Here is a 288358-nt window from a genome sequence, read left to right as displayed (position 1 = left end):
AATCTCACGGCATGTGTCGAAGTGAGACACATATTCCTTCCAGTCTGAATTTCCGTCATATTTGTCGGGCATAATCTTCGGTCGATGGTTGATTTGTTCTTGCATTTTCTTCTGAGGGCTTTCTCGAGTGTTAGGTGTCTCAAGTTCTTTGATGCGTTGGTTATCTTCGTAGAATGATTCGTCTCTTCTTAGTTCATTGACAGTTCTCTCTTGACCTGTTTGGCGATTTGCTTCGTGTTCTTTACTTTGTTTTGTCGGACTTGCATTTTGCAAGTAAAGTGAGGTTATCTTGTTTCCTTTCTGGTTGAAAATGACCTCACTGTCAGTACTTGGCAACTGATCTGACATTTCTTCTGTAGTAGTTGAGGAGCCAGCACGTCTTCTTGTTCTTCTTTTGTCAGATTTTTCGGATGACTTGAGCATCATTTCTGCCATCAATTTGGTTAGCTGATCTAGTTGGAGCAAAATCTCTTGCTGAATATCTTTTTGTTTCTTCTTTGAACTTCGTCTTGAGGAACGTGAACCAGATGACTCTTCTGACGAGGATTCACGTTTATCTTCTCTCTTCTTCCCTTTTATCTTCATCCCACTCCTGACACCAAACGTGTGGCGGCCCCCCGCTTCTACTTCGTCGTCCACGCCGTTGTTCTCCTCGCTCATCATTATTGGGGGTTCGAGAGTGTAGCCTACACCATCTTTGGCCAGTGTTGTATCGTGTTCTGTCTTGTGTTGTCGTTTGTCAGGATTCATCGTGTAAGATTGTTAAGTCCCGAGCGGAAAGACTTTAACTAATCTTTGAAGCTAATTCTCGTAAGATAACAGGGGGCACTATCCACCAGATGAATAAGTTCGTTTCGATCAAAATATATGATCTTGAAGTAAAGGGAAATCTGAATGCGTAAAATGTTTCAGAGGTTGTATACCAGAATGTTTGTAACTTAATCACACTAATAAAAAGTCAGAAGAGATTTGTCTTTGAATTCAAAGTGAAATAACACTAAACATCAATTTATTAACTCATCTTTACAAACCAATTTATCGCCACTGTTACATCATATACAGAATCAAACTACCTCTATGGAATACTCATCATACTATGATCATGTCTTTCTATATCTTAAGTTATTATGGGGGCTAAACTATTCTTTGAACAATAATTATAAAAGACCGCTCTCAGCGGTTAACTTTGTTCCTTACATTGGACTATGTCAGTCGGCAGACCGCTTATTGGGTTGTTTACACCTTGACCGCTCACGGCGGTAACCCCATCCCCTTCTGATTTTCACACTAAAAATTTCCCTTTATATACGCTTATTGCGGACGTAGTAGGAAACACCCTACTACGCGGATCGCGATCCGCGTAGAATGCGTGCACCTACCCGAAAATGGCGATCCGTGCCAATTCCGTACTATTTTAATGACGTAATATTGCCTTTATCTTAAAATATAACTTTAGACCTGATGTATGATATACATCATTGGAAAGAAAATACAATTTTTATTAATATCATGTAGATTATCCTTTTTCTTATCGTCCGCGCAATCAATAATAAGCCGAAAAGGTGAAAATATCCGAGAAACACAACGTATTCCAATTCACCTCAGTGCACATTCTCCGCGGACACGAATCCCGGCACAACCAAACACTTATAACATTAAAATCTCATATTTCGAAGTTACTACACACTAACATACGAAAACATACATATATCTCCGTAGTCATAACAAAATGCCGTTGACTGATATCATTTGCCTCTCTTCAAATTCTACTATTTCATTATGATAACAATTTTAGACATTTAAGAGTAAGTTTGACGGATCCAAATGCAGCTCGTATGTAAATGAGTTTCATTCCGGAAACGATCATGAATGAACAATACGCGCTGCGCGTAGTGCTCAAGTACTGTACAGTATTCATTTGCCGTCTAACGCTTGTCATATCAACATGGGGCCGTCAATTCATCCTAAATCCAGCTATCTAACTAGAAGAATTTATATAGGGATGCTCCTCATTCGGTTAAATTACAGATATATAACAATTGATTTCTAAAGAATGGCCAGAAAGACTCGCTATATAGGTTTACATCACGTCGACTGCACCGACTGCACTAAGGGAATGCATATAGATGCGTCTACAGTCAACGGTAAGTGATCATGCATAGCTTACATCAGTATTCATCCTGTACAAATAACACTTGCTGCATTTAAAGGTAAGGAGTATCTGAATACTAGCAGGCCTGAAATCAGACGTGGGGCGCTACAATATATATATATATATATATGTGTGTGTGTGTGTGTGTGTGTACTGCAGAGAGCGTCAAAAAGATATCGAGTGAGTTCTGGGAGCTACAATACGTGGGAGATAAAAGAGAAGAAAGAGAAGAAACAGAGGACAACTTTACGGTATTAAACGTGAACCAGCATTTAGTAAATGTATATTTGCTGTCCTGAATAAATTTCGATGTATGCAAATGAGAACATGTCAATAGACCAATATTCGAAGATTTTTTTTCTGGGCATGAGCATTCAAAAGTCAATTGAGAAAAACAGCATAATGGGACATTCACATACCATGCAGTCATGGACAGCGCCTAAAATATTTCTCAATACTTTGCAATGAGAGAACATTGTAAACATTCGAGGGACATTGTCAACATAGAAGCAAGTTGTACACGCAAGTGGCGATACCTATAGCTTTATATGTTTTTGTTTGTTTCAGTGGTTTAAATTGGGAATTATCTGAACAATAAACTGCCATCTGCGAAGTGGCCTACATAGCACTCTTCCACAGTTTCTTATTCTGATGAATGAATCATTAGTTGTGCGTGTGATGATGATCTCAACACTGTCCTTATTTCAGTCAGAGTACACTACTGTATGTCATGTTTAATAATAGCACAGGCTGTTGTATGGAAGAGTTGAAATAGACTTGAAGCGCCTAAAGAGGTTTGTGTCCCTTAAATCTTTCACATAGCATAATGTGAGCATATCCTGAGCGATGTTGGTGCAATGCCGATACCCAGGGCCCTGCAATTTCGGAAGGCGGGTTCGGACAAAGGTTATTGAACGTGGCGTCTTAAGAGTTTCTAGATTCAGTCACAAAACAGAACAAAGGATTGTGTGCTTTTTTTTTATTAAACTTGATGGGATAAAATGATTTTCATATCTTGTGGGGACAACAGTCAGATAGTAGAGGTGTCTGGTTTCGCTTATCATGGGGTACGGTCGGTGTTGATGGCGTTCAGCGAGAGAGCGAAGCGTCCCCGGTGGATCAGCCAAGGTGGAGTTAAACGGGGGTAAATTCGAGACCAGTGGTGAATCCAGGGGGATAGGGGAAGCGCACCGGGCGCGCGCCCCTTTATTTTATTTACTTTAAAAAAAAATGGGGGAGGGGTACGTACGCCCCTTTAATGTTGTAAAGGCACCCCTTCTTTACGAAATTCCTGGATCCGCCCCTGAAGACTTTACTTGCGACGCGACGGAATGGTGGAAAACATGCTTGCTTCCGTTTCCTGTTGAAGGGGAAGTCATTATTGCTATGAAATATAAGAATGATATAAGTTTCATGCCGAATCAAGAATTATAGATGGAATTCCATGATGAAACAAAAGGTAAGGAAAAAAAGTGTGCCGTCGTCACCACAAGGAAGGTGTTTTTTTTTCCGTGCCAGACAAATCTCTTATCGAGAACTTCATTGGTAGTTCACCACATGCAGAACGGCTCCAGGTATTAATTGTTTTGTTAGTAGCTCACTGTAGTGTCGGAAATTTGATGGGGAAAACAGAAAAATGAATTGTTTGGTTTATTTTCAACGTACATAAATTGCAACGATCCTCCTGATCGAGTCATTTCGTGAAATATCACAGCTCCATAATCACCAAGCATCTCCTTACTATCGAGAAAGCTATCCTCAGAACAAAGGTACGTGCTTATGATGGGGACGGTTGATACCTAAAATTGATAAGTATTGTTGTAGCCTTCGCAACATTCGATAGCATACTTCTTGAGATTGACTATTCAGTAGTTTAGATATAAATTAATACATATTGCACAGATACTTCAGAAATGCATAAACCCATCATTCTGCGAAATGAAATGTAGACAGATTATGTGCAGAAACCTTTCCGGTAATATATATATATATAGTACTTGGTGAACTCGATTCCATTACCATAGTTATATTGAGACTGCTGTTACTGTGCCAAAGTCAGAAAATCATTCTATCTTAATTCAACATTATTTCTTTCGATTTTTGTTTGGTCGTAATGAACTGTTTTCATGAGCACGTTCTATCCTTAACATAACACGTTATCCGCTTTATCCATTTAGCCCTGTATTAAAAACAAGATGTTTCTTATTAGTAGATATTCACTCAAAGACTGGTTTCTTTTGCCTAAATTAGAATCGAACATGTGACTCTTGACTGCATGACGTACAGCTAGCGTCGCACAGATGCAAAGAGACGCCTGTGAACGTCGCTCAAATAAATTTGTTAAGAAGTAATGTAACAATTAAGGATTCAATCTCCGGCTGTCTTGTGTTTTCTAGTCAAACGATTCAAATGATACGGTGTTGCTAAACATATATGTTTTAACTACATTGATATGTGAGTTTAATGAGTAAGATACATAATATGTTCATATTCGTTCCTTCAGATGAAGCTGTACGCCATGTCATTTCCTGCCCTCCTGGGTCTTTGTGTCCTCCACGCCGTAACGCTGGTTGAGGGTAAGTCGCTGTCAACTTTATTTGCAAACTTTCATGATTTCACATTAGTCATATGTATTTTGTTCTAACCATCTGATAACATCCGTGAGATTTAGTCGTCATATATTTTTGAGCCCTTGCCTGTGGCTTTTGCATAGTATATACTTTCCCTTGTCTTGAGAGCACATTTAATATTTTCTCTTTGAAAATATGATCGAAGTAAAATAATTATAAAAAAACAACAACCATGACAACGATCGCCTAGGAATGGAAATTTAAGAATGATGACAGCAAGAGGGTAATTCGGAAAAATGTACCCTTGAAATATGGAATCTGCGCGTTATGGCTAAAAGTAAACACAAAAAACATAATCTACGGTATAATGCATTGCGATGAAAATGAATGTAATAATATTATTAGACTTTGATCTGTTTTATATCCCAGGAAGGAGCAGTAGACTCGCAGACCATTTCCGGCTCCTGATTGAGTGGCGAAGTAACTGGGATGGAAGTAGCTCGGATAGCATCTCGTCTGAGGAAACACGCCCTCTACCGCCCTGTCATGTGGTTACTACTGCATCAACTACAACAACACGTCAATCCACTGTCACCACCCCATCTACTATGGCTACCACCATGGAACCAACAAGAGATACCACCACGAATCCTACATCAGCTACGATCTACAACCCTACAACAGAGACCACCATTGAACCTACTACAGCTACCGTCAACAATCCTACCACGTATACCACCACCAATCCAACAACTACAACCACCATCAACCCTACAACAGATATCACCAACGAACCTGCTACAGCTACCATTACCAATCCTGCAACATATACCGCCTTCAGTCCTACAACAGATACCGTCATGGAAGCTACTCTAGCTACCACCATTTATCCAGCAATAGCAACAACACAGGAACCCAGGACAGAAGGCACCACTCAGCAAGCCACTATGACGGAGCCGACTACCCCGGCAGTCTAGCAGTGTAGAAGGGGCCCGAATGTAGTGTCGGTAAAAATAATAACATCGCCATGTGCATGATCTAGTGGTCGAATTTCCACACAGTACTAATTTGGGTCTTGAACTTGTCCCGTGTGTTTAATGCGCAGAGCATGGCCAGAATAGCACTAACACTAATCACTGAAATTTAACCTTATATAACAATGTGGTCACGAAATAGGTCTATGCTTCTTCCGTTAAGATGGAAATTTGAATTAACTAACGGTTTTTATAAAATAAACGTTTCTCCTTCAAGTGCTTGTTATTGTTTTCTTTTCTCGTTCTTTCACTTCTGACTGTCTCGTGAGCTGCGAGACGTGAGAGAGATGGCTATGGTTGTTTTTGGCAGTGAATTGATTTATTAATACACTGTAATACTTTTAAGTGTGCCGTTGACAATCCTTTTTCTCGTAACTGATACTACCTGACCTACGAAAAAGCATGGAGCTACTCTAACTCCACGAAATAAGCATGCAAAACACCTCCCCCGCTCCCCAACCCAAACACACACAAATCGACCTTTTATATACATTTGACAATCATCACCCGATCAGCAATGGCATAGAGCGCTGATTCATCACTTACTTTGTGACTATTTTGTCTGACAAGATTTCTGATTGGACGTCGCCATGTAGGAAGTGAGAAGAATGCCCAAGGCTATTGTCCACTATAGATCGCCTGTCCCATAAACTGGGGAACATGAATCCAAATTAATCGTGTTAGAAATAATATATCACATATGCACCCAATGGTACAAGGCAATGACTATATGGAAGAATAAAGTGATAATACCACAGGTGTGTGTGTGTGTGTGTGTGTGTGTGTGCCATTAATTCATGTACTTCAGGAAAATTCTAATAGTAGGCCTAGTGATGTCGCAACTGAATGCCATATTGCCCGCATCGACGTAAATAAGCATTGATTGATGAGTGTTTTATAGTTGAAGCATGTTAAAAAAGAAATCATGGGCATACATACACACAAAATAAAAAAGATTACCCTTGAGGAGACAACGTATTCAGGCATCGCAAAGCATGACCCTGCTCGAAATATATGACAAGTCCGCATCAAGATATTTATAGCATCTCCACACTCAAAGCTTCACAAACTTCAGTTAGGACAGGTCATCCCACGAGACCGACACCCACAAGTCATACGGTCAACGAGACCGACATCAATAATAGGTCCAAGACAGGGGCGGATCTAGCTTTTTATAAAGGGGGGGGGGGGGGGGGGTTGGGCCGGTATGCAAGGGAGCGTAGCGAGCGAGGGGGGGGGGGAGGATTTGGGAGGGGGGTGTCCCCCCTCCCACAGTAGGGAGAATTTTTGAAAATCTGTGTGTGAAAATGGCGTTTTCTTGCATCTAAAACACCACTATTAAAAAAAAGATAAGATTAAAAAAAATGGTCCCCGGATTTTTTTTTGTGGTGTGTGTGTGTGTGTGTGTGTGGGGGGGGGGGGGGGTTGCAACCCCCCACCCCCTCTCTAGATCCGCTTCTGCAAGAGTCATACAGCCCATGAGTTATACGGCTCACGAATCATACAATCCATGAGTTCGACAGTACGCACAAAAGGCCCACGAGACCAACACTAAGTAAAGAAAGCCCACGAGACCGACACTACGCAATAAAGGCTCACGAGACCGACAGTACGCGAAAGAGACTCACGAGACCGACACTAGGCAAAGAAGGCTCATGAGACCGACACTAGGCAAAGAAAGCCCACGAGACCGACACTACGCAAAGAAGGCTCACGAGACCGACACTAGGCAAAGAAAGCCCACGAGGCCGACACTAGGCAAAGAAGGCTCACGAGACCGACACTAGGCAATTAAAGAAAGCCCACGAGGCCGACACTAGCAAAGAAAGCCTACAAGACCGACACTAGGCAAAGAAAGCCTACGAGACCGACACTAGGCAAAGAAAGCTCGTCACAAGACCGACAGTACGCAAAAGAGGCTCACGAGACCGACACTAGGCAAAGAAAGCCTACGAGACCGACACTAGGCAAAGAAGGTTCACGAGACCGACACTAGGTATAATTTTCTTTCATATGTGTTTCATGTTCATTTGTTCTTTCAGCAAAACCATCCTCATATTAATGAGACAGATTAACCGATATTTACCACAAAAAAATTAAAGAATCACGTATTTTTATTCATGAATTACCAATCGATTACTATATTACTATATTACCTGCAGCATCTTCGAATTTTCTCACATGATAAGTTATCTTGACTCGTTTTACTTCACGGGTTACCATATTTCTACATGCTCATTTGGGCATTTTACTATGTATGAAAAATAGTGGTTTAGCATTAAATTGAGACCTTATATGAAACTATGTATCATAGCCTTCGCCACAAAGCGATGCCTGGATGGAAGCGGTTATGTTTTGGGGTTGTCTATCCGTCCATCTTTCCGTTCTTCCACCAGTCTGTCTGTTCGTCTGTCTGTTCATCTGTTCGTATCATACATATACATTACTAATTAAAGACTAGGTCCTATTATAACATTGATGTTGCTCACCTGCTATAACAAAATAAAGGGCAGTGAGTGGAGTGGTTACCAAATAATATCACGATAATATTTTGTGCAATCTCCCAACAAGATAACTAGACATTTAGGAGTAATTAGCAAATAGAAGAAAAAAAAAACAACAACCATAAAATCTAAAATGTTGATTGACCTTCTGATATAATGGTCAAATTGTAAGAAAATATAATATCCCAGACAAACAAAAAAAAAAGGGGGGGGATTTGGGGCACAACTTTTGAGTGTTGAGATTTTTGTGTACATTTAACACCTGGCTTGACTTAAGTACAATTTATTATTTCACGTCAGTACCTCAACAAAGGCGTGTAGACACACACACACACACACACACACGCGCGCGCCCGCGCGCATCATGAACACATGAAAAAAAAATCCATTTTAGTCCTCAACTCACACAGAGGTTCCCGCAGTCGTAAAGCGAGCGGTTTACAGCTTTTCATTGTTACATGACAGTTAAGATCATAGTGGGAACTTTCCATTACGCTTGTTGGTCATAATTTTGGTAACTCTCGGCAGCAGAACCAAACCTCCTTCGTTTGCTCCCTAGGTGTGATACTCGTTTCATGCACCTATTTTTTTTTCTTGTACAATTCTATCAGAGTGTGAGAAAACAACTTCACTTTGCGCCAGATACGTGGATTTCATCAGTAGCTATGACAGGAATTGTATACAAACTTACAGTGATGTTCATTTTTTGCGGTAAGTTTGCTATTCAAAGCAATTTTTTTTCTTCAATGTAATAATTCTGCTTCCATGGTACTCAGAAAATAATACCGACAACAGGGACGGATCCAGGAATTCCGGAAAGGGGGGAGGGGGGCTTTTCAAAATTTAAAGGGGGACGCACGCGCCCCCATTTTTGGTTTTGTTTTTATTTCTTTTGTTTTAATAAAAAATAAAGAGGGGGGGGGGACGCCCGATGCGCCCCCTCTGGATCCGCCACTGGACAGGGCCTCTTTGACTAAATACATTTTTGCTTGATACCCTAAACGTCACTTATGTGGCGAGAAGAATATCGTAGTATGTGCTATATATCATGTATATTGTATACTAATTTCCCGCTACATCTTTGGATTACTTGGAATGGATCACGAAAGAAGAGAAAAGAAAAGAAAATTCCAAAGGATTATTTTATCAATGACATAATGCAGGGTGTGACATCGAAGATAAAGTACAGTTTCTGTTGATAAGGGGCTTGGCTTTTCCAACGTTTTTTTTTGTGATTTTTTTTTTAGCAATGAGAAATCTCTTATGAAATTTGAAAATGCATATACAATTTTAAAAGGAATTCAAGGTTTATTTGATGTAAGCTGGTGTTGAAATGGCTGAGATGTGCAATATAAACCAATCCTAATAAACGGTGGCACCCACGTTTTATTAGGATTGTTTTGTTTGATTTCTTTTTAGTTTATTTATTTATTTATTAAAACATCTTTATTCAGGATTACATGATCAGCAAATGTACTGATTTTCATCAAGGTCCTGAGATACAAATGTTATATAAAATCATTTACGATATATACAGATACATATCAGTTGTTTCACACTTGTTTCACTGTTTCACTGTTCACTTTATGTATCAGTTGTTTCACTGAATCCGATTTTCATCAAATAAACTTTTACGTCCTCTTAGAATTGTATGCTTTTTCATATAAAGTGGAGTCTAAGTAAGTCTATGTAAAGCTGAATTCTCATGAAAGCCAATACTATACTGTTCCTTTAAAGGTGGTGCGATGTTCCGAGGCTGCTACAGATTGGTGTTGGGTAAAACCATGAATACTTCATGTTCAAAACTTCATCATTTGTAAGAAAAAAAAAATAGATTGGATTTCAGTTTAAGGTAGAGATATTAGAGGGCAATCTTTGGACTTCTCAAAAGGCCCAAGGATGCAAGAATACCGTCTTAACGGACATAGATGGAAATTCAGATTTTTGTAGCCATCTTCAATATGTCAGAATCATAAAGTATCATATTCAAGTATTACATCATCAAGATTCCGATTCAGCACCTTCGAAATGAGGCACGCCCGTAGTGGCCAAAAAGCGAGTAACACATACACACACACACACACACGCACGCAAATCTCTCGGCGGACGTTAAAGTAAGTACAAGCTCTAATAGGCGCAAGAGTTGGTCAGCTGGGGATGTGGGTAGATGCGGTTGTCCAGGGCGCGTTTTGTTGCTAGGATACCCTCATTGTGAGGGATGTTGGTGTACAAACTACATACGTCGGCTGACACTAGAATGCTACGTAGAAAATGGGGCATGCTTGGTGTTTATTTCCTGTATGTTCTTATGAAGTGTGTCGTGTCTTGACTGAAAGAGGGCAATTTTTGAACAAGCGGTCTTAGGTGTAAATCGACGAGTCTGAATATTTCTACATTTGGACATGCGCATCCGGATATAATCGGTCTCCCAGGGTTGTTCTCTTTGTGGATTTTGGGTAGGAAATAAATGTTAGGGCAGGTTGGGTGAGGTGGGGTCAATACCCTCTTGACCTCGGGATCAATATCTAGTGGTTCAATGGCTTCCTTTACTTGTTCTGGATAAGTTTGTGTGGGGTCTTTGTCTAGTAGTGTGTAAGTTTTGGAATCTAAAAGTTGTCGTTCGCCTTCAGCGATGTAGTCAGCGGTTGACATTATAACAGTTGATGAGCCTTTGTCCGCTGGTTTTATTACAATGTCCCTATTTTTGCATAAAAAAGCTTTGTAGTGCTTGTCTTTCTGGTTGGGAGAGATTGTCAGTGCGGTTATTGTATCTTTGCACCACATTGTCGATGTCACACTTGACGTTTTCCAAAAAGACCTGTAAATGTGCATTGTGAACAGGTGGGTTCCACTTGCTATTGGAGCGGAAGCGTCGTTGTGTCTCTAACACAATGGAATTGTCAGCATTTTCATTGGTGGCTGCTACTTAGGGCGTGGGGTCAAGAGCCGATTCATCTTGAGGTTGATCATTTTCACTGAAAAAATACTTTCAATTTCAAAGTTAAGAATATCTGTGTGTACTTGCAAATGATCAATATTGGGAGGGGTTGGGCGGAAGGTAAGACCTTTTGAAAGGATACTGACCTCTGCAGGGCTTAGTACATGATCAGAAAGATTGACAATTATTGGCACATTTCCCAATTCTTCTCCTTCTCTACTCGTTTCATTATTGTTGGAGTCAGTCGTGTTGCTTAGATTGCTGATTCTTCTTCTTTTCGTATATGCTCTCTTATTGTATCGCCTATTTCTCTGTTTGTTCCGGGGTTGTGTTGGCTTAGAGGAGCTGGCAGGTAGACTGTCCAGTGGACCACAGTTCTGGTCGTGTTTGATTGACGCCTTGATTTCCTCACATAATTTTTCATCACGTTTCAGTTTACGTTCTTTCTGTATCTTTTCTTCGTAGTTTTTGCTTTGCTAATTTAATTTCCCATTGATTGTGTTGAGTGTTTCATGGTAAACTCTCGGGGTTGTATTTTGAAAGAGTTCAGCTTCGGCCGTTTCTATGTTCGATTGAGTGCTTGTTATTTTCCGCGTGATTTCTGAGGAGACGATGTCTAGAAGTTGGCGGGATGCTAGCCAAAGTGTAGTCCGCCATTCGCTGGTTGTGTCATCATCGCAGTTGAGGGCTCACACGGGTAAATAAATCCCCATAGAGACGTGTGTTAAAATTCAAAATTCGTAAAATATAGCTGGGAGAAATGAGGTGTTTCATCTTCACTAACCTGGATAAGTGAGCTATACCCTGTCATCCATGAAATTTTCAAGGCAGGTTCTTCGGCTCAAACTCTGTCCAAGGGTCCGCAAAGCCAAACTACGAGTTCTTGTCACTCAAAAAAATCACATATTTTCCGTACACGTACCCAATGAAATATAGTCCCTCCAAATTCCATGAGAAAAGCTTTCATCTTCAAACCAAAATGCAGTTTGTAGAGGAATTCATATATACTCAATATCTGCAACTACTCAGTTTTATGCAAAACTGCATTAATGACTTTTAATGAATTTTTTTCTTCATTTATTTTGGTATCTTTGGTACGAATTTGTGAAGGGGTCTGGGACATTCCATTTTATTAACAGGTGTGAGCCCTTGAGCGCGCATGATTTCCTCAGGATAGGGATGATGTCTCTTTCTTTACATTCAAGTAGGTAATCTTGTTGTGCGCATAAATGGTTGAGAAATTTCTCCTTATTGTGTTGTAGTGAGCCATTGTCGTATCATTTTGTAGGGACCTAGATGTTCTGGTCCCGGAAGATGGCGTTGTCCTCCGTCCTCACTGAACTGGATCCACTGGAGTGGGACTCCCGGATACAGGCCGATGACCGTTTACATACATAATTGCTAAAGGATGATTAGCGAAGGCATAAAAGAACAGAGTATGATATTATTCAAGTTAATGTGGTTGGCCATGAAAATGTAATTTCCCCATCAATCGTGCTGATAATATATTTGTTTTCTTCGTTAGTTATTCTTTTTTCTAGTATTTGTGTCTCGTAAATTACAACGAGCTCTCGTTCTCACAAGGCAATATCAATTTGGTATATTGCTAGAATTGTTAACAGTCATAAAGGTAAGTGCCTTGATCACTTGCGCATCAGCGGGTAATTTCAATAAATGGTCTGGTCGATGTATGGCTGGCCGGGGGGGATGTTGATGTTGATGATGATGATGATGATGAAACAGCATTTATATAGCGCCATTTATCTGTAGAAACATTCAAAGGCGCCCAGCTCCCACAAAATGTCACACATCATTCACAAAGTTGCTGGAAAATATAAGTCTTCAGTTCAGACTTGAAGGCATTGAGGCTGTTGCAATTCTGAAGTTGGACTGGTAGAGAGTTCCACAGACGTGGTGCAACAGAAGAGAAGGCTCTACCCCCTTACATTTTTAGGCGGGTATTGTTGGTCGCCGCTGTCGTACACTGATAAGTGCAGACACGTAGCCGGGAGACAAGTTATGGAGAACCTTATAAGTAAGCAGTAAGATCTTATAATGCACTCTGCGTTGCACAGGCAGCCAATTAAAGGGAGGCAGTCCTGAGAATTTTCACTGTATGATGATTAAGAAGAGTAAAAGATATAACCTTTCACTAATTTATACACGCGGAAAGCAAACACTGTCTCTGTACGCAATTTAAAAAAAAAATAATTCCTGCAAGCGCTCGTGTAAGAGCCTGCACAAAGGTGCAACGTCATTGATACCCAACTCACTAAGTTGACAGCCGTGCCTCAGAAAACCAATTGAAGTGTTCAAAATGATCATATCTGATTTTGTCATAAAATGTGACAATATGTGGTTTTATTATTTCAAACAAGATATTTCAAGCTTATTTATATATGTAATTGATATAAAAATAAATAGTAAACATGTATCTATAAATAATTAGGGAGCGTACGCATGACGAGCAGAACACGGCTGAGAAGAGTTGTGCCTCGGTGACGTCTGACTCTCCGCCAAGACTTGCTCATTAGCATATTCACCATGCAGATTCACACTTTTTCAATCAAAATTTACGAGCTTATTTGATGATTTGAAAGTTTGTTTTTGGTGAAAGTAGTTCATTGGAGGTACCAACAACACATTTTTTTTTTTGAAATTCGTGAGGACTGCCTCACTTTAAGCTCACAAAATATTGGAGAGATATATGCTTTTATGATTATTATTCATAATGACAAAGAGAGGGAGAGAGAGAGAGAGAGAGAGATACAGACAGACAAACATACAGACGGGGGTGGGGTGGAAGCATAATGAGATGATAACCATTTCCGTTCCTCTCTGGTCTATTAACTTGGAGAGTTGAAATGAACGACATTATTGCCTCTCATTTAGCAATATCACCGTTAAAAATAATTTTACAGGCCCAATGGAGCCGGTAGAGTGCGGGAAGTACAGCTGTAGCAACCAAAATTATATGTGCACATGCAATATACTATAATTAGCTATCTATATAAATATGTGTAATAAAATGATTTGTGTAATATACTATATAGCTATTTATATTCCACATACTAAGAATCTTGCTATAGGATTGGTCAAGAGCTGATCACGTGATAAAGCGTAGTTTTGTCCATCACATCACCTGAGAAGAACTAGGTCACTTGATAGCACACAGTGCAACGCACTTTCCCTTCAGTGTCTTCAGTGTCGCGCGATGCGTGCAGCAAATTCATTGTTTTGTCATCTACAGACCGATTCGGGTTCGTTGAGGGCAGCCGACAATTTGTGGCAGAGCGGGTTGATAGATAGAGTTGCGACACTGGGGTACAAAGGTCACGAAAAATAGTTTCCCCTGGTAGTCGATGTCGACGAATTATTTCTACAGGGTTTTCACATAAGCGCGCAGTACCATACGGACCCAGCGGCAGTGTGAGATACCATTGTTGCTTGCGACGGGAGTGTGACTTGTCGAGAAAAATGTCCTGTTTTTACGGCAATCATGTAAACTTAATGAAGTAGAGAAAGGAGTACTTACTGTCGAAGTCAAGGAAACGGATGCAAACAACCGGAAAGGATGAAATATTTTCAGAGTTGTTTTAACGCTCCTGGATGATGTTAATGTGCGAACGTCAAAATGGAAGGACGAAATTATTATGTAGTCCCACTCCTTTACATTTGTTGTTGCAATTCAAAGTCCCAGGCTATCGGTCTTTATTGTTGTTATGACGACCAGGGGGAACTTTCGCGTAGAACCCATGCGCGGAGCGCGTAACTCTACTTTGCGCGATCCACGGAGCAAAATAACAATAAGTGCGTTGTTTGCGTCATAATGGGGGTATGCGGTTTTCCAAGGTCTTATCGACATCAACGATCGCGGGGAACTATTTTGAGGGATTGACCAATCAGCGCGAACTTCCGGTGTCGCAACTCTATCTATCAACCCGCTCTGATTTGTGGCACTGGGCGCAGCCATGAGCTCATTTTGAGGTGTCGTAGCCGACCCCCCTCCTCTCCCCCACCCCTGGGCAACATGTTTATCACGCACTTGTAACAAAGGTTCGCGCACTAAGCAAGCATTCGCGCACTCAGTACGAGACGCCTATTGGCTAAAACGATCATGCATCAGTTTTTCATTCCGCGCGCGGAAGGGGGGGGGGGGGTGGGTGCGAGAGAGAGAGAGAGGGGGGGGGGGGGTGGGTCGGCTAAGACACCGCGTCAATGGCGCTGCCCATGCCAAAAATACACATAGCGCGTCACAGAATCGGTCTATAAAGACAGCTGTTTGTTTTGCTGATCTCTGGCAGTCCATACAGTCTTAACGCGAGATGAGAGTACGCGCGAAATAAAAGTGCGTTGCACTGTGGACTATCATTTGACTAGGTCACTTGATAGGGTAAGCACTATTTGGGCACCCGTCCCGCTTCATCATGAATATTCATCATCTAAAGGTAGCCGTAATACCGTGGAAATACATATTTTTTTAGTTTCTCGGCAGCGTTTTTAAGTTTCTCGGCAAAACTGAACATTTTTCCATCTTCCGGCGAGACGTTTTTACATTCCTCGTTGATGCAATTTTCGAGAATTTTACATTTCCCGGCGATGCGTTTTTACATTCATATAGCACATATCCAGCGTTCTGCCATTTACTAGTACAGTATCTTACTGCCTGATGAATGTTCATGATGAAGCGGGACGGGTGCCCAAATAGTGCTTACCACTTGATAGTACACAGTGCAACGCACTTTCACTTCAATGCCGCGCGGTGCGCGCAGCAAATTCATTGTTTTGTCATCTATGCGCACACATAGCCTAAGCCCTAAGGATACCTAAACACAGCTAAAACGGTTTCAGATGTGGAATAAAATGGGAATTTCTAGGACCCTAGATGTGGAATATAAAGCAAATAATCAACTTTTAGTTTCAGGCAATGAGACAAACTATCACTTCCTCGGCGATCTGAATGTGTACGCTATCTTTCCTCAGCTGCGCTTCGGAAAGATAGCTACATCCAGATCGCCTCGGAAGTGATAGTTTGTCCCATCACCTTCACCAACGTTGATTATTTGCTTAGTATATAAAAACGTGTTGTAAAATCATTAGTATGTGTTTCCCTCTGGTGGCTGTTGTTTAATACACCCCTAAGATGTAAAAATTTTCAATTCAATTCAATTCAATTCAAAATGATTTTATTTCCAAAACAAAATAATACAAAGTAATATACATAACGCTTACATGAGTACATAATATTTAAAGGAACTTTGAATCACGTAAGTTTCAACAGAACATGAATACATTTATTATGATGATATTAGCTCTGGTTTGGATAAATAAAAGTATGTCATTTACGCTTATCAATTTATGGAAAAAATGCATTCTAGTGTCCTTCGTTAATAATATATGCCAGTATCATACCAGTAAAGGACATATGATGTCCTCGACAGAATCTTGGATTGGAGAAATATGTTTTTTTTTTCACATATGTGATACACCAGGATAATACAAGTCAACAGACGCCAAAACGAGTCATTTACATTTGCATTTACATTGCATTGCATAAGGCTTTTACCTTTTCGGTGGCGAGGAGTCAAATAATGTGCACAAATTTTACACACGTAACTTAGAACAGAGAATCAATTTGGCACGCAAAAGGTAGAAGTCGAAATGTCTTTACAATAGAGAGATATCCTAGCTGGTGACAGGGGGTATGCTCTCTTCCTAGGGCAAAATCTTTGGCGACACTTGCGTATCATGATCGAATTTTCGTGCACTAATTTTGTTTTTAAAATCGCAGTTAAATAAACAATCATTCTTACTTTTATCCTCCAGAACATTTCTATCAAAAACAGACAAATAATATAAAAGGCACGTGTTATTAGGTATATAGGATGAAGACGAAAATGGTCAAGGTGAAACTTAGACTCTGTGAAAATATTATAGCTGTAACAAAGTAGGACTAAGTACTAATTTCTCCACACAATCAAAAGCTGAAAATTCTATTCTATTCTGAAAGTTGAAAGTCTATCAGGTGAGTGTCAGACATATCGTGCGTGATCCTCATCAGACGATCTTGCCTCATTACTCGCACCCGCCCGACATGTCTGACACTGACCTGATTATATAGTTGACCAACACTAGTCGAATTCATTGCACTGCGATCCGATGTACTTCGTGGGTGGCCGGCTTTGCTTCCGATGAGTGACCGACGAGAGAATATCTCAGGAATGGGGGTACATGATTGTATTAGGTTATCATTTTGATATTATAATATTGCATACAATTATGACCAGTGTTCTATGTCCAATTTTGCGGCTTTCCCGTCGTAACCCCTCATGAGCCATTAGATGTTACTTGTCACCTTTTGTCTCCAACGCATCTTAATCATGATAATAACTTTCCATTAACTTTGGGGTATTGTTTTTTTCTCTCTTATGATAGACGTGGCCATGGCCCTCCTGCAGCAAGAAAATGAACAGGAAACCTGCCCACCTGCGTTTGGAATGATTTGCGGCACCCGGACAGTGACATTGGGCAACGGAGAAACGGTTGCCATGGTACCCAAACTAATGACGGAGGATGAAATAGCACGAGCGGGAAATCATCCGATGCTGCAAGGGAAGACAAGGTTTACCTGTAGGAATCCAGGTGTGTATACTGACAACTCAATTCCAATTAACGTAATGATCTTGCGTTTGTGATAATTCTTTATTTTTCGTTTTTTTTAAAGTATAATACCAGATGCATATCAGTACTGGGTTAAAAAAGAAATAGTGCTTTAAGGGGAAAATTCTATATTTTTTCTTTAGCGCTGTTTTGGGTTATGCTGATACAAAATATTGTTATATTGCAAGAAAACTTAGAAGAAAGGGAAAAATGAAATGGTATCTTATATATAAAGGAATGTTTCAGGGGGCACACTCGTCAAAAGAAGCGAAGCTATACCATCTATACGCTAGATTTACTTGTAAGTGTATAGTTGCACCGTTATGCAGTTATGGGCGAAAATTTCGCATTTGTCAGTCAAGTATGGGACGATGTATGAGTGAGTGTGTGTGTGTGTGTGTGTGTGCGCGCATGGGCGTGTGCGTGTGTGTATGTGTGCATGTGTGTGTGTGTGTGTGTGTGTATGTAAATGTGTGTGTATGTGTGTGTGTGTGTGTGTGTGTGTGTAACGGTATACATGTGTGCGTGCGTGCGTGCGTGCGTGCGCGGGAGTAATGGCAGGGCAAAGAGATTATAATCTCTTTGTGGCAGGGTTAGATTTTCGGGTTGGTGCATGCAACGTGTCTGCGCCAAGTGGCCTGCATTGTGTGTGCGTACGTAGGCGTGTGGGTTTGTAATTATTATTATTGTTTTTTTTTGGGGGGGGGGAGGGGGATGGGTTATTTCACTTCTATTCTATGTAAAGAAATATATCTATTGAGATGATTTTATTTCATTTTGATTGTCTGTATTATGATAAGTATTCATGTGTGTAGATTTTAATGTTTTACTGTTCAATAATGTATGAAGGTTAACTTTGTGTTACGATGAATGTTTATGTATTTTTATCATGGGCAGGGCTCTCTGGAAGAGCAGGACCTGCTGGTCTTGATGAGACTACCCTGTTGAAATAAAACTGAAATAAATAAATAAATAAAAATGAAATTGACGATTTTTAAACAAGAAAATGCCTTTATTGTTCAGTTAAATCATTGATTATTATTTGTCAAAGGGGGCACATAAGGGGAGGGGGAAAACCAATTTTGTCCCCCCCCCCCAAAAAAAAAAAAAGAAATGTAGGGGGGGGGGGGGTGGCAAGTGCCCCCTCTTCCCTCTGCCAGCACGATCTGTATACCGGTGTTACCATGGAAACATAACAGTATAGGATCCGGTTGTCCCGAAGCTGTATAATCACGATAATGCATGATTGCTGTTGCTTTTCGTCGGCACCGATCGTTTAATTTCTTCTTTCAGTAATGAGATGACATGGTGACAGGACAAAAATAGTATATAATATCCTTATCTTTTTTATAGCTGCCCTTTCACAGTTTTGAATTTTAATGTACAACGCTTTCATTGATGACCCTGAGACTTCAGAATGATCATTCAAGTCATTAATAATTCAATAAGACTGGAAAACGCTGTGTTTCACAGAGCCCATGTAATGTTTTATACACTCAGCAAAAAAAAAGAAAGAAAGAAAGTAAACACTTTTTCGAGGTCATATTTTTCACAGAAGATTTTTATGAAAATCAATGTATTACATACCATATTGAAGGGAATGTAATTGGCTATTACGCTAATATGTTAATCAATAAGAGAACTTCACGCATGAGTGAGCACATTCGTTTTTGTCTTCCAAGGCACAAAATTAAAAATTGCAAAAATTGACATGTTCTCCTTCATTTGCAAGTGCCCTTCACGATAACATTGACAACAAAAGACCAGTTCAACACAATGAGAGACATGAATGAAATAGGAAATATAAGTTTTGTTCTCTTTATCTCTTTATAACCTCTAAGAAAAACAAAGAGGGAAACTTAAGGGAAAAATAAGAATTTTCTGTCAAGTCAAAATTCAAATGACATAGGGAATGATAAGCAAAAAGATGATTAAATGAGCAAAATATCTTTATTCATTTCTTTTAATCTATTGATTTACGAATCCATGTGATAATTTCAAAAACCAAACATTATTTACAATTTCCTAATTTGAAAAAAAAACTTAAATTCGTGCCATTTTTGTTAGTTATTACTTCTCTTATTTCATTTGAATTTTGTTTTGATATAAGATGTTTTATTTTCCTCCATTATTTTTAGCCTTCATTGATCTTTTGGGTTTAAAAGATATCATAGAGATCAAAGTTTTAGTTTTTCAACTTTATTCATGTTTCTTTTTGTGTGAAATTTGTTGTTTGTTCTTATTGTTCATTGGAAGAGCACATACGCATGAATGACAACTTGTTCAGTTTTGCAATTATTACTTTTGTGTCCTGGAAAAGAAAAATAATGGTGTTTACTCATGCGTAAAGTTTCCCTTTATGGTGACCTACAAGGTTGATAGCCAATTAAATTACCTTCAATATAGTATATAATACATTAATTTTTAGCCAAATATTCTATGAAAAATCTAAACTTGAAAAAGCGTTTACTTTCTTTTTTGCTGAGTGGTAGAAACATTTGTTATTTTGTATAATGTATATATATATATATATATGTATATGTATATATATATATATATATATCATAAAACATATTTTTTGTTTGTGAATTGATGCCATGTAGCAAATTTACAAATAATCACGTACGATATGTATTTGTTTTTGCTCTTTAAGTCTCAGATAGGAGAAAAGTAATCGATCTCTATCTTATTCAGCGTAAATTGCAAATATGAATTGGATTTTTTCCAATATTTATTTTTCAATATGAGATTATGCATAGTAGTTGTCCATTTTGTCATGATGTATTCCTACGTTGGCATTGAGCAAATAATAATAATGATAATAACAATACAAGTACTAAGATGAAATAAGATAATAAAATACATATATGGACGTAACGATACGACCGTGTGTAATATTGCTGCACATTTATAATTCATAGCTAAAAAGGTATGATACGTCGGCAGCTACTGAATGAATGTTTACTGCGTAGAACAATTATCAAAAAAGAAAAATGCTATGAAACTAATGGACCATTAACACTCTCACTTGGAATTTTCGTAGGGGTTCAGATTCATAGTCGTAACCGAAGCGGAGTGTTATGCGTTCGCCTCGATATCTCACGTTTACCTAAAATAATAGACTGCCTGCCAGACCCCTGTCTGAATGGAGGGAGCTGCTTGGAAACTCTTGAAAACTATACCTGCAAGTGTCCGAGGTCATTTGGCGGAAAACGATGTGAAGTGGGTATGTGCCTGTCAAAATTTAGAAGTAAAAAAATAAGAATAATATTAATTACCTATAAATGAATGAATGTATGTAACGTGTATACATTGTAATGAAATCGTGAATAATGTGTTAAAGAAGAACGAAGAAGCATTTCTTTATTACGTAGTAATTAACAATGACAATGATACATCCGAAGACAAATGAATCGATTAATATCCATTATAATTGTGTGTGGTTGTTTAGATGTCTCTTCTTTATCAAGTACAACCTCCGCATGAGTGAATTGAATGAAACAAAATTAAGTTTTGTTTCATAGTCGCAAGTGACTAATTTGGAAGTTGTATAAATATTTCCTCCTGCCTGTCTCTTTATTTCTCTCTCTGCACTCCTTCTTTGCCGTTCTCCTTCTATATTGAGTGTGATTTCACTATTGCATTGCAAGATTCTTTTATTATAACTATCATGATTGCCGTTTTTAAATGATTCTTTACTTTTTACTATATTGACAATGTTGATTCATTAGTGTTGTAAAAAAGAAAAATAAAAAGAGGGAAAACAATTTTTGTTATGTGTCAGGGAGTGAAACATGAGGGCTCACATGCCTCCATGGCTTAGGGAGAGATTTTACTTTTGTGAGTCCTGACCTTTGAGTCACTCCCTTCTGTTATTCACAAATGTTCTTATATTGCAATTAGGGTACCTATGCTGAAATGAATAAATTCAAAACAGTAATAGTAGCAATTATAAGAATGATTATAGTCATGGCTATCATCGTAATTCGAAGATCAACGCAGTTTGGCCATTGTATAACTACATCATACTTAGTATGATATCACCTTCTTTCTGTAGTTCTTCCATAGTGCAGAAATCCCTTGAATATGTATTGTTTTTCATAAAAGGCATGATGACATCGGTCAGTGTTTATGAGTGTTTTCGGGCATACCTCTTTCTCTTCCCGCTGGTCGCCCAGGTCTTGTCTGCCCTGGCTCCCCGTCCTCCCGAGGCTCTTGCTATTTCTTCAGCAACCAAGACAGGCAGACCTGGGAGGGGGCGCGGGATAGATGCGACGAACTGGGAGGTTATCTGGTCGCCATAGAAACGCCAAGTGAGCTATCGAGCATCCGAGAAGACGTCCTCATTTCTCACTACGGAGTTACGACATTCAAAACTATGTGGACAGGTCTGAATGACAGATTGTCCGAAGGAGTCTACACGTGGGAGCGAGCCGGCGGCACCTTACCCGTATCGAGCAGCATGTGGCAGGGTGGACAGCCGTGGTCACCCCCGGGAAAAGAACAAGATTGCATTGCATTTACTGGATATGCAGTGCTAGATTTGAACTGCAGCAAGAATCAAACCTATCTCTGTGAATACAGCCCATGATGCCATAACATCGTAGTTTGGATGTTACGGAGATTCAATCTAGCCGTCCGTGGGCGGTGACCGCTTGCTTCTTTTTGCAATATTGTTTCATTAATTTTGCAATCTTTCCCATTTATATATGCACAGATCAAGTTTTCATTCTTTTTTTTTTCTATTCAATATAGCTACTGTATACCCCTCCCTGTTATGTAACATTGCGCTCTGCGCATGAACTGTATTCACATTTTTCTACTTGTTATATAACATGACGCGTGAACTGTTTTCACGTTTTTTCTATTCTTTTGTAAGACATTGCCTTGTAAAACTTGGCCGAGAATGTCGTTTGTCTGTTCTGGTTGTTCGCAAGTTCATTTTCCCTGTCTTTTAAGAGCTGAATTGTATGTGTCTTTAAACAGTCTCAGCGTTTCACATGTTGACTGAACAACTCATGCCTATGAAATAATTGTCTGTCCCACCTCCGCCCTCTTCACGCTCCTCATCAAACACTTTGGTTTTTGTTTGTTTGATTGTTTTTTGCTCTTGTTTTTTTGCTCTTTTTTCATAAGTGAGCGCCTAGTATTCGATTGTTTTTCCCCACTTTGTCAAATAATACAAGTTATATATGCAATCGGTACGTTTAACCCCAGGACGGTTGAATCGGGAGCGGAGGTGGGACATACAGTACATCTTTTTCCGAACAATAGACCGGTTTTTTTTTATTTATGCATCCAGTAATGTACGAATAACGCTTTTCCTGAGAGTATGGAATGATCTGTTGTTGTTGTTTCTTATCACCTTTTGTAAGTCTGGCATTCAGTTCGCATACAGCTGTTACCCCGTCTGCCCCTGCGAGGGTTATCATTATCATCATTATAGCACGTTCATGTTTACTCATTTCAGCAGTGTTGTCCGACATGCGTAATGTCAGCAAATTAACGTGAACCTGTTCCACTCACGTATTGGTATTCACATAATATAAGACACATTTAATGATATATAGGTACATGTGTATCCCAATTTGAATTCAACTTGTCGTTATACTCATAATGTTTTCAGTGGTATTCTTTTTCACAATGTCCAATGTCCAATCGAGGGCAGTCACCTCAGCTACTTACCAGTCCTTCAGATTAGCTACAATTTCAATCTACATTCTGATCCGACCAGTCCTGTATACCCCCGTGTATATCCCTGTGTATATTATACTCCTCCTTGTTTTGTAACAGTGCACGTGGACTGTTTTCACATTTTTTTTTCCCCTCATTTTTCTGCCTGTCATGTAACATGACGCATTTGTTTTCTCTCTTATTCTGTAAGTCAATGCCGGGTGTAACTTGACGGTCGTTAGCCTGCCTTGGTTGCACGAAAATTCAACCACCCAGTAAAAACTGAATTGTATATGTGCTTAAACAGCCTTAGCATTTTTCTTGCTGATTTTTTCAACACATGCCTATGAAATACTTGTCTGTCCCACCTTCGCCTTCTTCACCCTCCTCATCAAAACACTGTTTGTTTGATTATTTTTTGCTCCTTTTACACGCGAGTGCGTTTAATTCCACTATTTTTCCCATCTTGTCAATCATTACAAATTAAACTGTAGTTTTTGTACACATGCAATCAGTGCGTTGAACACCGGGAGGGGGTGGAATCGGGAGCGAGGGTGAGATAAATAGAATGAATTTACAGATGTTTTTTTTTTTTCTTCCTACAAATCAATAATTTTTTTAGACAATATTCATAACTATTTCCTACAAACAGCAAATCTGTTCAAATTCGGGAGCTATTTCTATGTCCGTTTACATGCTTTGTACTGGTCCAGTCAAAGTTCTCCTAAAGACTTTGACTGATTGTTTGTACGCTTTCTACCTATATTGTTTATGTAATTTATGTTCTTTTCCTATGCTGTTTATGTATTTTATGTTTTTGTTTATGTTGCCAGAAATCTATCTCCATGTGAATTTGCCTACTCGCTGTACTATCCGTGAACCCGGGGCTGTTAGTGCTTCCCTTGTGCCATTATATTTCATTCCTTTACAAACTCATCAGTTGACATGCCTTCATATACTTTATGACTCTCCTTATGGCTAATCGACTCAATGCAGCATTTGATTCCCTTGATGATGATGAACTCTTTGATTTGTTTAGACGCTTCCCTTCGGAATTAAGTCGTACTCAGTTACATTCGTCTGCTTTTTTTGATAATTTTATTGCCAACAATGTTAACGCATCTTCAAAAGATTTATATAATGCTTTTGATTTTGAACATGACTTAACTCCAACTCCTTCTAAGTATGTCACTGTTGATCAATTCAAAGATTTTACAAAGAGTTTTTCACAATGCACTTTTTCTATGTTACATCTGAATATAAGGAGTATTAATAAACATTTTGATGAATTACAAATATTATTAGATAACCAAAATAAACATCAAATTTCAGTGATAGGCTTATCTGAAACATGGTTATCATCTGATGATAATTTGCCGTATGCATTAAATGGTTATGATTTTATTGTTAATAACAGAGGGAACAGGACGGGTGGTGGAGTTGCGTTATATTTATTTCAAAAAATTGAATATGGTGTTTGTGATGAATTCAATATCATGAATGATATTTTAGAGTCCCTGTTTGTGGAAATAATCATTCCGCAAAGTAAAAATATTATGATTGGTATTGTTTATAGACCTCCAAGTTCAAGTCCTAAAGATTTTCTGGATTGTATATCAAACTTATTAAAAAAACCCCATTTTATTAATAAAAATATTTTCATAATGGGTGATTTTAACATTGATTTGGTTAAGAATGATGATAATACATCTTATAGAATTTCTTGAAATGTTTTTGTCAGCTTCTTTTTTGCCATTAATTTCGAAGCCAACTCGTGTTACAAATCATTCCGCCACCCTCCTTGATAATATTTTTACTAATTCCGTGCAGATTTTAAATTCTTCCATAATTTTATCTGATATTACTGATCATTTCCCCATTATAGCATGTTTTGACCTTAAACATTGTGTTGATAAGTTTCATTCTTTTTCATCCAGACGTAGAGCTACACCAGAAAATTTGGCTAGTCTTGGTGCTAACCTAGACAGGGCTGATTGGTCTAGTGTTTATGATAATGATGATATAAATGTATCGTTTGAGAATTTTTCAGGGATGATTAATAGATATTTAGATGAATATATTCCCAGATTAAAAGAAAAGTCAGTTAATTATAAAACGTCCCCCAAATTACCATGGATTACAAAATCTCTTCTTCGTTCAATAAATAGGAAAAATAGGTTATATTATAAATTCAAAATGAAAAGAACTGAGAAGTTAAAATATAAATACACTTCGTATAAAAATATTTTAACGAAGATTATACGGTTGGAAAAGAGAAAATATTATATGATTCAGTTAGAAAAATATAAACATGATATGAAAAATACATGGAAGGTGTTGAAGCAGGCTATGAATATATCAAAAAAGAAATCAGAAATTATAAAAATAAGACATGATAATAAAGTTTTTGAAGATCCTAATGATATAGTCAATATTTTTAACTCTTATTTTTCAATGATTGGAGAGAATTTGGCAGAAAAAATACCGCAGTCAAATATACATTTTTCTGAATTTTTAGGTCAATCCAATTCCAGTTCTATTTTTTTTTTTGTTCCAACAACAAAATATGAAATAATAGATATTGTTACCGCAATGAATAACAAGCGAAGTGCCGGTTATGACGACATCAGTAATTTTATTTTAGAGGGGATTATATCTTCAATTGCTGACCCACTTTCATATATTTTCAATAAATCCTTATCAAGTGGTGTTTTTCCTGATTTTATGAAAATAGCTAAGGTTTTCCCTTTATTTAAAAAAGGAGATGATTCTGATATATGTAATTATAGACCTATTTCTTTGCTTTCATCTTTATCTAAAATATTGGAAAAATTGATATTTACAAGAACAATTAATTTTTTGAATTTGCATAATGTTTTTACAAATTCTCAATTTGGGTTCCGTCAGAAACATAGCACCATTCATGCTCTTTTAAAGTTTATTGACCACGCTGCGCACACTATTGATAATCATTCTCATCTTATTGGTATCTTCCTGGACTTCTCCAAGGCCTTCGATACAATTAATCATGAAATATTACTTTATAAACTGTCTCATTATGGAATACGCGGGAAGGCCTTGGAGTGGTTCAGGAGTTACCTACAAAACCGAAAACAATATGTATCTCTGAACGAGTACAGCTCGAGTTTAGAATTCATTAAATGTGGCGTCCCACAGGGTAGTTTATTAGGACCTTTACTTTTTATCATTTATATTAATGACTTTTGTAGAACATCTGACATACTCTCATTTATACTTTTTGCTGACGATTCAAATATTTTCTTTTCTCACCAAAATCCAGAAACTCTTGTACGCATAGTTAATTCCGAATTGAAAAAAGTAACTCAGTGGATAAGAGCTAATAAATTATCTCTTAATCTTCAGAAAACTAAGTATATGTTTTTTAGTAATTCTTTAGAAGATTTAGACACAGGTATTGTTGTTGATAACACTTTGTTAGAACGAGTTCCTCATATAAAATTCCTTGGTATCACAGTGGATGATAAACTTTCGTGGAGGCCGCATATTACTAACATTAGTACAATAATTTCACGCAATATTGGTATTATTAATAGACTCAAGTTTCATATTCCATTGTCCTCTTTGTTGACGTTGTATTTTTCTCTAATTTTACCTTATCTTAATTACGGACTCCTAGCGTGGGGTAGTGCCCATCAAAACTTACTAGATAAATTACTTTTGTTACAAAAAAAGGTTATTCGTATTATTTGTGGCGTCCCGCCACGTTCCCATACTGAGCCATTATTTATTAAACATGAGATTTTGAAAATTAAAGATTTGTATTTTTTTTCAACTTGGTCAGTTTATGTTTAATTACAATGTAAATGCACTTCCCAGTATTTTTAATTCAATGTTCCCACGGAACCAGTCTTTTCATGATTATCCCACTAGACAATCTAATGAGTTTCATTTACCCCTCCTGAGAACTTTATTGGCTCAGAATACATTTATATACACTGGTCCTAGATTTTGGAACTTACTGAGCTGTGAAATAAAAAATTCCCCATCTTTGTATTCTTTTAAGCGCAAGTTGAAACTTTTTTAATTAAATCCTCCCTGACATGTTTTTTTTTTTTCATTAACAGCTATAGTTTTTGTTAACCTCAGAGTTCATCATCCACCCACCAATCATTCAAACACTGAATTTATTATTACGTAAAGAAGTAGCCATTACAATCCTTGCTCAGCTGCATGCAGCACCAACTCTATGAAGCACATTCTCTACCATCCTCTGTTCCATTTCCCTTTTTCAGCGTGTAGGTATTCTCTCATTCTCTCTTTTCTTCTTTCTTTCCTTCCATACTTTTCATCTATTCTGGCAAGTTGTGTCATGTTGTTGCGTTTCTTCTGTTTTGTCCCGTCGTGTCGTATATTATATTCGTCACAAGTGTTTGTAAATAAGTAATTTATAGGTTTTATGAGTGGTTCACAATCTACAAGCTTTGCTTTTTAGTGGACCTCTCTATTCTTTCTTCCTTTTTTTTTTCAACTGAAGCATGACTTTGTATTATTTTTTTTTTTGCCAGTATGCGCTCCTATGTTTATTGATACCATTTATTAATTAAGACAAATGTTCTTTGTTTATGATGTAAAACCTGATTTATCTTGTGTTATGTTTTTGTTGAAAAAGAAAAAAGAAGAAGAATGAAAATAAATGAATTGAATTGAATTGAATTGAAGAAACATTTCATACAAGTAAATGAAATAAATAGAATTGTCATAGAAACAAAACAACTGTATGGCTTTGATTAAGATGGGAAGAGACACACACACACACACACACACACACACACACCTATTATGTTTATAATATGTTATAAAAACGCTATTTCCGGCCATAAGGGGAAATGAGAGATAACTGATACTTAGGGAGAATTTTGATAAAAAAGCATGATGATATTAAGAAAAAGATGCAAATATCGCCTTTTCATTAAAAGAGACTGTGCAATACTGGTTGAGGTGAAGATTCAAGTTTATGACATTTCAGTGATATAATGGAAACCTCTAATGAAATATGACAGAGCATGTAATTTCAAGAAAGGATTCAACGTTTATTTGATGAAAATTGGCCTTGAAATGGCTGAGTTATAAAAAAAAATCCTAATGTATTGACAGGCCACGACTTCTATTAGGGTTTCTTTGTTTTCCATTGTTTTTAGATTACTCAGTCATTTAAAAACCAATTTTTATCAAATAAACTTTTGATCCAACTTAGAGATATAGTCTTTAACATTTCATAGAGTAATTTCTTAATATCTCTCAAAACGTTTAAAATACAAGCTGAATCCTCACGTCAACCAGTATCGTACAGGCCTTTTAATATGGGCTAAATGAAGCACTGATTGACAAGAGTACAGAATGCATGTTATAACACTAAGTTTGTATGTTAATGGGATGATACACCTTTTTCTTCGGGGGGGGGGGGGGGGGGGGGGGGGACCGCAGATATGTCTACATTCCGCTAATGACTAGTTTTTCTATGCACGGCCATTTTTTCCTTTGCATCGGTGCCAATCTCCCCTAAATTGGATTGATTGTACAGTTTAAAATCTACACGTTTTAGTGTACAAAATATCGAGAAGCATAGAAAAATAAAGAGTAAAGAGAGAGAAAGAGAGAGAGAGAGAGAGAAGAAAGGAATAGAAAGGGCGCCCTTCAAGTGTCGATTCTCTTTGATTTCGCTATGCAATATCATTCTTTAATCCCCCCCCCCCCTCTTTTTCACAGGCCGCACACACATACCAGTATATCACAACTGAATAGGTTTTTATGGTCATCACTTCATATATTACTGGTGCTGACATTTAAAGGTGATTGGTATCCCTATCTTAAGATATTATTACTCATTGTTTTTGTTTTTCTTAAGTCGTATTAATACTTGCACATATTTCAGAAATGAATGGGAATAATTATTTTAATGTTATGATAATCGTAGCTTTCTTATTCTTAGAAATAACACGACTGGTAATTTAAATAACGGTAAACTTTAATCACATAAACACACAGCAAAAAAGAAGAAGAAATGAAAATTGATACTTTTTCTAGTTCATAGTTTTTGATAAAAGATTGTGATGAAAATCAATGTATTATATACCATAATAGTTGATTGGCAATCAACCTAGTAGGTCAAAAGGGAAACTTTTTACTACATTCGTTTTTGTCCTTCAATTCACAAAAGTAGAAACTACAAAAATTGACATTCATATGCACATGCCCGTCAGAATAACAATGAGAAATAAAAGACCAGTTTAACTCAATGAAAGACATTATTGAAACAGCGACAAAAAGAAATGCATAGTAATAATAAGTTTCCGTTCACTCAAAAAATCAAAGTGATATTTTTATATCAACTCAATTTCACATGCTATAGGCAATAAGGGCAGAAATATGATCAAAGGAAAATAATATTTTCTAATTTGAGTTTAAAAGTGTCCATGGTAAATAATGCTTGATCTTTTAACAATATTCTGTGAGAAATAGAAACCTGATAAAGTGTTTACTTTTTTTTTAGCTGAGTGAACATGCTCTAAACAGGGCAATGAGTTTTAGTCGTTCTGAAATATCTTAAAAGAGTACTGTAAAATATGTTACATGTTGAACTAAGAATGTATAATTATGTGGATTTGCCGATGCTGTTCTTTATATTCCGGAGGTTTTGGTCATCCTATTAGATGAAATGAGGTTCGTTATTTCGAAGGTTCGTTATTTCGAAACACACGATTTTTCTATATATTCAGAAGTAGTAAACCCGAAAATTGATAAAAAGACTGTTAATGCGGACATTGTTTTATTAGTGTTATTTCGAATATTTTCTTAATTCGGAAATAGAATAGAGTTCTTGTCGAGGGCTCGCTTTAAATGCTCAAGTAAAATAAGTTTCATTAAAGAGAGAGGAAAAAAATGAAATGAGCTCTGTTCATCCGAATATGACATAGGGTTCGACGAGCCGAAAATATCTTCTGCGTCCCCATCCCCTTTAAAGGGGAAATCCACTCCAAATAAAAGTTAGTCTGATAATGAAGAGTAAATTAGAAGAGTTCAACGATATAAATTGACCGAAATCGGATGAAAAATGAGTAATGACATTTTGAAGTTTCACTATTTTTGGTGGAAACAGATTTTGAACAGTCAATAATTATGCAAATGGCAAAGTGAGCATGTCATTCTCTCACAACTTTACCGTAACCTATAGTTTGTACATGAAATATTGTGAAATTTCCAGTTCTTCATTCAAACGATAAATCCTCATATTGTATATCTAACTGACCACTACTCTGACGTATTTCAACGAGGAATAACGTCATGTTTCAGACTTCAATGTAACATTGAGTTTTCGTCATTTTTTTTTGTAAATGGAAAAATGTGGTTAACTCACTCATATGCATACTATTCATATCCACTGTACAAGAAATGTGTTGCAGAAATTTGCAAAACTTCAAAATGTCATATCTTCCTTATTTTTTATCCGATTTCAGTTAAATTTTTATCGTTGAACGTTGAAGATTTTACTCTGTTACTATCAGACTAACAGATATTTGCCTGGATTTTTCTTTCTACGTGGCCTGTTAAAATAACTGCTTGTACCTCAGGCATGGTTCATCATGTGGAAGACTGGAAGGATGTCATACGGAGAAAGAAGAGGAAAAGACTTGTTCTCGTCAATAACAATACATTATACAATAATAGTGCATCACCAGTTCGTTATTGAGTAGGCATACATTGCATGTATAATATATATACGTCGCTGAGTTGTATATTTTGGCTGTGTTTGTGCGTGCCTTCATCATAGCCTAGTGAAATCCTTCTTTTTCTAACAACAGCATCGCGTTTTTGTCATTTCGGGAGTACTATTTCATTTTTTGTATATAAATATAATTTTAATTCCTACCGAACCTTAAATAATCCGAAAAAAAAATATGCATCGGAGTATGCGCTTATGGGTATCGGTCGACTCAAGAAGAGAGTATGCAGCTGTGCGTAGGTCCTAGTACTGGTAATGAAATCAATGACAAAGCTGTACAGATTTGTCGTTCTTGGGATTCTCGCATGAATACAATACCCACTCCATGAATTCACAATATAATTTTGCAAGTTGTTACGGAATTACGTGAACAGTGGATTCAGTATCTATTTATTTATTTTTACAGACATTTTATTTTTCTCGTAATACTTTCAACTATCAAGACGCAGCTATCAGTAATTGCATATTGGATGATATAATAATGAAATAGCGTGGTATATGTGACCCTGCATCACAAAACCAACAAAATGTCGCCACACATGGATTTTTACTTTTTATAGGGCAGATTCTGAAAGAGCAGACCCTAAGCTTTAAAATGATGTACAACTGAAATGACTCCCGTAACCTACCTAAATACTGGAAAGAAAACACACTCTGGAAAAGCAAATTATTTAAGCTAATTCATACTGTTATTTTACCACGCTTTGATTATGGTGACGTTGTTTATAGCTCTGCTTGTAAAATGCATGTTGATAGATTACAGAAAATACAAAATAGGGCTGGCCGGTTAATACCCCAGATAAAACAGGAATCTCATGTTTCGAACCTGGAGAGTCACAATGCTCTGAAATGGGACACTTTGGTAGAAAGAAGAAACGAACACCTGATGACATGTATGTTTAGAACACTCCATGGTATGATCCCAGAATACTTGTCTAAATCTTTCGATTATCTCTCTCACCCTTATTCTTTCCGTTTTGAAAACAAACTTAGTTTCCCCAAACCCTATACTGAATTTCTCAAAAGATCATTTATACATCGAGTGGCATTTATGTATAATAGCCTACCGCCGGCTGCTCGATCAGCCTTTAATTTGAATGTTTTCCTATTCAAGGATATGTACAAATTTATGAATCCCAGTTGCAATGTATTGTTTGTTGTGACAGGACAGCCATGTTTATTTTGTTCTGTTCTGCTTTGTAATGTTTGCTTAAGCAATGTCATGGCTGTTTGTTGTAACCTTAATCTCTGTAGTTTGTTTGTTTGTTTTTATTCTATTTCCAACTTTATCTCTATGTATAATTCTCTTTCTTTGCATAATTATTGTAAATGCTCGTTTAAATATCATGTAACTGGACCCAATGGAAGTCTAAGGGCGGCTATGGCGGTACCGCTGAAAATGGGCATTGCAGCCGTTTTAAAATATAATTTTAATATGTTTTCAACGGAAATAAATACCTATATCTACCTGCGTACCTTATAGTCAGATACTCAATTGACTGTAAGCATCCTTTCCGACGGCGTGAATAGCGAGACTTGCTGGAGTCGCCTCCAAAATTCAAGAAATGACTGTGCCATGAGCCTTAAAGGCTGCAGAAAGCGAGAGATTCTTATATTCAGCGATGACAGAAGATGAAGAATAAGAATACGACTTGAATAGGCAATAGCTATAGATGTACGAGATAACATTTGAAAATCATCCTAACGATAGAGTACATTTTGATTTCGGACCATTGTAGCTGAAAGGCTGTAGCTGTAGCTGTAGCTAGGGGGGGGGGGGGGGGGGGGGCGTCATTCTACAGAATAAGTAAGGTACTTTCAACGGGTAGTATACAATGAGCCAGGTTTCTTGCTGCGTCAGAGCATAGATAATCTTTTTTTTTTTGTTAGCCATCCTTGTAGTTCTTAGTTGGATATTACATTAAAAGAATAACCCGACCAAATTGGTCTATTAGCATGCGAGTATTATGTGGCCGTGCATCACAAAACAAGCAAAAAGTCGTACCCCTTGATTTTATGTAAGGACTAAAACAAGGTGGAATTTGTCAACCAAGTCATATTTAGTTTTCCATATTTTCTAAATGAGCTATTTTCCTTTTATATTATTCTAAAGTTTGGGAGCATAACATTAATTTGAGAGCGCGTTTTCAGCAGTTTTTCTACAACCCATTTTTGTGGGAGCCTAGAATGATCAGTTATGTCTGAGAGGCCCCCTGTCATTTCTTGAAATCCTCTGCACACTCTTCACTTTCCAGTCTAATAACTTTTGGAAGGATGATGCTGCTGCTTTGAAAGTTAGCATTAATCATGGAAAGAATGTGTTAGTAGAACATGTTCAATTTCAGCTTAATCTTATAATCTCTTCATTGCTGTTGCTCCAATGGTTTACATCCTGTGTTATGTCCCTTCCATAGCACGGCTGGCACAGCTTGTATGAAATTAAGCGCTTGAATAGACTCTGTACTTCACAGCCTCTTTTCTAAGTCCTTACTTTTCCAGATTGTGTGCTTTCTCTCCAGTATTTAGATATGTTAGGGAAGTCCATTTAAATTGAGTTGTATATTATTTTAAAGCTTACAGTCTGCTCTTTCAGAATCTGTTCTTTTTGTTGGTTTTGTGATGTAGGGCACAGATTGGCATATTGTAAATGTTTTATGTTATATTTATTATTGTAAGGCATTGTCTGAACTATCTTTCTTTTTAGTACCGGAGATGTGTACGTCAACAGTCTTATTGTACCATTTCATTAAAAAATTAGTGCAGTTTTGAAGTCATTTCTGATTTCAGAAATGGTCGTCAACAATGAACAAATTAACGTTCAATGTGCATGCACTTCGCTTAATAGATTATGATAAAACAAGTCTCTGTGGTGTACGTAAAGATGACATTGTTTGCAACTTTCTCTTTTTTCTTTAAACAAGAGACATGAAATACTATTTAAATGTAACATTTATAAAATCTATTCACAAGGAATTCATATGTGAATTAAAACGAACAAAAAAAGTCGTTACTTTCAATCTATGTACGACTGAATTTGGATTAGTTATAGAAAATCACATAAAATTTCTTCATGAAATTAATCATGTACCCGCCATGTTGTCTTTGCAATGTGGAACAGTATGGTTGCCTTAATTTTTTTTTTGTCTTTGTTTCTTGTTGTTAAAAAAAAATCTAATATTATCTTGGTTTTAAACATTTTTTTTTGTGTGTATTTTTTTAGGCAAATGGTCTTCAGTAGGACTGTTACTTTACTCACGTATGTTGCTGAAGAGAAGTTGCGCCATCTACGGCGAGAAAGCCGAGATGAAATTAGGTTGATTAGAGGAACTATATAGTAAAAAAAGGAAAAAAAGAGTAATAATCATTATGATAATAACGCTCAAGGTGGATAAATTGTATGAACAACAACGGCATGCTCCCAAACGTAACGACAGGTAGTTTGCTTGCAGGATCTGAATTCACTTGGCAATGACGATACGAGCTGCTTTTGACGAACTAATTAACGTAGGATCTTTAATGATAGCTAAGATCAATCAATTTACGTAGGGCCTACGTCAGCATGTACACGACGTTGCAGACTTGTATGATCGATTCATATATATCACTTGAAAATTATATATGCATACAGTGTATAAGTTATTTTGATTATGGTTTACAATGGTTATATTATGTTCTGAAGTTTCTGATCATTTACCAATATTTTCAATTTGTGAATGTAAAGTGGGTCGTAATAAATTACATGATAAAATATGGTATTATAAAGAGTCAAAACGTAATGTGGAATTATTGAAACAGAATTTATTTTTAGAGGAATGGACAGATATTTATAGTATTAACAATGTTAATTTGGTATATAAATGTTTTAATGATAAATTGTTGTATTATTATGAAAATAATATTCCTTTATGCAGAATAAAAAGTAACCGAAATAAACCAAGAAATCCTTGGATTTTGAAATCCATAAACACTCGTAATTTTTTTTGTATAAGTTACATATTCGTAACCCAACTGAATTTAATTTGAATATGTATAAAGTTTATCGAAATAAATTGACGAAATTGATTCGTTTATCCCGCAGATTATATTTTTCTGATAGAATGAAAAAGGTTTCTTCGAATACTAATGCAACATGGACAATTATTAAAGAGGTCCTAGGTAAAAAGCCTGATTCTCCGCCAACGGATGATATCACATTAAACGGTATTAAAATAAATGATCCTAATATGTATGCTAATTTATTTAACTCATTTTTCGTTAATATCGGTCCGGAACTTGCTACTAAAATTAGCAATACTTCTGCTCATTTTACAGATTATCTTTTTGACCAAAATCAAGAGTCTATTCATTTTAACCCAACAAGTCCCAGTGAAATCATTAGTATCACTAAATCTTTAAATAGCTCTAAATCTTGTGGTTCTGATAAAATAAGTATGATGTTATTGAAAGAAATAGTTTATCCACTCGCAGAACCGTTAAGTTATATATTTAATCTTTCTTTATCACAAGGTATTTTCCCTGACCTGCTGAAAATAGCGAATGTTAATCCTGTACATAAAAAAGATGATCCTCATGAAATTAGCAATTATCGTCCTATTTCTTTATTGCCTAGTATATCCAAAATCTTAGAAAAAATTGTTTATAATAGACTTCTTAAATTTATTAATAAGTATGATTTACTTATTCCCAATCAATATGGTTTCAGAAAAAATTATTCAACTGATTTAGCACTAATACAAATTTATGACAAAATTACGAGTGCTTTTGCAAACAAAGAACATGTTGCAGGTATATTTTGCGATTTGAGTAAAGCATTCGATACTCTTGATCATTCTATTTTACTCACCAAACTTAGTCATTATGGTATTCGAGGACAAGCACTTTTATGGCTTAAAGATTATCTAACTAATAGAAGACAATATGTTATTTTTAATGGTTGTGAATCTGACCCCCTTTTAATTAAATGTGGTGTTCCTCAAGGCTCAATTCTAGGCCCATTATTATTCCTTCTTTATGTTAATGATATCATAAATACATCCTCTCTTCTCTCTTTTGTTCTATTTGCTGATGATACGAATATATTTTATTCTCATAAAGATCTGAAGATTTTAAATGACACTTTAAATATTGAAATTAGTAAAGTATCAAATTGGTTTAAGTCTAATAAACTTTCTTTGAATATAAAAAAGACTCATTTTATTCATTTCAAACTTCATTCTCATAATGAAGATACGTTGATACATATTAACATTGATGATATCCCATTAGAAAAGAAAATGAATTCAAAATTTCTAGGAGTATATATAGATGAAAGTTTGACTTGGAATGAGCATTTACATCATGTTACAACGTGTATTTCTAGAAATATAGGGATAATTTCCAAGCTGCAGTTCTTTCTTCCTCGTTCAACTTTATTTGTATTATATAATTCCTTAATTCTCCCATATATAAGTTATTGCAATGTTGTATGGGGTACTTGCGGCTCTACCAAAATAAATTCTATATTTAAATTACAAAAGAAAGTTATACGTATTTGTACAGGATCGCATTTTCTGGCTCATACTGATTCTTTATTTCATGAGCTTAAAACATTGAAGGTTTTTGATTTGAATATTATTCAAGTAGCAGTAATTATGTTCAAATATATACGTCATCAACTCCCATCATCTTTTGATAACATGTTTAGGTTTAATACTTCTGTCCATTCGTACCCTACTCGTATATGTAGAAATTTCCACCTTTTGAATCCCAAATTATTAGTGACACATAAATCTATAAGACATTCGGGTCAGGATATTTGGAATAATCTCCCGGATAATATAAAGTCTTGTTCAAGTATTTATTCTTTGAAAGCTTCACTTAAACGATATTTGATACAATTATATTCTCCAAACCAATTGAGCTAACAAATATTTATAGTATAGATTGTCATCTTATTGTCAATCTCAATTTTCTTCCTTCAACTGCATCTTGCACTCTCACCTGCAACTGCACTGCACTCACCTGATCACCTTCCTCCAAGAGAGTTATGTCGTTGGATAGTCATTTTATGAGGCCTCCACCCATTTCAAGCTTAATCGCTTATGATGGTGGTCTCCTGCATTCAATTATCTCTGTTGTTTACTGAAAAATACTGCATATTTTATTTTATGTTTCTGTGTATCTACATTGCTCAATGCAATCACCTATGTGAATCTATTTATGTACTGTTATCGATTTATTTCACTGCACTTGTTATTCTTTGTCTTTGTACTTTTTGAAGTTTGCATTCAAATTGCATCTGATTGAATGCAGAAATAAGAGCAAACAAACAAACAAAAAAACAATCTGGTAATCTAGGGCCACCTCTCATCATATTATGATGGTGACATCAGGTCCAAAAGACCAAATAGAAAAAGAAGAAGAAAAAAAAACACACGTTTTCCCATATGCTAAACAAGCAACGAATAAAGCTGTTGAGAGAACTTTATACTTTGTTGTGATGTAAATTCTACGGCCAAGCTACGATTATTAAATTTTCTTCTCGCTGCTTAATGGCCAGTAATGTTGCTATACGTTATTTTCAAGGTCTGGGAGGCATCTCTTTTGCAGACACAACCACGACAGAGAATTTGAATTTACTGGAAAAAAAAAAAACCTATACGGAAACCTACTATTCAATCATCACCCAACGCAAGTTATCTGTTTGAAAAAACGGAATTGCGAGTGAAGATCTCATTGTGCGGTGGCATTTTTTTTTTATTGCCGGGGGGGGGGGGGAGGGGGGGGGGGGTGCGCGCCTTTGAGCATTATATGCAAAACTTGGCAGGTAATAGATTATGGGGCACCAAGTTTCGCATGGTCTCTTTCGTTATAAAATCAGTTATTTCGTTGCGAAATGACTGTATTTCGCTACTGAATTAACATTTCGTCAACGGGGTGATTTCGTAACGAAAGGAACATTTCGTCGATGAAATGACTGATTTCGTAACGAAACGGACCATGCGACGCTTGGCTCCCCATAATAGTTTGGATGGGGCGAGCAAACACGGCACATAATGAGGTTATGACATTACCATCATGGATTATGCGAATATCAATGAATTAAGAAATATTTCTTCTGTGTCCATCGTTATTCCATTCAGATTCGTTGCTTTTGCAAACGCTGTTTCTTACTTATATATATATATTTTTTAATGCGAACTCTATTTCCACGATGATGATACAAAAGCAATAGTCACATTACAGCTACTCCCTTCCACGATAGTTATAATAGACGTTATAATGTTAGAAACTAGAAATGGATGGGGTGTGTTTCCCTTGAGGACCTTCTTCCCTGTTCGCTTTTGATAAGACATGAGCTCAAGTTATTCACTGCAACTGTTTTTTATAGACCAGTTCGTAATTCCACTTTGCGCATGAGCAGAAAAAGGTCACCTGTACTAACAGGCATCTTGGTTTATTAATTCACTGAGATAAGGGATTAAGCATGTACGATGTGATGATTATTCATGTGATCCTTATCTAATGGTGCTTGCCAGCACATCCACATGGCAGCAAGTCTGGTATTTGGTAATATCAATAAAAAAAGGGTTGTTATTGCATTCAATACAAAACAATGAAATGGACACCTGATACAATAGCTGTGTTCAGACGGAGGCAGTTTTGGTCGGAGTAACTTCGGAGGAAGGGTCGGAGGAAGCTTGGTCGGAGTAACGTCGGAGGATAGGTCGGAGTAGTGCCCGTCTGAACAAGGTCGTGGTAACTTCCTCCGATCGGAGGAACTTACCACGACCTCTTCCTCCGGACGAGATACTCTCTTTCTCAGGAGTATCTCGCTACCACGACTAGCCGGTCGGAGTAAATTGCCCGTGCGGACAAGCCCTCGGAGTATCTATGAACTTACATGCCTTACGACCTCGGTAAAACTTCCTGGGTCAAGTCGCAATGTTGACATTTTGCGACTACACGTGAGCAATAGAGCAGAGAGCAATTCTAACCTAGTCGATCGCGACGAAGAAGCTAGCGCTCATGCAGAAATTTCCATCAACAAGAATGGAGAAGACAAATGCCACTGGTAAAAAAAAAAAAAAAAAACAATCCCATGGTCGACGAGCGCGGCGCTACCACTTCCGGAAGTTACACCGACCCTCGCACATAAATTGGTCGGAGTTTCTGCCCACGACCATCGTGTGGACACAAGGGTCGTGGTAAGATATGCATTAATTTGAATTTTTATTGCCGTGCCATAAATTTTTACTCCGACTAGAAATACGTCTGAACATGGCTATGGTCAACTGATGGACTATTCTTGTCAACTTGTCTTAACGCTAGTTCATTCATAAGCTGCGTTCAGACGGAGGCAGTTTTGGTCGGAGTAACTTCGGAGGAAGGGTCGGAGGAAGCTTGGTCGGAGTAACTTCGGAGGATAGGTCGGAGTAGTGCCCGTCTGAACAAGGTCGTGGTAACTTCCTCCGATCGGAGGAACTTACCACGACCTCTTCCTCCGAACCAGATACTCCTGAGTTTTCTCAGGAGTATCTCGCTACCACGACTAGCCGGTCGGAGTATACATTGCCCGTGCGGACAAGCCCTCGGAGTATCTATGAACTTATACATAACTTACGACCTAGGTAAAACTTCCTGGGTCAAATCGCAATGTTGACATTTTGCGAGTACACGTGCGCGTGTAGTGCAGTTCTAACCTAATCGATCGCGACGAAGAAGCTGCCGCTCTTGCCAAAATTTCCATCAACAAGAATGGAGAAGACAAATGCCACTGGTAAAAAGCAATCGCATGATCGACGTGCGCGGCGCTACCACTTCCGGAAGTTACACCGACCCTCGCACATAAATTGGTCGGAGTTTCTTCCCACAACCGTCGTGTGGACACAAGGGTCGTGGTAAGATATGCATTAATTTGAATTTTAATTGCCGAGCCATAAATTCTTACTCCGACTAGAAATAAGTCTGAACATGGCTATAGTTTGAACGCGAATTCCACAAATTGCTACGTCGGGCAAGCTTATGCAATATGCAGCTTTGAAAACGAGTGAAAAAGAAGGTCATTCATAATAATGTGTACATGAGCTAATTACGAACTTGCGTCATTCATAATGTGTACATGAGCTAATTACGAACTTGCGTCATTATCCACCCAAACTCGGGTTTGGGTAGAACTAAAGTTGCACTACTTCATGTCATTTCAGCGGTAAAAACTCCAATAATGTAGCATAATATTCTACTTACAATTCGTATTCAATATATTTCATTTCATTTCATTTCATTTTATTGTTTCTGTATGGCACAATATAATCAACTCTGATCACTTTCAGAAATAAACATATGATTCATAATAATTCATGGCTGATTTTGCACATGACAGGTAATCAAATCTTAGTGACAAAGAACAAAGACATAATGATAATAAACAAAAAGTCATGGTACCATACAGGAGGATCCCCAGTAAGCCGAGCTTGATATTGGGGCCTCATACACAGATAAATGAATAAACAGTTTCAACCAACTGTCGGTTCACTTAACTACAACAAGACAAACTAGTTTTACACAACAAAAACAGTTACATAACAAAACATACACGGACATGTACGCAGGTGATGCTAAGAAAGAAAAAATAAAGAAGAAGGGGACAGCGATAAGGAAAGATGGTGAGAAAGAACAGGAGACAGAGAGAAATAGAAAGACTCCTCGTTCGCTGTACAATAACACACTGTGCAAATACAACACTATTACAGGTGCATACACTCTGTTGCCAGGTAACGGCTGGGTGTAACAACGTACGGACCAGTTACATCTGTATATAAAAATAGAGAAACATTCCATGGCATGCCTACAACAGAAGGCAGAGTACAACATAGAATGAAGATGCTTCAAGTAACAAAAGAAATTCATGTTCTGGATATGTTAATATCAGGGACGCCGATGCGGAAGTTGTTCCTCCTGGAGAAGCGTTCGGCCTTGTTTACCTCAACTGCATGGCGGCTTAGCTGATCCTTCATGGATGAAACTTTTTACACTTGTGTTTCTTAACCCCGGACTTTCTCTGACCCAGGACTATCGATAGTCCCGTACCAATTTTTTCAGCTTTTTACACTCGCCAATTAGTCCCGTACTATCTCTTGTCCGGGGCTAAGGAGAAAACTGACCTTTTTACACTCGTATTTCTTAGCCCCGGACTTTCCAAACCACATGAATATTCATAATTACGCTGTGTACTGTACACGTACACGCACGCACCGGCAGCACTTGATTGCCTCGTTTCTGATTGGTCAGTGAGGGTCGGACTTCGTCTCCGTCGCTTAGCCCAGGATTATTTTTTCGTTCTGTTTACACTCACTTGCTTGGCACCGCAATTGCGGTGCTAACCCCTGCTATTTTGCAGGGCCAGAAAGTACCGTACTATCGGTGGGGCTAGCCCACATTGGCAAAAACGAGTGTAAACAGAAAGTGGGCTAAGGGTAGTCCCGTACCAACGGTGGGGCTAAGGCCCCCCCTTAGCCCCACCGTTGGTCCGGGGCTAAGCAAAATTTTACAAGTGTAAAAAGCCCTATAGAGTCCTCTTTTCATTTCTTATAGCTCCTTTACATACTCTTTACTTTCAACTGTAATAACATTTGAAAAGATGATGCCATACTGGTTTGAAAGTTGGTATTAATCTTAACGGATAGAATGCGGTGATAGAACGTGATGAATTTCGCCGTAATCTGATAATCCCTTCATTCTTATCGCTATGGTGTTTACATCCTTGCTTTTATTTTTGTCCGTATCAATTGCACAGATAGCACAGCTGGTAAGAGAAAGGGCTTGAATAGAATTTTCCAGAGTATGCGTTTTCCTTTTAATGTCAAGATATTAAGTCCATTTGAATTGAGTTATTGCTCTTTCAGAACGTGTCCTTAACTAAATCCGACTTTTTGTTCGTTTTGTGGTACAAGGTTATATAGATATGCTATGACTACATGTGCACATGATATATCTACGTGCATATTCGTAATGAATATGAATACATGAAGAAATACACTATATATATATGTATATATATAAATATAAATGTATATATATGTATATATATATATATGAATAAATCTATATGAATTATCTGTCAATGCAACTGTCTGTTTTGGTCCATTATAGAGAATTCTAATCTTTTACTTGGTTTTGACCTAGACAGTCACAGTATGAAATTATGTCCTTTACCAGACGGATGTACGGTCTCGGAAGGAATTGTCTTAATGAAAAGGCCCGTTTGGGTGTTTGTTTGTTTGTTTGTTTTTAAATTTGGACTCTCCCCTCTCCCTGAAAAAAAAAAAGAGAGATAAAAACCAAAAAAGAAATGCAAAACGAAATAACATCCTTACTAGTACGTGACGAGCCTACCTCCCCAACACAGCACCCTTGCTCTTACGCATACAACAGACATTCAGGCCAAATTTACTCAAAAGCCAGTCAGTTTCCCAAATTATGTAGTTAATGCGCACTCTGATTTTATTCGAATCAGGTTTTGCCCTCGCATGAATCACAAATAATATCTAATGCACTCTTTCTCTGTAGCGGGAAACAATTTAACTGTCATGAAATGTACATTAACCTATACCGGGTGTCCCCAAAAAAGAGGAACGGTGGATTTTCAGTACCTTGCGTTCTAAAAGTGATATATTTTTTGACATCATTAGAAAGAGCATCTTCCGCAAAAGACAATGATACCAAAGTCATTAAATTTGGTTCAGTACTTTTTATTCTACGCCAATTTCTATAAATGCAGTCATTTTCAAATTTCGACGGATTTTTGCGACGTATGAGATAATAATTTGGGCGCGACACGCGTTCCATACGGTGAATATTGTGCAAGCTCGTTGATCCATGTCAACAAAAGATACAGCTTTCACATTGGGCGCGCACACGTGTTACACACACACACAAACACACTGTTTTTTTCCTGGCCCGCGCCCAGTGATGAAGGCCTGATGACAGGCCGAAAGCTCGACTGATTAAAAGGGAGACTCGAGATCGAGAGCAACGTCCGCTTTGAACAGTCTAATTTCTTTCAGTATGCTACCCACAATGAGGCACCGCGTACGTTTGGGAAGGGAACTATATATATATATATATATATTGTGACGAACTCGCCTTCTCGTCGTGAATTAAGAGAGTGTATTTGACTGTTTGTACAAATGCCTCCGCGAGCCGTGTCAGGATGGCCGAGTAGGCGGGGTTCGTTTTGTTGCAGTTTACAACGATCCCTTTAAATCATTAAAACTACTAGTCTGTACGTTACCATGTATTATGTTGTGTCAGAGGCAGCTCACCAACACAGGCGGCACACATACCAAGTTCAGCATCACTTAAAGTATGTCACTCCCAAGCGTCACTTGTAGAGGGTGTTAAATTGGTACACTTATTTTGTTACCAACTTTTACTACCAACTCTTGCTACCAAGTTCTGCTACCAAGTTTTGTTACCAACTCTGCTACCAACTCAGTCACGCTAACGTGGAACACCTTTCACAACCATATGGTGGCACAGGTGTCGTTGATGGCACGGGGTAAAGTGCTGGTATCGCACCGTTACCAACTTCCTCAGGCGACGACTGGAACTTGGATTGGGCACGGACTATGCGACAAGTCACATTACCATTATACCCGAAATCCAATGACGACGACTGGAACTTGGATTGGGCACGGACTATGCGACAAGTCACATTACCAATATACCCGAAATCCAATGACTTGCTAGTTGGTCTTCTCAGGAACATGTACCACTACTCTCCAAGCTGTTGTAGCGTGGTAGAACACTCAAGAAGACACAGTGAAGTCAGCATTACAAGAATACATGTACAGTTTATTACATAGAGAAGCAAACAATAACAACACATTGGAAATGTATCATACACGGGCTACTTGTTGCGGACTATGTCACACAACGGCCACTTTATATGCCTCTCCTCCTATCGCGGAGTAAGGAGGCAATCCCGCACGGCCGTGAGCAACGCGGAAAATACCCGCTGTAGTCGTTCAAATTATTTACAATGTTGGCGTGGTTACAAAATTCGTACAATGATTATACGTTTTAACAATATGTCTTGTACATGGTTGCTATATTTCGGCATGTATCATTGGTCTAAACCGGAGTTGGTATTAAAATAATCCAAACTTGCCCATGACAAACAAGTAACCATATATCTAATAATAAATGTTTAAACTCATAATGATGCACTACCACCTTGAAACGTTTGTCCAACGTTTCGATATTGTGCCCCTTTCTATGTTATAGACACTATCGATCATAAAAATACTGATCGAACAGTAAAATCGAATCGGTTCCACCGAATTTCGTTACATGGCTTCCCTCCCCATGCAGGCTTCGTCCCTGGAGCCGAAACACATAGAGAGCAAAAAATGACAACAAACATGTACTACAGTACTGCAAACATTTCTGTACGCTTGTTCTGTACAAAACTACGTACAGATTATAACAACGTTATTAGACAACTACAGTCTTTAGTTCAAAGCTGTCCAACTGTCACAGACTAATAATTGTTCGTCGCAAACTCATCTTTTAAGAGTTCAACAGTCTCTTCGTTTGATTTTCTGACTTGGCTGCTCCCTTGCAGCAGACAGGTCGACACGAGGAATGTCACATTTCACCCTGGCATGGTGTGCCAGAATGAAGCCGATGTATGACGAGAGGAACGGGCGTGCCTCAAAGGTGAGCGGCTCCTCGATCGGGGTAGATAATCAGGTGGCCTTCCCGGTGACCGAGAATAGCGTGCAGGTGAGGAAGAGTCGTCACACCGGCGATGTCCACTAGGTAGCTTTCCCGCAACCACTGGTGCTGTCGCGCTGACGCTGACACGTGTCCCTGCTCGGCCTGTAGAGAACACCTCTGAGTCGTCTCTCAGAAGCTGGTATGCCGATGAATTGCTTTCTGGGGGAGTTTCTGTCAAACTGCATTGACAGAAGTCAACCAGATGTGGCGGCACACAATTCTGAGTTATACCTTCGTCGAGAGGCGTGGTCTCTGTGTCGTCCTCAGCAAGGCTGGTAAGGTTGGCTAGCGCTGTCCCTTTTACCAACGTCGGTGCTGTCGTTGCTGCACATATCTGTTTCTCATTGTTTATACATGGGAGAGATACCCATGGAGTATGCAGCTGCATGTTCTCGAAATCTAGCGTGGTTTGCAGACCAATCAAGAGATCCAGACCAAGGATGCCCTCAGCTCTTATGTCAGCTACTACCAAGTCAACATGGCACAAGCAGGAGCCAAGCTGAAGTTCCATGGTAGCATGTCCCTTTGTTTTCAGCCGAGATCCATCTGCTTGACGAACGATGCTTGTCACTGGTTCAAGTGGTGGCTTTCGCTCGGGTCTCATTCGCAGGTACATTCCTTCTGAGACATATGACTGCGATGCACCACTGTCTACCAGAAACATCACCTCCTGCCCATTCACGTTCAACTTCACGTACAGTCCTTTCTGGAACGTGGATGACAGAAGTGAAGCTGCGGAACTAGGTAGTGGCGGTTGAGATGTCTCTGGATCAGATGCCTCTCTGGCTGGTGTGCACCCGTCGTCTGAAGGATTCGTACCCTCCTTGGATGTGTCCTCCTTGTTGTCAGAAGGCTGACCGTCCTCCTTCTGTTCGCTTGTAGGGAGTGTCTCAGTCTTTAATGCCAAGTCGTTTCTCGGCACTGGGGCTGGCTGCTCCTTCTCCCTCTTCTTTATAAGATCGCTGACTGCTTCGATCATGAGAGTGGTGTTATTTTCAGACACCCCCATAAATTTGTCAGCAGTGTCTTCATCCTTCACAGCCACGTCTTGTTCTTCCTCCTGTGACAACAAGACTCGGTTATACTGCCGACGGTCGCTCTCCATCCGCAGGAAGGCTTCTGTGTTGAGAGCAGCTTGGATTGCCTCATCGAGCGTACAAGGCTGAGCCCCGAAAAGGCCGATTCGGATATCCCGGTCAACTATTGCATCGAGAAAATGACCTCGAGCCAATTTATCTTGGCCCGCTTCCTCGAATTCAGGATATGCCATGGATGTAAGCTCGCGAATGCTCTGTCCTAGCTCCTGCAAACTTTCCTTCGGTCTGCGTCGCCTGGTACGCAGTTCTGCCAGGAATACTTCTGAATGCGAAGCAGGTCCAAAGCGGTGTTTCAGGCGGTTCACGAGTTCTTGGTACGTCAACTGACGTCCCGTCTGCTGTGCTAGTACTTTGACAGCAGCTCCTTTCAAGCTGGCAGCCAAATATTGAAGAGCTTCCACTTCCGTCCAGCGGTTAACTCCAGCGCAAGCTTCGAAATGGCAAAGATAGTCCAGCACAGGTCCTTTGCCATCATATCTATCTGGTATGACAGTCGGTTTGCTGGTTCCGTTGCCCTGAACATCATAATGACGTATCTGGTCCCAGAGCTCTGTTCGACGTCGCTGGTTCGGGGCAAAATGGTGTGGCATTACATCTGGTTGTCCTCCAAATGTAACAGGCTGGTCACTTGTACGAGATGAATGCGACTGCTGCATTGGAGCTTGATGCTGCTGAAGTAGTAGCTTTGCCGATGGCGGAGCTGACAACTCCACCTCTCCATTTGCATCTCCAAACAGCTGAGGTGACACCACTGGTGGGGGTGGCAGTGACGACTGGTTAGGGCCCCCTCCAAGTGTCATCGGTGAGCAGCGTAAGTTAGAAACCGAAGTTGGTGCTACTCCAGTTTGTTTGCGCACCGACTCTGACACCTGAGCAATCAAGTCGTCGATTTCGCTAATCTTGCTCTCCAGCAAAAGTGACAACTCCAACAATGGCGTTTCGCGTGCCATAGTGAAAACACAGTTAACTACATTTATTCATACAAAAGTTACAAATAGGGATCCCACTCCTGACACCATGTGTGACGATCTCGCCTTCTCGTCGTGAATTAAGAGAGTGTATTTGACTGTCTGTACAAATGTCTCCGCGAGCCGTGTCAGGATGGCCGAGTAGGCGGGGTTTGTTTTGTTGCAGTTTACAACGATCCCTTTAAATCATTAAAACTACTAGTCTGTACGTTACCATGTATTATGTTGTGTCAGAGGCAGCTCACCAACACAGGCGGCACACATACCAAGTTCAGCATCACTTAAAGTATGTCACTCCCAAGCGTCACTTGTAGAGGGTGTTAAATTGGTACACTTATTTTGTTACCAACTTTTACTACCAACTCTTGCTACCAAGTTCTGCTACCAAGTTTTGTTACCAACTCTGCTACCAACTCAGTCACGCTAACGTGGAACACCTTTCACAACCATATGGTGGCACAGGTGTCGTTGATGGCACGGGGTAAAGTGCTGGTATCGCACCGTTACCAACTTCCTCAGGCGACGACTGGAACTTGGATTGGGCACGGACTATGCGACAAGTCACATTACCATTATACCCGAAATCCAATGACGACGACTGGAACTTGGATTGGGCACGGACTATGCGACAAGTCACATTACCAATATACCCGAAATCCAATGACTTGCTAGTTGGTCTTCTCAGGAACATGTACCACTACTCTCCAAGCTGTTGTAGCGTGGTAGAACACTCAAGAAGACACAGTGAAGTCAGCATTACAAGAATACATGTACAGTTTATTACATAGAGAAGCAAACAATAACAACACATTGGAAATGTATCATACACGGGCTACTTGTTGCGGACTATGTCACACAACGGCCACTTTATATGCCTCTCCTCCTATCGCGGAGTAAGGAGGCAATCCCGCACGGCCGTGAGCAACGCGGAAAATACCCGCTGTAGTCGTTCAAATTATTTACAATGTTGGCGTGGTTACAAAATTCGTACAATGATTATACGTTTTAACAATATGTCTTGTACATGGTTGCTATATTTCGGCATGTATCATTGGTCTAAACCGGAGTTGGTATTAAAATAATCCAAACTTGCCCATGACAAACAAGTAACCATATATCTAATAATAAATGTTTAAACTCATAATGATGCACTACCACCTTGAAACGTTTGTCCAACGTTTCGATATTGTGCCCCTTTCTATGTTATAGACACTATCGATCATAAAAATACTGATCGAACAGTAAAATCGAATCGGTTCCACCGAATTTCGTTACAATATATATATATATACACGCAATACTACATAAGCAGTTAACATGCATTTTTTTCTTAAAGCATGCAACGTAATCCACACACCAGACAGCGGCGAGAATTTAGTCTTCAACTTTTATGGGCTGAACCTAACAACGGATATGACGTCACTGGATTTTGAAGTCAGTACTGACAAGGCCCCTCACATTGCCCTGACAATGAACCCTTCCCAGACGAATATCCACGAATATGTGATCGGTGAGTGTCCTTCCTGTCGAAAGAAATGTTCTTAACGTATGATTCTCAAGGATTTAAAATTGTACTTGCTATATTTCATTTTGTTTTATCTATATGTATATCCTATATTTGCTTGATTACACAAAAACTTGGATGTACAGGTATGTATTTATGATTACTGTTTAGAATATGTTCATATGTATATGTGTTTGTATATATGATATACGTGTATACATTATATATATATATATATATACATCATTTCATTTTCATTTCATTTCATTTATTTCCACTTTCATAATTGGTTTACAAACTTTGCATTAAAGACAAACAGACAGACAAACAAACAAACAAAAATACATGGTGTCAAATATGATAGTGGCGGAATCATGAGAAGCACAAAGTAGGCTTATTGAAAATGATCCCTTAAGAAATATTATGATGTAAATACATGTAATCATTTATAATCATTGGTTTGTAACTGAATTGAAACAAACATGAATACAAAATACGATAAGATTTACAACTTGAATCAATAAAAAACCGGATACGTTTAGATATGAAAGTAGAGAAGAAAAGAAGAAAACTCCATATTCAACTATTCGTCAACTTGTAACTTAATTGCATCAAAAAGATGTTGTTTATATAATCTTTTAAATTGTCTTACGGTCTTACTGATCCTGAAAACTATATTCAAATTATGCCACAAAATAGTACCTTTGTAAAATATTGATGACTGCGTACAAGATGTGCGATTTAATGGGGGATGAATACTCTGAGCATTTCTGGTATTATAATCATGAATTGAACTACTGAGGGTAAAATAATCAGAGAATACATCAGGGAGAAAACTATTATAAAGTTAAAACATGAATATTGCAGACTCTAATGAAATTAAAATAAGTAATATTTGAGTTTCTGAAAACAGAGGTAAACTGGGGGAAGCATATGTTGAATTGGTTATTAAAAGCACTCCCCGTTTTTGTAATTTATGTATTCGATCAATATTTTTATTAAAAGTGAATCCCCATACAATATTGCAGTAATTAATTTGTAGTGAAATCAAAGCATGGTATAACATTTTAAGGACATTCCTAAGAAGATACTGTAATTGACACAAAACCCCAATGTTTCTTTATATAATACTGGCTATGTAATCAATATGATAATTCCAAGATAATCTTTCATCTATAATTACTCCTAAGAATTTTGTGCTTACAACTCTATCTATTTTCATATTCTTACAATACAACTGCAAATTGTGGTCTGTTATGATTGGCATACCAAATAAAATATAATGATTTTTATCTATATTCAAAATCAACTTATTGGCTTCCATCCAATCACTAATATTGCGCAATTGTCTATTAACAATATCAAATAGTTTACATGGATCTGAGCCTTTACAAAATACACTGGTATCATCAGCAAATAAAACATAACTTAAATGTTGAGTTTATAATGGTAAATCATTTATATATATAAGAAAAAGAAGAGGGCCTAAAATCGATCCTTGTGGAACACCACAATTAATTGTTCTGATATCAGATTCAATTTCATTAACTACAGTTAACTCTTGACGATCTTTAAGATAACTACTTAAAAGTTTAAATGGGGGGCCACGTATACCATAATATAATTTTTGTAATAAAACAAAATTATCTATAACATAAAAAGCCTTAGTAAGGTCAATGAATATTGTTACAGCATATTCTTTATTATCAATAGCATCATTTGTTTTTTTTTTCACAAGATCTAGTATTGCTGTGGCTGTTGTATGACCCCTTCTAAATCCAAACTGACTTTTTATCAAAATACTTTGTTTATCTATAAACTCAATTAATCTATTGAATATACATTTCTCTAATATCTTTGAAAATATAGTTTTTTTTATAATTTTGTTTTTATTCAAAAAATCAATGAAAAATCACATTTACAAATGATTTTACAAGATTAGCATACAAATCACAAAAATAAAAGAAGAAATAATAACAATAATAATAATAATAAAGGGCAGAACAAAGATAAAATGCATGTATTATTCAAGAGCTGAGCTCCGAAACATAGGAAGAGAAGCTAAGGTATTCACATTATGTCTTATGTTTAACTTCCAGTTTGGTATTTTGGCCCTGCACTTCATTTGACCCCAATAAATTACAAAACATCCTTTGATGTGCGCAACCAGCTGGCATTCCTTTGATGTACTGAAGGCGATTGGAGTCTGAAGGTCGACTAGCGGAGCGATCTACATAATAGAGTTTACACCACCAGATCAACTTTTCTTAGCTAACGCAGCCACCTGAAACAAACTCTCTCCCCCTTCCCCTTCTCTCTCCCCTCCTCTCTCTCTCACCCCCATGCACATTTAACATACATGTATATTCAACCTCCATTGCATCCCGAAACAACACTCGAAATCACTGTTATAAAGGGAATCGCTCCGCCACCCGATCTCCCCCATCCAAATATCCCAAAATACGTATATGTACAATCGTATATAGATGTATTATTCCATTGGAAGGTTAAGAATTCAAAAGACATTTTAAAAGCAGATTGTTATTTGCTCGCAAAGGCCTTGTGAGTCAAGATGTCTTAATTAATCGGGGAGCTCGCCCTTGGAAGTATAAATGAATTAAAGATACTATAGTATGTGAATATGCAGTATAACACTGAGCATTGTACTTATACTTTATAATTATGGTATTACAGGTACATAGCATAAACATGATCTTAACAAGGAAAAGAATAAAGGAAGAGTGGCAGTGTGCACCACTTTTGTCGAGGGTTGCAGAAGTATATCAGCACAGGCAATAAATCATTTAGTACAAGTGTAGGGATGAATATAAATGAGCAAAAGGAGCAGGCATTGAACTACAATATAAAGTGTAATGCATACATGTACATCGCATCACTCAAAATAAACAACAAAGTAAAATATATCAAAACCCATCATCCAAAATAAATATGGCTCGCATATACAAATTTGATGAGATAGAAAGAAAGAAAAAGTGAGGGAAAATTATAAATCAAATCGCCATTTCTTAAAGTGCACGGGCAATTTGTTTCTTTTTTTAGCAGAAAAATATTCAACTTCTTTCTGTTTCCTAACAAAGCATTTAAATGCAGTAAAATTGGGGAGACTGTTATTAAACTTGCAAGTATAAATGTAGTATTTTACAAGCAAAAACAAATACGTAACAAATTTATCACTACAAATGCCAAATAATTTTTCAAAATTGGTTACATTGCAAACATTCTCACATTTCTGTGAGATTACATCCAAAACCCCTTGCCAGATAAAAATGACTTTATCACATTCACAAAATAAATGAATCATTGTTTCGTCCCCAGTATCACACAATGAACATTTTGGAGAATCTCTTCTATTAATTTTATAAAGAAATTGATTCAAAGCAATTGCCTTATGGAAGATTTTAAAATAAAATGATCTCAATTTTGTGTCAATAGTACAAAAATAATTAGAAATATGTATTTTCTCCCAGTCTAAGTTAACAGGCACGGGTATTTTATCACCCCAATACTGATATCTCTTATCTGGAACATGGGAGCCTATTAAAATATCATATGCATTCTTTGGAACTTTCTTTGTGCTTAAAAGCTTTTGAACTATAGTTTCATGAACTCCAAAAATATCTTTGTCAAAATTCCTAATCCATTTTTCAGGTATATTTTTTATCAAGAAATTAAATTTTCTTCTATCACTCAAAGGAATGCCAAAATCTAAAACTAATTCTTCGAATAATTTATGACCTGTTAAAGGAGGGTTGAATAAATCCGACATGGTAAGAATATTATTATCGAACCAGGATTCATAAAATAAACACGATTTAGATTTTGAACGAATAAGCCGGTTAAACCAAAGACACTGACATGCACTTAAATCTGAAAATTTATGGCCATAAAACTCTACAGTAGCTACTTCTCGATATATATACCATGCACGGAGAGATTCTGCAAGTTGTGTACTGCCAAGTGAATTAAGAATATTTTCTGGAGCAAAGGAATTCCACAAAAATGAAATTTCAGCATTAAATTTTTGCAAAAAGGATAATTCAATAGATTTCCAAGGGGCAACAAAATTTACATCAAGGAGGTGTTTTACCCAAACCAACTTTTGGGCATTGGCAAAAGATAAAGAATCGATCATTTTTAAACCACCTTCAGCATAATTATTACACACAATCTGTCTCTGGACTCTGTCCTTGCCTCCATTCCAGATGAATCTAAAAAAGATTGAATTTAACTTTTGGAAAAAGGAACGAGGGATTCTAATACAAAGCACAGAAAATAGAAATATCAATTGTGGTAATACCAAAGTTTTAACAACACACACTTTACCTATTAGAGAAAGATTCCTCATTCGCCAACAGTTTAATGTTTGCTCAATTCTGTTCAATTTACTATTAAAATTTAAATCAAACATACGGTGAACATTCAAAGAAAATCTAACACCCAAACAATTAAATTCTGACTTTTGCCAGGATACACCATGACTGGTGAATGGGAAATCCAAACATCCTTTTTTTTGCGCCAATCCATATAGCCTCCGTTTTACTAAAATTAAGTTTACATCCAGAGTACTGGCCAAAATTGGATAGAGTTTCAAATAACTGAGAAAAAGAAATATTAGACCCATCAATAAAACAGACAGAGTTATCTGCAAAAAGAGAAATTTTGGCTTCTTCATCTACAAATGAGATACCTCTTATTAGGTCATTTTGTCGTACGGACAGTGCCATAATCTCAATTACGAAAAGAAAGAGATAAGGTGAAATTGGGCACCCTTGAAAAATTCCTCTCTTCATAAAAATACGACTGGATAAAAACCCATTATTTATTACATAACTTTGACGAGCTGAATACAAGGTTTTAATAGAATCAATAAATTTATGACCAAAATTGAATTTTTCAAGGATTTTAAATAAGAAATCATGAGAAACACTATCAAATGCCTTCTCAATATCAAGCAAAATAATTGAACCAGGAATGTCATAAGCTTCAGCATATTCAATAATATCTAAAATAAAACGGATGTTGTGCCCAATATTTCTCCCTTGCAAGAAACCAGATTGGTCCACATGAATGAGATAATCCAGACAACGTTTCAATCGGTTGGCTATGCATTTGGCTAGAATTTTATAATCAGTGGTCAAAAGAGTAATAGGTCTGTAATTTTTTACTAACAGGGGGTCTTTATCTTTTTTGGGAAGAAGGGTTATTATACCATTCCTTTGGGAGGCTGACATTAAACCATTTTGCAGAGAGAAATTAAAGGAATTTACAAGCATATCACCAATATCACTCCAAAAAACAATGTAAAACTCAATAGGCAATCCATCTAACCCCGGGGTTTTATTCTTTTTCATGGACTTGACCACATTAAATATTTCATTTTTGGTAAGGGGAGCCTCCAATAACTGTTTGTCATCCTCATGTAAGAGAGGTATGGAAATATTATTCAAATATGTTTCACATGCTTCATTATCAAAATCAGTATTAGGAACTGAATATAACTTACTGTAAAATTCATAAATATTATTCAGAATATCTTTGGAATCTGTAATCACATTATTATCATTATCTTTCAATTTATTTATATTTTTCTTTTGCCAAGATCTATTTTCCAAATTACAAAAATATTTGTTACTTTTTTCACCTTCTTCTAACCATCTCACCCTTGATCTTATTATTAGTCCTTTTGTTTCAAAATCAAAAATTTTATCCAATTTATCTTCCAATTCTTCAAGTTGTGAGTACAAAGGGTCGTCAGGTAAAACAGAGTTGTTTGACAGTTTTGATTTAATCTTATCAATGCTTTCTAATAATTCATTTTTCTCTTTATTTCTATCCCTTTTTTTTCGTGCAGAATATTCAATAGCGACCCCAATGATGAAACATTTTAAAGAATCCCACAATATATTAGAATCACATTGGGAGTCTTTATGAATGATCTTAAAGTCCTTAATTTTTTCCTTTATTAAATTAATAAAATCTGTATCATGATATAAATAATACGTATTCAGTTTCCAATATCCTCTGCCTCTGGGAGGCTGATTATCATTGAAACAAACAGAAACAGTTGAATGATCAGAATTAATTCCAGGCAAAATTTTAGTTTCTTTACAGTTATTTACAAAGTTATCTGAGACTAAAATAAAATCCAACCTAGATAAGACTTGAGGTGTTTTTTGGTGTCTTGTATATTTTTTCAAATTAGGATTAAAAAGTCTCCAGATATCACACAAACCAAATTCGTCCATCAATGCAGAAAGCATTTCACTTGCTTTTATATTAGAATGTTTATTCCTAGAACCTTGGTAATCAAGAGGGCCAAGAACAGTATTAAAATCACCAGCTACTAACAGGGAAAAAACATCAAGTTTATTAATTTCAGCAAACAAATGAAGTAAAAACTCAGAATCGTCATTGTTAGGAGCATATACATTTACAAGAGTTAGGGGGAATTCATTGAGAGTGGAGTTCAAAATTAAAAATCTACCATTGGGATCTCTAAAAATGGATTTCACCTTAAGATTTATTGAATTCCTAATAAGGATTGCTACCCCACGGCTATTGGAGGTAAATGAAGCAAAAAAGGCATGTTCACCCCATTGAGAGTGCCACAATTTTTCATCCTCTCTACTGCAATGCGTTTCTTGAAGAAACAAAATATCACAATTAAGAGAGCGAAAGTAATGAAAAATCTTTCTCCTTTTCACATAATCCTGCAACCCTCGACAATTGAACGAATGTAGTTTTATATACATTAAAAAACATCTATTAATAATACCATTAAAACATATATGGCAAAACAAAAGGGCCGAGCCCATGAAGGAAAGAGTACAATACTCAAAGCCAAACAAAATATATATAATATATAATACATTCCTAGGTTGCCTTGAAAATAGATTATGCAATGTCTGCCAAACAAAAAGAAAAAATTAAGTAAAAAACAATAAAAGAAAAAAGAACTAAAACCGAGCATTGGTGTAATCATGAAAGAACAAACTGAGCAAAATGTGGTGCAAGATGAAAAATGCAGGCCTCAAATCAAACCACGGACCTGCACAATGCACACTTCTCTGGCTTGGTGTTTGTGGGCAACATCTTTTTCATGCCCTTTATCCAGTTACTATAGTCAGACATTAAAACAAGCATATTTAAAAACAAACATACTTATGAAAACAAACAAACTTAAAAGCAAACATGGAATAGTCATAACATTTTATGACACGATCCAAAATATTGTACAAAGCTGTGACAATATGATCCTCTTGTTTGATCCCGTTCATATTTGGATGACAGATTTCTTTACATTTATATCCAATGATCTGTTAAAAATCACTATCACGGACACAAAATAAAACCATGATGTACTCTTGATTCTTCACCGCTATTTGAAATCCAACGAGGATTCTTGTTGGTATCTTATTTTGATTGCTTCTGATCTGCAACAGCTGGTGGGTCTGATGGTGTTATGATCCGTCCACTAGAGTCCTTGGCTTTCAGTATAGCGGGAAAAATGAAAAAGGGTTTCAGACCCTTTTCCCTGAGCGCTTTGAAGGATGACATCTGAGCTTTTCTTCGCTCCAAAACACGCTTTGACAGATCATCACTGATGAAGATCTTCCTCTCCCTTTCTTCTTTGCTCGACACGAAGCGGATCAACTCCCTTTTCACTCTTTCTTTATCCCTGTAGTGGTTGAATCCAACATGCACTGGCCTGGGTCTCTGATGTGCATCATGCCTGTTGCTACGATAGGTGGGCGTTCGGTGTACTCTTGAAGTGCATCTATCAATGTCGACATCAACTTTGGCGATCTGAAGAAACTGCTTCACTACTTGCGTGGTGTTATTCTCCTCCTTATCCCCTTCGGGTAGGTTGTAAATCACAATGTTATTTCTCCTAGATCTATTTTCTAGATCGTCAATTCGGTCCTCAGCCTTGGCTAAAGCCACCGACAGACTATCAACTTTGGCACTTACTTCGTCTATGTTGTGTTGCAGCACGCCATGAGTATCCGCGCACTGAGCAGTAAGTTGCTCAAAACGGGCGATTTGCCTAGCCTCGTACGCCTTAAACCACCGGGGAGCGTCATTGTCGATTTCCGTACCTTCGGCCACGCCGACCATATTTCCACTGTCAGTTTTCAACTTTTTCTTCACTGGGCTGTTGGAGACTGAACCAGAGTCCATGTTTGAACCAAGAGGATCCTAAATGATAGTCTGACTATATGATTATATGTTAATTACTTGAAATGGCGTAAATCAGGGCATGATATGAAATTTCCTCAGAGCACTGTCACAGTACGTGTCGCTCTACCCGCCGCCATATTGCTCCTCTCTTTGAAAATATAGTTAACACCGATATTGGTCTGTAATTATTAATGTCATTACGGTTACCCTTTTTATGAATAGGTGTTACACGTGCAATTTTCATTTTTGATGGAAAAAACCAACAGACATACAGTCATTGAAAAAAAAAACTTAATGGTTCACATATAACAGAAATTACAAGCTTTATTACTTTTATATCTATACCATCTAAACCTGAACTTACATTACTTTTCATTTCCTCTACAATCGTTATTATTTCTTTTTTTGATATTGGCTTACAAAATATGCTATTTTTATTAGGAAATTTCAAATATTTATCATATGAATTTCCATTTCTCTTATCATTACAGATCTGCAGTTTCTCCCCAATACTAACAAAAAAATCATTAAAACAATCAGCCATATCTTTATTATTTGTTATTTTTTCATTCCCAATCTCAGCACTTTCTATTAAACTACTTTGGGTATTTCTTGTACCCTTTAAAAGATTATTGATGATTTTCCATGTTGATTTAATATCATTTTTCACTTGATAAAATTTTTCATTAAGATATTTCTTTTTTGCTTGCCTTAATCGAAGTGTAACAATATTTCGAAATTTATTATACACCTCTTTTCTATAAGGGGTTGGTTTCTTAACATATTTTTTATACATACTTGATTTTTTACGACAAAGCTTAATCAAATCCTTAGTCAACCATGGATTCTTATTCTTCTTCTTAAAATCATATGATTTATAAGGAAAACATTCTTCATAAATATCTTTTAAATACTTGCAAAAAACTATTATACTTGAAATCAACACTTCCTACATCAATGTAATTTTCCCATTCAACATTTTTCAATGTGTTAAAAAAAGCAATCATATTTGACTGAGTAATATTACGCTTTACATAAATGAGAGGTGATTTGTTTGTACAATGGGCAATGGATGAAGACATACAAAAAATTGGCAGGTGATCACTTACATCACTAATCAAAATTCCTGAGTGAGTACAAATATTAACGTTTGTAAATATATTGTCCAACAAAGTGGCAGAGGTTGCAGTTATCCGAATGGGACTGCTAATCAAAGGTTCCAAATAAAATCCATACAAAATATCCATAAATAAATCAATTTTGGAATTTAAACCTATTTTCACTAAATCTAAATTGAAGTCACCCATTATGAAACAATTATATACACGCGGATTTACCTTATGTAAAAAATTTACAAATTCATTCAAAAAATATAAATATTACAATTCGGGGGACGATCTACCACACCAACAATTGTTTTTTTTTTTTTACATTTGGTGTTGTTATTTGCTAACTCAACAAAAATACTTTCAAACGACTCAGATATAACTGTCAACTCTTGTCTAATAAATACATGTAAGGAATTATGAACATATACACCTGTTCCACCACCTCGTTTGTTAATTTTATTATTACAAAATAAATTATATTCATCGAAATTATAAGCTTCAACTGAAGAAGATTCATTTTACCAAGTTTCAGTAAGTCCTATTACCTTAAAATTATGATCAGTGCTGCTTATATACATATTCAAATTATCGAAATTTTTCGAAAAACTTATACGATTGAAATGAACTAACGAAAATGAATCAGAAAACTTGGCATCTTTATATTTTGAGTTAAAGGCGGGCACATCAAAATAAGATTCAGGTAAGTTTTGTTCGTCATGGATCGTATCATACATATACATATTTTTCATATAAGAATATACAACGGAAAGACAAAATATTCACATTATTGAACACAAGCAATTTGACATAGCTGTTGGAGTTTCGTGAAGCAGGAATAGAACAGAAGATATCGGAGACAAGGTAATGTATATATATATATGTATATATATACGCATAATGTTTTCCCGGTCAATTTCATACTTTTGTCATTCAAGTTCCTATTCCGAGCATTCGATTTCACGCATTCCACGCTCGCAGCACTAAATCAGTAATCAAATTCGAAATCCGGTCATTCGAATTCACTATCCGAGCATTCAAATTTACTGTCGGAGCATTCTAATTCACTATCGGAACATTCAAATTCACTATCGGAGCATTCAAATTTAAGAGAGGAGCACGCATTTCATCAATGAGCATTCAAATTCATGTCAAGCTGGCGACGGAATCTCGTCGGTCATTCAAATTCGTGAATAGGCAACCATGTTCCAAATAACTGCATTCAATTTAAAAGAAGTCCTGAATTTAGTTAGTTTGGGCCGTGTATGCATGTGTTTCTCATTTAGATTTGAATATATTGGGATTTATGATAATTATTTAATTTGCAGTAGAGGTCCACCTGTTCATTGACTATTTTGAACTCGCGCCAAGCAAAAAGGAATATACAGGCACATGTCCCTCAGATTGGACATGAAATGGAGGTCCCATGTGTGAGAGAGTCACAACTCATGTACGTAAACAATCCCACTTCATTTATTCATCGCAGAGAGCAGAACATCCAACTGGACCCCATATTTAAGACCAACTATTGCAGTTGAATATGATGATGATTATGATGATGATGATGATGAAGTCTTGTATAGCGCCGGTATCCGCCAAGTCAGGCGCTCATGGCGCTTGCTCCAAAATAAATACATAATTCAGCTTAAATTTCATGGGTGCACCGCTTGTGATATGACAGTTAAAACAAAAAGAAAGTTCCAGGAAGTCATTGTCTCCAAATGTGTAAACATACATTCTTACACATTGGCTAGTTTTTCAATTTGAAGAGATGGGTCTTGAGGGTTGTTTTAAAAGATTCTGTGGTAAGAGCTCTGCGGATTGACTGTGGAAGGCCATTCCATATCTTTGCAGCAGCCACGCGGAATGAACGAGCTCCCCAAGAGTTGTGTGCTCTGTGTTCCACCAGCAGGTACTTGTCTGCAGAACGTAGATTTTCTCTTGCTAGGACATATGGCTCTAGTAGATCACATATATAATGATGGAGAACTGCCATTCAGTGCCTTGTACACAACCAAACTAATCTTATACTCAATCCTCTGTTCAACACATAGCCAATGTAGCTTTTTCAGAAGAGAGTTGATGCTTGTACTCTTCCTGGACATGGTGACAACTCTAGCTGCGCTATTCTGCAGGCGCTGAAGTCTGTGTATTTGTGACTTATTCAGATAATACAATACTGAATTTCCCATGTCAAGCCTCGATGTGATGTATGCATGCACCAGAAGTTCTGCAACATGGTTATTGATGTACTTGCGGATCAAGCCAATGTTTCTGAGAGCTAAGAAAGCTGCTCTGGATACAGCCAAGATGTGGCTTTTCATGGAAAGATTAGAGTCAAAAATGATTCCAAGATTCCTGGCAGTATCTGAAGGAGGGATGTTATCTCCACCCACTCTGATCCCAGTGACGTTTACCTTTGGTCTTTGATGCTTAGACCCAATGATCATAAACTCCGTCTTCCCTTCATTAAGCTTCAGAAAGTTTGAAATCATCCACTTATGCAACTCATCAACACAAGTCTCAATACGCTGTATTGCTTGGATTACTTCAGAATGGACAGGATTCACTGATAAATATATCTGGATATCATCAGCGTAGCAATGATAACTAAGGCCATGACTCTTGATGATATCTCCAAGTGGCAAGCAGTACATGCAGAAGAGCACTGGGCCTCGGACAGATCCTTGAGGAAGTCCATATTGCAAAGGCAATCTGTCAGAGCTAGCACCATCCATGCTCACAAAGTGTTTTCTCTGAGTGAGATAAGAACGGAACCAGTGAAGCGCAATTTCAGTTACACCAAAGAGGCTTTCCAAGCGAGTAAGAAGAACTCCATGATCTACAGTATCAAAGGCTGCAGACATGTCCAAAAGGACCAGGAGAGATATTTTCCCAACATTCATAGCTTGAAGGAGATCATTCTGAATTCTAAGTACAGCAGTCTCCACACTGTGGTGAGCACGATAAGCCGACTGGAAATCATCATATAAGCTGTTTTCTTGTAAGAATGTTGTGAGCTGCTTGGATACTACTCTCTTATCCAGCCATTTTTTTTTTGATGGAAAATGAAACAAACAAACATTAGGCACTGTATAGACCTACAGACGAGCATAATACGGAGGGTTGGTTGACACTTTCGAAGGAAAAAAAAAACAATTTCGACTATATTGACATTGAAACATGAACATTTTATACGTCTTGTTTGTTATGTATTGCTCTCTTATTGATTTACTTTTGCGGGACTATGTGAGATCATTGTGTGTCAGTTTGTCTTTGATGAATTGTCATTATAGGGTGGGTGTTGGGGCGATGTCAGCATGCAGTATCATCAAGAAATATGATTATAATTGCCTTTGTGTTGTTTGGATGCACTGCTGATTGGACAATACAATTTGAAATTTATAGAGATGAAAAACAAAGAGTTCATGAAAAGAGAACAATGTAGAACCTGTAAACAATCATAATTACACTATATGCAAGCCTTCATTGGTTGTGTTGGCCCTTTTTCCTTTCTTAAAAGTCTACTCCATTTAACTCGTTAAATTGATTGCACGAAGTAGGAACTTGATCGCCTAAAAATGAATTTGAACGCTCCAAACAAGCTCATTGGGACTATCACGTGACTATCGCATGAATTTGAATGCCCGATAAGGAAAGTCGGTCTCGCATTTTGAAATTGAATGCCCAATCGTGAATTTGATTTCCACGAAAACGAAACAGAACGCCCATAAATGAAATTGATCGCTCGGATTCTGAATTTGAATGCCCGAATATTTTCGCGTGCGTGCGCTGCGTGAATTTGAATGCACATTAATGAATTTGAGTGACAAAGGTATGAAATTGACCGGGAAAACCTATATTATATGAATTAAAAAGAGGGAAAACAAGATTCAACCCCCAATCCTTCAAAAGTACAAAGATAAATGACACTGTCGTCAGGAAATGATAGAGTATCCATTTGTCTTTTTTTTTGTGGTACATTGATGTTTTAGGTTGACGATCAAGGATTTTAGTTTTTTTTTAAAGCATATCAAAAATGTCTCCTTGTTAGTCTTAAGTTTATGTAATTTGTTAGGTATATTGATATTTACCGACGTTTGACAACCCAAACAATATATTCGCGTGAAAAAAACGAAACAAAACAAAAAACGAGAAAGAGTTCTCACCATTTTTTTTCTTGAGTACACAGCCTTCAATTTTACATCTGAAATGTCGTTCCACACCCCTTCTCTCTTGCTACACACATAAATCTGCGAATGTCACGGAAAGCGCTTATGGCACCTCCACTATCTGTTCCTTCCAAGGCAAGCAGATAAGCCATATGTTCCGTGGCGAAGTAAATGTGCCTTTTTAACTTCCATAAAAGTGTTTTAAGAATACGATACATTCGTTATTATGCTCTGACACTTCATCAAAAGGACTATGAAATACTATATAGCTCAACTGTAAGACATTCCCTAACATAATCAACTCACCATATAGAAAAACCAACAGCAACTTAATGTTATCTAAATTTCACGGAAAAGCGCAGGTGTGAAACGTAGGCCTACGTTCCTAAAACAACGTTATCATATTCATTTGAAAAACTAACTCCTCGACAACATATTTCTCAGGATTCATCCATTCATTGGGACAATGCATTCATTTGAAGATTTTTTTTTTTTCACTCAATAGTTCTGAAGAAAAGTAGGTACATGAGATTTGTCACGTAAATCTTCAAACACGTTATTTCATCATCCTTTGGTTATTAAGATCTAAAGAAAATACCAGGTAAGATTTTTTTTCGGGTGCATGTAATGAGTTCCACAACCACGAATCATACAGCCCACTGTTCATACAGTCCATATGAGTCACTCAGTCCGCGAGTTGTACCGTATGTCCCCCTAAAATTATAAAAGGACCCTGACAAAATATAGTGAATCAATCCAAATACGTTTTCACGGTATGAAACTATAACTTATTATCCACATCTTACAGAAAACCCCATCCGATTTGCTTCAGTGGTCAAAGAGAAATGAAGAGTTTTGTAGAGCATGCTAGGAATCCCTTCCCTCGGAGTTCTGTCCATTGTCTTCACGCAAGATGCATTTCCAAGAGCATCCAAGTGCCTAACTTGGAAGAATCAGACCCATGACATGCATTACAAGGATCCACATTTAGTTTTCTGCATAATATAGCTAAGATGTTATATTTTAAGACCCTGAAGTACAGCATTTACGCGGTTAAATCATATTGGAAGTTATCAACTCGAAATCCGATTGTAAGCTTTTTTTGTTTTTTTGTTTTGTTTTGTTTTGTTTTTTTTGGGGGGGGGGCATACTGTACAGCCGACGAGTCATACAGCCCATGATTTCGATAGTAAGCAAATAAGGCCAATGAGACAGACACTAGGGAAACTGACACGTTAAGCCTCGTTATGAATTCTACGAGGGTTTTTTCCCCCGAAAAATCCATACGTTGCTTCACCCAGCCATTACCTGAATGGCAACAGGGTGAATACACCTTCAATTCATAGTGTTGTATTTGTACAGTGCATTAATATTGCGTACAGTGAACGAGGAGTCTTTCTATTTCTTTCTCTCATGTTCTTTCTCACCATCTCCCATTCTCGATATTCCTTATCATCACCTGTGTACATGACCATGTATGTTTTGATGTGTGAAATAGTTTGTTACTTGCCGTATCAGTAAGTCGGTATACTTACTGTGCATTTTATACAATGAGGCCACTATATAAAGCTCGGCTTACTGGGGATCCTACCATATGGCACTTCGATTTTTTCTTCCTTTTATTATGTCTCCGTTCTCTGTCACAATTATTTGCTTACCTTTCATGTGCAAAATCAGCCATGAATAAAGATGAACAATGTGTATATTTTTGAAAGTGATTTCGTTGATATCTTGTGCTATGCAGAAACAATCAATGAAATGAAAATTAAATCTGAATTGGATTAACTTGACTTAACTGCGTATGCATAATGAAATAAGCTGACCAAGTGCATATGGTGCTGGTAGTAAAAAGATAAATGTGGTTCAATTTTATGAAAAAATAGAGAAAATTCTCCATTACATGAAGAACTTCCTTGGTTACATGAAATGTCATGGTGTATGCACGATAGAGAATCATGTGTATAAGCATGAAAACATTGCTTGAAAAAAAAAAGATGTTGATCATTTCTATAGATTCATTATGCTCTCAAACAGGTCTTGGTAGAGAGGGTAACAAAAGGACAATAATTGACCGTCTCAATGTCCGGAAGATGGAGAAGCCCCTCTTCAGCGACAGCGTAGGTCGACTCTCTGGACCTCATGTCTACGATCGCTTCTGGCTGAACTTTGACTCGGGAAACTTTTCAGTAGGACGCTATGGCAACCCGGAGCCATTCTTTAATTGGTTGGATCCAAACCCCTTAGAGTTTAGGTCCATTGGGCTTATGACATGGTGGGGATCAACTGGTCGATGGAAGTTTCACTCGTTCTGTTAATGGAAGATACGTATACGATCGTTTTGGAGTCCGAAGGCCACTGACGCGACGCAAATTTAAAGAAACACGAGGTCAAAGGTCACGATACTCAATAGTTCTTTTTGTCTTGCTTTGTAAGAGCTGCTATTGACATTGCATGTATCAGTATGTGATGAGTCTATTTCAAAAACTGAGATGACTTGTGAACGTAATTCATCTTAATGCCGTTAAAACTGTCGACTCTCTGCATGTGGACAGTTTCAGAGGGGTGCTGTTCGTTATTCCGAAGGTTCGCTATTCCGAAGGTTCGTTATTCCGAAGGGTCGTTAATCCGAAACATGCAAATTCCCTATACCTAGAGGTTCGTTAATCCGAAAATGAAAAAGCGTTCGTTAATCCGAAAATTTGTGGAGTTATTCCGAAGGTTCATTATTCCGAAGATTGGTTAATCCGAAAATGAAATTCGGAACAATGAACCTTCGGAATAACGAACCTTATAACCGTTTCAGCATGCCCATATAATTATATCGTGACGTGTTTTATAAAATGAAGTGAATAGGGCAACGCATCTCAGACTCCTTGCAAAAGTTTTCTTGGTAGCACAATGAAATATTCGCCTTCCTTTCCATAAAGGACTTAACAACAACTTGCAACTTAAAAACATGCAGTTAGAGTAGGCAATGACTCATCAGATCGGAGTGTGGATGTAGTAGCTGCAATAATTTTGCTTACCACAATACCGATAATAGTATTACATGTTTAAATAAAAGGGGTCTTGTACCAGAAAGTACAAGTGTATTACCATTCACCATGCTGTGTGGAACGGGATTGGATTGTTTTTAATCCAAATATGCTGGAGAATGCTGTAAAGGATTCAATTAATGACAATGTCGATGTAGTTTAAACACGAATATTTTGGTGTTTTCCATCTCTTTGTAAACATCACCCTACACTCTTTGGTCGTATCTGTCTAGCATTGCATACTGCATGAGAATGAATGTTCGGTATTTTTTCCCCATTTTATTTCGTTTCATTTTATTTCTTCGTTTCTCTTTCACAAACACTGATTACTCGGGACTAACAGCCAAGCAACTTGCTTTCATGTAGGTCCCATCATACTTCTCTTTGTGCAACCCCATTTTGGTTTTGACCAGTTATCATTATATTTAATGTGTTATTATCATGTATGTATTTGTTTTTGCAATTGTTGACAAGGTAAATGAACTTGTGCTGTTGTATGCTTTATGTGATATTGATATACGAGAAGTATGAAATAGATTGAAAATTGAATTGAATTTAGTTTCCAACATAATATTACAGTATTTTGAATTTGTAGTACTTTGTAGTACCACAACAATGTAATAAAAAGCAAACTGTAAACTGTAATACAATTTGTTAGTTTCATGACAGATACTAAAAAAAAGCACAGCTTGTAGTTTCTAGAACCTCTCATTTAAAAGAAAAATGATATATATACATATATATTATTTTTCTTTTAAATACATATATATATACATATATATATATATATATATATATATATATATATATACATATATATATATATATATATATATATATATATATATATGTGATCCTGGGAGTAAGATCACAATGCCCCCCCCCCATTTTTTTGATTGATTTACTTTACTTGCTGTACACAATAAGAGGTTTCCTCAATGATGAAGCTACAGTACCTGCTTCATTACATAATACCCCCCCCCCCCTCTTTGGAGAATGGAGGAGTCCAAAGAGTTTTTGGGTGAGGGGAAACAGTGGCAGGAAGTCGTAGCAGCTTGTGTGTCATTCTATACATACACGCTGATACCACAACCATCAACCTGTTTCTTCTCATCCTTTTATCATCCTAGGTAAGTCTCTTCTCATCTTTGATTTTATATATATTTCTAATGGTGTGCAAAAAGGGAATGTAATCAGTTACCATTGATATGTGTGTTCTTGATAATACACTCACTCTCACAAGATATATACAAGATGTATTTTGAGAGAATATTTTGGTCATTAAGTATTATATAGCTGGATTACCATGCTAGTATGTGTTGAGTTTGAGAGTGTTGTTTGTTAACTTTAATTTATTATTGATAGATGAAAATGCACTGGTGTTGGTATATTGCACATGCTAAAGTATAGATGAATGTATGATTTGTAGATAACTTGTGTATGGGTTGTGTTGATGTCTAGTTTGTAGCATATATAGACCTTCAATAAGGTTTGGGATGTGAGTGTATCTTGCAGTGCAGGTACACACAATCTGTACATATGCATTCTACATGGTGTATACCATGGGGCACAGGTTTGCAAATTGGTCCTTTGTTTCATGCCTAGATGCAGCTTTTAGAGTACCAGCATGTTTGTCATTGTGCCTGTGGAAGAGGGCTAGGCTTTTGTTCTCTGAGAGAGACTGAATAGATGTTGGGACTGACTAGGCAGAGATTAAGCCAGTGTGTTGGAACCCCAATCTGCGAAGCTAGTCTGAATTAGTCAGACCCCTTACATGTACATAAATGTTTTATCAATGTATATGTTACTTGAATCTTGATCTATAGGTATCATTGAGAATATAAGATACTAGTATATCATTGATTGTAGAGTTGTGTAGGCTATTTCAAGAGATGCATTTACCACTGTATATAAAGAGAAGCTAGAGTATGTCAATAGTTATAGGGTCTGTGTTATAGACTATCAAGGGGACAGGAAGTGCTGTATGTTAGCACAATCTCTAGCAAGATGTTGTCCTCCCAGCTCACAGAGTGGAGTAAGTTTGTATGTAGGAGGATAAGGGAAGTTTGATGTCTACATGAAGGCAAGCGCCATGATTCTCTTTGTTAGGAAAAGAGTTTATAGACTTCCTCCCTCAGTTTATGCTTGCTGGCCCTGTACTAGTGAGTGAGTTGTTGTAGTAATTTATCTGAAGAAAGAGTATCAAGTTGAGAAGCTAGATATTTTAAATGTTTTCCTTATGGGGAAAACTGTAGATGAAATGGTTAGGAGAATAATTGGTTATTGGTTGTGGAATGAACATAATTGGTTGAGTTTCAGTTTTAGTTTTACATTTTAGTATGAAGACTCATACTAAAAGTTATAGTATATGATTGGAAATTATGATGTGAGAGAGTTGTTTAATCGGATAAATTATATGTTTAGAATTATTTCACTCATGAAAGGGAAAGGCCAACTGTGTTACAATACACTTCAATTAATAATAATTTATATGTTATTTTACCAGAAAGACTAAAACAGATATGGAATTAGTATGGGAACGGAATCTGGCATAAGACAGGAAGTTAATGAGTTTGTTAGAATAATACTTTAATGATAATCAGACAGTCTATTGATTATTGATTAGAAGTGTTGTCAAACTGATATATCAAATGTAAGTATTGATTAAGACAGAATTGAATAGTTATGTAGTTCAGTTTAGTTTATGCGTTAAACTGAGAACTGATGTGTGAATTAACGTTGTGTTAAGTTCAAGAGTCATTGTGCTTTTGTTATACATTATTACTCTAAAGTATTTGATGATGCTTGAGTTTTGTCTGTTGAGACTTAATGAGAGTAATAAATGTGTGTCATTCTATACATACACGCTGATACCACAACCATCAACCTGTTTATTCTCATCCTTTTATCATCCTAGCACCCCGTACCCCTACAGGGGTGTTACATATATATACATATACATATACATATATATCATACATATATCAAACTGATTAATCAAGGCGAAAATGTAAAGTAAGACAAAGACGAAGTAAACACATACACAAAAACAAACTCGAGGCATTATGCCGCGCTCCCTTGTAGGGAGCTTTAGATTTTAGACGCGCGGGCGTTCAAAGGGGGAAAAAAAGTCTGAGCGTGCGCAGAAGCGCACGTCAAGTTGACTTGCGCTTCTGCGCACGCTCAGACCATGTTTTTTTCGCTTTGAACGTCCGCGCGTCTAAAATCTAAAGCTCCCTATTGAAAAAAAAAGATGAAAGATAGGTAAGCGTGGAATGAGTGGAAGGAAGAGACTATCAACACAATGGACCAGGGAAAAGAGAGAAGGAAGAGGAGATTATGGGTGAATTCCAGGGCACGTCAGGCATGAGATACATAATAAAGATCGCCAAAATAGAAGGAATATAAGAGGATTTTTTTTTTTTAAAGGAAAAGATAAACGATTGTGGTAAAAATGAGACTTGAAGTCAAGGCTGGTAGAGGTATAACTGATTTTGAAATATAAATTTCTTTCATTTAAAAGTAAAAGTATTAAAACTTAAAGCTTCTTTCATATTACTATAGAGAGAATTCCAACATTTCCATGATTTCGGACAAGAAAAAAGGAATACGGATTCGGCAAAAATAGTCGTGCTTTAAGGCAAGTAAAATTCATTGGATTAACGGGTAGGATATGAATGGAGAGTTTCTTGTTTGATGAACATGGAATTGAATACAGGAGGGAGAGAATAAAAGTTTGTACACATAAATTTCGCTATTGCCCTATGAAGCTCCCACAGTGTTAAAGTTTAAAACAGCTCTCAAGACATTTCTGTTTAAAAAGTATTATGAATGAGTTTGGTACATACGTATACATTGTACACTACATCTCCGCTTTCTACTTTCATCCCTCTCCCTTAAAGCGCATAGAGACACTACGGTAGTGATATGCGCTATAAGCACTGTGATATACATGTGCAAACGATACAAATCATTAATCTTTAAGATGTTGTTTTCCTGAAAAAAAAATGGCATCTCCATTGATCATTACACATGATATAGACAACTTCTTTTCTGTGATAATATATTTTTTATATATTTCCTAATCATCAGAAGAATGAAGAGGATTCAATTCAAGATATGGCTGAAGAGGTGAAGAAAAAATATATAGGGATAGTTCACAAAAGTCATGTCACTGAAAATATAGCAGAGCTAAAATTGATTGATATGGTATATGAATACTTTTTTGAGTATGTTTTTTGTTGTTATGTTCGTAAGTCATTATGACCTCATAAGTTGTCTGCCCATATGTTTCTATACATTAGCGCGTCAATACCAGAAACCATATTAATTTCTGTGCTTTTTCGTTCTATGTGCTTCAAATCTTGGCTATTTAATGTCAGCTATACTTAATTCGCTTCAGGTATAATCTCACAATTTTGCAATTTTTTTTTTTTAATTGCAGGATTCAAAACTGATTATTCGACTATGGGAAATATCTCCTGCTGTAATGAATTCGTATTTCTCTTACAACATGCACAAGTTGATAATTTCTGGGTGTTATTTCTGTGTAAATATCTTTCCGTCTGGTGGAAATTTGATGAATCAAGCAGTTGTATTTACTTATTCACAAATATCAGATATGTAGTGGTATGCAGAGATGCCAATACCATTACAAGATGAAGCCAACAGCGAAATTCCGCCAAAATTCTATAAAGGAAACGTCAGGATGATTATGCAAAATAAAACCACATGTTTAATCGCCAATGTGATTGGTTAATTAGTCTTTCAATATTCTCAAAATCTGTAAATATTGTTTACTTTTTTATTTTAGATTTGATTTCATTTTAGTCATTTCTCCATTTCTCACAAAGTTTATACAACAAAACAATTTTCCACTACTATTCACATTATATCCAACATATACGTATATTGTCATTACATTATAATGTACAAATAGTGAAATATTGTATAGGTGAATTATAATCATACAAAAACAATTGAAAATCATTGATTATTCAATCTAATTAAAACATGCAAAATACAGGAGACCGTCATTTCAAGCTGAAGCTTGAGTTTGATGGCGGCCTCTTGAAAAGCATAATATGGCTTGAATTTCTTTAGAAATCATTTATGACATATTGTGTAACCGAATAGCGTAGCTTCAAAATGCATCAGTGCAAAGGTGAGTTAGAGTGCAAGTGCGTGATGCATGTGCAGTTTTGTTGTTGTATAATTGTTAATGCTATTAAAAAAAAGGTCTGTGTAGATTAATTTTCATATAGAAAAAGATATATATAATATCTATGTATGCATATTATGTATGGACACGAGTCATGTAATATAACATTGTGTTGGAAAGAGTAAAGTATATCTTGGCAACTATAACCGTGTTCGCACACTGTGTATTATTAGACATGGGACCTTTCAGAAGGTTGCGGATATCAGACCAGGACTAATTTATGAACGAATTTCAAATCAAAGTGATATAACGCATCAGAAAATAAAAACAGTCCAATAGAGAAAAGCAGGATACTGTCAAACTTGAATAACTGTCGTGGAATAACAAAACGAATCGGCAATCACCCTACATTATACAACGATAATGAATGTCGTTTCATATTTACCTTGACTGAGAATTGACTAGAAGATATTTCTATACAATTAGGAAGACTATTCCACAAATCAGGCCCATAATGTCGTATAGATTTATGTGCTATACTAACAATTTTGGATTTGTAAGATGAATATTTCTGGCATTACGAGTTGGATATGAATGAATACTGTTATCAAAAGCAAAAAAGAAATAGTAAAAGATGAAGGAAATTCTTTATTAATATATATTCAAACATAAAAAGTGCCACTTGAAGAACATTAATATCAGCCACTTTTAGTGATTTTAACTCATAAAACAAGTGATCTGTATTAGCAAAATAAGATGATCCTGTAAAATGCGGACTGCTCTTTTTTAATAATAAAATAGGATTATCTTTAGATTTACCACAATTAGCTCAAACAGTGTTGCAGTAAAATATATATGGTAATATACAGTATGTCCCAAAAAACAAAACAAAACGAGGCCCTCCGCAATGATATCTTTAAAAGTGGTGAATCAATCTAAATACAAATTCAGGGTATGAAACTATAACTCATTGCCCACATCTTACAGGAAACCCCATTCGATTTGCTTCAGTGGTCAAAGAGAAATGAGGAATTTTGTAGTTAAACGCATATTATTTGTAGTTAAACGCATATTTCTCTGATTTGGAAGACAAGAGTAACAGGAATATTGTGTCATAAAGTGTAAATGATAAATAGTATATTTTGTATTAGTATTTTTTTTGGGGGGGGGGGATTAAAACTGTTTTATTGAGAGTGAGACATGGAATGTGATAGTAATTTCGACTGCATATTATGTAACATTGAGAGAATGTTGATTCTTTTCTTCATCTGTGATCTTTAGTGTTTTATTTTATATTATGACGTATGTTTCATTACCCAGGTGAGCAAATGACATCCAGTAATGTATAGGTAATGAAAGATGATTTTTTTCTCAAAAGAATAATGATTATATGAAATGTATTATTCTGGTTAAATGAATTACGCATTTTATTTTCCTCTTAGATTCATGCATTTCTGTATACATCTTTATTTTCTCAAACAATGTTATGTTTTGGTGGATATTACGAATTCTATATCATCAGATATGACACTGATTAAGATTGAAACAGGTTTTTTTCTCTCTTATATGTTATATTATTTCAGCTGCTATGAATGAAAGAATGGTATTGTGAGCAAGTTATTTGTGTTTATTCAGCTTGCCTGCTTTAAAGGCCCTGCCATAGTATAATTGTGAAAAATGTGACAAATTTATGTTTATTGTTTTTTAGAAAGATAGATTTTATATCATTTTGACAAATGTATGATTAAATGTAATATGTGAAATGAAGAATTATGGATTAAGCAATATATACATGTGCTGTAACCTAGACACTTATGTTTGTTTTCAATCATTCTCAATCATATTTCAACATATCACTTCTCAGTGAATTTCGACGTAAAAGATTAAAACATTTATGTATTTTTCTACCTCCGCAATACTCAACTATCTGGCCATGTTGTAAGTGTATACGGTAATTGTATGTTATGTTTAGGCACTGACAGAGCTACCATACTGAAATAAGATAAATGAATAAATAAATGAATAAATAAATAAATAAATAAAATAGATCAATAGATAAACAAATAGATAGATAAATAAACAAATTTCAGCAGGTTTCGTTGGAGTTCAGAAAAAGACCCTTCTGGTGGTTTTAAGAGAAAATCTGAGAATTGCACATGGTCCGTGCTTGGGATTTTACTTGCTAATTTTGGACCAATAATACTGAAAAATGAGTTGAAGGAGGAAACATAATCAGCAACACAAGAAATTCCATTACCATACAAAATGATCCGGCCTCGTCCTTAGGCAGGAGATCTGCCAAGAATTTCCTAAATCAGACGCCAGGTGGCGCTAGAATTAGAGGATACTTTGGCTGACAGTTGAAAATGATAAAGTTTACTGGACTCACGAATTATACTCACCACTTGTGGATTTATTACAGTATTTTTTATAACTTTGATGCGATACAATCGTTGGATATTTCAAATAAGATTTATATAACTGATTCCTCGTCTTAACTGATTTCATAATTGCTTTCATTATCCATGGATTCTTGGGTTTTCTGGAATTAGTTTTTGATCTTTCTAATGGATAGTTACGTTCATAATAAATCTGAAGCTTATGATTAAAGGAGAGCAACTTTAATTCAATTCATTTATTTCCACATGATAAATAAAAAGGAAATAAACATTACAATAATATGTGCAAGTTACACCATCCAAGATACAGCACATGAACGTGGAGGAATCAACAATAGGTTTTAATGGCTGATCTCTGTTAAGGTACAAGTATTAACAAATATTACTACAGACAAAATACTACAGACATTACATTCAATATTCAATTCAATAGTTTATTCATTTCCATCATCACAAAGAAAAGAAAAGAAAAAGTTGACATAATCCAAAGTGATACATTTTTTTTTTCATTTCTCTTACACTCGTCCGATAAAGGATTTTTTCAATACAATATAAAGTATATTATACACGAATGATGTCGTAAAAAAAAACAATGCACTTTGTCATGGCAACAAAAATAGTAAATAATCACAATGATGGAAAACACTGTTCCACTAAAAAAGCCACGCTTGTAGAACGTGGAACACTGGAACAAAACAAAACAAAACAAAACAATTACATTACTTGACTGGCTATACCACAGTGAAACAATAATTTCACAAGGCAGTTGGTATTCCCTAAACTTAGTAATAACGTAAATGATAACATGAGGACAACTGTCAGTTCTTATAAAAAAAAAATGAATGCTTGAGATTTGGTCACAGAACTGACAAGGGATCGTTTTCGAAAATATTACATAATGAAGGTTGATGGAGCGAAATGATCTTCATTTCTTGTGAGAAAATAAATATACAGTAGAAGTGTCTCTTTAAAAAAGATTAGGGGCACGACTGAGGTTAGGAGATCTCTGAGGGAAAGTGAGGCTACTGAGCCGGGCTTTCTCTGGAGAGGGGTCCTCTCGGACTGTGCTTCCGATACGATGGAATCCTAGAAACCAGCTTGTTCGGTTTTCTGTAGAAGAGAGAGTCACACTGACATGGAAATTGATGAAATAACAATGACATTTGTGCGGAATCAAGAATTACATGAAATCCATTATTATAGGCTAACAAAAAAGTAAAGAAGAAAAACTCCCATCGTCACCACAAGGGAGCTTTTTTCTCTTTTTTTTGTCAATACCAGACAACAATACTGTATGATATGATATTGAGGTTTTCATTGGTTGCTCACCACATGCAACATAGATCCTGTATTAAGGGTTTCGTCTGTAACTTACCGCATTAACGAACATTCGATGAGAGAAAGGGAAAACTAAGCCGTGTTGTTTCATTTCCAACGTACATAAACAGCTATGGTTCACTTGGTCGAATCACTTTGTGAAATATCGCAGCTTAGAAACCCCCAATCCGTCCGCGCACTATCGAGGAAGCTATCTACTTAACAAAGGTACGTACATGTACTGATTTTATTTGAGGAAAGATTGATATTTAGATTTTTTTGTTGTTGTTTAACTGGAATCTGAAATAGCGATTGTTATACTCCTTATAAAGTTTGATAGCATGGAACCAATAAGGTGGCTTAATTACTACGCAATTGAGTGACTACTTGATATTGATTGCACAGATACTTCAGAAATACACACTTTCTATCCTGCTGAAGGAAATGTAGACAGATTAGGTGCTGAAGCTTTTTCCAGAAGATAAACATTTACATACTCGATGACATAACAAAAGTGTATTGATACTGCATCTTTTATTTAGCTCTCGTATACGTTTATACTTGCGTGTGTTTTCAGGAGCGGTGTGGGCGATGTGCTAATAAAATATTCACATCTCTTTCAAAATTTGTCGCTAGTAGATGATATCTCTGATCTTTCGACACGTTTCTGTCTGCAGAAATATCGTATTCATGTAGACTTGATTATGTAATTTATTCATCATAATATATTTCTAACTAGAATGACACATCACCCGGGGCAAGCGTTGCTAGGTATTTTAAACACTTCATTTTTTCCCCCGTCACTGCATGCTCCATGAATCCTCTATGAATAACGAATTGTCTTATTTAGATCATACATTGGTTTGTTTTACCGAAAGTAAGAGTGAACATGTGACTCTTGACGTACACTGAATTTAGAGACGTCGAAAAAGGCCAACTACACATCTATCAACATCATTCAAGAAAATTTGTGAAAAGCAGCGTATAACGACGACTCGAAGTCCAGTTGTATCGATTTCTGATCAAACAATTAAAATCAATGCAGCTAGCCAACTTTATATTTTACGTACATTAATATGTGATTTTTCAATGAGTGAGGGATCTGTGTTCATATTCGTTCCTTCAGATGAAGCTGCCCGCCTTGTCATTTCTTGTCCTCCTGGGTCTTTGTGTCCTCTATGACGTAACGCTGGTCGAGGGTAAGTCTCTTTCAACTTTGTTTGGAAACTTTTATAGTTTTACATCAATCATATTTAACTGTCCTAACCATCTGATATAATCAATGAGATCTAGTTGCCACACATTTCAATGTCCGTGCATTAAATGTATTTTGTGGTTTGCTTTCACTTAATCTGTTTGCAGACATAGATAATTTCTCTTTGTGGAAACATGATCGAAGCAAGCAGTCGATCGCCTGGAAATGTTAATTCAAGGCTTTCGGCAAGATGGCGAACGCGGAAGAATGTATACATGTGTTTGGAATAATTTTGTAATGTGCACGGTGATAGTATAAGATAAACATAAGATCTACGGTATTAGTTTTTCATTGCGACGAAAATGAATTTGATCATTTCCCTCTGATCTGTCTCATTCTGTGCAAATTTGAACGATTATAAACTTCAAATATGATATCATTATGCTCGTATGTTTATACTCGGGGCAGGAAGAGGAAGTAGATTCGCCGACCATTTCCGGCTCCTTAGAGAGAGGCGAAGTAACTCGGATGAGAGTAGGTCGAGTGGTAGGTCGAGTGGTAGGTCGAGTGGTAGGTCGAGTGGTAGCTCGAGTGGTAGCTCGAGTGGTAGCTCGAGTGGTAGCTCGTCCGAGGAAACACGGACTGTATCACCTCGTCCTGTGGTTACCTCTGCAACAACAACACGTCGTCAGACCACAGATACCACAGCCAGAATTACAACCATGGCCGCTACTACCATTGAACCAGCAACAGAGACCACCACCAATCCTACCACTTTGACCACTACCATGAAACCTACAACAAATACCACTACTAATCCTACAACAGCTACCACTGTGGAACCTACAACAGACACCACCACTAATCCTACAAGAGCTACCACCATGGGACCTACAACAGATATCACCACTAATCCTACGACAGCTACCACCACGGAACCTACAACGGCAACCACCACTAATCCTACAACAGCCACTACCATGGAACCTATAACGGCAACCACCACCAATCCTGCAACAGCTACCACCACGGAACCTTCAACTGCTACCACCATGGGACCTACAACAGCTACCACGCAAAAACCGATGACAGAGGGTACCACTGAACAGGCCACGACCACGGTGTCGATATCGACAACTCCTTGTTTAAATCCGGGTAACCGGGCAGATACGTGTGTCTAAATTCCAGCAGCGCTGTGTCTGTAATTGAACTCACCAGTACTGACTTTGGCCTTGGAATTTATCATTCAGTGTTTCTGGCGCGAATTACGGAATATGGCCAGAATACAACACCGAATATAATATTGACATCAGTGTTGAAGCTTATCCAAATGCTGGTCACGAAATAAACTTCTTCCCTTTTAAAAGATATTGAAAGGAGGATTAGATTACCTTGGCGGAAGTTGAATACGCCAGGACTCCTAGACTGTTTATATGAACCATGTAATAAATCAAACTTTTCTTATCTATACCTTTGTTTCTGTTTGTCTATTTTTGGCAGTTATGTCAGCTGGGAGACGGAAGCGAAATTGCTCCGTTTGTGTCAATCAACTGATCGACACTTTACTTTTAGCAGTGAATTGTTGCCATATGATAATACTATACAGTGTGCCGTTCACAGGTTATCACGTCATCTTTTCCTCTTTACTGATTTTTCTATTAAGAAACAAACAAGCATGGACAACTAATACCCAGACCAGCAGTGTTCTTTAACGCTGATTCATCATCTATTTTGTGTTGATTTGTTTCAAGATATTCATGATTTGATGACATCACGTAAGACGTAAGAGGAATGCCCGAGGCAATATCGTCCACCAACAATCTCCTATTTCATAATTTCGGTACATTAAGACCTACTTGAATCCAAAATCGTCTTGTTGATATGAAGAGTTTTATCGCAAAAAAGAGGTAACTCCATTCTTGTTAAGTTGAGATGTTTGTGATTAAAGCTGCTAAAAACAAAGAAATTAATAAGAAAATACAAGATATTTTTAATCATAACTTCCAGAATAATCCTTATTATATCACAAGTGAGGTATTACTGGAAAGTTTTAATTTTGCTCTATCTGATGATGGACTTACTTTGAAATGTTTAAAAATGGCGGCTAGCTCATTTGCAATAAAACTTTTCATATACGTCGCGTATTAACTAAGGAGATGATGGGTAGAGGGAAATAGATTGATATAATGATATGCGTGTGTGAGTGTGTGTGTGTGTGTGTGTGTGTGTGTGTGTGTGCGTGCCACAAATTCTTGTCGTATCGAGTACTTCAGGAAAAGTTTAAAAGCTATGATGTCCTTGTTGGCAGTTTGATGTGAAGATGTGTCATGGCAAAGCCGTCTTTGTTACTTAATCACCAGATCATAAATACCGATTATTATGAAACAAACGTATAATCTGGAAAAGTCGGCAAATTAAACGAATTCATGTAAACATCTTGGTATCATAATATTGAAATTCCCTTTTGCTCACATCAAAATGTACAAATGAAATTCACACAAAGCCTGCCCGATTCTCCTTTCTTCTGCATTTGTTAGAAGTTATTTTATTCATGTTTGTTATAAAGGAACATGAACCATCAGAAAGTTCAGTCGCCTTCATCAAGGCCCTAGACCAAGGAAATCCAAATCTAAATGTTTAGGTTTTCCTACGCGACGAAACGAGATAAAGTGGTAAGAATCATTGCCAATACATTGTATTGAGATTAGCTTAATACCCTCACATGACCTACTATTTTAGTGAAGAGCAAACATGGGCGGAAACCCTCCTTTAGTAATACATGTACTAGGCCTATATATGTAACGCAGCTCTCTAGTGGCTGTCTCACAAAACGCTCAACATTTTGAGTCTCTGCGGGAAAATCATTCTATCCTCTCATTTCATTCTAGAGAAAAAATGGGGAAAGAGAGAAATTGAAAGAGAGAGAGAGAGAAAGAGAGAGAGAAAGAGAGAGAAAGGGAGACCTTGCTTCCAAAAGGCGCTAAATCCATCATATTTCTATGGATTTAGCGCCTTGGTGCAGCAAGATCTTCAATAGTTCGCTCTTGGCTGTCTCATAATGCACATAAAATTTTACATCTCTACGGGAAATGTCTCATACAGTACATGTACTACATTATGAAACGTCTCATGTCGGATTCGTCAATTCAGTTGAATTCAATTCAAATTCATTTTCATTTTCCTACCAAAACATTTATTTAATTTTCTTTTGTAACAGAAACGAATGTAAACAAGACAACGTAAAATGGACATTCTACCCTGCATTGAAGAAAATAACTGTGTCCTTTTTCGTACGTGAGTTTAGGGTTGCAATGATTCCGTAAAGATGAGTCTCATTACTAAAGGGGGATTCACAGTTGCTAGGCTGTGGTCACCAAATTAATGATTTTAGAGTTTTATAGGTCAAGTATGAGAGTTATTTGGCATTTTAATCTGTCAACGAATAACAAAACATGACCCAGTGTAACCCTATCCAGTAATAATTTCCAAACAGTATATATAAGGCAATAACGGTTTAACATCACATAGAACTATCTATAAACCTGACCGCGAGTGACTATCGTCTTAATGGCAACCGACAGAATCCAAGGATCTGTCATTATGAGGCAGACATGCCAAGTGGCCTTGAATAGCGGCTTGACAAGAAAAAACAACAACAAAAGAAAATCATTAGACGACATGATGACTTTTCACAGCTGATTTAGAAAAATGAAGCAATCATATTTTTCAACAGATTCCATTGTTTTTGTTGTTGCTATGGGAACTAACGATCCTTGCCAAGCTATTGGCAAGGAAGGTAATCCTCTCTCTCCCTCCCAACACGAGAGAGGGGGAGGAAGGGGGGGGGGGGGGGGCAAACTCACCAAAGACGCGTATTCAGTGTACGACCACGACCATAAAACGGACATAGTCATGATTACTCCAGTGGCCTCCAGTGGATCTACTCAGTGCGTAGTGATTGGATCCAAATAAGGTCACCAATCGACTTAAATAATCACAGTAAAACCCCGTGATTTTCAGCATAAAGTGATACATGAATGTTCACTGTTGGTTGTTTGGAGTGAAATGTTTCTGAGAAAGGATAAATCCATTGAACTTCGTCTGAGTCTGCATAATTAAAGAGATTCCACCAGGATGGTGCACTGCGTATGACAGGATTATTGGAGAAACCTGAACGCCAAACCGTAAGTGTTTTACGAATTACGCAAACATTGTTTTCTATGTGATGGAATTTCATTCCGAAAGAAAAAAAGCCACGTACTCGAACCACTTCATCACATGGTCATTCCTAATCCGCGGCTACTTTTCTGGTTGAAATTTTGAGAAAATATCTTACATTCTACAACCTAAAACATAAAAGTGATATTATATGATTCGTGTGCACTATTCTGTAAGTACGTTTACGGTAATCGTTCATCACACACACACACACACAAAAGCCCTGATAATTCTTTAGCTTGCAATATGAGCTTTCACCCTGTATACTATTTACTATCTAATATCGCACTGTATTACAATTCGGAAATTTTATGGAATGCTGCCGAGTATTGTAATGAGAACTATATACAGAAGATACTGGGATATTTCAGACATTGATATTAACTTTGCTTCGTAATGTGATTAAGGGAAACGGTTAAGTGAAAGTATTTGAATAGTTACAGCAGAATGATTATTACACAGTATTGACACTGTATGATTTGAAAGCCTATCTCATTCAGTCGATTATTAATTTCTTGTCATTTTTTTATCATGAAATGACAAATTAAAGCACACATAAACACGACTTCAATTTGCTTCGATTCTAGCGCAATAACAAAGGAAAATGGAAAAAAAGAAATCGTGAATATAGCATTTTCAGAATGACGTCCCTGAGAGCCAACTTTCGTCAGAATAAAACAATCGATATCAGCAGAAAGCTGCGACTAGTGACATTTTGTATTGTGACGTGTGAAAAATGTCATTAAAGGCAGGTGCAGGTGAAACAAAAACCCAGCATTAATGCTTCTAAATTAATAGTTATGAAATTAAGTTAGGGATAGAAACAACCAATGTAAGAATTTGAACCAGTATAATCGATGTTTAGTATTGTTAAATATATAAAATGTGAACGATAGTTACAATAAAAATGTTTCCAGACTAAACCGTCTACAGAAATGGTTTATTGAGAAAACAAAGGTATCTCCTTATATTTTAGGCTTTATTGCAATTTTTCTTTCATGGTAGGATGTTTTGTGATAAAACTGAATTACACCGTTTTTGCATGAAAAATGATATCTTGAAAATTTTTTAAATCAAAAGGCCTTGCGAGTGAGTTCAAAGTGCCTTGCATATTAAGGCAGCAACCTCTGCTATAGCAAACTCGAAACAGGTCCTCACAATCTGAAATCACACTCGAACACAAATACATAGATTTGTTTGTGTGTTTGTTTTATTGATTTTTACTGATATTACATGTGAAGGGGTATTGTTCTGAATTCTATTTCTCTGGCACTACTCTCCCATAACTGACATTATTTTGCCTCTGATATGCTCTAAAGAGTTATTACTGTGGTTGCTATAGCAACAGTCTATTTAAAAGTTTCCATCTAACATGTCTGAGGGCATATATCAATGAAAGATATAGAGTTTTTGATCCACCTAGCGGAAAAGGCTGAGTGTGTTTGACAATATTTCCTGTAATATTCATCATCACCAGTGATCACACTGTTTTGAGCAATTGGTTAAATGATGTCGTGCGCACAGTTCAGACATAAGAATCTAATGACGTATTTCCATGTTTGGATCGCGCACTATTATTGGAATTAACGTGACACAGACCATTGTGAAATAGTGATTGATTAGTCACAAGTAGTACGCCAAATATCATAATTTATATTAACATTTTCTGTCACATTGTTTGTTTGAATTTCAGATGAAACTCTGCTGCCCGCTGCTCTTTCTCTGGATTCTATTACTTGGATTAACACAAGGTGAATTGTCTATCGTAAAAGAAACTGTCGATGATTCTACAGTTACTAGTACTTTGCTAGTTTAATTTTGGCCACGATATATTCGATTGTTCTGAAATATCAATATCATAGGTTTCCATCGATGTATGATGATTTAACTCTGAGGCAAGGGTCTTTCTTAAAATACTTTCAGTGTGACTCAGTTTCCAGTTTCCCAGCTTCAAGTTTGGCTTCAACAGTACAGTCTAGATTTTGATTAGTGTAAGTGTATTGTGAAAAGCTATATGGTTTTGCAGTGTCAAATTGCATATAGCAAGGAGTACTCAGTTACACTCCTCTTCCAAAGGAAATTTATCAGCTTCATAATTATCCTTGTTTATTTTTTTCCTGAAAAAATGTCAAAACCTGTCTGGATAATGTTCGTAGAATAGTAATGTACTCATGAAGTAAAAGAATAATAATACAAAAAAAAAAAAAGATCACGCGATCTATTTTGAGCTGATACACTCCATTAACACTCAATCCTGATTTTCTATACCATTAAAGGGAACTCAAACCCAAAGAGCAATGTGGATTGAGTAAAAGCATTAACATTAGTAGACCACATCGGTGAAAGTTTGAGGAAAATCGGACAATCGATGCAAAATTGATAATTTTTAAAATTTTGGTGTTGGAACCGGTGGATGAGGAGACTACTACAGGTTATGACGTATGAGTGGGTTTGCGTTCCTTTTAAGGGAATGTACTGTCTATTTCCATACTAGGCCATTATGAAAAGAACGTAATGAAAAGAGCAATACATGTATTCACTGAGCTTGATTATTCATATGTAAGGATGCATTAAAAAAACTTTGCTGAGGGAGGGAAGAGGTACATATATCATAATAAAAACTACCAGAAATCTGAATACTTTTATCAAATAATCCCATCAGCTTAGTTGTATAAAAATGACAATAAACATTGAAGAGTCTGTTAATTATAAATACAAGCATATAAGAGTTGTGTGTCATTTCATTATATAAGAACCCCTTGAAATAAAACAAAACAGTTTTTTTCAGGTTTGAGTTTCTTCAGTTTGTCTCCCTCTACAAATGAAAATTTGTTAAGATCGCAACTGCTGATCTGTAACAACAAACATGTCGGAAAAAGGGAGAGGGAGACAAACTGAAGAAACTCAAACCTGAGCCTGAATAATATCTTTCTTTCAAAACATTTTTTGTTTCCATAAGGTGTACCCACTGGACGTCATCAACGCCAGATCGAAGACAACTACGGAGATGACTACGGAGATGACGTAAAGAGTGTCAGCGAAAGTAGTTCCTCAGAAGAACATGAGCCAACATCGACATCAAGCTCGCCCACCATTTCGAACACCATCTCGACTACCATAGCAACCACTACTACCGTTACAACCACAGCAGCCACCACTGTTGCAACAACCAGGGATGAGACTACAGAGACCACGACCACCGCGATGACGGGCACGACGCCGACGCGGATGTCGACGATGTGTCGAGGAGACTGCATTCCGCCAAACTAAATTGTTCGAACTCTTATTATTTTAAAAGCAGCTGCTCTGTTTCATCAACCTCAGTTAATCCCCTAGCCCGCCCTCTTGAGTTCCATCCGTGATTTCACTGCAATGATTTGATTATTTTCCCGTCTTTTTAGAACGTCGTTCACCCAGCGATCATTTGCTTATAACACAGCATGTTAATATGACTTTTAATCACACGTTCTCATATCTATAAGTTATCTTCAAAGATGCCGTTATTTTGGCAGCATGCCAGTTTAGTTCTATTTCTGGATTGACTGGAAACTTAATAAATTGGATTTCACTGGTTTCTACAGACTTTATCAAAATAGCTCAGGGACATCGAGAGTGACTTGTATCTAAGAAAGGAAATTGTTCTCCATGCCTAAAGTATAACATGCTCAGCCCCCGCCCCATAACAATTTATGTGTACTTGCCACAGCATACAATAGAATGATCGAAGAAAGGGATACTCAACCGATCAACACTAGATCTAGAATACAAATCAGGGCCTAATATCAGTAGGGCCTAAACCTTGACATGACATCATAACATTTTGTCGGGCACGTAATATCTGATTATTGTCTGATCTCACTGTCTCAAATTGTGATAGTAAGTTTAAATTCACGACGATTCATTGACTCTAGCTTAACGTTGCTGCGCAACACAATATTGTGATTTCGTATTGGTTTGTTTGTTTGCTTGGTTGTTTTATTGAAATTAGCTGTTAAATCATTGAAGCATGTGTTACTTTTCCGCATGGAGATGGAATAATTTCACAAAGTTGTCAAAATCTAACAGTGGCTAAGTTTTACGTATAGCAATCAAATATTATTTCGAACACACTCCGACAGGTGTCCGAGTAAAAATGTCCAGCGCAATTCATTCAGTTTCATTGTTTTGTCAGTTACAGTATTGCTTTATGTATCTCAATGTAAATTAATGAAATCATTGTATCTTAGTGTACAAATGAAATCATTAGTTCTAATCAAAATAGTCATAAATCTGAGTACGTCAATGAAACAGATGAAATTGCTTTTATAAAAGAACATTTTTCAACAGTCAGCTTGATAAAGTCTAGTGGATGCGGAACGTGCAAAGTACAGTCGTCATTAATGTATAGGCCCTACCAGTGCCAAGTTCCTGTCAAGCTTTGGAAGGCCGTATTTTGAAAGGGAAGAGAGAAAAATCCTAGATTACTCTTTTTCTCTGGAAGCACACACGGATTACTCACTGCATGTGAACCATGACCTACAAACGTACAAACGCTTTATTTTCTTTCGTGAGAAGAGAAGTCAGTGAAATATGACATGAGTATCTTCCTCAGGAATTATGAATATATGCCCGTACATTGTTGACTTTTACAGAACATGATTTTGCATTAACATCAAATTCTGAAGTGTAGGAACTTTTTCAAAAGTTGAGTCAAATAAGCATGTATTGCTGCTTATTTCTGCTTTGAAGTTAAGGTGTAAATTCATCCTTTGTGAGGATACGTCGACACAATTTTGCGATGTTTATTAGTTTCTATTCTTCTTTACGTGAATCTTGTCTGTGATATGCAGCGTATCATTCTTAAACATTATTGATTCATACTAAGTGGATTAAAATTGTGAGCTTTACAGTAACTGCTGAGAAAAACTTTGCATGTTTAAAATTTGGGGTCGTTAAACCATATAAAACAAACAAGCCAATCACTGTGTACATGAGTAAATTGTTCAATCTTCAGCTTGCTAAACTTGATTGACTTCATCCACGTGTCTTTCAATTTGTATCTTATAACTTAATAAGAATAAGGAGCAAAGCAGAGAGGATTTCTAATCACACCACAGCTCCACACTTTCTTCAGCCTGAGACTTCCGATTCCAGGTCGGTCTCAGAGGGGGAGAGAAGGAGAGTGAGAGGGAGAGAGAAAGAGGAGGGGGCGGGGGTATTCCTCGTCAGATCTTGAATTCAGCACCATGTCAAACTTTCATGTGACAAACAGAGTAATGTCAGGTAACAGGACTGTACAAATTGTATCAAATGAGACATCAGATAACAAAGTTATTGAATAAATTAAATGATGTAGTTGCGAGTAATGTCACATGTTAAGGGATGTAATTACACATGAGTTTTATTTTCGGTTTCATAAACATACACACGAGCATACGTTATTCCGAAGGTTCGTTCATCCAAAAACGAAACAATTAATATTATATTTTCGAAGGTTTGTTAGTACGCACATTTCTTTTTTCTCTCTCTATTTTCATGCTGACGAACCTTATTTCATTTTCGGATTAATTAACCTTCGGAATAAACAACCTACTTCATTTTTAGACTAACGAACCTTGGGAATAACGAACCTTAATTCATTTTTGGACTAAAGAAACCATGGCATATCGAACCTACGGAATAATGCCTGAAATGTTCGAATAAACAAACCCTGCAATTTTTCGAATTGACAAACATCTATGTATATACATTGTACGGAATATGTGTGTTTCTGAATTACGACCTCGAAGATCAACGAACCTTATTTCGCTTTATGGAGTAATAACCTTTCAAATTAACGAACTTCAAATGAGCCTGAGAAAGGATGATGTGATGAGGGGTGAGGGTGGGAGTAGTTCTAAGAGTGGATAAATGTTGATGAGGAGTGTTTGGGAAAAGGTGAAATGAGACCGAGAGAGTGGATGTAGTCTGAAATTATGCATTGAATAGAAAGGACAGATCTAAACAGAGATTAGAGAAAAACGAAGAAGGGAACAAACTTCGCCATAGAGGATAGTGAAGCATATATGAATCGATGATAAATGACGATATTGGATCATAGAGAGTGGACAGACAGAAGAATAGATGATATCAGTAGACACTGGCAACGAGTGACAGTAGAATCCTAGTCTCATCAACCCAAGCCATTATCCTCCATCAACTAGGCCACCATAGAACACAGTTTACTCTTTCTTAATTCTCACAAATTCAAGTTCTGAGACAACCATTTCTTAATTTTCTCGGTTTGATTGGTTGTCGATCAAGACAATGCACTGCAAGCCATCACCTGAGGAATGCGGACCATAACCATCGTTTATAATAAATATCAGTTATGTTTTCTTCACCATAACCAGTGGCGATTATCAGTCCTGGAGTGACAAGATTATAAAAAAACTCTTCCCATAAGTACCTTGTCATAACTTTAGGCAGCCAGTATGCTCCACCTGCAAAGATCGAAATGCGAAGTGAATTGAGTGGTATCCATGGTACCATGGAGGCAAGAGGGAGCCCCATCGATCTGTCCTTTCTGGCTTTGAACGACAGCACGGGCAAAATGTCGCTAAAAGAGAAATAACACACTTTTTTTTTCCAATGTACTTCAATAACTGTTAAAATCATTCAAATAGATGAATAGAACTTCTATTCATATCAGACCAAAATAAGACAGATTAGGAATTTTAGACTGATATTGGTTATAATCACGTTTGAGTGTTAAATGACACATGCATGAAGTGAAGAAGTCGTTGCTTCACATCTGCCCCCGTCCCCGCTTTGACTCTTGCATAAAGGCTATATTAAATCATAAATTTGTTGAATGATTTTGTGCAGCTACAGCTACATCTCCCCTTATACTGTTTCTTCGCAATTATACAATCGTTTTATGATATTCATGGATGAAATTGTTACTTTTTTCTCTTCGTAGTAAGAAAGGAAACTCTTAAGATTTGTGTGCTTTCAGGCCAAAAGGAAGTCTGTGAAGCCATTGCATTATTAACTCATCGTGTCTACATGCATGCATTTGGTGAAAGCATTAGAAACTTTGAAATCTTATTTCCATCTTTATAGTCGGTTTAACTTCTACTGTTTTGTTTGGTATATATTACTCTCTACATTTTCTCACAATGAACTAAAATGGAGCGGCTGCACTGTGACTTCATGAAGCCATGCAAAAAGTTACCAAAATATGATTTGGAACCACGACTCGATTTTCTTCTTCCTCTTCTTCTTCTTCTTCTTCTTTTCTTAATTTTCCTCTCCCATTAACCCTCTTAGTAGAGTATACTTGTACTGCATATGTACTACATATGATGTCATGTATAGGCTTTGATATAGGGTTTCGTGGAATCGGTTTGAATGCTACTATTGTCGCCGGGCCCCAGGCCGTATCATAAACGGAGAAAGAAACGTAACGGGGATTTCCCCCTTCTTCATCAACGTTTTCGCGCGATCCCCACTAGAGGGCAGCATACAGTAAACACGTAAACACTTGTGCTCTCGCTCGCTGACTGGATTGTCCGCCACTTGCGGGGCACCATACGCACACACACGTATTACTACGTAGATATGCACAACAATACAATAGTGGACGTATGTTTTCTGTAGCTCGTGTTTTGTTTCATACAACATCGTTGCAAACTCCCCTTTCAAAACCGACTTTTAGTCAAAATGGGACCGGTTCAGCTTGTAGTGTGTATCGGGGTACTGCTGCAGTTCGGTGTTCAGTTTTCTTCAGCTATCAACGCAGATTTCAACGTGATCTATAACGGGACCGTTTCGTCTGCTGCGACCATGGAGTACACGTTTACACACAATGTCTCAAAGGTAGGACCTTGTCACATGACACGCCTGCCACTAGCTGCCTAGATGCCTTCATCAGCACGGCACGGAACAGCTGCTAAAGCCACTGCAACTACAGTACTCGGTTCTCTGGTTCTGTATTATAACTTCTCTGTTTATCAGTCTGTATCAAGCTGTCATGTCAGTCAGAGATGTCAGCTACTAAAGTTAAAGTGGCTTGTTGTAGTATGATATCTTCTGTCTGTAGCAGGCTAGTAACCGAAACAAAGTTCCTTGTCAATGCATTTTTTGTTTTTGTTTTTAAATTGTTGTTGTTGTTTGTGGTGATGGTGGTTTTTGTTCTGTTTTATCTAACTGGGTTTATTGTGTTGGAGGCAACTTAGGACAAGGTACCGTAGTTATCCATGGGTAAACTCGGCATAGCGGGTAAACTCAGCCCCCAGCACGCGCATTATAGATAGTTGTAACATGCGCGCTGGGGGCTGAGTTTACCAGCTTTTGCCAAGTTTACCCAAAACTAAGGTATTTTGCCTGGTTGGCGCCCCGATCTGATATTCTGAGTGGTGCTACGTAGATATCTAAGTCAAGAATTAAGAACCATTTTAAAGTGCTTCGTTGTTCAGAGTTTTCTTTTATGATACGAATCATGATAATGAGAACTCTTTCTTCATGATTAAGACAATGGAGGACTGGATCCCATCTTTAGACATCCCCATCACGTAGCATCCTCCGAAACAGTAGCAAGCCTCAAGCAAGGCCAGATACATGTAGACAGAAAAATCTGTCTGTCTGGAGGAGTTTTTTAAAAAAAATCCTTATTTGACTTTTACAACCCTTCATAATATTTGATAGCCCATTTTAATAGGAAGAGTTAAGTAAGACATACCTGGTACTATGAGTAGGCTCTGCGGAACATTATCCCTGAGACAAGATACAGACCAATCTTAAGACTAAGATTGGTCAAGCTTCAAGACAAACGTTATATGAAAATTAGAACCTACGCTAGTAATTTCAAATACAGGCAAACCAGTTTACAAGTCAAAGACAGACCAAAAAGGGAGAAAAGTGGTCATTTAATGATGAGTTTATAACCAAACACAGAATTTACAATGGTAGGCAGGTGTTCTCAATAGACAGGTTTATAAAATATTTACCATTGTGATCACTTTCATATGACTTTATGTCCTGTATGAATACAAAGCAACTCAATACCACATAGAAAGTAATCATTATAAAAGTACATGGATGGGAAATGTTAAAGATAATAAAAAGTTTTGGTACCTCAAAAGTGTCCTTGAATTTCCTTGTCTTAGTTTGTGTTTCAGGTTAAAGTACCTTTCATATAACTAACACTGTGAGACTTACTCGCCCCAAAGTGCTCTCATGTCTTAGTAATCATGCAATTAACTGCGACCAGCAGCCCCATACGCATAGCGACCAGCAGTCCCATACGCATAGCGTAATCGGGCTTCGCATTGTAGCATTCAGGATCATGACAGATTTAGTATCGCAGGGTAAATGTCAACTTAAAATCCCATAAATTCTTCAATTTGAAGACTGACCAATTAAGTTGAAGTATTGAAAACAGGCTTCGGGCAACGTTTGGTTCTGCCTATAGTCCCTTTCTGTTCGAATTGATGACTGAATGTGACTCGGTCGACAGGACCTTAGGAGAGCTACATACAGTACACTGAATACTACAGCCAGTGCCTGCGAACACATCACACAGCACAAATTTCAAATCCATGAACGGATAAGATGTTTGTGTGCGCATGCGCTGGCCATAGTATCCAGTGTATGTAGCTCTCCCAAGGTCCTCTCGACCGAGTCACATTCAGTCATCAATTCGAACAGAAAGGGACTATTGGCAGAACCATACGTTGTTCGAAGCCTGTTTTCAATACTTCACCTTAATTGGTAAGTCTTCAAATCGAAGACATTTTTGGATTTTAAGTTGACATTTACCCGCGATACTAATTCTGTCATGATCCTGAATGCTACAATGCGAAGCCCCATTACGCTCTGCGTATGGGGCTGCTGGTCGCAGTTAGCTATGCGTACAATGGGCTGCACGCTGCTGGTCGCAGTCAGTGGTTTCGTACAATATTTATCGACGCTGTACAGCGTCTGCTCTGGTACGAAACCATTATTGCATGATTACTAAGACATGAGAGCACTTTGGGGCGAGTAATTCTCACAGACAACGTACTTTAACCCGAAACACAAACCAAGACAAGGAAATTCAGGGAAGCTTTTGAGGTACCAAAACTTTTTATTATCTTTAACTGTCCAGTACAATTTAATAGTCTCTACGTATAGAAATTGTGTCTCGATCTTTTTTTTTTTCTGACCCAGACGGTCAATACACGCTGTCTGTCAGATTCTTATAAATAAGTAAAGTGTTTACAGAATCTAGGTGCCACAATGCAAAAAAGATTTATGGTTTGATTTTAGGTCAATAGCACAATCAGGGTATGCAATTGTGTAACAGGGCAAAAATGAAAAAACTTGGTGAAAATGCTTTTTTTGTTGTTTGTTGTAGCTGAGTGTTCAAATTTTCATTTCATGTAAAGAACGAGTCAAAATTTTGCATTAAACTGCGCATAAATTAGCATTTAAATTAGGGGTGTCGAATTACATTGAAATGACTAATATATTGGAAAAATTCATTTAAAAAAAGGAGAATGTTTTTTTCATCTGATCATGCTGTTAGATATTCCTGATAAATATCTCTTTCATTCACCACCAGCACATAGCCATGACATATCACAAAATATGAATGAATTTCATATTTTCACTTCTCGAAATGGATGATCAATTTTGTAGGCATTATTTTGAATTCAAATAAAACCACTTTTACATATTTTATCATATTTCACTTTTGCCAAAGAGTGAAGAGGCGAAACTTTCAGGAATAGGTAACAGACATATAGTGGCCATTATTACAAATTTTTATGAAATTAGGGCTGGTACTTTGGAAGATATTATATTTTTCATCGACCTTGAATGTGCGCACAGTGTTTAGATCAATTCTCATATTTGTAAACACAGATAGAAGAATGAATGTGAGATTTATGATGACTTGAGTTGATATCCAAGCTGTGACAGTCAAACAATGACATATTAAGCCAAAATGCTATGTTTTTGCTTATTGAATGATATCTTTAGAAATTGAACAAGCATTGAAATTGAACACTGAACACTTATCATATGACCTTCATGCAGTATAACATGGGCGTGTATCGCACTTATTTATGCTCAGCAATTTGTAAAAATATAAAAAAATAAGTTCCTATTGCTCAAATTTGCTAAGATTTTCACACAATAGATTTCTACATTATGTACAATTCATGGTTTAAAAAACAAGGATATTCAATAAGGGGAAAAGAGTCTTTAAAGTAGTCAAATTAGGATATACCTCACTGAAAATACTGAAAAACGGCTGCACTTATTTTACTCAGCATTTGAAAATGGCTCAAAACTCAAAACTGGCTGAACATTTATTGGCAAACAGCGCACCATATTGTAGTGTGTCTTCAGTACTTTCAGGAAAAGCAGAAAAATAAGCTGTTTCTCCATGTATAGCTGTACAGCATGGGTTAAAAGGTCACAATGTCACAAAAATAAGCTAGCATTACACTCCTACCAGGATGGGACTTCAGACCTTATAACTTTCTCCAGCTGAAAGAACCACTGTTTTTTATTGTATGCAAGCAATGCCAGGAAAAAATCCATTAATTTGATACCAAACACATAGGGGTAGACTTAAAATATGGACCTCAAATCTTGATTTTACGTAAGTTGTAAAACGCTTTTTTTGACGCATTACGTGGGTTTTGGGGGACTTTTTGGTAATTAACCTTCAATAATTAACAGTAAATGAGAAGAAATTAGCTATTGTCTTACCACATGTGATTAGGGCCTACTGATGTCTTAGCATGCTGCATGTGAATTTTTAAGTCAGTTGGTGCATTCTTTTAGAAGTTACAATTTTTTAAAGTGAGAAAGTCATGATTGCATACCGTGATTGTGCTTATCACCTTTACCACTAAAAAATTGATATCAAATGGGACATTGTTGCAAACATATTAAACTTTGGACAAACATGTTTACCTGATTGAGTCTGGACAAAATGAATTTTGCTCACATCTTGGTTGTGATTAAGTATTGCATTCAGAGACCAGGGTCCCAATTTTGGTGCATCATGGCATGAGCAGAAGATATTTTGTCAGCAATTAAATATTTCAGTGATGGGGGGCCTCTTCACAGATGTTTTCAAGGTGGATTATAGAATTGGCTTTTGTTATGATTGTTCTGCCTGCCAAACAATCACAATTCACTGTAGCCATGCATGGACAACCTACAAGTTTTAGTGGCATGTGTGGTGCAACTTGTAGGCTAAGGCTAGGGTCAAGCTTTGCTGTGGTGCACCGCTAGGTCACTGGCGGTCATACCACCAAATCTGTTGTTTCTGGCCACTGGTCACATTTCATATTGAAGTGGTCACGGTGTGCACAGGTTCTTGATTACGAGTATTCTTTGCCAGGGAATTCCAGGGACCGTGCAATGGTCACCACGAACATGTAATTACAGGCTTTACCCTATAGAGCTGCCTGCTTTGTACTTTGTGTTGTGCATAAAATAACAATTTTAATGTGATTTCTGTTAAGTTCATGTTAATATTGTTAAGGTATTAACCCGTTGAGAACGGTTTGATTTTGCTACAACACGCATTTCCCATAGACACCTTCCCGAGTGTACTCGGGACTCGTCCTCAATGTTCAGGTTAAGTGTATGTTTGACTCTAACCTTGTGTTCTAAAATGGCAGGAATTCATTATGGCACTGTTGCTTTCTTGCTCCCCAAAAGTTTGTTTGTTTGTGTTTGCTGCTGGGTTTGCCTCCTGAAGTCAACTAGAATTACTTCAGACCATGTGAACTAAACCGAAAGTTGGTTTCATCACATCAAACAAACTAGAACTGCTATGTGTGGGACTAATAGGGCAATCACACCATATACTTGGCACACTTTAAGGCACATACTCACTAGACCTCTATTGATTGGGATGATCACCACACACACTGAACGAATTCAGACATCCCATTTTTGAAAAAAAAACAAACTAAAAAAAACCCCAAACATTTAAAGGGTGATGTGATTCAAGGCAGTTGAATCGAACATTAGTCGGTATACGAGTTGGTATGTTTACTCCTGTTTTTATTATGATTTGAAAGTTAGCTCTATTTTCTTCTCACTGGAAAGTGAAAATACACCAATTTTACTTCTTCTTTAGTTTCTGTTTCAAATTGTTAGAGAGAACCAAATGAATGAAGTTTAGTGCATACTGGTACTTACTTTCATTTTTGAAAAGGAAATGGTTGAGATGGGAAACTACAGGAAGTGGTTTTAGCTACAATAGGCAGTGAACTTACTGAGTATACAGACAACTTCTTCCCTTTTTCTTACCTGGTCATCCACGTGGTATGTATGATAGTACCTTGTGCGTGGTGATCATGAGATAGTACTTGTACTTGTACCTTGTGGTGATCATATTTCATATAGAAACCAGTTGGAGTTAAAAATACAAACTTAGGAGGCTGGTGTATGGTATAGTATTACCAAGGAGAGTGTGTGTCACAACTCACTTGCATACCAACAAGGAATCTCGCAAGACTTAGATCAGTGACATATTTACAGATCTGATACCTCTAAAGGGCAGGTGAACAATGTGTTAACCCTTTCAATGCCAGGGACTTTGGACAGTGTATACCACACTAAGTATTGGGTTTTCTGTGTCAATGTAAATGCACTTAGAGTACATAAAGGATTAACAAGCCTCCAAACATACTGACATTAAATCTAGTGATAGTGAATGAAATGTTTTACACGGAATGCAATGCCACCTCTAGCACAGAAAATCTTTTTATACTAAAATCATTTCTGAAAAAAAAATGAGAAAACTTGGCGGACTGAAATGCAATTAAGATCAAAATGCTGCTTGCATCCCAAAATTAAACTTAAATTGCAGTGTTAGGAGACAGCTTATTTAATTAATGACCATCATTGAATTTAGTCTGAATTAATTGTTTTAGCATGAAGTATGATGGAAATTTGAGAACATTCATGGGAGGAATGCTACATTAATTGCATTCACCACAATAGTTAGATTAATTCCACTATAATAATGCAATCATTACTAATTAGAAATATGTTGTACATTTAGTGTTCAGGCGATTAAACAAACCACCTGTATGGTGTGTGGAATAATTTGAATAGAATCCTCATTCCCAGAGTTCAAGAGCAGCTGTCATACTACAACTGTATACTGCAGCTGTTAACTCAACAGCTCAATATCTATTCGACTGGCTGTGTGTACAGACCATGTGTACAGATCAAGAATCCATTTCTCACCACATTGCAGTATAAAAGAAACTGAGATATTTTACCAATCAAAGTTCAAAGGTCAGAGATGAAAAGAATCATGTGCTATGATTCATTTGTTGATTTTTACATTACAAGTGTGTACATATTTTGCTGAAGACCATGTTGCCAGAGTTTGTAAGGCCTATTCCAATAAAACTTGATTGAATTGAGGCAAACATATAGTGTAGGCATGACTAGAGGTGGGATTGAATGTGACAAGTTTGATTATAGCCTAACTCAGAGTAAGGGCGGAAGAGATGAAATGTGTGTTAAATCACAAACAGAATGATCTAGGTGTGTGATGGGTTTATCTATAGAATGGTCCCATCTTAGAAAACAATACAAAACGAAACAAACCAAAGCGACCAATGCTCATAGGAAGATAACTTTCTCTTGATTAACAGTGAATTTTCTGTGGTTTCCATGATTCATGTACTCCTCCAAACTGTGTGTGAATAATGAAAACAAAGACATGTCAGTGTTTTCTGTCTAACTTAATGAATACTAGCACTGAGCACTTGGCCTGCATACAAGTTTGGGTCTTTTACTCTTAGCACTTAGCAGTAGCTGGACATGATATGCAATTATAGGTTCTAGTGACTTGACACAACTTTGTATAGAAAATCTAGTAAATCAAAACATGATTTTTATCAAGGGAATAGTCAATAGGCGATCAGGGTCACTATATACTTCCAAGGAAATTCGGAAATTGCGAAAGTGAACTTGAGTTACTCAACAGTATGATTTATTGGAATGTATGAAACTATAGCTGTCTTAGCCTAGTATTCTAGTAACCATGTATTGCTACACATAGTGTATCCACTAATTGACTGATACTTATATCTAATGGATTATATGAAACCAATAAACCTAGAGATCTCTTGAGTGCAGACTGTAAACACATCTCTCAACATGCTCTAAACTTCAATGACATATTAAGCGAAAAAAAAAAGTGTCAGTTTCAAGCATTTATGAAATCAGGTGCATTGTTGGATGTGGGAATTCTTGTAATTAGATAACTGTAAACTTAAACTGTTTTCAATCCAGCTTTCACTTATTGTTTTTTGTTTCTCTCTACTTCCGAGGTACATTTATCATTTCCATTAGGCACTGTCCCTATTGATGTAGAAAGGAGAATGAGTATTGCTGTAAGGATGAGATTTAGGCTTGGCATCTTGACTAATCAGGGCTTGAAGTGAAAGGAGCTAAAGTCTTCCTCACAAGACTCTATGCAGCAGACAGACATATTCTCATCAAAGGCTAATTATGCTGAGAGTGACCATGTGTAGAGAGTGCAGCTAGTCAGGCGTTCACTGATCATCAACGAAGGACACTTTATGTAGAGACAGCAATGGCGGATCCAGAGAGGGACGCACGGGGCGCTCCCCCTCTTCATCTTTTGTGAAAACAAAAGAAATTAAAAGAAAAATGGAGGGGGGGGGGTTCTTGTGCCCCCCTTTAATTTTGTAAAGGCACCTAACTGGATCCACCCCTGAACAGGACTATACTGGGGGAGCTCTCCCTAATGACTCTAGCTAGGAGACCCAGTGCGGTCTTCCACTCAGCTGACAGGTTGATGAAAACAAGTGATCAGATTTGGTGTGACTTGTCTCATTTAAGCAGTCTGTATTCTCTATTAAAAGAATTGTATGTAGTTGGTTGAGACCTAACTTCACGTTTCTAACATTTTTGGTGAGATAATGAGAAACCTCTTATGAAATATGAAAGAGCATGTAATTCCATGAAGAATTCAATGTTTATTTGATCAATGAAAATTGGTTTTGAAATGGCTTAGATATCCAAAGCAGAGCGATTCTAATAAAAGGTGGAACCCGTCTTTCATTATGGTTGCTTTGTTTTACTTTGTTTTTGGATATTTCAGCCAATCCAAAAGTGATTTTACGCAAAAAAACTTTGAATTCCTCTTCGAATGGTATGCTATGTACTATTTCATAAGATTTTTTTTTTCATATCTCGCAAAAAGTTAAAAGCCCAAATCTCATTTCCACAGACACTGTAATGCTCTCTGTCATATCACACAAACAGCCTCCTAATGGCTTACAATGTCACGAGCTTGTTTGTCAGTATATGTGGTATATATTACAGTTTGCAGCAATGACAGGAAACAATGGTGGTAGGTAAATGGAAAAAAAAATCTATACCATGAGTGTTGTTCAAACCTCCTTCCTGTTTGATGCTTGACCAGGATGCTTATTAGTATTCTTTTATTTTTAGATGAATTTATTGCAAAACTTACAAGTTGTTCGGAATTAAAGCAAAGATAACAACAGATTAGTCAGACATTTCGACAGGTCATATGGAAGTTTGACCTCTCTGATGCACCTGGAAACTCATAAAAATGATGTTTTTTGAGCATCTTGTAAGTTGTAGTAGCTGTGTTGATCACATGACTCAAAACGTTCTACTCCCAGTTGTGCTACATAGATGTGATTATCCTCAGGAGGTTCTGCACAATACAGGAAGGAGGAGAAGAAGGAGAAGAAGAAGAAGATGAAGGAGAAGGAGAAATAGAAGGACGAGAATGAGGAGGAAAAGGAGGAGCAGGACGAGCAAATTCCCTTTTACCCCTTCAGTTAGCACACACACACACACACACATACACACACACACACATACACACACACACACACACAGACACACACACACACAAACTAATATGCATTTTGGGTTTGTATGAGGAGTTTGAGGGGAGAGAAAAGCTCTGTCAGGAGGATTCTGTGCATGAATGATGACATTTCATCAAGCCAAGTGAGTCAGGCAATCTGGCTACACAGTGTGTGACATCTTGGCTCATTGACCCAGACGGGTCCTCAAGACTTCTAACAGGACACACTGATGGATGACTTGATATGAGCTTCAATATGCTGTCAGTTTCAACATACTACCAATCATTAACTTGGGGTCATCTATTGGGTAAAAAGGGGAGCTACACACTGGACATCTCTTTCTGCTAATTTTCCTGGAAAATGTTTGAGACATACTTAGTTATTACAAGACAAAAACATGTAATTATGCCCTGTTTTTGAATGAATGGAGACTGAAGGCCAGCATGTTAATTAGAAAATAATCAGGTTCTGGATTGTTACAATTTTTAACCCTTTACGTGCTATGAGTGCTCATTGGCGTATCAGAAAACCCCATAATGCTGTGCACACTGTACAAAGTCACTGGCACAGACAGGGTTAACAGTCAGTGAAGTCTTCTCTGCTAGGGAGTGAGTGAGAAAAGAGGCTTTCCACCACCCAGGGAGGTGGATCCACCTCCATGCACCGCCTTACAGAGCTCACCTGTCCAATATTATTTACAGTGCTACATGGTAGTCTTCAAACCAGACTCAAATAAGGCTGTAGTTTAGGGTTATACCCCATTTTGTGTTGATGTATTGACTGGCTTTATACTTCATTTTATTATTCTTTCAAACTATTGATTCATGAATGAATTGTATTTTTTTAATACAATGGTGCAGTCACTGATGTTTTTGGTTCGTCAGTCATCTGTTTCAGTGTAAAAAAAGTCTAGCCTCTTTTGCTCCAACAGATTGTTATTTTTTTAGGTGTCTTCAAAGCTGTGTTCCAAAACTATAAGTACACATAAAATTATGAAGAAAAGATAAAAAGCACACATGTAAAAAAAAGTAACAGTAATATTTGAAGAGTCTCTGAGTCTAATGAGATGAAACAGGCCAGCCATGAAACCACCAGAAAAAAAAAAGATAACAAATTCTCTATAACCTCTTTAGATGTGATCACAGTTTGTGTACTTTACCTTTTCTCATCAAGGCACCACACTGACCTGATAATCTCACTTTTATGAGCCATACAAAATAGATTTGATGCATTTCAATCTGGAAATATTCTATGGTTGACTTGTTTATGCTTGTGACATTTCTTGAGTGTTTAATAAGTGCATTGCTTCCTGGGGGATTTGAACTTCACAGTAATCCCTTGCCTCTATGGTTCTCCATTGCCTAGCAGATTAGATCTCTTAATGCCATCAATCCTCTGTGAGATCCTTCCCATAGGGTCTTTGTGGAAGATCAATGACGAGATCATTTTTAGCTGGGTATCCATTCTCTCCTCAGCCACATTACAGCCATGCATTTCAGGCTACACACAGCTCAAGTCTAGTATGTGTGTGTGGTTTGTGTGTTAGGGTGGGGCCAGGGGGGCGTTTCATCAACGAGTTCGTCGGAGGTTTTCACCGACGAATTTGCTATCAGCCAATCAGACGCAAGGATTTACACTGACAACTGTTAAAAGCTAATGAAATCCATGGTCTGATTGGCTGATAGCAAATTCGTCGGTGAAATCTCCGACGAACTCGTTGATGAAACGCCCCCCAGACTGCTATGTAGATGGTATTCAGGTTCTAACCGAGACTGGTGTAATTAAGTCTGCAGGTGGATACATCTACTAAGTGATTTAGGAAATCACAAATGATCTAGATGAGTGCTGAACAATGGAGCCAAGTCACTAATGAAGCTTGTGCTTTATCTCACGGACTTTTAGTTTTTCTCTATCCAAGAACTGCAGTGGATACATTTACCCAGTTTGGATGGCATGAAGAGGGCATTCATACTATACAAATCTACTACAAATCTTTTATTTGCATTTTACACTTGTAGATGTAAAGGTCTGATTCTTACAGGTTAAAGGCACAATTTACCATTTGCAGATGAAACAAAAAAGTAAGCTTTAGTTCTTCAAAAAGTTTTAAAAAAGTGTTAGGGATTAAAAAAACAACAACCAATGTTAAAGTTTGAATCAGTAATTAATGTTAAGTATTGATAAGTATACAAAATGTGAACAAAAATTATAATAGAAATATTTCTGGACTAAACCATCTACAGTCATGGTTTAGTGAGAAAAATAGTGATATCTCCTTATATTATTCAAAGCTCTATTGCAAAATGTTTACATGGTAGGATGTTTTGTGATACAGGGCAAGTCCAAGATAACGCGCACGTTACGTATTGGACATTCAGAGACTTTTATGACCTGAAAAATAGTGTTAATGGCCTTTGATCAAATTGAACTTCATCATGGTGATGGATATCTAGAAGAAGTATAATCATGTAAAATATGGAGAAAAAAATCCTTGACAATTATATTCTAGAAGAGAAAATATGTGCCGTTACGTATGGGACCAGAAAAATTTAGTTTTTTTGAACATTTTTTTTCAACCTCAAAACTCTCTGAAAGTATATCATTCTACAACTTGTAACTCACTGTGATGAAAGTCACAACACTCAAGATTATCACAGGAAAGTTTCATGTCATTAGGCAAAAAGCTCTGATTACAGGTTCTAATTAAAGACAGACATGACGTGTTACGTATGGGACAGTTACGTATGGGACAGTTTCTCCCCCATTCATTTAGTGTGTGAAGAACCATATTTATGGGTATTTTGCATAATTATTGAAGTAAAATCAGTTGAAACTACTCAAATACTGATCCAGATTGTCAAGGAAACAATATTCCCCAAATATTCACCATCATAATCATATTCAATCATATTTTTATATTTTTATGACCAACCTGGGTATGCATGCCCTTTGTCCCCCATTCGTTTAGTGTGTGCAGAACCATGTTTATGGGTATTTTGCAAAATAATTTTGCAAAATACCCATTTGTAAACAAATTTTTGCATAATTATTGAGGTGGAATCAGTTGAAATTACTCAAATACTGATCCAGATTGACAAGGGAACAATATTCCCCAGATATTTACCATCATAATCACATTCAATCATATTCTATATTTTTTATGACCAACCTGAGTATGTATGCCCTATTTTTATCAGGATAGTTACTACTGAAAAATTGAATCGTTTGAAGTGTTTTAATACTTCCATTGATGAAGGGCAGTTTGCCATTTAATTTCAATAAAAAACAATTTAACACAAGAAATATTAAGTTTAATAAATAAGCAATACCTGCTGCGTGGAACCCCAGTGATCGAGTAGATATATGATGTCTGTCTAGCAGTCAGTTCATTGATTCGAGTCACACCTCAGTATGTATACCCATGAATTTTGTTGTGGCTACTACTGAAAACTGAATAAGGACAATTTGTGTATCACAATAAAAAAAAAATCATTTTGCTTTTTATCTTTTTTCTATATGAATATCACAACCATTTCAAATTGGATCTCCATCACATAAACTTTGAATTCCTCTAGTCTTAGGATTTTATGCTCTTAACTAATTCATATAATTGGTTTCCAATCATCTCTTTAAATGTTGAAAACTGAATCCCCATTTCTACATAAAACTATACCATCCCTTTAATGCTGACTTTTCATTGTGTATTTTGCCATTTTCCCCTCCCCCTTTCTGAAAATTGTTCAGTCAAGTTCATGTATTGTTTCAAGTGTCTATAACTCAAAAAGTAGCTACAATGTTGGGATGCTTTCTTCAGGATGATTGACCATTTGTGTACTGAGAGACCTTCCCAGCTAGCTACATGCATTCACATGCAATATGTATGAGGATGTCCCATGCGTAACGCATTTGTCCCATACGTAACATTATTTCAATGCCTAATAAAAAATATTTCTTTTACTTTTTTTTCTTTTTTCTCTGGTATTTAATTTCTCTAAACAATAAATTAGAACTTTCCAAAAGGGCATTAAAATAACCTTAGCAATTTCAGAAAAAACCTAAAAAAATGATGTCATTTTGTTACGTATGGGACAGCTCATGATAGGACACGAGCTAATTTGCATAATCATTTGCATAATCCCTTAATTTTCATACCAAGTTAAACTATGTGATGAACTTCTCATGTCCACATATTAATCAAATATCATTTGCTTTCCTTTGAATTAATATGAATTTTTATAAATGTCCCATACGTAACGCTGTGTTTCACATTTATGCAAATGAAGCCCTTGAAATTTGCATAAATTTACATAATATCATTTTTTCCTCCACGGAAATCAAAACTTCAACTCGTAAGCTTCAAAATGATACCAAACATGTTAATATTGAGCAAAGATGAAATTTTGCCTTCTGAGGGGACCTTATCTTGGACTTGGCCTACAACTGAACTACACATATGCATAAAATGTGATATCTCGAACAGTTTTTAAATCACTGCTCCCAAAGGTAAACAGTACCTTTAATTTTACAAAGAAATTAAAAAAGAAGCGTTGATGCTAATACTGTATTGCTGCAAATGAGAAGGGACATTACAGTTTAAATGTACTCTTTTTGTGCTGGCAGTTGACCAAAAAAGAAAGAGGAAAAGGATTTTTTTTGATTGAATCATTTCTTTATTCAAGATAATGTTTATACATAACCAGGTCAATTATCTCTTTAGATAATTGCAGGTACACATTGAACATACAACACAAATAACATCCATGAGATTAATGTGCCAGTATCAACAATAATATTTAACACTAACAAACATTATAACATTTATATCAATTCTTTAAAATATATATATATATGTCGGACGTTTATAGAAACTTCACACTCCCACAAATGTTCCCACAAAGGGCCTGACACACATCTCTGAAGCCTGCTCTACAATCAATTGATGTAATCTACCAGGAGGGTGCCCTGAATCTACTAAACAACTGGGTACATTGTAGCAAAAAAAAATAAAAAAAAAAATAAAATAAAAATAAAAGAATAAAGAGTACAAAAAGGAGGAGAGACTCCTTTGACCATACATGGTACAAATTGGCTTTTGAAAATAATTCTAGCATCTCACATTGGAGCATTTTACCCTTCCTGGTCCTTTACTTCAGTGCCAAACAATGGATTACACCCTGCAGTTTGGCAATATAAAAAGTCTCTTTTATTATGAAATTATGTTTTTGAATGAATACAGACACCAAGGAAATGTGTTTCTCATGCAGCATGAAAGCAGTCTAGCTTTGTTTACCTCTAAGTTTGTTATTTTTATCTTAAGGATAATGGTCCATGGAAGCCAGTCTAAGACATACTATTACTAACCCTAACTTGACTTTCATAAACCAGCTCCTTCAGGTAGACTGAACAGCGAGTCATTATAATCAGGGACCTTGTATAGGAGAATGTCTTCCTTTAAAGCCACGCCTTGGTAGACCAGTCAAGTGTGCAAATCACTGGACCATGAGGCCTCTCCTTGCATACCCTGTTTAATCCCAATCCTCACATTGGACTTCAGCCAATCGAGAGATGATTAAAATATTTGCCGTTGTGTGATTTCTGCTAGTGTTTGAGATATTTTCTACCAGTAGTCTACATGTGGGCAAAATATTTATTTTACTATATATTTTAGCAATAGATGTAATATCCTGAATAGATCAGAGATATCTTGAGTTGTCTGTACTTTGGTAGGCACTACTGAGCCATGACACAAAGCCAGTCTCCTCTCTCCAGGAGGGCTCCACACATCTTGACTGATAACTTCATAGTATCACCTGCACTGTGATGTCATCATTTCTAATGATTCAAGTCATGTTACTGGCATGATGAGAGCATTTCAAATAAAGCCTAAAGCTGTTGACTGGAATTAGATGGTTTAAACATCAGACTAGTGTACAAAGTCTTGCACTAATGAGTGAGAAATTGACTCGGGTTCCATATTTTATATGAGAGAGAATCATTTTGAGATCCGATGTTAATGCTAAGTGTGGTTGTAGGACAAATACCCCTGACCCTTTCTCTGACTGTAGTCCTAATCCTGAACTTTATCCTAATCCTAACCCTAACCCAACCCTAAACCTGTAACCATAGCCTTAATCTTACTCTATCACTAACAGGTATTTAGCCGGGGGCGGGAGGGGTAATTATCCTGATATGAATGTTGCTAACAGTTCTTATTTAGGTGAAGGTTAGCTCATGGTTTTAGCATGGTCCTATTCTGATCTTATTCTGTGTCCCGAAAGTCACAACTTTGTGCATTCATGTGAATCAGTGCCTATTTCAAAAGAGAATTTATCCAAAGACAGATTTAGATCCATAAATGTAATGATATGCAAGGATCATACTTGGCAGCCAGTTATTAGTTGTGTGTCAAGAACTTTGTTTGTCTGTTGGTGTTTGTTTTAAATACCTTTTCTTTCCGGAATGTCAGGAATTTAACATTATGGAAAAAACATATTTGTCATGACTGGAAGGATTTTATAAAATTCCCTGATGCCAGTATTAAAGAGAAGAATATTGCTCCATAGCACACATTCTATGAAGTTTCAAGGAAATCATTACTCCATAGGAATTGACAATTTAGGTCCTTGCATAACAGATCAAAATTTTCTTCAGAGGGGTCATCTCATGGACAGTTCTATAGATGAATTGAACCTGTGACCTTTTAATATCTACATCCGGCAGATTGCTGCAGAAAAAAAAAAGACATATTAGAATGTTTTCTTTCTGGTAGTGTGTACCTCCATAATGGATACAATGCTGATGCAGAATTCACAAGCAAAATTGTTGTGCATGTTGAATCTTTAGCTGTCAAACATAAACTACATTTGTGATTTTATGTACTACTGTTTCTTCTTGGCTGAACACACAGTCATTGACAATGACTGTTCAATTGTTTGTATGAAATAAACAACAAAACTAAAAAACTGATAAAAACTAAACAAACTAAACAAACTAAATTACAATAATGATATAGGATTATCTGTGTTTGGCTCAAAATCTTTATAGGCCAAGTGTTATGCCTTCGTATACATACTTGATGCGTAGTACTGTAGCAGGGCTCAACATTAGCAGGGGCCCAGTGGCCCCATGTCCCGGTGGCCCGTTGGCCCGTTGGCCCGGTGGCCCAGTGGCCCGGTGGTCCAGGAGCAGCAAAAATAGATCCTGGGTCACCATTTTTTAAGGAAAGATACTTTTGTTGAATGCCCGATCAGGCCACCAAAAGAAATAGTGAGTGTCGTCAAGCTTTGCCTAATACAGTGTAGCATGATTTATATTTACAATGTTGACTATAACGAATGCGATACATGGAGAATACATGACGTTGTTATGAATGAAGAGTGGTTTTCAACCCTGTAGGATATTCTTATCTATCTGTGTAGCACTCAATTTGATCGCCTTGATTTCCATTTTGTATGATGGTGAGAGTCAAATCTCCAATTTTTACATTATTATGTAGTATTCATTCTTTTAACTGTTGCTGATTCCTTCTCCAGGCTGAAGCTGTGAGAATACACTTCTACAGTCCCAACGCCGAGACTGATTTTCCAATCCTGCTAGTTGTGAAGCGCCCTCGGAGTGTCCTGTCATGGACAGTGCCTTACATAGCACCAAATCAGTAAGTCATGAATCACATGGACATTGCCTTACATAGCACCAAATCAGTAAGTCATGAAACACATGGACAGTGCCTTACATATAAATCAGTGAGTCCTGAATCACATGGATATTAAAAGTAAACTTATTTCAAACACTGTAAGCTTAGATTCTTTCAGAATGTTCAAGCTACGAAGATAGTACAGTCTTTGGACACAAACTTACCAAATTTTTTCAAGACAGCTCTCCTCAGTCTGTTTTAACCTGTTGAGGATGAGCTGGGGGGGGGGGGGTGTTTCATCAATGTTTGTCAGCGCTGACAACTTGAATCACCATAGTAACAGTCAGTGACCAGAGCATCTCAGCCAATCAAAACCAAGGATTTTGCTGAAATTGTCAGCACTGACAGTTGTCAGCGCTGACAAACGTTGATGAAACACCCCCCTGATTTTGCTATAGCATGCATTTCCCTTGTGCACCTGCCCAAGTATACTCGGGACTACATTGTACACTGTAATCTTCAACAATCCATGCCAAGATATTAAAGTGGCTTTCGTGCCAACGTATTGACGAGGCTATCAAGTTATGATATTTTGTGGAGAGAGTGTGGTACTGGTTGTGTTTACTTTATTGTGATATTTCCTCTGTCTTCAGAATGTTTGAGGTTCAATGAATAATACTATTGACAACCTTTAAACTTCACTTGTCATGAAAAGGTCCCTGTCTTGTGTAGTGTGACTTGTCATGAGTAGTTGTCATGGATTTGTGTACTGAAAAATGTAGAAATCTGTGAGAAATGAAAATGGTATAGATCTTTATTGGCTGGTACCCTCATTCGGTCATGGCTCTATTCTTGATTCTCTCCTGAACTCAGAGACACATATCACTATGTCAGCCACACGTTATGCCAAGATGACTTTGTAACCAACGGAACTTTGGCTGATATGGAAGAAATTAATGTTGTCATCAGTACGTCTTCTATCGCCAACCTCAGCTTCAGCCTCAACGCCAGCTTCGTCAGTGGATACGACCTCAAGTAAGCTGATACAAATTACTTATCAGTCTCAGATATTCTGCTGGATAAACACTATTTACAATATCACAGCAGTAACTGTGTATATTGTGCATCTGTACACTTACAGGCTCTATATTTTTGCAACAGACTGAAAACAAATGTCGCCTGTAAGTGGCAAAATCTGTGAAGGTGCACTCTAAAAATCCTGCAAATTTGTTAGTGAGATGATTTAAAATGTACAACTAACTTGTTGAATCATGTCACAATAAATAGTATTCCCAAATGTTTCTCACAAGTGGATTTAGTATTATGTGGATCCAATGCCAGACTTAGATTTAAGTTTGGTGATAAAGTGTTACACAAATTGTGATAATCAATATATTCTGTGACGTATCCTTTATCAGTGTTTTTAATGCATACATACACACTACATAAGGCTTTCATACCAATTGTTGATGTGATGAGCATCAATAATTGTCCACATTTTCTTTCAATCTCTCCTTTGGTATGAGGGATGATGATATATTAATCAAATCATGCCATTTTTTCATCATGTATCCCTATCTTCCAGATTAAACCAGAGTGTGACATTTCACAGTGACCCAGCCACTCCTCAGGTTTGTGTCATATAACTTCAGGGGGGTGTTTCATCAATTTAGTCATTGCTAACAAATAGTAAGTCCCTGACAATTTTAGCAAAATCCTCGGTTTTGATTGGCTGAGATGCTCTGGTCACTGACTGTTACTATCCAGTGGTAATTGTCAGAGACTGACAACTTGTCAGCACTGAGTAAATTGATGAAACACCCCCAGATGGTAAAAAAAGGAACTGTAGCAACATATTTTCATTTCTTCCTTCCAATGAAATACAACAACATACCGGTAAGTGGATTCCCGTGGATTCTTGATGAGTTCCTAGTGAGAACTAGGAAGGAACCAGTGGTGTTGTATGTTGCATGGTCTGCTGTTACAGACCTGTGAATTGTAAGATTGAGAGTTTACATGAACTCATCGTGTAGGACCTACTGTAAAAGTGGAAATTTTCAATGGTGTTGAAATTTTTTGCACATTTCGCGTGACAATAAGCTAGCGTTAAAATAAAAACACGCTTATATTTTTGCTTGCCTTATGTTCCAGTAGTTGATGCCGTGATTCTGCGGAATTAAAATCACACAAAACACATCTTACCCAGCCGAGTGTGAAAAATTAGTTGCGTGAAAATATTCACTTTTACAGTAGTTCTCATGCTATTCTCAACTGACATCATGTAGATATTCCTGCAGTTCAGGTAACACAGTTTTGGATGACAGTGAATGATGTGTGTCACTTATACAAGGGTGCATACTATATACTTTTTTACCCATTTTATGAAAATTAGATACAAACCCTCATGTAACAAGGTGTACAGTATCTCACAAACAGTAACAAACTTTGTTGTATTAAACATAGATAGAGAAGATTTCATGTTCTGGACTGATACAGTGTATATCGTACCAAGACAAGAATTATCACTTTTCTGGTTTGTGCAAAGTTTTTTCAGTATTTGACTTATGAGCTGACTACACGTAAGTGACTTTTTGTTTGTCCTTATCTTTCCATTGATCAGTATTATGAGTATGAATTCCCAGAGGGAGTAGACATGGTGCTAGTGACAGCTAAATCAGATGATGATATCTGTGCCTACTTCTCTGTGCAGCATTCAAAGGTGAGTTTGTTCGATGTCTAAACTCCCACAGGATGATATTATAATAGATGAAGTTTGATTATGACAAGGTGCAGTAATGTAGATCTGTGTGTTTTTTGTCCCCTTTCTCCAGCAACTAGTTAGTAATTTATCAGATTGTTTCATGAACATATAATGTGAAATTTGCCACATTCAGCAATTTTCAGAAGGTTTTCTTTGGTTTGTACATTTGATTTATGTGATAAATTTTGTTGACTATGGAACTAGTATTCTAATAGGATGTCATGAGAAATCTCGGTGTCTTGTGTTCAATATGTTCTAATTCACTAAACACATTTACTGTACTTTATTTTTTATACTTTGCTCCAGTAGATTTGCTCCATTTGTCTCACTGAATTCATTGATTTTTTTATTTTTTGCTATTAGACATGAATTCTTTTGTGGAAAGAGAAGCAGTCTATATCTTGTGCATTTTGATAATTGTGAATCAAATTCTGTATTTCAACATTCATTGCAATTATGTGATTATCTTTTATATCAGTTTTTATCTAGTATAATTTTTCCTCTTTTTTTTTTGGTAAGGGGTGAGGTTAGGGTAGAGGGAATTTAGTGTTAGACCCCGTTTACAGTGCGGGGCTGGGCCGAGCCGCGGCCGAGCCGCGGCTGAGCCCAGCCTCAATTGCGAGGCCAGGCCCCGCAATTTTGTCCGTTTACACTGCCGGGCTCGGCCGTGCTTTTGATTCAAACCTTTCAATATTTTGTCGTAGTGGCGCTCTGCTTGCAAACAAATGCAATTTGGTATTGTCTGGTTTTCAGACCCTTTGCCAAATGAATTCCGTGGCGACAAAGTCGCCGTTCAGGCAAAGGCCTTTGCTGAAGGAAAGAATCCTTTGCAGGACAAAACCACCTTAAACTATACTAGTTTTCGACGTTGAGGGGGTTAATATCCTGAATAGCGAAAGATACAGGCAGAGGGTTTGGAAGCCAGACTAAAATTGGCCGCGCAATTGGCCGCGCATTTGGCCCAGTTTGCGTTTACACCAAGAAAAGGCCGGGCTCGGCCGCGGCTTGGCCGCGGCCGAGACCACCTCCAGAGCGAGGCCAAATGCGAGGCAAATTTTGGCCTCGCATTTGGCCTTTTGCGCGTTTACACTGAAGCAGGGCTGGGCACGGCCGCGGCTCGGCCGCGGCCGAGCCTCGCACTGTAAACGGGGTTCTATAGGAGTGATATGAGATGCTTTGAATTGCTTCATACATGTATGTATGTCAAGTAAGTAAGACACATCCAGTCAGACTAAGACCTGCTCTAGTCTAGGAATCAATTTTATTGATAAGAGAATATTTCTCTTTGTCCCCAGTGTCCTGTCTATGACTCGGTGTCCACAGTCCGCTACAACGAGGGAATCTTTCAGACTATGGACACACAGGCAGCTATCACTGTCACGGTAAATTCACACACACAATTTGTTTTTTTAAACATTCCATGATTACTGTCGCATATTGTGTGTTTTTATGATGAAATCTTTTTGTGTGTGTGTGTGGTGGAGACGTAACAAACACAGACACAAAAGCTCCTTTATGTTTATATGTATTAAAAACAAAGGAACCTGTTAAAACCTCTTCATATAAATATTTCTTGCTCAGTATTGTACATTGTTGAATCCCATGATGTAATGCTGTAAAAGCTGTTCTTTATCCATACAGATATTTTTGCAAATAAGGAGGTCACAGAAAATTTTGCGTAATGTTGCTTTGTGATTTGACGCTGAGGCTTTCGTAAATGCACTGATTTCCTACCATGTGGCAATATTTTGGCGTGTTGTTGAATTTGTGAACTAATAGTGACTTTGAAAATTTGAAAAAATTAAACCCTTATTAAAATAATAGCTTTTACAGTAAGACTATGTTGATATCTGTGACAGGAGTTCAGCAGTTCCTTTTTGATATTTTTGTTTAGATTGATACGGTGTTATAATCTTTCTTACATTTATGTGTAACCAAAACAAAATCAAAACAGAAAATCCAAACAAACAAACAAACAAACAAACAAACAAACGACTTCAGTCAACTGCACATCAATCTTTCACTGCTTGTGAATTTTATATGATATTCTTAATGTGGATTTATTGTCAATTCAGAGCAGTTCTGTAACTGTAATAAAGGTTTAGTCGTAGATTTAAATGATGACACTAATTTTATAACATTTTTTTTCACTGTTTTTCCTCTCATTGTATTTCTGTCTGATAGAGAGACAGATTCCATGACTCAGCCAAGTTTGTTGTGATCCTTGTCGTTCACCCTGACGATGAGATGTGTGATAATAACTACAAGCCATTGAACCCACTCAAAGGTTAGTATGAAACCAGTTTACCTTGCATTAAACATACTCAAAAGTTAATATAAAACCAGTTTACCTTGCATTGAGCATACTTAATGGTCAGTATGAAACCAGTTTACCTTGGATTAAACATACTCAAAGGTCAGTATGAAACCACCTTGCATTAAACATACTCAAAAGTTAATGTGAAACCAGTTTACCTGTCATTGCACCTCCTCAAAATCAGTGTGAAACTAATTTAACCTGCATTAAGCCCACTTAAAGGTCAGAATAAAACCACTTCACCTTGCACTAAAGCTACTCAAAAGTCAGTATGAAACCAATTTACCTTACATTGAACACTCAAAGTTAAATGTGAAAACAATTTACTTTCAGTGAACTGACTCGGAAGTTAGTTGAAAGTAAAAACACATCATTTTGCAATTAACCCACTCAAGAAATTATGACATACCTTTCCCCAAGCATGCCAAAAAATCTTTTTTCGCCCATCTACCTTTCATTGAACTCACTCAAATGTCACTGTAGGAAAACATATAGTAGGTAAATTGCTAATGATGAACTTAAAGTCATTTTTACATACTGGTGCAGCACACAGTCAGTTTTGCAATCTTCACAGTGAGTGCTTATAAGTGAACTTTGGGTTTGAATTACACACCTCACCTCACCTGGGCATTTGTAAGAAATCTGTCATGTATTTCTCAATTCTTTTTGTCATCATTATTAAGGAATTTCAGCTTTCAATTCATGTTGCTTAAAAATCAAGTACAGTGACTACAAGACTCAAGTAGACAAACCCAAATGGTATGCTGATTTGAAGGCCCGTCATGTGAGAATAATCTTTGTTTTGTTTATTTATTTGTGTTTTCTTGAAGCTAACCACCATCAGACTGAGTCATCAAGAACCAAGACAGTGACTATCAGGGTGGAGAGGACTCTGGAGAGTAAGTAGAAAGAGTTTAGGGAGGGAGGAGTTTAGGGAGGGAGAACATTAAGGAGGGAGTATGTCAGGGAGGCAGGAGTTTAGTAAGGGAAGAATTTAGGAAGGGTGGAGTTTCAGGAGGGAGGAGTTTTGGGAGGGGGGGACTTTCGGAAGGGAAAATTTAGACGTGGTGGAATTCAGGAAGAGCAGAGACGGTGGAGCAAGGTGTTATGGGAGGGGAAGTTTTGAGAGGGAAGAGTGTAGTTAGAGGGTAGTTTAGGAAGGGAGATTTTGAGAGGGAGGAATTTTTTAGAGGGGAAATTTAGTAATGGGGAAGTTTAGGGAGGGAGGTGTTCTCATTGAAGATGAGTCCCGAGTATACTATGGCAAATGTCTATGGGAAATGCGTGTTGCAGCAAAATCAGCCTGTTCTCAACAGGTTAAGGTGAGAAGAGTGCAGAGATGGAGAAGTCTAGGTAGAGGGTTTAACTGACATTATTCCACTCATTGTCACATTTTGATTTAATTTTTTTATTCATTTTAAGCTAATTCTCTTTGGAGTGAACTTTTGTTCAATAAAACCTCAAGAAAATAGAATTTATAGACATTTCCATTGACGGACAGAAAAGACTACTGGAAAGAAGGAAAGTAATACAGTCTTACCAATGATGTGAAGTGAGGCCCGGCAGAAATAGATTGCATCGTGTATATCATCAACCATTAGACCCAAGATATCAAACATTTGGATTGTTTTAATTTATTTTATGTATCTCTGTTTAGTTGGTGACTACTGGAAGCCCATTGTAGTGACCTTTGCTGTCATTCTGGCTATCTACATTTTGACTGGATTCATTCTGGCTGGCTACAATATCAGGCAAGTTTATTACCAACACCAAAGAATCAGAGGGATGTGTTTTTGATTGCTATGATGACAGGTGTTAAGCTTACTTCATATACACTTAAGTATTACAAATGAATTTACAGGATCTATACCGTTTTAGATCCCTCCACTGCTCTGTTTAATGTACATCAGAGAAAGACCCATCTCAGACACATCTGTAAGCAAACAATGTGTATTTCACATACATTTGATTTTATGTAAAAGATTTCAACTCAGTGGCAATATTTACTATTAGTTCAATTTAAATGATCTAGTGATTCACCCAAGAGTGTAATGTGTTGAGGCTTTCAATATAAGCGGATACGTTGAAGTTGTCACATGTTCCAAACTGCTGCAATCATGGTGGACTTAACAGTGTATCAGTTGATGTGATGGCTTGTTTTGTTGGCAGCTTGCCAGCTTTCTTCTACTCACAACTTCAAATCTATGTATGGCAGAGTTCATTCATCGACTCAAGTGCTAAACCTATCATGTGTGATGGTTTAGAGAGCTATGTGACAAATTACATTTTGCCGATGATGGTGATACATGTGTTAGAATCTCATTCAAACTCCTACTGGTCTTCAAGTGCTCAGCTACAGAGCATTATACTACAATGATTTGTGTCTTGTGCACCATTTTTCATTCAAGATACACTTGTCTATTAATGTCAGTGATTTTCATGCAACCATAGAACATCAAACTAGCTGGTGATGCAGCTTTCTCTAGTGCTTCAAAACTTTGGAGCAAGCTCCCTTCTCAACTGAAGTCTTCACTAACAAAAAGGAATTATTCTCGGTCCGATGTTACCATATACCTGGTTTATAATTCGTGGATGTTATTACGTGTTTAGTTGATTGATTTTATTGGCATTTTGTTTTCAGGCAAAAGAGACTTGGCAGGGCGCTTGGTACTCCAGAAGAACGAGGTATGGTGTGTTTTGAAATCATGATAGCCCTAAATTGTCTTTTACAGTAGTCTGTATTCATGCTGCGGTGACATGGGGTCTTCTTTTGTGGCATCATGTGATTTTAAAGTACAGTCTGGGACTAAGACTATGTGGTAAAACACACACTTACATTGCAGATACACGTACACCTATGTCCATTTGTACTAGCACAAATACATATTAAAGGACAAGTCCACCTTCATATACATAAAGATTAAGAGAATGCAGCAATATTCGTAGAACACATCAGTGAAAGTTTGAGGAAAATTGGACAATCCGTTCAAAAGTTACGAATATTTTAAGTATCTGTGCAGTCACTGCTGGAAGAGAAGACTACTACAGTGTATGATGTCACATGCGTACAACTATATATGGAAAATAAAAAGAGAATTTCACAAAACTTTACTATTTTAATAAAGTGCACAGTTCTTCGACTTGCTACTGACGTATGTTAAGGGTAATATTATTCCCCCTGCCTTCTGAAAGAGAGAAGTGGAGTGTTCTTTTGTTATGCGAGAAAAATGGAAATATGTTGGATTTTCTTTATTCTTTCTTTATATCGTTGTACTCATGTGACATCACAAGCTATAGGAGTCTTTTCATCCAGCCGTGACTGAGCTGAAACTTAAAAAAAAATTCATAACTTTTTAACGGATTGTCCGATTTTGCTCAAACTCTCACTGATGTGTTCTACTGATATTGCTAAATTCACTCAACCCACATGTTTATGAAGGTGAACTTGTCCTTTAACAGAGGAAAAATGTACACACACTCATGCAAAAAAAGATGCATGTATACACACAGACACGTGTGCACACGTATGACACAATGTACAATGTATGTATGCCTGACTTGTCTACCCTATCTCTGACATATTTCTTTCTGTGCTAAATGAAGTCAAAAGTTGGTAGTAAAGTGAGATTGTTGTGACTATTTCAGTGTCACTGTACAGTGTGGGAAACTCACAGGAGAGTGATGGCAGAACAGTGTGTCATGGTATGTGTGAGACAGGTTTACACACTCTTCTATCAACTCTATGTTTGTATGTCTCTGAGTCTGTTGTTTGATGTCATCAATGGCATGCATTGAAATGTATTCCTTCCATTTTGTGAAGTGTCTTCAGCTATCGGCAGTAAAGATATGAGATGAATTTCTAGAAGCCATGAAGATTGTTTGTCAGGCTTGATAAGACAACATAAGATGTGGATGAAACTAAACCGAGTTGTTTTCTGTGCAGAGGCAAAATAACATGTGACAGCACGGCTGATCAAATCCCAGCATGCATTGTGGCATTGCTTCTTTGTTTTCTTTTCCTACCTATATTTCAACAAACTTTAATACCTCAAGAATGATGATTGAGGGAGTGAGAGATACAAGTTTTGAATGGGAAAATATCTGATCGGCAGAATCTGTTGTGCATATGAACAAAAAATCCTACAATGCAATCGAATGGAGTAGTGACAATATGGGTTTTCAATGGTTTTTTTTTCTGATTCATTCTAATAAAGTAACAAATGATTTTATCGAAATATCTCCACTAGATCAACATATAATATGGACATTGAGTGGCACACATGGTTCTACAATGGTCCTATGTGCAATAAGTTCATCGCATACATCATGTAATAAAGCCACTTTTGATTTTGCTTCACACAAATTTCACTCAAATGCTCCGGAAACAGATAAATATTAGGATTGCAATTTGTTTGTATCTTCATCATTATCATCTGCTTTGACCACAATGATTGAAGAGATTTTATACATTGATATTTCATAATGTAACTGAAAGTGCATATTGTTCTCAAACCTGTCTGTTATGTGTAGAAATGTTTTCTTGTGCCTTTGTACACTTTGAAGTTAATGTGTGTAATCATGATGCCTGCAAAAAACTTGTTTAATGAATGCCATAGCATTTCCTTTTATGAAATTTGCGCCTTTCATGAAGTGTACATTTCTGCTGCAAGTAGCCTTGGTTACAGACTTTGATTGTTATTCATCAGAGTTCTTTGAATCAACTCAACCACCTTCTCTTTGTGCTTTATGTCAGGTGTCTGAAGTATAAGAATTTTTGTCTCAACAAAAGCCATGTGAAATTGAAAACCTGCTCAAAAAACAATAAACCTGAAGCTTCATCAATGCTTTTTATCATTAATTGTCATTCTGCAAAGGGTGAAGGTGGCATACAGAATACACATCTCCACTATTGCATGCTGTAATTTGTTCCATACTACTCAATTGTAATCATGTTCTTGGATGAACTATTTGTTTTATACATTTTCTGTCAGTGTTTCCATGGACATGAAAGGATCGTTCTTGTGTTTGATACCTATATTTTGTTGACATTGAAATGGATTTGATTTGTTGATAATATTTTGTTATTTTTCATCGTACCCCACTCCCACAATTTATACATTTCCTGTCAATCATCATTGGTTGCTTGGATACACTCCTCCCTCTCTGTCTTGGGAATGCATCGCTTCTTGCTACCACTCAGTTCTCATTCTTGGTAATGTATAGCATCGCAAATACTTTCCTGAGGATGGTTGATGAATATAGATAAAGAGTTCTCTAAAACACATCCAATTGTTTTATTTACCTGTGACAGTTTTGATGACTGGCCGTCATCTTTCTCAAACGATGGCTAATCGGCAACTGAGATGATTTGGAGCCAATTAGCAATTACCCAGGTGTGACATCTGAGTGATAGTGCCATCATACATATCAGACAGTTCGTAGTGTGAGAGAGCCCGGACCTAAACAGCTGTATCAAAGAGGCCATCGGGATAAAGAGAACCCCCCACAACATGGAACGGGATGGGGGGGGGGGGATCTTAACTGTCTGACATGTACAATGTACAGTGTTGTTATAATCCAGATGTCACACCTGGGTAATTGCTACAATCTGTAATTGGCTCCAAAACATCAGTTGCCGATTAGCCATCATTTGAGAAAGATAACAGGCTGTTGTCAGAACTGTCACAGGTAAATGCAACAATTGGATGAGTTTAGAGAGCTCTTTATCTGTATGTGTAGCATCCATTCAATGAGTATGCCATACACTTTTCATTTTGAAAACTAACATTTTATTATATTACATGGGTTAGTCAAATACCGGTTAGTGACTGGCTAAACACAGTCACGTGATGGAGGCACATTTGTTATGTTCGCTCATGGGAGAACATTTTTGTAATGTTCTCCCATGGGAAAACATTTTCACGTAACAAATGACAGAAGGCCTAGGACCGTGCGCGCACAAGTGAATTTGGCTCTGCAACATGCGAGCTGGTGAGCGAGCTATCGAGTGCGTTGTGCTGGTGGTGACGTATTTTACGTATTTGACTAACCCATATGATATAACAGATGATGACTTTTGTTGTTGGGAACATGTACCAAACGTTCCACCCTCAGGGTTTTAAATGCTATTTCGGGAGGCTATAAGCTATTTCAGGACTTATAACCTCCCTCAAGAGCATTTCAAACCCTTCGGGTGGAACATTCGGTATGTTCCCTCCCCCGCCAGTCATCATCTATATACTGTCTACTAATACTGCATTGAATCATTTATATTAATAGTGATTTAATCTATTTTTGGGTGTATTTGCCATGCTTTGTGTGCTTTTGCTGACCTTTTTTTTAAAGACAAAGTTGCTGTTTTGCCAGTTTTATGCTTTATGTTGTTATAACAATTGTCAAGTTTGTCAGGTTTATCTTAAGTCTGGAACAATGCTTTTGTGCATCATATTTTTTTCTCTTTTAAGTGTCCTTGCTGTTCAGTTAGCCCATTGAAGACGAGTCCTGAGTATACTCGGGCAGGTGTCTATGGGAAATGCATCCCGTAGCAAAATCAGCCCGTCGTCAACGGGTTAATGCTCATGATAGCCTGTTTTTCAAACTTGTCATCTATACCTAATTCTTTCACTCTCTGGAATGTCTGATCATGTTAGGAACGAGAAGAATGCACCCTAAATTTCTATCTCTGACATCTTTTCTAGCATGTTCTCTAGTCAGGTAGAAATCAGTCACATAGTTCTCTTTCTCCCTCATATATCACTCTTTTTACTTTCCTCAGCTTTAGAGAGTCACGTTTTCTGTAATTGTTTTTGTTTGTTTTCTTCAATATCTGTCTATTCTGTTTGTGTGCAAACTAGAATTTTTCTTCCCATTGCTTTGCACACAGTATAATTTTTGCCCAAGTTCAGTCCATTCCTCTGCCATTGTCTGAGCACTGTATACCTGTGTGGTATTATTACATCAAATCACTCACAAGCGTCAACAATTCTCCAATCATGTTATGATTTAGCTTTCTGTTTTCATTTGATGATTTTGTTCTGATGCTGTAGTAAACAATTTTAAGTCATTCTAACCAAGAAGGCACACCATTTAGTAAGAAGTTCAATGTAGGGAGCACACACAATGTATTATTTACTTGTGTAATGTATATATAATCCAGTATGTTTATTTATATATATATTTTTTACAGTAGCTTGCACAATTTTTTTCATGAAAAAAAATCAGATTAGCTTCATTGAATATTAAGCTGTAAAGATATACTTTGCCATAGTTTTTTACCCACTTCTCAATTACAACTAAGAGTTTGGTATGATATCTAGACCCAAACAGTTACCATAAGAAGTAAGTTTGATTATGACTGACCTGTGATGGTAGTTAGAGTATTGATAATTTGCCTAGAGTTGACTTCAGCTATTGATCCCAAAAAGTGATTAATAATCACGAAATCACCTCTTTGTGTCTGCTATCTCAGTCCTAATCCTGAAAGAATGATGGAGAAATTAATTCATTAAACAGTTCCGTTATTGGCTAGTAGTAGTTCATCTTCCAAAGGTTAAAGGTCATGATACATTTTCTTCAAGAACTTTCAGAGTCACCCCCATATGCACTATGACACGAGTGGTGTGCAAATAAAACTCAAGCAAGTAAATTGATAGCAGTGATTATCCTATGGAAAGGGGTGGGGGTGGGGGAGGCTGTAGCATCCGAAATTATTAGAGAGTGGACTCATAAGTAACTCACTAATGATTGTTCTAACGTTTAACTTTAATTTCTTTGAAGTACATGTATCAGGGCTGGTTCAAAACCTTTACCTTATTTCTAATCTACAGTCAAACTCGGATACCTCGACGTCGGATAAGCCGAATATCACTTACCTCGGGGGCAAAATGAAAGTCCCGATTGTTCCTATGGAGTTTCCGTGTATTAAAATTCGCGTAGCTCGAAAAAGATAACTCGAATTTCGGTTACCTCGAAGGGAAATCTAATGTCCCGATCTTAATTAACTTATTGTTTTTCCCAGCATGTTGCTCGAATCGAAATTGCAAACATCACTCAGCATCTCCGATTAAGCGCGCGTGGACAGCGAAGACATGTCACAAATGTTTTCACACTCGATTGTAAACATTCTGAGACCAGAACAATCGCGCGCCTAATTAAGAAATACCCGATACACAGCTGACAAGAAAAATCCCCAACACCTACTAACACACGTACATGGTATGCACATACATTTTAGCATCCGTACAATGGAGTTGTACTTACGATAGCACTACGCGCTGCCCATCATCTGCTTTTCTTTAACCACTGTGTTCTGATTTTTGATCGAGATAGTCATACCGTGCGCGTAGATTTCTCAACCGTCGTGGCGCACCTGCTTACGTTGACAGTTATAGGTACCCTATCTTTGCCATTAATCACGCTCCACTGTCAAAACATCAATCTCCTGCGTAGTGCCTTTTTTTTTTTTACTTTTTTTTTGCCTTTTCACGAAGTTTGTTTCATTTATTCTTCCCCGAGAACGCAAGCACTGAAACTTTTTTTTCCATCAATGCGATAATGAAAATCTGGAAGTTTAGGCCGATCACAATGAAGAATAAAATAGACAGGGCTCCGCACTAACTTTTATTGGGCCACCAATATCATTGATTTTTATTTTCTGTTGGTCGAAAGTAAAATCTGGTGACACATAGCACACACAAAAAAATCAGGAAAAACATTAGAAAAACTAAATCGGTCCTACTAAACATAGATTAATTAATATTAAGCATTACTGAAGTGATACAGATGCCCATGTCTAAAACAAATGAATAGAAAATTCAATCATCTTACTCTGTGTTTTAAGATTTGGCAAATAGGCGTAGAGATTATTATGAAAGTTGATGCCTATATATTTAGGAGGTCAAAACTTACGTTTGAAATGAGAAAATGGGAGCATTTGCTGACATTTGTTAACATCCGACGTTTGTTTTAGCATTGTAAAAAGCCGAAAGTTACCGTTATTCATTTTTAAATGTAAAAGCAAACAAGCGACATTCATTTTAGAATCTTACGGAGCTGAATGCTATCCTAATCCATTTCCAAACGTGAAAGCAAACATCCGCTATATGTTTTAGCATCTAACTGAGCGGATTAATACCATTAATCATTTCCAAATGTTAAAGCAACAATCTGTTATTTATTTTTGCATCATACGGAGCAGAATATTACCGTTATTCATTTCAAACATCCGACATTTATTCTATTATCGAACGGAGCCGAATGTTACTGCTGTCCACTTCCGAAAGTGAAATGAATCATCTGACTATCATTATTTTATCATCGCACGGAGCCGAATGTTACTGTTTTTCATTTTTGAACGTCAAGGCAGACATCAGACATTTTTGGACCTTCAAATGTATAGCTGAATATTACTGATATTTATTTCGAAATGTACCATAGCAAATATCCAATATTTTTTTTTATCATCGTATGGGGCAGAATGTTACTGCTATTCACTTCCAAACATGCCAAACGTAAAAGCAATCATTCGACATGTATTTCAGCATCTTCCGGAGCTGAATGTTATTGACATTTACTTTCGAACGTCAGGTGAGCACACATCCGCCATTTATTCTGTCAGCGTACGGAGTTGAATATTATTGTTATTCATTTCAGAACATCAAAGCAAACATTTGACATTTATTTTAGCATCTTCAGGAGCTAAATGTTATTGCAATTTACTTTCGAACGTAAAAGCAAACATCCAGCATTTGTTTTATCATCGCAAGGAGTTGAATATTATTGTTACTCTCTTCCGAACGTCAAAGCAAACATCAAACATTAATTTTACCATTAAACGCAGCTGAATGTTACTGTTATTCATTTCGAAATATAAAAGCAAACATCAGACAGTTGTTTTAGCATCGTATGGACATGATGGAGCAGAATATTACAGCTATTCACTTCCGAACATAAAAGCGATCATCTGACATCTATTTTAGCATCTTCCGGAGCCGAAAGCTATTGCTATTTCCTTCCGAAAGTATAAGGAAACATCCGACATTTATTTCAGCGTCTTCCGGAGCCGAATGTTATCCTTATTCATTTCCGAACGCAAAATCAAATATCTGACATTAGTTTTAGCACCATACGGAGCTGAGTCTTATCGTTATTCATTTCCAAAAGTATTAGCAAACTTCCGACATTTATTTTAGTATCATACCGAGTAGAATATTACCGTTCATTCATTTCCACAATTAAACGCAAACCTCTGACATTTATTTTAGCATCTTACGGAGCCGATTGTTACCGCCGTTCATTTTCAAAAGTAAAGGCAAACATCCTACTTTTTTTTTTTGGTGGCGCGATCGGGCCACCAAAGTCTTTATTTCTGAAATTTTGATATCATTTCCGATTTTCACTCAATTCATTCATATAAAAGTTGATTCAATTCAAATTGACAAGCATGCAAACAATCAGTAGGCACTATAACAGACACCATGTTGAACATCGATAGACGTCGAACATCGATAAACATCGGATACGTCGAAGAAAATTTGACGTACGCGTACCTCGAAATTCGCGTACGTCGAACCATTTTCTTCAGTCCCGACGAATTCGAGGTATCCGAGTTTGACTGTATATGTTTTTATTATTTAAAGGCAATGATACTGTGTGTTCACCTTGACAGAGGCAATTGAACAGACCCTAACATTACCATCCTAAAGAGTTTGGTCACCAGATACTGATATTGAAACTAATTGACACCTTGCCATTCATTTATGTAAATAAACACCAATTATTCATTGTTCCAGTAATAGCCATGATAACAGTCATAGGCACACATACCCTGTACTCAGGTGGAGTCATTGATTGAATAAATAATTATAGTATTGACATGTTGATTTATCATACTGTGATTGATCATAGTCTGAAAGTGAGAGGCTGCATTATAGCATACACAATACTTCAGCTTACTGGATCAGTTCTATACTTTTGTGTAGGTCCATGTACATTAAGTGTGTCAGTAGAACTGATGGCTACTGGAACCATCTGCTAAAGGAAAGGCTTCAGTGACCGACAAGCCTGTCACAGTTTATTTTATCATCACAAATCATCTTACATCATTTCAAGTAGTTTCTGCTGTTATGTGATGGTAGTTAGAATGTGTGAATAACTAGTAGTGATTTGTTTGCTGCTTAATAGTTTGCTTACCAGGCTGTAAAGTGACCTGCAGTTTGTAACATTGATCTGGCATGTCAAAGTAAGATTTATGGTGATTTGTGTTAAAATTAATTAGATATTTTGAATAGAAATCACAAATTTTGTGTTGTAATGGTAGGAGACAAAAATATTGTTGGTAAGGATTTCATATCTCACATTGTAGTCACTGTCAAGTTGGTGTGTGGGAACTCTGTACCTCCAGGTAGAAGAAACTGACAAAAAGTTAAAATTCTATCTTTAACCCATTGAAGATGATCCCGAGAATACTTGGGCAGGTGTCTATGGGAAATGCTTGTTAAAGCAAAATCACTCTGTCCTCAATGGGTTCATACCAATCTGAACCTGAGTGAAAGCTTCCAGGGGTACAACTTGCAATCATTAACTTCCACATCTCTCTAGTGAGATCACATATTCCGTGTGACCTTAAATTTTATGAAACATACAATGGCTGATTTTATGCTTGCATGACCACATTTGCTGGATATTATTTTTTCCCACAATGCACTGGGTAAGCGTCGAGTGTTTTTGCTTGTGGCTGCACCTAATATTAAGTCCAGCATTTTTTTTTTCCCACAGTGTGGATGTGTTTGATCAGCAGCAGGAGATATTCACATTTCATTTCATTTCATTTTTTCATGTCCTTTGTAGAAGCAGATGGCGGCAATGAGCAGGGGGAAGTCCCCTTTGCTTCAAGGGAAAGTCGGACGTCCAGCTACGGCACAGCAGGTTAGACAAACTTTGCATTTCTTCTCTTCTCTATGAATTTAATGTCACACATCAATCTTTCACATTTTATGCTAACCATTGCACCATGAATCTATTCTCCTCTACTCTAATGATTTGATGTGAAATATGCTGTGCACATCAATCTTTCATATTTGATGCTAACCATTTCACCCTGAGCTTATTCTATGTGAAAACAATTTTGTAATTGATGACATCATATTGTAGTTAAACACAGGATGATGACTTTCCCTGATAAATGTATGCAACCTTTAAATTTTGACTGTGATCTATTCGATTAAGGCAGTGTTTTTTTTTTTTAAGCTTCAGTTTGAAGAGAAATTGAAGATATTTTGTATTCAAACTCTTGTAGGACAAAAAGATATCTTTTTGAAATTTGCTGGTGTAATTGACAGAGGTTTGAGTTTCTATTAAAGTAAAGGGAGTGAAAATAGAATCATAAACTCCTTGATGTAAGACTAATACTCTTATCTATTGACTTGATTTATATGCAGTGATGTAGTCGTTAAACCATACACGTACCTTGTCTGACTTGTCTTGACCATCATTCAATGATTACTTCACCTCATCCATCCATTCTGCCTCACTAAACATGCTCTAACAGATTCTGACTCTTCTGAAGAAATTATGTATGGTAAAACACTCTACTCTAAACCCTTTCAGAAGCCATCTACCGTATGTCCCCCAAAAATATTACAACGGAAGCTCCGCAATGATATCTTTAAAAATAGTGAATCAATATGAATACAGATTCAGGGTATGAAACTATAACTCATTGCAAACATCTTACAGAAAACCCCATTAGATTTGCTTCAGTGGTCAAAGAGAAATGAGGAATTTTGTACAGGATGTCAGGAATCTCTTCCCTCCAAGTTTTGTCTAAATTGTATTCACACTCAAGAGCATCGAAGTGCTAAACTTGGAAGAATCAGACTCACAACATGCTTTACAACAATCCACATTTCTCTGTGACCGCTTAACCAAATTGAATGGGATTTTCTGCAAAATAGAGCTAAGATGTTATATTTTAAGACCTTGAAGTAGCATTTAGACAGTTTAATCATATTGGGTGTTATCAATGCAAAAATCTGGTTGTAATTTTCTTTTTTGGGACATACTGTAGATGCTTCTCTGTAGGTATCATGCATGGTGTGTTGGGTGTCTATCTCTAGCATCTTATGGGTTAAAGGCTGGATTGAGTGTGGAGTGGGGAAAGGCAGTCACCTTATATCTTCTATGAGTTAGGGATTTTTTTTCTCAATTACTTAAAACTTAGTACACTGAAGTGAAGTGGTGCTTTTTGTTTTAGATTGGCACTTGGAAAGTAATTAAGACAGTCACTGTTCTCTTCAATTTCATTACCGGTGTTACTTTAGTATCATTTATTTCATGCCAGCAAGTTCTCAAATCTTTCCACAATATTTTTTATCGAGCAAAGGTCACATTCAGTGCAATCAATTTCATTTCTTCATGGTTTAGTGCCCAAAATACATACATATCACATTCTGATATAAGGAGATAACTTAGGAGCCTACTTGCAATGCCAATAAGTCTTCTTTTCATTTTGTCAAGCTGGTATGATGTGTGACTGCATCCACCTGTTGTGTTGCTATGGTGATGGAACATGAAATGTGGATTATCATATGACAGGGGATGCATGACATGAATATTGTTAACCCATTGTAGACTACTCCTTAGTATAGTCAGGCAGGTGTCTATAGGCAATGTGTTCTACCAGAATCAGCTCATTCTCAATGGGTTAAGGTCCTTAAAGTTCATTTAAGAGGTAAAAGAGGGTGTGGGTTTTGTTTACCCTGTAGACTGGAGGTTGGTGTAATGCATGGATTGGTTGAAGCTCCAGGAAGAAAAATAACTGGTGGTGTCCAGTACACTGACTCAGATTCTAGTTACTGTAAAATGAGGAATGTTCGTGTGTATTTTAATTTTGCGAATTTCGCGAGCACCAAGATTTGCGAAATATAAATGCACGCGAAAGTTCTTGTCTACACTCTATGCATTGAATGCCAGTGGCAATTCACGAAAATTTCATTCCGCAAAAAAAGGCTGTCTGCTCCAATTTGCAAAAATTTCATTCCGCAAATCATCATGTTTTACAGTACATTCAGACTGTGATCCTTCACTTTGAGGATAAGCCGTATGGGGTGCCAAGTGTCACATGGTCAATTACATTATGAAATCAGTCATTTCATCAACAATTTGGCTGATTTTGTGATGAAATGGCCATATCGTCAACGAAATCGGCCATTTCGTAACGAAATTGACTGTGCGACACTTTGCACCCATAGAGGTTATCCACGAGGTTAGGGATCACCGTCTGAACGTACACGTGTAACTATTGGTTGATTCATGTTGTGGGGTTGAGCAGCTTGTTTGACTGATTGTAGGACCATTGCATGCAGTAATTGCTTTGAATTTAGTCTCTTTTTTTTCCCATTGAAGACTAGTCCCGAGTATTCTCAGGCTGGGGTGAATGGGAGATGCATGTTGTAGGGAAATCAGTCCATCTTCAATGGGTTAATGGGCCAGGGCAAAGTAGTTCTATGAAAAGCCTGAGTATCCAGTCATTCCATGAGAATCAGTTAACAAAGGAAACCTGCCAGGTTATCCAGACATTTTGGACTGTGTGCAAAATGAGTAGAAAATATAATATATCTGTGCATGTTTCTATCAGTGGGGTTAATTAGTAATGAATACAATGTACATGCAGCAGGCCCAGAGCACATTGAACCACTTACTTACTCCTTGGTATTAAAGCCATAGACTGACTATAGAGTACTGTTTTGCTTCTTTCAGTACCGGGTAAGACATTCTGTTGTGATTACTGCAAGATAAATTTTCCAAACAAAGGTCCTCAAGGAGATTCTGTTTCTTCAATTGATCACTAGTCTTGAAAGTCTGTTTAGATGGCTGAATTGTGATTCATGTAGTAGAACAGTGACAAAACACTGTAAACTTAATACCAATTCTTTTTTTCTCACACTCTATGCTCCTTATTTTTGAACAATGCATCCTTCCTTATTCTTGATGGGATCTAGAGGAATGGCCAACTCAAATTCTATCTAAACATGCCAGTCTGCATATGCCAGAAGAAACATTTAAAATGTAATATCATATGGTAGGAGATACAGTGGTTTAATGATGGAACTGACTATGTGTTGACTGTTTCAGGTCCCAGTAGACGGCTGGATAATATAGTCAGCAATGGGAGCAGCCCCCCTACAGGCAAGCTATGCATCATGTGACTATTACTGTCATGTGACTATCACAGTCATGTGACTATCACTGTCATGTGACTATTACTGTCATGTGACTATCACTGTCATGTGACTATTACTGTCATGTGACCATTACTGTCATGTTCGTCATGTGACCATTATTGTCATGTTCGTCATGTGACCAATACTGTCCTGTGACTAGTACTGTCATGTGACTATTACTGTTGTATGACTATTAATAGTTAGGTTCACACATTGTTCCTAAACTTTAAGTTTAGGTCAAAAACTTAACTCACGATGATTAGCCTGTAGTTTAATAGCACCTTGTGGACGCACTCGAAAGTTAGCAATCTTAAAGTTTAGTCGATGATTAGAACCACAAGACATCTTAGGGTTTACTCTCTCTCCACGAGCCATGGGGGGTCCCCACTCGTAGTTTCGCTCCATGTGGACACAATAATCAACGAGCTCATGAGTTATCGTGAACCTTGTGTGTCGTTCGCTGCGCTATTTTGTGTGGGCTCAAGGTCATTGTAATCATCGAGTGGGGCTTGCTCGTAAGTTGTAACTTAAAGTTTAGGTGCGCGTGTGAACCTCCGTCGTGAATTCATGAGTGGAGCTAATCATCAACAGTTAAGTTTTTTACCTAAACTTCAAGTTTGGCAACTGCGTGTGAACGTAACTACACTGTAATATGACCATTAGGCAAAAAAAAAAAAATTGTTGCATTGGCGTAACCCGCCCGACCCTAAAAATTCCGCCGACCCCATGTTTTTTTATTATTTTTTTTTGCTATCGATATCAAATATCTTGTTGATTGCGATCGCGATCGCACAAACCCGGAAGTGGAAACGGCTCTGGGGATATCGGATACGTACGAGGGAGAGATCTAGCGCCTCGCATAAGCCTTCCTTGATCAGTACGTCATCTGTTTCCAACACGGACACGTACTCTAACAAGATTTATTCAGTGTATACGTAGCATTCAGACTGCGATGTATTGTGCACAGTTTTGCCATAGGTTTCTTGTGTGGAGAACTTACACGAATCTGTATATGTGGGACTGTAATAGAGATCGCCGTGTGCGATGAAAAGATCGTACATATGGGTCAATTTGCATCTATCTTATCTAAGTCAAAATAGTAAAATATGAAGTGAAAACATTCAGGATAGGGATTTCAACATCTTTGAATTCTGTGAAGGGGTATAATTCCAGTAGTAGCGGCCTCATAAATGATTTGTAGAATAGATGAACACAGCACATTCGGTGCAGCAGTAACTGTTTACTGAGCTGAGCACGAGTTTTACACGTAAAATGCAGGTAGCAAAAAAAAAAAAAAAAAAAAAAAAAAAAAAAAAAAAAAATCTGCCCGACCGACCCTATTTGAAAATCTCATGTTACGCCAATGCAACAATTTTTTTTTTTTGGCCTTACTATCATGTGACTATTAACTGTCATTCAACTTCTGCCATGACCGTGTGACTGTGACTACAATCTCATCTTTCAGTGATTTGAGTGAACACCTTTCCTTTTTTTATTTCATCATGATCAAGATGCCATGTTGTGTGTACATTTCGGTAAAAAGCTATCTTATTGTCCTATCAACAAATGATTGTTACTCTTCTACCAGTGATAGAACTCAGAATGATGTACTGTAACTGAATGTCACAAACACCATTCTGTGTAAACACCATTTCATGTAACAATGCTGAAGTCCATTGTTAAGGAATACATCCTGTACTTGTTGCTTTGCATCTGCTTGCATTCCAATGTTATGGTTAGTTCCATGTCATATTCACTCCTGCTACTCTAAGAATTGATACCATATTCCATTTTTGCCCCCTTCCCCCCCCCAAAAAAAAAAGAAAAAGAATCCAAAGAAAAGTGAAGATGCTACCTCACTCTAAAGAATCTTTCTAGTATTTTTTCTCTCATCAAGCCCCTACACATTGTCTAACAGCTTCACATAAATGTAATACTCAGTGAGCTTTTATGCACACTGCTATTTTTAGCATGCTATACTTATTTTTCTAATCTAATGTCCACCAATGGGATGGAGGGTATTGTGCTGTTTGATGATACCTTTAATACACATGTACAGTAGATTGCTAAAACACTACAAGATTTGATACTTGAAAGACAGTTTGCTCTATTTTAGAAGTAATTATGGCGTTATCCTGTCCAAACAAGCCGTAGCTTTGACCAAGATAAGTGTACAACTGTATGTATGTAATGTTAAGTGATTCACACTTTTTCAGTGTGTAGGAGGTATTCTTGGAGTTGGAAAGAGTTTGGAAATACAGATGCACACACCTTGAATCAAACTACATGCATTATGTGAGCATTGTAACTACATTTGACATCAGTTTATTTACCGAAAGCATAGATTGGAGACTATACTTTTTCTTATTCCTGACCATTGGTTGCCATAGATACAACCCCAGGCTCAGTGAGGAGACGAGGGGAGGATGGCGGTAGTACGGACAGCGAGGATGAAGACATTGACATGTTGGATGATATCGAGTCTACCAAGGAGGTTTACAGAACAAAGGTCTGAACAGCCAGACTAAGTATGCTTTTATGTCATTATACTACATGTACTTTACTCTGACTGTAGTAATTCTGAAAAATATGGTTCTGTCACAGTACGTGATCATCGGGAACTAGGGTGCAAATGATTGGTTTTCATTAGGTTTTCTAAAAATACCCAGGGCATTTCTTGCTACATGCAGACTCAAATAACTTACACTTAAAAGATGTGAGAATTATTTTTTTATGATGAGGATCTCATTAATGATTTTATGGAGTAATTGTAGAAAAAGACTTTATCCATTAAGGACTGTGTAGTCTTTCAACCAATGAAGTAATATAATATTTGGCAAAAGTTGCTTGTTTGGATAGATGAATGAACAAATGAATGAATGACTGAATGAATGACTGAATGAATGAATGAATGAATGAATGGATGTATAGATGGATGAATAGATATAAAATCAATAGATGATTCTTTTAACAACACAGATCTGAAACAAAGTTATGACATCACTCACAGAAACCCATACAACCACACCAAGGTATATTCAGGTCAATCCTAGGCAGATGTGGACTTTCATATTCTTTACCTTTTGATGTGTCTGTCACATTGCATTTGAGGTAGATGACACAAAAAGATGGAAGGTTTTTTTTTTTATCATCATTGCTATGAATTATGAGGCTGAACATCTGAATGAAAGATGTATATAAAAAAAAGATAAAAATGATTATAGCAAAATAGACTACAGACAAGAACCACTCTACTCTACATATGTACAGCCAGTATATATGTCAAATGTTTTTCTTTCTCAGAGCCTGACAATGTTCTGTCATAGCATGTTAAAAGTCCTTTCTTTAGAAAGGTTTCTGTCTGGTGATTTTTTTTTTTCCCAAGGTGCCTAAAGAATATGACTAACAGTGTGGTTTGTATGGAGAACATGAGTCTTCAGATTTTTACAGTGAAAATCTTTTTTCCTCCTTAGCCTGTTACATCATGCCATGTCCACATCATGAAAATAAATTTTGACTGTTTCTCAGAAAATACCGAGGTAAATGTTGAATCATTCTCTTTGTCAGATGGAACTGTTTGTGAGTGACCTTTCTCGCAAGAAGCCCAACTCTCTCGAGAAGAAGTACAACCGCTACGCCTGGAACCTCTTCACCGTTTCAGTCTTCTATGCTCTGCCTGTTGTCCAACTTGTCATCACATACCAAGTGGTAGGAACTTAGAGTCTTAAATTAACTTGGAATGATGTCAATGGTAACCTAACATGTTGAATGAGTGTGTGATGAAAGAGCAAGAGTGTATTTTTAGATTTCAACTTGTCTTTTATAAGAGGAAATTGAAACAAAAAATCACTCATCTGTTAGCAAACTGTGAGCTTAGTTGAACATGTTATTTAGTGTTAAATGTACTTCAAGAGAGCTTGCAGTATGACAAAAGCCAAACTTAGTCACCAACCTCACCAAACCTAGCAAGATACATGAAAGCTTTTCTCTACAAAGCTTTGCTCTCAGCCTGTAGCCATCATCCATATGGTCATTCCAATGAGGCTACTATAAAGATAAATGTTCTATCATGCTCAAATTCATCATACACATAGATTTGAAATCATAATTTATCTAGTGGTACTTAGATAACCTCACCTCAAAGGCAGTTATGTGAAAAGAAGCCAAAATTGCATGATTGAAGATCACAGTGAATACAGGTCACGGTTTGATAGTCTGAGCTTGTAAAGTACCATGTGATGAACTATCAGGGATTTGAACATATTCATTTAATGCTGGCATTTGCATTGCTTGGAAAATGGTCACAAATCATACATATACTGTAAACCAAGATATTTTGCAGCATGACAATTTTGCAACGAAGCAGACAGCCTTTTTCATAGCATGAAATTTTCATGACTTGCCACTAACATTCAATGCCTGTAGTGTAATCATTCAGAACTTTTGCATGCATTTTAATTTTGCCAATTATTGCTCTTGCGAAATTTGTGAAATTAAAATGCACATGAATATTTCTGGTTTTACATTATTTGTTACAATGTGTGCTGTTGATCTTTGCTTAAACTATAATGATGACCATAGTGGTGCCATTATGATGACTAAAATACAAAGAGTTAATTTGTAATAACATCCACTATGTTTTATATATTTTGTATCCATCTCCAGGTCACCAAAACTACAGGGAACCAAGATTCTTGCTATTATAACTTCATGTGTGCAAAGCCTTATGGGTGGTTCAGGTAATGAAAAGGGGCTATGGTTGTAGATATAGAGAGAATTCTATGTATACAAGTACATTTATTGATGTTATACCACTGTTATTGTACTGTATGCAAGTTTTATCATTGATAGCAAACCATTAAACTCACTTGGAAAATAGCAAGACTCCCAAAAGAACATTATCAGACACTGCCAACTAAACAATATACATTTTGTATGTGGGCATCTTCAAGCAGATCTATGAGTAGATACATTTCATGGAGTGCCAGAAAGGCTCACCCTTTAATATGTAGAATGCTCTCTAAGTTTGTGCAGTTTAGATTTCATATTGCAATAATTGCCAACTTTTCTTTCAAGTTTTACATCTTCTTCAGAGTCTTGCCTCATGTCATATAGTGGACAATATCTCTGTTGACATATGAATTGATTTTCCAGTACTGTTCTGATTTTAGGATGTCGTTATTGTATATTTAAACAGTCATGATCCCATTTCTGTCATTGACAGTGCCTTCAACAATGTGTTCAGCAACACTGGCTATGTGTTTCTAGGATTTCTCTTTCTGTTGCTGGTCTGGAGGCGAGACTACATCCATAAGAAGCGAGTAGAGATGGGTTACATCAATGAGACGGTTAGTTTATCAACCTACAAGATTTACATTTCATTCAGGTTACATTAGGATGTCAGAAAATACAAATGTTCTTGTAGAATTTGTGCCTGTTTTTTTTTAAAGCATACAATTGTGCAAAAGATTAAAGCATTGTGGAATTATGTTGTGGTGATTTTGCAATCATAATACTTATTCCGATTTCGCAGTTATACTTCTTCTGAGACCTTCAAGTAATAAGAAAGAAGCTAATGATAGAACAGTATATGACACATTGTAACAAATCCTGCTTTAACATCTTGAATGAATGAATTCACTGATACACTGAGTAATATTTTCCTTTAACACTGCAAATAAATGAATTAATTATTACACTTTGTGTATCATATTTCCCCATAACTCAAATGAATGAATTTAGTGCCACAGTTATTGTTTTTCTATCATCTCGAATTAATTCAGTGATACACCATGTATGTAATAGATACACCATGTACACATTGTATGTCATATATTACACTGTGTATATCACAATCTGCAGGTGAATGGCATCCCCAAACACTATGGTCTTCTCTATGCCCTTGGCTATGCCCTTGTCATGGAAGGTGTGATGAGTGGATGTTACCATGTATGTCCTAACAGAGCTAACTACCAGTTTGGTGAGTACAGAGAGCCACCAGCTCAGCTCGTCTTCATCCTTGGATTCTTTGTGTTAACCCTTTGAGGTCAAGTCCTGTGTGTACTCTGGCAGGTTTCTACAGGAAATATGTGATGTAGCTCAATAAGCTTGTCCTCAATGTGTGCAATTTGTAGTAAAGATTGTGATACAGCTATGAGTTGGAATTGTCAAACACTGCAGATCCATAGATTATTATTAGGTTAGACATCAACCAGACATCAAAATATTTTAAATCATAAAGCTTATCCAGAAGATAAAAAAGAAGTTGGCTCAGTGTTAAAGATACAGTCAACCGTGGCTAAGTTAAATCTATGTGGACTGAAGAAATAGTTTCGACTTAGAGAAAATCTAACTTGGGATTGAAATCAATAGAATATGAAGAGAAGAGGACTTGAAAAGACTTTGTCTTAGGCAGTTATTCGACTTATATTATGCGAGGTTGACTTAAGCAAGGTTGACTGTGTATTTTTTGGACCAAAGTCAAAATCAATGATGCTGGTAATGACAATTAGAAAGATAATTCATGATTTTGATTAAATTTTGATATACATGACTTGCCTACTATAGTGATTTTTGTGTCATGCCTACAAGGTGTAGTTGTAAGTGAACATGTTACCTAATGACAGACTTGAATCATGTGATCACTCAACTCCGTCACATGAATGCTGAATTCTGTCACTTGATCGCTATTAAATGTAATCCTGAAGATGTTAATTAGATGATGTTTTGTTGTTTCCAACCTAGATACGGCCTACATGTACATGATAGCTTGTCTTGGGATGCTCAAGATGTATCAACAGAGACATCCAGACATCAACGCTAATTCTTACATCTCCTTCGCCCTCTTTGCTCTCATCCTTTTCATTGGCTTTCTAGGATTGGTGAGTATCTAATGTTCTTTTCTAGGATTGATAAATATCTATCAACACTCCAAACATTACCTGACGGACAGCCTCATATTGCAGCTGATTGACAAATTGCCCTACATCGACGTACATAAGCACCAAATTAATCAGTGTGTTTAAGTGGTAGCCATGATATAAAATCATGGGCAGACATACTCAGACTGGATTTGAACCAACGACCTCTTGATCACTGGACAGGTGTCTTTTCCACTATACCACTGAGCTTCCACTGGACAACCACTGCTGGTTCTAATCCATATAGCATGCTGTGGGTACTTCCTATCTATTCAAATGAATGAAATTCACACGAAAATTTCATTTATATGGACAGCCACTATGTACATGTATCATTCACTTTGACACACAGTCATTTAGAGAGAATTCTATCCAGCTTCTCCTTTCTTTAGGGTTTTGCTTTAAGCTCTTTTCTAAATTTCATTGTTATCATTAAATGTCATTTTTAAATAGAATTACCTCATTCATGACTGCCTCAATAAGTTGAAGGACAGAACACGAATAGTGCCCTCTATGGCACAAACTATGGCCTAAGAGCTGGTGATCAAGTGGGGAAAGTCCCTCGTGACTTGTTGTTCTCCTGGATGGAGGTACATATTGTAGAGAATGTGGTTAATCAGAAAGTTCCTCATTAGATCAAGCCACAGGTGTCTGGGTTGTTCTGTAGTACCTCATATCCCTCTTCAGTGGTACATGTTTAACGCTGAAGTTCTCACAAGACCCTTAAAGGGGATGGCTAGTAACTGATCAGTGGGAATCAGTGGGAATGCTGAGGGATGATTGTTCCAATCCTTGTGGGGTTCATTTAAGAGTACATTATATATCTATTCTTGTGTGAAAATGATTTGCTTCAGAATGGTCTCATATTCAAGTAATGTGCAGTTTAATGTTTCCAGGTAAGCGTCCCTGGTCAGTGACGGGGCATTAATCTGCTCATTACTTGAATATGAGACCGTTCTGAAGCAAATCATTTTCACACAACAGTAGATATATAATGTACTCTTAAATGAATCCCACAAGGATTGGAACAATCATCCCTCAGCATTCCCACTGATTCCCACTGATCGGTTACTAGCCATCCCCTTTAAGGGACTTTCACACCTCTCTTGATTTTAACAGCAGCTGCTTGGGATAAGTCTGGATTTGCTACAAACTACATGTAGTTAGATCCCTTGCTGATGTGATTTCCTTTCACAATTAATGTTTTCACTGTGCATCCCAATACTTGTTGTCATATCAGATATGATTACTTTCATATTTGATTCTTCTTATTATTGTTTTCTAAAATCCCAGATTATTCATAAATTATATTCTGTAGAACAATTAATAACCAAAAACATTTCTTTGGTAAGAAAGTTGCTACACTCCACACAAAGGAAATAACTGTGACAACTCTATTTTATGATTAGTTGGACAAAGATTGAATTAAAACAAAATTCTAAAAGGATGCATTGTACATACAATGAATAGACTTGTGAGGATGATGGAAATGTGTGTCACCATCAGCCTGTCAGAGCCATGGCTTATGGAACACTGTAAGGGCTGCTTTGTGTTGAGATACATTATGCTTTTACTAAAATCCACTGAGAAATGAAGGATATCACTCAATATTCTTTCATCTGTTCTACCTACACGGTATCTTCATAATTTCCCAAAACACAAGGAATATGTTTTCATTCACAGCCAAATTGTGGAAACTGTGAATTTAGAATGTCTTATTTGATTAATGACTTTCATTGATTTCATAGAAAAAACATGTTGTTACACACATAAAGTAATTTTACTCTATGGACCTTCATTTTAACAGCCATGATATTATTCTATTTCCCCTACTAACATGTGGATATCAATCAGAGATACAATAGTTATATTGGTATAAACACTCTGCATTGATACTAACTGCTGTATGGGACTTTGAATATGGCAGTATTCGGGTGATTTGTTTGGATTGTGCTAAGCCTTGTTCCTATTTCAGTCTTTAATGTACTCCACCTAGAAGCCCTCTTCAAATGAGACTAAAGGGATAGAATACCAGTGTAGGCCCACTGATGAATTCATGAATATATAGAGATAGGAGATACAGGAAGTATGGTTACATTCATCTCCTTTTCCTCTGGCTAGGCCAATGTCTGCCTTATGCAGAGTATAACCTGAATGTGAATTAGGATATCATATCTAGCAGACCTGTTGAGTACCAGGTAAGTACTGATGAGTGTGGCCTGAAGACAGGATGGGGTGCTATGAACAGGAAAGACCCTCACAGCCTGGGGGGAAATCTGTCAGTAATCCTAAAGCCTGCCTGGCCAGCCTAATTAGCCTAATTGACGAGTCGTAAAGTACTTCTCCTACACTTCTGGCCGGATGATAAACACCAGCTCTCCCCCTTTGCTGACCGTCCACTTAATCGGTCAAGAAGACCTGTTACTTTGAGATGACTTTCAAGTGAAAGTTTCATGTAGTCTTCATAGGATATTGACTCACTTACTGATTCCATGTCTGCTTATCTACCTAAATGCAGTAACTGACTGGTCCATACACAGTATACATAATGTGCCGCTGCTAGCAAGAAATAAGAAATACAAAACCCATCTACGGTGGTCTCATGGTTTGAGATCACTACACTTCATTTCACTGTCTTAACCCGTTGAGGACCGGCTGATTTTGCTATAACACGCATTTCTCATAGACACCTGCCCGATTATGCTCGCGACTCGTCCTCAATGGGGTAAGAGTAGTCTGGAGTCAAGAAACCTGTATAGAGAGACCACTTGTTTGTAAAGGTTACTTTTCTGTAAGATTGCTCTTCTTTCTCTTCCTTTTTTTCTTATTTGTAAATTAAAGAAGAAATTAATGTATCGCGTGCACTTTTGCATGATGGGATGCAATATTTTCAAGGAGAGGCAATAAATGTCTGTAAAATGATCACCTTATGTCAAGAAATGATGGAATGTGTGAATCTGACAGTGCTTGCCTTGTATCTACCTTGGCCTTTGCCATGTAAATGTACTGTATGTTACTGTCAGTAAACAATGGATCAGGTCGTATACAGTACATAGTTGCAAGGAATGATGTGACGAATTGCTGGAGTATTTTTAATGGATCTAGTCATTTGGCTCTAAGGAATGGTGCTGAATGGCTAGAGGATTTTAACAAAGGGTCTTTCACTTATTGGTATCAGGAATTATATAAATATTATCAGGAATTATAGAAATATGTTGAGTATTGCATCATATTTGTGGCTTCTCCCTCCTGTTCCAAATGACACACAGTGACAGGTAATAGTCTGTGTCTATGTAGTCACCTTGGTGAGGTGAACTTTTAGGGGGTTACCATCAATCATCAAAGTTTATTGTCGAGACCAACTCCCTTGATGAGTACCTGTACTTTGTGAGACCTCAAATGGGAGTGCTGACATTTCTTGGTTAGAACTGTCCTATATAAGGTACCTCTTTAAAATGTTCTCCTTGAGAGAGAGAGAGTCTTTAGCTCATCAAGAGAGCGGATGACGTGATGACGTAGCTTTCACTGAGCCTTGAACAATGAATCTGTTGTTTCTCAGAAGACTGAATCACCTCCCTGGCCTTCAACTCATGACTAGTTACCAGCTTCATTTCTTGGTTTGTTTTTCTGCCAAGATGTTAAAAATGGGCCTGTAAAGTAGCTACTGTGTAATTGAAGAATATATTGCACATACATTGTACCAGGTAATGATTTTCCCCTTTAGTCCTCCCATGTCCAGGGTTTGAAATGTGAAGGTACATTGTACAATGTACAGTGTAGTATTGTATTACACAGGGAATTCCCACAAGGAAAGGAGTTAAAACAGCAATATTGTGGAAGTGTGTTAAGACTGATACTGATGTACTGTAGTCATACCAGTGTTAATGGTAGTTCGAATGTGGTGTGTGTGTGTATGTGTGTGTGTGTGTGTGTGTGTGTTGTTGTTGGGATGTGGTATCTGATATCATTTGCAAATGTGCAATACATGGCATGACATTGTACACATCACAAAACTTGCACATATCATCACAACTTGGCATTATCTTTCTGATAGTGTACCTTTGAAAAATCTGTAAGAAAATCATGCTGTATGGAGAGGCAATCACATACTGGTTTTAAGGCTTGTCAGTGGTTTATTGACTGGTTTATTTCTTTCAACAAACAGCATTCCTTAACTTTCAGTGATGGGAGTTTCAATGTGCTTGAGCTTAATCGAATATAAAACTGGTGTATTTATTTAATTCCAATGCTGTAGGAAAAAAAGAACAATACAGAAGCGTCTTATCTTAGAACTGTATGTCGTAGCAGTTTGTATGCCTTGACTTATAGGGAGGTACTTCTCTTCCAGGACTACTGAAAATTCTGCCATTAGTTTATGGACAGGGAACATTTGAACAAATTGTATTTCATTATAAAGTGTAACAGAATGTCAGACCAAATCACATACACAGAGAAAGTTGAATTAATGAGAATTTCATCGCCTATGGAAGGATTGCCACATCTAAAACAAAAACTCAACAAACAAGACAAATGCACAAAAGAGCTGCGTGACTAAATTACATGTAAGAGTGATTGGTTGGTAGTCTACAAGTGTGTCTCTACAAGTCAACAAGGCCACATGTACAACTGTAAGAGCCATTAGGAATTTCCTTCTGCACTAAAAACATCCTGTTTAGTCTGCAGTATTGTGTAACCAGGTGATAATGTACAAATACCTGCCTGCTAGATTTCTCTGGGTTGTATGTTGTATTTACATGTACAATTGTATGTGTGTGTCTGCCTGTATGTGTGTTTCTGTATATGTGATTACAGGTAAAGTGTAACAAACTCCCTAGAGGACAAATTGAGTAAAACATTAGATGTTCTAGCTAGAAGAAAACACACTTAGTTCTTGCTTGGTTTTTCATTCAACTGCCTGAAATATGTTTCAGATGCAGCTAAAATGATATTTAGCTGTGGTGATTCTATCATTCAGTGCTGGATGATTTTATGATGATGTCTTTTGACCCTGAATATTCCACCTAACTTTGCTTCCTATCCCATCATGCATCAGCATCTTATGATTGTTTGTTTGTTTTTTCTTTCATTTAAAGGAGTAACTGCAGTTGCTATTTTCCACATATGACTAAATGACTGTTACAAGCATGTTGGTAAGGGTGTACACTAAAAACTTAATCAGTTAGGATCAATCTAGACTCTTCCTCAGTTGAATTCAGACATAGGAACTCACATCCGTCCCCACTGATCAACTTGCACTTCATCGTTGTGCATTCAAAAAATATGTCAAGTCACAGTGTGTTACTCACCCAAATGCCACTGTGGAAATCTCTCTGTCGCCTGACAAAACTCGTGTCATTTCTTGATATTTTCAGCCCAGAGACTCAGTGGCGGATCCAGACAGAGCATGGATTGTTGACGGCAATAAAAGATTTTATCTCGCTAGAATTGAGGTCAACATAACCTCGCATGCTCCCATGCCCTGTTTTATCATTTTTTGTTTTCTTTTTCAGGTCATGGTAGATTTAGGAGAGTATGAACATTTTTGTGCGCTTTAAGACAAACACATTGCACTCAGTGGATTACTCATGCCATTGTGTATGCCTCATTATGTGAGCTGGAATCCTGAAATTATCAGACATTTCAATCTCTGATTACACTTTCACTGAACTCACAGTGCTTTTGTTGAATTGTTGCTTTTTCCTCTTTTCTTTGGTTTGTAAAAGTCCTTGGAAATTTCCTGGTTGTTATTCTCTTTGTCTCCCATGGACCACACAAACTCCTATCTACTTCTCAGTAGCTGAGTAAAATACAAAAACCAAAACAGATTACTCAGAAAAAGATGGAGTACCGTCTGTAATCAAGATTCTGATAGTGAAGTAGAAGTCGATGCTGATTTGTGTCTTAGTTGGAAAAGAAAACCTGTGCAAGGTAATGAAAAAAGAGAGTTTGGTTTGATCATGTGAGAGAATTCAAAGGGGCAATTGTTTGGATGACTGTTTGACTGGGTGACTTTGGGATTGGTTAGAATTGTGACGCTTTCCATGTACACATTTGTACAATGTATGTTAGAGAAGAGAAACAACAGGCGTGTCAGCTGTTTGTCTATGAGTCTGAATAAGACTGTAAAGTATGCAGACAGATGCTGAAAGTAAGAGGGAAAAGGGGGCAACAATGGTTAGATGCCATGTAAAGGGACCACTGATTTTATGAAATCTTGGCCAGATGTGAAGAACATTGTCTCATGGAGAGAGAAAAAAATGGCTTTTAATTTCTTTCTTTCTGGAGACGACCCTGGATTCAGTGGAAATCCAGGCTTGAGAGAGGTCAAACCAGTAATCTGACAGCCGTTCACTCTTAGCTGTCTCTAGCTCACTCTGTTAGCCTGTAGAGATCCTAGGGCAGTAGAATGGGATTCAACCTTCTTCTGTGTATGAAGAAGAAGTGTAGAGATAGGAAATGCACGTGTCCGATGTAGTATGTGACTGCAACATGTTCAACATACCCCTATGCCTGCAGTGTTACAAGTGTTTGTCTCTATGCAATCCTAATATTGCCTCTTCAGAGGGAAATTATAATGATAATAATGAGTAACATTTATTTAACACTTAATGAAATACAGGTGTTTCCATCAAAGCATGTTGATACAGAACAGAAAAGGGTATCAGATAATCATGGAGCTATAGAGGCATTTCTAGGTCATTAGTATAAGATTCACCATGAAGAGATAACACTGACAACTTGATTGAAATCACAGATCTTCTACCCCAACTCTTCTCTCGCTCACCCAGGCTGTTTGATTTACCAGAGAACACTGCACCAATCACAGCACATTGATCCATTTGACGATGTCAAAGCTTTATTACTACCTTCACAAAAGCAAGGAGTGTGAAAACTCACACAGCAGTGGAACTTTAGACTTAAATGTGACTTTGACAGTGAGACCAAATTGTTTTGAATGAAAGCAGTAACATGCAAGTGACAGATTAGTGATGTTTTAGCCTGATCTGATTTATGATAAGACTGCTATGGTTCTTACAGCGCCAGTAAATGATTAAGGCAGCGTCCTGTGGGCCTCTCAAAATAGCAGAGTGACCCGATCACCTGACTGTGAAGAGTCTGGTCTAGGACCCTCTCTCTCTCTCACTTTGGCACAAAATTATCAGAAAATATGATTTCATTTGGATTTGTCTGAATGACTATTGGTTTTTGTGGTATTTTCAATTCAATTCAATATGGTTTGTTGTGCAAATAACAATCCAGCAGCTCAAAGGCTGATACGGTTGCTTTACATCAGACTCATGAATAAAAGTAAAATTACACTCTGATAATATAAGCCTACATAAGAATATTAAATATGTGATATTAATACACATCAGACCTGAGCATCAAAAAATGGGATAGGTGAGAGTATTGCACAACAGGAAATGAGATTTGTATGTGTGAGATCGAGCATGGCAAGATGGAGAAGAGAGGGCAAGGATTACATAAATAAAAAAGCGAAAGTTGGGAAATAAATTCAGCGCCCAATAGCATGAAAACTACAGGTAATCGATATACAATGATGTTTGATCAAAGTTACTCTGTAGGGCCTGGAGTACTTGTAGAACCTGGAGTACTTGCAAAATCTTTATTCTCCTTTTCTGGACAAAAATTCTGGAATTCTCTGGATAATAATATAAAAGAAGCTTTAAGTTTTTATACATTTTCTTTAAAATTAAAGAATCATTTAAAAACTTCGTATGCAGCATAATAATTCATTCTTCTTGTTTTACTTTTGATTTTCAAAGTTGTTGTTGCTTCATTAATCTCACAACTCTTTGTTCATCGGCGTGCCCGTGCTTCTGTGCCTCCAGTGCCCTGGTTATGACCCACCATTTCCCTCTCCTCTCCCCCCCCCCCCCCCTTGTCCACCTCAGACTTACTACCTTCTTCACTACTATATCTTTCTATCCTCTCACAAATCTTTCCTTACAAGAGAGCCGCCATTGATTGTGTTTGTTAATCTGTGTCCGTATGTGTGCATGTATGTGTGTATTACTTTGTCTGTCCTTTTTTTTTTTTTTGCTACCGCTTAGGGAAATTTGTTGTTGTTGTTGTTGTTTTTTTTTCCAATTATATTTTTTTCTCTACGAGGGGACTGCATTCTACAAGCTCTGCTTTTTAGCAGTCCCCTCCACTTCCAGCAATATTGTTTATGCATTTACCACAGTGACGTAACAGTTATTTGTATCTCTGTTGATAATTTAACTTTATCTCTTTTACAAAATACATGTTATTCTGTTCATCGCATTGTGGTACTGATTTCATGACGTCTGTGTATATGAGCGTTTCTTTCTATTTCTAATTATTTGTTTGTTGGATGTGAAATAAATCAACTTGAACAGAATTATGGAGATTATGTTGAAGTGAGGTTTTAAGTAGTACACATGGGTACAGTCCAACTTCAGTTATCTGGCCATGTGTGGAACTGGCACCCATCTTGATAAGTGATGTGGCCACAGAAGTGAGATATACTCAAGCACAACACGTTCAAGCAAGTTGTGTAAGGGATGTGCATAAAGGAGTGTTGATTTACTGAGGACGAGTCCCGAGCATACTCGGCCAAGTGTCTATGGGAAATGCGTGTTGTACCAAAATCAGCCCTTCCTCAATGGGTCAATTTACTGTAGCAGTTTAATATGATGATTACAGGATATTTGCTTCTTCATAATTCAAATTGTTTGGAAATGAAATGGAATGTGAGTGGAAATGCACCTTCTGCATGGTCTTTGTTCCTTCTGGAAAAAATGTTTTTCCCTGAAAAAGCAGAGACAATCATGTGTCAATCCATGTCTGGATAATAGAGAAACCCGGAAAAGTTATGGCTGGGTAACTGAGGTCAGACTGTAGCCTTTATGCAAGAAATGTTAGTCACATCTTTAGGGCCACTTAGTCTTGAGAGGGTAACATTGGAATGATTCACAGGCAATGATATGACCTTTAATACCTCAGCCTCCTCCCTACTGAAATCTTCTCCCCCGGGATTTGTTATGTTTTGGGGGGATTAAGAGCTGGCTTGAGAAATGAGAGTAGGTATAATTCAAAAGAAGCAAGAATTAGGACATGCATGATGCCATGGCTTTGATAGTAAAGGGGTTGCCTGTTGCACTCTTAATGAAGCCTTTAAACCCACTTTCAAACAAAGTCACAATTAAAACCAGACAAGATGACGGCCTGAAGTGGTGTAGGAGACATCTTGTAGAGCAATCCTGAGGCTGTAATCACTCACTGATCAGTGAACTTCCTCTAGGTTCCCTCCATCGATTCCTTTCACAGGATGGAAGGTGTGAAACTAGAGAGTTAGGATCATAGACTTAGAGGCTGAACGTGATCTTGTGCCTGATATAAAATGCATGAGCGAAAAGTTCATACAAATTATACAATGCACCTTGTAAGAAAGGAGAGGTCTGTGAGAATAGAAATATGCCACAATTATGTTATCACCAATGATGGAATGATCATTACATCTTTCAAATTCAGAAACAGGAGCTGTGAATCTTTAATTTTGTATGCTGTCAAATGTATATTTTTAAGGCATAATTTGCCATTTGCAGATGAAACAAAGACCCAGCATTAGTGCTTTAAAATAGTTCTAAAATGTGAGTTAGGGATAGAAACAACCACTGTAAAAATTTGAATTCGTAAAATCGATGTTAAATATTGTTAGATATACAAAATGTGAACAATAGTTATAATAAAAATGTTTCCAGACTAAACCGTCTACAGTTATGATTTATTGAGAAAAATACAGATATCTCCTTATATTTTCGGCTTTATTGCGAACATTTCATATGATAGGATGTTCTGTGGTACAACAGACCAACACATACGCATGAAATGTCATATCTTGAACATTTTTTAGTCACTGTTCCCAAAGGTAAACAGGACCTTTAAGTATAGATAATAACTGAGAGAAAAATAGTGCTGATTTAGGATCAAACAATCTCCCTCAGCTGTTAATGTATGCAAAGCTGCACACATGCTTGTTCTTTTGATTTATATATTCCTGTTGCCAATGAAGGATGTTCTGTTATATGATGATACTTCTTGACAGTCTTTCACAGCATATCACGTGATTAGTAGCCTGGGCTGTGTATTTTCCTTATCAAACTTCAAATATGTTCAAGTATATAATAATGGCGACTTTTTGTGAGTCATCTCATCTATGCCTGGTTTTTTTATGCTAAGGGTTAGCTTAGCAAGGAGTTTGATATTTTTAATGGAATTGAATTTTCAGGCAGAGACAGGTAGATACCATTCAAGCTATGGGGGTGTCAGGTCATTTGAGGATGGGTGCAATTTAACTGATTAAAAGATAACATCAGAAACGGTATGTTTATGTTTCATTACAGCTATAAATGTTCACCTGACATTCTCAGGACTGCTGGCTACTGACCAGCTGTGACTAGCCCTACGTGAGGTACCGGTACAGATACTCTGGGTGTGTTTGACCCTGTTAGCCTTGACCCCATACTCAACATTTTATTTATTTGTTAGACATAATCAGTCTTCTATTACACTGGAATCAATTTGTGTTACATGTATGTTCTTTAATATTTTGTACAGTACATATTAAACCACAGCCAATAGTCAGGTGTGTGAACTGGGCCCCATTTCATAAAAAGTTGATATGATAGCAACTCTTGCTGAAATGGCAATTTTCATGGTAATGACAAGAAAGCAGCTTCCTGGTTGGCTGTTGCTATGGGAAGTTGCCATTCCAGCAAGAGTTGCTATCATATCAACTTTTATGAAATGGGGCCCTGGTCATCTGTGATCAATTGTACCTGTTCTGTTATGAAGACAATAGGGTTTTATTTTTCTTAGTATACCAAAATATGGCATACATGTATCTTGTTTGTTGTCTCTGTGTCATACAGACACCTCTTACTCCTTCCCACCCCTATCAAAAGTTTTCCCCATAGTGATCTCTCTGAGGGTAGGTTTTTTTTTTTCACTTCTATGAGTGTCAGAAAGATGGCAATATTACTTCTTTTTTTTTAAAGCAGAAAGGGAAGTAATGTGATACTTGTCTTACTTAAACAGTAATCAGTCACACATGCATAAATACAGACACATACCCATACAATGAATAGTCTGAAAAAGTTGTGGAAAAATAATTAGTTGACAGCTAGGTTATTTTTAAATTTATGCTTCCAGTTGCCCAATGTGTTTCGTCTCTTTTTCTTCCTATCCACATTTGATTTCATGTATCATATTCATTGTTGCATATAATGCAGTTGTTTGTATAATTATATTGACTGTTGTAAATAAAACAAACTTGTGTCTTGAGGGAGACTAAGTGTCTGAGACAGAGAGGCTGATAGGAGTGAGTGGGCGTGGCTTGTCAGATGGGATGTCACTCATCCAAGGGATTCTCCTTTCCCTCAAATCATCCAACTTGGTTGGCGATATTGCTGCAACTTTAACCAAATGCATGCTTCCTAAAGAAGAGTGTTCTCTATTTTCAATTTTAGGAGCTTTAAAAAAGATCTTAAATCCATGCAGGTCACATATAATCTGCTCTAAACTTGTTTCCTTTCTCATTCATCCTTCATATGTGATGGTACATGGATTCACAATCTTTTCTGCGACCTGCTAGAGACCCAATTTTCATGATAATACCTTTCAATCCCGTGTAGCATTCCTTAGTCAGACTCAGAAAGAGAGAGTCATTACAACAGAGTATTATCTTATTGAGATCATGAAATCTGATAATACCTCAGAAGTAAGGTTTAAGTGGGTATTTCTTCTTCTCATTATCTGTGTCAATTTGACAAATTGACTCAGATTTAGAACTCAAATATCCTCTCCCCTCCAATCTTGTCATCCTTCCTGTTGTTTGTTGAATGGATTCATCTTCAAAGGAAGAATCTTGAGGTTGGTGTAAAACTTTGGGCGGCTTGATGTTTTAGATAAAATACATTTTTTAAAAAGTGACTTGGCAAGAAAACAGTTGTTCACTCTGTCCGGCATTCAAATGTTGAGTAGCATGGTGAGATTAGGGGATTACTCCAGCCTCCCGCTGAGTGTTGCCACAGACGAGTATTTTTGGCTTGGAAGATTTTTAGCCTTGACTACATCCCACTCTAGAGGCTTGGCTGATTTCAAGCAGTGAGTGGAAATATTATTCTAAGATAGGAACACTGATGATGAGTGGAACATTAGTTACGTTCAGACGGCAGGCCCTAACCTCGAGGTTTAGCTCTTGCCCCCTAACTACGACGTGTGTCCACACGACGAATCTTAACCTCGAGGTTACAAAACCTCGAGGTTAAGCTTCTGCCCCCCTTAACTACGAGTGGGTCCCACTTGATGTTAAAACCACAAAACCGGAAGTTTCAGCCCACACTTCTAACAAGGCGTCTATTTCTTCTTTAGTCCAACCCTGTTGGACTAGCTTACCGGTACTCTTTTTCCCACCGGCAGCACCAGCTCCTCTCATGGTATGCAGAGATAGCACTGCACAGATGACTTTATGCCTTTATGAAGATATTCGTCGAAAACAATTTTTTAGTGTCGGAGAAGAAAATAGAATACAGTAGCGAGTTCGACGTGTTCAGTTTCAGAGATCAAGCGCATGGGAAGAAAAGATGATGTTGTTGTGATGTGCGTCATAGGTTTTTCACCTCGCGCGCACGTGTGGTGTATTTGTGGTGTATTTACGTTTGGGAGGTTGACCCGGAAGCAGAGGGAAATTGTGGGGGCTGGAGGTCACGGCGAGGTCACTCTTAACTTGACGTTGTTTTTTTGTGTCCACACGGTGCTTAACTACAAGTGGGGACCCCCCCCCCCCCCCCCGTGGCTCGTGGTTAGAGCGCTAACCATAAGATTTCTCGTGGCTCGAAACATCGAGCAATCCTCGAGGTTTGCTAACTACGAGAGCGTCTTCACGGTCCCTAACTATAAGCTCTAACCTCGAGGTTTCCTAACCTCGAGGTTAAGGGCTCCCGTCTGAACGTAACTATTATGTGGTCTGTGAAACTCTGTGTGTGGCTTTCGTGCCAAGATTTTACCGCACAAATATTTTGTAAACTGCAGGTGATGCCTTGAAATGATTGAAAATGATCTTCTACATCCAGCATATCAAACATATATTGGAATTACTGTCCACATTAGAATAAAGTAGTGGATAATATATGATTGGTGAAAGGGTTGAATTCAGTTAAAATGCTCTAAATTTTGTGTAGTTTTTTATTTTATTATTTTTTTTTACTCACTGGAACACAGTGGACAGTATCCACATACATTGTAGGTTACATGAATGGCACTTGTACATCGCTGCATGGTATTGGCAATGTACATGTATATATTGGTAGTAAGAAAAAGGATAGAAAGAGAGCATACATTGTAATAGAGATTAATATTAACAGAAGGCCATAAAGAGAGATACATAGCCCCAATCAGCATTGTATTGTAATGGATGAAGTTACTGAAGTCTGCTGCTAGAGGTCTGTGGCCTAACGCAGGATTAAGCCTGCTGTGAGTAATGTCAGTTTGATCTGCACTTCTGTTCATCCTCATACGTGTGTTATATTCAATACACATGCACAGTAACCTCAAACATGTTCACTCACATCTTGATGTAGGTGTATACTTTGACATCGCTTATCTCAGTGTTTGCATTTGCATATTAGGAATGTAAAGCCCTTTTTACACTTGTGTTTCTTAACCCCGGACTTTCTCTGACCCAGGACTATCGTTAGTCCCGTACCAATTTTTCAGCTTTTTACACTCGCCAATTAGTCCCGTATTATCTCTTGTCCGGGGCTAAGGAGAAAACTGACCTTTTTACACTTGTATTTCTTAGCCCCGGACTTTCCAAGCCACATGAATATTCATGATTACGCTGTGTACTGTACACGTACACGCACGCACCGGCAGCACTTGATTACCTCGTTTCTGATTGGTCAGTGAGGGTAGGTCTTCGTCTCCGTCGCTTAGCCCAGGATTATTTTTTCGTTCTGTTTACACTCACTTGCTTGGCATCGCAATTGCGGTGCTAACCCTGCTATTTTGCAGGGCCAGATAGTACGGGATTATCGGTGGGGCTAGCCCACTTTGGCAAAAACGAGTGTAAACAGAAAGTGGGCTAAGGATAGTCCCGTACCAACGGTGGGGCTAAGGCCCCCCCTTAGCCCCACCGTTGGTACGGGACTAAGCAAAAATTTACAAGTGTAAAAAGCCCTTTAGTATAATGTGTGTCTCCAAAAACATATTTTCCCTCCTTTGCTTTTACCTTGATGACTTGTTTCACATGTCAAACACACAACTATTACAGCTTGCAGATTAATCTCAGTTACCATGACAACAGCACAAATGCTGACAGCTGATTGGTTGTTGTGGCAGGTGCACCTGTAGTCATAGTGAGAATGATTGTTGTAAGTCTGGTAGATCGTGTGACACAGGGTCTTGGCATGGAGCTGAATGTGAGTGAAGGCTGCTGGAGCTGCCATCGGGTTTTTACCAGGGTTTTGTTGGACACACTCCCAGCCTACCCCACCCCCTGGAATGGGGGTGGGGGGGGGGGGGTGGGGGAGAGTGGGGGGCATGGTCCCTTCAGACAAGATGAACTGATAGTCAGTGGTATTCTTAGACACTGTGCTGATTCACAGTCCTACCCTAGTCTTCCCAGGTTCTCATATCTACCTGACTTTTAAGCTGACATTTATGCCCCATTCACATTGAAACAGGGATCAGACTGGACCATGACTTGAAATGTTATAGGTCACAACAATGGAAAGATTTCAGCAATTTTGATTTTTCTTCGTGCAAAAATTATTGTCACAAAGTACAGATTGTCATGAAGCTTATCCCTTTGATAATTACATCTTTTGAAGTCATATTAGACATGTCTTCACACAGAACATGATTGCCTGACATTACAATGCGAGCCTTTGCACAATCTTGCACTATTTAAGGGCCATTCCATCATCAGGAGCGTCATTCGCCCGAAGAAGACAATTGATAATTGGCGAAAAGTCGCAACAGTGAGTTTGTTTTCCAGTTTCTTGATTCAACTAATTATTGAACAATGTGAAAAAGTATGACATGCTGAAGAAAGGTATATGTCACAGCTTTACTAAACTTTTCTTGCATGGAATTCATGTTGAAATGTGTGTGTGTGTGTGTGTGTGTGTGTGTGTGTGTGTGTGTGTGTGTGTGTGTGTGTGTGTGTGTGTTTTCTGGCATTTAGGTCTAGGTGGGAAATCTGAGTCTGTTATCATGTAGGCCCAATTGGGAACCCAAAGTTTTTATTAAGGAAAAATACTGACAGCATATGCCTATGCACATGCTAACACAGCTAAATTTTCTGTGTATGTGAGAGAAAGGCAATCAAGTTTCAGGTGTGAATGGGGTCTACATTCATGTCTTGGCAGTGAGTTGAGCTAGCTGTAGACAGTAACAGGTCACGATACAGGCACTTTGCCAGGACCTGTAACCACAAACAGTAACTCACTCCCTCAGGGCTAGCCTCTCACCTCCCAAATTTGTCCTGTTCAGATTCTTATCTTAATCAGCCTCTAGAGTCAAAGGATGAGTTACATATTAATTGCTATTTACAAATAATGCATACCACACACATTCATACTTTTTCTTGCTTGTGTATTCTTTCTGTATTTGCAACAGTTTTGATTCCATATCTGCACAGTGCATGAAAGAGTGCAGCTTGAGGAAATGGATTTGATCATGTTGATTGATACATGTTCTCTAGGGAAGAGGTCTGGTATTAGATTTCATCTCTAGCAGCTGTAAGAAACATGTGTTGGAGTGCCCTGTCTGTGTAGACAGCTTGAGTTTGTTCTCATATCATAGCAGTCACTTGCTATCAAGGAGCCATCACCTTGTGGTAGGAATTTTAGGCCAGGATTTACTGTCAGACAGGTGAAAACATTTGTCCAATGTGTATGTAAAATGATGAAAGTCTCTCCATAAATTTTGTGAGAAATTCATAGAATTAGGAGCAGAGGAAAGTTGTTGAAATTCTGCTGCCATTTTTTGCTCCTGATAATACTGTCCTTTCACCATCCTTCTCCAAATATTTCTATTTTTTCCATGAAACTTGACAGCACACAGAGAATAGTGAGATGAATGAAGAGTTTTGAAATGTTAAAGGCATTATTTTACTACCATTTGCAATTGAAGCAAAAACCCAGCTTTAATGCTTCAAAATAGTTCTAGGATGTGAGTTAGGGATAGAAACAACTGATGTAAAAATTTTAATCAGGATAATCAATGTTAAGTATTGTTGAATATACAAAAAGTTAACAATAGTTATAATAAAATTGTTTCCAGATTTAACCGGCTACAGTTATGGTTTAGTGAGAAAAATAGTGATATCTCCTTATATTTTAGATTTTATTGCAAAATTTTTATATGGTAGGATGTTTTGTGATACAACTGACCTACACTTGCATCAGATATAACTCAAGCATTTTTAAAATCGCTGCTCCCAATAATGGTAAAGTGTACCTTTTTAACACCATCCTGCAAGCCATTTTCCCCCTTGATATCGACTGGAAATGGTAAATGAACTCAAGAAAGTGCATCCTGAGGTTTTTCAGAAGAATGTGAGAGAAACTCAAATTCATTCTTGGATATGAATTACTTGTCTCATTCCAGATTTGGTAGCCATGGCAACATCACGTCTTCATCTACATCTAGTTTCAGGTTGTTGTTTGTTTGACCTGATGCCATTTTTCACACCCAGTTGTTTTGCAAGCAAGTTTTGTTTAGAACTTCACATCCTGCTTGTTGGTCTCGATGCATGAATGTGTGAACCTGTGAAAAGGTAGGAGAATTCTCAGTTTAGAAAATTTCATTTAAGATGGATAGATGAGACTATAGTATCAGGAAGTATTCATCAAGCTTTGCATTAAGTTGGTTTGTAATTATCCCATATGCACATTGTTCAAATGGCTTCTCATTTTGCTCAGTTGGTAAGGTTGCATTTATTTCATCTGATTTTCTCCCCTAATATATTCTCCTTATGTTTCATCATTGCTACAAACCAAAATTTGAGTTGTATAAAATTATTTTTCATGATTTTTTAGCCTTGCACCAAAAAACAAACAAACAAGCACTGACAAACAAACCCACACAAAATACCTGATGCACCATGAGCTATGAAGAGTTGCAGACTTACAAAAGAACTTGTTTACCAAGGTAGGATGTAAACACATATCATCAGGCTTGTGGGTTGATTTCTTGAAGTCTAAAAGCAAACTTGCCTTGACTCTTTAGCTAATTGAATTCTGCAGTGTTATTTGCCTTTTCCTGCATAAACGTACTAGCCTATAATAGAGAAGAGTGTACGAGGCCATGTAGGCTGTGACACAGTGGTTGTGTGGAATTTTTTTTTTGCAGTCAGAGGTCTACAAGAAGGTTTTTTTTTTTTTTTTCAGTGTCTGAATGCTCCATGACTCTTAATACACGTCTTATAAATACATTTCAGAAATGTATGAATGTAAACAAGTTCTTCTTTGGAAGTCAGCAAATCTTTTATGATTGTTTTGTCAATGACTAGATAATTAATTGTATACACCTGTTATAAACTAACTGTGGACAAAGTAAACATATTATATACAAGAGGTGGATATTCTGTATGGACTTTTATTACCAAGTTATTTGTTTCATTCTTTTTAATCAAACTATATACAAATACTTTACATACATATACACTACACAGTCTAGTCAAGAGATGAAGGTGATGGGTTAGAAGACACTGTGGGATTGGACATGGTTTGTATTAAATATCTGTACAGAGCAATCCGGATTAATTGACATTATCAGTGAAATAATAACAGGTCTACTGTCTGGTGTATGGCATGGAGACAGAATGGAGGTTATTGGATGATTTAAATACCAAACTGCACTTTTCATGGTGATTTCATAACACAAAAATAAGGTTTGTATCAAGTTACACTCCAAGCATGGATAGATCTGCTATAGATTCTAAAGTTTAACACTAAGGCACCAAATACAGTTTAGCAAATGATTTTGCTATAACACGCATTTCCCATAGACACCTGTCTGAGTATAATCGGGACTAGTCTTCAACAGGGTAAGAGTGTTTCATAGCTGTCTTAAAAGTGTCTGCCTCTGTTAAAACTGTCCTCTTGAATTACCACCAGTCCACCAGTAGTCATCCACAAGTGAGCAACAATTAATGACTTTATGCCATGAATGCTCTTCAAGAGTGATGATATAAGCTAGAAGTCTAGAGTTGGTAGCAATGCATGCTTCCTATGTTTACATTAAAGTAATTGATATTACATAAACGTGATTAAACACTGAGACAAAGATGCTCATTAGCATTGTCTAATGTCTTTCCAATGTGATTTTCTTTACTTAAAATAAACAATGGACTTGAGCTCTTTTAGTATTAAAAGTTGCCTTTGATTATGAATACAAATTACACCACAGTTTTTTTTTTTAATAGTTAATTTGTCTGGCTGACAGCCAGGTTTGGTTGCGTGTGTTTCTTCTTCTTTTTCTCCCAAATTACAAGCCATTGCAAACTATGCATACAGTAGTTCTCAGATTTCCCTTTTCTTGTTATGCCATGTGAAACCAAAGAGTATCATCCAAAATGTAAGTTTGTTCTGCCGTCCATATGAAACTTCTCAAGCATTCTGATGTATCTTACAACAAAAACATCAATATGTGAAAGTTTTCCTTTTTTTTTGAAAACCACTGAACAAATATACTTCATATAAATATTATCTCAACATTTTATTTGTTGGGGGTGGGGTGACTTTGCTATCTTTATGAAAACAAAAACTCAAAATGCAAGAACAAATTAATGTTATTGTATTGGCTGATAGCTTCTCTTTGGCCATCATCATTAAAAGTAATGATATTTGAATTGACTGCAGAATCATATTTAGGTATTGGAAGGGAACATTGTGTGAACATGCTGAGTAGGGCTTACATGCAAATCCTACTGGGGACAAAGGTATAGTGACATTTCTTTGTTAACCTTTTGATGGTAAACTGATTTTGCTATAACATGCATTTCCCATAGACACCTGTCGGAGTGTACTGTGGATTAATCTTCAACATGTTTCATTATCTTCAAGTCAAAGCAGATAACACCATACATTACAGTCTTAAAGCAAGTTATGAGTGGAGTTATGTACAGAGGATCTCAGTATGAATTGTGTAATGGATATCATAACATTTCTTTATTTTGCTGGCCAGTTTCACCAGTAATTGATATTAATATTTACTACATTGTATAGTGCATTTCATTGACACACTGGTAGAGTAGTAAAAGCAACATGAAAGAAAGTTTTATGAAACACTAGATATTTTGTGTCAACCATACCAGCATCTATATGCATTGATGAGATATATTGATGCTTATTACAATATCCTTTGCTGAAAAGCTGAAATTACATGCAATGCTACAGCTGTACTTACAGTACAAATTGTACATGTGGCTTTGATTCAGTTTTGATTGATGTCATAATACTGTTTTATGTTTTTGTGTCAATCGAAAGCCATCAGTGCATTAGCAGTGACTTTATAATCCTGCTGTAGTATGCTACAGTAAAGGTAGAAATTGAATTAGGTACATTTCTACTTCAGCTGTCATGAATATTCATGAGGTTTCTTTCATGCACACATTGCTTCTGCCTTAATGATGAAACAATAAGCTTCAATCTCTTTAGTGGCTTTCTCTCACAGTTTCTGGTCTGCCACTCTGACCTTCCTTTGAATCATTGCCACATTGACCTCCCTTTGAACCATTGCCTCATGTCTGAGATTGGAATGTAGTGTCATTTCCTCTACACTCTTCAAGCCCCATTCCTGTGATGAGCACAGAGAGATAATTCCCTCTCAAGTCTTATCTAACATCCTTCATACTGACTTCACAAGTCTGTATGTCTGCTGTAGTGTAGCTGTCTGTGAGACAGTAGTCTACATGAGGAGAAGACACACGATACATCCTTGAGTTCCTCTTCATGTTGCTCTAAAGCTATTTTCTGCTCTGTTTGAGAGGCTCATTGCCCCCAGAAAGGACCTCCTCCTTCCTTGCCCCGACTGTCAAGTTTAGGTATCCTGGCTGGCTCGTGGCACACACCGGCGGAAGCCATAATTACTGCTGTCCAACAGTTGCCTCCCCATACTCCCTTTGTCAGTGATTATATCACGCAAGAATAGGTACTGAAGAAAATACTGCCTCTTTCTATAGCTCCATGGTTTTCCATGTCTCTGCTATTCTCATCATGCACGAGGCAAGAAGTAGGTTCTCGCCATATCAAAGTCTTCCGTTGCATCTTTGTCGCGGGCATTTTTGATTCGCATCATGTGATTTGCTACAGACCTTGGTAGAGCCCTGAATACACTGGAAGGTGGGTGTGTCGTCGTCCTGGTAACGGCAGACACAAGAGGATTCCTACTGCCTCCATAGAGAGAATGTTCTGTGTACTCAGAGCTAGAGATGGAATAGGAGCGGGCGTAGTAGCTTGACTGCATGGCAGGGTCCTCTGGGTTCCTTGCAGCTTTCTTAATGGCATCCATGGCAATGTCATGCTCTGGAACCGTTGGTGGGATGTCGATCACTAAGGTATCCTTGGGGCTGGAGGCTGAGTTGTTTCCATTGTTGGCATGGATACATCTTCCTGAGACATGAGCTGTAGTGATGTCAGGTTTTCTGGAAGGCTGCATGAGCTGAAGAGGCTTTGGAGTCAGTGCCTGTGTTCTAGTATGTGGTAGTACTCTATTGTTGGGTGGAGAGCCAAATTTAGGAGGTGCTCTTTCTTTAACAGGTGGTCCAGGTTTGCTGTATTCATGCTCCTTCTTTGGTGGGTTCCCAGCTGATTGCCGTGGTGCTAGAGGTGTCTTGGGATTGCCATGGATCTCACAGGTCTGCTGGGCCCTGGCTCGTCTCACAGTGGCTGCTGCACCAATCACAGCTCTCCTCGTCTGGAGACACTTCCTCTGACAGCATAGAGCCAAGAGCATGATGAGGATGAGAGCTACCACCACGCCTCCCAAGATGATGGCTACCATGGTAACGGGTAACCCAGTCTCATTGAGGGACAATGAGCGAGTGCGTACCTCCACACACTGGTCCCTGAGGACAGCATTCGTCTGGCTCATGTTAATTAGGATGATGCTAACACACACAGTGTACTGTGAGTCTGGTTCTAGGTCCTGCAGGGAAAATAAAAAAAAAATAGACAAAAACAAACAATCACTATTTGTCAAAGACATATCAAATTTTCACATTTATTTTATAGTCTTCAGCAAAGTGCTATAACTTACAAGTTAGTATGAACACTGTAAATCCAGATATCTATATAACATTCATAGCATCCTTCCATGTCAAAGAATTTGGACTTGAAATGTAAGTGGTGCTGAAAGGAAGAAATAGGTATGATATAATTTATAATATTGAACAATGATAATATATTCTATTTCTGGTACTTTTTATATCACAAATTACTCACTGTCTCGCTTTCAAGACTCGTTAAATCATTATAAGAGAAAAAAAATGTATCAATTTGCACTAAAAGGAGATCAAATCAAAGCTGTTGCATGGAAAACAAGAGGATAGAAAAGTTAGAATAAAGGGGGAAAAAGAGGTAAATTGCTGGAGATTTTGGGAGGGGCATTTTAAGATAAAGCAAGTTTCGATTAATTCCTCGGGGAGTTTCTAGGAACTGAGTCGACTGAATGTCATCCTGCCTGAAAGTCATTTTATTTCAGGAAATTGAATGAGACAAACTCTCATTTTCTTTCATCCTACATTAAAGTTGCTAATGAAGGAAGCGTGCTGATGTGTCAACTGTTTCAAACTTCATCTTCGTCTGTGGTCATGACGATGGGAAGCTTATCTCCCTTGTGAGAGATACAAGTTATTCATCTCCAAGGTCACCATATATCAGCTTGTTTGAGAGTTTGTTCAAGAGTTTGCAAAGAAGCTGATAGTTGATGGATTGGGATTGACACTTTGTTTTTCTTCTTTTTTTATGGTTAGATGTGACAAAATCTATCGCTTAGCTGTGACGAAATCTGGTGCTTCGACATGAATTTTTGGAGCTTCATAATGAGATTAAGAGACTGCAGACTTCAAACACCTTTTAAAGTCCTTCAGCATCAAAGTGCATTGACTTTTGGTATGACTTGACTTCTTGATTAGAATACCGTTGGGTTAGTATCTTCTTTACAGAGTTTGGATCATAGCAGTGGTACTGGGAGTCGGATTCCAACATTTGAAATGTGCCATGATGAGTTTGAAGTGGTGTGGTCAGTGTGTGAGGGAAGATGTGGCATGATGGATGGTAGTAACTGTGTTTTCTCCTGGTTTGTTACACATCGTTGTCATGAAATACAAAGAGTTGTAGTGTGTGAATGAGTTCACTTGAATATTATTGTTAGAGCTGTATATGTCGATGATCCAGATACCAGTAAATTTAATCAAATAAAAATTGTATATAATGTTCCATTTTATACTTTAATTTTGGTGTATAAAAGTAAATGACGTACAACGCCACTTATTTTAGGCAATACCAACAGTCTAGTTTGATGTGTTACAAAATCCTTGCAGGAAGTGAAATTATTGCATGGAATAAACACACAGCAGGTGCTACACGTATAAGTTTAATATATTTTATCAAATTTTTAGACATGTCCTTGGTAAGCAAAGCATAGTCTAGAGAAGGATCGAATGCTTTATATAACTTTCCTTAAAGCCTTAGAGAGCCATAACACGGTCTGCAGCATTTTTAGCAACTCTGACTTCCCTGAGGAAAGGGGTGGAAGGGTGACATTTAACCAAAGTTTGCCGACATCATCCTAGGATTGTGAGCTGGTTTTCAGACTCCTTTATTTTAGCCCTGGTCCTCCAGAGATATAGCCTGCCAACATTTCAATGTGGTCATGTGAAATCTTGAAATCCTTCCTTAAAATGTTTTCACACTTTTCTTTTTTTTAAATGGTACAGGATCAGATTTTGTGAAGGTCAACTGCAGGTCATTCTCATCTCAGGATATGACTCTTTGCAGAATTGAAGGAAGGGGGTTGGAGTCGTTTGGGGGGTTGTAGTCGGGTGGGGGTAAAATTAGCCATTGTCAAGATTGTGTGGGAAGCTAAATGATTTAAGACTTCAAACTATTCTTCTTTGCTTGTAAGTAATACAGTATTTGCCATGTATTTCTTTTTACATTAATTTCATGAGTCAGGCTCTATTCCTTGAATTTAAAAACATGCAATAATATTAACTCTGAACCTGACATAACTGCGATGTGTGCACAGACATTTCTCTATATTACTAGTACTCTCTGCCATGATCACAAATTTAACCACTCAAAAAAATTGCTGAGAACGCTCGATTCATGAAAAATTAGACTTGCCAAAATTCATTGTTTATGCCGTGTACAGTAAGTGACTACCCTTTCCATTGGTTTATATCTAATTACTCAGAGTGAACAGAAGGAAATGATATTTTGCATGAATATTTAGGGTTAACAATTGGTAAATAAGGTGTAAATGAAGAGTTTGTTCGCAAAAACCGATAAGTCCATATTTGCCAAATGGAGATATTTGCGATTAAAGGTCAAGAAAAGTAAAGAGAATAATAAGAAAATTGTTGCTTCTTTTGACCATAACTTCAAAAATGTACCTTTATAATGTAGTGACCAATATATCATTCAAAAGGTGTTATTTTGTACTTTATGACAGAGACCGTACTTCAAAATCTTCAAAAATATACTTACCGGTTTTTGCAAACAAACTCTTCAAATACTTATGATTATCTTGAATTCTGGTATAGGAACTGCAGTTGGTGCTGTATACTATAATATTAAAATTAGAGAAAAATTCTATTTTCAGACACAAACTACCTTGAGGGTTGTCAGAGCTTCTATAGTGATCATGGTCATAACCTTGACGTGATTTAAGCTTTCTAAAACAAGGCACAACACCAAATAGACAGTATTTACCATCTCACCTGAAATAGACAGATTAAGTGCCTGGGGAAAGGAAATTTGAATCAATGGAGGGATAAAGCCGCCAGTAAAAGCCCTATGTATACAAACAGTGTGGTATTATTTATCCAGGGCAGCAAGGTAGATGATGTCCAAAATTTATACTGTGTAGTTCCTGGTTGTAATACATGTGATCGAAGCTGGTACAGCTGTGGAATAGGTTGATGGTTTGCACACCACCATTGGTATCAGGTTTGATTGTAGAGAGATGTTTGAGTGGAACTCCAATGATACATGTTTCATAGTTTGTTTACTACCAGTACCAGTGGTATCAGGTGATGATGTCAGAGAGAGCTATGAGGATGACATGACATGACTGGTCAAAATCAGACCAAGTTAAAAAAATGAACTGAATAGAAAGAGAGATGAGAGCCACGCAAAGGACAAACTAAATGCAGTGCTCTTCTCGCACAATACATAATAGAACACCCTTCAAATTTTGGAGGACATAATGCCACGCCTCTTCTCAAACATGGGGAGGAGGCAATACAAGACCCTTCTTAAAATTGGGAGGACACATTACAGCACCCCTCTCCAAACTTGGGAGACATGTTACAGCACCCCCTTCTAAACTTGGGAGGGTACATGACAGTACCCCTCTCCAAACTTTGGAAACATGTCACAGCACCCCCTTCTTAACTTGGGCGGGTATATGACAGCACCCCTCTCCAAATTTGGGAAGGCACATTAAAGCACCCCTGTCCAAACTTGGGAGGATACATTACAGCACCCCTCTCCAAACTTGGGAGGACATTACAGCACCCCTCTCCAAACTTGGGAGGACACATAGATTAACCGGCTTCCTTCAGGCAAGCGTGAATCACTTTACAGGTCTACATTGTTTGGCAGTATTTCCATATCAACCAGCAAAGGAAACTTTGAGCTAAAATTAAAGCTGGCTCTAAATATAGCATCTGTCCAGTAGAACTTGACTTTGGGCAGGACATAATTAACACAGGAAGAGTTATCTTTTTTATAGTGTACTTTTGACAGTAAGGGTAGCAACCCTTTTCCAAAATCATGCTGAACTTTGTATTTATAAATCCATATACACTATTCTTTTTACACCAGTCCTTGTTACACCAACCTTGTTACACCAGCCCTTGTATACCAATCTCTTTACTCCAATGAGTTTTTACCAATCTTTGTGCATCAAACATTTAACACCAATTCTTGTACACCAATTAATCCTAAATGATAATCCTGTGGGTTTTTTTGGGGGGTGGGGGTGGGGGTGGGGTGATTGGGAGGGGAGGGGTTCAGTGTAATATGAAGACACAAATCAGTATGGTTATCTGGAAGTGAAAGGTGAATTTTCTTTACACTTCTATATTATATGAGAAACCTACATGTTCTTCTATCTAAAAAAAACAACAAACAAACTCAAATTTGACATTCAAAGTATCAGTTATATGGGTGGTAATTTATTGACAAGATGATCAATCTTATTTCATTTGAAGTCATTCCCCTTGAGACTATGTAATCCTGTGGACTCTTGTGTTGTGGGTTTTTTTTTTTGACATAGCCTTTTTGGAGTTTGGAAGCTAAGGCTGCGTTTATCTAACTTGAGAGAGAGAATCGCGTTTATCTAACCATCATACAATCGCAATTGGAGCGGTGTCACTGCTCAGCTGCTTTGCACCGTTTGACCCAGGAAGTAAAGGTCAACTGCATCAACTGTGCACCACCGAACATGCCTCATCAGTCACACACAAATAATGGGTAGAGAGCACAACCGGAAACAGCTTGCACCTTAAGATATAAATGCGTTTCTAAACGGCATTGTGTTTATCTACTCACAGAACGGTGATCGTGGTCTCAAACGTGTTTCAAAACGCCCATTGAAAGGTGTTTCAAAATGGCGTTTCTAAACGTGTTTGAAAACACGGTTGCATTTATCTAACCCCTGAAAATGGCTCAAAGGCGTTTAGAATCGTGATTCTGCCTCAGAAAATTTTTAGATAAACGCAGCCTAAAACTAATTCAAAACTGAGCTTGTGAACAAAATGTTGTATGTCACACACTGTTCCGCCTCTCTCTTCCTCCCCCTCTCCCCGTCTGTCCCTTTTCCCTCACCCCTCCCCCACCACCAATCTCTCAACTTCTCCACATAATGTGTGGTATCCATGTCTCTATTTCTGGGCGACCGCAACTACAGAAGTTAGTCATTCTTGGCACAATAATGGACCTCCAATCCGCAAAGTTCAAAGAATTCTTTGAAATGGTTAGGTTCACAAATTGATGATGTAATGTTCAAAATGTTAGTGGTCTGTCTATTGGTCTTTTAGTGCCAACATTGTCTTCTCATGCAGAATGAGTTATCCTAGCGAAGGAACCTTTTACATTCAGGGCAAAACTTAACTTCCGGTAAGTTGCATTCTAGTATGCTTCTCAGATATACATGCCTTCAATCTGATCATGATGTGTAAATCTCAGTATGATTACCATATCATCTGTTGTGTGAGGTTGAAAAAACAATGAATGAAACAGTAAAACAATCTAATACCCCAAAACTGCACTGCAAAAAGTCCGGTGTTAAATAGTGAACACCGAGCTGGTGTTAAATTTTCGGTGCTCATTTATGGTGTTAAATTAACACCTCCGGGTGTCATTTCCAAATATAAAACTGTTTTTTGAAGAGTTTCTTAGTAACTGCACTTCTTGTTATTTTTTGATTTAAACAAGACGATCAAGAATTTTACATTAAATACTAGATTTTTGAGAAAAATGTGAAAATAAATTTACACCACAGTAACACCAGCTGGTGTGGTCTCTTATTGAAGCTTGACGGGTGTTAAACCATTGATATTAACACCAACAAATATCAAATCAACACCATGTGGTGTCATTTTTAAATTAACACCAGTACAGTATCAAAATAACACCAGGTACAGTGTCAAATTAACACCACGAAGTGTAAGGTGAACACTTTTCAACACCAACACAGTGCATTTTCTACACCTGTGGGTGTGGTCCTCTATTGAAGTTTGATCGGTGTTAGATTTAACACCCATGGTGTTTAATCTAACACCGATGTTTTTACAGTGTGTCTTTGACTTCTAAGATAGAGTGTAAATGTGTGGAGTACAACTTTTCTCTGAGAATCATCCCCTTTTTAAATTGCTTCTTTAAGTACATATTTACTTTGAATTAACTTTCTTATGACAAGCTACATTCACAAAAAACACACACATTTTTTTTTTTCACTTGTGTACCTAGTAATTTCTGCATTTCATCTTGTTATTATTTGTACTGCTATAACCTTTGTCTGAAATCAGTGTTCAGACAAGAACGGATGTGTGCTCCACTTCCTATTAAATCCCATTCATGGTCAGAAGTCTGTCCGTTGTGGATTATCATAAATCAGTGCTGAATTGCAACAGTCTAAAGCCTCTGAGTGGTCACTTCTTTTGAGTGGTCACTCTTCCAGAAAGGTCCTTTTCTAGAGGTCACTCCTCAGAGGTCACACTACAAAGGATATAATCTAATCTTTCCTCTGAGCCCCATGGCCAATTCTTTCCTTCCTTCCCAGAAATTGAGCTCGTTATCAGACAGTGGTCATGTGATATCTACCACTTCCTTTCATGTCTTGGCACTCTTACCCATTCTTTGCAGTCAGTCCGCAGCGTGTGCGATAATGAGGCACGAACGACAATTTTATTCAGAATCACGTTTACGCAGTTTGTGCCCTTGAGACTGACGAGATTTCGCGATACTTTGCGAGAGTTTTTGCAGAGGTCGCAACAACAGCTTTCATAGCTTTCGCAGTGCATTGTTTTACCCAGGATGGTTAGATATGTTATAGAGCTGATTATGCTCATTAATTTGATACCTAATTTCCCTATTTTTGATGTCAATATAGTAGTCAATTTTAGCATCAAAGTAAACGATTATTTTGCCAATGTTCAAGAAGCTTTTAGATCATAGTTTGATGTTTTGCTAGTTCCTGACTGGTATTGAAAATAGATCTCCGTAATTTCTTCGATTTCACAATCGTGAAACTTGAGCGAGTATGATCAATTAAAAAACGAAGAGGGGCACCATTTTTAAGGTTGTGAATTTTCCTGTTGAAAACAAGGCAAATTATGTTTTCTTACTGGAAGTGGGGTAGTGAATGAACACGCGTGGAATGTGTTGTTGATACCCAGACAATGGTCGTGGACAATGGCCAGGATTGGAATGTTTCATGAGGAATTCCACTATCGCAGCTAGTCTTTGTTCATTCTGAAATGTGGTGTGTGCAAGCACATGGAAACATGTGCTTACTTCTTTCATGTGGATGCATTTCACCCTGTGTCAAGAATTCAGACTAGCAGTGCTCGGGGCAATCCACATGAATAATTGATTAAGCATTCATGTGCCTGGCAGCAGAGCTCGGGACAGGTGGCAGCCAGGTCCATTGTTCAGGGTCATTGTAAGTGCACACTCACATACACATCATTGGTTCCTGTGTAAAGTTCAAGTTTTGTACAGAGAGTGAAAATTCGATCACAATCTGGAACCTAACATTTAAAACTCACAGCATTGAGTCAGCAGCCAATGGATACTACGCAATGCGACACGCCGCGTCTTGCGACAGATTTCGACCAATCACAGACCCGGAATTCCGGTGCGAATGCGAGGATAATCTTTTTAAACTCGACGCTAGACATGTCTCTGAATTTTGCTAGTTCCTGACCCGTATTGAAATGAAGATGGGAAAACGTGCCCTTATTGTGATACTATATACCTTAGCGGACATAGTCTTCACCATATTTTAGAGGGGCATGAAAGATTTCAGGTTAATTTTTTGGCGTCAAACGTGAAGGAATATTTTTTAATACAATACCGAACTTCGAGAGGGATTTTGATATTCTTTATTCTTCTTTTCCGTTTATTTTGATCATGAGCATATTTGCTTATGTTTTCTCTTTCAGTCGATACTAAAAGTGTCGAAAACTGACAAGAAATACTCGTTCTACACGGATTTGTTCATGACCATGTATCTGCTCATTACGTATGCAAGCACCGCTCAGCCGTGCATACGACTTGAATAAATACGTGCGTTTTCGCTCACGCTGCGGACTGACTGTTTGTAATCTGATACTTGTGGTACAGTATCACCTTTAATTGATCCTAATCCAATTCAGTCCAGCAATCAACCTACTAAATGGATTATCATGACAATTAGCAGAGCTCCTCTGGAATTTCTCACTTGTCTTTGGAATTTCTTTGTTTACATTTTTGTCTTTTGTTTTGTTAATTTGTTTTTCTATCATTAAAAAAAAAGAGCATTGAGAATTTAGGGTTTCTGGGACGAACACTGAACTAGGGCTTTCCATAGCTCAGTCAGTAGAGCACCGGGCTAGCATTTGGAGGTCTCGGGTTCAAATCCCGATGGAATCCCATTTTCTTTGCTCAATTTTCCACTAATGAAAAAAAAAAAGATTTACACTGAAAGAACATATGACAGTAGGGCCTATTTTTCTCGGACATGTTATGTTTGATATGTGTGTGTGACAAAGGAGAATTTGAGTATGATTAACTGGAAGTAAGTTGATTGCCCATCAAGTGTAGCAATGAAACCAGAAGACAAGACGTGGTATGACACTCTTACATTCTTCAGACCTTCAGGGGTTTGGAAGCTTAGAGAAAATTATGATCTACTTTGAAAACAATCTGGGATAGCTCTCTTACCTCAATGTCTACATTTATCTACCTTCCTATCTATCTATCTACTCAGTGTGCAGCTATCTTGTGGGAGACACAGGCCAAAGAAAACTTGGGAAGTAAATAAATTTGAGGAGAGTCATTTTTTCTTTAATGATAAAGAAGTGTTTCCTGTCTGAACCAGTGAGTTAATAAGCAGGAAATTTCTCATGAGCTTCCCTAATGAGATTGTATGATATGATTATTTCTGTGTTGTTGTTGGTGTTGTTTTGTTTATTTTGCAGGCTAAGCGATACGGTCTTATGCCAGGATTACCATACCTGTGTATGACCAGCTTTCGATAGAAGTAAAAACCTTCATGACAGATTTGGTATTAAATTTGAAAACAAAATCCTTAGATTGATTGAATTAAAACCTTTTTCATTGCATGATACTCTGTATTTCTGACTTGTTGAAGTCTTAGTGCAGACTCTTTGTATGCTTAGTTGATTTCCGTAAGCCTTTGTATTAGTCTTTCATACAGGACATCTAGGGGAACAGTGTGTAAGGATATATTGTGTGGTTTGGAAGTGGTAGGATTAGCATCGGTTGAGTTACTAGGAAACCACATGTACGTAATGTAGTTTGGTGTTTGTCTGCGATAGGATGTTTGGTAGCAGGCATATGACTCTCTCTCGGACTTTTATCCTTCCAAAAGAATAAGACAGGATAGGATGATTTACAAGGATCTAAGTAACCTTGACAGGTGCAATGTAGAGAGTGTGTCTTCCTCTACACATAAGTGGTCTTCTAGGGTTGTATGCCTGCAGTAGATCATTTGGTTTTAAGTACTAGAGTTTTATATTGTTTGCTTGTCTTGCATTTGTTAAGGAAAAAAATGAATAACACAAGATGAAAGATGATGATTTTCCTTTCTTTCCCTCTGAAACCCCTGTAAGTTAGTTTGATTTGATTTGATTTGTTAGACATATTCAAAGTAATACAATATGGCATGGAAGGCAAACAGTAAGTCCTGTTTTAACTTATATCATGTTTAATTTTAACGTGATGTGGGATATGTTATTATTGTGCACAATGTTAACCTGTTGAGGACGGACAGATTTTGCCATTTCCCATAGACACCTATCCGAGTATACTCATCCTCAACGGGTTTAAGAAACATGAACAGGATCCAAAACACTAAGTACTATTATTACTTTTTTTGTTGTTTTTTTTTTGCCTGAAATATGTATGGATTAATTAGGGGCCATTTCTGGTTACGTTGAGTATAGTCCAACCACAGAGAGATGCTGGAATTTTGTCAAAGAAGATACACAAAAAGCAAAAATAGAATTTTCTCTCACATCATAACATGTAATGAACAGTGTACTGATAGACATAATAACTGTACATTACTCCATTTTTAAGTCTGCAGAGTGTTGATGTAGTTGACCATTGTTGTGTTGCGGTTTGCTAGACAGCTGACCTAATTGGAGATAATTCCATTTATGACATGTCTGGAGGGCGTATGCAGGCGGGGGATCATCTAAATATTTTGCACACCCTTCCATCATAATTCCATATCCTACCACCCAAGATTCACAGGGCGAGACTGATTGTAGTGGAAGGAATCCTTTCATACTTGACTTTCATGCACACAGTGCATTAACCCACTAAATTTGGACTTCTCTCATATTTGTGCATTTTAGATGGGATTTGCATGGTGCCAGAATCAAGGGGTTAAGTGGAGTATCAGCCTGATATCTTGTAAGCTTGTAATCTGTGAGCAGCCTGCCTGTGTACTCAGCATACCAACCATCAGGCTTGGTGGAAAACTGGGTGCTTACACTGTATTACAGAGATTAAAGAGTCACTGGCCCAGATTCTGGGTCAATAGCAAGTGACATGGCCAAAAACAAAACTTCATTATTTTTATTTTTCTTGTTGTTAAATTTGCCAAGCATGTTTAAAGCGTAAAAGTCCATCAAAGTATAACATGTGAGATATTCTAAGTGCTTATATGTATGCAGTGAAATTTCACAAATTTCTAGCACTTTTACCACTCTCATGTACTTGTGATTTTTGGGTCTTTGTGATGATTACAAGAAGGACATTATTTCAGTTAAAAACAGCAGACACCCAAACAAATGCCTTATAACAGACTGAAAAGCAAGGGGACTATAACCTCATCATTGTATTTCAGTGCTGTTTTACAATGTACTTGATCACTGCATTGCACAAAAAGCCTTTTTTAAATACTTTTTGACACAGATTGTCCAGAATTAATGTATGCATTTTACCATGTCTACAGGAGAATGCAAGTCTCTGTAGTCATAATTACTCACTGGTACTGTATTTTCCATATGAAAATAGGCATATTTTTGTCATAAATTGGCACAAAATTGTGGATTGAGATGGTCTTTGATTTGTTTACAAAGTTGCCAAAGGTAGAGTGCACTTAGTAATACATGTAGTATGCAGTATTTAACCAAAGAGTATAGTTACAGTGTTTCAAGTGGTAACAGTATTCAATATAAATAAAGCCAAAAGAATGAAGCAGAAACGATTGAGACTTACCACCGTCTTCAAACAGCTGCTACCTCAGTAAATCCAAGTGTGTAAAGACAGTGAAAGTGAGCTAGAACCTTTACAACTTTGCCTTCTAGGAAGTTATCATTTGAGAAAACAAGATATGTATGTAAAACTCCCCAGTGGTCTTAGAGTAATATGCCAGAGTGTGTTTCCTGCATACGGAAACTGAGATTAGTGGGTGTTTGCCAACAGAATATTTCCTTCAATGAATTAGCCAATCAGATTGGTTCCGGATGTTTGTTTTCACTCAAAGACTCTTCCACACATGGCTTGGTATAACACAATGTTGAATGGGTGTTTTTGTTGTGAGTGTTTAGTCTTTTCACAGAATGACACGCATTCCATGGCTTCGCATTGAGAGAGGATTAAATGTCTGTAGGAAGTAGGGTCATTGTGAGATATTTTTTGATAATGTGAAGGCTGAAATGAGACTAATCACCTCACTGTGTGTGCCCTCACTCGGTTATACAATTAACCTGTTGAGGACAGACTGATTTTGCTACAACGCGCATTCCCCATAGGGTGTGTTTATCAACTCTTTTTCTCGGCAGAAACAGGTTTTCCGAACGGCTTTCAGGGAATTTTTACAAGATGATAAACTCAAAGCTGTTTTGATTATGGGGCTCGGAAAGCCTTTTTGAAAGCCGCAAATTTGTGCTTTCAGAAACATGTTTCCGAAACAGTTTTCGAAACAGGTTTCCAGAAACCTGTTTCTAGAAGCCCTTTGAAGCAAGATAAACGCAAAGCTGTTTTGAAACGGCTTTGTGCTGCGGTTACAGTATATGACCCCTTCTCCTCGGGTCAAATTGCGTAATGCAGCTGTGAAGTGACAAGACCAGTTTTCGTGTTCGCAATGAGTTGATAAACGCAACTATTTTGGAAGCCATTTCTAAACGGCTTTGGAAACAGCTTTCGAAAGGGCTTTGAAAACAGCTTTTGAAAGCTGTTTCAAACAGAGGAAAGATGATAAACGCAGCCTTTGACACTTGCCCGAGTACACTTGGGACTCATCCTCAACAGGTTAAAACATTCTTCCTAGTGTGTCACATTTTGCTGAATTTTCACTTGAACTAAATTTGTAGAATGGGTGAAAGATTTGTAAGTTTGTGCAGTTAGGTTACTTAGCCATCGATGGGTATGAAAGAAAACATGAAGACTTTGGAGAATATTACCACTTCAGTCCCATGATGGTTTCAAATGAATCTCTTAAAAAAAGTATTTAAAAAAAACAGTTAGTGAAGGTGGACTCACCGTTAATGTGAAGTCTGCTACTGAAGGATGTATGAAAGGACTGTAGTGAAAGTTTTCATAGCCAAACTTGTTGTACTGGACCACAAAGCCTGAGATCTCCTCATCAATACTTGGAGGCACTCGCCAGGAGATGGATGCCCTGGTGGTGGCAATGCTGTTGATGGTGATGTGCTGTGGTGGTGAGATGATGACCTCACATTGTTCACCAAGGTACAGATGACGACATTCACATCTAAATCCTTTGGTGTAGTCATCGATGCAGGTGCCTCTGTTCTGGCAAGGGTTCTGTGCACATGTGATCAGGGGTCCTCTAGGAGTGGCACCAGGCTCAGGTCCAACATTCCCCCCATTGTTTGGAGACCCTGGTCTTTTTGGAGGAGTTCCTTTTGGTCCACTGGGTCTCACAGGGTCCACCACAACTGGGCCCCGCCCATTACCGGGATTGACTACTCCTGGTGTTGCAGGACGTTGGGGTTTGCTCCCAACACCACCACCTTTGCCCACTGATGGCTTCTTGGGTGTCGGTTGTGGTCTTGCTTGTGGTGTGGGGCGTGGTGCTGAAGGTCGCTGTGGTCCAGGGTTGACTGGCCTCTGGGGTTTGTTAACGACAGTGCCACCTCCCCTGTTGGGCTTGTTGCCTCCTCCTGGATTGCTTGGTTGCCTCCCCCCTGGATTGCTTGGTTGCCTTCCCCCAGGATTGCTTGGTTGCCTTCCCCCAGGATTGCTTGGTTGCCTCCCCCCAGGATTGGAAGGTGACTGCCCTCCACCAGGTTGCCAAGGGTGCTGTGGGGGCCTAGGGTTCACGGGAGTGCCACGATTACCAGGATTGTTTGGGTTAGGATTGCTTGGATGGCCATGGTGAGGATTCTGTGGCCAGAGGGATGGGTCGTAGGGGGTGTTTGGATTGACTGGAACACTTGGAAAGTTGTAGCCTAGGGAGGCCCAAGGGTCATGGGGTTCCATGGGAAGTTGACCCTCTGATACAAAGCCCCCATTGGCTGGGATGTTCCCACTGAATTGTGCTAATGTAAGGATGCACATCTGCAGGAATGAACATATATGTAGGATTCTTGTTGCCATTGTTCTGTCTTCCTCCTATCTTGGATCAAATGCTTCAAAGTGAATTTGGCAAAAATTGGGATTCTCACAGATGTTTGTTCTGTGGTATGTGATTGGTAATGATTGCTCCTTTTTGCTATATATATTCAAATGTTCATTTCATGATTCCTCCACCTCTGAAATTGGATTGTAAAGCAAAACTGTCTGATTGTCCATGTCGAAATTGAAATGGATGACTCAAACTCACAGTCCTCCACCAGTTCCCCCGTCTCCTTTGAAGGAGATTGACTTTAATCGATTCCCTGAAGTAGTTATTGCTGTCATCTAACTTCCGTCTCAGTTTGTTCCAACCTGTTCTCTCCAGGTTACTAGACTGAAGGTTACCACCTCCTCACGTTCTCGGAAATGTCCCCAGGGATTTTCTCTGTCATCACTGTAGTCGCTGACTTCTCCTTAGCTCACTTCTCTCTTCCAGACTGAACAATCGTTGCTTCCTTTCTCTTGTGTGATTCAATGTGTCTAACTTTTCCTCATGTCAGAAATAGCACCGAGACAACCTCAAAAGACATTTCCATTCAAAAACTTTCCATTTGTGGACCCCGGTGGTTGCTTCACCAACCATATCCCAGATGCTTCCAGATCTTTGAAAGAGTGAAGTGTTGCCAATTTGAGAGTGGTTTGAAGTTCAGACCAGCTGCCTGCAGGAATCTCTTGAGATATTTCAAGGTGATGTCTGCAGAGGAAGAGAATGGTGAAGAATTTATTTGTCTTGATTTAAGTCAATTTCTCAGAATTCACTGAAATAAATCTTGAGACAAATACAGCTAGCAAGACATTCTTTTTGTTGTTGTATATTATCAACTTAACCAAATACTGTTTTAATGACAGTGTATTTGTTTGCAAGACAGTATTTTCACATTTTTTTTTTATTGAGCCAAAACCATGTCAAAATTACATTTTCACCAAAATGTTAACCAAAGATAGTAGAGGTAACAAGATAGGAAGGCGCGCGATAAAAATGGACACAAAATGGTTACCCTACATGACGATACAAAAGAGAGCTAAGTACAAAATCAGTACACGTAGAAACGTCATTCATTTCCAAATGTAGTGGTATTTTTATTATCTTAAAAAGATTTGAAAATTATAGCAGTAGCTTTTTTTTTCAATTAAGGGGATTATTTTGAAGAACGAGATTTTATAGTAATAAGGATTATTCTGTGGAGGTAAGAATTTGGCAACAACATGATCTAAAAACAATCAAAGGCGCTTGATAAACCACAACTTCAAAGACAGCGCGTCTCAGGCAAAGACACATATTACCAGAGACACGCTGTCTTTGAAGTTGTTGTTGTTTATCAAGCGTCTTTGAGTGGTCTCAGGTGATGTGCGTACACTTTGTGATACGCTTGAGGACCGCACGCTGTCCATTTGTTTTGTACAGGATTAGTGCGCACTTTCCTGTCTTATCAGTTAAGCGTTTTTGATGTTAACCTCCCAGCATTGTAACTGAATGGTGTCTAATGAAGATATCAATACTCCCATCAAATTGAATAAAATCCTACGTTTGACAGCTAATAGGGGATAGAGGTGTGACAATGTGTGGGTGAGTTTTCTTTGACTTTTAATATGCATCATACATGGCCTTTGTTTTTCTCTTGATAAATCATTCATTTGCATGATAGCAGTATGTAGCCTTCAGAATTCAACACTCAAAAGATACAGTTAAGGGGGGGGGGGGGGTATGAGAGTGAGAGCAAATCATGAAAGAATTGATTATAATGGTAAAAAAAAAATGGTTTATTAACATTGTGCTCAAGTGCAGTCATGTGATAGAAAGGCCAGAGCAGCTACATGTCAGATAGTGGTAACAAACTGCCAATAAATCTAAAATGACAAACTTAAAATGATAATTTGAATCACAACATGTCATTTGCCTATCTTCCAGATGAAAAGTCATGAATGGAAAGCTCTTATAAAAAGACTCGAGGCTGAAATTACAAACTGCAAGAACAAAGTTATATCTAATTGAAGGCAAGATCCGAATAGTGTTGGTGTCTCTGTAGAAGACTTTTTATTTCTTGTCATGCGCAATCAACTTTGTTTTGTTTTTGTCTATGTAGACACAGCTACAATGAGAAAAAAGAAGGAATACTTATTAACTTCATTGTGATTACCGTACATTATGTGTGGTCAGTATCCATCATTTCTTTCAGAATAAATAATTTTCTTTTACAGGTATTTTAGTGCCTTATTTCATTTCTGGATGCCTACTTTTCTTCTCACTTGAGGACAAGGAATGACATACCACCGAATGAGAAACAGAAAACTGACTCCTCAAACTTTGATCATCATCTAGTCTCTTCTCTTTCTCCATTTACTGTGAAGAGCTCATTTCTATCAACTACCAGTGGCTGATACCATGTTCACTGTAACTGAGTGTGTTAATTCACTGGAAGAAACTGATGTAGATAGAAAGAAACCAAATTGGTGTTTAGTCTGAGTGTGTAGATAACTCTTCTTTTTTAAGCTCTTCGAGGCTTTCTATACCTAACAAATTAATCATCTGAGATTAGATGTTTATCAGTGATGGAGATGATGACACCAAGAAATATAAACCCCTCAATGTGCATAATATATTGTCTGCATTAGTAAGAGAAGAGAAGATTTTAAAAGAGAAGTGGAGTCAAACTCACCTTAGATTTGTTATCCTTGATATCATCACCCTGTGGGTCAAAAAGAGACAAACTGAATATCTCCCATTTGAAGAAGATGACAATCCAAATCCTACATGGAATCAATACATGTGAAGGCTAACTCAAGGACACAGAACCGTTGCTCCGTTATATCCGTGGGCGCAGAGAGTTTGTGGTTAATCGGAGTTTGAATCTCGACTTTTGTAGGCGTGTTTGGCTTAGAACGAAGTGTGAAATCTTTGTTCGCCTTGGAGTTGACTGTCCTTGGAAACCTGCTTTGCTGAGGTAATATCTGGCTATGTGATCAGCTGTAGAGGACATGGACCGAGACGTTGGTGTTTCCCAAAGTGTGTAGGTTTGAGCTCTCTCGCTATCGCTGCTAGGTCATGTGTGATAGTACCAACACCTTCACGCTGCACCCTCAACTGATCAACTGAATCGCTCCTAACGATGAGAAGAACCTTATTTGACCTGCAACTCATACAGCAGTGCCCCCCTTTATCCAAGCTTCCTGTCTGATAACCCCTTCCCCCCCTCCTTTGACATGGGAAAGGCTGGTGGTCTACCATGGCGGCGCATGCGTCATTTAGCAAGGGAACTACATCAGTGGGCAGTACCATATCTACAGGGAGGGGGGAATGACTGCAGTGGGGAGAGAAAAAGTTCCTGTAGAGGAGAAGGTGGGTGGCCCCCGGCTTGCTTCAACTGACACACTCCTACGCATATGAGTAGGAGTTGGCACATGATTTAGTCATGAAAGATTTTCATTGGACGACAGTGGGGGTTGATATTAAATGACTGCAATTCAATGTTCAAATTTAATGTTTAATCTCTAATGTAGCTTCCCTCCACCCCCCAAAAAGTGAAAACAAATATAAATAATTAATTGTACTTCATATAATTAGATTAGGAGAGCTGACATTTTTCTGTACCAATCTCATTGTATAGATAAAGATCTGTCTTGTTTTTGTCTTAGATGTCTTCTCCTAAAGAAGATGTGAGATTATTTCTCTTTTAGAGTTTCATTGATGAGTTGAGATATTCAAATGGTAGGAAATATCACAACATATTGTAGATGAGGTAATACTTCCTCATTTATTCTAATCCAGGATTTTACAAAATTCGTTGATATTGGTATTCAGAGCCCATGTTGGTATTGTTATAACTGTCAGTATAAAAGGAAATTCCATCGATTTTATGGTCAAATGTGAAATGAATAGATGAATATCTTCTCTTGTTTTCTGATTTGAATTCAATTCAATTTGATATTTGAGAAGAATTTTATTTGACTTCAGATGCTTGTCACATATATCCTTCTGAAATTCTGTGGAGATCTGTGGAGATAATGAATAATGTTGATTTAAAAAAAATGGGAAAATCTTATCACAATGATCTAGCATGAAAGCAATGAAATATTTGATAGCGTATTATAGTCGTGATGAGATGGAAGAGAAAGGTTTGAAATATGAGATGATGGAAACCTTTGAAATCTTTTTCTCAGATGTGACTTTGACTAAAATATGATATTTGATATTTGTGACCGTGCACCACAAACTGAACAAAAAGTCACACACGTTGATTTTGTGTGAGGACTGAAAATAGGTGAAATGGGTCAACCTAGCCAGTTTTGAGTTTTTCATATTTTCTGAAAAAGCAAATCTTCTTCTTTATAGTGCTAAAGTTTGGGATCATAAAACAGACAGGAAAATGTCTTTTTAGCAGTTTTTCTTGAGCACTTTTTATAGAGTACTGTAATAAGGTGTGTCTTAAAGATTCCCCTTTTCATTTCTTAAAAACCCCTTGCACACTCTTAACTTTCAACTCTAATAACTTAAGAAAAGATGATGCTACTGCGTTGAAAGTTGGCAGTAATCATGTACGAAAGGTGCTAATAAAGCATGCCTAATTTCAGTTTAATCTGATAATCCCTTCATTGTTGTTGCTCCGGTGGTTTACATCCTGTTTCTTGTCACATTCATCGTGCAGCTAGCATGGCTTGGTAAGATTAAGTGCTTGAATAGACCCAGCCTGTACTTCAGAGCCTCTTTTCTCAGTTCACTCTTTTCCAGAGTGTGTGCTTTCTTTCCAATATTTAGATAGGTTGGGAGTGTCCATTTGAGCTGAGTTATACATCATTTAAAGCTTAGAGTCTGCTCTTTCAGAATCTGCCCTTAACTAAAAATCCATGTCTGGCGACTTTTTGTTGGTTTTGTGATGCAGGGTCACATTTATTACATGCTAAACCAAGGATGAGAATTCCACTTTCATAGTAGAAGGAATCAATGACAGAGCCAAAGATCTGAGTATATAAAGGAGAATTTTCCTTTATTTGATTAGAAATCATTCTCTTGATACATTCAAAGAGAGATCATGCTCTGTATATGTTTGATCGTGGAGCAGATAATGAGATTTCTATCTGAACAAAAAATGATCCATCCTGCATTTATCACATTACCTGACTGTACGGAGGTCCTAGGCACCTCAGATATGGTTTGTAGGATATGAGGCAAGACGTGTGCAATCTGGCTTCAATTGTTTAGGAACCTGCGGAGAAAAGGACTGTACCAAACTCTGAGGCTACAAGACGTGGGAACTCTTACACTCCCCAGGTCTCCAAGGTACACCCATTTCTGGCTGTTAGGACAGTTTTTTAGTCTTTCAGATATTCTATACAACCCATGAGACAGAAACACTGTACATCCTGTTAGCCTTGAGTCCAGATGTTTTTGCTTTGTTGTTCCCTCCCAGATCTTACAGAGTGGTAGACTTATGAGAATAGGTCTGTTTCTTTATGCACTAATTTGTGCAGACATGGAAGTGTAGATACCATTTTGTTTGAATAAAAATCTGGTGCACTGCCGAGAGAGATAAACTTTGCGAGAGCACAGTGAAAAAAAATGATGAATCAAGACAAGATTTTGGGATAAGACAAAATATTAATATCAATGGATTTATATCATAACTAGAAGGGCTTTTGTGTATTTGTTTGTTTGTTTGTTTGTTTGTTTGGTTTTTTTTTTTTTGGGGGGGGGGTATTGAGTTCTTGATACGATATATAGAACTTGATCTCATCTATTATGGTGTCAATTCTAAATTATTTTCATTTTCAGTGAAATGTTAAAAATTAAAACCGCAAGGTTGCTATCTTACCCTAGGCTATACTGTATTTAGAACAATGATTTTAAAATCTACCTACTTTTGATTTGATAAACTTTTTTATTTCATGAAAATTGATTGTTTTGTTCCTATTTATGCTAAAAAATTAGAATGGGATAGTTTCCTTCTGATTCTCAGCTGAGGTTATCTTACGATTATTTAAAAGTTGTAAAATCATCAAATATGGTTAGCTTTGGATAGGGAATATCTTTCACTGTTGTGGTATACTCATATGACAAGCTTTATCCAAATCAGTTGATGTCCTCTGTAGGAAATAATTGTTGGTCTATTGGCAAAACCAAACCCACTTGTTAGCCCAAAGGGGCAACCAAACCCACTCATTAGCCCCAAGGAGCAACCAAACTCACTTGACTCTTTGGCCTATAGTACTAGTAGCAACCAAACCTCTTTGGTATAATTGCTCATGTGAGTAACCAACCCTTTTGAATTGTTGGGCTGTAGGGGCAACCATCCTCCTTGGGTTTTATTGTCTATTGGGTAACCAAACCCTTTTGACTATTTGCCCAATAGGGACAACCAAACCTCTAAGCTTGATTAGCCTTGTGGGCATCCAAGTCCCTTAATTAACTTGTTGGTCCTGTAGGAGCGACTAAACTCATTTGACTATTTAGCCCATATGAGACTTTGTAAGACACAGGGGTTCAGTGTTGACAGGTGTGGTGTCCACATTTCTACGTAAGCATTTGATATGACTGTACCATCTAGTTATCTGGATAAATCCTACATATCAGTGACAGTCACAGGTGTAGTCCTACCCAAGACAGATGGCCGGTCTAAAATCCCCTGACTGCCACAAACTTTTCTTGAACTCCAAAGTCTCTCTGAACTTGTCACTGATCAAGGTTTCATATCTTCATTGTCGTTTCCTCTCCAAACAATCAGTCAAGACTTCCAGGTTCAACCATCCTGTCTTGTCTTCCCTTCTGTGACGTTGCTTACGTACATGATGATTGTCATACTCAGCAGAGGAAGAACAATGCACTGTGTATACCAACCCCAATCTAGGCTTCATTTTAGACCCTTTGGGGTGATAAATGTATGCACTTGTATTTCTCCACTGTGCCAGTGAATAATCTTTGTTGTTTGTTTTGGTTACATCTTATTTCCATTGCTGTTAAATACAGATTGCTATGCCAACCCCCCCCCCCCCCCCCCAACATTGTGACCAGTTATTTCAAATTTCCAAGTATAATAATTTAAGTTCCACGTATTCATTTCAAAGTAAGGCAAAATTTCTGATATTTTGGAAATGAGATGTTTTCTCATATCTTTGCTATTTATAGATACATTATTTCTGATTCTTTAAGAACAATACTGATGTATATCAAGGAAAAAACAGAAAACGCTCAGTATGTTTTCAGGCATGATTTGGTATTTGTGCTGAAATAAAAGTTAGACAGAAGGTCTAGGAAATAAGACTAGGTCTTAGGTGTCTTGAACTTTATCTCCAATCATCTTAGCCAGGGAGGATGAAGAGGAACTGGCCGAAGGATGGAATTTATGATGATTGAATTTGACAGCGTCATGGTGCTAGGTGATAGTGGTAATTTGTAATATTCAAAATTAGAAAGGTTAAATTTAGCCAATGACATCATTGAACCTGCTGCAAAGTTCATGCATGGATCAAAACAAAAACAAAAACAATTCGTGGTGGATATATACACTGTCACGTTAACCAAGAAAGGAGGTAAGGTATTGCTTTTGTTTGATGTGGTGCATTTTTTTTTAGCACTTCACTTTAGTTATGGGATGATATCATTGTTCTCATAGTTTGTTACTTAATCTGTTGATATTGCTGCTAGGTATGAAGGTGATAATCCTTAGTAAGTCACTCACACCATTCCCTGTCAAATCTCTGACAGACTGTGAAGCTGATGACATCATCAGGCACATTGTAACCAGAAAGGAAAAAATGAGAAGATTAAAGAAATCAGCAAATATCCAGGGTTTTAGAGGATTCCCAAACTCTCTTTTGGGTGTGTGTTAGAATAGATAAAACCTCATAGCAGGACAAATTCTTTTGTATAGCCACAGATTGATTTTATGATTTGAATTTGAGGGTAAAATAATCTAACATGTAAATAGAAATACAGCGTACATTTAGACTTTAGCAATGTGAAGTTAGGGTATGAGTTGAGTTTTCAGCTCACCTGAGCCAGAGAGCTGATTGCAAACTTTCATCGCTCATTGTGCATAAACTTTTTACATTTTCAGCTTTTTCCTGAAAATCCAATGACAGAAATATCACCAAACTTGGCAGGTAGTATTCCTAGGGTATTAGGATCTCACTTTGTTTCAAGTTTGTCATGGCAGATCTGGGGGTGCCACCTTTGGGGCCTTTGAGGTGGGGGTGGGGGTGGGGAACAAAGTAGGGGCCAATGTTCACATTTCATCTTCGTGAATACCTGTGGTCAAAACTGTCACCAAATTTGGCAGATCTGTATTATCCCTAATGTGATAGAATGTATATTTGTACAAATGGGCATCATGTCCCCCTGGCAGATCTTTAGGGGACCCCAGATTCCCTAAATGAGAGAATTTACCCCCCCCCCCCCCCCCCCCAAAAAAAAAAAAAAAAAAAAAAAAAAGAAAAGAATTTTAAAGGAAAGAAAAGGAAAAAATCATCTTCTTTCAAACCAGTAATGCTGTGAGTAAAAACAATGTACATTCTTTTTGCCAGATCTGTTGTGGCCCCCTTAGGGGCTGGAGATAATTTATGGTCTGTTTTCACACTTTGGTCTTCTTTTTGAAAATGTTTATTCATATTTTCCACAAACTTGGCAGGTATTGATACCAGTGTGATAGAACACACAAATGGATACCATGCCTCCCTACATGCCCTTCCCTCCCCCAAGTTCTTCCAAATACTGTAAAGGAAGATATTATCGCAGCATGAAATTTTTGAGAATTGGAGTTGACGGCCTGTAAGGACCATGTAAGGACCATGCTACTATGAGTCAGTTGAAGCCTTTCCAATTAGAGACTGACAGTGGACTCCAATCAGGGTATTAAAGTACCATTCAGTGACCGGTCGACAACTGGTGACGGAAAATCGAATATTGCGTGGAAATCCCGTCGCCCGTCGGCTATTCTAACGGGAAAATGAACAAAATCTCAATATCCTATTTTCAACTGAAAATGGAATACAGGATAATGGATTTGCTCTGAAATCCTGTTTTCAGTGTTTCATTATGATGAAATGTCGAAAAATGACTCAAAATCCTATTTTCTTGATATTTCAAAAAATAGGAAATGGAAAACAGGATATCGGTTCGATATTCGTTTTTCCATTTTTCATTTGCAACGAGCGACGGGATATTGAAGACCGCCCCCAACGGCCACTTTATTTCGACACATAAATCAGTGGTAGCGATTTGGTATTGTTCAGCGTCTAGAAGAAGGAGACTATACCTTTGGCTACGCGACGCACCTCATGTACACGCACTGGTAATGTCACTATCCAGCAGGCACTGCCAGAGTGTAGTTTTGTTGTGGCGATGTGCTCTGCTGAGAAACGACAAGTTTGTAGAGACTTCCGACCGTAATTATGCGATATTTCCATCTACGGAAAACCTTTTTCTTCTCCGACTGCAACTGAGATGAACTAAGAAAATAGTTTCAGATGAAATCCTCATTTTTTTTCTTATTATGTGCAAACATCTAAGATTAGATTAACAAATTTATAATCATAATATATTATTCTATACACAAAATACACACCAAGTGAAATCCTCTATTGGTTATGATTCACCTCTTTTCTCACCATGTTTCTTTAGTTGTCCCTTCTTTTCATGCTTTTTCATGACGTGATCATTTCATTTCGATTTCATGTGATCGTGCATGTCCAGAAGTGACCACCAGGTGGACCATGATAAGACCACATTCTATTTTGTCTTATCGACTGTCCACTATAGGCCTACCACCTGGCTGGTCATGACAGAACATTTAATGTAACATACCGTTCATAGGTACCTATTATAGAACGATTAACTGATACAATCAAAGATACACGTCCAACAATGAATCCGAGACAACTCACAAGCCCCCATACATGATCAAACAAAAACAGTTTTTTCTGTTTATTATTTTTTATCTTATTAATTCATTTCCCACTCATGGGAAGGATTGCCCTGTCAGCCAAAGTTAGGGCTGATTTTCAAAGGGATCCTTGCCGTACATTAAAAACAAACAAACATGTACATTCAACTTTGCTTCACTGAAAACAGAATAACTTACTTATGCACACACACACACACACACACACACACACAAAATAAATACAATGATAATGTTAATAAATACTAAAAATCAAAAGGATTATGAGTTTAGTAATTTTCTGTATGAGTTTTTTTATTTTATTTATGATCATATTAATTAAGATTAATATTGTAAACAGAAATATGTAACAGACATACACATGATACATGAATAAACTAAAAATAAACCTAATTATGTATTATGCCGAAACGTTAAATTAACAAAATTGTATTTTAATGAATGCACGCACAGCACAGCACAGCACAGCACAGCATTATAGTAAAGAATGGCTATACATTGAAAACAAATAAACGATAACTATTTTGAATTTTCCCTCTATTCTATTGGATCTCACAAATTACTACGATATTTTGGGTTTGATTATTGATTCTATTTTGTAGACACGTCCGTTATACAGTTATGTAAATCGAATTTTATAAGTTTCGAATTTTACCCCGAGGGCTCGATCCATGTCAAGCTGCTGCTTATGATCGCGGTCTCCTGCTTTTCTGTTATTGTTAATGTCTAAAAATGCTCAATCCTAAACTCAATTCATTCAATTTCCCCTCTTTTATTTTTTTTTTCTGAAATTCGTTTATTGTAACGACATGACACATTTCTGAATGAATAATCAATCATCATTTAGATAATTTACAACTGTTAATTCCATAATTTCCTTCTAAACATTGTGTGTGTGTGTGTGTGTGTGTGTGTGTGTGTGTGATGCTATACGTCTCATACATCGAATACTGTCATGTTTATAGTGTATGTACATGTACTTTGAATTAATTTGTAAGACAGTATGCTAGCTTATGTGTCGTGTAATGTTAATTGCTAAATATATGTATTCTTTTGTTATGTGTGTTTTGGAAAAAGGCAGAAATAAAACCAAACCAACAAACCAAAATAAAACCTATACCATAATGCGAGAAGGGAGCCTAGTACTGTACCAAAAAAAAAAAATCTCAATCACAATACACTTAACAAAAAGAACCATGAAAAGAAGGGGCAGCTAAAGGAACATATACATATGGTGAGAAAAGAGGTGAATCATGACCAATAGAGGATATCATTTGGTGTATATTTTGTGTAGAATATGATTTATCTTTGGTGTTTGCATATGATAAGAAATAAATACAGATAAACTTAAAACGAATGAATCGCAATGGTCTCTTCATAAATAATAATACACAAACTCAAAACAGAGTCTGTATAATTATGTAGAATTGCTGAATAGATTTGGAAATGAGTAGGGCCTACAGTGAATAATTTACCAGTTCCACCTCCCCTTATGCCATACCACAGTGGGCTTTCAACTATAGAACAGTCACTAACACGGAAAGCTACATAATTGGTATTATTCTTCCTGTTGTTCTGGTCCTGGTAATTGAGAAGGGAAACGCAACTCATTTCTCACGGTTTTCACCGACATTACGATTGGTGATAAGTTGTTGAAATGTGAAGATTTCATCTGAAACTATTTTCTTAGTTCATCTCAGTTTAAGTCGGAGAAGAAAAAGGTTTTTGCTGACAGGGCAATCCTTCCCATGAGTGGGGAATGAATTGATAAAATGAAAAAATAATAATCAGAAAAAACTGTCTTTGTTTGATCATGTATGAGGGCTTGTGAGTTGTCTCGGATTCATTGTTGGACATGTATCTTTGATTGAATCAGTTAATTGTCCTATAAAAGGTACCTATGAACGATATGTTACATTAAATGTTCTGTCATGACCAGCCAGGTGGTAGGCCTATAGTGGACAGTCGATAAGACAAGTAGAATGTGGTCCAAGTTATCATGGTCCACCTGGTGGTCACTTCTGGACATGCACGATCACATGAAATCGAAATGAAATGATCACGTCATGAAAAAGCATGAAAAGAAGGGACAACTAAAGAAACATGGTGAGAAAAGAGGTGAATCATAACCAATAGAGGATTTCACTTGGTGTGTATTTTGTGTATAGAATAATATATTATGATTATAAATTTGTTAATCTAATCTATAGATGTTTGCACATAATAAGAAAAAAAAAATGAGGATTTCATCTGAAACTATTTTCTTAGTTCATCTCAGTTGCAGTCGGAGAAGAAAAAGGTTTTCCGTAGATGGAAATATCGCATAATTACGGTCGGAAGTCTCTACAAACTTGTCGTTTCTCAGCAGAGCACATCGCCACAACAAAACTACACTCTGGCAGTGCCTGCTGGATAGTTATTGACATTACCAGTGCGTGTACATGAGGTGCGTCGCGTAGCCAAAGGTATAGTCTCCTTCTTCTAGACGCTGAACAATACCAAATCGCTACCACTGATTTATGTGTCGAAATAAAGTGGCCGTTGGGGGCGGTCTTCAATATCCCGTCGCTCGTTGCAAATGAAAAATGGAAAAACGAATATCGAACCGATATCCTGTTTTCCATTTCCTATTTTTTGAAATATCAAGAAAATAGGATTTTGAGTCATTTTTCGACATTTCATCATAATGAAACACGGAAAACAGGATTTCAGAGCAAATCCATTATCCTGTATTCCATTTTCAGTTGAAAATAGGATATTGAGATTTTGTTCATTTTCCCGTTAGAATAGCCGACGGGCGACGGGATTTCCACGCAATATTCGATTTTCCGTCACCAGTTGTCGACCGGTCACTGAATGGTACTTAAATACCCTGATTCTCCTCCACCCTCCCCAGGAACCTCTCTCCCCCTCTACCACCCTCTCTACCCCTCTCTACCCCTCTCTACCCCTCTCTCTACCTCCCCAGGTACCTCTTTACCCCCCTCTCTACCCCCTCTCTACCTTGCCAAGTAAACTATGCAGGTGGCTGTACCAGTTGTCTCTCTCTGTTGTTGATGTTTTTTAAATGTTTTCATACATAAGATTGGCATTGTTCCTACAAACGAGTCTGGCTGACTTGTGACAGGTCGTATCTCTGACGCATTCTTTCTGTTTCTTACAATGTGCACGGAGTTAAAATCATACTCTGTAGCCAGGGTAAATGTACCTTAGCAAAAAGCCTGAGACATAATTGGCACACATTGTTTTTTATTTGTAAGGGGAATTAACCAACAAAAATGCTCCAGTGTCACACCAGAATATCATTGCAATAAGAATATTTTATCAAGAGCAAAGCGTGGAATAACTGCATGGTATTTCGTAAAGGAAGTATGTTAAATATTGTGGGAAGATAAGTCATGTATCATCTTAAAGGTAACATAATTTGGAATGGGGAAAAATGCTTGACATATAGTAATCAAAAAGCTTACTTTTGTTAGGATTAGATGTTGGGATTCTTTTTCCCTCTTCTCTAAAGATGTGCATCTGAAGCTGTAACTTGTACTTAGTTTAAAACTGTCATGGATATGCTGTAATTTGTGTCATCAGTCTGCTTCCAGGTGCGTGTCTTGAGCAAGAATGAGTCTAGTTTGACAACCGACTTTCATTAGTGTTATTCACCATCCAGTAGAATCCAAAATGTGTGAAATTTTCTGTCATATTCCTAACTAGCTAGCCCCCAACTGAGGAAGTCTATTTTTCTGAGTTTTTATCCTTGATGCTAAGAGATTTAACATGTTACAGCATGTAATTCATGAGAGTTGTGAGAATTTTTTAATTGAGTGTCATATCTTGTGCAGAACTTTTGTAAGATTTGACATTGGCCATAGACAGGGATTGAGTAAGGAATGCTGGGATACCAGGTGAATTTGGCAAGCGTCTTTCACACCATGATGACATCTAAACCCAGGACGATGCTGTCAGAGCTCTACAGTCACATGACATTGGGAAAAGAATCATGTTTTAAGGGATATTGATAGTTCACTAATCATCCCTCACTTGTACCCCAGCTCATTTTCTTGGCAGCTTTTTGTTTTATGCTTGTTACTCATACATCAGCTGTTTTTCTCTAGTACAAAAATTGTTTTGCAGGTTCAATCTCCAAACCTTGTCAAACCTGTCAAACTATGTATTCCTAGGTCGAATGTTCAGCATAAACAAAGGCCCCTGAACGATCAGTGCCTTCCACATTGCTGTTACTTTTAATCTCCAAGTTCCAAAAATATGATTATAACCTCCACCAGAAGGTTATGTTTGTACCCGCCATTGATTTGTTTGTCTGTCTGTTTGCAAAAGAACTCAAAAAAGTTATGAACAGGTTTGGATGAAATTTTCAAGAAGAACTAATGACACAAGGAAGAGATCATTACATTTTGGTATTCAGATCACCATCTGGATCCAGGATTTGTTTGTTCATTTTTTATTTTTGAAGGATTCTTCATCAACGGGAAATAGGACCCTTCTCATCTTAACGTGCTTGTCAGAGGTCTGGCAATGCTCTCTCTGAGTGCTTTTCTAGTGTATAGCCAGTGCCAATATATTATGACAATACCAGGGCTATGTTTGAATTCAGTACCGGTACATTTTCTTTACCCAGATCATTTTGTTCCGAAGGAGTGCAGATTGGATGCTTATTTCCAACTAATCACACAGTGTGTCACAGTGATGAGATGCACGCAAGACAGGATATGCACCAGTCTGTACCTGGTCAAACTAACAGTGCACACCAAGGAAGTGTTAAATATACCAGACAAAGGGGTTTCCCCTGTCACTCTCTTGATGTTGAAGTAGAAGCGGTAGTCGGGGCAATTAGGATCAGGGCGGAGTGTGGAAGTAGTTATTGTCCCCATTAGAGTGTACTAGACCTCCTTTAGCCAAGCCCCCAGATTTCATGTGCTAGTCATATGTTGGACAGATAATGCAGAAAGCATTGTCAAGAATTGCTTGTAACTTTAAAATGGTAGTAAAGGCACTTCAGTTTCATTTGTCAGTATGTACCAAAGAATGAATGATCAATATTTCCTGGACTTCAATTGAATATAAAGCAAGTCAAAGACATTCTTCAGTGAAAGAAAAAGACTCAGGCTAAAGTCTTTCTATCTACCTCAGTACATGGATCCAAGTGTAAACTACAAACAAACTAGAGTTGTCCCAAACTAGGTCATCCATAACAAGCATGAAGTATAAAGTGATGAAGGGTGTGTGGGTCATGTAAGACCTTAAATGACTTGAGATAATAAGGTATTACATGATAGCACTTAAAAATAAGTTATGACATTAAGTCTGAGGACAGTCCTTAAAGCCTAGAGGCAGTGTGTGTCGGAGGAGGCTGATAATGAGTTTGAACCCTTGGGACCAAACCCATGGTGGACCCTTCTAATCACTGCTTCCTACAAAGATGCACATTATGTCGGGTGAGCTCTCAAAAGATTTTTCCCTGAAGTAAGAATAGATGGAAGCTGACATCATGATTGCACAATAAGTTTTATGCCCATCTTGTTTGTTTCTGCTCATGATGTATCTTATTTATGACTGCCTTTATATGTTTACCGCTTTAACCCGTTGACGACAGACTGATTTTGCTACATCAGCACGCATTTCTCAGAGACACCTGCCTGAGTATACTCGGGACTCATCCTCAACGAGTTAAAATGTCAAAACAATACAATAATATTGAATTGTCCCAAATTTCTTTCTTTGTAGGGGGTCATTATGTGGAAATGCACACTTTATCTTAGGGATTCCAAATTTAACAAGCAGCTGATATGAACTCCACTTGTGAATGAGTTTCCCAACATTCGTCAATCAATTTTAGAAATTATCATCATGAAGTATTTTATGAAGCTCTCAGCTGTGAGCATTTTAGATGCCGCTTTGAAGGTTCTGCTTGTTGCACCATAATTTCAGATCTAATTGTGTCCTTTTAGAGCATCATATTAAGATTAGAGTGTAAAAGGGTTTGTATGTGTATGAAAGGGTCACATATCATGAATCAACAGAGATGTTTCAAAGCTTCATGTTAACTATCTTGTTAGTACACTTTACTGACATCCCCTGGGTTTGTGCAGAAGATATGGTTTGGACTTGACTTTGTTTTCTGGCTGGATGACTCCAAGCATTGAGCTTGTCTTCTCACTCCCAGGTTTAGAGTCCAGGATGTTTCAGTATTCCCAGAGTCCTGTCTCTAAATTTAGTTCATTATATCACTTTTTGTTGAGCTCAATATAGCCAGCATCTTTCCTGTTGATGACTGACCAATCCCTATGTGGAGGTGAAAAACTGACCCACTTGTTCTTATCACCAGTCAGAGCAGGTGCACATAGTGAGTGCTGACACTTCAATGACCTAGGAACAAAAATGAGAAAAGTCTGTTGTGATAAATTTTTCACCAGAGGTCTAAAGCTTGGGATAATTTGTCAAAATGTCAATGAATATTAACTCGTAGAGAACAAGCTGATTTTGTTGTAAGACACATTTCCCATCGACCTGGGACTAGTCTACAGCTGGTAAATAGGTATGTAGTACCTTGAAGAAGAAAAGAGAATTGGCACGTTTTAGTACTGCTCTATTGAACTTTGTTGATGAGACAAATTAATATTTATAAACAGCCAAGAAATGTGATGATGTTTACACTTTGTTGAAAACTCAATGCAGATTTCAAGAGATCAGATAGTGAGATTAAGTCATTCTGTAGACAGTGATCTGAGGTTCATTTACTGATGACATAAGATGTGTAAATCTTGGTATACCTCAGCAGAATTAATACAAAGAACAATCTCGGCAGGTTCTACATTATCAGATTACATTTATATTGTATCTGTCATAAATTCTGAATGATCTGAGCATGGAGATACTACAAAAGGAGCTCCATGATCCAAGCAAGAAGGCCTAGGATCATTCATCCCTTGATACTGTAGCAACAAACTTTGTATACTTTGGGTTTCTACCTATACGAGGGTAGCTGTGCTTTCCAACTAATCGTTGAAATCACCCATCTAGACTCTCCACTGCCTAACGGGTGAGGCTTACCTACCTAGCCACTAAACCTGAGCAGGGAAAAGAGGTTTTAACCGACCAGATTTGTTACAGGCATCAACCCCAGCAATCTCAAAGTTATACGGATCTCCGGACTGACGCGGCCACGATTAATTCCAGGAAGGCAACTCCATGGCAATGGACTGTAAGCTGACGCAAAGAGCCATGCCCGTGATGTGGGTGCTTTGTAGGGGTAATACACTGTGGATTAAGGTGAATAGAGGTACTCCCAGCTTGGGGCTATTACACACAGGTGAAGTGTATTAATCACACTGTGAGATCAGGATGAGAAGCTAGCTATCTTCTAAAAATGAATTTTTGTGGCTACAAGTAAATTTTCAAATTGTGGGAGAGTCAGCTCAAGTTGTACACATCTATCACCTGTCTTTGGATCCATACACTTCACATGACCTACTTCTTCGTTGCAAACTTTGACTTTGTGATGCTGTAGTTGCTTTGCTTTGCTTTGTTTATCTCTGTTTAGTGCATGTGGTCTTTATCACTGGCATTTTCTGATAAATATTACATTTTTAAATGTGTGGTATGATGTGGGTTTTATACTGTTCCTATTAATTGTCAGTGTTAAATCTAGTTCATTTTTGTTTCAACCTCTAGACATGACAAATCTTCCTGTCATTTGCATTACATGATTCAAAAGGGATAACCAGGTGATTAAGTCTACAGACACACTGATCTGTAATAGGAAATACATATATTTGAAGATGGTCATGTAAACTGTGAAATATTTAAAAGTCAAATTTTATCACATTGTGATGTTTTCCATCATATTTGGAGAGAATAAATGCAACTACCCAGTAAGCTTTCTTTAGTAATTCTTTCATCAGGTTCCTTAGAAATAAGCAATCACAACAAGATATCTATATATGCAAATTATGCCGCTGAAAAATGATGAACATCGGACTCATTGTTACATTGCCTCTGAGGGATACTTGGCACCTTACCAACCTAGCCTGTTATGTGCACTGTCTTCATTACCTGGGGCATACACATTGTCAGCTGTTCTAGACAGGATCAAACTCATTCTGGATAAAGCTGTCATAACTTGGCATGTGCCTACATAGCTGGTATAAATATGCTGATGATACATCTGGTTTCAGGATACCTGTATCATATGAAAGCTTGAACCAAGGCCCTTCCTATTTCAGACCCTTGATGTAAACCAGCAGACCATGCTGTCTCTCTACAACATTGAATAAAGTAACCCATGTTCATTTTAGAAAGATATCCAAGATTACTGCTACATTTTCCCAAGTTTTCAGGATTTTTCAAATCATCATCTTTGCTTGTAGGTCAGAAATGTTGCTGTCAAAGGAGAATTATGTTGACAATGGTTGACTTTGAGGAGAGCATTTAAAAGCCATGAGCTTTTTTTTTCTTCAAGTAATTCACAGTTTAAATCCAGGTTAATTGACCCTTTATGGACACCCAGCCACTTCCTAGCTTTGCTGAGTGTTGTCATCAACATGTAGTAATCCACTCAAACTGAATGCAGTCATAGATTAACAACTACATTCTACATGCTAGGCTCTTTAGCCCACTGAGGTGTAAAAAATGTGCCTTTATCCAACAGGAAAGCCATGGTCACACAATAGGGTTTAGGTGGATTAAGTAATCTCTATTCATTAACAATTGGTTTGCAGACATCTATGGTAATCAGTGAAGTAAGCATGCCAGTGTGCTTGTCAATTGGCAAACAGAGCTCAGTTAGGTTTACTAGGTCATTGTAAGAGACACTTCATTCAAAAACATGAAGCGTATGAAAATGAAATTGAATACGGTGATCTGTAATCCTTTCAGTCCAAGAGAATGATCTGTGTACAAACTGTTTCCTGTTTGGGTATCTCATATTCATACATTGTCAGAAAGAAAGCGAAAGACTGATCTGCAATGGTATACACATGCTGGTGTATGTTGCAGTTGAGGGCTATAAACCTACTGCTTCTAGATATATCTGATTATTATCCATACAGAGGATTTTTAGAGCCCAAATAACCTTACAAGTGTTAATTTGTCGACGCACTTCATAACCTCCGACCCACTTAGAAAGTTTGTTGAACTCGACCAATGTTTTTTTGCCGAGGCGACCAATATTTAAAATATTGGATGGCAAGAGGGGGATTCCCCAAAGTTTTTATAAGCTGCACAGTGATTGGTTGAGATATATATATGAGATGACTTGAAATATGAAGCAAAAACGTCTGTGATTTGTCAATCACGAATTAACTAAAATATCGTTTCTTCTAAAATTCTGTGTTTATACAAACAAATTTCTTATATCAATTAGTTGAAATTGTTTTTCATACAATTTTTCAAAATATCACTTTCATAACAGGAAATTAAATTCAGGTTTGATGAAAACAAGTTGCATTTTTTTTTTTCTGGTACGTGCAGGCGACGATTGATCAGCACAGCGCTACTGCCAGATAGCCCGCGCGCGATATACATTTTGTACATAGCCGGCCGCCGCTTGCATTTGCATGCGCGATATGCATATTACAGTTGCTGTACATGTACATTATGTGTTACTTAGTACAGTAGGACTACAGTACTAGTAGCCTTATTCGATCTTTCACGATCTACGGTAGATGTGACGTGAATTGTTTCTCAGATCTCGGATACAAATACTAATTCTGGTCTAAATTAGCTAGATCTCGGCCTAACAGTAACATGACGGCTACCTTGGATACATAGATCACTGTTTTATCAGAGACTGAAATGGATTAACTTGCACTGAAGAGTGTACATGTACCATACCCCAGTAGCAGACCATATACAGCACTCGGAGACAGAAAGGGTAGGCCTAAGTGTAAACATTCTTTGCTAAAATCCTCTGTAGGATAATAATGATAATATCGGATGTCCTATTTTCGGTTAATACAAGGAAATATTGGACACGCTAAGCAAAATATTGGACTCGTCTTCGACTCGTCCAATATTTGTGCATAGCTCGTCCAATATTTCCTTGTATTAATTTCAAGGCCATCCAATATTATATAAATATGTGCCCCCCCCCAGTTTTCCACTTCAACTCATACATTACTCATTATCCCCCTCACCTTTAATAAATTTGAACATTTATATAGGGTAAAATTTCTCTTCTCTTCCTCCTGAAGTCAGGAGTCATTCTGTTCAGTAATTAGAATAACTCATCCAAAGAATGCTAAGAGTCTTGAACAGAGACTAAAAGTATGCCTGTGTTTAAAGACACAATGTTCCAAGAAAATAACAAGGTCCTAACGGCAATGTATCACAAATATTCTGTTGTGAAGAGATAGCATAATAAAAACAAACTCTCCTACAGCAACTGTGACAGCCTTGTTAATGTGTCATCACTGGTTGTGGTTAATGTCTTTCAGGCAAGCACTGTTTTAAAGGTAGGATTTCTGTTTTCTTATAGTGAGCATTCTATACTGAGTTGTCAGGTCTAGAAAGTGACTTAACCCATTGTGAAGGACTGATTTTGCTACAACACACATTTCCCATAGACACCCGCCTGAGTATACTCGGGACTTGTCCTCAGTGGGCTGATATGTAGTCTATTCAAATTAATTTCCATTAATATGTTGTAATGCACTACTTCAAAGATAATGTGTTTCAAAGCAGCAGTCGCACAAGTGCTCATTCACAAGGAAAGTTTAATGAAAAATCAGTTGTTTGTAAATATAGTTGACGCCTAAATTGTAGAAGACAGCTCCCTAAAGCTACCAAGATATTTAGCTGACTTTGTCTACGAAGGATTCTCAACCTGTATCAGACCTTGAGACAATTTGTAAGGTTTCCTGTCAACTTGTGCTGCCTAATTCTTTGGATGAACTTGATACCTTAGCTACCTGGATTATATGGTTTTCTGATATGTGGAAGACTGCATTCATCTCACAAAATAGTGAAAACACACTGTCCAACATTGTGCAAAGAGTACATTGTAGTCAAGATTTTTGTCACTGACTAAACATTTCTCCTCTCAGTGATGCTTGGTGCTGGTGTATGAAATCAATTATTTGTTTCCAACTTTAGGTCAATAAATAGAAAATAGGAGAGTCATTCATTAGCACACCAGAATATTTTAGGTCTGAATCTTGGCTAGAGAAAACAGTATTATAATGAATATATCTATGGAGAGTAATCTTGGCTACAGAAAATAGTGTCAGCATAAACATATTTATGGAGAGTTAATAGGATAGAAAGAGAGAACTACAAGGCCCCTCAAATAAAGATAGAACCAGTGACAGGATGTAACAAGTAATTAGAAAACCAATCCCGGGTCTATTCATACGCTGGTCACACAATTAGATGTAATAGGATATCCCTAAATGGGTGTCACTGTGGTTTTCCTCTTTCTGGCAAAGGTTCATTAGTCTTTGAAGCCTCGCATCTGGTAAACTTGACCTCTCTGGACAGTATGATGGACAATGACCCAGCTCATTGGTCAGTTAAGTGCTAAATATTCCATTTAATTCTTCCTATCGCATATAATAGCCGATATCGAGGGTTAACACCTCACAATACTGATATCTGATCGATCGCTCTTGGGACGTACACTTCCGGTTTTGCAGTTTACCCACATCATGTCCTTCATATATGGATGCTTTCCATAATTTCGTTATTTTGCATCATCGGCCCAGCAGTGGGCCGCTTCGCAGAAGAATTCCATTCTTCAAATGTAAAGTTACAGATTAGTGACAGATTGTAAGACACATTTTGATATGATCTGTGAATGCTAGTAATTTAGCATTCAATGTGCATGAAAGCGTACATTTACACATCGCACGTTCATAACCGGAAGTTTATATCCCAAAAGTTAAGGGTAAGAAAATTAGAGCCCCACACGCATTCAGATTTGGAGAGCTGTATGCGATAGGGAGAATTTATAGCAGCACATTGATAGGTACAGAAACAGCGTACAGACATAATATATAGATGTAGTCTTGCTTGTATGCAGCCATATATAAAATGGAAAACAAAAAACTTTTTTGAAAGAATGCAGTCAAACTTGATTTTATTAAAACTCAAGGAAAGAGAATATGAGACCAGCACAGGTGTTTTTGTGTGTGTTTGTTTATTTACAAACATGCCTGACAGGTGTGTCCCCAGCTGCCTACAGGAGGTGTAAATGCAATGGCCTGAGTGTGTACAGATGGCATGAAATCTTTTGTATATCCCTTCCTCTCTGTCTCCCTTCCTATTCCTCTTCCCCCTCCCTCTCTCTTATTCTATCTCCCCCGCTCATCTCTTAGTGCCCATGTGCTCGCCCTTCTAAATAGCAAATATTTTTTCTTTCCCATTTTTTAGCAAAAATTTGTACCATGAAGAATAGCTCCATGATATGAAAATAAACTTCCACACGTTCCTTGAATACTTGTGACCCGCTACAACAAAAGGATCCTAAAGTCGCTGACGGGTGAGCTGAGAAAATCGAGATTGAAGTCAGATCACCAAAATCTGTCAAAACGTTCGGATTTCTGTTTTACAGAATTTTGTAGTCTAATGTATCTTCTATCATCTGCCGAAATTTCAAAGCTAAATGATCAAAGGAAAGGCCTGAAAATAGCATTTTTCTGGGCCATGCTTGGCTCGCCCGTCAGCGACTTTAGGATCCTTTTGTTGTAGCGGGTCACATATCCTGTATAAATACATTCCTTTGCTTTTGCTGTATAAGTTACTTCCAATGAAGAAGCCTTCAGGAAAGAAATAGTTTTTATCTGTTGCTGTCAAATTATCAAAAGAATCATTTTAGAGCTTGTTCTGTCTTGAAGGAATAGTGAAGCTTTTTCCTAGTATTTTAGCCAGTACCATGTGCCTGTTATATTCAATTACATATTTAATATTTTACTGGGTATTGAATCAGAAAATACAAGTGGAACATCTCATAATTCCCCAATATTGTATAAGCTGTGTGATAGTTTATATGAATATTGAGATCCATGTATTTTTCCCAAAACTTTTGAAATAGCTATAATATCCCTTTTATTTCTAACTGGGGAAATTACTTTTTATCCTGTTAAATGGTGAGCGCCCATTGGTGTGTAGTTAGATGGTGAGCACCCATTGGTGTGTTCACTTCTAGACTGTAAGATTGCCTGATGGTCTTATATAGCATGGCAATCTTTTGATGATAGCTGCAAAAATAAATTTATTAATCAATATAGAAATGACAGACATTTAACACTCAGAGAATCTTACTTAAACTTTGTAGAGAAATCACTTAGTTCAAGATATTTCCTTCTTAGACCTGATGAAAATATCTGTAATCTTGGGAAATTCCCCCATCCTGTTTTTACAAAATGTCACCCAAATTTTCCCCAATGATTTCTGTTGTTGTTATTGTTGGAAACCTCTTCTTAACATGGACACATTAATGTTCTCACTGTAGTCATGTGACTCAAGCTGGCAGTATGTCTATCAGGAATGATGTCCATAGATTGATACTAGAGAGTTTGTAAGACAGCTTCAGGGATGAGAAGGCTTTTGACTAGAGACTTTGTAGGACTAGTTCAGAGATGAGAAGGCCCTTGATCCTACTCCTTATCTCTCACCTCACCCCTCTCCTCAACTCCCTTAAATTTTCTCCAGGGATAGCTTGTGATGACAGCTCTAGTACCACAGGTGTCTGCCTACCGGTATCGTGTGCTCCTCCAATCCATATCACAGGGTTTTCAACCCACCTGTTCACCCCCTCCCAATCTTTCTTTCCTCTTCATTTCTTTGTGTTCTCACTCCCCTCCCCTCTCCCTCTCCTCCTTATCTCTTCCTTCCCTATTCCTGTTCTGTACAAATACTTCTTTCTCATGATAATCCTCTCCTTCTACTTTTACTTTTCTGTCTCAGTTACTTCTTCAAAATATCTGGTTCATTCAGTTTGTTAAATTATTTCTGTGTGCTATGATATTCTGAAAACAGAAATACCTTATTTGAAAATTATTGATTTAATCTTGCCTAAAAAATATGCATTTTCTCTTTAAAATTATCTTCTCTTGAAAATACTTACTCTTGAAATGAAGGATGTATTTAACCATGATATGACCTGGAGTTCAGCAATCAGAGAAAAAATATTCAAATTATTGATATATAATATAGTAAATGATTCATTGGCAGTGTTTAATTGAGGAAGTCTGCACATTCATGTTTTCCCTGAAATCTAATTAGTGAGTTTTGTAACTTAGTTGGAGTCATGCCCATATTTTGGGTCCAGTAATTCTGGCTGAGATTGAAGCAGATTAAACAGCCTCTCATGCGTGCGCCTCTTGATGAAATTCACCAATTTTTGTATATAATTAGTCACAGTTTTCATCCCTGCTGCTCGATAGCTCTATCTTGTATCATTTCTGTCTTGAGTTATCGTAGCCAGCTTTTTTTTTGCTCAGGTTCAAATCCAAAGTACATGTATGAATAAGGCCTGGCAGGGGCTGGTGATTTAGTTGAGTGTCAACCATCTGGAAATATTCTGTCATGCTAGAAATACTGATATTGGAAGTGGGCCCGATGCCTGTAGTAGGCTTGCCCAGTGTCCCACCCATTAGGATTTGTGTTACACTTTGTTCATATCCTTTTGTGACTTGGCATTCATGGTCAAGTGAAGAATGAAAACAAATCTTTCAGGCCCCTCATCATGAATACAACTAATCTCATACCTCCATGGTGCCTCTCACAATATGGCTCTCATTCATACTAAAAGATCAAAACTTTGACAGAGCATATGGCGCAGCAGGACAAAACACGCAGCAACCATGTAGCAAAAGTGACCAAAAAGTGCCTTAAATGTACCAGAACATGACAAAGGACTGTGAGGTGCTGTCCCACTCCAGACCATAGTTTTATAAGTACCTACTACAACTCGTTGTACATAGTCCATACTTTGTTGCGTTCACCCCATTTCACTACGGCCGCTTGGATTCTCATTGGCATCGTGACTGCCATGACATTTTTTTTTTAAATAATAGACAGTTTAAAAAACTGGACCAGTAATCAGGGCAATCATGAAGTATGTCATATCGTCTGTTGAGAATGAGAAGGGCGTTAAGTTGTCTTGAACACTATGGGTTTGATGACCACTTAACGCCCTTATCATTCTTAACCGACGATATATTCCCATCCCATCCCTTATGTTGTCTTGCGACCATTCAGTTTTGTCTGTGGTGGCCTGAAACAGAATTGCTGTGATCACAGGGAACATAGTGTTAACGTAGCATAAGTTGTAGAACACAAGCAATGTACATTGTAGGCCTCTGTGACAACTCTCTGTGACTCAAACACAGACAGTAAAGTTGGTGTTGAAGTATTTACTACATAACCAGAGCTTTCTCCATAGTGTATCAAGTCATGCTGTCTGTGTTAGTTGCAGCTTGGAAGTCTTTCTTGGTGTAACTCCTTCTGTGCCAGGGACTTTGAACAGTTTGTACAATGCTATTGGTTTTCTGTGTCAGTCGGCAGTCAAGGCGGATGAAGGGTTAAGTATCATTTATGCTTTGGATGGATCAGCCGAGTTTGATTCTTTCAAAAAAAATGTGAGACAGTTCTCTTCTTGGTCCTTAGATTGTTTGAAACAATTCTAATTTGTTTCTTGTGGAATAAATTGTAGATTCTGTTTGTTTGTTTTTTTTCAGCTCTGTTCTTTGCATATTACTGAAAGCTGAGTTTCTGTCCTGTATTTGTGTACAGAATGTGATATGAGTAAGATTCAATTGAAAATAAAGCCCCTCTTTATATTTTGTTTTTTTTTCTTTGTTCTTTCAGATATTTTCATCATTGTATTTCTACATCCTCTTCTTCATTGTCCACATGACAACATGTCTTGGTCTCAGTGCTCAAATATACTACATGGGAACGGTCAAGTTAGGTAAGTCACCCATTTTCCCTGACACTATATTTATGCAATTATTTTGATTAAAATGATCAGTTCATTGTTTTAATTGAGAGCAAACTGATGCTCCATGTCTAACCACCCTCTTTCCTCCCAAAGATCCACCTACTAACCCAAATATTTACCACTCCTCTGTCTAGCTGACCCTTGTCCAAGTGAGTGTGTATTACTCTATTACCACTCAAGGTGGTTGGATGTCCCACAATTGTAGTGGATTAGCCCAAGCCCCATCACTTTTGTGTACCAAAGATTCTGAAATAATCTGTAAGAGAAAGAAAAAGCCATACAAGTTAAAGGATTAAAACTGATTATGTGTGGTTGATGATGGTGAAAGAAATGAAATTCTTTAGTGGTAAAAAGCAGTCTTTCTCTAAGGACCTCTTAGAGAAGCAGAATCCTCCGGGTTTCAAATTTCAGAACTGGAGTGCAGTGAGTTGGTCTTACTTAGATATGAAATATGAAAGACACTGAATCACCCTAGAGCTGGGCCGAGGCCACAAGGGACACATATGCTACAGCTACATGTGCATGTGTTGTGTGCGTGTTCATCAATTAGAGGCTGCACGTTGGTAGGATTTGAAGGCAGGAGAATAGCCAATTTAACCCTTTGAGGATGGACAGATTTTGCTATAACTCAATTTCCCATAGACACCTGCCGTAGTATTCTCAGGACTCGTCCTCAGTGGGTTAGGGGTGCTTTGAGTCCGAATCTCTGCATGTGCAAAGTATGCATTGTAGAGAACACACATCACAGCCAAGGTGTTAGATTCTTGTGGCCTTCTGGGAGAATTAGTTCAACTGTCTCTACATCCAGAATGTGTTTCTTACAACTCATATGTGTAGTGTGATGGGAGATAGATTGACTCACACTTTAGCTAACCACACCACCAGGGAGATTGGTTTAATCACCACGACTTGGTGGTATGCCAGCACCAAATAAAGCCATATTTTTTGAGCTGAATCCAAGGGAGACAGCAGTTTGAGTGTTTTCCTTCCGACTGTCTGCTCAATGTTTCAATGCCAAAGGATGGGCGCTGAAGCCAAATTTTAGTGAATTCTCCTTGGTAGTACTAGTAGGGGATGTTGATTCAGACTTTCTTCTTACGTGACTATTAAATGAAGTCACAATAAAATCTGTTGGTGATGACAAGATATTGATATGAAATGTGTATACTGCTTGAGGTGATAAGTATTTGTCAAATTAATCAAACATTGATCTGCACATCATTTAAGAAAAAAAGATACAGGAAAACTTGAATGTGGTGCATCAAGTTTTCAAGTCAGAAACACTGGGAGGGATGTCATTGTCAATGATAGAATGAAGAAACCGAATTTGAAATCAGAATTTGGTCAATGTCTTTTCTTTCTATTGTTCAGTTGTGACTATTGCTTTAAATGTGTTGGGAGGCATGACATAAATATGATATAAAGTCATTTTCAGTATTTATGTATCGCATTATACACATCCATATTTAGCACCTAGTAAATGTATTGTATTATTATTATTATTAATTATAGTGAAATGAAGATATAGTTGTCCAGTTTGTCTGTATTGCCATCCTTTAATCTTTGTGATTGACTTGATGACGTGCAGGTTTTATTGGTAAAGAGCAAAGGAGTAGTATCTGTGATCTCACTAAACTCAGAATTAGTCTCCCATCTGCTGTCAGTACCAGTACATGAATATTATTGAAGTACTATACACTCCATCGTTGTGGTTAACCTCTTAACGTCAGTACCCATGTCAGATGGTTGTATGTGTTTTTGACTCATGATCTTGTGCACTTGTATTTTTCTCATACCTGCATGAAGCATCTTACACAGCTGAAATAAGCTGCCCCAGTTTTGCCAATGTCGTTCCCCTGCTAACTAAAAGCATGATACAAGATTTGCCAATGTCGTTCCCCTGCTAACTAAAAGCATGATACAAAAAAAGTTGTAATTCAAGCAGGGGTGAATTTCTATCATGGATATAGAACATTTCCCTGTGTTATGGAGGTTGAATTTTGACCTGTATTTTAGATTGAACCATGGTGTGTTAAGGAGAATTTACTATCACCTTTGTCATGGAGATTGAACTATGACTTTTATCAGTGAGATTGAACTACATTGTATGACCTTTGACACTGAGATTGAACTATGACCTTTGACATTGAGATTGAACCATGACCTTTGTCATTGAGATTGAACTGTGACCTTTGTCATGGAGACTGAACTATGACTTATGTCATTGAGATTTATATACCTCATAAGTGAGATTCGTATCACTGATTGGTCAAAAGTATATCATGTGACAAGGTGTAGTCCCATCTATCTTGCCTTAGGGTTTTCATGTAAGTGATAGAAAGGCAAAACCCTCGTGATAGAAAGGCAAAACCCTCGTGATAGTAAGTCAAAACCCTCGTGATAGAATTCGTAAACCCTCCGCGACTTTTGTACACATAATTAGTACACTAGACTTCGCGCACGGTGTCCGCAACCCCTCCAAGGACGTTCACTACGCTACGCGCATCGTATACAACACATGCACAATCATCGCACTCAGTGAGCGCACAGCAGGCATGTTTCAACATGGCATGATGATCGAGCGATCTTCCGTGATTTGAAGTGAGCTGAATCAAAGATCGTACACTTTGTCTTTAGGATTTCTTAGGATCCCGAAGCAGAGACAAATCTCAGCATGTTGGAAATATCGAATTAAAACACGAGCGACGGGAAACTGGACGTATACTGTAATCTTCTGCCAAGATTTTATGCAGGAGCTCGCCGAAGGCCGTGTGACTTACCCACTGTGAGTGATTACCGTGCGTTTTAGGTAGTCTACGAAATGCACGAAAACCATGCAAGCGAGCGCTGTGGCCTGATTTTAGGGCTAACGTTAGGCCTAACAGTTAGAATTTACTTCGTATTTGCCTAGCCCTAGATCTTGGTTAAGTCTTAAACGATGAGGTATATAAAACAAATATTAACCGCTCTGTATTCGGATGGTGGTGGAAATTATCACTCCCTCGGTGCTTTTCATACCGACCCCTCCATCACCCCTCGGCTAACGCCTCGGGGTGATAGAAGGGTCGGTATGAAAAGCACCTCGGGAATGATAATTTCCACCATCATCCTCATGAGCAGTCAATATTTGTATATTAACTATGACCTTTGTCATTGAGATTGAACTATGACCTACAGTTGTATGTCATGGAGATTGAACTATGACCTATGTCATGGAAATTGAACTATGACCTATGTCATGGAGATTGAACCATGACCTTTGTCATTGAGATTAAACTATGACCTGTGTCACGGAGATTGAACTATGACCTATGTCATTGACATTGAACTATGACTTATGTCATTGAGATTGAACTGTGACCTATGTCATTGAGATTGAACTAAGACTTATGTCATGAGATTGAACTCTGACCTATCTATGTCATTGAGATTGAATTATGACTTATGTCATGAGATTAAAGGGATGGTACAGTATTGGTGGAGATGAGAATTGGCTTTTAACTTTTTGCAAGATACCAAGAAAACACTTATGATCTAGTACATAGCATACCATTTTAAGAGGAATTCAAAGTTTGTTTGATGAAAATAGGGTTTGGAATGACTGAAATATCCAAAAACAAAATAAAACAAAGCGATCGTAATAAAGTGTGGGTCCCACACTTTATAAAAATCGCTCTTTTTTGGATATCTCTGCCATTTCAAAACCAATTTTCATGAAATAGATGTTGAATTCCTCATAGAATTACATGCTCTTTCATATTTCATAAGAGGTTTCTCATTATTTCACCAAACAATGTTAGAAACCTGAAATTAGGTCTCAACCAAAACTGTACGATCCCTTTAAACTGTGGCCTGTGTCATGATTCTAGATAAAACTATGACCTTTGTCTTTGAAATTGAAGTATGACCTTTGTCATGGAAATTAAACTATGACCTGTGTCATTGAGATGATACTATGGCCAGTGTGATGGAGATTGAATCATTACCTTGGTCAGCAGACTCAACCTGTTTGAGGTTATCAGTCTGTACAGTGTGGATTACAAACATTGATATGATCTTGACCAGATTAAATGTTAAGGCCAGACCAAACTTTGCTCAACATGATTGCTTCGTGCTTTGACAATCCAGAAAATGTCCAAAAATGCCTTTTTTACAGATTGGTGTATCATCCATGTTTTATTTCCTTTCATTTCTTGAGTACTAAGACGACAAAATAGTGCAATCAGTAATATGCCCAGGGATATTTTTCAAGTAGCAACATTTCTAGAACTTTCACTTTTGATTATGCTGAATTGCTTGAGATTGAAACATCTTGATAATAACAGGATGAGATATGTATTCATATCATACTTCTTCTTAAAGCTCACTTAAGAGTGTTTCATACATACAAATACATACAAAGTCCACAATCATGATACATTTCTTTGTTGGTATCTCCAGACATTGTGTGTGTGTGTGTGTGTGATATACAGCTAAGATTTGCTCAATCCTTGACATCAGTGGTAAGCAAAGATCAGAATCAGCTTTTTTTTTAGATAATTGAACATATGGATGTGTGCATATAACATTGATCACTGATAAAATCCACTATGCACTATGTACAATGTATGAATCAGGAAAGGGAAATTAAAGACTTTAATTCCAGTATGAGTACTGTAGAACATGTGAGCCAATTTTTTAGTCATGATAAATCAAATGTCTCATTTGTATTGATGACCGGAAAGGTTTAATTCTGCAAAATATCTTTCACACTTTTGTATGTTGCTCCTCTTTTCTTGCAAGGAAAACAAGTTTACTTGATTTTAGGGATGTTATTCATCAGAAACAATCTTGGCAATGAGCTTCTACAAATGACTGTGTGAGTGCCATGTCATCTGGAATTATTTCAATTTAAGGTCTCAATCCCTGATTTCCCAGGTCTGAGCCAAGAAAAGAGTCCTGTTATATGCAAATGACTGCCTGAGTTGGCCAAAGTTGAATTAACTCGTTATTGCTTTCACCTTAAGGGAAATAGTCGCCCACTCGAAAACAGTATCCCTTTACATGTAGCTGAAATTGTTTGTCAATTGGAATAAATGTCCTGCTGTGAGGGAGGCTAGTTTGGGTTTAATCAGATACGGAGAGAGAGAGAGAGAGAGAGAGAGAGGGAGAGAGCGAAGTTTTTCATTAGGCATTAATTACCAATCCTCACCGGTGTGTGGATTTTTTTGTGAATTAGCCTCTCGTAGGTGAGAGCTAATTAAAAGTAAGTTTGCAAACTTTTTTATGTGACATGATTTGTGTTCCTAAATAGCCAAATAGTTCAATACTTGTACATCCCACTCACAAGGCTGTAGGTTCAAACCCCATCAGTATTTGTCATTTTTTTGGCCTTCAGTTTGATCATTTGTCTATTGACTCCCTGACTTTGAATTCATTTAACGTAGATCTCTTGGTCAAGGCACCAGATTTTTTTTTTTGTTATGAAACCTTAAAACCTTTTTTCATTGCAATAGAAATCCATGATTTTGTTATTCTCTCTGATAAACTTATTTTGTACTTACAAACTCAGATGTATCAAGAATCTAGCATACAGTTGAGATCCAGAGCATTAGTGTAGCATATCACACATTTATAGAAATGACAGATCCAATGATAAATTATTTCATGAACTGTTTTCAGACAATTGGAGTCATGGGTAGGATTTTGCCTGTAAGCAGCTGATGAATATGCTTTCCACCTCTATGTGAAACAATTCTAAAGAATGCTGTCACCAATACTTGTGTGGTTAGTCTTAGTTCCAGAATCACTCATTTTGAAGTCTGGTTTAGCATTCAATGAGCCAGCTCCTGAATCTCTCATCTTGGACCCTGGTTCAGTGTTCAATTAGTCAGCTCGTTGTGGATCCTGGGTCAATGCTCCAAGAACCAGCTCCTAAATTTCTCATTTTGGAGTCTGTCTCATTGGTCATTGTGTCAGCTTGTGAATCTTTCATCTTGGAGTCCTGTTCAATGCTCTGTCAGCCAGCTCCTAACTGTCTCATCTTGGAGCCTGGTTCATTGCTCATTGTGCCAGCTCCTAAATCTCTCATCTTTTAGCCCAGTGTGGATCAATGCTCAATGAGGGAGCTCGTGAATCTTTCACCTTGGAGTCTTGATCAATGCTTTTTAGTCAGCTCATCTTGGAGCCTGGTTTAATGCTCCAAGAACCAGCTCCTGAATTTCTCATCTTGGAGCCTGGTTCAATGCTCTGTGAGCAAACTGTCTAGATCCTTGTTCGTGTCCCAAGATTTCATTAAGAGGCAGTACGTCTATCCTGTCTAATCAAATTTCCATCAGTTAATGGGTTAATTGCCTGGCTGTGAGTAGATCGTTGTACACTGCCTCAAAGATGCAAATGTGCCTCTCTTCATTTTCATTCATTTCATTTCATGATGAATGAATGAATGAACGTGCCTCTGAGCTGCTTAACTCAAGAAAAACAAACAGACTGGAAAAAATTACTACTTCGGTCTAAAATATCATCCAGATTTCATGTTTCCTATTCTCCTGTTTCTTGTCATCTGGTGTTACACTGCTGTCATCAATTCATATTTTATTTTCTCTTTGCTATGGTATTGTGTACCTTCTAGCCCCCTCGTGTAAGATTGACAGTCTGTCCTCTCATCGAATTGCATGCATGCATGGCATGTTTGCCTCATGCTTGTAACCTTGAAAGATTTTGTTTGATTTAAGCATCTTAGTTTGTATTTTCCCCTGTTTTGACTGTGAAAGTTGACAAGAGGTATTGCAAATGATTTTAAAACCCTTATCAAACCAGCTTGGCTAGCCCAGTTCCAGCTATGTTTTCTTGTCCGTCACCAGAGTCCATACTGCTGTCTTACACCTGCTAATATGTAGTGCTCCAACCTTTTCTGATATCCAGCCCTTTGCTTTGAAGACCTTTTTTTTAAATCTCAACCTTTTGACATGCAGACTGACAATCATAGCTTCATGCAGACTTCCTTCCTAGAAGCTGATTAGTTGTTGCCATGGAGATTTCTCCTTTCAGAAGTCTTTACAGTGGCTTTTGTACCCATGTCATGTCGCGTAAAAGCATGTTTCATGGATTGTTTGCAACACGTGACAGGGAGATATTGTTTGCTTGTAAGTTTAAGTGATTGTAACAGAGTCAAGATGACTCATGGGGCATGCCTGGGTAGATTGTGATACAACACTAGGTTGCTGTCAAAAGACTTGATTAGACAACTAAAGTCAATTAGTCAAATTCTGCACTGGAGAAAATTACCTGTGCGTGAGAGCATTTAAGAAAATGGTAAGGAACAGATTGAAAGTATTGAAGGATTTCTTCCATCAGGAAATTTAAACCCAAACACACGTGGCCTGCTATACACACAATCACAGGTCAAAAACTGATGCCAATATCAATACTCACTTCACATTTTATGAGACTGAGTGTGTCATCTAGGTCCTCATATGCTATAAAACCAGAAGTTTTCTCATGCATGAAACTTTTACAAATTTTTCAAGGAACCTCAATTCATGAAAATTAAATGAATGCAAAGTTTTTGTCTACAGGGCAAGTCCAAGATATCGCGCACCTTACGTATGGGACATTCAGAGATTTCAAACCTCTGAAAAATAATGAAGGAGCACTTGGATTTTACTGTTTATCATCAGGAGGACTGGTAGCCCTGAGAAGAATATTGTGTTTAAGTTTGATGTCATTTGACCTTGGGTTAATTATTTTATTAAGAAAAATATGGCAACTTACGTATGGGACCAGAGAAAAACTGGATTTTTCAAAATAAAGTTTGAATTGAAAATTCTCTGAAAGTACCTTACTGATTAAGTTCTGTTTAGAAGGGAAGAAAGGTACAATACTGAAGTATCTTTCAGTAGAGTTTCACTGCAAAAGAATAAAGCATATTTTCATGAAGTTGGTTTAATTAACGAAAGTACACCTTACGTATGGGACATGGCTCAACTTACGTATGGGACATTTGTCTTTAGTGCACAAGTGTATTCATGGGAATGACTTTAAATTTCCCCATAGTGTCATATTCAGTTCCACAAATCATACTACAACATGTAACAAATGAAATAGACTTCTAAGTGGGTACTTTCCCGGTTCAGGTGCCTAACAAAAGCTAAAATAAGACAAATAAAAGTAATTACCAATTTACAATTAAATGTTTTAGTTCAAAATGGATTCCGTCATGCATTAACACTGTCCTCATGATGTCTGGTATACAGTTACAGTATATACTGACACTCTATTTCTAGCCCATTTGTAATACTCTGGTCACTATTTTTTTTTTATCAAATGAAAAAAAAAAAATGTGCGAATTCCAGCTTGCGACCTTGATGTAGCATACGTGCACATGTACCATGACTAATTTGTAATCTTGATAATTTCAACTGTAAAATCAAATGTCATGTACAGTGTAATTTGCAAAAACAGTTTGAAGTGGGTACTTTCAGTAGTTCTAGGCTTACCTTGCAAGTTGTCTAAGTTTTTATAGAGCTTTATAATTGTTTGAAATGCAGCACAAAACACAACAACAAGAGTATTAAACTCATTTTGCTCTGTAATCATCATGTTTTGCCATGTGAATTTTAGCTTCTGCAAAATCAATCAAATTTTAATGAAACTTTTAGATTTTAAAAGCTGTGGTAGAACAAAGAGATAGAAGAATGTATGTACCAATGCTGGCTTTTTTTTTTTCAAATTGCTTGGCTTCATGTCTATGAAAGCAAAGATGACAAAATTTGTGTTTACTTTGTACATGCTTGTGTAGTGATACAGGAAAGATTATCATTAATTGTCCATTCAAAATGTAATTCTAGATTTGAAACACTTAAGTAACTCACTGATCTGAAACCTACATTTTGATAAATTCTAGTAACCTCATTTGATCATACACTACCAGATTGGAATGCATGTTGATAATTGTGTAGATGTGGGGACCGTCTACAAAGTAAGTATGAGTTGATGAAGGTGTCTCAGAGCACACCTGTCTCTTCAAACACAAAATAAAAAAGAAAATTGAATTCCCTATTTGTTTGTGTAATTTGTGTTTTTAGCACTCCAACCACAGAACCAGTATTGATATTGTGGTTCATGGCAATGTAAACTACAAAAGTCTTCATTTTACAGGATTTTCAGAAATCATGTTCATGACCTTGATAAGTCATGGCATATTCTGAGGGTGTGCAGTTGAAGTATTAAACATCATATCAAAATAAAAAGTATTCTCGTAGGGTTTTTCCTTTGCTATCAACTCTAGTAATGACAAAGCTACCTGCTGTCACCTCAATTAATTTTTCTTTTCAGTAAGATCGGTAATGTTGTCATTGATGAGCACCACAAGCACAATTGTTTTGATTTCCTTTTTGAGGCTGTACAGCCTGTAGTACAACCTGAACAGTGTACTGCACCTATAAAAATGACACTCAGAGAATCCCATTCTCTTGGACAAAGTCATTTTGTAGAGAGGTAAAGTTGAAAATGATAACTGAATTAAGAAAATGTCCAATATCAATATGTTAAAAGGAGGAATGTTAATTGAAGGCCAGCTGCACAGCCTGCAATGAAAATAATAAAATACATGTATAAATGAATATTCTTTATTTTCCTTTCTTAATCATAGAATGACTCAATAATGCTGTTCTTACACTCTCCCTGAGGTCAACTGAGTAGGAGAGGCAGATATTTAGACATATCCTTCAGATTAGGTGCAAAGATATCCATTAACCAAACAAATGTAAGGACATATAGCATCCATGTCAAAAGGCGGTTTTCCCATTCACTTTGCATGTAATGTCCCATACGTAAGGCATTTGTCCCATACGTAAGCAAACTTTAATTAGTTATAAGATGAAGGACTAATTAAATTTTGACATTTAGTTTTGCTAATCTGGAGTTAAAATTAATAAATTAGAACTTCCTAAAGTTTGATTGGTCAATGTTAGAAATCTTTAGAAAAAACTTAAAAAAACATACTCAAATCCTTACGTATGGGACACTTCGTTCTGGGAAAGTGCATAATTTGCATAATGAATGTGCTGACCTTGTCTTACCAATTGGAAATTATACTAGCTCATACAGGGGTCATGTCCATAAAGGAACTAGGTCAAGGACAAATTCAACTGATTTTAGATGAATATTTTTAATTTGTCCCATACGTAAGGTTTGTTTTTAATTTATGCAAATTAAGGCCATATTTCTTGCATAAATTTGCATAATTCAATATTTTCTTTGCTGGAAATATATGATTTAACTCTTTGGCTACAACATGATATCAATAACTTTTTGATTAGATCAAGATGAATTTTGAGCATCTGAGGGGACATTATCTTGGACTTGCCCTACACAATTCCAGTACAAGTAGCATACTCATGTTTGTTTGTTTGTTTGTTTTTTCATAGTAGACAAATTGAGAAAGTTTCATGCTGCAAAAAAAGACTGTTGGCTCCAATTTGAGAAAGTTTCATATTGCAAATATTTCTGGTTTCTCATTAAATGTAAGACATATTCATAATTCATGGTTGTATAGTGTCTTTGAATGGAACCATTCCAGTCATTCTAGTGCCATAGTGATAGAAGCTGGACTCCAGGGCTAATTGACAAATATTTTTGGAGCATTTATCTGACATTCAGTTAGCAATTTTAGTTCAGTTTCTGATTTGATAACAGCAAGATTAATTCAAAATGTAATCTGCTGTACAATTTAAGACAGAAGGCTCAATATTCTCACTTTACAATATTGTAGAATCAGTCTTTATACTGTGGTGATATATTTGGTGTAAATTGATTTTCAGGATCCATGTTATATGGGCAGTGTATGGGTTAGATGAGTCTCTGATGAGTCAATCCTTTGGCATACATTCAGGGGACATCCCACTTGTGACCAAATGGGCCATCCCTCTTGTGACCAAGTGGATATATTTTTTAAGTCTTGTGTAATGCCATGAGAAACAACAGACTTCTATCCTCTATCCAATTTCCTCTTCCGCTAGCAACCTGTTTGGATTCTCCTGTGAGTCTTCTATACTCCATACCAGGTCCTCCTACGCAGTCAGCTGAACAATGACTATCCCTAAGCTTGGCAGGGCTCTTTTCATTAATCCTTCCAATCCTAGATATTCTTCTTCTTTTCCAGCTCCATGGTGGATATCTAATTTGGGGTTAAAGGTTTATATTTGATTTGCCCATATGTTCGGGGAAAGGTAATCTATCCAGTGGCAATGGTATGGTGTGGAAGAAGCCAAAACATTTATCTAGAAGTCTGTCAAACTTTGTCAAGGAGTTGCTAAAATTTATTTGGGAGTTTGTAAATATCTCATGTTTGATGTTAATATGCCAGGATTCCTTTATCTTTAAGAGTAATGGGTGAGATCTCTTTTCACTCTAGACATCAGTCTCTCACACTCTTCTCTCTTCCCTCAGATGTCCTTACTTATCTCTGAGTGTGAGAAGGAGGAGATGCCCCTGCAGTACTTTTTGAGAGATTTTAGGTTGGGGAAGAGACTTTAGGTGTGAAGAATAGAGGAGGTGATTTCTGGTTATAGTTTTAGTGACATCATGACCCCCTAGGAAGTGAGTGATCATGATGACGACACAGAAGACAAGAAGCTCTCTCTCCACCCACTGCCAGATGGACCACTGACTTGGCAGACACCTGAAGCTATAAATTTAGATACTTGGTTTGTGATTGTCTTCCCCCATCCCATAAGAGCACTTAGCCAAGTAGCAGAGAGTCCTTCCCTGCCCCCACAGTCAGGGGGAGTCACCCAAGGAACTCTGGCTGCCAATGAAAAGTAGCTCTTAGTGTCTCTGGATGTATGCTTTGGTTTGTTCTGATATAGTTTAAAGTCCCAAGGTTAGAAGTTAGGAAGAATATTATAATCTACCAAACTTTCATGGATTAATCTTTGCTAGGGCTTATAAAGGCTCTGGTGGGCCAATTTGTTCAAATTCACACTTCTTTTCAATCAGTTGTGCATCACTACCTATTATGCTAAGCCCCTAAACCACACTATTAATTTCATCCAAGCCTGCGATATCTATAGACATGTGTCTTATAGTCATGTGATGTTATTGAATGCCAGTCACTTTTCTCATCACCTTAACCATTCTCTGATACAAAAGCTAAGCACCTGTCGTAACTTGGAATCCATTCTCTGATGTTGGATAGATAAGAGTGGCTATCCAATTCATGATGTAACAAAGTTTATTTCAGTCCATGTTGGAAAGGAGTCCTCTTTTGTAGTGACTAAGCCTTAAGTTTGGAAACCAGTCAAGAGTTACCATCAAAGAGCCTGATTGGTCAATTGTTGGTTCCATGGTTCATGCACTGATCAATTACATTGAAGTCTTCAGAAACTTTTTGGTAGTATCTTTCTGTCTCTGTTTTGTTGTTTTTTTCACTCTTACCTCTTGGAGAGAATCTACAGTGTATCTACCTGTCATGCGAAAGGTTAGGACAAGCTACATTTGTATGAAAGAATCACATTCAATTACATTCAACCTCTCTACAATGACCAATCAAGTGAAAGTAGGTAGGTGGTCATTATGGACAGGTTTGACTGTACATGTATCTCATCTCTTAACGAAATGTTGTAGGCACCAATCTTTTACAATGGCTGTTGGATCATAACACCAACCCAAGGGTCTTGTACTTTCTGTTCATAACAATTAACCTGTTGAGGACGAGTCCCGAGTTTACTCGAGGAGGTGTCTATGGGAAATGCGTGTTGTAGCAAAATCAGTCCGTCCTCAACAGGTTAAAAGTCCAAGCCCATGTACATGGCAGAAACCCCCCACAATGCACTTTGCACCCCAAGGGAGTCTTTATGTACGCTGTACCATTATCTGTGTACATTCTAACCTAAATACCATGACACATGATGAACTTTCTTCAGTGACTGACAACTACTGACTTTCCATTCTATATTAGTTTCATATCTATATAAGAAGTAAGTGAAAATTAAATTTCCTTTGCCATCAAAGTGATACCTGCTCAAATGTGAATCCAAATATTGATACTAAAACTCATTCTTAGTCAATGACTGATTATTAGAAGTTCATATGAAAGTGAAAATTAAGACAAGATATAAGATACATTCTCTCAGAGGACTGTATTGACATTTGGTCAATTTGGTTGCAGCAATAGAATATCAAAAATAGAATAAAAAATAGAATTAAGTTAGCCGACAGAATGAATGAACCTGTGATGCTGTCATGTGACCTCCACTCAATTTATTACTACAGTGCAGTATCCTTGTGGGTGACATACAGCTGTGTGCGTCTGGAGGTCAAAATATTGCTCATCCTCCATCAGTTCCCCCTTTTCTATTTCCCGTTTGGCCGTGTTAGCTTTCCTTACAACACTATTTCCTGTACTTAACAGTGTCTGGGAATGTAACAGGACATTTCGTCAATACTCCCACACAGGCAAATTATCTAATTCAATGTGCAGTGGGCTTTTTATTTGGTGACTGTGGCATTGTGATGTCATAAAGGAATGTCTTCATCATACAGACTGTAGGGGGTATCCTGTTAGCCTCTTTGTAGTGAGCCTCAACCCAGCTGGGTCATGTACATCTCTTTGTCTGTCAGCTTTGCTTTACTAAAGGATTTAAGAGAGAGGAAAGAATAGCTTAGAGTCTTACTGCAGCCACTCTGCCTATTCATTCTTCCTGTTTCTTGGAGTATAAGGTTACCTCTAGGGCTCTTCACACCACACAGTGTCCTCTAGGGCTCTTCACACCACACAGTGTCCTCTAGGGCTCTTCACACCACACAGTGTCCTCTAGGGCTCTTCACACCACACAGTGTCCTCTAGGGCTCTTCACACCACACAGTGTCCTCTAGGGCTCTTCACACCACACAGTGTCCTCTAGGGCTCTTCACACCACACAGTGTCCTCTAGGGCTCTTCACACCACACTGTGTCCTCTAGGGCTCTTCACACCACACTGTGTCCTCTAGGGCTCTTCATACCACACTGTGTCCTCTAGGGCTCTTCATACCACACTGTGTCCTCTAGGGCTCTTCACACCACACTGTGTCCTCTAGGGCTCTTCACACCACACTGTGTCCTCTAGGGCTCTTTACACCACACTGTGTCCTCTGCTTCAGTAGCTTCCTCTCTTAGCACTTTCAGACACACCAAATTAACAAATTGATATGTATGATGTATTGATATGAGTCCATTCAGACACAATGTCCTGATATGATAACTGTATGGCAGCATCAGACCTGGTGTACTGTCATGTCCGATAGGAAGCTCATGAATATGTATGAGTCTTTCCCATCGCACAGTACGATCTTTGTGCCAGCTTTACACATTGTGTTTTTACATTATATTGAATTCGTGTGATAGTTTGCAAAGAAGCCCCGCCTGCTTATAGTAAGAACATATGGATATGATTGGAGCATTCAGAACCAATATACATTTTATGAATGTATGTCATACAGTGTGTATTGAAAAGATGCTGATATCATTGTTTTGACAAACCAAATGATGTTCATATGATTTATGACCATTCAGACACAAAAACATCTCATATATCCAAACGTCAGGGCTCATTTGCCGTGACCCCGGGCCACTAAAAATTAATGTCAGGCCACAAAATTTCTACAAATGTTAGCTCTTGGTGGCCTGATTCGGCAACTAGTAAAATTAAAAATGAAATTTAATGTTTCCTTGCATTTTGGTCCACTGCATTTCTTTTTTGGGCCACCAAAATTTCAGATTCAAAGATTTTAGTGGTCCAAACAAGCCACCAGAGAAAACTGAACTCTGCATACATCATGATTTTATCCACACAAGACTTCTCTAGTAAGAAGAGGTATTTCTGAAGCAACATGTGTAAGGTGTATGTTAGTGATGGCATTGCAGTTATTTATTTTCAAGATGTGTTCACACCATCCCTTCGGTGTATTACAAGGATTAGGGAAATTTTCTCAGACTTTGTCTTTATATTGATATCTGCTCCATGCTACCAACATGCTTCCATTTTACTCTGGTCTTTGATGTCAGAGCTGTGATACAAGCTCAATTTCAAGTCAATACGTGCTTAGTGCAGCTGTGGAGGAAGTCGTTGAATACTCCCTACAGCTCCTAAAAATAGACTATTTTTCTATCTCACTCTTTTCTGTTCTGTCATCAGTGAATAAAGTTATGTAATACAATAACTTCCTGTCTTTATATACTTCTCTTCCATTCATGCGTCAAGAGTTTTTTACTGTCTTCGTGGAAATGTCCCAACAATGTATGATTAGTAAAACTTTTAGAAGAGTGACTAACACCTTCATCATGACAGAACTACAATACAGTTTGTTGACTTCATAGGAGAGTCTGCTGTTAGAGCCAAAAGTTAGACACCTCAGCAGCACACTCAATGACATCACCCACTTAGACACAATGTTGAGTATCACTCAAGAGGTTTCTAGGCAAATGTACATTTTAAAACACCTGTTTGCATGTCGTATATTCAAAGAAGTGATGTCCTTGGCTTATCTAGCATTGTAGCTTGAGGCATTTTTCAGTGGTTTTTTAGGGTCTAATTAAAATGGGTTACTTAACATTATTTCTTAGGACAGAATTAATTAGACATGATATAGTTTGACCATTTAGGCCTATGCAATGTTTTTATTTAATTTTAACCATGTAAATATGGAGGATAAGAAGGATGTATAAGTATGTTATGTCGTGTTGAAAAATCCATCAATTAATATGACAGCCACTCAAGGTGTGCTTTATGCTCTGTTGTTGCTTTCCAATGAGGTTTCTGTTTTATTGTGTGGAATGTATCCTCCAATCTTGAGAGTCCCAGTAAAGTGGATCTCTAATATTCCAGCATCATCACTCAGTTTTTGTCCAAATACTTGCGATGTTGCTATGGACACAGGTAAAACCAGCACATGAAAACTCTCACACTCTATGAACCCCTTACATACAATGTACACGTGCCTCTATGTAGGACAAAGTGAGTGTAAAGAAATCAAGAATAAGAAGGCGTCATAATCTGCCTTCAACTGGCTTACGTTCACAAATGTGCCTTCACGCAATTCACACCCACGCCCTGGAACAACTGTCAGCCCAGTTGTTGCTGTGTGTGCTGACGGATTCAGTTTAAGGCTCCTTACAGGATATTTGTCTTTTCATCAGCTTTTTCCTCCGTGCAACCAATCCTGCCGATGAGACGATGCTGTCTTACTCTACGATGCTTCCTATCTCTCTCAGTCAATGAGGGAAGTGATCCATTTTTCATGAGTGCTACATGTAGGATCGAGAACAGTTTTGCGATGTCATCATCAGTTATGGTGTGAAATGAAATCAAGCAGCTACACTGGTACTATGAAATGGGAAATTTGTCACTCATCCTAATCCCTGTAGATAGATGAGCTGGTCTCCAAAGCACCATGTTTAACTCGTTGAGGATGAGTCCCTAGCATACACTGGCAGGTGTCTATGGGAAATGTGTGTTGTAGCAAAATCAGTCCATCCTCAACAGGTTAATAACTGGGATTTTACATCGTTTCTAAAGTCAAATGGGAAGTTGTCAACTGCAAACAAGATGTCATGGCCAAACTCCTGTTGAGAAAACACCTCCCTTCAAAAAAGGTTGCCACTTGTAAAGCTTTGAATGAGACGACTGATTTATGACCCAGTAGGTCAGATTAAATCCTGGCTCAAGGATAAAAGGATGAGGAACCTGTCAGGTCAACAACCTCCAGTTTAATAAAGGTTGTTTCTGACAACCAGAAAGCTTGTGCGAGTCTTGCCTGACATAGCAGTAACTAATACATGCCAGCTGAGTTTGAAGTTTTTGAATAAAGATGCTGAGTATGTAAAGGTCAATGTAACTTATACCCAGCTCTAGGGAAAAATGTACATATGATGCATATAAATTAGTTACTCAGCCATTGCAGACTTAATGCTTATTATATAGAACTGTGTCTTTTGGATTTTGTGATATTTCATTAACGCTGGAAAACCCAAACATCTATTTTGAATAAAAATCATAAAGTCTTTAATATCTGTTGACAGAGAGCTTTATTTCATTTAGCTGTTATCCCCACAATACTAGTACAGGACTCTTTGAGGATTTGACTTAAGGGCATCGGGAGTCAAAAATTTAATTTTCTGCAAACTTGCTTGAAGTGCTGTTTTCTGTCTGCTGACAGACTTTCCAAGGATAATACACTCTACCTGCAGATGATTTATAAGTGTTTTTGTGATGTTTTTCTTCAAATCCTGCACCACACAAACCTAAGTAAGATCAGATGGTCATTAACTCCCTTTGTAATGAAGACTTCACCTGAATTCACTGTGTCCTAGATTTCACTGTTATGAGATTTGCAGTTTTATAATTGAAGAAATTAAGGCTTCTTTATAGCCTCATATGTGATAAGAAATTATAAGGACTTCACATAACGAGAAAGCTGGTATTCAGTGAAATGAGTGTGATGACCTATATGTGTTTCCAAGTGCCTACTGACAAAATTTGTGGTGCTTTTCCATTCCTTAGCACCGTACCTTAAAGAGTATTTCATAATCTGAACCATCTCCGTGTTAATCTGATAAAGTAACAAACATTAATTTAAGTTGAACATTAAACCTGAAGACATTATTTATGTGTTCGGGTTTTCAGTCAGTCTGTTGGTTTGTCGGGTGCTGTTCGTTATTCCGAAGGTTCCTTGTTCCGAAGGGTTGTTAATCCGAAACACGCATTTCCCTATACATAGAGGTTTGTTAATCCGAAAATGAAAAAGGGTTTGTTAATCCGAAAATTTGTGGCGTTATTCTGAAGGTTCGTTATTCCGAAGATTGGTCAATCTGAAAATGAAATTCGGAACAATGAACCTTCGGAATAACGAATCTTAGGAATAGCAAGCCTTCGGAATAACGAACCTTCGGAATAACGAGCTGTAACCGGTTTGTCAGTCCATCTCACATATCATTATAATTGCAGATCAAGACAATGACTTTTCTCCTGCTTTCTTAATCTTGATTGACATTTCACAAATTTATATATCTGTCTGTCTTATACTCACATTAATACTTTTTGTCACTTTATCTCTTTCTTCGCACAGACTGGGGAATTTTCAAACGATCTTTTATCATATGCAAGTCAGATATCTTCACATGCGCCAAGCCAGTGTACAAGGTATGTAAAGAACTCTGACAGTAGTGTAATCCATTTACCTCTCTTTACACACAAACACACATGCACTCATATGCTCACATAAACTACATTTAAATTGCTTTTTTACTGAATTACCATTCCATCATGTGTATAGACAATATTGTGTTGTATTATTCCACTGCTGATTATCTTTAAATTCTGCATATTGTAGTCTGCTAGTAGATGAACTAAGACAGAGCTTGATAGCAGAGTCAAAGACATAATATTCAGACAGTTACAGTCTTTCCCAATTCAATTTGCATGTTTTGGTTCATTTGTATATACCATTCTTGTCTGCAAAATGAGGGGAAAAAATAACCATATTTTGTAGATTAGTCTGTCAGGATCCTTGCCTTGAAGACATTAGAGAGTTTTTCTTATATGACTTACAGTTTAGTTTTGATGAAAAGGAAGGCTTTGCTTTCAAACATTACTAAGACTGGTCAGTCAGTACCTTTCAGTTTCAGTGAGTTTGATAACCAGTAACAATGGAGAAATGAAGAGAAGGATGTCTTGAATACAGCACAGTGATGACAAGATAACAAAAAGTATTGGTGATCATGACAGAAAGAGAAATATTGAGGGAGAAATATTCATGAAGAATAAAGTGAAGTAGATGTGACAAAGTGAACAAGATTTTTGAGCACAAATGACATGATTAGCCTTGTAAACATAGGAAGCAAGAGGGAAAGTGGTATCTAGTTAACTCTGATGATAATGAGAATAGAAAGGGTTCATTAGATTAATCCATTATATGTCAAAGAAGTCAGAGAGAGTGAGAAAAGTTTGATGGTAGAGAGAAATTCAAGTCAAGGGGAGGAAAAAAACTTCTCCATCTCTGTCTACAGCTGTCCACGGATTTTCCAAGACTTCCGGCTGTGAGCATTGTGTTTGTGTAGCAACACACCGGAACTACTGTTTAAATTTAGAGCCGTGAGTCAGGAGGAGAAGCTCAAGTAGTTTGAATGGCCAAGGCCATAGCTGCCATTTGTGTCTGTGTGTGCACAGAGAAAGGTCTTATGTGTTTCTTTGTGTACTTACAGTGAAAAATGTATTCAATCTGTCTTTGGCCAGTAAAGAAACTTCGATTTTACAGAATGCATCCTTTCTTCTTATAGGACAAAATATAGTTGAAAAGAAGTAGAAATTATAGCTACAGTGACAACATACGAGTTGTGTATGGAGGTCAGCCATCCAATATGACTGAGAGCTCCATGTGTATGCACAGGGAGATTAAAAACTAAGAAGTTTCCGATTGTATATTGTTCTTCTCTTTTTTTTTCAGACACGGCTTGCACTCTTGTCAGTTGGATTAGTAGTAAACTCAGCATTGTAAGTACTCACTCTGAACTTTGTTCGTCTTAGCTAGTGTAAAGATGAACATGAAGGAAGAGTGTAGTCATGGAAGTGGTTGATGATGATGTGTAATCATGTGATCATTGGATGGAGCTGGAGGATGGGGTGTAGTCTAGGGGATGTTGGATGGTGGTGGAGGATGGGGTGTAGTAAAGGGAATGGTAGATGGTGGTGGAGGATGGGGTGTAGTCAAGGGAATGGTGGATGTTGATGGAGGATGGGGTGTAGTCAAGGGAATGGTAGATGGTGGTGGAGGATGGGGTGTAGTCAAGGGAATGGTGGATGTTGATGGAGGACGGGGTGTAGTCAAGGGAATGGTGGATGTTAATGGAGGATGGAGTGTAGTCTAGGGAATGTTGGATGGTAGTGGAGGATGGGGTGTAGTCAAGGGAATGGTAGATGGTGGTGGAGGATGGGGTGTAGTCAAGGGAATGGTGGATGTTGATGGAGGATGGGGTGTAGTCAAGGGAATGGTAGATGGTGGTGGAGGATGGGGTGTAGTCAAGGGAATGGTGGATGTTGATGGAGGATGGGGTGTAGTCAAGGGAATGGTAGATGGTGGTGGAGGATGGGATGTAGTCAAGGGAATGGTGGATGTTGATGGAGGACGGGGTGTAGTCAAGGGAATGGTGGATGTTAATGGGGGATGGAGTGTAGTCTAGGGAATGTTGGATGGTAGTGGAGGATGGGGTGTAGTCAAGGGAATGGTAGATGGTGGTGGAGGATGGGGTGTAGTCAAGGGAATGGTGGATGTTGATGGAGGATGGGGTGTAGTCAAGGGAATGGTGGATGGTAGTGGAGGATGGGGTGTAGTCAAGGGAATGGTGTATGTTGATGGAGGATGGGGTGTAGTCAAGGGAATGGTGGATGGAGCTGGAGGATGGGGTGTAGTCAAGGGAATGGTGGATGTTGATGGAGGATGGGGTGTAGTCTAGGGAATGTTGGATGGTAGTGGAGGATGGGGTGTAGTCAAGGGAATGGTGGATGTTGATGGAGGATGGAGTGTAGTCAAGGGAATGGTGGATGGAGCTGGAGGATGGGGTGTAGTCTAGGGAATGTTGGATGGTAGTGGAGGATGGGGTGTAGTCAAGGGAATGGTAGATGGTGGTGGAGGATGGGGTGTAGTCAAGGGAATGGTGGATGTTGATGGAGGATGGGGTGTAGTCAAGGGAATGGTGGATGGTAGTGGAGGATGGGGTGTAGTCAAGGGAATGGTGTATGTTGATGGAGGATGGGGTGTAGTCAAGGGAATGTTGGGTGGAGCTGGAGGATGGGGTGTAGTCAAGGGAATGTTGGGTGGAGCTGGAGGATGGGGTGTAGTCAGTGGAATGTTGGATGGTGGTGGAGGATGGGGTGTAGTCAAGGGAATGGTGGATGTTGATGGAGGATGGAGTGTAGTCAAGGGAATGTTGGGTGGAGCTGGAGGATGGGGTGTAGTCAAGGGAATGGTGGATGGTAGTGGAGGATGGGGTGTAGTCAAGGGAATGATAGATGATGGTGGAGGATGGGGTGTAGTCTCGGGAATGTTGGATGGTGGTGGAGGATGGGGTGTAGTCAAGGGAATGGTAGATGGTGGTGGAGGATGCGGTGTAGTCTAGGGAATGTTGGATGGTGGTGGAGGATGGGGTGTAGTCAAGGGAATGGTAGATGGTGGTGGAGGATGGGGTGTAGTCAAGGGAATGGTGAATGGTGGTGGAGGATTTGGTGTAGTCTAGGGAATGGTAGATGGTGGTGGAGGATGGGGTGAGGTCAAGGGAATGGTGGGTGGAGCTGGAGGATGGGGTGTAGACATTGGAGTGAAGAAGGGAGAGGACTGGTGTGCCTGCTAGGACTTAAGGATATCACCCACTTGTGTGCTAACCTGGAACAGTTTTTAATTGCTGAAGAGTTTTGAAATTGCTTGAATTCTTTGACTTGTACTGAAAATTCGATTGAAAGTAAGATATGGGAATGGCCAGGTTGGGAATCTTGTAGTCTGTTCATGCCGTTGGATTTTCATTTTTTTTTTAATATGCGAAGTATTGATCAATGTTTCCTCTCCCTTGGTACTAGGAGTATCCTAGGCCTGGTGACCCAGCCACTGGACTTTGCCTCCTTCCTTCTTGCCATCATGATTGTCAACATGCTGCTATACCTTGCCTTCTATTTTATCATGAAGGTAAGTCTGGTCTAGAAGACCTGCAACTACTTTAACCCGTTGAGGATGGGCTGATTTTGCTACAACACACATTTCCTATAGACACTTGCCCGAGTATACCAGTACTCGGGACTCGTCCTTAACATTCTATAAATAGGGGTCATGAGTCATGAGATTTTTGTTTAGAAATCAAACATACATGTAGAGCTAGCTCTTCTCACCCAAGGGCATTACATCCTCTGCATGTTGTAATATGACTTTTCTCATATATTTTCATATTTTCTTGTTCATTTTTCAACATTTATACAAACTTTGCAATTACATATGCATGTCTTTTAGACTTTGAAAATTCATTTCCGCAGACTGTAAACCGTTGAGGACGAGTCCCGAGTATACTCGGGCAAGCGTCTATGGGAAATGCGTGTTGTAGCAACATCAAACCGTCCTCAATGGGTTAATAGTTGATATCATTTGTCTTTGAATTGTAACACAGTATCTTGCCCATTGCTCTTTGATGCCTGCACTCTTTCATTGTAAGGAACACAATGATTACAAATTCCACTGTGAAATTGATATTGCTACGGTACACGTATATCACAAGAACTACAAAATGAAATGCAAATAATACTCACTGAACTATTATACAGAATTTAGATACAGACTAAACATGTGTGAAGGTACTCTGAATAGTCAGTGTCTGTACATCTAACCATCTCGTTATCTTGTCCCAGCTCATCTGTCGAGAAAAGATTCTCTTGGTCGTCATCCTCTTCATCCTCCTGACTCTCTTCCTCTGGTCGTCGGCTCTTTACTTCTTCCAGTTAAAGGAGACAGCCTGGCAGGTGGGTGTGTTTATCATCACCAGACTCCAAACAATGTTTTCCACACCAATTTACAGAAAATTCATGAAGTTCTTTAATACTTAATGTGAAGTCTGCTGCTATTTTTTTTGAACAGTCATACTCAGCTTCCTTATCAATTTGTCCAGGGTACTTGGTAGATCCTTTCTGTTTTGCACCTCCTTTCTACTGCCAGAGACCAGTGACCTTGTTTTACCATGCTGTATTGGTTGACAGAATGCGGATGACAAAGGGCAAGGTCACTAATAGCCTTCTGTCAAGGCCCTCTCGCTGTAATGGGCGAGCGAAGAGATCTGCTTCATACATTATTATTCATGACACGTGGACCCTACTGAATATTCGGGTGCTGTTCGTTATTCCGAAGGTTCGCTATTCCGAAGGTTCGTTATTCCGAAGGGTCGTTAATCCGAAACACGCAAATTACCTATACCTACAGGTTCGTTAGTCCAAAAATGAAAAAGGGTTCGTTAATCCGAAAATTTGTGGCGTTATTCCAAAGGTTCGTTATTCCGAATGAACATTCGGAATAACGAATCTTAGGAATAAAGAGCCTTCGGAATAATGACCCTTCGGAATAACGAGCTGTAACCGAATATTCATATTAACGGGTTTCGGTCGACCAATGAAATGGCGCGCTTCCCATATCATGCCTGTTCACATTACAGAACTCTACACACAGAGAGTGTGTTCGCATGCATCACTGACCACCCGTGGAGGTCTGTGTGTGGCATGCATTCGCTGTATTCAAATCGGGTTCGAGCAGACAGACACGCTGATTGGTCGACTTTTGCTCCCGAAATCGGGGACCAAAAGTCGGTAATTCAAAGGGCTTACAAAAGGATGCGAAGCAGATCTCAAAAGGCCGGCCCTCGCGCAACCCCACTCAGCTGGGCTCTCTTCACCATACAGCGTGAGGGCCTTGACAAAAGGCTAGGTCACTAAGGGTAGCTGACTTTTCCTTCCAAAGAGACAAAATTATCCTGATTTACCTGAAATGTGCATTGCATTGTAATTAACAAGAATGGGAGTGTTCTCTCTTTATGTGTGTGTCTTTGAGTTTCTATGACTAAAAAAATACACAAAAAATGTTACCCAACAAATGAATCTTTCATTTAACTTGTATTATCATTGATATCTTGTGCTATTTCAACATTCATATTTGCCATTTCTGATGATATATCAGTACCGGTACTTAGCAATGCTGTCAAGGAACAAGCTGTGTGTAGTTCATTTAGCTTGCATCATCCATAAATCTTGTGCTATTTTAATATTTTTAGTTGTTGTATCTCATATTCTTGATTGTTCCAGTATTCTGCAGCGCGGTCTAGAGCAAGGAACCAGCCCTGCGTGATTCTAGGTTTCTTTGACCGACACGATGTCTGGCACTTCTTGTCAGCTGCATCTTTATTTGTGTCTTTTGTGGTGAGTTCCTCCAAACTAATAAACTTTCAGACATGCACTAATGCAGGGGCGGATCCAGGGAGGACCGCAACCAGCGCACGCCCCCCTCTTTATTTTTTGTTGAAACAAAAAAAATAAAAAGAAAAAAATGGGGGGAGGGGTGAGTGCGTCCCCCCTTTAATTTTGTAAACGCACCCCCTCTTTACGGAATTCCTGGATCCGCCCCTGCTAATGTAAACATTTCTCTATTGAACTCATTTACTTGCTCATACTAGTATTTAGTTAATCAAGGAATGCACCATGGAACTTAGAAAGCTAAGGAAATCATTTTGTCAGGACTAAAAAGAGTTTGCTAAAAAGAGATGATAAACTGCTTTTTTTCTACTCTTGTCATTCTTTCATTTGTCTTTTATATGAGTCAAAATGTATTGACAGCATCTTTTCCACTTTATCGTGTGATGGTGCAAGCAAACTTGACAGGGCAAGTAAGTCATGCATTGACATTTGAATCTTCAAAAGAATGTTTGCAGTATAATGTGCTCTGCAATGTAGTTAGAATTTAATATTCTTTTTATTAACATTGTTACTATCATTAGTCTGGTCGAGTGTTATGTGATGGTTTATTCAGTGTATTTATAATCAGTGGCGGATCCAGAGGGGGGGCGCAACCGGCGCACGCCCCCCCCCCCCTTTATTTTTCGTGAAAAACAAAAGAAATAAAAAGAAAAACAATGAAATGAAACCCGGAAGTGGCACCAGAAATATCAGTCACGCCCCCCCTTTACAGAATTCCTGGATCCGCCCCTGATAATCATTGTGTCTGTAATTTATTTGAAGTATTGATGTGATTTACTTCTCTCTGCTTCTTTCAGTCTGTTCTCTTCTTGGATGATGACTTGGAGGATCAACCAAGAACAAAAATTAGAGTCTTTTAATCATGGAGGAGGTTTTAGAGTGAATGAAGTACTGTACCACATCAAACATTCTCCTTCAGTTCATAGTCCTACCCAAGGTGTACAAGTCTGACCACCAGGCTTCATCCGAGTGGCTTGGAGGAATGGCGCCCTCTGTCGTCTGATTTTAGCAGCTGTCAGTCTGGACTCTCAAACTTTTCTGTAGTTTAGACATGAAGTTGTCTTGTCAGGAAATTTTGCAATCTTTACTTTTTGCCTGTCAGGAGACTATGGTACTCTGTTTCTGATGTCAGTGGTAGGCTGTGGAAGACTTTCAACATAGTAAAGAGTGCATTTTCACAAGTCAACTAATCTCTTGATTTAATACATGCCTTGCTTAGGAGTTTGACTGGAGGAGCAAACGTCTGAAACTATGTGTTGTGGTTATTTATGTGAACATATTATGTCTGTCTTAAAGGGAATGGCTAGTAACCGATTAGTGGGAATCAGTGGGAATGCTGAGGGATGTTTGTTCTAATCCTTGTGGGATTCATTTAAGAGTACATTATATCTACTGTTGTGTGAAAATTATTTGCTTCAGAACGGTCTCATATTCAAGTAATGTGCAGATTAATGCCCCGTCACTGACCAGGGACGCTTACCTGGAAACATTAAACTGCACATTACTTGAATATGAGACCATTCTGAAGCAAATAATTTTCACACAAGAATAGATATATAATGTACTCTTAAATGAATCCCACAAGGATTGGAACAATCATCCCTCAGCATTCCCACTGATTCCCACTGATCAGTTACTAGCCATCCCCTTTAACTAGCTGTTATTACGTACTTGTTCTCATACAGCTGTAAGGCAGAGAAAAGGTGGTTGTATCTTGGAGGTGTCGGTGTTTCTGTGGTGATAAGTTGATAGGTTTGTGATGAGAGTTAGATGACAGGTAGGCCTGGATTCCCTCTCTCAGTCTGCGTAAATATCTCTGGTTGTCAGATGTCAGAAAACTTTCTAGTAAAGAGCTCTATCTTGTAATGATTTACTAGACTCCTGTCATGTGGGACCAAGGCTCACATATTGTGTGCAATCATTGACTATGTAAAATAATTGTACAATTTGCTAATGTTGTTTGGTTGCCTGGTACAATTTGTATTTGACCTTGAAAGAGGTTTCATGTGAGACTAAATGACAACGCATACTGTACACATTCACACTAGTCATATACCAATGTTTGCCCAAGATAAGGACTATTGTTTGTTACCTTCATTACAATCAAAATATCTTCATGATTTGACTTAACCCGTTGAGGACAGACTGATTTTGTTACAACAAGCATTTCTCATGGACCCCTGCTAGGACTCGTCCTCAACGGGTTAAGACACTAAAGTGTGTGAGCCAGTTGCTTTACACAATAAAGGCTTTATGGTGTGTTTAGCTGTACAGTGATGTGCAATGCAGATACATCATACCTACAGTTGTATCTAATATAGAATCCACACATTATTACTAGTGATTTAGTAAGTTTCCATAGAGCAGTGACTATTAAACTCATTTGAGAGGAGCAAGTATCAAAGGCACATGAAGATTTCACCTAAGATATGGATGTGCAATGTAGATACACACTTTCATCTTCATTTGATTTATTGCCTGAATATGAAGCTGTCAAAAAATTCAACACATCACGATGTGAGCCATGTGTTGTTGTTTTTGTTTTTGTTTTTCATTTAGGAGAGGGGTAAATAAGAGCAAGTAGTATAGAAATTGCTTTGTATTTGCAGTGTATGTTAGATATGTGATTATGATTTGCGTATGTTTCTATTTTCTACTGTAATTAAATTTTAAATGTACATATTTCAAGATAGTTTTAATCACTTCTGGTTTGACCTGCAGTCAAATCTAAAACATAAGACTTTTCACCTGGCTCAATGTTCCACAATTGTGAGAATGATAATTCAGTGCAGTATGGAAGAAAATGAAAATATAATGGTTTTCAAAAGCTGGTGATATTGTATCTGTATGCTACAACTGTAGTCATTTTATCATTGTAGCTGTAACTGTCATTGGAGCATGTGATTGTATCCTGCAGTATGGATATTTAGAAGAAAAAATATCATTTTTATAAGGTTGTCATGCTGACATTTTTTTTTCTTTTAAGTTTTTTGCTACAGGACCAAAAATCATGATTTTGTTGTTTATTTGAAACATTTACACTCTATCAAAAAAATGAGAAATTGCCTGTTCAGGAGCGCAGCCTGATGGTATCATATGGACACGGCCATTATTCTGTGTACATGCAGAATGAGACGCTAAGTAAAAGTAATTGGTATAAGCCATGTGTACAGGGAAATATTGAACAGCTGTAAACAGACATCAAGTTATTTTAAGAGATGGCTCCAAGTGTGTATTCTTAGCATGAAAGTTTGTGAAGTTTACCAAGAGGATTATATTGTAATGTGGGCGTGTGACCATTGCTGTTTAAATCTTCTGCTGAAACTTGGAGAAAAATAGTGCAATGCATGTGATTAACATTTGAATTCTACTGACTAGAATATTGTACTTGAATGTTGAATTCAGTCATTGTACAGCTGATAGTATGCCACTGTGTGAGTGTAGTACAACCTTGATACAGTCTGTACACCAGTAATTAGCAGACAGTCTTGTGTAAAGAAAGTCAGAACTCATAAGAAGCAGCTTGAAAGGATCTGTGGATTTGAACAATGCACACTGTAATGTTAAGTTTTAATACAGTGGTGTCTTCATGAATTTCTGACTCAACCAATGCATAAAGTGACTGCTACAATCATTGCCTACCCACTGTATCCATGGCTGCAAAATGAGTTGAAGATGCTACAATGTTCCTCCAGCAAGAGTCCGGTACAAAAACAGTTTAGAACTTGGTTAGTCCTATTAAGAATGTGATGAATAGTCTCAAAGAGCAGCATTGTTCTATGTGGGTTGTTAATGGTTTCTTTTTGTCTTGCAGACATAACTTGTAAACATCTGTATGTTGGACATGGCAGAGATGTATCTATTCTGTACGTGTTGTAGGTAACATCAAATGATAGAAGTGCCTCCCACAGCTTAAACATACAAACGTACCATATTACCACTGAACATGTTTGCCATCTCAATCATTCATGTCAAGCTAATATGAAACCTTTTGATTTCATGGTTGTACAGCGTTGGGAAATCAACATTTCTTAGGCTGTGTGTTCCTATTCAAAAAAGTCTGCAGTGCTTATTAAGTCCTCATTAAGCACTGGATACACTTTAAAGAGAGGTTGGTTTGACATTAACAGTTGAGGACGGACTGATTTTGCTACAACACACATTTCCCATAGACACCTGCCCGAGTATACTCGGGACTAGTCCTCAACGGGTTAACAGTCGAGATCTATCACATATCCCTGAAAAGCACAGAAGAATGTCATTATATTAGACATACTTCCATTTTCCAGTACTACTGATTGCTGAGTATTACAGGTCATACAAGTATCTGTACAGAGCAATGTGATTGTTGCTGTAATACAGAATAAAATGTTTGCATTGTATTTTTTATGTGCATCATTTCAGTGATGGGGGGGTGTTTCATAAAGCTGTTCGTAAAGTTACGAACAGCTTACGAGCAACTGGTGATCAGTTCTGATGTGATATACACTATTGTACTTATCAGAATTTCCATAATTTTGCACAAGAACTGATCACCAGTTGCTTGTAAGTTGTTCGTAACTTTACGAGCAGCTTTATGAACCCCCTCCCCCCCCCCCCCCCCCCCCGTCTTGTAGAAATCATAATGCAAAGAAACAAAATCAGTAAACATAAACAAACATGGCTGAAGTGTCAGATTTCAGTTAAGTCTGTCGTGCATATTTTGGGTACCTTTACTTTTACGGTAGAATTTAGTCATACATTGTATATTCATATCCAGACTTTGGGCTGTGGTATAAAGTGATGTATTGTAATTGAGGCAGACCGTGAGACAAGCTTTCTTTTACTTTTAACTGAACACGACTCGTATGCCAAGTAAAGGTACATCAGAATGTAGGTTGAAGACCATGGTCGTGACATGGAATTAATATTTGTCTGCATTTCTAAGAGGGGACGAGATCATATGCCTATTTTCACTCGCAAGGATTATGTATGCAATGTATATGTACGTATGTATGTATTAATGTACAACTATGAAAACAGTACAGAAATTGAATTAAGATAATATATTATATGTCTGTGTACATGGAAGTTGGTATGTATGCATGTGTTTAATATCCCACATGTACATGTATGCATGACATTCCAAACAGTAGCTGTATGCATCCAATGGATTACACCAGAATCTTTGAACTACACGTACCCAAACTGATCTCAGGACTTTTAAGTATCTTTGCTGATAAATTTGACCAGGCTGAGGTGAGTGGAGGATAGGATGTAATAAACTGAGATAGTAGCATTACCATTTCCAATGATAAGAAATAACGGTCCACTGTACTGCATTCCTCATAAACCACATTAAAGGTTGCATATTAGACAGTGTTTAAAATATATAAACCAGAGTGCAGTCAAGACTATGGAAGAGCTTCCACTAATGAGATTTACTCATATTTTCCATGTAAATAGTGCATGTTGTACACAGTTAGGTTTACTCTGAATTCATCTATTTTGACATGAAAATGAGCTTCAATTTCAATGGGTGATATGTAATTAACATGATATAATGAACATGTTGTAATGATGTAATGAACATGATGTAATGAACTTACACTTTTTATATCTTGCCCTGAGAATTAATATTAACTTAGGGGTAAAAAAAAAAAAAAAAAAAAAAAAGTCGTATGTAGCATCAACTTATGCAGTTGACTGTATTTACATCGATTGAATTCTCCTTGTTGGAAAATTTTTACACTGGTATAAACATGGAATTCATGGCAAATTAGGTGAAAGTAGTGAATTTCTTCATTTGGTTGCTGAAGATAATCAGTGTAAAACATTTTTCTATTGAAACTTAACTATGGAAACATGAGTGACTTCATTTAAAGAAACACAAGCTTCATAAGATGTACCATAACATCCTTGATAAAAAGAAAAGTAGGTGACAAACAGAACACTTGATAGAAGCCCGAGTGTGGTTAATGTCATTTGATGAACCATGAATCCAGAAAGTCACACACAGTTGGCTTCCACTTTCTTTCTTTCTTGTTTTTTTTTTTTTTATAAAGTAAGTTAATCATATAGCATGTCAGAATAGTACCATTTAATGTGTGTATGCGTGTGTCTGCCTATGATTAATGCACTCAATATATTGATACTTCAACAGGGGAAAATCTTCTTTTACATGTTTTACAAAAGCGAGTTTGTGTGTGTGTGTGTGTGTGTGTGTGTGTGTGTGTGTGTGAGAGAGAGAGAGAGAGGAAAAAAAAAACCCATTCTGAAAGCCCAACATTGTCTGTGAATGTTGATGTATCATACAATGTTTTCTACTACATTTTCATGCACGTTTTTGTTCTTAAAGAAGAGTGACATGAAATGGTTACATGTCATGTCAAAAACACCACAGATTTCATCAACCATCATTTGTGTCAGGTATTGGTTTGTTTTCCATTGCAGCCAAAACACTTTATTCACCATAAGGCTAATTCCACAGCACGCAAATGATTCCACAGAACCCAACAACATAGCATGAAGTGAATGAAATACAGTGTGGATTTATTCACAAGTTTCTGTGGACGGACTTATGATATGGTGTATGTCAAAATCTGAAAACAAGAAGGCTATAGTTAAAACTGGTACAAATATGTACAGACTTTCTGAATCCAACATACAATGTTTTGATATCCAAGACATTTCCAACAAGGAGATACACACATTATATATGTTGTGCTGTGTAGTCTGTATATGATATGATATACTTGCACAGTGCTGAAATTTACTCGGATTCTAAAGCATATCAAATTCCCTTATGTATAGGTACATGACATATGCTTGCCTCTAACTGGCACGATTCCTGGTCTTGGAACCATTTTCTTGCGGACATGTATCTACAAACTATTATACTGATTCATGCACATTGTGTATTGTACAAGCAATCATTCTTTGGTATCTGTTATAAGTCAACATGTTACTTTGGATTCTTCTGCTTGTTTGTATTACATTTGTATCAGCAATGTGGCAATTATACTTCAGATATATTTATATGCAAAAGACTGGATTATGTCTTATTTTTGCCAGTGTTCACTACGAGTGTGTTATATGTGTACTCCTCAGTAACACAGCTTTATCCATGAAATATAAATCGGTAATGAATTGACAATTGCATGTGTGTGTGGATGTGATTCCATTCAATACGTTAAATCCTTCAATGAATGAAACTGAAAAGAAATTTAATTAAGTCAAGCACATACCATCAAATTCTGCTATCAAATAAATTTGATACATGAAGAATAATGCAAACAAATCAGAAATAAATCACACTGTGATTTGAAGAAGTGACAATATGAAACAACTGCAAAGAGAAAATCAAAAGAAATCTGAGTCTAGCCACTTGAATTTACATGGCAATACAGATTCCTTTTGGGTGTTTCTCACTGGATATACCATATGGCTCATGAATACAAATATAGTGTATATATTATTTCTCCCATTTCAGTACATACATTTTGTACATAGAGAGGAAGTAAGCCTAGGTCTGTCATTGGTTGTGTGAACATTGTTTAAGTTTCAAAGATACAAGCCTTATAATGAGAACAAACCATAAGAAAACCTGGAGAGCAGATTACATCAGTACAGAAGAGACGTACAAATGTATCTTGTCTACCAGTACATATATGTATGTTTCTGTGCTTTCATGAGTTTAGAACCGTAGTAGAACCTGGGATACTTCCTGTCTATCAGTTACACCAATGAAGGCCATCTCTTGCAGTGAGGTTTATAGTGAAGACACCAGCTACATGGGTGGGTTGTGACCATTCATGGTTGATCTGACACCATGTGGTGTTTGTGGAGCTGGAGGTTGGGTAGGGGGTAAGATGTGACCTCCCTTCCTAGACAGCAGACCTATCTCTTCCTTCAAGGCCTCTATCTCTTGTGCTTGCAGCTGAAACAAAGAAAGGATATCATGGTGTCAAATCAAGAGCAATGGCATTCTGTGCAACATGAGCTATTTACAGAGAGTCTGTGCTAACTTTTGTTTAAGATATCCTAAAGGGATAGTATAGTTTTGGGTGGAGATGAGGATTGGGCTTCAACTTTTTGCGAGATACCAAGCAACTTGAATAATACATAACATACCATTATAAGAGCAATTTAAAGTTTATTTGATGAAAATCGATTCAGAATGGCTGGGACATCCAAAAGCAAAGTAAAACAAAGCGATCATAATAAAAAGGTGGATCCCACCTTTTACTAGGATTGCACTGTTTTGGATATATCTCAGCCATTTCAACACCAATTTTCATCAAATAAACGTAAACTTTGGATTCCTCTTGGAATTGCATGCTCTTTTGCATATCATAAGAGATTTCTCGTTATCTCACCAAAAAATGTTACAAAATCTGAAATTGGGTCCCAACCAAAACTATACGATCCCTCTAAAAGCTACTCTCTACTTTCACTGCAATTTAGGCTAATATCCTTCACTATTTCCAATGCCTCTTGATAATGGACTTGTAAAGAATTGAGTAAAATTAGATGCCAGTGGCAATTCGCAAAATTTTCATGCCGCAAATATTTCTTGCTTTAAACTATTCATTTCATTAAATCTAAGAATGTACAATGTCACACTGATTGGCAAACTCTTATTGTGGAGTGTTGTATTGGAGAGATTAAATAAGACAAGCTTACCTGAACCAGTTGAATGAGACGCTTTTTCTCCACCACATCAGCCTTTCTGCTGCCTTGGAATTCTCCTCCCTAAAGAGATGTAAAATGGATCATACGACTGGTAAGAATTTAGTACATGTTGGAAATAAGGGAAGCTATTTGCCTGCACAGTGGTAGGCACAGTGTAATATGAAATTAGAGAAGTTTGTAAATCTTTGGTTTAATCAGGCATCACTGGGGAACCACCTGTTAAATATCTTGCATTGATTTTAATGAGCTATGGGGTTTATAGGGGAAGCTTTCTAAACCTTTTTCCTTTTTTTCCAAGGACATACAAACGACACCCATACTGTACCCTGCTCCAGAAAACACTCATTAAAAACACCAACAGAAGATTGGGGGAAAAAACTCACTGTGCTAAGAATAGTTCAACTAAATTCACAGAAAGGAGGCTGTATTTGAGGCACTAATGGCACAGTATCATGAATGTGAATGAGCAATAAAGGAAGAGTCAGACAATCTGTAATCCATATTTACAAGTTTTGCTTAAATCTCAAGATGAGAGTTTTTCAGGGAGAAATGTGCTGCATCATCAATCACTACATGCAGTGACAAAAATAGCAGGCAGGGATTTCTGTCATGGATGTTATCATTGGAGCTTTCTACACTGTGAGAGTAACGTACAACTTCCTGATGAGGATTTAACTCACAAGAAAAATGTCGTACTTCAGCAAGATTAGAGTAACTCTCATGTCTACAGAATCACCTCAAGTACATCCTGTTTCACCCAACAAAGAACAGCAATCGCACAAGAAGAAGTGTTCACCCTTCTTTTATTAAAGTCAAGGAATGGGTTTGTGTCTCTTGGAAAGAAAGTTTCGTCATTCTTACCATCAGCTTGACCTCCTGTAATCATGGTCTGAACACTTCATATTCACACTGTTTAAATCAACCTGCCATGTTTGATGTTAAGTACTGCAGCAACTCTTTGCAATTAAACATACATAAAAACTGAACAGACAGTGGATCCCATTGAAACCAATCAGAAAACAGGGAGTACTGAGAGAAAGGTATGTAAATTGATACCCAAAGCACCATCAGAACCAAAGTGAGTGAAAAGTAAAGACAAAGGAGTTGAAATAAAGTTGAACAATTTCAATGGTAGATGTTACAAATCCTTAAAAATAAACAAAGAAAGAAACATAATTTGATAACAATGGAAGAAAAAAAATCAACATTTCATAAACATAACATTACACATTAGACTTTAGGGAAAGCAAATCACAGTTTTCAGTGAAAAACAAAAAATCTTGCAAGCACATGTGAAGAAACCCATCATTCCCAGATCATAGAAAAATAACTCATGAAAGAGATGAACAAAGATTGCAGTTAGAAGAATGAAAGTGTTAGTGTGTTAGAGTGTGTATTTACCCTCTTTTTTCCTGTCTGAAATAGCATTGAGTCAGAAAATTGATGAAAAGACATGATATCAGTGAGGCACTACTCTACTGGATCTGTGCAGCCAGTATCTACATAGTGCACACAGACTCATACACACACACACACACACACACACACTGAAACATACATCATAAACTAAGACAAACTTCCAAACTTTCCATCTTCCTATTATTTTAGTCTTTTGCAGAAAAAAAAAATCTTATGTTAAAACCCTACATTTTAGGCCTTTGCATAAAAAACCAGAAAATCATTAACACACTTCCACAGAAACATACAGTATGTACAGTATGCCTTGTGCAATCTAGGTTTCAATATCACACTGAATGAAAATGGCAATCAGCTGTATACACCATGGTTCATTTTCAAATTGTTTTCAAATCAGAGTTAGGAAACTTTGTCCACATAGCACAGAAGTATGATTGGCTAAGTAAATAAGAATGTGATTTGAATTAATCTGTTAAATCTTTCCTCCATTGATAGAACACCCTCAATGATGCTTTGATTAAAATACATGACACATTATAAACTGCTTCACAATTAAAGCATGCCTGTCTAAGGTCAGTACGTGGGTTTCCTAGATTTCAAACTCATATCAGGTCCAATGTCATCATGCAAAAGCTTACATCTTAGTTTCAAAAACAAAGGTAGCTATTTTTCTTTATCAAAAATGCAAGGTAAACTGTTTCAAGTTCTACGTAATGAGCTGGCACAATACCAAATGGTTTGAACATTTCACAAAAACGAGGCCAAATCTACTTAGTTTAAAGTTTCCTCGAACAGCGCTGAGAAGAAAAAGCTACAAGTATATAACTGGCTACATGCTGAAATAGAAAAAAGTATCATGACCTTTCCTTCATTTGCCATGAATCAATCCAATTTGAATTGAGACACACTAATATCAATTTGATTGAAATCTTACAAGCAAAATTTATGCTGTTCATCTTATGTTGTACATACAAAGGTGTATAAGCAAGGAAAAAGGTGGCTTGCTACACTGTACAACCAACAAATCATTTATAATTTCAAAAAAGAAAAAGAAAACAAAACTATTGATTTCTCTAAAGAAGAATAAGAATCTGAACAAGGCATAATTCAATAAAAAAAAGAACGTGAAAGCACAAGAATGCATTTGCAATAAATTGCACAAGATAACAAGTGGGGGAAGCATGATGTACATAGGAGTTGCTCAGTCACGTTCTATAGAATGTCTAAACACAATAGGGCATCAAGTGCATCATCAAATAAAAGGGTCAATACGTGTACATCGATCTGTGTGCAGTCAAATCTAACACCAGAAATTTACTAAATTTTTATTGATAAACATCAAGCTTCCTTAGTCCTGACTTAATTATACCCAGGTTCCTTGTTTGAAAAAACAAACAAATGACATACTAAGCAAGTCATTATATGTGAGCTGCCCAGCTATAATGTGTCATCTCACATATGTTTGCAGTTGTTATATCATATGGCTAGAAGCCATGTGAAGAGTGAATACAGTATTGCATTCAATGACAAGCTATTCTCACTGGCATCCTTTCTCAACACTAATAAAACTAAATTCAAGCAGCTGTACATTTCACACATCTACACTGTGCATAGATCTTCATCTCTCTACAAATAACAGGGATATCGAAAGCCGTGAGAACACCTTGCATAACAAAACTAGCATGCAAAAATGATATGCTAAAATCTTCTGAAATAAAAACAATGCAACGATAAAACAACGCAACTGATTCAAGCTTAGCATGCAGCGGTGCATGACAGTAGTCTTGGCTGCGATTGAAGAATATTGGCAAATAAAAAAAAAAATAAAAGAAGCAACAAAACTCTAAGAAAGAAGACAGAGGAATGAGAAGTACTGCCTTCTTTCTATCAACTGTGATTTAACTTTGGTCTCACCTGTGCTTGGGGTGGTGGTAAGTCATATTTATTCTTTTCATATGATAAAGACAGATAAAAAACAGGTAACTTCATCACTTTAATTGCTTTAATTTCTGACTACAAATGTGCAAACACACACACACATACACACAAACAAACACACACTATCTCCTGATGCAGTGTGGTCAGACATCTGGCCATGTTTGGACCAGCAGCCATCCACACAAGTGATACTGCTGAATAAGAGAATTTTGCTCACGCACAACACTTTCTAGCAAGTTGTGTTAGGATATGTACACAAAGCACAATTTACAGTATTGAAAAGCATGCATTCTTGGCTCCAAACATACAAATATGTGAATATTTGATGACATACATGTATATTATACATATAATTATGTGAAATGGATGAAATGGAATGTGATACTGCGAAAGTGGATATTTTAGCACAAGTAATTTTTCGCTTGGCCGGAATGATGAATTTTGCCTGTTTTTAATTCTGGGAATCAGGACAGTTTCTACTGGAACATATGGCATGCACATATATTTGCATGCTTTTATTTTCGCGCTAGCTTCTGGTTGTGGGAAATGCGCGAAAATTTTCCACACCAAAAAAATTTCCACTTTTACAGTAATATGACAAATAGCATACAAACTTACAACAACAATATTGAGACAAGAACTCTTTGAGTCAGTGTAAGTACAAGTAGTATACTGAGAGTTAAAGGGTGTGTACAGTTCTGGTCGAGGTGAAGATTTGGCTTTTAACGTTTTGCGAGATATTCAGAAACCACTCTATGAGATGTCAAAGAGCATGCAGTTCTACGGGGTATCAAAAGTTTATTCGATGAAAATCGGTTTTGAAATGGCTGAGATATCTAAAAACAAGGTGAAACAAAGAGATACTAATAAAGTTGGGGCATGTCGCCTTTTATTATTAGCACTTTTTTGGATATCTCAGCCATTTGAAAACCAATTTTCATCAAATAAACGTTGAATCCTTCTTAAAATCACATGCTCTTTCATATTTCATAAAAGGCTTTTCATTATCTCACTTAGAAATGTTCAAAACATGAATCCCTACCTCAACCAGTACTGTACAGTCCCTTTAATACAAGCTCTGTGAAGCTGGACTTTACAATATGGTTTATAGCATATTTCTCATGGAGATGTGATTTAAACAAGTTAGCTTCTACTCAGTGCAAGCTGTATTAGAGATCTATCATGATAATGAGATTTGATGTGTGCACACATTAGCAGAACATTAATACATGACCTAATTAGCACTGGATAGTGAATTTTTGATATACATGATGCAGGACTAGTGAAATATTAGCTTCAAATCATGCCTTGCTATATTTCAAAGGTGTAAAATATGATATAATGTTAGATATATCCTCTTACCAGACTTGTCTGACGTGCATCCAATGCCTTCTCCAGTTCCTTGTTCTCTCCTACCAGTAGGGTTAGCTGCTGTAACCTGGCAGTGTTGTCTTGAGTTAGCTCTGTGATACGCTTCTTCTTAGCTAGGATCTTCCTCTGAAGTCACAAGGCAAGACAAATAAAGAAAGGCATTGGTGTCATTGAAAAAGGCTCTATAAGCTGGTATAGAGGACATCAACCCTGTCCCTTTCAGTTCATGCTATCTAGAGACATTTAGTTTTCAAAATGTCACATGACGGCAGCTAAAATAAAGAAACAATCTTAACCCTAACTAGGCCGGGCTATTTAGGTAAATCATAGAGCCTACCAGGCCTCCAGATCTCGGCCGTTGACCGCGTGATCGAGACGAAAATTGGCACACACATTGCCTATGATGTAAACTACGGTACCACGAAGTAAAATTTAAAAAAATTTATCATTTATGCTAATTTATGCATAATGATGCATGAAATCAGACAATTTGGTATAAATCAATAAATAAAGCTTAAAATGGGCACATTTTTTTGTGTAAATATTCTTTTTAGTGTCCTGAGCAAATATAAGAGAAAAAAGTTGCGGCATCAGAAAAAATTTCTGAAGTATTTTATTATTTTTTAAATTTCTTATGTATTTCTTTGTTTTTTTGACTTAATGTTTTTCATTGTTTTTCTGATGAAACTTGTCCGCAACATTGTTCCGAACAAGAAAATATGCTATTAATTGATTTTAATCAATAAAACCCCCAAATAATCATGCTTTTATGAAATTTGCCTGTAAGCACAGTTTGCATTAAAATTGTACACAAATTCACGTTTTTGAGCAATTTTTGGTCTGACATGTATGTACATTTGTACATATTTATGCACAACTTCGGAACTGGCGCCCGAGCATCGCAAATTTGATGTCAAAAGATGCGGGAGACTCAAAAGAAAAAAGTCATGAAACATCGCGGCAATAGTTTTTCGCGTTAGCGATACATCGCGCAGAATGTCTGGGGGGGGGGGGGCCCTCAGAGGTCCCCCCCCGGCCTAGTTAGGGTTCAACAAATTGCAGGACAGCACAGATTTGATCCTCTAGAGGCAGGGTTGTCATAGACACAGGGACCCTCTGCTTAACTTGTCTGGCTCTATCACCAAATAGTAAGTCACATATTACAGGTGACAATTTGTTTCTCCGTTACATGGAGTAAAGTAGACTCACCTCCCACTTCTGGATCTCCTGGGCGTTTGTTCCCTCATTGATTCTGATCTTTTCCTTCAGCTCTTCCACATTACGATTGACACCAACCATCTCCAGCTTGTCCAGGTCTACAATGCGGCCAAACTTCAGTCGCATCATTTCGTTACATTTCTCATGGAGTTCATCGATGCGGGCTTCCATCAGTTTGCGGTCCTTGATCAGCTGTACGTGCTGCTGACGATGTTCCCTATAAACCAGGAGACATAATCAGTTCACTTACATTAAAATTTTCCTTTTCACAAGACTTTTTCTTCATCAGTCTATAACTACTTTTTGTTTTCTTCCATCAGGTTTTTTTTTGGCCTGCTATCCCCTTGCTGTTTATTTTGTTAAGAATTTATTCAATGGATCTAAATATGGCCATTCCATCATTTGTTGTGCATAGAAGATATAATGTTCAGCTGCATAATAACACTAAAGGTCTCACAGGATCATAAATGTTTTGAGCTTCAGCATATAGAGATCGTTCTTTGCTGTCACAGCACCAGCTTTGTGGAATGGGTTGCCAAATTTTGGGCCGAGATGAACCCTAAGCGATTTATAACATCTTCACAAACTTTTCCTTTCTTCTTTCTGAAATATAGGAAAGGAGTCTCCTAGATTATTACGTGCCATACAAGTGCACATTCTAATTATTATCAGTACAAAAATCTACTAAATATGAACAATTGTGTAGAGCATTTAAACCATGACAAACCAAGAGCGGCAAGGGTAATTATTTTCCTTCAATCAAGGAGCATGCAAAAAGACTGCTTGTCTATGTGAAAGTTGCAGTCATACAATGTCCATGCCAAAAAAGTTTGAAAGGAAGGAAGGATAACTGACTTGTAGTGCCTCCTCTGGGCACTCTTCTCCTCTTTCAGCTCTCGGATACGTCGCTGGAGACGGCTGATGGCAGAGTTGGTAAAAACCAGGCATTGGGTGACGTCTTGAGGCACTGATCCATTGATGACGTGTTCTACTTGATGTAACCTTAGCGTCACCACCACGTCAAGCTCATTCAGCTTTTGCTGCTTCTCAAGCTAGAGAAGGAAACATAGCAGTGTGACCATTTGTACATAGGATTACATAATAAAAAGATTACTTCAGGGGCCATGTATATCATTTTACATCATCCTCTTGAAATGAGGTAATCACAAAGACTCTTCACATTGTTTTTACTGTCATCTTCCAGGCTACATCGTTGTAGAGCTGCAGATGCCAGTTTCATGAAGTACTATTCCTGGTTAACATATGTAGCTCATTATACATACTGTAAGGTGTGGGAATTCTTGAGGATTAGCACTCTACTAAACAGTCATAAATTCAAAACAATATATGTTTGAGGTATCAAATAGGTAAAAATAAGACTTATCCACAAGATAATTTACAGGCAAAGTTCAGGGCCCCCTTGAAAACATACACGTAGTTGAATGAAATGTTCCACTTGTGTACCATGAAAATGCATCACTTGAGATCATACCACATGCGTCTCTATTGGTCTCCAGTATACATGTACAAAATTTCTGTCACACTAACTGTATATCATGCATGGATGCTACAACATCTCCCATTTACTATCACGACATGCACATTACTACCCATGAGTCAAAACATTTTTTTTCTTTTATCTTCTTACCTGAAATTGTTCCAGATCTGCCTCAGCTGTCTTCAAGCTGCTCTCAATAATTTTCTGCTTCTTGATGAGAGCATCAGTCTCTTTCTTCAAGGCTTCTGCCGTCTTCTTCTCCTCAGCCATCAGCTCCTCAATGTCTAGACGTTTCTCACGAAGTGCACACGTGTTGTCAAACAGTGCCTGGAGCAGATCAAAGTGTGATGTCCATGGATTATATGATGGAAATTGTTGGGTCATGGATACATTTTTATCTTAGCTTCTTACAGGATGTCCTGTAATGGATCTTTAGGTCATTTAATATATGGTAGAGACTGAAAAATTTATATCAATAAACTTATACCTTGACAATTATCATTGAAAAGGCTGCATGGAATCCAACAGCTGTACTATAACAATGCCTGAATTATTTTCACTTGACTGAAATAAATATATCTGAAATTAATGATACTGGTATCATCATAGTGTATTTTCTGTACTTCAAGATAAAAAGTTGAAAAATGGCAAAATAACACAACCCTGTTATGATTTCAGGATGCTTTCTGCTACAACTCTATACCCATGCTGCTGATATTATGTGTTCACAGCTTAAGCATAATACTACAAACTTATTCACTACAAACGATGTCACAATAATGTTTCAACTCCTCAAAATGACAGTAGACTTTCAAACTTCTCCCCTTCCGTAAGATTCTAAGATAATAGTCTCAACATTCTTCCCCTTTTTTCTCACCTGATCACATCCTGGAGGACAGACGGAGTCATCCAGCTGCTCCTCACCAGATTCATCATCATCACTGGACCAGTCTGACTCATCATCGGAGCTCTCATCACTTTCCTCATCTGACTCTATTCACCATAGCAACAAACATGAGATTAGTTGCATAAAAGGGTTGAAACACAGAAATATATTCACCAGTATAACCTAGGTCGTACCGACAAAAACAATATTCTAATTGTGCAAATGCATTATGACTTTATTTGATAGGAGAGGAAATAGTGTACCTTAATCTGTTGAGAATGGCCTGATTTTGCTTTAGCATGCATTTCCCATAGACACTTGCCCAAGTATACTCAGGATTAATCTTCAGCAGGTTAACATCAAGGAGATCACCAGGAATAGCATACTCATTGTCCATACACGTACAAGAAATCTAATAACTAAATGAAATGCTACAGGACTGATGATCCAAACTATTTGTTGGGTTATCCAAATGACGGGACATGACTGGAAAGAAATTACCACATTCAAATAAAATTCTATACTACAAAGGTATTACTTAATGACAACAAGAGATCAAATATGTCAGTAAAAGTGAAGGAAGGATCTTTGTACGATATATTGAAAGCGCCCTCTTCTTTTTTGCATGACACTTGACACTATCGCTAGTCACCTAGAGCAAACCATGAGGGGTCAGCACCGTTAGCCCTGTATTTGGTGCAGTCATGTGGAAGGACAACTTCACCGGGTTAGCACTGTGCTCTTTACAAAACCATAAATGGGGATGAATGAACGAAGTGGGATCTTTTATGTGCATGAATCATGATGCCCTCACGCACAAGACCTCCATTTAACGTCCTATCCTATTGAACATGTCATTCAATGCTAATGATAAGTTGTGCAGTCTGAGCAACCTAGACCCAAACATTTCTGGAGGCAGTTTGGTTTAAGGTCTTACCTCCTTCAGTCTTAGCCTTTTTCTTGGCACGCTTGATCTTCTTCTTGAAGACTTTGGTCAAGAATTCTGCAAACTTGTTGTTTTCACCGAGTGAAGACTGAAAGGTAGCATAGAGAGCCTTCTCCTTCTCATTCAGCCGCTCGATGTCTTTCCTTTTATTGTCCAGCTTGACCTGGCAGTCACCGACCTGTGAGAAAGAAAAATTGATACATGGAGATAGTATTCAGATGGAGGTCTTGTCAAGAAGGGAATTCAATATTTCACTTCATGATTAGATTGCCTGTCTTTCATGGAGACTTTACATAAGATGTGTTTAGACTACAGAAAAAGAAAACGCAATTTACAAAAGTCATTATACACCATTTCAATTCAACTTTGATATGCTGTGTTCAGATTTTATTACAAACGTCATTAAAAACACCAGAACACAAATTGTGATTGGTGTTCTCTTGTGTGCATTACAATCTATTAAACTACATATGACAACATTTCAACAGAAAGGTTGGAGACTGGAAAGGATTACACATCCATGATCCTTTCTAGTTAAAGGAGACATTCCATCTTATGAATTCATTGATGAATTCAAACAAGTAAACACTAAGAAAGTGGAAATGCTAATTGGCAAATAATATACTCAAATAGGAAATAGTAATGATGTCATGTTTTTAATTCAGGTCTAATAAGAGATCAGTGGATTATCATCATGATTTGGGGGTCATTTTTTGTTGTTGTTTTAGATTTTAATTTTTTGGGGGGCCAAAAAAGCCTTGAGAAGTATGATGAAGAATAAGTTGATGTGACTCACCTTGGCCTGCATGTCCAATCTCTCTTTGATCTTGACATCTACCTTGGCTGCTAAGACATTCTCTCTCTTCTCAAACTCCTTCAGAAGCTGGAGCTCTTCAAACAACGTCACACGACTGAGGGTAGAAAGACAAATCTTTACTGAACATTTCTAGATGAAGTTACAACTGAAAAATAAATTCTAAGCAACTGTTCCATGACCTTTGACCTTTCATGAGAGATTTTGCCCCCCCCCCCAAAAAAAAAAAAAAAAAAAAAATCTCTGCAGTGTATCTACACCTCATTCAGCATAGTTGGGCAAGGTATCACAGGAATTCACTAGCTGACATAATTTTGATAAATTCACGATAACAAGATTCCCTGGGACAAAAGGCAAACAGATATACAGACAAACACATGGACAACTGGAGAACATCAAACCTCCTGCACCCTTTGGGGGAAGGCTTAAAGTATATATTCATGTGGGTCAGGTTATTCTCATATAATTAAAGTTTGTTTGGTTTGTGTGATAGGAACTTCCTTCAGTCATTGTTCTTGTGTCAACTACCCACAATACCCAAACACTGTTGTCATCTCTTCCTACGTGTATGACAAGCGCCCTCCTCTCCCCCCAGGACCTACCGTAAGTCAGCATTCTTGAGGTCTACATCTTGGTTGAGCTTCTCGTGACGCAGCAGCCTGAGCTCAGCATCGAAGTCGACGATGAGTTCCTCAACGCGGGCCAAGAGCTGATCCTGACGAAAGAGAAGATCAATCTCCCTGACTGTCTGTAGCTGCTGCTCTAAGGGAGACAGCAGGGTGGGGTCTGATGGGATGGGTGTCACCAGGTTGGTACCGCTGCGGTATGACATGGCTGACTTGCGTGGTGCTGGACTAGCATTTTTGCCTTCAGTTTTCTGTACATTGGGAGAAAAAAAAATAAGGCATAGACGTTTTTCATGGTAAGAATGGGATCCTAAGTGTACCACAAAGTGACCAATATGGGATCAAACTGATAAAAATGACATGTTTGGTCCTTTTTTTGCAATGAATGAGAAATGGAAAGTTATGGCACCTTAATGACACAATGACAAGAAACCAGAGTGATCTTTAAGTAGGACACTAGTCAGGTGATGACATAACATTTGTAAGGTGATATAACATGGTGTTTAAACGATAATTTCTCGATATGATTTCTCTGGCTTTTCACCTGACTCTCTATCATCCATTATCATTAGATTGCTTGTTGTAGAAATAATCTCATTCTTACCTGGGCAGCAGCGGTACCCCCTCCCAGACCTCCAAATCCACCACCGAAGCCACCGCCTCCTCCTCCAGTGATCTTGGCCAGCTCCTTAGCCTTCATCTCCTCTCGGAACTTAGTCAGAGATTCCCTGGTGTACTCGTATTTCCTGCGCAGGGATAAATTGGGCATGGTATTAAAGATGACTTCAATCAAATATCGCCTTATTAATCAGTTGTACTTTGAGCATGCTATTGTATGGAAAAAAACAACAACAATAAAACATTGGTGTTTTCACACTAAACATGGCTATCACTGTCAAAACTAAAATTGTCTCAATGCACATTCGTTATACTTCATGCACCTTGGAATAATGAATAATGAATCTTTGAGATAATAATTTCATGTCAGGGTATATTTTTTGTGTAGAAAAATTTTACAATTCCTTCTCAGTGGCAATTTTTACAATTTGTTATAAAGAAGCTAGTTGATCTTTTTTTCTTCTCCAGTCAGTGATTAGCATTCTGGTGTTTATTCTAATGCCTAACTATCCAAACATTTAATACATCTACATTGTACATAGCATTATGTATGCAAGCATGTTTTTTTGTTTGTTTGTTTTTTGGTCTTCTTCACTTGCTTGTTTGGTTGTTTCAAGACAACACATGATGCCTACAGAAAACACAAATAGAAATATGATATTTATGAGAAAATTGATATTAGCAAACTACTAAATATCTTCATTGTACATGTAGATATTATGAGAACCTGATGTCATTAATACTATCAAAAGTTATACAGTCAAACCTGTCTATAGTAGCCACCCAAGGGATATGATAAGAGTGCATGTTATAGACAGGTGGCCTCCAAAGGCAGCTTTGGCTGTACATATAAATCATGTGTAAGACATACTGTGTATACACACTTTCTTCTAGAGCTAGAGTGATCCATTCATACATATTCACATTGCAGGTGGTAATTTATATGTGATACACTGTATCACTGTTCCATAGCACGGTGATGACAAGAAAATTACATTTTTGCTTTTATTGTCTAGCATACAACAATGACACAAATATTGTGCATCATACAAAAGTTCAAAACAAAGGCTTGATATAATACATTTCTGTTGACACAACAGTCCATTTGAGCATACAGCAGGTGGTGAATAGGACAGTGCACATTTCTTCTGTGAAAAGATGGTGGTCAATTTTTCGCTGTTATCTACTGGTAGATAATGCAATGAATGAATACGACGCTTTTCTCTAAAACAATGACTTGAGTTGAAAGTCTCTATAGTCCCCTGCAGAGTTTTGATCATGAATATTTATTTTGAAAGAAACAGAGTGCTATGATCTTTATTGTTTTGCTTTGCTTTGCTTTACAAATTGACATGTATTCTGGTTTGAGTACCTTCTCTGCATCATGACAAATTTCTGCTAAAGACAATAAGCATAAGAAATTTACAACATGATCATTGTAAAACTAACTTTTGTCTTAAAAACTGTAACATTCACTGAGTAATACAAAATGTATTCCTTACAAGCACATTATACAAAATCTTCTTTTATTGCAACTAAGAAGAGCAAAAATATATTCCCATCCACCTAATTTCTCAAAGCTATACTGAGCTCTAAAGACTATGGATAGACAACAATGTGCCTTGATATACTATCAAGTTCATTGGGTGTCAACAAAGTGCATGATATGTGTCACAGTTTATATAGAACATTAAGTGAATGTGTGCTGCGTGATCACATACTATGTGATAGTGATATATATTTATACGATTACATAACACTAAATATACCATGGTGAAACTTGGTACTTCAGCAAGATTGGTTTTATTTTTGTCTTTTGGTTATATCTGAGAAGGAGCTCTCTTTCGCAGCATAGTCTCCTTCAGTTGCGGGATGGAAAAATTAGAAGTTAAATGTTATAGACAAAGGGGAAACTTTCCTCCTACTCAGTTATGAACTAAGTTGAAATAAACACAGGCTAGTACAAAATGTGTATTTTAACAATTTCTAAACTAATGAAGATACACTAGTCTCATAAATGCTGTATGATAATGAAAGAAGAGAAAGATACTAACAGTGTCGAAGACATTTTGATATGACCTTTATCGAATAATGTACAGTGTATTTGTTTTCCTCATAAACGAACAGTGAACACTGTAATAAGATTGTACTGATGATCCATTGATTTACAAGATGTACTTCATAAAACATGTTGTCACTTTGATGAGATCAAGTAATTCATCTTAGGAATGTCAAAAGTAGCTTTAAAATGTTGACGTATGTGACAAAACATATTAGAAGCTACTAACAGTGAATTATGAATTACATACATTTATCAAAGTACACAATTTTTTAATATCCACTGTTATTAAAAAAACAAAAAACAGAGAAGCCATATCATTGCGATGGGAGCAAAGATTCTGTTCCAACTTTATCAGACTTGTCAAATTTGATATAAATTAAAGGAGGTAAGTGGGACAAGTCTTTACAGAGGATAACACAGATACCTTGAAATCAAGAGCTTGGCAAATCAGAAAAAATAAAAAATGTTGTGGAGAGTAAAATCATGTTTTCAAATATAAAACATATTGTTACCAATCATAAATGCAGGTTTGAAGTACAAAACAATGACTTCATGTCACTGTATGACAGCATTTGCCCTCATACCATTTTTTGGTGATCCTGAACGACAAGCAGGATTATATCTTACATTCTAAATATTCAAAGTTGCTTGAGATCTGCTCACTTCATATGACACAGAAGGAGCCCAAACTTTATATCAAAGCATGTTACTTCCTTACTACATTTCACAACCATGTTTCAAATCTTCTATGTCATTTGGGTTGTAGTTAAAGAAGTACATGTATTTGTGTTTTATTCTGAACTTGACATTCTTCTAAGTGGCATTTTCCTGAAAACAACGATAACAACTAAAAACAACTTACTTTTCAGGAGTCTCAAAGGGGTGAAGAATGGGGCACTCTGGTAGCTGCTTGATTTGGTCGTCACGGAGACTCTCTTGGATGTTGACAAGTTCTTCCAGGATGCTTTTAATCTCCTGAATCATGCCAACCTTCTTGTCTCTAAGATGGATCACTCGCCGGTTGATGTCCATCTTGTGAGTGTGGATCTGACATGACCAAGATAGGAAACTTTTATGGAACAAACAGGAAATTACTTCTTATCAATCTGATCATGCACTATCAAAAAAAAAAATCTCCATATCAAAGTGGTCATCATGCTCTATAAAGCAAATCTACCATCAATTTCTCCTGACTAAGCTGACAAAAGGCTTAATAACTGCATGCCACTTCTTATCTGCATCATCACAAATGAATTGTTGAGAATTAAACCAAGATACATCTTACCAGTTCCTCCAGGGTGAGTAACTGATTTCTTTTCTTCAAAGCATTCATCCTCAGATGTTCAGGGACCACATAGTCCTTGGCAGTCTTCAGCTTGAAGTCTCCCATGTTGTCTTGGGCTTCTTTGATGGCGTGTACATCAGCTGGGTCCTCGTAATCCTCTGGAGGCTTGCTCTTGTTCAGTTCTGTCCACTGGGAGTGCAGAAAGAAGGGTCACAAGAACAAAGTTAAGACACTTTAGAGCCATGCAACATTTAATGACACTAAATGATGCAGATTTTCTGACCCCCTCCCCCCCCCCCCCCCCCCCCCCCACCAAAAAAAAAAAAAATCTTTAATTAGCCACATACCTTTTGCAGGAGTTTGATGGATTGAAATGTAATTCATTTCTTAACATACAAATTTGGTTTCATATTAGATCATGTAAAACAAATATCTTCCAGGAAAATTAACATTAATAAATACTCAAAACAAAGCACACATTTCACACTGTTGTACTGCAATCTCAGTCACTGTACACTTCATCATTTAATAATTTTACTAGAAGTGTGGCTCTTTCACAGGAAATTTGACAAATGTACTTGGCAAATGTGAGTTGACAAACTATTATATTAATTAAACTTGCATACAAGATATTGATGCTTATTGTCCCTAACCAATTTGCAAACCATAATTATGTAATAAGCATCTTGATAGGTGTATCATCAATAAACTGCATTTCATGCTATAGAGCTACGTGGTAAGTCTGTCCATGTCCTTTCAGTGAATATCCAGCGGCAATCATGAGGCTAGGACACTGCATGTCATCATACCTAACCTTCTCCTCAAATGGAGGCTAGCACACTGCATGTATTCACACCTAACTACTCCTGAAACAGAGGCTAGCACACTGCAATCAGTCATACCTGAGCCTGTCTAGCCAGTCTCTTCTGCTTGGCTTTCTCAGCCTTCTGTAAAGCCTTGGCTACCTTCTCCCCCAGCCTCCCTGTCAGTACAGTGGTCTTTTTAGCCTGGGCTCCAGGAACAGCTGCTGAGTCTACTTCAGTGTCGGAGTGTTTGGACTGACCTGTAGGGAAAGAGATAGCTTCAGCTTGTTATTGGATACAGACATTATACACACTGGTCAAATAAAATGTATTCATTAACAAGACAAGGATATTGCGGAAGAATGAAAGTCAATCAAAGTGCAAATATTTAGCATGTACATTTAACCTATTGAAAGCTTGGTGTTTAGGTCAGGGAGAGCTTTACAATGGTTAGGATGTACCAATATTGCTGACTTTTTGATTCCATCCTTCATCCTAGAAGCACAGAGTCCTCTCTTGTCAATTAACTGACTTAAAAGTCTTTCTACTGAGAGGAAAGACATCATGCCATATGTCTGTATCAATCAATAATGGATTATTCCCAAAGATTGAAAGTGTTATGGCACATCTACCTCGTTTGTCCTGCTTGGTTAAGAGGAATGTAGAAGAACTCATCTTAACTGATTCAGTCAGGGGGAATAAAGTAGACCTGGTCTTATTGGGTTCAGTCAGGGGGTATGAAGTAGACCTGGTCTTATTGGGTTCAGACAGGGGAAATGGAGTACTAGACCTGGTCTTATTGGGTTCAGTCAGGGGGAATGGAGTAGACCTGGTCTTATTGGGTTCAGTCAGGGGGAATGGAGTAGCCTGGGGCCCGTTTCATAAAACTTGTCATCAGTGACAAGTTGTTATAGATGTGACAAGCTACTGAAATCCTTGCATCCGATTGGCCGAGAGCACATTTGTCATAGAAATGTGGCAGTTGTCACTGATAACAAGTTTTATGAAATGGGCCCCGGGTCTTATTGGGTTCAGTCAAGGGGAATAGAGTAGACCTGGTCTTACCACTGATAAGCTGGTCCCTTGTTGGGTCCCGAGATAGAGACTTCTCTGAGACCATGGTGGCTTTACGGCTCCATTCCTCCTTCTGCAGTAGGAAGTCTTTACTCAGCTCTGCTGTACGGTATGTGGAAACTTGATGGGAGGATCGCACAGCCACCACCAAGATGCGTTCACACTCTAACTCATCCTTGAATCTAGTAGACATTGAAACATACTATGAATCACACTTATACTTTATTCCTGAATAAAACGGTGCAAATACAAAGTGGATGATATTCCTATATATCTAACTGTAGGAAGTTGATGGAGTTTGAGTTTTTATACTGTTCACACAAATGGGTTTTATGGTCCTAACAGTTTGATGGCACCTTAACAAAGGAACACTTGTTGGGATTGACAAGAGATATTATGGCATATCTGGTACACCCTACACATATCTGGTACACAAGTAGCTTTATTAAAGTGAGAGCCATCTTTACAGCTGGTGATTACTTGTACCAAGCAAGGAAAAAAAATATTGACTGGAAATAGATGTGAATCCTTTGCTATAGAAAACAACAAAAAAAGTTTATGAAGATAAAGGACCACACAATCACTCTGACATATTCCTTCTACACAAAACTAGTAAACTGTCTATCGTAGTTTGTAAAGAGAATTTTTAGATCACTTTTAAACCTCTACTTGAAAGACATTGATATCAATTCATCAATGGACCACAATAAGACAAGACTGCCAAACACAGCATCCATTCTAACATACCTCTTCTTGAGTTTTTCCAAACCAACTCGGTGTTTGTCAGCTTCCCAGGCTAACTCCTTCCTCACCATGTCAATCTTCTCAGCAGTCTGTCTCTCTAACTCTCGGCGGATTCCTGGATCCATTTCAAATTCCTGCAAGTCATTATTGCAAACATTAGAAATGCTTTTGGATGAAATTCATTTTCGCACACCTAACTTTAATAGCACACTATATCAGACAATACAAAAGTAAGATAAGATTTATGACAAGGTTTACAGTAGAGAGATACATTTCTTCAAGTATGACTACACTGTACCTCATGAGCTTGTTACTTCAAATGTAAACTGTGGAACACCACATATTGCATGACGCTCTTGTCTTGTAACAGCACATATGAATGTAAATGAGTGTATAATTATTCTTGCATAGGAACGATTACTAAATCATCTGAAAAAAAAGAAATTAACACATATAATGATAATTCACACCGCTTTCATAATGTCCGACCACATTGAGTAGCATACTGACTGAAGCTTAGTGCAGGCTATCAAGCCATCAAGATATCGTTTTTAATCTGTCTGAATGTAGGCTATCAAGGTATCAATCTACTTTTGTCTGCCCACCTTACGCTCCAGCTGAAGATGAGAGGGAAGCTCTTGGTTGCGTTCCAGGAGTTTCTTGAACTGACGACGAAGCTTTGCAATGGTTCGGCGGGCCTCCATCTTCTTTTCATCAGCAATCTTCATCATTTTGTCATGCTCTGCCTTCTGCTTCTCAAGCTCGATGCTGTAATGCTCTTGATTCTCAATGTCTGACACCTTTCTCTCTTCATCCTCTTTCTGCAACAACAACGAGACATCAAATGTTTGTTTATACCCCACACAATAATAATTCGAAATACTTGGGACAAATATTATAATCATCATGTACTTAGTTACATTGCAATAGACTAAATACTACAAATTCTTGAATTTCTTAATCTGTTTTCATCTTGTCTCTATGGGTAATTGTAGGCCCTTTAGATTATAAAAACCAACAACAAACAAACAAACCAATCAGACAAAACACAGAAACTAACAGACAAATCATCTATTGTTGCAAATAAATGTCTAGCTCCATTTTAAACTGCAGGGAATGATGATTTTAATGGACCACAAACATGCATGATATTTACCCTTGCTGATGGGATCTTAGCCCTGGCTACAGCCTTGGCCTCCTCTATCTTCTCCTCACTCATCATCTCAAAGACAAAGAGGTTTCCATCTCCACCACTGGTCATCACAAACTGGTCATCATGGCTGGGCAGAATGGTTGTCACTTGACCGTAGTTATTGTCATGGACATTCAGCATCCAGAAGGCACCTAGCTGGCTGAGATCTGCCTGGGTCGTGTCAAAAGGACGAGGGGTGTGTCCCTTTGGAGCTCCATCTTCTTCCACTGCTTGGATGCGGATTATTCCATTATTCATACCAAGGAGGGCGTGATGACCATTTTTGCTGCAAACATAGAAAACAAACAATACAGATAATTCTAAACTAACATCAATTAGTACCGAGGACAAGAAGCCACAGAAATAAAATACACATTGACCATTTTTATCAGAATTCAGCACGCATATTGCATTGTATTGTATTTGCTGCAAGAAGAAAGATACATGAAATGAAAGAACACAAAAAGTAAGAAGAAGGTTCACATTTTAAATAATTCTCAACAATAGTCAAAGCTTTAGTCAAATATTTTCCCCTACCAATTCAAGTTAGACTAAATCAGAATGCATTTACTAAAAAATGCTACAGCATCGTTTCAGAAAAACCTACAGTTTTGTGATGCTAAATATGCTTGTAATCACACTCCCCCCAATGACAAATGTTTCTTGATGATTTGTCTTACGTGAAACTGATGCAGGTGATGGGCACGTCATCACTGTCTGGGACTGGAATGGATCTCATTGCCTCATTGATGGCATGTTCTCTCCCCTCCTTGATAAGGGCTGTTCTCTCCTCCTCATTGTAAAACTTGCACTCATACAGATAGCCAGCATCAAATGCTCCCTGTAGAGAAACAAACGCAAAGAGTGAATCTTGGTCGTTAGGAACTTTTCATTCTGAGCATTTCATAAATGAAATCCTGTTGGGTTCACACATAGGCAACTACTTCTCATTCTTTTTACTGAATGAAGAAACAACAGCACCGCATACTGTATGCAGTAAATATTTTGTGAGGCTTTTATTTTCAGAAATTTTGCGAACTAGTTGTATTCACAAAATTGCGAACATGTGAAGATATTATCTCCCATCCCAACATGTATGTGACATGCATGCATATATTACTTTTGTACTTCATTCAGGCCTGTACTCCACAACTGCTAATTCAACCTCTCACAAAATTGTTGGGAAGTCCCAATTCACGAAATATTAGACTAGCTAAATATATGGCATAGAGTATTAAAATTTCTAACAAATTCTACTTGCAAGCATATCATGAATTGGAAAACCTCCCTAATTTCATCCCATCACTCTTCTGTGGATATGAAGAGGTGTAGTCCTTGCAACATTTGAATTACAAAGAATTCAAGCTACTTTACATCACTGTTTAATTAACCTAAAGTCACCACAGAACTACTGAAGAGAATAGGAACCTATTTTCACACTGTAAGAAAACTTTACTAGAAGGTTTAACTGGCATACCATAGAGACCCAAAAGGTGTTTGGGTCATAAGGTGAGTACATTCCAAAGAGAATGGGACTTGGTTCCTCTGGGATGAACAAAGGTTTTTCCTCTTCCTCCTCTTTCTCCTCTGTGTGATGAAGAATGACAAAACATGAAAAGTTTGGTGAACTTAACATTGACTATAGCACACTGATAGAACTTTAATCTGTAAGTTTTTATAGGGTTTTGACTTTTGTAAAGGGGTATCCCATAAAGCCTAATAAATTAACCAGAATAAAACACAAAATGACTTCACTTGATTTCAGTAGTGTCAGAATTTTCCCAGTAGATGACAAAGCCATACAAGGGCTAAAACTGAAGAAATGTTTCATGACAAAGATCACAATGTAAATCTCTTGCATTCTATCGGCCATCCAACCAACACATCAAGGCATAACTACTAACTCTTCTAGAACTCAATGTATTCTGAGGAAACTGGATCAAACAAACAATGATTTCAAAGGTTTAAATCATACAAAGTCCAGTTCCGCCACGATTAATTGTCTCGTGAGTGGGAGTATAGTCTACATGTACTTCACATCAACTAATACCCTACATGTGTAGGCTATTTTATAACTTGGAAAGTCAATGTTCCAGAAGATTAGAGGTTAACTTTAAATTACAGTGTATACATACTCTTGGCACACCACCATACCTTCTTCTTCCTCCTCCTCTTCTTCTTCATCTTCAAGTCCTCTCTCTCGACGGATTCTTCTTTGACGTTCCTTCTCCTTCTGTCTCTCCTCCTCTTCAATCCTCTTCCTCTCTTCTTCCTCCTCCCTCTGTGGTTAAGAAATTAAAAAAAAAACTATGTTTGGAAACTGTACATGAATTGCAAAGATGATGATAGTGAGAGATGTGAAATTATACAGGCTGCATGCATGTTAACTCAATATAGATACAGCAGACTAAAACTGGACAATATTTGGTTGAAATGAATTTGATGATAGAAGAGAAGATTCCTGCATGTATGGTGATGTTCAAACTATTGTAAAACAAGATATGAAACTTGTCACTTGAAGACAAGTTGGGTGATACCCTATCAGGTGATACACCGTTAGCGTATCACCTATTAGCAGATGATGATTAAAGTACTCCATACCCTGAGTCTGGACTTGATGCTGTTGAAAGTGAATCTCCTTTCCTCCAGTCCAGAGATCTTGAAGGTCTTGGATGTGTCATAGCTCCCTGGCTCAGGGGCCACTACTTCCATCACTTCTCCATTTTCACAGAACACTAGGAGTGTGTTCCTTTCCTAAAGATACATGATGAATTGATTGAAAGACATCATGAATGAACAAGAAAATTCAATACTATTACTGTATGTAACACACACATTCATTTAGACTGCCAAGCTGAAAATGTCATGCACGTATAAAGAATAGTGATTTAATTTAGAGCTACCATCATGCCAGTGTGGCTAACAGTAGCATAAAGCTGGTGATGGCTTTTTAAAGGCAGTCATTTTAATTTTTTATACAACAGCAGTGTAAAGTTTGAATCATGTATATGAAATAAAAAGAATAATCATGATTTCTGTAACACCTAATCAATTATTTGTAACACCTAATCACAATCAGTTTTGCCTGTACAAATTACCTACAATCCCAGGTGCTCATATTTGGTTCTGTTATGTGTTTGAAAATGAAATGTCAACTATTTCCGAATTAACAAGATAACATAAGCAATGTTTCAATAAATTTGATTTCATTCACAGCATTCATGTTTGTTATTACATCAATGTCTATACAGCCACTAATGTCAGTGTCAAATCATCCAGCCTCATACTCACAAAGTAGCCAGGGGACCAGGTGAGGTGTGTGACAGGACCTGGTGTCTCTATGAAGCCTACAGGCTGGAAGGTGTCTACTACAGACATGAAAAACAGAGTGCCGTCTGCTCCCTGTTAGAATACAAATAATGCAAATAGTCAAGACAATGGCATAATACGGATACAAAGTTCCATAGGTGACAAATATAAACAAACTCCTCCATGAAGAAAGGAGGATAGCATATTTTTTTATATAAATTCATAAATTTACCCCTCTTAGCATCAAAATGAGGGTATAAGTGGGTTCTAGAAACTGCCCCATACAACAAAACCATATGAATGTGCTTCATTTTTTTTCCTTCAGATCACTTGAGACAAGAATTAGAAGATACTGAATAGCAGAAATTAAAATACATTATCATTACACCAACACTGAAGACTTGATTCACTGCTTGTCATTGTCTATGTTTAAATCAACATAATTACTATGATATGAGTGGGTTCATAAGCAAACACAAGGCACAGTACCAATGCAATACAGGCTGGTAAAATATCACAGTAATTACACTCACCCCAGTAGCTAGTAGTTCTCCCTTGTTGTCAAGAGCCATAGCACGTACAGCCTTGGTGTGTGGTTTGAAAGCCTGTTTGAGGAGGAGCTGAGCCTGTGGTAGCTGGCCTGCCTTCTTGGGATCCTGGTGGTCCTGACGGGCGACTACCAAGGCACGGACGACACCATCATCAAACCCTGCCAGGATTGTGGCCCCTTTGGGATCAATCTGTGTTGGACATTACACATACGTATCCACCATCAGTAGTGACAAGTTTTAAGCCTAACATATACTCCAATGAGATTATAGTTGTTAATACACAACAAAACACCTTCTCTTGTATTGGATCAAAAATATACCCTTAACTTCAGTAATAATAGTATGTTTTTAAATTCATATTCTATGACTGGCCTACTTTGATGTCGACTAAGTAAAAACAAAATAATTGGTGAATGTGAATAACTCATGAGTATGTTCATATTTTACATCAGCATTTGACATGTGGTTCCATGCTGTGTAAAATAAGGTCTGCAAACCACATACTATACCATAAAACATTTGAAATCCAACTCATGCAATCTGTTAACTTTGGGTTTACATCAGAAATTCTAAACAATCACATTACATGAAGGAAACAGGAACCCCATCTGACAATTCTTGGTCTTTAATATTAAATCTTTTGTTCTCAGTAATCACATTATATCAGAATATAGGTATGACTATTTCTATTTCCAAAGTTTATACTTTTAAGTTTCAACATAAATGCTACAATTAACTCGCAAATCAATGGGTGAGAATGAGAAGGGCATTAAGTTGCTCCTAAATCCATGAAAGTAATCAAGACAACTTAACGCCCTTCTCATTCTCATCTGACGATATGATATCTGTAGAGTTCTCATTTTTGTAGCTAAGATTGAGAAGAAAAATGAACTTACAATCTGTGGGAGCCAGAGAAGAGAGGTGGAGCCTGCATTGAACTTTGAGTGACACACAGGAGTCTTGGCTGAATTGTCATACACTCTCACAGTGGCTATAAGAGACACACACAACATTGTTTAGTTCAGCAGAGACACTGTACACCTGTACAGTCAAAATTGATTTGTGACAGCTGTTGAAAATGACACTGAAAAGCCCTGAAATTGTCATTTATGGTACTGATAAAAAAAAAAAAAATTGTAATAAATATCTTCAAAAGTATCACTGATCACTGGGTAGGCATGCTTCCTCTCAAAGTGTAAAGACTATAACATATGAAAAAACTTAAAGTTGTTAACTTTATTTTTTGCAATGTAAATTAAAAACAAATTGACTTTTGAACATGACACAACACTATCTACTTTGGAGTTGGTTTAACCCTTTGTATGCCACATGAATTATTTGTCCTTAGGTTTGTTTGACGTTTGTGCACATTTGACTCATTGGCCAAGGTGATACAAATGTATGTATTGAAAGAGAGGCCCAAGAGAGGACTTACCATCGTGAGCTGTAGAAGCAATGAGCTGAGAGGTAGGAGAGACAGCTACAGACGTTACCTCACCAGCATGGTAAGAGAAAAGCTTCTCTGGGTCCTTGGTGGTATGTGAGAAAGACAGGTCCAGCTTCCAGATACCACCATTAGCATCCTAGTAAAGAAAGACAGGTGATGGAAAACAGATTCTCAGTACATCATAACTATGTCATCATCATCATTGCACAAGGCTGCTATATCTCAGGAATGTGGCATTTGATTCTCCAGGAGTTTCATTAACCTGTTGAGGACGGGCTGATTTTGCTACAACACGCATTTCCCATAGACACTTGCCCGAGTATACTTGGGACTCATCCTCAACGGGTTAAAATCTGCACACCAACACCAATGGCAATATATAATGTACCTTCACTGTCATGAAAGTTTGGTGAAATTGATTTTCTTCATTATGTTTCTGAGATTTGCGGCAACGAATGAGGCTAGCAGGACCCTTTGGGCCTGAGGAATGTAAACAAACAATTCTATACTGTCATTAACAGATACTGACAGCATCACAGAATTAAGTAAATCAGATGTGAAGAGCACAATGTGAAGGGCTTACCTGTGCATACCACAGACTCTGTACATCAGGGTCTACTGATTTCACCATAGAGACTAGGTGGACATCATTACCAACTTTGAGTTCATTCATGGGATCCATCTCAAAGACACCAGACTCATCAGTGGAATCAGCTGTATCAATGGACTCAAAGTCCCATACCTAGTGCATGAAGAGGAAAGACAAGGAATACATTTATTTGTGATGTATAATGTAAAATATAGAACTAATGATAACTTTTAAGTTGTAACACACAGGAATCAACATCCAATACTTGCAGTCATAATTATGGTTATCATTTCCTGCTCTCTTTTTTGAATGATTGTATCTCAGGATATTGCTACAACCACTGCTCCAGTTAATGACTTTGATACATTTCCGTCACCCTTGAGTTCATCTACTGATAAACTGCCTAGAAATATGAATAATATCAAAGCAGTTTGGCCATTGACTACTTATTTGCACCACAAAATATCTTTTATTTCAGTGGTATTTCATTCTGGTGATAAACAATGACATAAACCCCTTAACATCCAAACCTGATAACTTCTGCTGTTCTGAATATCCTCTCATCATATATTCTGTAATTATTTGATAGAAGCCCTCTCATCATATTTTCTGTAATTATTTGATAGAAGCAGGTATAAAATGATTTTACAAGATACTGATCAGATATTGTAAGCCTAATTTTCAAGCCAAGTACAGTTCACTTGATCAAACAATAAAGTAATGAAATATAAAAAGTATCTAGAAACAACACCAAGCCCTAGCTGGCCATGGCCTACTTCACAATGGTAAGATATGATTTGAATGTATAACAGAGAGACCTATGAAAGAAAGACTCAACTTACCCTAACAAATCCATCAGCTCCAATGGTAATCAGCTCTCCCTCATCCATGACAAACTGTTCAATGCTCCCCTGATGGCAGGCCTTTTTACCCTTCCGGCTGATTTGTACCTTGATGAGACCACCATCCCAGAGGAGCATGTTACCCCACTCAGTGCCAGATAACACCTTGCCATCAGGGAGCTCTACGTAGCCTCTTATGTCAGAGATCTCAGTCCGGCCAAACTTTCCCAACTGACCCTGCAGCTTTAAGCCTGTGAAAGTGCGTGCCATCTTCCAGAATCTGGAACAAAAGCATACGCAGCAGAACTTGTAAAACAACCCATGGTAGTCAGTGCATAGATGGAGAACATACAGGGTAAAGTGTATTGAAGAATGTATGGAAATCTATTTAAATTTCTTTATCAGGATGTATATCACAAGTGTGGAAATTCTTCCTATTTAGCCTCTGACACATTTAAAATCTTGCAGATTAAGATTTGTCTTCAAAGAAAAATGGATCACAATGATAGCTATGATATGATGATGATGGCGATAATGCTTACTATCAACAATCTGGAATGTAGCTATTAAGAAAAACAACAGATTTACACTCTGATAATTTTTTTATAGACTCTGTGATAATGTTTCTTTCAGACTACAAAGAAAGACAAATGAAAAGGAAAGTTGAGGAAAGGGGGTGAGATTGTCCTTGTAAAAAAAAAAAAAAAAAAATCAATCTTGCTTTCTCTCAGGTACGAGTAAGACTAATTTATCATTAATGTTAGACAAAAATTAAGCATTAGTGAGAATGCATCATATGAAAAATTGTATCAAAGTGTTGAGTTCAGACCTGATATGGCCAGTACCACTGGTTGTCAGTTGACCCTCATTCTCTGGGGAGAATGTCACACGGAAGACATCTTGAGAGAAAGCTTTAGAGCGCAGCTGGGTTTTCTCTTGCTTCCAGTCCCACAGTGTCAGCATGAAGTCTGGCTGGCAGCCAACTGAAGCTAACAGTGTGCCAGCTGGATTGAAGTCTACAAAGGCATATCCAGTCATAGTGCCTCCTCGTAGGATACGGTAGAGCTTGAGCGAAGGGTACTCATACACATTGATGTTGGGCATTTCACCATTTTCAGCCACCACAAAATACTTCTGGCTGGGGTGGACCTACATGAAAAAATGTTATTGAACAAGAAAACTCACTTTATTTGACTCTCATGAAAACATGGGATACGTTTTCTCAAGAGAAAGAAAAAATATAGAAATGGTTAACAGGATCTGTAGTCAATGTTGCAAACTGGACATAATTTGAAGCAAACATTGCAGTTCAATAAATATGCATTTTATAACTAGACAAAAAATATTTATTTTCATCACTTTTGTATACTCATTGCAGAAACATCTGTTCATTACGAATATTTTCTTGCACCTTGTACATCTGTTGTTGATCTATTAACAGTCCTTTCTATGTCGCAGCTCACATCATTTCATAGCCATTCTCCCTACAGTTTACTGTACATGCCATACAGTCAACTTTGCCTATTAGTCAAATCTATTTGGACTGAAGAAATAACTTTGTCTTTAAGGAAATTCGACTTATGAGGGACTAAAATAAATACAATATACAGGGAAGAGGACTTTAAAAAACCTTTGACTCAGGCGATTATTCGACTGCAAGATCGACTTAAGCAAGGTTGACTGTATTTCACAAGCATAATAGCAAAGCAAGCTATAACCACAGTGTGAAAATGACCAAAATGTTTTGCTTTACATGTTGACAAATTTCCATCTCTGAAAAGAGGTAAACTGCATTTTGTTACGGAAGGCGATGTTTTGGAATGTTGTTGAATTAGCATGCAATATCAGCAGACTTGGAAAATTCACACAGTGAAATCTACAGCATACCACGATTATACACATGGCATACACACTTTACACTGATTTCTGCCACTTACTGTAATGGCACCAACACCTCCTCCACTAGTTGTCCTGATGTACTGCTGTTCCTTAGTTTGCAGGTTCAGAATCTGGACGACATTCCCAGCAGCAAACAAGACGGTGTTGGCATCAAGCATGTACAAATTTGACAGCTTCTTGCAGTCATATCCAAAGGAGTGACTGTATGCCAGATTTACATTAAGGAAAATTTATAATGGTTTAAGGTCTTTACATACATGGTACAAATATCCTCTTGTTTACACACAAAATTAAAATCTCAACAAATCACATGAAGCATAAAATAATTTAAGAGCAAGGAATATCAGCTGCATTCAAAGAGGTAGTGCTGCATAAACACTATTCATTACTGCTTCATATCAAGATGTTATTACACTTTACTAAATTATCCAATTTGCCTATTAATTTGTGTGTGACTGTCATGCAACATACACAGATTCTTCAAGCCATACACACACACACAGACACACACACAAATTTGTCATAAAAACTATTTTGCAGCAAATGCCTCTTGGAAAAAATAAACAAAAAAGCTTTTTCTCATTATTGGTCAAAATGAAATTGCCTGCTCTTATGCATTGACATGAAAATTATGGGTTATGGGTTCAAGTTTTTCAAATACAGATACTTCAACATACGTAAGTCCTTTATTTGTCTTATTGGTTCAATGACGATACATACACTAACGAGAGTAGCAATCAAATTTCCTACTCTGTTTTCTAATGAGGTAAAACTTAGTCTGATGTACATTGTACAAGGCATTTCTGTTCTAATGAAGATAAAGGATACAACAGTGTGAGCATGTCAGGAGGCAGGCCTGAATCCTGGCTGATCACTGGTTTGGACACACACTCCTCGTAGTCATAATAGAAATTTTCTGGTATCAGATCCTCATCTTCTTCTTCTTTCTTTTCATTTTGCATCTCCTCTCCTTCAGGCTGTGCCTCACCACTGCCAGCTGGTCCCTGCTCTTGTCCACTGCCAGCTGGTCCCTGCTCTTGTCCACTGCCAGCTGGTCCCTGCTCTTGTCCACTGCTAGCTGGTTCCTGTGCCTGCTGACCAGCACTAGGGTCCTGCTCCTGTCCCTCAGCAGCCTGGGTTGTCTCCCCTGCCTCACCCCCATCAGAAGGGACTGGCACCTCCTGGCCTTCCTCTTGGGCTTGGAGTGGTGGAGCAGTTTCCCCATCAGCATTCTGCTGGCTTTCTGCTGTGTTGTCTTGTGTGGGATCCACTGCATCACCCTCACTCACAGCCTGAACATCTCCTGTAGTAGCGCCCTCAGTGGTACTAGGAGGTTCATTCAGTGAGGCGTTATCCATCCCGCCCTCTGCTGGTTTCTCTGTGTCAGTTACTACAGGCTCTGAATCTTTGACCTCTGTCTCTGCTTCTTGTCCGTCTTGGCCTGCCTTCTCCTCCTCTTCTTTTCCATCAGATGCTGGCTGTGTCTCTGATACATCACCAGTCTTTCCTGAACATATTTCGTATGTAAATAAAACACATGGCTGGCATCATTTCCTTATAACTGTCATTCAAAGCAATCAGCTCCAGATCTACACTCATTTGAATTAACACATTTGACAAGACAGAAAGAAGAAAGGCTGCTGTGAAAAAAAAAAAAAAAAAAAACATTTGTTGTCAACTGAAACATGTGACCTTACAAATGTATTAATCTAATTCCACCTTCACTGAGAAAGCTTTGTGAGTATGCAACTTTAGGAAAGAAATTTAGGAAAGAAATACATAAAATTTTGAAAAGCACACCCAAGAAACTATGTATAAAATAATAAATCTGCATGTAGTAAGTAGATTATAATATAGCATTTCATGGCAAGTGTTTAAAAAAAAGCAAACACTTTGATAAACTTAACTCTATTCATAAGCCTGACAGTCCTCTCCACTCACTGATTCTCATAAATATCATATCAATGTAACTGTACTTTTGAAAAAAACTTTGGTGATCTTCCAGTTATCTTAAAATCCTGTCGACTTCATACTTCGTGATTTCTAAACATTATTTCCTGCTAATCATGTCTAACGTTAGTCAGCATTTTAGTGTAATCTTAAAATCAAACCTTTGTTTGATTGAAAGTGATACCTGCCATTCTGCTCTTTTGCAACATTTATCTTTTTCAAGTTCATCCGCCACATGGAGTCAGAAAGGTAAGACAAACTAGACAAATACCCTCAGTAGTTTGGTCTCCTTCATCAGCAGGTTTCTGGTCACCCTCCTCCTTGGTGTCATCTCCCTCATTGGGGGTCGTCTCTGTTGTCTCTACAGCCTGGGTCTCTCCTACAGCCTGGGTCTCTCCTGAACCCTCTTCACTCACTCCTGCCGGCTCCTCAGGACTATTCTCTGTTGCTCCTACAAATGTACATGTATATATATATCATGAACAAAACAAATTCACACATTCTTTTTCCTCAGATCATCAGACTTTGCAATGTGTAGTACGTGCAATTTCTTGTGTGCAATTTGAATAGTGAGCATTTGGGTCTATTATGTACATTTTGAGTTGTCAGACAATGGTTCTAAGTTTTTCAAGTTGTGGAGATAGAGAGATATCAGTATTGAAAGTGCATCTGTTTTAATTTCCTAAAAAATGCCATAATAAAAAATGTGTTTCCACTTTCTTTAGTCAGTCTCACCATTTTCAGTTGATGGCTCTTGGGTTGTATCGTTTCCTTCTCCTTGCTGCTCTTCAGCAGCTGCAGAAGAATCTGAAAATAAGAACACGTAGACAAATAGAGGATTAATGTCTTTAAGGAATCCTCTTCTATGCCCATTTTTTTTTTTTTTAAAATCAGCACGTTAATTTTTAGTCTGGATGAAACTCGCTATCCTTACATGATACTCAGTGACACACCCAGAGTAAAACCATCAATTTTCGGACACTTAAGCTTTTCTGCAATATTTGTTCAACTCAAATAATACATACAAAATTATATCTACAACAATGTACGTTAAATATAATTCAAACACAGGCTAGACTCTACGTGCATTGAATGTCAGTGTGCATACGAGGCTGCTTAAAAATAGCGCCGCGCCATACTGGCACAATGTTGCATCGTGGACGTGGCGGCGCCAGCTGGTGTCCGAATTCTGGCAAGTTGGCACCTGCATTCAAACCCTGTGTTTCTACATTTAGTCACTGCATCTGCACGTACAGAGATTTTGTTTTCCTTTTTTGTTTTTGAGGATACCATCACACTTGAGTCTAAGCTTGCAATAATAAGCAAAAAATCTCGCAACAGAACAGCATACTTTAGGCTATTTCTCAATTTTTTGCGCTCTTTGGCAACCCTGATTCTAATGCGGGAGTTAATTTGCATGTGCTTTGAAAAAGTTGCACAAATTCTGTTTTTTGGGGGTTTTTTTAACACAGGCGAAATTCAGGATTTTTTTAGATGGATTTTTGGAGGTCTCTTAGGCACTTTCCTGTTGTGAATGACGGTGCAAGTACAATATGACATGATGTGATCCTAATCTATGCATGTGTTGCGACAGTAGAATTTGCTGGCATGCAATAGATCTAGAAGTTAGAACCATAACATTACATGTATGATGTATTTCTAATTCTATTTCTAGACTACAGACTGTAAGTGTAGATTCTAATTGTATCTCTAACATTTTAACCTTGAGGAGAGTTGAGAAGATATAGATCTTGTGGTAGTGGGTCCAGGTGTCTACAGCTATAAACTCTTTAGTGAATTCAAGCAGAACTCTCTAGATTCTACCCAACCATATTTTCTTCTCTACCCCACCTAAAATACTAACGTTAAGAGGTCACTCTTACAAGTTGTATCATAGACGCTACAAAACCCAGCTTGCTGGCCACTTCTATTCTAATAGAGTGGTCAAGTCATGGAACTCCCTCCCAGCATGCCTAGAGCACGTTGTGTCTGCACCCCCTGTGGCATCCTTCAAGAATAGACTGAGAGCCCTTCCCACAGGAATAGAGGGCTAATCAACCAAGTATCCAAGTAAGTAAGTATCTCCCACGCTTAACTGGTGAGTGGTACACAGCCCTGTCGCTGTACAGGTACCCAACTGCGGCGTCCGGACGGGCTACTGTATCTCACACGGGAGAGCCCGCAGCGCCACAGGCGGAGCTCCGCGGAGAGTTGCACAGCAGAGAGGGTCAGCCCCCGTAGTTTTAATGCAAAACTAGCTAGCACTGTCACCAAATAATGACTGGTTTTCTTTTACCCAGTAGCACCAAAGCTGCCAAACAACCTACAAGTATGTAGATGAATTGCATATTGAAACAAATTGTCTTGAAAGTTCACGTGAAAATCATCGAAAACAGTCCAGTTAACGTGTGTAAGTGGATAGATACTTACCTCCGTTCATCTGTTGCTCGTCGTCCATTTTGGAGTTTTCGGTTGTCAAGGAGAAAGGATCGAGGGCGCACGTATAGCGCAGGATGCTATGCATGCCATGTATTATGCACAGCCAGTTTAGCTAGCGAGCGAGCGAGCGGCGCGGTACTGGCTGCGCGCGTACTGGCTACTGGCTAGCAGCTGTGGGGAAAGGCATGGGTTGGTGCTGCGCACGCGCGATCATCGCAGTCGCTATAGGGCTCACACCCGTAAATATAATGGATTCTTCCCGGCCTGATCACAAAAAGATACCAAAATTAATTCAGAAAAAAAAATCATTAAAAATCAGGAAATGAAGGTAGAAGAAAAGTTTGTAGCTCACGTTGATGAGTGTGAATTCCTCTACAAAATATGTTCTGCTTGGCAGGTGATAGGTTTTTCTTGTGGAATTTAAAGGGACTAATTTAACTCGGCGCACGCACAGAAAATCAGAGCCTTTTTGAGTTAAAAAGACACGTAGTCTGACTTTGCGGACCTTTTGACAGAGTTTGAACTGAAAAAACCCCCTCGATATTTTGATGAGTGAAAGGGCACATCTTACTTTATTTTGACATGCGATATGAAAGACGCCATTTGTATGAGTTATTTTACAGAATTTTTTAAAGTTTGATTTTTAACACACATCCCTATGGGGAAATATTTATGGGTGTGAGCCCTATATTCTGTGTTGCCCTCTCCTGTGCGTCGCGACTAACAGTAGAGAACGGTTCCAAAATAAAAGTGCAGTAAAGTAGACTGTATAAACATTTTTGTGTGTGTGTGTTTTTTTTTTGCTCCCGACCTGCAGTGGCATGTAGGCCTAGATTGCTCCCTTTCATATGAACAATGTCCACGCTGAGCCAAACATATCAAACCTACCCACAAACATAACCAGGGGCGGATGGGGGGGGGGGGGGGGGGGGGGGGCGTGACTAATATTTCTGGTGCCACTTCCGGGTTTCATTTCATTTTTTTTTTCTTTTTATTTCTTTTGTTTTTAACGAAAAATAAAGGGGGTCGTGCGCCGGTTGCGCCCCCTCTGGATCCGCCACTGGTAACCCTCATCCTGATCGTCACATCAAACTAAACATAAAATAAAACTTTTAGATGGAAGTTCCCTCGCTTGTGAAGTGTGGTAATGGATGGAAATGATCTAGTAAATGGCGGCATTCTTCATGCATCGAGTGTTATTTTTTCTTGCAAACTTCTCTGCACTCTTTGTGTTCCCCGCTTAAATCCTGTCCATAGGTATGTGTGTGAAATTTGTGCATATTTTTGACTCATTAGCAGAGAATGGATTAATCCAGCATAGCAGCTTCTATATGTTTTCGAAAATATAGACAGTATAATCCTGGTTTAAAATCATTGATCTTTTCTTTGAGGCAATTGAGCCAATATGGGTGGTGTGACTCCGACCCACATTTTATCCTTTCTCACAAATTCAACCTAATAAGTCGCGGAACTTTAAGATGGCAGGCTGATTCGATGTGGAATGAAAAAGCATTATCCTATAACCATCGTGGAATAATAATAAAAAAAGTAGGCCTAAGTATAAGTGAATGGTTTCAAGAGAGAGAAAAAAAAATCAGTCCATTTCAATAATATTCAAGTTGACTGGAAAACATAGAGCAGAAAATAAACAAGCATATATTTAGATCACTAGAATATTTGTGTCTAAAAGTTGACAAAAGGAAACCGGCCTGCTGCAGTTTGGTTTCATAATAATATGTTCTCTCCATACAGGGATGGATCCAGGAATTCCGTATAAAGGGAGGCACCTTTGCAAAATTCAATTCCATTTTTTCTTTTATTTCTTTTGTTTTAACCAAAAATGAAGAGGGGCGCGCACCCGGACGATGCCCCCCCCCCCCCCCCCCCCCGATCCGCCACTGCTCTCGCATTACCGGTGTGACGACGGTCACTATATTTCAGTGAAAAAAAAAACAAACAAAAAAACTAAGATGCTGATTGCTTCGTCTTATTTCTTTTTCATTTAATTCCACCAATGCTCGTAGAAATCATTATACACGCTTCTTATCAAAATATGGAATTATAAAGAATAGGCCTAAATGAGCGAATGGTTTTATTTAAAGCCAACTTACACTCACCTGCCCAACCTAGACCTGTACCCCAAAATATTTACATTTTGAATACAAGGCCTTATACAGGCCTATCTCCCCATAAGGACAACTCTGAGACTATGTTATCATTACCTTTTGAAATAATAAAGTCGGCCTAGACCGCTTTTTGACTAATATTTCCAGTTGAAACGAAAAATTGAGTGAACTTTCTGTAACTTTTATTCACATGGTACTTCTAAATTTTAAAAGGTTGAAAGTTTCTCCATTCAACGAGTGCCATGTAGCCTAAATAGCGTATCGATTATCAAAATCTCTATAGCCACACCTTCATCGTATATCTAATGGTCGTTTTTTTCTTTTATTTTAATTTCACAGAAACACTGCAGATTTCAAGAGCTAAGCCGGTTACCTCATCTAATGTACAATGTTTGGCAGTGAGTTTCTTAAGTATGCTCTATGAAATAAAGCTCCCACCTGTAATATTAAACTCTTCAAGGAGCAAATAGTCTACTTTCTCAGCACATCCGGCCTGCATCATTCGTATTTTTTCGAATTGCTATATATCTAGTGTAGTTATATCTAGGGATTTTATTTGTTGCAATTTTCAATATAGGCCTAACTGAAAATATGGAAAAGAATATAAAATCAAATTATGACTGACTCAGGAGTAGAGTCCCAACAAATTGCTTCAAACCATTATTTAAAACAATGTGCCATATTCAGTTGTCAGAGATGGAAAAACGTAGAATAGACCGGCGTTCTATACAATGACAGGCCCATAGGCCATGTATATTCTTTTTATGAAGAGTTTTATCGCAAAACGTGCTAACTCCATTTTTGTTAAGTTGAAATATTTGTTATTAAAACTGCTAAAAAAAAACAAAGAAAATAATAAGAAAATACAGGATCATCACTTCTAGAATATTCTTTGTTATGTCATAAGTGAGGTATCGCCGGAAAGTTTTATTTTGCTCTATCTGAGGATGGACTTATCCATTATACTTTGAATTTTTTTGATAGCGCTTAGCTCATTTTTGCAATAAAATTATAGCCAGCTGTTGCTAAGAAGTCTTGAGAGTCTATAAAATATTGAAATACACTGGGTAATAAATGGATTTCAGGGGCGGATCCAGGAATTCTGTAAAGGGGAGACGCCTTTACAAGAACTTTTCTGTTTATTTCTTTTGTTTTAACAAAAAGAAAATAAGATAAAGAGGGAGGGTGTGCCCGGTGCGCCCCACTGGACCCGCCACTAGAATCAGTTAACACTATCTTCTCAAAGGAAAAAAGGAATATGTGCATGCATCCGTTTTGATTTTTTTTTGCCGCCATTACTTATGCCATCTTTATTATCATGATGGTGATTATTACCGTCATAATTTAGCATCAAGCATGAGTATATAATGAGCAACTCAAACTCTACATGACCCATTGATCTTTCCATGGAAATACATTAGAGGATAGATTGTGGAATTTCTCAAATTTATTCATTGAGGGCCCTATTCACCACAATATAAAGAAATACATAAGAAATTGAAATGATTTATTATGCTTATAATGCGATCAAGTTTTTTATTTATGATTTTTTTTATTTATGATTTCTTTATCATTAAAATTGATCATATTTGGCACGTTAATAGAACAGTTCAAACTTTATGACCTCAATTTTATCTCATGATCGGCCAGTGTGAGCGTCTTGTTACAACATAAGAAATTAGACCTATCTTAACTGTGTATTGTTCATAGGTATCTTATTGGACTTTTGAGTTTACAAATTTACGATAATGACAAACAAATCATACCATTACAGGCAAAACATGTAAGAAAGATTAAAGATGATGCATAAAAAAGGAAGCCTATGTTTATAAAAAAAAAAAAAATCATTTCCTGTATATCTATAATATATGGTTGATGTCCACGGCAATATCAGCCCTACGCAGCACCGAGAAATATGCACCCGAAGTTATCATCCTAATAAATTCTACTTTACACGGTTCTTCCACTGCTCTCGCCAACTCCTATTCATTCTTCCATAGAACAACGAATGATTGAAAATCTGCCGAGTAATATTAAACAGATTCATAAATTTGATACATTTAAAGAAGCGCTCTTAACAGCGTCACCTCTGTTGTGCGGATCAGCTGCACATCACACCACAGTGCTGAGTGATACTCTATAGGGTATACCTATATCCAGAGTTTTTCAGGGTATTATCCAGATCCAGAAATGGGGGCATCACAATGCGCTCCCAGGGATAATTTCGAGGTTTTGGTTGAGACCTAATTTGAGATTTCTAACATTTTTGGTGAGATAATGAGAAACCTCTTATTAACCCTAAAAAGGCCGGGAGGGGGGGGGGGGTTGAATCAAACCCCCCCCTCGAAATTTTTTGACTGCGCCGTTCGCTGACGTTTTACTTTCAAGTCTCGCGCATCTTTTGACACCATTTTCGTGAAAATCGTGCATACCGTTACGACGCTGCATAACGTTTTATACAAGCCTGTCAGACCGAAAATGGCTCAAAAACATGATTTTGTGTATAAAGTCGATGCAAATGGAGTTTTCTCTTCTTATTCATAAAGATATGATCATTTTCACTTTTATAGGCTGAAACTAATTAATTTTAGCATAATTATGCTTGAAATAGGTTCTGTCATAAATTTCGCGAAAAAAATGATAAAACAAAAGTCGAAAAACAAAGAAATACATAAGAAAATCATAAAACAATAAAATACATGAGAATTGATTTTGATATACCATTTTTTTTTCAAGTATATTGTTAGGAATGCTACAAAGAATGTTTTCACCAAAAATTAGGATTCTAGGAGCTTTAATTTCTGATTTAGAGCAATATGTGTGATTTTATGCATATATATTAGCATAAGTAATAATATTGTGACGAAAATTTCCATTTCTTTTTGTAAAGCTTGGTAGATTACGTCACAGGGAGTGCACGTGCAAAATTTCATAGTGATTGCGCGATCGACGGCCGAGATCTCGGGTGGGGGGGGGGGGGTTGAATCAACCCCTCCCCGGCCACAGAACACCCAAAAAAGCCCGGCCTGGTTAGGGTTGAAAGAGCATCGTGTAATTCTCTGAGGAATTCAACGTTTATATGATGAAAATTGGTTTTGAAATGACTGAGATATCCAAAAAAGAGCAATTCTAATAAAGTGCGGGACCCACACTATATTAAGATTGTTTTGTTTTACTTTGTTTTTGGATGTTTCAGTCATTCCAAACCCGATTTTCATCAAACAAACTTTGAATTCCTCTTAAAATAGTATGCTCTGTACTACAATATATCATAAGTGTTTTCTTGTTATCTCGCAAAAAGTAAAAAGCCCAATTTCCATATCCACCAATACTGTAATACAACTGTAGGGAGCTATCGAACAGAGATAGATCAGTGTTGACCATAGAGAATATTATTTCATACTGTGCTAGAGGTGTTGACCAATCTCTATGGTCAGTGCTGTGCAAATCGTTTGTTGTTGTTGTTGTTGTTGTTGTTGTTGTTGTTGTTGTTGTTTGTTTGTTTCTTTGTGTAGACAGTTAAATTTCTATGTAATAGATATAGATACTTTTCTATATCTTACCTTTTTGTAAACTACGCGCTCTTTATCTTCGGATGGTGCAGCTGTCGTTGACCGTGGTGCCGGTGGTTGACGAACACGAGTCGTAGAGGGCACTCGTCAAAATGGCTGTCTCACCGAAAGTCGTCAACATCCACCCAGTGGTATTATTTTCCATCGTAGATTCGTACGAAAGGCGAACTGATGAAAATGCTCGTGTCATAGGAACATTGTTAGGTAAGAGTAGAATATGTGTGTGTGGATTGGTACTTCAAAAAATACTTAAGACTGTTGTTTTTCCGGATGTCAAGTCTACCATATTGCGAGTGTTCGCACTGCAAACCGTGCACCGGCAGCTCACCATGCCCGCGCTCGACCTATCATGCCATGCAAAGCACCACGCGTTGGATCAGATAGGATCGTAAATGAATGAGTTCAACAAGAGAGTGACGCACGTGCACTTACACTGTATGGAACATCCACGGTCATGTCTTTCTTTTTAGACCCGACATGACAGGCAATCCACAAAAGAATGCCGATGGAAATGCTGATGAAAATGTTCGAGTTTATTATTTATTACCTACAAACTGAACTAATGATAGGAAAAATAAATAAATAAAGAGACTCCTCCACTTATCCTACACCTAGATATACATCATGTGTGCCGTACAAACGTAGCTACAGCAGCTAAACCAGCTTCCACAGTCACTGTCTATAGACTATACACAGCCCTGTGTAGCTGTAGGCTACACAGCCGCAAGTGTTGTGCCAGGGACTGACCTCCAGAATCATATCCGGACACCCTTGGTTGTAACCTGTATGGGTTGTAACCTGTATGGGACATTAGGTGAATGCGGTTTGGTGGGGTGGCTATGTTATTGCTATTGACTTAATACACAATTCACAACTTACTGAAAAGAGCACACTGCCTCACTGCCTTGATTGATATGTGACGATCAATTGTTATGTCATTATGATTTAAGGATAATATGCCAGAAATATTCCTTGTGTATGGTGGACTATTAAATGTTTAAAATGTATTTCACAAGTCATGAAAGCATGATGTACATGTACTGTATATGCATTTGATGTTCTTTTTTTTTAGGAAAGACTTCCTTACAATGTACATGTTACCTGCACCACTAATTTTGCCCTATCACTCTACATAAATGTATGTATGTACACGTTCGTACGTTATCCTGCCTGTAGCTGTAGCTTTGTAAGCTAACTCTGGATGTACTTTGTAATATCTCAACACTCACCAAATGTATCACATGCATACATGTACATTGTATGGGTGTGTAAGCTAACAAGGGTAGTGTAGACCACCTAGTGTAGAATGGCATGTCAAAATTTGATAGTAGGGGACATAGAAGTCTTGTCTTTTCTTGTAGTCTAGATTGCTTTACACGTCATCCAGAGTTCAGACACTGAGTGATGTGACATAATTTATTGTGGTTATTCCTTATGGTTTGTCCTTGTGTTTTATGTTCTGAATGAATATTAACCATGCCTCATTTCCAGAGTCTCAGTTTTTTAAAGATTTTTTTTTTCTTTTGAAATAATCCACCAACAGCTGCAGATGCATTTGATTGCAACCAAAAAGCTGGTTAAAAGTAAAATAGAATCCATCATGATGGCTAGAAAACATAACATCAGAATTCATAATGCTTTTGACAGTGACATCAATTGTATCAAAAGTACAATGTATGATTGTCATCCAAAATTCTTAAGGAAATGCTCTGTATTTAAAGAAATGATTTTATGGTTATTTGCTCCATGCGTCTAAATGCAAAGTAATGCACTTCACAATTGACATAAAGACATTTCATTTTGCTTGTTTTTCAGGAACAAATATTCAAGGAGTTGTCGAAGTGACAAATTGCTTTTGTGTTCCTCACAATGAGTCAGAAGATGAGGTAAGAGGGAAGACTTTCATCACAATGCAGTCATGTATTGTAACATGTTCACTTGCAACCCATTCATTCAGGGATAATAGTCACACTTTGTTGTCACTAGGGTAATCCAGCAAGTGGCTTGAGGTGTACTGTAAACGTCAATATTTTCGCGCGATTAGTTTTTCGCGCTGAGCGGCTCGAAAACATATTCGCGGGTTCTTAAATTCGCGCTCCGCAGCAGGTTACTTTACTGTAGTACACATTCACTGCTTTCATCAAAAGCCTATTACTATGCTACATAGCTTGCTATGCCAGCGTACGACAAGCCACGTAGCGAGCGGCTCGACTCCGAGTACAAGCACTCAAATACGTAGTACAGCTGTGACTCTAGTACCGTAGTCACGGGGGGATGTAGCATCAGTGCGTGCGGTGCACACATGCATGCTACAGGACACAGCAATCTATCTTCTCTTCGCACAGTACTAGTAGCGTAAACATGCCTGTACATTGTACTACGTAGCAGTATCATCGATGAAGCGCACACATTCATCCCGTTCAAAATGTGCATAGAAAATTGTGAAGATATATTCGCGCGTTTTTGAATTCGCGCTAGCCGAACGTAGCACGAAATCCGCGAAAATTAATGTACCGCGAAAATTTCCATGTTTACAGTATCCTGAAATAAACACATTCCAATGAAATAGAGAAATTACATGTAGGCCATCCTGGCCATGAGATTTTTAAAAGGTACGAAGTGTACATGTACCAAGATGATAATCATTAGATATTGATCTAAATTACCTTTACACATTTTTCATTCAGGTATACAATGTACATTCAGCTATGTGCCACAATGTATAAGGTGGTGTAATTCTTTGATTTATTGTTACCAATTAACCGGATTCAAAAGGCTCAGGTCAGCTCATAAATTCTGCATGGCCCAATTAATACTAGCCAAATCAAAGCAAACTACAAAGTGTTTTTTTTTTTAGTACCAAAAGAATAGTGAAATGAATACTGTAGAACGAATGTTCGCGTGCGTTCTAATTTTGCGAGCGCCAAGATTCTCAGAGTCTTTGCTGTAATAGAGAGCAGCTGAAGGTGTCATGATAAAAAGTTTGGAACAAGAATAAGTGAGGACAAAAGAAAGAGTTACCAGTTTGATTTGTTGCCTTGTCAACTTTATTGGATAAACTTTCTGTGCATGAGCTTTATCATGGATGAACCAGATTTGATGGAATCAAAAGAGGTGAAGAACAGATCCTGCAGTATGGAGGTTCATTGTATCTGTTTAAGATACCAGGACCATCAATTTCTTGAAAAAAAAAAAGTGGTTCTGGTACATTTTACCTGACATTGTATGTAGCACATGTAAAGGAGTTAATTCTAAACACTAATAACATATTTCTTGGAATGTAATGGACCTTGTAAGTGATGATTTGTTACAATGCTCTCTTTTTGGTTGTAATGAATAATCTGTCAGTGGACTTTGTCGTCTCTTGGAAGGTGTTGAAAATTTTTTATCTTCTTTGATAATGTTATTACCTTGTGATTAAATATTTGTGATTTTACTAATATTTTCCATTGTAAATAAAATTGTGTGTGTTATGAACTATGATGGTAACACTGACAATCATCTCCATCATGTGTTTTTGTTTGTTTGTTTGTTTGTTTTTTTAAGGTTGCAGTTGACATGGAGTTTGCGAAAAACATGTTTGAGTTGCACAAAAAGGTGAATTCCTGGGAAAACATTGTAGGCTGGTAAGTACATTGTGATCAGAAAGATTAGTTGAAGTTTGATGCTGCATGTACAAGTAGTCAAAAGTATAATGTCTATCTTTGTAGACAAAACCAATTGCTCATCATGTGGCTGTACACTTCATTTTGTTATTATCATGTGATTCTCAAAAAGAAACAGAGTAGTCTTCTTTAGAAGCATAAAATATCACATTGTAAGGTGATTTTAGCACAGCAAATCACACTTTGCTACAATTGTATGTGAGACATTGATAAAACGAAGGAGCTTTTATTGAATGATAGTTGAATTTTCTGCTTGATGAAAGCAAAGATGATTAAATTTGTAGTGATGCATTACAGCAAAGGAGAAGGGGAATTGCCACAGCATTGGAAAACAAAGGCAAAACAAAAGAAAAAAAAACACAATAGCTTGGAATAGTCCAAATGAAGGAATATCCCATTTGTATGTGTTCAAGGATGTGCACTGTAGTACAGGCATGTAGACGACGGTCTATGAGTTATCGATGATGAGTTGCTGAGGCAGTATGGGGTATTGGAGTACAAGTTGTATGTACTATCATATCCTCCAAGATAATTGCCTTTTCAGTGTGTATGAGTGGCACACCAAATAGAAATGGGGAGAAAGAGCCACCTCCCTGCTTAGCTGTAACCCACTGGGAAAATATGATATTTGCAACATCAGATTCAATGCTTTTGTATTACACTGTAGATGCATTTGTAGGATCATATTATCTTGAAGTTGACAGTGTTTCATGTACAGTAGACTCCTGTTATAATGAAGTCCTTGGGACTTGCAGTTTTCTTTCGTTATTTCAAAATTTTGTTATAACTGAACAAATAAACAAGAAAAATACATAAAGCTGATATTGTTGCGGCCTGAATTTTTACTTTGTTGTATCCGGATTTTCGTTATAACAGGAGTGCACTGTATTACAGTTGATGTGTGATGGGATTGCATGATCATTATCATACAGTATGTTGATCATACAATATTGAAGTTGACAGTGTTTCATGTTGCAGTGCTTTGTGTAATGATAAGGTATGAATATCATTATTGCTGTGTAATATCTTTACAGGTATGCAACAGGCAGTGACATCACAGGTCATTCAGTCCTGATCCATGACTACTACTCAAGGGAATGTCAAAATCCTGTTCATGTGACAGTAGACACAACATTGACGGACTTTAGTTTGTCTGTTAAGACATGGGTCAGGTAAGTCAAGTAATACCAGAGCCACTTTCGAGGTACTTGAATACATTGAAATCTATAAGTTGAGGTATTGTAGACACAATTTGAAACTCAGAGCAAAAATATTATTGGGACATGACTGGTGTAGCTAAGTGTAGGTTGAAAGTACAGCGTCATTGCCTCTTTGTTTCCTCTTTCTTTTATATTATTTTTTTCCTTGGAGACCTAAGGCTGCGTTCACATAGAAGTATTCAGTATTCGCTATTCGCTATTCGCTATTCGAGCACCGAATACACCATCACCCGCACCGTCAACTCACCATCCCATGTAGTGAGGATTTCTTCCTCCTACATCGCAGCAAATCTTATTAACAATTTCTAAACTGCATCAGAATGTCAGTCTACATGCTTATTTTTGATAACGGGCAAATCCAGACCAAAATTGTCATTATTTCATAAACGAGGGACGGTATACGCTGCAAGAAAATCGAACAAGCTCGATTCCCACTTTGCTATACTTTTCGCAGGTATTCGGTACTTTTGAATAGTGCCCTCTTATGTGAACCCGTGTGAGGAAATCCTATCGTTCGATTCAAGCTATTCGCGTGCCCTCGAAAAACGAGCCCGAATACCCGAATAGTATACTTCTATGTGAACGCAGCCTTAAGCTTAAGATTTGCACCAGTGGAAGTAATTTTCTGTATCTTGAAAGTGCATGGTAGACTTTGCATCATATATGACAAGAAATTCAATAGCCACCCAAATGCTCATGGTCAACCCATGAAATGATGATAATTTTCATAAAATAGCAGTTGTGAAAGGTCAAGGGTCACTGCTCTTTTGGCCCAAGAAAAGTTCTTTTCAGCCATGTTTTCAGCGAGAAATGTCTTGTGTTATAGTAATCTTATGGACAGAGTGGTAATGGATACATTTTTGCATGAAATGTCACAGATAAAAGTATGAAGCCAAGATAAAAGGTTTCTATTACTTCGGTGATACCCAGCCATTTTAGTTTGAGATTGCCCATGCTGTTTTGGTGGAGATTAGCAAAATACTATTGATAACATGAATATGATAACTAGTGTATATGAGTTAAAGGCTGTAGTGCTGCATTTTGATTTAAAAAAATAAGATAGAAAAGAAAATGTAATTTTCTTGCTATAACTTCAGCAGTGTGATCATATGATAAATAAGAAAGCAGAAGCATCCCAGTCAATTGAACACAGCTGTCAATTTCTTCAGGATAAATGATGAGTTGATAATAAGAAATATCAAACCACTTCTCTTTGTTTATTCTATTTCCACAGGTTAGATCATGTCATCTTGCACATTTTGCCTACATACACATGTATCGTATTCTTTTCACATTATACCAAGATCAATGATCTGTTCTGCATTCTTTCTTTCAAACAGACAAAACATGGGTGTTCCAGACAAATCACAAGGAACAGTCTTCATTCCGATGCCAATGAAGATTACATGTCATCAACCAGAGAGAGTTGCAAGTGAGTAATACAATCACATACCGGCATAGGAAACATCTGAGATGTAAATATGTTGAAGCTGAGTTTGATTTTTCAATAGTATTAGTATTGAGTATTCTTGAAAACCATTCTGTGCTTTAAATATGTGTACATATGTACATTGTAGTATCCTTTTTCATAATTCCTTGTAGTTCCTAAGCATAATTAAACTTAAAGCCTTTGAGTTTCAGTATATTGCAGTCAAATTCCAAAAGGTAGAAGATGAATTTTTAGTCCTTAGAACTTTGTTTAGTAGCTTTAAAGGGATGGTGTAATTTTGGATGAGATGGGAGATTCAGATTTTAACTCCCTATGAGATATAAACTAGAATCCACTTATAAATATTAAAGAGCATACAATTCCAGTTGGTACTCAAAGTTTATTTGATGGAAATCAGTGGTGGGTTGGAAGAATGTTTCTAGTTTATGATGGTCGAAAGGTGACCTAGCTGTAGTATTAAATCATGTGCAGCTAAAATGCTGTGATTGCAATTGCAAATCACTCTCATGCAATGGATCCTGCTTACTTCTGCTACGGTTCGATATATTGTGATTGATTAGAAATCATCATAGCAGCCACTATTAGGAATGAACATAGATTTTAGTAATTGTGGTGTGTCTTTTTGGGTAATTTTTTTGCAGTTTTGTCAGTACCCAAATGAAATTGTGATGGCACAGCTTAATTTTGCATGGCTTATGCATACATATAGGGAATTATTTTAGAGCAAAAATCAACAGTTTCGGCAGTACCATCAAATTATTGCAAAACATTTGTGCCAAAAGCCATCTGAAATGTTCCACACCAGAGTCAAGTTTATTGTGACAGTGGACATGAGAATCTTGCTGGTTTTATCTGGCTGGTTTAATTTTTCAGTTATTACCACTTCATCTTAAGATCACTCCCATTTGCCACACACAAACCTATTAAACGTAGCCAGATAGCCAGGCTACACATTTTTAATATCTATAGTTGCCTGCAGGCTGGTGGACAGTGATGAAAACTCAGTACATGTAGTAATGTCCCAAATGTTGATGATAACATTAATTTAATTGGTCTATTGCTCTCATGGTCTTTCCTTGTAAGAAGAGGCCTTATGGGTAATTGCACAATGCATTTTATGTCTTGTTTGTTTGATGTGTGGATGATAGTTTAATGTAGAATCGTTCCTTTTTTCTTTTTTTTTTTTTGTCTAGTGGATGCTCTCCTGAGGGGGAAGGACCCACACAAGAAGACCATGGACATGAATTCAGACCTGGAATACGTCTCAAAGTCTGCAGGCAAGCTTCAAGATATGTTGTCATCAGTTCTCAATTATGTGGACGACATCCTGGTGAGTACCTGGTCATGTGACCTGGTCATGTGACCAAAGGGCATGAATGTTAACATGTGTTAGTCACTGTTTCTTACGTTAGATTAAGATTTGCACGTACAGGTGTGCAAGACAAGCTTGCTATAACAAGGACCAAACAACCATTACAATAACTTTATTATATCAGGCTTTCCGCTTTATCAGGAACAAAAGCAGGGAATTTAAAGAGTTTGGATCTTCAGTATCACCATGTTACAAGAGTGTTTTGTCATATCAGACCTCTGTTTAAAGAGGTTCAGCTGCATCTGCAAGTCTTGTTCTTTTTAAATCAGATGTAGCTATCAGCTCATCAAAATCCCTCATTATTACTTTCAGACTGGAATAACAAGGCATACGTCACGTAGTTGTCTTTAATAGTTGTGTTTGCTCTTTTAATGACTGCTATTCCTATGTCCCAAAGTTGGACAAGTGGCTACTTACAATTTGTATTTTTTCTGATTTATCCACGTCTGTCTTTATGTTTGTCATACATCACTTGTCTAATATTTATTTTTTTCTCTTGTGATTATTAAACAGAGTGGAAAGATATCAGCTGACAACCAGATTGGCCGTTTTCTCATGAATCTTGTGGCTAATGTACCAAGGCTTCAGCGAGATGAGTTTGATGAGATGCTGAACAACAGTATGAAGGTGAGGATTCCCACCCAGGGGGCATTTTGGCCCCCCCTCGACGTTTCGCTTGATTATTCCGCAACATGTGATGCTCTTGCCGCGACATTTCATGACTTTTTTCTTTCAAGTATCGCGCAACTTTTGAGACCAAATCTGTTGCTCCCGGGCATACCGTTTTGAAGCCATGTCCCTTTGAAAAAAATTTGTCGACCCAAAAATAGCTCAAAAACATGATTTTGTGTACAAATCCAATGTAAATCGTGCTTTTGCAATCAATTCATATAAAAATAAATATTTTTACTTTCAATGGCTGATAATGATTTATTTTAGCCTGATTATGCTTTAAAAAGTTTGTGTGACAAATTTTAACGAAAAAACAAAGACAAAAAGTAAAAAACAAAGAAATACATAAGAAATGATTATGAAGCCGAATTTTTGCTTCAATATTATTGTTGAGGATATTGCAAAGAATATGTTCACCAAACATTAGTCTTGGAGCTTTATTTTTTGATTTACAGGCAAAAAAAAATTAAATTAACATAAATTAATTAATATAAAATACATAAATTAAAATTTGAAAATTCTAACTATACTGTCTCGTACATTGGCCTCTACCTCAGTGCAAATTTTCACGTGATCCACAACCGAGATCTGAAAGGGGGGGGGGGGGGGGGGGCAAAAAAAATTAGTGTATTGCCAGATAGCCATTCTTTGCCACTCATGTGATACCATTGTCTCTCATTGGCAAGATGTTCTGTAGACCTATCAAGATAAAAATGTTCTACAGCAGTGGAGTATTTGTTGCCAGAGTGATATTTTCATTTTTTCTTATCGTATGTAAAAGCTGATCATCTAGCCAAATGATTGTGATACTGAAGTTTTTTTCAGCCGCGCTTTACGTAACACTTGTTATCTCTTCCCCCTGCAGGATTTACTGATGGTAGTCTACCTGTCAGGATTAATTGAGACTCAGCTAACACTGAATGAGAAGCTCACCTTATCACATGCTGCAAACTCAGTCTAGAGTGCAGAGAATCCATCAACATCGTTCCTATCAACACCGTGACTTCCAGGAAGAAAATGTTCTACAAAGTCATCACTTTCAAAGACTCGATTTGAATGGTCAGCCAAACTTCTGACACTGACTGTTCACTTTGCCCATACTTCTGTTTCCTTCACTGTCCCAATGTTGAATCTTATTTTTACACCCCCTCCCCCCGGTGAGACCCTAATTTTAACATGCCCCTCGCTTGCATTTGTGTTGTTCTCCCAAGCATGTGAGGATATACATTATATTTTTCAGTCAATTGAATATATTGTAGAGTTAATTATTGTAGAGATACTACATTATGTTGTTTTACTGGTACACTCTTACCCAACATGTCTGGCATAACTTGGCAAAACAACATAATGTTATGTTGTTATGCACACTCTGTGTAGCACTGCTGTACTGTAATCTTGCAAAACAATGGTTGTCTTTATACAGACCACGCACATCAGCGCTGTGACTTAGGGAAATATCAAAAGTTATAGTATTGTGTGGATTGTTTGTGCCACGTGGATCAAAGTGGGAATGTTGCTTAGGTCAAGATTGAAATTTCGGAGAAGTTTGAATTATGTTCAAACTATAATTTTGACAGCTGGAAAACGATGTCTTGATGTATCCAAAAACCTGAAAAAAAAAAGGTTAAAAAAATTAGAAACCCCTAGTAACCAAATCATGACAATACCATCCTCAATTGGCGACTCTCTGTTTAATTTCCTTGGCTTTTGATGAGTAATATTTGATGTCAGTTGATTCCTGCCAATGTTTGCTGAATGTCAGCCGATGTTGAGATGCAGACAATTAAAAAACACACTTTAATCAATGTTTAATGAATGTCAAAAGTTGCCCTTCTACATGTACGTGTAGAACCTACTACCAAATGATACAAATCAGGCGATTAGAATGATTTGAGATAAACAGGTAATAAAATGTAAATAAGAATCTCCAGTCCTTTTGTGTTTAAAAGAATGGTACAGTTTCGGTTGAGATGGGGGGCTTCAGGTTTTCTTCTTTTTTAACGATAATTTATTGAGATAATAAGAAACCTCTTACAAAATATAAAAGGGCATACAATTCTAAAAAGAATTCAAAGTTTATTCGATGAAAATTGATTTTATAATGACTGAAATATCCAAAAGCTTTGCTTATGGATATCTCGGCCATTTCAAAACTGATTTTCATCAAATGAACTTTGAATTACATTAAGAATTGTATGGTCTTTATCATTTTGTAAAGTGGTTTCTAGGTACATTTGTACTAGTACATGTGTCTTAAATCCTGAATCGTCACCTCAACCAATACTATACTACCCCTGTAATTCAGATCTATATACAGTGCACTTCTGTTACAACGAACACGGTTATAACGAAATTCCGGTTATAACGGAGTAAAAATTTGGGCTGCAATGTCACCCACTCTGTATTTCTATTGTTTATTTGTTCGGTTATGACGAAATTCCGATATACAAAAAAAAAAAAAAAAAATGCCGGTCTCGAGGACTTCATTATAACGGGAGTCCACTGTAGTGGAGTGTTCGTACCACACTGTGTGTGCTGTGTGTTACAATGTGTCTCTACCACACTGTGTATGCTGTGTGTTACAATGTGTCTCGACCACATTCTGTTGCATACCAGTATGTTTTATAAGGTGTGCCTACCACACTGTGTATCCTGTGTAATACAAGGTTTACCTACCACACTGTGGAGGCGAACGCATAACACTCCGCTTCGGTTACGACTATGAATCTGAACCCCTACGAAAATTCCAAGTGAGAGTGTTAATGGTCCATTAGTTTCATAGCATTTTTCTTTTTTGATAATTGTTCTACGCAGTAAACATTCATTCAGTAGCTGCCGACGTATCATACCTTTTTAGCTATGAATTATAAATGTGCAGCAATATTACACACGGTCGTATCGTTACGTCCATATATGTATTTTATTATCTTATTTCATCTTAGTACTTGTATTGTTATTATCATTATTATTATTTGCTCAATGCCAACGTAGGAATACATCATGACAAAATGGACAACTACTATGCATAATCTCATATTGAAAAATAAATATTGGAAAAAATCCAATTCATATTTGCAATTTACGCTGAATAAGATAGAGATCGATTACTTTTCTCCTATCTGAGACTTAAAGAGCAAAAACAAATACATATCGTACGTGATTATTTGTAAATTTGCTACATGGCATCAATTCACAAACAAAAAATATGTTTTATGATATATATATATATATATATACATATACATATATATATATATATATACATTATACAAAATAACAAATGTTTCTACCACTCAGCAAAAAAGAAAGTAAACGCTTTTTCAAGTTTAGATTTTTCATAGAATATTTGGCTAAAAATTAATGTATTATATACTATATTGAAGGTAATTTAATTGGCTATCAACCTTGTAGGTCACCATAAAGGGAAACTTTACGCATGAGTAAACACCATTATTTTTCTTTTCCAGGACACAAAAGTAATAATTGCAAAACTGAACAAGTTGTCATTCATGCGTATGTGCTCTTCCAATGAACAATAAGAACAAACAACAAATTTCACACAAAAAGAAACATGAATAAAGTTGAAAAACTAAAACTTTGATCTCTATGATATCTTTTAAACCCAAAAGATCAATGAAGGCTAAAAATAATGGAGGAAAATAAAACATCTTATATCAAAACAAAATTCAAATGAAATAAGAGAAGTAATAACTAACAAAAATGGCACGAATTTAAGTTTTTTTTTCAAATTAGGAAATTGTAAATAATGTTTGGTTTTTGAAATTATCACATGGATTCGTAAATCAATAGATTAAAAGAAATGAATAAAGATATTTTGCTCATTTAATCATCTTTTTGCTTATCATTCCCTATGTCATTTGAATTTTGACTTGACAGAAAATTCTTATTTTTCCCTTAAGTTTCCCTCTTTGTTTTTCTTAGAGGTTATAAAGAGATAAAGAGAACAAAACTTATATTTCCTATTTCATTCATGTCTCTCATTGTGTTGAACTGGTCTTTTGTTGTCAATGTTATCGTGAAGGGCACTTGCAAATGAAGGAGAACATGTCAATTTTTGCAATTTTTAATTTTGTGCCTTGGAAGACAAAAACGAATGTGCTCACTCATGCGTGAAGTTCTCTTATTGATTAACATATTAGCGTAATAGCCAATTACATTCCCTTCAATATGGTATGTAATACATTGATTTTCATAAAAATCTTCTGTGAAAAATATGACCTCGAAAAAGTGTTTACTTTCTTTCTTTCTTTTTTTTTGCTGAGTGTATAAAACATTACATGGGCTCTGTGAAACACAGCGTTTTCCAGTCTTATTGAATTATTAATGACTTGAATGATCATTCTGAAGTCTCAGGGTCATCAATGAAAGCGTTGTACATTAAAATTCAAAACTGTGAAAGGGCAGCTATAAAAAAGATAAGGATATTATATACTATTTTTGTCCTGTCACCATGTCATCTCATTACTGAAAGAAGAAATTAAACGATCGGTGCCGACGAAAAGCAACAGCAATCATGCATTATCGTGATTATACAGCTTCGGGACAACCGGATCCTATACTGTTATGTTTCCATGGTAACACCGGTATACAGATCGTGCTGGCAGAGGGAAGAGGGGGCACTTGCCACCCCCCCCCCCCTACATTTCTTTTTTTTTTTTTGGGGGGGGGGACAAAATTGGTTTTCCCCCTCCCCTTATGTGCCCCCTTTGACAAATAATAATCAATGATTTAACTGAACAATAAAGGCATTTTCTTGTTTAAAAATCGTCAATTTCATTTTTATTTATTTATTTATTTCAGTTTTATTTCAACAGGGTAGTCTCATCAAGACCAGCAGGTCCTGCTCTTCCAGAGAGCCCTGCCCATGATAAAAATACATAAACATTCATCGTAACACAAAGTTAACCTTCATACATTATTGAACAGTAAAACATTAAAATCTACACACATGAATACTTATCATAATACAGACAATCAAAATGAAATAAAATCATCTCAATAGATATATTTCTTTACATAGAATAGAAGTGAAATAACCCATCCCCCTCCCCCCCCCTCAGAAATAAAACACTAATAATAAGACATAACAACCCACACCGCCTACGACCACACACATGCAGGCCACTTGGCGCAGACACGTTGCATGCACCAACCCGAAAATCTAACCCTGCCACAAAGAGATTATAATCTCATCTGCCCAGCCATTACTCCCGCGCACGGCACGCCGCACGCACGCACACATGTATACCGTTACACACACACACAACACACACACACACATACACAGCACATTACATACACACACACTCACACACACACATGCACACATACACACACGCACACGCCCATGCGCGCACACACACACACACACCACACTCACTCATACATCGTCCCATACTTGACTGACAAATGCGCAAATTTCGCCCATAACTGCATAACGGTGCAACTATACACTTACAAGTAAATCTAGCGTATAGATGGTATAGCTTCGCTTCTTTTGACGAGTGTGCCCCCTGAAACATTCCTTATATATAAGATACCATTTCATTTTTCCCTTTCTTCTAAGTTTTCTTGCAATATAACAATATTTTGTATCAGCATAACCCAAAACAGCGCTAAAGAAAAAATATAGAATTTTCCCCTTAAAGCACTATTTCTTTTTTAACCCAGTACTGATATGCATCTGGTATTATACTTTAAAAAAAAACGAAAAATAAGAATTATCACAAACGCAAGATCATACGTTAATTGGAATTGAGTTGTCAGTATACACACCTGGATTCCTACAGGTAAACCTTGTCTTCCCTTGCAGCATCGGATGATTTCCCGCTCGTGCTATTTCATCCTCCGTCATTAGTTTGGGTACCATGGCAACCCGTTTCTCTCCGTTGCCCAATGTCACTGTCCGGGTGCCGCAAATCATTCCAAACGCAGGTGGGCAGGTTTCCTGTTCATTTTCTTGCTGCAGGAGGGCCATGGCCACGTCTATCATAAGAGAGAAAAAAACAATACCCCAAAGTTAATGGAAAGTTATTATCATGATTAAGATGCGTTGGAGACAAAAGGTGACAAGTAACATCTAATGGCTCATGAGGGGTTACGACGGGAAAGCCGCAAAATTGGACATAGAACACTGGTCATAATTGTATGCAATATTATAATATCAAAATGATAACCTAATACAATCATGTACCCCCATTCCTGAGATATTCTCTCGTCGGTCACTCATCGGAAGCAAAGCCGGCCACCCACGAAGTACATCGGATCGCAGTGCAATGAATTCGACTAGTGTTGGTCAACTATATAATCAGGTCAGTGTCAGACATGTCGGGCGGGTGCGAGTAATGAGGCAAGATCGTCTGATGAGGATCACGCACGATATGTCTGACACTCACCTGATAGACTTTCAACTTTCAGAATAGAATAGAATTTTCAGCTTTTGATTGTGTGGAGAAATTAGTACTTAGTCCTACTTTGTTACAGCTATAATATTTTCACAGAGTCTAAGTTTCACCTTGACCATTTTCGTCTTCATCCTATATACCTAATAACACGTGCCTTTTATATTATTTGTCTGTTTTTGATAGAAATGTTCTGGAGGATAAAAGTAAGAATGATTGTTTATTTAACTGCGATTTTAAAAACAAAATTAGTGCACGAAAATTCGATCATGATACGCAAGTGTCGCCAAAGATTTTGCCCTAGGAAGAGAGCATACCCCCCTGTCACCAGCTAGGATATCTCTCTATTGTAAAGACATTTCGACTTCTACCTTTTGCGTGCCAAATTGATTCTCTGTTCTAAGTTACGTGTGTAAAATTTGTGCACATTATTTGACTCCTCGCCACCGAAAAGGTAAAAGCCTTATGCAATGCAATGTAAATGCAAATGTAAATGACTCGTTTTGGCGTCTGTTGACTTGTATTATCCTGGTGTATCACATATGTGAAAAAAAAAAACATATTTCTCCAATCCAAGATTCTGTCGAGGACATCATATGTCCTTTACTGGTATGATACTGGCATATATTATTAACGAAGGACACTAGAATGCATTTTTTCCATAAATTGATAAGCGTAAATGACATACTTTTATTTATCCAAACCAGAGCTAATATCATCATAATAAATGTATTCATGTTCTGTTGAAACTTACGTGATTCAAAGTTCCTTTAAATATTATGTACTCATGTAAGCGTTATGTATATTACTTTGTATTATTTTGTTTTGGAAATAAAATCATTTTGAATTGAATTGAATTGAATTGAAAATTTTTACATCTTAGGGGTGTATTAAACAACAGCCACCAGAGGGAAACACATACTAATGATTTTACAACACGTTTTTATATACTAAGCAAATAATCAACGTTGGTGAAGGTGATGGGACAAACTATCACTTCCGAGGCGATCTGGATGTAGCTATCTTTCCGAAGCGCAGCTGAGGAAAGATAGCGTACACATCAGATCGCCGAGGAAGTGATAGTTTGTCTCATTGCCTGAAACTAAAAGTTGATTATTTGCTTTATATTCCACATCTAGGGTCCTAGAAATTCCCATTTTATTCCACATCTGAAACCGTTTTAGCTGTGTTTAGGTATCCTTAGGGCTTAGGCTATGTGTGCGCATAGATGACAAAACAATGAATTTGCTGCGCGCACCGCGCGGCATTGAAGTGAAAGTGCGTTGCACTGTGTACTATCAAGTGGTAAGCACTATTTGGGCACCCGTCCCGCTTCATCATGAACATTCATCAGGCAGTAAGATACTGTACTAGTAAATGGCAGAACGCTGGATATGTGCTATATGAATGTAAAAACGCATCGCCGGGAAATGTAAAATTCTCGAAAATTGCATCAACGAGGAATGTAAAAACGTCTCGCCGGAAGATGGAAAAATGTTCAGTTTTGCCGAGAAACTTAAAAACGCTGCCGAGAAACTAAAAAAATATGTATTTCCACGGTATTACGGCTACCTTTAGATGATGAATATTCATGATGAAGCGGGACGGGTGCCCAAATAGTGCTTACCCTATCAAGTGACCTAGTCAAATGATAGTCCACAGTGCAACGCACTTTTATTTCGCGCGTACTCTCATCTCGCGTTAAGACTGTATGGACTGCCAGAGATCAGCAAAACAAACAGCTGTCTTTATAGACCGATTCTGTGACGCGCTATGTGTATTTTTGGCATGGGCAGCGCCATTGACGCGGTGTCTTAGCCGACCCACCCCCCCCCCCCCTCTCTCTCTCTCTCGCACCCACCCCCCTTCCGCGCGCGGAATGAAAAACTGATGCATGATCGTTTTAGCCAATAGGCGTCTCGTACTGAGTGCGCGAATGCTTGCTTAGTGCGCGAACCTTTGTTACAAGTGCGTGATAAACATGTTGCCCAGGGGTGGGGGAGAGGAGGGGGGTCGGCTACGACACCTCAAAATGAGCTCATGGCTGCGCCCAGTGCCACAAATCAGAGCGGGTTGATAGATAGAGTTGCGACACCGGAAGTTCGCGCTGATTGGTCAATCCCTCAAAATAGTTCCCCGCGATCGTTGATGTCGATAAGACCTTGGAAAACCGCATACCCCCATTATGACGCAAACAATGCACTTATTGTTATTTTGCTCCGTGGATCGCGCAAAGTAGAGTTACGCGCTCCGCGCATGGGTTCTACGCGAAAGTTCCCCCTGGTCGTCATAACAACAATAAAGACCGATAGCCTGGGACTTTGAATTGCAACAACAAATGTAAAGGAGTGGGACTACATAATAATTTCGTCCTTCCATTTTGACGTTCGCACATTAACATCATCCAGGAGCGTTAAAACAACTCTGAAAATATTTCATCCTTTCCGGTTGTTTGCATCCGTTTCCTTGACTTCGACAGTAAGTACTCCTTTCTCTACTTCATTAAGTTTACATGATTGCCGTAAAAACAGGACATTTTTCTCGACAAGTCACACTCCCGTCGCAAGCAACAATGGTATCTCACACTGCCGCTGGGTCCGTATGGTACTGCGCGCCTATGTGAAAACCCTGTAGAAATAATTCGTCGACATCGACGACCAGGGGAAACTATTTTTCGTGACCTTTGTACCCCAGTGTCGCAACTCTATCTATCAACCCGCTCTGCCACAAATTGTCGGCTGCCCTCAACGAACCCGAATCGGTCTGTAGATGACAAAACAATGAATTTGCTGCACGCATCGCGCGACACTGAAGACACTGAAGGGAAAGTGCGTTGCACTGTGTGCTATCAAGTGACCTAGTTCTTCTCAGGTGATGTGATGGACAAAACTACGCTTTATCACGTGATCAGCTCTTGACCAATCCTATAGCAAGATTCTTAGTATGTGGAATATAAATAGCTATATAGTATATTACACAAATCATTTTATTACACATATTTATATAGATAGCTAATTATAGTATATTGCATGTGCACATATAATTTTGGTTGCTACAGCTGTACTTCCCGCACTCTACCGGCTCCATTGGGCCTGTAAAATTATTTTTAACGGTGATATTGCTAAATGAGAGGCAATAATGTCGTTCATTTCAACTCTCCAAGTTAATAGACCAGACAGGAACGGAAATGGTTATCATCTCATTATGCTTCCACCCCACCCCCGTCTGTATGTTTGTCTGTCTGTATCTCTCTCTCTCTCTCTCTCTCCCCTCTCTTTGTCATTATGAATAATAATCATAAAAGCATATATCTCTCCAATATTTTGTGAGCTTAAAGTGAGGCAGTCCTCACGAATTTCAAAAAAAAAAATGTGTTGTTGGTACCTCCAATGAACTACTTTCACCAAAAACAAACTTTCAAATCATCAAATAAGCTCGTAAATTTTGATTGAAAAAGTGTGAATCTGCATGGTGAATATGCTAATGAGCAAGTCTTGGCGGAGAGTCAGACGTCACCGAGGCACAACTCTTCTCAGCCGTGTTCTGCTCGTCATGCGTACGCTCCCTAATTATTTATAGATACATGTTTACTATTTATTTTTATATCAATTACATATATAAATAAGCTTGAAATATCTTGTTTGAAATAATAAAACCACATATTGTCACATTTTATGACAAAATCAGATATGATCATTTTGAACACTTCAATTGGTTTTCTGAGGCACGGCTGTCAACTTAGTGAGTTGGGTATCAATGACGTTGCACCTTTGTGCAGGCTCTTACACGAGCGCTTGCAGGAATTATTTTTTTTTTAAATTGCGTACAGAGACAGTGTTTGCTTTCCGCGTGTATAAATTAGTGAAAGGTTATATCTTTTACTCTTCTTAATCATCATACAGTGAAAATTCTCAGGACTGCCTCCCTTTAATTGGCTGCCTGTGCAACGCAGAGTGCATTATAAGATCTTACTGCTTACTTATAAGGTTCTCCATAACTTGTCTCCCGGCTACGTGTCTGCACTTATCAGTGTACGACAGCGGCGACCAACAATACTCGCCTAAAAATGTAAGGGGGTAGAGCCTTCTCTTCTGTTGCACCACGTCTGTGGAACTCTCTACCAGTCCAGCTTCGGAATTGCAACAGCCTCAATACCTTCAAGTCTGAACTGAAGACTTATATTTTCCAGCAACTTTGTGAATGATGTGTGACATTTTGTGGGAGCTGGGCGCCTTTGAATGTTTCTACAGATAAATGGCGCTATATAAATGCTGTTTCATCATCATCATCATCATCATCATCATCATTAATGCGTGTGGCGAGGGAGTGAAGAGTGATAGGGTTATTTTTTTTTATGTTCTTGCCACAGCACATTGCACATTGCCGTCCCACCCCCACCCCCCCCCCCCCCCCGGCCAGCCATACATCGACCAGACCATTTATTGAAATTACCCGCTGATGCGCAAGTGATCAAGGCACTTACCTTTATGACTGTTAACAATTCTAGCAATATACCAAATTGATATTGCCTTGTGAGAACGAGAGCTCGTTGTAATTTACGAGACACAAATACTAGAAAAAAGAATAACTAACGAAGAAAACAAATATATTATCAGCACGATTGATGGGGAAATTACATTTTCATGGCCAACCACATTAACTTGAATAATATCATACTCTGTTCTTTTATGCCTTCGCTAATCATCCTTTAGCAATTATGTATGTAAACGGTCATCGGCCTGTATCCGGGAGTCCCACTCCAGTGGATCCAGTTCAGTGAGGACGGAGGACAACGCCATCTTCCGGGACCAGAACATCTAGGTCCCTACAAAATGATACGACAATGGCTCACTACAACACAATAAGGAGAAATTTCTCAACCATTTATGCGCACAACAAGATTACCTACTTGAATGTAAAGAAAGAGACATCATCCCTAACCTGAGGAAATCATGCGCGCTCAAGGGCTCACACCTGTTAATAAAATGGAATGTCCCAGACCCCTTCACAAATTCGTACCAAAGATACCAAAATAAATGAAGAAAAAAATTCATTAAAAGTCATTAATGCAGTTTTGCATAAAACTGAGTAGTTGCAGATATTGAGTATATATGAATTCCTCTACAAACTGCATTTTGGTTTGAAGATGAAAGCTTTTCTCATGGAATTTGGAGGGACTATATTTCATTGGGTACGTGTACGGAAAATATGTGATTTTTTTGAGTGACAAGAACTCGTAGTTTGGCTTTGCGGACCCTTGGACAGAGTTTGAGCCGAAGAACCTGCCTTGAAAATTTCATGGATGACAGGGTATAGCTCACTTATCCAGGTTAGTGAAGATGAAACACCTCATTTCTCCCAGCTATATTTTACGAATTTTGAATTTTAACACACGTCTCTATGGGGATTTATTTACCCGTGTGAGCCCTCAACTGCGATGATGACACAACCAGCGAATGGCGGACTACACTTTGGCTAGCATCCCGCCAACTTCTAGACATCGTCTCCTCAGAAATCACGCGGAAAATAACAAGCACTCAATCGAACATAGAAACGGCCAAAGCTGAACTCTTTCAAAATACAACCCCGAGAGTTTACCATGAAACACTCAACACAATCAATGGGAAATTAAATTAGCAAAGCAAAAACTACGAAGAAAAGATACAGAAAGAACGTAAACTGAAACGTGATGAAAAATTATGTGAGGAAATCAAGGCGTCAATCAAACACGACCAGAACTGTGGTCCACTGGACAGTCTACCTGCCAGCTCCTCTAAGCCAACACAACCCCGGAACAAACAGAGAAATAGGCGATACAATAAGAGAGCATATATATACGAAAAGAAGAAGAATCAGCAATCTAAGCAACACGACTGACTCCAACAATAATGAAACGAGTAGAGAAGGAGAAGAGTTGGGAAATGTGCCAATAATTGTCAATCTTTCTGATCATGTACTAAGCCCTGCAGAGGTCAGTATCCTTTCAAAAGGTCTTACCTTCCGCCCAACCCCTCCCAATATTGATCATTTGCAAGTACACACAGATATTCTTAACTTTGAAATTGAAAGTATTTTTCAGTGAAAATGATCAACCTCAAGATGAATCGGCTCTTGAACCCACGCCCTAAGTAGCAGCCACCAATGAAAATGCTGACAATTCCATTGTGTTAAAGACACAACGACGCTTCCGCTCCAATAGCAAGTGGAACCCACCTGTTCACAATGCACATTTAGAGGTCTTTTTGGAAAACGTCAAGTGTGACATCGACAATGTGGTGCAAAGATACAATAACCGCACTGACAATCTCTCCCACCCAGAAAGACAAGCACTACAAAGCTTTTTTATGCAAAAATAGGGACATTGTAATAAAACCAGCGGACAAAGGCTCATCAACTGTTATAATGTCAACCGCTGACTGCATCGCTGAAGGCGAACGACAACTTTTAGATTCCAAAACTTACACACTACTAGACAAAGACCCCACACAAACTTATCCAGAACAAGTAAAGGAAGCCATTGAACCACTAGATATTGATCCCGAGGTCAAGAGGGTATTGACCCCACCTCACCCAACCTGCCCTAACATTTATTTCCTACCCAAAATCCACAAAGAGAACAACCCTGGGAGACCGATTATATCCGGATGCGCATGTCCAAATGTAGAAATATTCAGACTCGTCGATTTACACCTAAGACCGCTTGTTCAAAAATTGCCCTCTTTCAGTCAAGACACGACACACTTCATAAGAAAAGCATGCCCCATTTTCTACGTAGCATTCTAGTGTCAGCCGACGTATGTAGTTTGTACACCAACATCCCTCACAATGAGGGTATCCTAGCAACAAAACGCGCCCTGGACAACCGCATCTACCCACATCCCCAGCTGACCAACTCTTGCGCCTATTAGAGCTTGTACTTACTTTAACGTCCGCCGAGAGATTTGCGTGCGTGTGTGTGTGTGTGTGTATGTGTTACTCGCTTTTTGGCCACTACGGGCGTGCCTCATTTCGAAGGTGCTGAATCGGAATCTTGATGATGTAATACTTGAATATGATACTTTATGATTCTGACATATTGAAGATGGCTACAAAAATCTGAATTTCCATCTATGTCCGTTAAGACGGTATTCTTGCATCCTTGGGCCTTTTGAGAAGTCCAAAGATTGCCCTCTAATATCTCTACCTTAAACTGAAATCCAATCTATTTTTTTTTTCTTACAAATGATGAAGTTTTGAACATGAAGTATTCATGTATAGTATTGGCTTTCATGAGAATTCAGCTTTACATAGACTTACTTAGACTCCACTTTATATGAAAAAGCATACAATTCTAAGAGGACGTAAAAGTTTATTTGATGAAAATCGGATTCAGTGAAACAACTGATACATAAAGTGAACAGTGAAACAGTGAAACAAGTGTGAAACAACTGATATGTATCTGTATATATCGTAAATGATTTTATATAACATTTGTATCTCAGGACCTTGATGAAAATCAGTACATTTGCTGATCATGTAATCCTGAATAAAGATGTTTTAATAAATAAATAAATAAACTAAAAAGAAATCAAACAAAACAATCCTAATAAACGTGGGTGCCACCGTTTATTAGGATTGGTTTATATTGCACATCTCAGCCATTTCAACACCAGCTTACATCAAATAAACCTTGAATTCCTTTTAAAATTGTATATGCATTTTCAAATTTCATAAGAGATTTCTCATTGCTAAAAAAAAAAATCACAAAAAAAAAACGTTGGAAAAGCCAAGCCCCTTATCAACAGAAACTGTACTTTATCTTCGATGTCACACCCTGCATTATGTCATTGATAAAATAATCCTTTGGAATTTTCTTTTCTTTTCTCTTCTTTCGTGATCCATTCCAAGTAATCCAAAGATGTAGCGGGAAATTAGTATACAATATACATGATATATAGCACATACTACGATATTCTTCTCGCCACATAAGTGACGTTTAGGGTATCAAGCAAAAATGTATTTAGTCAAAGAGGCCCTGTCCAGTGGCGGATCCAGAGGGGGCGCATCGGGCGTCCCCCCCCCCTCTTTATTTTTTATTAAAACAAAAGAAATAAAAACAAAACCAAAAATGGGGGCGCGTGCGTCCCCCTTTAAATTTTGAAAAGCCCCCCTCCCCCCTTTCCGGAATTCCTGGATCCGTCCCTGTTGTCGGTATTATTTTCTGAGTACCATGGAAGCAGAATTATTACATTGAAGAAAAAAAATTGCTTTGAATAGCAAACTTACCGCAAAAAATGAACATCACTGTAAGTTTGTATACAATTCCTGTCATAGCTACTGATGAAATCCACGTATCTGGCGCAAAGTGAAGTTGTTTTCTCACACTCTGATAGAATTGTACAAGAAAAAAAAATAGGTGCATGAAACGAGTATCACACCTAGGGAGCAAACGAAGGAGGTTTGGTTCTGCTGCCGAGAGTTACCAAAATTATGACCAACAAGCGTAATGGAAAGTTCCCACTATGATCTTAACTGTCATGTAACAATGAAAAGCTGTAAACCGCTCGCTTTACGACTGCGGGAACCTCTGTGTGAGTTGAGGACTAAAATGGATTTTTTTTTCATGTGTTCATGATGCGCGCGGGCGCGCGCGTGTGTGTGTGTGTGTGTGTGTGTCTACACGCCTTTGTTGAGGTACTGACGTGAAATAATAAATTGTACTTAAGTCAAGCCAGGTGTTAAATGTACACAAAAATCTCAACACTCAAAAGTTGTGCCCCAAATCCCCCCCCTTTTTTTTTTGTTTGTCTGGGATATTATATTTTCTTACAATTTGACCATTATATCAGAAGGTCAATCAACATTTTAGATTTTATGGTTGTTGTTTTTTTTTTCTTCTATTTGCTAATTACTCCTAAATGTCTAGTTATCTTGTTGGGAGATTGCACAAAATATTATCGTGATATTATTTGGTAACCACTCCACTCACTGCCCTTTATTTTGTTATAGCAGGTGAGCAACATCAATGTTATAATAGGACCTAGTCTTTAATTAGTAATGTATATGTATGATACGAACAGATGAACAGACAGACGAACAGACAGACTGGTGGAAGAACGGAAAGATGGACGGATAGACAACCCCAAAACATAACCGCTTCCATCCAGGCATCGCTTTGTGGCGAAGGCTATGATACATAGTTTCATATAAGGTCTCAATTTAATGCTAAACCACTATTTTTCATACATAGTAAAATGCCCAAATGAGCATGTAGAAATATGGTAACCCGTGAAGTAAAACGAGTCAAGATAACTTATCATGTGAGAAAATTCGAAGATGCTGCAGGTAATATAGTAATATAGTAATCGATTGGTAATTCATGAATAAAAATACGTGATTCTTTAATTTTTTTGTGGTAAATATCGGTTAATCTGTCTCATTAATATGAGGATGGTTTTGCTGAAAGAACAAATGAACATGAAACACATATGAAAGAAAATTATACCTAGTGTCGGTCTCGTGAACCTTCTTTGCCTAGTGTCGGTCTCGTAGGCTTTCTTTGCCTAGTGTCGGTCTCGTGAGCCTCTTTTGCGTACTGTCGGTCTTGTGACGAGCTTTCTTTGCCTAGTGTCGGTCTCGTAGGCTTTCTTTGCCTAGTGTCGGTCTTGTAGGCTTTCTTTGCTAGTGTCGGCCTCGTGGGCTTTCTTTAATTGCCTAGTGTCGGTCTCGTGAGCCTTCTTTGCCTAGTGTCGGCCTCGTGGGCTTTCTTTGCCTAGTGTCGGTCTCGTGAGCCTTCTTTGCGTAGTGTCGGTCTCGTGGGCTTTCTTTGCCTAGTGTCGGTCTCATGAGCCTTCTTTGCCTAGTGTCGGTCTCGTGAGTCTCTTTCGCGTACTGTCGGTCTCGTGAGCCTTTATTGCGTAGTGTCGGTCTCGTGGGCTTTCTTTACTTAGTGTTGGTCTCGTGGGCCTTTTGTGCGTACTGTCGAACTCATGGATTGTATGATTCGTGAGCCGTATAACTCATGGGCTGTATGACTCTTGCAGAAGCGGATCTAGAGAGGGGGTGGGGGGTTGCAACCCCCCCCCCCCCCCACACACACACACACACACACACCACAAAAAAAAATCCGGGGACCATTTTTTTTAATCTTATCTTTTTTTTAATAGTGGTGTTTTAGATGCAAGAAAACGCCATTTTCACACACAGATTTTCAAAAATTCTCCCTACTGTGGGAGGGGGGACACCCCCCTCCCAAATCCTCCCCCCCCCCCTCGCTCGCTACGCTCCCTTGCATACCGGCCCAACCCCCCCCCCCCCCCCCTTTATAAAAAGCTAGATCCGCCCCTGTCTTGGACCTATTATTGATGTCGGTCTCGTTGACCGTATGACTTGTGGGTGTCGGTCTCGTGGGATGACCTGTCCTAACTGAAGTTTGTGAAGCTTTGAGTGTGGAGATGCTATAAATATCTTGATGCGGACTTGTCATATATTTCGAGCAGGGTCATGCTTTGCGATGCCTGAATACGTTGTCTCCTCAAGGGTAATCTTTTTTATTTTGTGTGTATGTATGCCCATGATTTCTTTTTTAACATGCTTCAACTATAAAACACTCATCAATCAATGCTTATTTACGTCGATGCGGGCAATATGGCATTCAGTTGCGACATCACTAGGCCTACTATTAGAATTTTCCTGAAGTACATGAATTAATGGCACACACACACACACACACACACACACACCTGTGGTATTATCACTTTATTCTTCCATATAGTCATTGCCTTGTACCATTGGGTGCATATGTGATATATTATTTCTAACACGATTAATTTGGATTCATGTTCCCCAGTTTATGGGACAGGCGATCTATAGTGGACAATAGCCTTGGGCATTCTTCTCACTTCCTACATGGCGACGTCCAATCAGAAATCTTGTCAGACAAAATAGTCACAAAGTAAGTGATGAATCAGCGCTCTATGCCATTGCTGATCGGGTGATGATTGTCAAATGTATATAAAAGGTCGATTTGTGTGTGTTTGGGTTGGGGAGCGGGGGAGGTGTTTTGCATGCTTATTTCGTGGAGTTAGAGTAGCTCCATGCTTTTTCGTAGGTCAGGTAGTATCAGTTACGAGAAAAAGGATTGTCAACGGCACACTTAAAAGTATTACAGTGTATTAATAAATCAATTCACTGCCAAAAACAACCATAGCCATCTCTCTCACGTCTCGCAGCTCACGAGACAGTCAGAAGTGAAAGAACGAGAAAAGAAAACAATAACAAGCACTTGAAGGAGAAACGTTTATTTTATAAAAACCGTTAGTTAATTCAAATTTCCATCTTAACGGAAGAAGCATAGACCTATTTCGTGACCACATTGTTATATAAGGTTAAATTTCAGTGATTAGTGTTAGTGCTATTCTGGCCATGCTCTGCGCATTAAACACACGGGACAAGTTCAAGACCCAAATTAGTACTGTGTGGAAATTCGACCACTAGATCATGCACATGGCGATGTTATTATTTTTACCGACACTACATTCGGGCCCCTTCTACACTGCTAGACTGCCGGGGTAGTCGGCTCCGTCATAGTGGCTTGCTGAGTGGTGCCTTCTGTCCTGGGTTCCTGTGTTGTTGCTATTGCTGGATAAATGGTGGTAGCTAGAGTAGCTTCCATGACGGTATCTGTTGTAGGACTGAAGGCGGTATATGTTGCAGGATTGGTAATGGTAGCTGTAGCAGGTTCGTTGGTGATATCTGTTGTAGGGTTGATGGTGGTTGTAGTTGTTGGATTGGTGGTGGTATACGTGGTAGGATTGTTGACGGTAGCTGTAGTAGGTTCAATGGTGGTCTCTGTTGTAGGGTTGTAGATCGTAGCTGATGTAGGATTCGTGGTGGTATCTCTTGTTGGTTCCATGGTGGTAGCCATAGTAGATGGGGTGGTGACAGTGGATTGACGTGTTGTTGTAGTTGATGCAGTAGTAACCACATGACAGGGCGGTAGAGGGCGTGTTTCCTCAGACGAGATGCTATCCGAGCTACTTCCATCCCAGTTACTTCGCCACTCAATCAGGAGCCGGAAATGG

The 288358-nt window shown here is 37.7% G+C and overlaps 4 protein-coding genes across 4 annotated transcripts; 2 read left to right on the top strand and 2 right to left on the bottom strand.

Annotated features, from left to right (window-relative positions):
* Positions 1–87085: 87085 nt before the first annotated feature.
* Positions 87086–217102, top strand: LOC139724028 (SID1 transmembrane family member 1-like). The gene is made up of 23 exons (XM_071635264.1): positions 87086–87267; positions 103826–103947; positions 104800–104961; positions 105512–105557; positions 106547–106645; positions 107983–108069; positions 108872–108974; positions 109835–109903; positions 120780–120929; positions 124137–124190; positions 126616–126734; positions 127793–127933; positions 128891–128964; positions 129450–129573; positions 130088–130205; positions 130970–131106; positions 191468–191570; positions 209687–209760; positions 211064–211110; positions 213187–213292; positions 214003–214113; positions 215440–215553; positions 216405–217102. The coding sequence occupies exons 1-23, from the start codon at positions 87112–87114 to the stop codon at positions 216465–216467; spliced, it is 2379 nt and encodes a 792-aa protein (XP_071491365.1). The 5' UTR covers positions 87086–87111; the 3' UTR covers positions 216468–217102.
* Positions 151315–165734, bottom strand: LOC139720585 (uncharacterized). The gene is made up of 2 exons (XM_071631972.1): positions 164655–165734; positions 151315–152349 (listed from the first exon to the last, which is right to left on the bottom strand). Exons 1-2 carry the CDS (start codon positions 165732–165734, stop codon positions 151417–151419), a joined length of 2013 nt encoding a protein of 670 aa, XP_071488073.1. The 3' UTR covers positions 151315–151416.
* Positions 217103–223316: 6214 nt separating the features above from the next.
* On the bottom strand, positions 223317–255816 carry LOC139723920 (cilia- and flagella-associated protein 44-like). Its single transcript, XM_071635154.1, has 35 exons — positions 255789–255816; positions 254094–254165; positions 253630–253809; positions 252237–252915; positions 251447–251609; positions 250339–250658; positions 249510–249789; positions 248662–248820; positions 248067–248214; positions 247528–247622; positions 246614–246820; positions 246063–246173; positions 245373–245525; positions 244926–245052; positions 244249–244349; positions 243452–243612; positions 242736–243057; positions 242185–242400; positions 241583–241713; positions 240827–241017; positions 239861–240021; positions 238959–239147; positions 238536–238720; positions 235598–235739; positions 234970–235244; positions 234350–234464; positions 233545–233731; positions 232599–232714; positions 231872–232048; positions 231079–231275; positions 230215–230440; positions 228997–229131; positions 225682–225696; positions 224272–224340; positions 223317–223525 (listed from the first exon to the last, which is right to left on the bottom strand). Exons 1-35 carry the CDS (start codon positions 255814–255816, stop codon positions 223376–223378), a joined length of 6183 nt encoding a protein of 2060 aa, XP_071491255.1. The 3' UTR covers positions 223317–223375.
* Positions 255817–261587: 5771 nt separating this feature from the next.
* LOC139718441 (eukaryotic translation initiation factor 3 subunit F-like) lies at positions 261588–270990 on the top strand. Its single transcript, XM_071629948.1, has 8 exons — positions 261588–261699; positions 263311–263381; positions 265042–265121; positions 266195–266332; positions 267721–267812; positions 269024–269160; positions 269716–269829; positions 270740–270990. Exons 1-8 carry the CDS (start codon positions 261588–261590, stop codon positions 270833–270835), a joined length of 840 nt encoding a protein of 279 aa, XP_071486049.1. The 3' UTR covers positions 270836–270990.
* The last annotated feature ends 17368 nt before the right edge of the window (positions 270991–288358 follow it).

This window comes from Diadema antillarum, unplaced genomic scaffold (genome assembly GCF_040938485.1).
Source record: "Diadema antillarum isolate AM-2024a unplaced genomic scaffold, OU_Dant_1.0 scf00000001, whole genome shotgun sequence".
In the NCBI taxonomy this organism is placed as follows: domain Eukaryota; kingdom Metazoa; phylum Echinodermata; class Echinoidea; order Diadematoida; family Diadematidae; genus Diadema; species Diadema antillarum.
The sequence above is the reverse complement of the archived record's forward strand: the minus strand, read 5'-3'. Positions and strand labels throughout refer to the sequence as shown.

What these genes read in the sequence shown, in the direction of transcription:
- LOC139724028 (XM_071635264.1), top strand. Translation starts at nt 87,112, where the DNA reads ATGGGACCGGTTCAGCTTGTAGTGTGTATCGGGGTACTGCTGCAGTTC. An exon ending in GTCAGTGGATACGACCTCAA is followed by an intron (nt 104,962 to 105,511) that starts GTAAGCTGATAC and finishes CCTATCTTCCAG; the next exon opens with ATTAAACCAGAGTGTGACAT. An exon ending in GCCATTGAACCCACTCAAAG is followed by an intron (nt 108,975 to 109,834) that starts GTTAGTATGAAA and finishes GTTTTCTTGAAG; the next exon opens with CTAACCACCATCAGACTGAG.
- LOC139720585 (XM_071631972.1), bottom strand. Translation starts at nt 165,734, where the DNA reads ATGGCAACAAGAATCCTACATATATGTTCATTCCTGCAGATGTGCATC. An exon ending in TAGCAGACTTCACATTAACG is followed by an intron (nt 152,350 to 164,654) that starts GTGAGTCCACCT and finishes TTTTCCCTGCAG; the next exon opens with GACCTAGAACCAGACTCACA.
- LOC139718441 (XM_071629948.1), top strand. Translation starts at nt 261,588, where the DNA reads ATGGCTGTCTCACCGAAAGTCGTCAACATCCACCCAGTGGTATTATTT. An exon ending in ACAATGAGTCAGAAGATGAG is followed by an intron (nt 263,382 to 265,041) that starts GTAAGAGGGAAG and finishes TGTTTTTTTAAG; the next exon opens with GTTGCAGTTGACATGGAGTT. An exon ending in ATTATGTGGACGACATCCTG is followed by an intron (nt 269,161 to 269,715) that starts GTGAGTACCTGG and finishes ATTATTAAACAG; the next exon opens with AGTGGAAAGATATCAGCTGA.
- LOC139723920 (XM_071635154.1), bottom strand. Translation starts at nt 255,816, where the DNA reads ATGGACGACGAGCAACAGATGAACGGAG. An exon ending in GAGGTGTTGGTGCCATTACA is followed by an intron (nt 250,659 to 251,446) that starts GTAAGTGGCAGA and finishes TTTTTCATGTAG; the next exon opens with GTCCACCCCAGCCAGAAGTA. An exon ending in CTAAGATCCCATCAGCAAGG is followed by an intron (nt 242,401 to 242,735) that starts GTAAATATCATG and finishes TTGTTGTTGCAG; the next exon opens with AAAGAGGATGAAGAGAGAAA.